We start from the raw sequence: 288,358 nt of genomic DNA on the forward strand, positions 1-288,358 counted from the left end.
GCCAGAATTTCAGGGAAATGTGAGGATATGCTCCATGCATGTGAAATGTGAGAAATACATCTTTTTATTATGAAGTGAAGAAAGCAAAAAAATAAAGGCGAGACTGTAGGATAATACTTGAATAACAGCTCTGACAACTGACACAAACGATGTGACATTTCATTGTTTCTTCAAGGTACCCCGTGAAGTTTTCTTGGGAACAAATACAACTTATGTTTACATCAAGTGCTGCGCAGCACAACACAAGATGCTTATCCTTGATTCCTAACAAATGTGTTGAATGCATTTGCGTGTTCAGAGACAATTGAATACAACAGAGAACCTTTAACCTTGAAGAGCTTGGCAACCGCCCAAGTCCTTTAATTTTTTCATTCGGTATGTTAAATCTGCAGTGATTGATTCTTTGGCCTCCATCCGATCTCCTTTAATTTGATATTTCAAACTTGTCAGCAAATGGCTGCTTATTTTTTTTACACATCTGGAAGACAAAAAGCAGCCTTAGCATTTATCAGGAGTAATTTATCTGAGCACCTGAGTGATATAGGTCCAACTTCCACTTCCTTCTAAAGCTGTTTTTCATCTCCTCCAACTCCCGAGGGAAATATTTGGCTCCACTGTGCACTCCACTGTGTTCTCCAGCTAGGTGCTAACTTTGATGCTAGAATGATACATAGAAGAGCTTACATAGAGGAGTTATGATGATTCCCTATGTGTTTGTCATTATAAGACACCCTTCACACATTCATAGTCACATTATCATTGTTAATATAAATATTTTGTACATATTAAGTCAAGAAAATCAAGTATATGCATTTTCTTTGCTCAAATGTGAATTATTCATCTTTTTCTCCATCATTTTTCCATTTAGTTTACCTTCATTCTTAAAAACTTGTTTCCTGTGGCTCCACCCACTGAAGTTCAACTCAGCAGAGAGTGCAGCTCTGGCTCTGAGAAATGTTTGTTTAACTAAATCTTTAATCTGTGATGATTCACTGCTTAATCTCCAAAGGCTCAACAGCGGCAGAAGACAGCCTTGTATCTTTCAGTATGATGCTTTGGTAAACAACATGCCTCAGCTCAGTGGGGCTGTCCTCGCAGTGGGGCTTCGTTGTAGATCTCAGCATAATCAAAGCTCTTGTTTGGAGATGTGAACGCCTAGTTTTCAGTCTGGACATCCCCAGTAATTTCTCACCACTAACAAAGCTGCCTGCTGCCTTCTGTGTTGAGTGGAGCCTGAGATTTAGATCTAAAGGCCTTATTTGAAAGTGCTGGTCATGCATGCAAACTAGGGGGTGCTATGAAACCATGGCCTTTGTCTGACACACAATAGCATTTCAACCGCTGGGGAACAGCTTGGATCTCCATAGAACTGGCATTACTTTCATGTCAAGTGACACTGAAGGCAATAGAGTGACCAACTTCTCCAAAAAAAAAAAAAAAAAGCCTCCACACATTCAGCTCTTATACTCTTTACGCTTTCTCTCCTCTAGTCTTTCAGAACTGCTGGATTGGGACATTATTTCATATTCTTTAAAGTTGTGCCAGCCCATTCTCACAGCTGCAGCTTTGATCAAGACTATGATTTGTGGAGTATTTGCTAACGGCAAGAAACTTGACTGGTAGAGTTCACACCAGTTGATAGCTACTGTAATCACATGGGCAATATCAACTTCGCCTTAGATTTGAACCACTGATGTTTAGTTTACAATGACATAAAACAGAGAAAAGCAGAAAAACCTCACATATACTGTAAGAAAGTGTTTATATTTTAAAGTTATACGAGTGCTTTGACTGAAGTTACTAATAAACAAACAACTTAACAAAATTGTTGGTTCACCAAGGTGCTGAATTCCAATATGGTCCTTCTCCATCCTGTTCTGCATTTTATACTGGCCAAAATACAAAACAATGATTTTATCCAAAAGAAAATTAAATCATCAATGACCAAAGGAAGTTTTAGTTTGAGTTAATTAAAAGTTTTTTTTCCTCAGTGTTCTTCCATATGAATAATGTTTTTCCCCTGATCACAATGATGAGTTTCTGAGGAGTAACTCTGGGGAGATCACAAAGACAGAGACAGACAGGCGGAAAGAAAGACACACAAAGGTAAATGGGTAGAAAATTGAGAAAAAAAACCCTCAACTGTGGGGTTTGTGGTGGGAGGGGTCATGTTGTTTGATCAGCAGACAAGGGGGTGGGGTGGGGGGGGGGTTGCGAAGCCCTTGATGCTGATAGTGGGCAGCGGTTTAAACCCCTGGAGTGATTGACACTTCTGCCACTCCACTGTGGGCCGAGTGCGGGGGTGGGGGGGTGGTGGGGGGCGGGGTTGCACACACAGAGGCCTGTTCCTGGCTATACATTTGCATCCTCTGCCCATGGGTGGCTGTGTTAATAATGTGGCAACTGGGAAGATTAATTGTGGACAAGCAGCAGGATTACGAGGGTCTTTGTGGGAGCAAAGGGAGCACTGGGTGGGAAAGGCCTGTGATCTGTGAGGCTGAGAGGAAATTAGTCAGGGCAGGCTGGAGCTGCCTTTTAACAGCGCACCTAAGGAAATGAAAGCCTTGTGCAGAGAGGATATTGAAATAAGTAGCCAGAAAATTGTTGACATACTTGAGAGGCCGATATCGTTAATGTTCATTAATGTGAACGCACAAAGGAGACAAAAAACATTGCGGAGGGAGAAAAATATTTCTTAAAATTCACTTAAGGTGTTACAGTACTAAAGAAGACACTACGATAACTCAGGCAAATATGGTACATGTTACTTTCTCAGATTAGAAAACAATAATGTGACTCCTCTCGCATTATCAGCAGCAAAATGCGGAAATTAGACTCAGTCCCTGTCTAGTATCCAATTAAGAAGAATAGCAACAACACAACAAAGGAGGCTTCAGTCCCCTGCAGCTGTGTCTCCTTTTCTGTTGAAGACAGACATGAAGGAACAGGGCAGGAGTCTCATGCCACCTGTTGGATTGTCCACACATAGCAGCGCAAACTCAGACAGCATTCATCTGCTGCCTGACCCTCATCTGACCCTTTCTTCACCACATTTACTTACAGAAAAAACAAAAAAAAACATGATTTATTTTATGCTAATTAGTGCTCTGGGTGCGCTACATTCACATAATAGACAGCCTAAAGAGACTGTCCTATCTAATAGGTTTTAAAGGACTTGAGTATTTTAGCAGTATCAAGATAACTGTGTGCTGTTGGAGCAGTGCGGGGTCCGTAATGGCACAAACAGCGTGGTCTCAGCTTGGCAGAGCCTTAAACGTCAATTTCAGCCACATACACGAGAGAATTCTCACTTTGCAACCTGCTTGCCTTCATCGATGTCGGGCTGCTATGCTCGTGCCTTTCCCATCAGTAATCATTTAAAAAAAAAAAGGTAAGCATCTGGACATTTAGGCCTCTTAATTAAAATACTGGTGTTTTTCCAGTTTAAGAGAAATCATGAAAAATGGCCTGTCACGCCGAGTTTCTAAAACCAGATGACAAAGCTGGACGACCGGGTGGGGAGGGGTTCCAAACACAAACACCAGGCTTAATAGTTGTTAATTAAATGTAATTGTTCAAAGCAAAATCCACGGTGTTCAAACAGCACGGCTTACACATTCAGCAATTTAAAGGCAGATTGCTATTACCTACTTATTCTTGATTAATTTCAAACATATTGACTAATCTCATGTGTGGAAAATGATCTACAGCTTCATTTTCTTTTTCACTCGTTCAGGGAAAAGAACTTACACAGAAACAAATGTGCCATTTCAAAATCAATAAGCTTAGCAGAGGACCATGCAAATTCAAGATGTGCTGTAGCAATAAGCTAGTCCACCTATGAGCATTACCAGACTTCCAGCATCACTCGCCAGTATCTGGAAAGATATACAGTTGCAAATGTATGTGTGACACGATGTGCTTTGAAATAAATTCCTAGTACACCGAGCCTTTGTGATTTGTGGTCTCGGAGCAGAGCATCTGAGCTGTAGTCTTATATTTCAAGTATGTTTTTAGTTGTGCCAAGATGTTGCACCACTCATTATTTTCCTCAGATTTCTGAAGCACCATCGTCTATCAGGGAGATTTATTGGCAGATGGACCTCCAGATGTTTTGAGTATCTTTTGCAGAGAAAAGGAGAGCGTGCCTTAGGAGTCGGGCCACAACAGCGCTGTAGACATGTTATGTTTGAAGCAGAAACATATGCAGTGGATTAGATCTGAATACACATTGTGTTATTCAGATACTTTAAGCTAATTAAGCTAAACCCAAAAAAACTTCAGCCGATGTTTCACAGCGTCTGGTCTCCAGAACTCGTGAGAGTGTGCAGTCTCCCCGCTTTCTGTCAAGAAAAATAAATCTGCTTTTTTTGACAATGAAACAATGATGATAATATTTCTTTGTTGTTTTAAGGAATCCAAGTTATAAAACATTTAAGTGCAGTATAAAACCAAATCAAACAAATAGTACTTAGCCTTGATTAGATCTGTGCTGTTATTTGTTCAGGTGCTGATCTCTCCGCCTCTTGGCTTCTTCATGTCCACCCCGATACAATGGAGACAAGTGGAGACTGTCTTCCCAAGAATAACGACAGCATCAGGCGATTCAAAGCTGTCTGGCAGCCGTGGTAATTTGTGACGTTATCAGGGTGGAAAAAAAATCACAGGAAAGAGGTCAGGGTGGATTGATGGGTCGACAAAAACAGACCTCTAGTTGTTTTCACATCTCCAACCAACAGTCAACTTTTTTGTTCTTTAAAAAGCATGACCACAATCGTTTCATAAGTGTTTAAATATTGTAACCTTTAAAGATGAAGGTCACCTAACCTTATCAAAGTAGTTATGTGATCTTAAACCACGAGTATTCAACAATTATAGTGCATGTTTTTAAGATTTTACACAGTGGAAATCAAATCCCGTTTACCGAGATCATAGAGTTCTTGTGGCAGAAAAAACATGAATATCTCTATACATACTGTACATGGGTTTTGTAGGAAATACTTTTTTTTTCAAGCTGAGAGTGGATAATCGACCGAGTCATAGGAGCTGCTAACATGATACATTATGCAGGTCTAACTCCTTAAAGTCAGCTCTTCGAATGATCCTAATTTTTTCTATTTCAGTACATTTCCATTAGTGCGCAGATGACAGCTATTTAAGAAGTGAGAAGTTAAATAGTGCTGTTACTTCTGTAATAGACTTGTGACTAGTTGTAAAAATAGTCATATTCACAGGAATAAGTGAATGCATATTATATTAATGGACCCCTGAGGTGATTAATCACTGCAAATAAAAAAAAAAAACATCCTTGTGCCTGACACGATGAAACTCAAGTTAACATCTGACCCCTGCGTCTGCTCACAAATCGCCGCAGCAACGATCACGACCCCCGTTATGAGATTATAGAGCTACTGCACAGAAACTAGGGAGGGAACAGATGTACAGTATCACTTGACTTAGTTATGTTTTGCCTGTTACTCTGTGAGGCTGATTTGATTTTTCAGTGACTGATTCAAGTTTGAGCGAGAATAATGCATCATTGTTTGGAGGTAAATGGCTTCTTTGAAGGAGGCAGCGCAAGGATTTAGTCATTTAGGAAGAAAAACAGAAACAGTTGTGTGCGTGTACAGTGTGTGTGTGTGTGTGTGTGTGTGTGTGTGTGTGTGTGCGTCTGGAGATACTGAAATAACCTTGGGAGTGGAGATAAGAACCCACAGGGCCACTTTTGTTGTCACTAACAAAATGTGACATTTGGATATTAGAGCTGTTTCAAGTCGGCGTGCATGCGAAATTTGTATTTGAACAACTGGCTCTTTCCATCTCGTGCCTCGTGATCAAGCGGGAACAGGTTTGGCCTGGTGCTTATAGTGAACGTATCCATAAATTATCATCAGAGAGCTTGCTGCTGTTATTGTACGGCTTCGCCCTCTACGCATTGAGTTTCAGCTCATGTTCCACTCCTCTCTCCCCTCATATCTCAGCTGCGACTTTGTCATGCAGCCAAGCACGTAATATGCTCTGAGCTCTGTATCATGTCCAATTATAATTAGCTTTGTCAGGCCTGAGCCCTACAACCCTCATGCAGATAATATGATAATATGTCTTCATAACCAAGTGACCTTACATGTGCAATATTTCTCTCCTCCTTAAGATTGCGTGTCAATAAAGTAATGGAGTCTGGGAGGCAGTGGCAGGGGAAGATTTAGATGATTGGGCTCTCAGGTGCAGTGATGTATAACCGTTATTATTCTACCTGTCGGAGTTGTATACACAGCTGAGTGCAGCATGGTGGTGGCCGGGGAAGAGAGCCGGGCTTTCAAGGGAGGCCTTTGTTAATAAGCCTTTAATCCTTCGTTAAACCCGCCACTGAGGGATACTTTCTCATTTTCACTTGGTGCGCAGAGATTTTTGAGTTGAAATAGAGAGTGCTGTTATGAGAGCGCCCCCGTGTCAAAGATGTGACATTAATAATGCTAATCCCATTGATTATTTTGGATGTCAGCGAGGGGGCACGGGTGACATCTGGTGCAGAAAAGTGACCTTTTTAGTCAATCAATTAGTCAATTGACTGAAAAAGAATTGACTGGACATCGTTTGATTATCTTATTTTGGGGTTGATTGTTTAAACATCTGTTCCATGAGCTGCTTTTTGGTACACTGTTGCCCATAAAGTTGGAATCAAATATATATTTTTTTTACCTCTTCTCATGAAATGATTGGCTATAATGTGATTTATTCTTTATTGATCAATCTCTTCCAAACATATCACTGTGAAAATTAAACCACAATTAACTCATATAATAAGAATAAAAAGAGGAATGTGTCTGAAAACAAAATTATTCCAACTTTATGGGCAACAGTTTATTTAACAGGGACTTTTGTTATACTTTTTGTTCTACATTTTTGATCTTCATTGAATTATTCAAGTCTAATAAAGCCAAGTAATCAGCTGTATATGTTAAAAAAAATATTATATTTGGGGATTTATACAGATTTATTTCAACAAATCAGAAACAAGGCCAATATATTACAGTACAGGCGAAAATCATTTTTGGAGTTTTTAATGTCATTCTGGTGAGCGCGCCTTTGTCATGAATAATTTGTTTTGAAGGTTTGCCTCAGCTCATGGGCATAGATGTGTTCAGTCATGCAGATGCGTTGCTTTTCGGGTAGTAGCAGAGGTCAGCTAAAACACCAAACACATTGACATCTATGTAATAGCTCTGAGATTCCCATGCGCCGTTACACCTCGCCCCGGTGTTCCCACCACCCTGTGGTTGATAGAAACAACTGGACAAGAGAAGCTCTTTTAGAGAGAAAGACGGCAGTGAATTCCTGACAGGCTGAGGTTTCACTAACACTGACGCAACGTAATGAGGGAGCCAGAGGTGAGGCCTATCTCAGCACGTCTGCGTGGATTTCCCTGAGTGATTGATGTGTTCCAGTCAAATGAAACAGTGGGCTGAGTGATATGACACTTGTCTCGCTGTGACACACGTGTTCACAGCTAACGGTTATTGGTGTTGATGGGCCCCACTCCACTCAGCCAGCCAGGCACAGTTATTTTGATCCCTTGTTCTTTTATTTCTGTCCCCCCTCTCCCCTGTTTTCTGTCTCCTTGCCACATCAAATCAGAATTTAGAGATGGAGGCAGGACCCCTCAGGTACTAGCTTATTAAGCATCAGGAGCTGAGACAAGATGAAAGTAATAACGGGGACCAGACAGTCAGGTGGGCACCTAACATCTCAGGTGGGAAGTGACATTTGGGATTTCACTGGTGGAAGAAACTCAAAATACATGAAGTGCCTCCCATGTCAAACAGACAATAGTTGTTTTTTAAAACAATTGGTTGTGATATATTTGGTCATAGACGATTTACAGGCTGTATTTACATTGCAGTTCTCCTTTTTTCCAATATTCATTGATTTTTTTTTTTTTACAAAGATGAAAACAAAATAAATAGTGACAAAGGTTTCATCTTCAGTTTGATTATTTAGCCTTAACAACCAGAAGCTATCACATACTGTATGAAACAAAAACAAAAACACATGCTAATATCACAATAAATAGGCCAGAGATAGCAAATATTTGGCATATTTAGCCATGCTAATTGGTTGATTAATGGGCCACCACTTTGATCCGAATTGAAACATCTTGACAACTGTTTTGATGGATCGCCATGTAATTTGTGCTCTTCCTCTAGTACTGCAACATGTGTGGTTCAGAGTGAAATGTCATGGCAACTATTGAATGAACTGCCTTGATATTCAATGCACACATTCACGTCCCTGTCTGGGTTAACATCAATAACTGTGATGATCCCTTCACTTTCAATCTAGTGCCATTCCCAGGTTGATTTGTTAGGGTTGATGTGCTCAATTCATTGTGTAAAGACTTGCAAAATAATGACACTCCCATCAGCCTCAGCTTTAGTTGCTGTACAGTGTTAATTAGCAAAATATTAGCACGCTAATTAAATCAAGATGTCGACTATATTAAACATTTAACATTTTAAAAGTGTGTTTGTTATTTTGCATTGTCATTGTGAGGATGTTAGCATGCTAATATTAGCCTTTAGCTCATAGCACTACTGTGCGTTAGAACAGTATTATAGAGCAGCTAGCATGGATGTGGCCTCTAGTCTTAGATTAGATTTCTTAGAGTCTTAGATTTTCTGAATGACTTGAAATTATGAGTTTATAAAGGAAGTTGATTAACTGACGAATCACTTCAGCACCTCTGTGACTGACACTTGATAATCAGTTTTACACAAAATGTCACTCAATCTTTAATAATGGCCTCCATTGCCTCAACAAGTTAAACATCCAGTGAACATTACCATCCAATAGAGCTTTATCAGTTAATTGATTTATTGTATAATTGTGTGTAAGAAGTGGTGTGGAAACAAGTATGAAGGTATCTCTCCAGGCTGTTATCTTGCTGTCTGCACTCAAAACCTTTCCCACGTCAGATGCCCTTTCTTTCATTTCAGCAACCCATGAATCAAGCACTGATACACACTCATGGTCTAATTACTAATAATTGGATTAAAGTGATTCCAGATTGATCAGTGACTGTTCTTCAGTGAGAGCTGCTGTTTAAAATCCCTGAAATCTTTTTTCTTTCTTTTCTTTCCTTTTTTTTTTTAAATGCCTGGGCTGGTAGATGTGGGCGACAGTTCCAATGGTCACAAGATGGTCGCCATCAAACACTATCCCCTTCTGGTCTCGGTGACAGCTCTCATTATTGGAGGCCACCGAATAGTTACCAACTGATAAAAGCATATCACACTGCGGAGGAAATTGAATTCTGGAGGACATAAATTCTGACTGGGAGAGATCATAGTCAGAAGCTAATTTAAGGAAGATTAAATTAATTTCAATGACATCCATTCTATCTTGACGAAGTCGGTACATAACATAATGTAGCTCTGTTGCCTTGAGATAAGAGGATAGTCATTTTAGACTGGGCACAGCAGTAGCTGAGGATCAAGCCCTAATCCCATTGCTGCAACCTTTTTTTTTTTTTTTTTTTTTTTACAGAATATCATGGAGGATACAGAGTGTCTGACAACCATTATTCAGTAAGGGGATTTTGAAAGTCTTTCAGTTTAGTGTGATAATTTAATTGACTGCTGACCCAAAGCCTCAGGACACAACTTGCTTTCATACTGAGCCAGCTCAGTTTTTTATGTTCACAGTCGTATTCCTTATTTTATGTTTAGTCTCACATCAAAACTCAATGGCAATTTATTATTTTTCCAACAGAAAAAATGAAGTCATGATATCTTGCTAGCTGATGTCTAAACTTTCCTTTGGCCTGTACATAATTCCTCTCCTCTTTGTGGTGGAAAATGGGTTGTGTCACACAGCCCAGGCCTCTGTTTTTCTGTTTCAGAAAAATTCAAGACAGATTGGCTTCCACTGCAGCGCTTGAGGAAATCTGTGAAGATAAACAATGATTGTGATCAATTTGTTTGCATACAAAAACCTCAATATAAAAGCAGGACTGCACGACACATCATTGTAACTGGATTTCTATCACATCCATAATATCCACCACCACATCACAGACTTGTCTTAATCAGCCACAACTCTGGACTTTGTTGTAGTCAGAGATTGATTCACCCCCATTGTGTTGAGCTGGTGATGTTTAACCCATGATTGATTGGAGTTTATTAGAAATAGAGTTAACAATGTCATTATAACTGCAACAATACAAGACAAATATCACAAATTACACTTGTCTTTTTCCATTACTAACCTTATCCAGACATCTAGAGGGAGCCATACATAAAGAACAGAGCACTAATGTCCCTGTCTCACATTGCTTTTCTATAAAGTTTCTATGGCTTACATGTTACCAAACATTTGCTGCGAGCCATACTTGCCACTTTGTCTCCATGTACAAACTACTGCACTAATAGCTAATTGCTAACTTCTGGTACTGGGCTTTTCTTTTGCTGCTAATGGACTCTAAATGGACCTAAGAGCTGTGAGGCTGTACAGTATTTCAGCTCTTTTCAACTCAATAGAAAAGCTGGGTTAGAAATGACTGATGATTCTCTATGGACTCATCCCTGGGAGCGACTCCTTTCACAATACATGTAATAATTTGATGAATGTTAACATATGTAGTGATTAAAGTATACTGTGATGCTGTATGGGAAATGTACATACAGAAATGTCTTTATTACAAATCTTCCAATCAAAACCACATGTAATCTTTCCCATTCTGAGAATTAATCATTTTCACAACATAAAATCTATATTGTATGTTACTGTTAGTCGCATGCCTTCATGCTTCGACTGCGTGAGTCCTTGTGGTCGAGCTGTCTCAATGGCTAATGAATTACAGATGAACATTGATGTAAATTAATCTCCCAGAAGTCCCTAGGTAATATGGCAACCATTTAAAACTTTAATCAATAACCCTGAAGTTAAAAGTGTGCAGGCGCAGCACTTGTTTGGTCACAATAAAGCGAAAGCAGAGCACAGCCTCCTCTAAACTATGGTGACAAGCACAGTCACGCTAAATCACTGAAAGTGAAAAATAAATGTCTGCATAACTTTATCAGCTGTGCTTCCATGTTTCCTGTGGGAGCGGGATGTCAGCAAAAACAATAGTGGGGATGAATGATTTATCATCTAAACTAATTCTCCAGTCCTCTCATATTGGTTGTTTTCAGTAATCTATGATGAAATACGTACTGCACATAAATATTTAGGCCAAAGTAGCATCCAGTAAGTATCCTAGGCCTTAGGAACATCTACATATCTGTCATATCTATCATTTTAACCTGCCTTGACATGTTTGACCGTATGTAAACACTGCTCATCTTCAGTGACACTGAATGCACAACAGTTATGTAACAGTGAAATTTACACTGCATTTCAGTTCAACACAACTGTGGAGTTCTCATAATTCAGACAGTATTAATGGAGAAATACATTTTTTAAAGATAAAAAATATATCATAACATAGATATTTTCAAAAACTGGCTGACTATTGACTTTTAACTAATTGGCAAAATATCCTAAACAAATTGTATCAGCAAGTCTATTTTAACCATTTTTGGATTTTCCATTAATCTCAGTGACAGAGTCCATAGCGGTAGCTGATAGCTAGCTTCAGTGCTAAGTGTCAGATCTGTGGTGGTTTGACACAATAATGACTGTGAAAAGCTAAAAGCTCATTGCTGTGTGAAAACGTTCATTAAATTCAGTGTGAATTCTTGGCTCTGACACATTGTCTTTGTTGTTTCCTCCACAAGGTAATGGATAATACATCTCCTGTCATACACAACCTGTGCGTGACTTTCTTTGCGTCATATTTCATAATCAAAGTGTTTTTATTTGTTCTTATGTATAAATATACAGCATGTGTACATTCATATATATGAATGTCAGACAAGTGTGATCCTTTCTTTCTTCTTGACACAATAGCACTTTATTACCCTCCTCCTCATCTTCCTTGTTCTCCTGCATTTGGCCCTGATCCTTCTCTCCGCCTCAGACAGATGATGTGTAGATGCAAGCTTTGCGCTTCCCTCATCTGTCTCTTCCTCCCACTATCCCTTTCCTGCGCTCCATCTTTCAGAACTGTAACCTACGGTCGCCAGCTGTGCAGGGAGCCCCAGAGTGTATTTACGGCGAGCTGCACTTTATCACACACAGCTGCAGAGCTGCCAACATTACTCTGAGCATATTCGGGCCTCTCTGCCTCTGGTCATGTTTTTTTTTTTTTTTTTTTGTGGCAGTGAGATCTTGCACCGCTGCTGCATGCTTCTTTCCCCCCAGCTGCTGCCCTGCTGGAGAAGGTGGGGTGAACTGTTAATGGCCTGTAGAGTACAAACAGCGGTGCCCGCTCTTGCCACTGGGCAGGCTTACAGCACACCTTCCAGGAAAAGCACAAAACTAAAACAAACGCCACCATTCAGAGTTTTAAATAACTCTTGTCACGCAGGCTAACAGTACTCTTTCTGTCCTCCAACTTTTTTTTTGCAAATGCAATCCTGTATCAATTGTTGGTGCTTCTCTCTGCTGGCCTCTTGTTGATATTTTGATACAGTATTAAAAATATCTCCCCCGTGTTTGCCCCGGTAACAGCAGAAATCTGTCCTGAGACTGCAGGGGGCCTGGTGATGAGCTGCCTCCTTCCCTGCCGACCTCTTGTCCCCGGGCGGACAGAGTGGAATACACCCCTCCACCCCCTCCCTCTCTCTTATAGGGTCCCAAGTGTCCTTACAGCCTATCAGGATGGAGAGATCTCCACCCCCTCCCCCCCCTCTTAGCATATCAGGGGCCGTACATCTTCCAGTGGCGCAGAGCTTTATGCAAGGTGACAGCTCCTCACACTTCAGTGTTCGGATCACCTCAAGTAGCTCAGATATCGGAAAAAATGAGCACACTTCCCACCGCGGTGACCAAATGTAGATTGACTGAGGGTATCCGCGGGCCGCCGCGCCCCTATCCTCCTGTCCTGACAGAACAGGCCTGCTGGTAACTCTCTACACAAGAGAGAGCAGAGTCTGGAGACACATCAGAGGGGAGAGCTGGCTGCAGACAGAAGAGAACGGGGGGCTGGTGGTGGAGGGGAGTGAACACTTTGAAGCCATTGGAGGTGATGTCAAGTTTGCTTAGACTCAAGGATGGTGTTTGAATATGCTGGCCACTAATACGGCACCAGTATCTCTGTCCTCATCTCTGTTTTCTGTCACTATGTACAATCCGGGCTCGTCTCCTCGCCTCCTGACAATGTCCTTTCACATCATGTTATTGCACACTCTGAGCTGCAGTCAGCAAGCCGTCACTCAGCTTCTTTGTTTGAAAGTCAGGCGCTTCTTTTTTTTCTTTTTTTTTTGTGCCGTTAATGCGCTCGCTGCCTGTATTAAAGTGACGGGAATACGCTGTCTGCTTTCCCATCAGGAAATCGTTGGCGGTGGAACCACCTCAGCTCACTCACCACCCGCCTTATTTATCCCAGGATGCAGCTACGCTCTCCACAATCTGACAAGTGGCATTTTGTGTGCAGAGGTTTAAGACAAGGACCTAACCTGAGGTCTCTTTATGAAAATCCAGGCTTCTTTCCAAATGTATACATCAGCACCATACAGCCATACAGTATAATTTTCCTGTCGGGGGCAAAAATGCATTCATCCACCAATTTTTTTCCCCCTGAGCATGTAAATATATTTCATTCCCTTTGGTTTTGTTGGTTTTGGTGTGTTTGTGTAAGGTCAACTCACCCTGAAACCTTGCTGGAGAGAAGCCTAAAAATAACAAAGCATGTTAGATTCCTCTAATTACAAAGTTGATGTCGAAGTCATGGCTCAGCAGCATGCTAGTGAGCGCTCAGTCTGTCTGTCTAGACACATATTTTGAAGCCCAGACTCAAAGGTTTTCATATCCTGTATTATTTTTTTTCCTTGCAGTTTAACAGAAAGATGAATTTATTTTTTTTTAAAAAGAGATTTTTCCATCCAAACAAGTCTGGTTTTTGCTCATAAGGAGCTCCATCATCTACTATGTCGAAACTAAAACAGGACAAAAAGCCGCGGTTTAGCAGAAAAGGTCAGACCATTTTTGAGTTTATTCAGTTGCTTGTTCACAGGGGATAAAATCAGCCATCACTTTATGGCCACAGAGCAATCAGACACAGCCCTCCAGTGTCTTCATCTGACTCTTCTGCCCCTGTCAAGTCCTCCTTCAATCTGGAAGTCTGAGCAGTCGCGTGGAGGTTGACATGATTGCCTTTAAGCAGCCCCTCTTAGCCAGTGACACACAGCTGCAGCCAGGCACCTCTTCTGACAGTAAGAGCACCATGATGGATTGCCTTGCCAAAACTGCTGATCAAAGGGGGTCGAAGTTCAGATGTGTGTCTGGCTGCACTAGGCATGTGCAATCACCAGAGATGGCTTTTCTTGTCCATACATCTAAAATTCAGGTGGAGTATTTTTTTTTCCCAGTGACAACTGACTTAGCTTAGTAATTATTATGTGAATTATTGGGAATTTATCAAATATATATGTATGAAAAAGCGTTTGTGTAAAGAACATTTGAATTTATCGATCTGACGGATTCAGCTGAGCTTGAAGATCAATGTACAAGCCGTCCTTCTTATCGATATTGCAGCAAATACAGCTCACCCTTTGACCAGTGTTCATGCACACATTAATACTCATAAAGTGCCATCTTTCGGGCCGTAGAAGCAGCGTGCTGAAAAGAGCAGACGTTTAAAAGTTTCTGACATGTGTCGCGCTACCATTGAGACACTGCCACTGATGTAGGTGGAGCTGACAGCATCCCAGCCAGTGAGGATGGCTCTGGGACATACCAAGTTTGGTATGTGTCAGCTCGCATTGTTGTCAGGATATATCCTAAGTGAAGTCAGAATATGTAAACAGCCTCATTAAAAAGGGAATACATATGAAACATTTTGGGTGGAGTGACGGGAAAATGTTCTTTCAAGTTTGCCCTCGAAATTACAACACAACAGATACAGTACCATAAAGATTTGAACATATTCTCCTCTACAGTATGCAGTGGATAATATTTACTCTTAGTATATTTGATTGACAGACTGAATTGCTGTCTTGGTTTGTGGGAAATCAAAAGTGAATCAAAAGTCTTAATTCTAAATGGTCACATGAAACATAGTGAAAAGCCTGGAGTTTGCACTGGGCCATTCATACAGAAATATCTGTGTTACAAACAAAAAGATCAATCCCTTCTTACCTCTAGTCTGCACGGTCGACCAGTCTTTGCCTGAAGTAGGTGTGAATGTAATATCATCAATTTTGGAAAAGAGACACAGCCCCCCCCCCCCCTCAAACTGATGTCGCCACTGATGTATTAGTGGGTGGAGTCGCTCAATCTTCCAACAAACACTTGTGATGAAGCCAACTGGTGCTGATTTAAGTGTGTTTGATTGCTCAGTGGAATAATACACATAGCAACCTAACAAGAATGATTTCACAATTTGGGGATTGGAGTTCTCTCAGACTCTCTCTCAACTTCGTTCAGGAGGAAAAGACACAGAGTGAAACATCCCTATGTGAGGATCCTCGCCGGAGAGGGAGAGACGTTTGCGGTTGAGGTAGCCTTGGAGTCTTATTTCTGGGCCAGATTCACATTAGTGACATTTATCATGGAGAGGGAAGATGGTATAATTAGCTTGTCAGTCTACTTTAGGCTGAGCTAGTGCTCTTTGTGAAGAAGAATGGACTGCGAGCCCAAGGAGCTGACAGCCAGTCGATAATGTGGCAATTAATGTCATAAATAATTCCAAAGCCAATTATATTAAAATGGACCTCACACTCTAAAACAGCACTTTATTTCCTATCATTTTATGATGTGTTCGATATCAAACAGCAGGAGCAGATTTTCCTCTTTATTTCTACATATGGCCGGCATATGGTGAAGCCATAATGTGAGGCATAAAAATCAGAAGGGCCATGCAGTAGATTTATTTCTTGATTTAGTTTGCCTTTGACTTACGAATGTCTTCCTTATTGCTGAAGCATCACCCGCGGTAAAAAGCAAATACAAAGTGTAAAACCACTTTTAATCAAAATTATATTGCCTTCATGTTGCTAGCTGTATAAAATGGCTACAGCTCATAAAGAATGTGAGTAATTTAATGGCAGTAGTGGTTAAATATATCAAATGCTCCTTCTGGCCTTGGGAGGGTCAAGCCCTGTGTGATATATAGAGAAGACTGTGATGGCTGAAGGTCGTGTCAGCTTCTTCTGCATAATGCATGAATCCTGTAACTCTCTCCGACTCCAATCTTCTGAACCTGAACCTTGGGATGAAAATTTTACTAAGTAAATCAGCGAGCATGCTGGCATTTCTATTAACCTCCAGTGTGGTGCTGACAGAAACGTGAATCACAGTAAATAATATCTTGCAAATTGTAAATCATGTTTACAACTCGGGCTGAGAAGTGATGTTATGGGATAGTGCCATCTGTTTGCTGTTTGTTGCTGCTAATTTCCCCACACGGAGGCAAAAGAGAAGGTGATTTGAATGTGCCAAATTATAATTTCAAATCAGGAAAGATCACATCGCTGGTGCTGAAACAAATGAAAGCATTTATATCTTAGAACAAGCCCATGAAAATTCAAAAGCATTCACACTTGACACCTACGGATGGTTATTTTTGAATTAAAGTCAATATACTCTATGATAATACAGGTTAGATGTAGCTTTTGATGAGTGGTATTTCCCACTTCAAACATGAAAATAGCCAGGAGCTTTGATTTATGCATGCATGGAGTAAAACAAAAGAAAAGGAAATGTTGACCTTTACAGGGAACATAAAGGGTCAGTGCGGCAACTGTGCCTCACAGGCAAATTGCCTCCCAGTGCTGGTGATCTATCCTTACAACAGGGATGGAATTCTTATCTTTTGCCATTTGTTTTTTTTTTGTTTGTTTTTTTTGGTTGTTGTTTCTCTTGTAGAAATTTGCAGAGGCACGATGTTTCTTCTCTGCATATACAGGTCACCTCGCAGCAACTGTAAGAAAGTAGTGAACAAATGGAGCTGCGGTGCTGGTAATATCAACGGCCAAGTTTTTACTCTATTTAAATCGGATTCACAGAAGTATTCAAGTGGCAGACGCTGCGTGCAAACCTAGCAGCTCTCCTGCCCTCCTTTATTTCTGTATCAAAGGGTAAACTAATGCAAAATGTATATGGCCCTTGGCACAAAAGATGGTGGTGCGGCTCGCTACAGGAAGATCCGTGGTGCTAAAAGCTTGAAACATCTGTGTAAACACATGGCCTTTTTCCAACCATGTAGACAATGTTCTCATAGCCTTAAGATAGATGTCCAAGGCAATATACCTCGCCCTGGGGCTTTGAACATCTGAAAAACCAGGAGCTTCAAGCTATATCCAGTTTTAATATTCTGACTTCATGGTATAGAATTATAGGAGGATTTAACCCATGGCTTTTATTTGACTCCCGTTGTTCTAAGCTTTGGATCAGCTGCACAGGCACAGACTGGAAATGTGTTTTTATAATGATGCAGTGATGTTTTATACAGTAGCAGTTGTTGTTTTTTTGTTTTTGAAATGTGAGATTTTATAAAATAAGGGTTTGAAAGCTGCACAGACAGACCAAAAAAAAGAGAGGACCCTCTGCCTTTGTTGTTGTTCTTTAATTCTGTTAATAGCCCAGGGTAAAGATTTATCTGCTCTTGTCAATTTACCTCAGCCTCAATATAAAGCACCAAGGTCACTTTTTCCTTGCCTGGCCCACAGGATTAAATTGTCATGTCCCTCTAATAGGCAGCACAGGGAATCATTAGTCCAGCTCAGCTGCCTGACTGATAGGCATTTCAGTCCAATCATGGGAGTGTGCCGCCACAGGCCAGCCAGTATTGACACTGTGTCAGGACTGAGAGGGGACGCCTTAATCAGCCAGGACACTCTCAACATTGATTTGACAAGCTGCCGTAATGACCCCCTTGTTTTGGTAAAGGATCACTGTTTATCCAGGCTGGCATTGATGCACTTGGAGTGCTGCATTGTCATGGAAACTATTATCACCAGCCAAGTCTGTTGCAGCTGGGTAAGAGTTGTCTTTAATAGAGGAGGAGGAGGAGGAGGAGGGGTGGGTGTGCGTGCGTGTACTTAAACAACCTGGTCAAATTTTACGTACCTAATTTCTTTTTCAGTTTTCAACAAGTTAACTATTCCATAAATTTAAATAACTTTGTATTCCATCAAGTGAACACAGCTCTCCTTAGTTGACCTCTGCTTTAATCAGTGTTGTTTTCCGGTGTTGTAGCTACATGTGTTTATTATAAAGAGCTGACACTGTGGCTGGCAGGTGGATCAGGGAAATCAGCGCAGCGGCCTCTGCATGAGGTGTTAGACTATAAATATTATTGGCATGCTGACCGTCTCCCACAGCGCCTTGGTGTGTAAAATCGTTAACAAGCAACATGATGGGCCCTCTGCATCCCCAAGGTGAGAATGTGGAGAGTGTTTTTATCAGCCATTATCCCGAGGGTGCAACGAGGTGTCCCGTGTCATGTGATGTCTGGTTATCAGAACATGCCTCCTGTTGTCATCACCCAAGAAGCCTTTATATATAAATATAAACAGTCATGACTACAACTGCGTGTCCGTTGGGAAAATAAAAGACCTGACATAGCACAGAACACAATACATCAGCTTTTAATTTGTGAAAATACAAAATGAAATCATGTACAATTTATGTACAAGCCTATTTGTACAAGACAATAAACTGTATTTATTATTGGGTATTATGACATAGTCAGAAATATCAACTTAGCACTGTCATTGTATCCACAAGTCAATGTGCTAAAAGAAAAATGCACAAAATAATACAAACTAGACTGCAATGCCGAATGTCTCTCAACCCCACAGGTACTGGCAAACAAGAACACACTAGAAAGAAATAGTTTACATTAAGCTTTACAGATTTCTTTGAGTACATAAAAACGATTTGATATCAGCCTCTGCGATTGATGATGCATCATTTAAAATAGTTTTAAGACTAATTACTTACTCCAGTCCCTTTTTTTTTTTTTGCAATCTCCAGGGAATTACAGCCTTGTGTTAGGAAATTCAAAAACTTTTTTTTTCTTTAAAGAATGGTCTCTGAGCTGGCGAGATGGAAAGCAAAGAGGAAAGCACATTTCTATTTTTTTTTTTTTTGCTCAAATCCAGCTAAAGTAGAAGCCTCTTTTCGCAGCAGTGGGTCTTCTGGCGTCCTCCGCTGGCTTCAGCACTGCCTGGCACATTACTGGCACTGAGGGATGGATGGCTTGGATGTTTCAGTGCCAGTAAAAATGTCACAACCTCTCTCTTATTACATCCAACGTGAATCCTCAGCTAGACCGTGACACATATTCCGTAGAGTATTGATTTCATGGATTGCTTTTTCTTTTCTTTTTTTTTCTGAAGTAAAGTGACAACAGTGCCAATATAGCTATGTTGTTTTTCAAATAAGACTTAATTAATAACAACTTTAATTCACTATTCTGGCCTACGAACTGAAACAAACAATAGATGCCTCATCAGATGTGTATACATTGTTTTTATGGATATATCAGATATGTAATAAATCACCAAGATAGATTATATTCAGAACAAAAAAAATGATGGAAAAAAAGCCAAACCCACTTTTTTATGATAGAGCTGTTTTTCATTTATCTACAAAAAGCATGAGCATGTCTGATTATGGCATTGAGATTGGTCATGGAGTACATACAAGCGCTTAATGGCCTCCAAGACAATCCTGTGTCAGGCAGTGCTTACAGCCAATGGAGGACTTAAAGATGCCCACTTCATGCGATATGTGGCTTTTACATTCAACTCACTCAGACTTAAAAATATGATGCCTTTCTAAATGATAATATTTGGCTTTGCTGTCTATGGTGTCATAAGTTAATCAATTCTGCCACTGTGTTTGAAACGATGTAAGATGTTTGGTTCTATTGAAATAGTGCCAACAAAACAGCTCTATCATATTTGGCCATTACAGTAGCATAAAAAAAAGAAAAAGGAAAACAAAAAAAAGTATTTTCTTCCCCTGGAGCAATTTTGCAGATACTTAAAAGCTTTACTCTGTAAGATTTCTGGGCTTTTTGGACATTGCAACCAAACAGTGACACGAAAAACATTTATAACAAACAACTCCAAAAAGGCAAAGATAAGACAAAAATTTAAATGGATAGAGATAAGGCTGGAGCCAAATGCCATTTACGCATGGGCACTGGCCATTGTAACTGTCACAAATGTTGTGAATTAGCTCCAAATGGCAAAGGAATCACTGAGAGTCAGTCACTAGCAATGCCATTGTGGTGGGATCGCAGCTGGATGTAAAATACACATTTGAACATACTGTACAGAATAACTCTGCAGCACTGGGTTAAGGAAATGCATTAATAGTAGTAGTTGTTCATCAACAGCTAAAAAGGCAACTTTTATAATTGCAAAATTTGATCCAGTAATCATGATAATCGCCGCCTTTAGTAATATTAGTCATTTTTACATTGCTTGTCTCCTTTAAGTGACCCTCATTCCCCAAAATGGAACAAAAAAAGTCATGGAGTCTGGTCACCACTAAAGATTAGCTGTGCAAACTAATAGCTGAGTGGCTGCGACACTTGAACTATGATTGTCTTTATGAATATTTCATGTATCACTGCTTGTACAATAAGCTTGCTGCAGCGGTGAATGAGGGAAGCGGTTTGTGTTTCATCTAATGTCAACTGATGATTTATGTTTGCAGATGAGAAGATATCCCGAGTCCCAGCCCCGACACCTACACAGGAAGGTCTTCTGAGAGCCGGGGCGTCCAGGTGTCGGCGCGGTTCTCAGGCTCAGCACTCGTCCTCTGCTTCTCTGATGGGTGGAATTAAGCTGCTTGTGGATTTACACTGACTGACTTGGTTGACGGCGAGAGTATTCACAGGCTTGATCTGTATGGTCCGCAGGTGGGTATTCTCTGGCTCATCTGTAAACCATGTCTTTTCTGAGAAAGAGCCAAAATCATATAGAGACAAAGAGGAGGGGACATGAGACAGTTAATGCTACATGGCCACAAATTACAATTTCAGTGTCACCAGTTTGTTTTGTTTGTGTTTTTAAGTGCACACAGAACATCCGGAAGACACTGTACTTTTCAAAAGAAATTATTGTTTGAATTACTGGTATGGAAAGAAATTCTGACATGATAAAAAAAAGGAGGGGAAAAAGCAGAGGTATAGTTTTAATGGCAGGTAAGTATCATTCAATGTCCCATTGTCCCACTTTTCACCTCTGCAATATCACACATCAAAATGTTTTTCATATATACCATACTGCCATTGAAGCATGCTGTTTTGTTGGGTCAGCAGACATGCAGGTCACTACCCAAACAAAATCCTTTTCCATACCTCACTGTACTAAATTAGAAGTTAATACTTTAAACTTCACAATTCATACATAGTATATGTTTGTTTGTTTTTTACTCTTTGAGGGCTTCAGGCTGTCTTTTGTTTTGTTTTTTTTGGCTTGATGCAACTTTCTTTTGTTATTGAGGGAAGAAATAGATAAGCTGGCAATAGTATATCACTGGTGATTCATCCACTTGGCAATGTCTGCGGTCATGCATTTTCATCGACATGACTTGAGGCTGTGGTGCTACAGTGCATTAGCACCTTTGCCAGCAGACACAAGTTGCCAGTAATAAAACAACAAACATGACTCGATAGGGAATGAACTAGAAGCAGCATCAAACCGTTGCAATTACACAGTCAAACCTAAAGTGAGAGGTACTGCATAGGTCATAACCATGCGCTCCTGATGCAGCCATTTGGGAACACCAAACTACTTGGCTTTCATTCAGAGGGCAAAATGTCAGCAAGGACATGACTGTGTTTAATGCATTATTTAACATCATGCATAATCATTCACTTCCATACCTTGGCCCACTCTATGCATCCTTGTTGCACTTTGGAAAAAGAAAGTAGTACTAAATGTAAGCTAAATGGGAAATACTAATATGACCATTAATAACAGGAATTGCACAGTATGATGATCAGAGGCATAAGAACAGCAGATGCTCTCATTGCATATGGATGTAGAGTAGGTTAATCAGTGCGGTGCGACCAAACAACACAACTAAAAGTAAAGAAAAACAGAACATGGATCATGTCAGAAAATCTTTAAGTGCCATTACAATGCATATCGCCACTGTAGCACGTATCAAGCAGCCATATTGTATCCATGCCTCCTGCCAAACCATTTGGGGGATGATGTTGTCCATGTTTCAGATGTAATTTAAAACTGAGCAAATGAGCAACATGCAGCTATCATACCAAATGTGTCATATAATGTACTTTAGTTACCACAAAAAAAGTCCAACATAAATGTATTTCTATAAAAAAGTGCAATGTAAATGAATTTGTGCAGCTCAACATGTTTTGTCTAGCACAGATTACTGACCATAGAAAGCCTGTAGTATTCATTCAGCAGCTGTGGAAATGTAAAAGTGCTCATTCTTTTAAAGAATATCAAAGAATACATATATTTGATTATTTTCTCAATGAAACAATAGTGTATTATTAAGTACTTGGAGAACGCATACCTCTGCCAGTTCTGCAAAATCCTTCTAAATATGTTCATAACAGAAAATCTTCAGATATTTGTAATTTAAATACATATGCTTATCCACTAAAAACCTACATCCTGTTTGGGTGTACACTGTAACGAGTTATGCTAATTTCAGTTCATGCTAGAGTATTAACAACCATATTCAATATAACATGCTCCTGGTTGTGGTTGGATTCTCTTGTTTTCTTAGACTTGTCCAGGTTGTAGGTTTGGGAATAATCATAAACCACCATCTGAGTGCTGCTGTCTTGGAGTAGTCCCTAAAAATGACAGGATTGCCTTTATACAACTGAAAACTACAAAGATTACTGTGAGGATCTAAACCTGTACAGTGCTTTGTCATCAGACATGTTTGAATACTGGGTTGTAGTTTAACGTGGTATCAGAAAACCTTACACTCCAGTCGGTACAAAGTTTGACCATACAGTAGAGTTGTTGGTGTTCATTGCGGTGGCAAACCAAGAGTTCTCTGTTGTACACAAGTAGTGATGTGCAAGCGGAAGGAAGCTGTCCAGGCTTGCTTGTGTCTGGGGATTCCTGAATTGATGGGTAGAAAATAGTAGGCCAGGAGGACTGAAGCCTCTATGGTTGCAGGTGCACATGTACAGGTGTGGGAGGAATCTGATGAGACTATAGAGTAAGTAGCTTCTGGTTACACATTTGGTTATACAGGAGTGGGAGTGGCCGTGGGATCTTGCCTACCGAGGCTGACAGTGTCGTGCGCCTGTGGAAGGTTTATGTCTGTTTCCCTTGTGGTGATTTGTTGGGGTACTACTACTGATTATGGGATCCTAGGGTTCTTGCTACAAGAGTGAGAGCTGCGTCCGTATTTTCAGTAATAAGTCAAGCATGATCTGCACTATGCTCTGCCAAGAATGATTTTTCGTTGTTGTTGTCATGGAAATAATGTATACTGTAGGCCCAGATGAGGGATGTCGAGAGTCCAGTTTGGTGACTTATGGACAGAATCTCCGCCTTTTCACAGATGATGTACTGTTGTTTTCTTTAATAACCTATGACCTCCAGTACACATTGATACAGGTTGTAGCAGAATGTTTTAACATGAGCACTTCCTTATTATCGTTCACTGATGAAAATGTTATCACTGGTAATCTTCCAAGTAAAAAAAAACCATGATGTTTGGCAGCCAAACATTCACTAAAATGCCTTGAAAAAATTATAAAATAACACTGAGATGTGACACTTACATGTGAAGACAATGTAATTATAACGGTGGTGTAGCTTTATTTATAAGTGTAACATTTGCTGCTTGCAGATATCTTGACATAATTTATACGATATATAAGTAAAAGTAGAGCATTTCAGCGTTAATGGAAATCAACAGGACATGATGTTCATTATTTCATAGACATGACAAAATATGAACTTTTAAGACATGTCATTTAAAGTGCAGTTCAAGTACAGTAAGTTTCAGCTTTTATTCAAACAAGACAAACACAAGTTTTAAGAGAGCAAAACTTGGAATGCTTTAAGATAGAGAGACCCAGTGACTTTTATCACAGAGGTGAGAGTGGCTACACAGGTATAAGTTTGAAATGTTTGCCAATTGCTCCTCTTAGACACACTCTGTTCTATTATAAATTGTTTTGGCCCATATCAAACATATAAAAAAAATACTTTCTTTTGCCACTAGGGCCCTTCTTTCACATTTTGATTAAGATAGTATCATCTCATAGAGTTATAATTGGTTCTGGCCCTGTAGGTAAGAGCACCATAGTGAAGCCAGCAATGAAAATTTGAAATTATTATTATCATATTATATATGATGTGAACTTAAATAAACCTTAAGTACGATCCAAAGTAAAACCAGGATCAAAACCAGGTCAGTAGTTTTGTTTTTTTTTAAAGATGAATTCATCATCTAAAACTGCACAGCCCTTGTCTACAGGTGTATTTGTCTCAAAGATTACTATAAACAAAATGTAAATTCAGAATTCATTGAAAATCAAGAAAACATTGTGTTAAATTATGACAAAAAAAAAGACTCAAGAATAATGGAATTATGAACAATCCTGCTAAAAGTGTACTGTAATTCTTGGCATAAAAAAATGTACAAGAATGGAAAATTCACAACCACAGTAACAACCAATGAATGGAAATAAACCTTAAGTGCGTGGAGGGGGGGGGGCGGGGGACAGAAGCCCTTTGTGGTTGCCTGCTTTGCCCTTTTTACCGTAGGATGGCCCCGCTGAAGGGGCAGCTGTTGTGTACTGCATGGTGTTATTGAATGCACAGTAAGACATAAAAGTAACACATACATACACATTCAGACGAACATACAGACAATAGCCAGCCAGACGTGTTACAGTCTGTCTGGATCCTGCAAAATGACACACAGGACAACACTGTCGGCAGGCACTGTTCACGGACATAGAAAGTCAGAGAGCTTTAGAGGGGCACATACTTTTGTTTGTCTCGTGAGTCCCTGCTTTTGATGCGGTTGGTGCGGTTGGTTGTTGGGATAGAGTGGACGGAGGAGCTCTTTTTGCTGGAGGAATGGGACGAATGGGAAGAGTGGGAGAGGCTGGTTCGAGACTGGCCGGCGTTGTGGTCGAACTGCATCAGGCAGAATATCAGGTCTGAGGGCACCAGCTCAAACGCATACGGTGGATTGGTTATGACATACCTAGAGGAGAGAGGGAGCAGATGGGGAGTCGGTTCTAAATATAGTGTACTGTAGGTAGAAGTGATTATTTTGACAAAGCCTTGTTTTGTTTTTCTTTGTTTTTTTTTCAGCATGTCTTTTCAAGGACACGTTAGTACTCACCTTTTGGTACATTGGCTTTGTGCGTTTAGATGTGCATCTCGTAACCGATAGATTCCAAAGCACAGCATGTTGTATGTTTTCAGAGCTTTGCAAAACAGATCACCATAACAACCACCATCCTGACAGAAAGAGACAAAACCCACAGTCTGTATTTCAACAAAACAATGCTGTAAACATTTAATACTGGATATCAAGATATTGTATAGAAATTAGGCTATACATAATAATCATTTATATGGTCTTCATATACATCCAGCATTAAAAATGAGTCCTGGACTGATCCCTGTTTGCCTGCTACAGATAATGATGGGGAAAAGATTTATGTTGTAGCCTATGTAAATTATTGACATAATTTTTCAGTGCGATTTAGTTATTTCAGATGTTTCACAAGAGTGTTTATAAGATATGTTATAAAACATGAGGCATTAAATTGCGGTAATGTATTTTCCTGTTAGCATCTAAACTAATGAGCTACAATTTGAGGTTAGCTAATAGCTACTGTAGTTTGGCTTAATTTTTCCCTACTAAAAATCTCTTATTGAATGCAATGATAAAAGCAAAATCTCTATAACCTTTAACCTTATATTTTACCACACAGCCTTACAAGACAGTCCCTGTAGACAAGCATTTCCTCTAGGTCTTAATGAGATTTCTTCACTAATCGATTGGTAGTTTACAGTATCCCACTCTTCTTCAGTAAACTGCTCCAGCTCCTTCAGGTTTGATGGATGCCTGTGCCACACGAAGCAAAGCAATCCCATAACATAAGTGTGCCTCCTCCACAGTATACTCTGTGCTTTCATGGCGTCTTTGAAAGCCTCCCCCTTTTTTTTTTTTTACTCCTGTGAACAAAGAACTGATGTGACTTATCAAAAAGCTCTGAAGGACGTTCTTCCAGAGACACTGGGACTTGTCTACATCCATTTTTTTAATCTGCAGTCAAGTGTCCTCTTGTGACCTCTTAATAATATTAGTCACAACGGTCACAGGAACATCAGGTTGCTTAGAGATGATCTTATAGTCTTCACCTTGACCCTGCTTGGCAAGTCTCCCTTATCTCCTCTTAGCTCCATTTAAATTGGATGAATAACTGATTATGAGATTGGCGATATCACAGCCTCACAGACAGACAATAGTCTGCTTGAAATATCACAACAATCCACTTATTTATCACCCCATCTAAGTACCAATAATTATGTTCAGGCCATTTTAGAAGATCTTTGTAGAATAAGCAGGAATTCGGCTCATTTCACAGCTTCTTTGTTTTATTCTGTAGCAAACCAAAGGCATGCATACCTGCATGACGAATGAGCTTTTTTATTTCAACACTTCAACTCAATGAGGTGCACCAACACGCATTAGTCATATAAAATGGCTTTTTTTTCAATTGAAAGTCTTCCAAAAATCCTCCATAAACTGGAGCGATGTAGGCTACAGCTGACATCTTATAGTGTGTGAATGTATGAGTATGAGATGTAATTGTCAGGATTATGTTCACTAAATTTATCTGATGATGATTCATTTGGATTTATCGTTTTATTTCATTGTCACTGAAGACAAAAATCCCTGTTACCTGAACTCTGTATCACAGCCGTCCCTGTTCATCTAAACCCTTTCACTAAAATCAGCTCCCGCGTTATAAGCAGACAAAGATATGTTTGGCCCTTGGGTGACAGGACCAGTCACTTACCCCGAGGTCGGCAAAGGGCCCGTCGTACAAGGCCAGCTGTGCCACGCGACACCTGTCCCTGTTTGCCAGGGTCTGTGGCGTGCTGTAGCCGCCCCGTAACGCGTTCTCCTCCGCCAGCAGCCCCTCCAGCTCCGGGGTCGCCCCGCCTGTTACCAGCGTCCGGATCAAGGTGAGGATATTATCATTGAAGTATGTCTGAAGGAATGAAGGTAGAGGGGGGTGAATCCTTAAGCAAACGCCAGCAAAGTCACAACTGAACCTTCTCAAAGTGCCAGCCGGCCCGAATGGTGCTATCTAACTCTTCCCTGTCACGTCACATCGCTCTACACACCGAGTGAAAAGACAGGAGAATCCAATTACTGCAGGTTACTTTCACTCGGATCAGAGAGAAACACAGGAAGTCTGTGTACACCTTCCGTGCTGTCCAGGCATACATCCAACAGCTAAACTGCCGATTAAATAAAAAATCTGCCTAACAAACTTCATATTAAACATAAAGAAGTGTATTACACCCTAAGATACACTTTCCCTGGTGTATCTTTTGCTCCAATCTCATTCTTACTTTGTTAATTCTAACAAGGGCAAATGTCTGCCCCTTTCTTTTCACTACAGTCTCTTGTCTCCCCCTGCTTGTACGGCACGGTGACATCTCCCTCGGCTGCTGACAGCACTATTGACTAAGATGATGGATGAGGGCTGTCCATTAGGTAGCATTACCTTTGTCTACACTGCAGCGCACTTGAAGGCAGCTTTGCTCTAACCTCACTCAAACTGAAAGGCAGACAAATGAAGCCATCATACCAGGACAAGTTCCAGTCATGTCATCTATTGTTTTAACGAGAGCAGAGTGCACCTACGCGTCTATGTTGGGGACCAGAGGTATTCTGCCATCTGTCCCCGTATCAAAAACTCAACATTTCTTTGCATATTTCAGACCGCTGACAGATCTGATATGTCATCACACAAAAACCTCTTTCACAATCTTTTTATATCTGCAGATTAGTCTGAAAGGTAAATCAATTCTGACTTACAGCACTCATTAAGGAATCCAGCACACTGACTGCAAAGGCTGTCCCACAGGCAAAAGGCTGAGTGAGGTATAACTCTGTGTCTGGGTCGTCGTCGTCATCTTGGTCCAGGAACTGAACATTTGAGTCATTCACTGTGGGATAAACATATAGATCTAGTAAGTTATTTACATTTTTGCTTGTTTGTTTTATCCACGCTAAAAAAACAAACAAAATAGATCTCTGAGATTTATTTGTGGTTTGAAAAAGCATGGATTGTGTGCTTAAACATACATCAGGCAAATAAATGACTGACGTGAAGAAAGAGGAGGACACAGAAGTACAGTGGTTGTGCACAACAGTCAGACACCGCAGATATGGACTGTAATAGAAATCTCTATATGATAAATTCTCCTTCATTACATTTGAATTCGGACAAAATTGTCGTTTTCTTTCAATCAGCTGAAGTAAAACTGTGTCTCGTCTTTGTGTTTGGCCTTGTGACCAAAATTCCTCTGCCACATTCCATATCCAGGCCATTCATGCACAATCATGACACCATGCATATTGTCAGAGCTTCTGGCCTTGATTCAAAGTCCTCCTGAGGTCAATATCAGTAACACCAATATGCCATTGTTTGTCTTGTAAATCCAAGACAGAACTTCCAATTACTTGTACTTGCATGTCAAAACAAATGAAAGTATCTCATTGCCCCAGAACCTTCTTTGAAGATGTCTTTGAGCACAAAAACACATGCAGTAGCTGGAAGAAAGTAATGATGTAAAATTTAGTTGAAGAACTGCTGCTTCTGTGAGGACAGAAATAAATGTCAGTCATATCGACAGGGCTGAGATGAAAGAAGGGCCAGAGAATGTGATCCGACAGAAGATGCTATGAAAACAGCCACAAGGACTTCTGAGGGATCAAAGGCCTTGTAATTCTTAGAAAAATAAAAGGGAAAAATTTTGCTTTGAGAGAACAGGCCAAAACAAGACAGGCAATTTCAAACCAGAACCAAGGGTAAAATGTGCTCAAAGTGATGCTATGGGAATGGACTGAACCTCTTGTGCAGTGAGAGAAATCAAAAGAAAGCTGATATGGAGGCAGTAGCAGTTACAACACTGCAGTACAGGACAGAGGCACTTCTTACCAAGCTCAGTTATCATTTGTATGCTGGTCCCAAAGCTTTTATCCTGACTGAATGAAATCACAGGCAGTTTTTTGCCTGGCTTTGCTAATGGTGCTAGACAAGTGTTAAGGAAAAACAGTTACTGGAGCATGTCAACAAGGGACAAAAAAACAAAACACAACATAAAAACTCAACTTTTAGCACGTTAATCAGGCATTGACAGCTTGTAATTGCAGAAATTGTGTTTTCAGATCTGTTTACAACTACTTAACTGGGAAAAAAAACATGCAACAGTACAGCTAACGTATCAATCATCTGATACAAACACACAGCAGCGAGCGTACCTAGCTCTGTTATGATGGGAATATTTGCTCCAGTTGTGACAGAAGTCTGCCTCACTAATCCATGGACGGGGCTGTTTTCAGGAGAAGATCTATCCATCCCCGGCGGTGTGAAGCCTAAAAGCACATAAAACACACAACATGAAGCACATTCTGTTAATGCAATATTCAATACTTTAACAGAGACTACAAACAGGCACATCAGCAGAACTAATACACTGGGGCTATTTCATCCATTCCCGTCTACTGCCAAAGCATAAAGTTGCTGAGTGCGATGTTACTGTATTCTTGACAAGGTCCAATATTAGTCTATATATAATAAATGTGACACATAGCTCATTTTGTTTCCCTTAGACTGTGTGTGCATGGAGACGGAAACCTTTTACACACACACGCACACACGCGCACACACACACACACACACACACACACACACACACACACACACACACACACACACACACAAACAAACAAAGAAAAGCATGTACAGTATGGAACCATGAAATAGAAAATAAGTGACGCAAGATTGAATTCAGATTGACTTGACAGTCCTTGCTTTCTTCAGACTGACAAGTAAGCACATTAAATCAGTGATGCTGTATGTATTATACATGGGCCATGTTTTGACATCCATCACTTACTGCTGACTAAGGCAAATGCGAGGTCATACACGTATTAGAGGAATAATGAAAATTGCAGGGATCTCTCTCTCTCTCTCTCTCTCTCTCTCTCTCTCTCTCTCACACACACGCACTCACTCAGGTCAAAAGGTTTCTAAAAGCATATCTCTCAATGTCAAAGAACGAACAGTATTGAAGGCCGTCTTGAGCCGGCTGCTTGCTTCATTTGCTAATTAGAAAGCTGTAACATGTAATATTTATGGATGATACACATAATATTGGGCATACGAAGCGGCTGAAGATATTGGGAAAACTAAAGCCGTGTGGAGCCAGGTGAGGCTGTTGTTGTGCCGAAGCTGTGCTTGTTGCCACCAATTAGGTTTGTGAAGAAAGCAGTTGTTACAGTAACCTGAGGAATAGTCAGTAGGGTTTAGTGTCAAATGCAGTGACACCAGGTCAGCCAGGCAGCACCCAGTGAGGGATATTCTGTGTGCCAGGGCCCTGTCCCTTACAGGCAGTGCAGTGAACTATGATAGGGCACTCCTTACCTTGGGAATTAGCCTGCAAGACCCCGATGCTGTCGTCAAACTGCATGGATTTGATGTTGAGTGACGCCAAGATGCATTCTTTGTCCTGCAGTGATGCGTCGTCAATATTGTTCTGATTGGCTGACAGAATGACACACATGTCGCAGAGGTTGATGTTGACAGCCCTCAGATCTGCCCGACTCAACGGTGTGCCCTTTGAGAGAGAGTGAAGGGGAGAATTTGTTATCTCACCTATGTGATACACGAGGTAAATGAAAATAGAGCCATGTGATGTTTCGAGTGCAGTTCTTGGGTTCAGGGTTGAGATAGTTCTCAAAGACGGGACAATATTTTGATTTAATAATGTAAAACTGTGAAATAAGATGTGAACCATACTGAGGCAAAATGGTGCTAAGGGTGGGGTGGTTTATCGTTAAGATGAACCATTATTCTTTCCCTGACTTTAAGCAAGTGCTTGAACTCAACGATAAAAATATCAATCACTAGTCACTGGAAGTGAATGTTATGGAGAACATAATACATATTATATCCAGTATTTATAGTTTGCAGATATGATGCAAATATTTCCTCCTATTAGCTAAAAACATAATATAAACATATTTGTTTTTGCAAACAAATTGTACAAGTTGTATATGAACATAGTCTTGCAGCAGTACAGATAAATGTACATTTTGCTGTACTCACTGGCAGAATGGAAACTTTGGGAAAGTTGTGAAGAGTCTCCCACTCTCTCTTCAGATACTCGAGGGAGCCAACAAACACGATGTGCTTCAGCTCATGGTAGTGAAAGTTGCTCGCTCTCAGGGGCATGACAAAGTTTCGGAGGCCAATCAATGCTGATTTCACATCTCCAAAGATGCACACGACCACGTGGCCGCTCAGAACTGTCATGGCTGCCTCGCTCCGGGTCTGAGAGGAAAAGGAAAGAAAGAAAGAACGAGGGATTTTTTAAAAAATGGCTAAAAAGATGTTTATGGCTGAAATGTTGCATGAATAGGCTTTTTAAACAAAGGTTAATGCTTTCTCCTCTTTTACTAGGCTGCTCAGCCAGTAAAATATATCATGCGGTTTATGACTGCACTAGACTATGAAAGTAATTTGAAAAATGGCATATGTATTAGTACAAGAAATGTTCTATGTACAGGGCCCCCATATACCAAATGACAAGTCAAACACCTCATTAGAGTGTTTAAGTGCCCTGTCAACCTCTGATGGTGCTTTGTGACATGACACATCTGTCACCGGGGAGAAGAGTGTCAGGGAAAAATGACGTGTGCCGCGTAAAGGAGCAGAACCCACCAAGATGACCTTCTCGATGTCTTTGGACGGGCACCAGTGAAACATCCCTGTGGAGTCGTATTTCTTTACATTCTCGTCCATGCTCTCAATCTGCTCGTTCCCAGAGATGAGGAGTGGGTCATGTCTGATCAAACAAGAGAGGAGGGAGGGAGGACATGAGAGAATATCACATGACAAACACACATAAACGGTGACTACTGTAGTAGATTAAATTGACCTAGTTCTTTGTATTACTTTGTATTTGGAAATTATTATAAATGATAAAGGAATAAACCTTAGACTATCTTGATATCAACTATCAAAGACACAAATTACTGTATAATGAAATTTTACGATTTGTTTAGTCAAAACAAGATTACAGTGATGAGGAAAATCAGGCGAGAAGCAAAAATTTAATTGAGATAAATAAATTGAAATAGTAATAAATAAAATATACCAAATTAAAAAAAACAATAATTAACAGTCAATGTAAATATTTAGGGATCTCCATCACCCGTATTTCAAAATAAAAAAAATAGCTTTTCCCTTTTTCTTGCATGTGCTCATTCCTGTCAGAGACCATCTGCAGAAATGCCAACAACACTGCCATGTCATCCAGCAGAGTGACATCAGCAGCGGCAGCCAGGCGGAAGGAGATGGCAGCAACACACTGCGCTGACTGGCATGAGCACGGAGATGCAATTACGCCCCCTTACTGCATACAGCTTCCGACGTAGTGTGCTGCGCCGTAAAAGCTTTAACAGACCAGACTTTAAATATTTCAGCAATTTGCCCAATCATATTTGCTTTCCAAAGTGAAGGGCATTAATTTTTAAACGCAGCATCAGAACTACATAAACTAATCTCACTGAACGCAGCGGTGGTGGTGGTGAGCTTCACGCTACCCAAGGCTGACCATGAAAGTGGTTTCCAGACATGAGAACCTGCGGTTTGTACCGCGCTACTTCTGGTCAGGGTGATAACAAGATATATTGAAGATACACTTGAACAGTTTTCACCAAAAACATCATCTGACTTTCAAACTCTTCCATGTTCAACCCTGCCTCCTCAAAAACAGAAAAAAACTATTTAATAAGTAAATTAATTAGCAAAAAAATTCAGACCCAATGACAGATTGTGTTAAAGGACTCCATTTTTTTCTCTCCCATTATGTATCTGAGGCTTTTGTCTTGAACCATGTCTCCAGTTGTATTTGAAGTATTATAATTCACAAAGCTTTTTGCCCAGAAACATTGTTCTGTGCTGAACTAAAATCCTGTTGTTCTATTGTTACCAATTTAACTCATTTCTTTTCTCCATCGTTCCATTTTCTAATCTGTCTATCACTGCTTGGTGGCGGTGGACTATCCCAGCATGCATTATGAGAGAGGCAGAACATATGCTGAGCAGGTCCTCAGTCACACACACTGCACAAAGACACCTCCATTTAAACTTACATCCAACTGGATGCGACTGGACAATTATGGCTACAATCAATGTTTCATATAATACAATAAGAATATGGTTCCATTTTTTATATTTTATCACAATATGGTAATTTAATGAAAAATTTGGACTCAAATGTATGTCTTACCTATATTGTGAATTTAAAAACCATTGATAAAACCATCAAATAAAACACTGTATTTTGTTTACAGTTTCCAAATTTCCAATTTACCTGCCCTGCACGTCTTTCAAGTGTGAGACAAATCCACACAGACAAAAGGGGGGAGGAAGAAAAAGAAATATCACCACAACCAGCAAATGCGGTCAAACACGACCAGCCACAGTGGTAACTACAGAGCCGTCTGCTGCTGCTGCCCAACACAATTCCCCTTTGCACTAAATCAACTTTGTCAGATTCAGATCACAGCTGAAGATGTTATCTTCTGAAAACATGGACAGCAGCCTTCTGTCTCTGTCGAAAACCTTTTAAATACTTCAAGTCGTCTCCCCATAAGAAGAGCATCTCTTTAATCCATGTGAGTACTTTAAAAGAATGCTACCTTAAGTAATGCGTTAAGTATGCATGAAAGTGTCAGCTGAAACTACCATCCCTCAGGCTCCAAGAGACTGAAGCCAAAAAAGCCTGCCTTTGGGCTGATATACCCCTAGGCAAGACCTGGATGTCCTTTCAAGAATGGAAGGAGTAGGAGAAAGAGATGTCTTTACTGCCACTTTCTACCTCTCAGACTCCAACCTGTCAAAGCCACTTTAATTTGAAAGGACACGGAGTGTGCAAATTAAACTCTGTGGTTGAAAGTTTGTAAATATTATCTCTTAAAAATATAGAACTTGTTGACTTGGGTGTGCAATGTAGGAATAGGAGTAAATAACCCCAAGTAAAAGTTTCATCACATTGAAACTGTAGGTCTTTTATTGTATATTGCTCCAACAAATTTTCATGATCAAGTTTTTACATTATTTATCAGTTATACTATAATTAATCAACATGTCTAAAAGTAGGGGGAAAAATCCCCATAATATTTCCTAGACCTCAATAATAATGTCTTGCTTATCTCACCCAAACATATTTTATTTAAAAGGATATAAAACAGCCAATCCTCACATTTGAAAAGCTTGAAACCAACAAATATATATTTACTGTTAATAAACTAACCTCTTAATTCAGCCATGAGTTGTTCATGACCATCATCCTCCTTGTTTCTTATTATAGTATATAGCCTCTCGGTTGAGTCTGAAATGCAATTTCTAATAAGACTGAAAGCATTTAGTGGTTTTACACCTCGGCTAAATATTTCATCAGAAGTCGAATGTTTCACCACTCACTCAGTGGTGCCGCTGTCACTTCAGTTTGTCCTTGTAGAGATGACTGGTGAGGCAGAGCTCTGCCAGGATAGCTATCGCTCACTGTCAGCCATGACGGCCTGTCACTACCCTGCACTGCCAATTGCCTCAGTGGTCCTGTAGCAGACATGACGTGTATGTCACGGCGCAGTCCGATGTGACCAAACACGTTGTGACATCCCACAATTAGATGTGTCTTATGACCCATCAAGGAGCCTGTGGAAATGGTGTTAATTTCAGTGAGCTCGTCATTGCTAAGTTCCAGACAGGACGAGTTAGTTTGCTGATACATCTGGAAACAGGAGACAGTTCTGCTTCCACAGCTGATCGCTTCTTTCTTTTGTGTGGTTTGTTTCATTACACAGAGGCGTCGGTGAGTGTCACTTCAGTAGGCGCACTTCCAAACATTCAAAATGATCAGCGCCGTAATTCCACTACTTCATTCGTAAGATGACACGTTTGACTAGACTTCACACGTCACGACCGCAAAACATAAGGCCAGGTGTCTTCTAGAGGCACATAATGACAGCTGAGAGAGACATAAAGTCGACTCTAGACATGCATATTATGCAGATTTTCTATTTCAGCATCACTGCACTGGCTTACTGTAACACAAGCAGCGAGGGCAGGCAAAGTCTTTGAAAATCCCTTCCCTCATGCAAACTGACAAAGACTTGATCTTCAAAACCCACAGCCAATCTGTTGATCATTACTTATTTACAAAGGCCTTGAGGCCGCAGGTCCTGTAAAAACACATTTGATATAGTATACACCCAGATGTTTTTTTCCCCGCTTGTTGCAATGAAGTATCCCTTAGGCTACCGCAGCGAATCCCTCTCCAGCATGTAGGCTGCAGAGACGCAGGATGAAATAACACATCCACCTGTATCGTTCCATGCATTAGCATGGCAAATAGATGGATTGGTTTGGTGGGATGATATTTAGCTGATGGCTATAGCATTGGAAAAAGCCTGGTTTTCATTCCCAAGAGTCTGGAAATCTCCTGGAGCGATTCAACTTTGACACCACTTTGAACCAAATCAAACAAGGGCAAACGCCCACCTGAACAAACAGAGGCCACAGATGAAAGAAAGATGCTAAATTATGCGAATAAACACTCCTTTTAGATATAATGCTAGGTCATTTTTTATAGCTACAGTACATTGTTAATCTGTATTGTATCTCAGTACTAAACAATATAGACATCTGTGGGTTTCATGCCAAATAAATAGCAACCAAAGTAGCTATGGGAACATAATGTCATCTGTCAGTTTTAATTCAATTTCTCTTCTACAGTTCCACTTTGCCTACATCAGGCTGCGGGATTTCCTTGTTGCCTGCCTTCTTTAGAACATGGCACTTAATGACAATGACTATTTCTATTATCATCCTTCTAATGGCCTCTTGTTGAATAACAGTGTTATCACCAGTCTAAATCAATAAGCGCAGTTTTAATTTTACAGGACAAGATAAAAGCAAGGTAGCATTTGAATTCGCCTTTCATTGTGATGATACATATCATCTGTGGCCTTACGTGCTGAAAAGAACTCAGAGGGATCCGACAATAGATGAATAGCCTTGGGCTATCTATCCTTTAGAGCCTCTCTGACTGCCTTGTGCTGTCATTAGTGCCAGGCCTGTTTAAGAGCTGTAGTCTGTGGGTGTCACATGAAACCTCGTGGCATAGAACCCTCTGACATGTTTTTCCATGAATACAGGAGCACAGAAAATATTCCTTAAGATGTTTTTCCATAATATATATAATCTAGATTTTTACTCAAACTGTAATTTTGTGTCCAATCTCAATACTTGACAGCTTGAAAAAATCTGAAAAAAGATATATCCACAAATATATGTTTTCCATTATAAACATAACAAACAAAACATTTTCAAAAAGAGTCCACAGAGAATAATCTGACTGCAGTTACCCTCAACCGCACATAGTGTTTTTAGCATCTTTGAAGTCATTGTGTTGCTTTTATAGCTTCACTGTTTAAGTTCACTTTCACTGCAGGCAGCTTTTGGCAGCTACAGTATATTCTACCTGCACAGCACCCAATTGCAAAGAGACTAAGTTAACGACTAGCCAGTGAACACAGTGAAGGATTTATCAACTAAAGATGCTGTATGCTAAAGTTGCTTTGCATCTAAGCAGTGTGTTGACAAATTTGTCTTTCGACTATTTTATGAAGTGATGATATATCGGTGTTGTGTTTGTGGCGCACTGTGTTGCCCCCAAGTGGCCAAAAAAGGTAGTTGAATTTAGCTAACAATTTTTTTAAATTACGATATGTTCTCGGAGGGATACTTTAGGGTGATAAACTAGTCAGTGCAAACATGTCAGCAGTAACATCCTACCTCATTATCTTGGGTGAGGAGTTTGGAGAGTTCCTCATGCCTCCGTTACGTTGCTTTTTTTTGGGCGATAGTGCCGACTGTTGGTCCTCCTCAACTGCAACAAAAGGTAGCGGTATGAGGGCGGGAATTATCAGAAGACATGCAAGAATCAACACCAGTCAACACCAAAAGAACGACAAGGCACAATTTGAGGTCAGTGAATTCAAAGAGATAGTACGGTCAGTGAGAGACAGAGTGGAGAGTGAGGTTGGGTGAACAAGATGGAGTGGACAGGACATTTTTACTCGTGTGCAACGCAAAACAGTCCAATGTTTGCATGATGACGACAAGATACATTAGCACATCATTTGCATGGTTGTGTATGAGGATGCAAACATGCAATTGTGCCATCATCAACCATCATGCCCAATGCTAGTCTCATCCGCTAATATCGAGAATTGCTGTAATTCATGTTAGCGATTTAATGATTCAGATAATATAGTGCCACAGATACATCAAGGGGTACTTGATGTACTTTAGTTTTTTCAATCCCTAGTTGGAATAAATTTCCTAAGATCTAGACTTGGATAGCTTCTCTGTTGACTTCACATATCACTCACAGTCTCGTTTAATTAAGGTAATAACCTATAAATATCAAGCATTCAGTAACATAAATAAGGCTCCTTAGGTGCCAACACTGAATCCGGTCTGGATTGCTGGTCTTTCTTCATCTTGGGAGTGACGCCCTTGGCTCATATAATTAGGTTGGTCCTTGTGCCAGAGTGATTTATGTACAGCTGAGATGCCCCTTGGACATTGTCTTCATCACTACACAAAACTGCACTGAGCTCTTCATAGGGAACGAATTACAAGTTTTAGCCTCGAGTAAAAGTAATCAGGCAAATATTTTCACAAGCTAATATAAGAGTCGTGGAAAACAGTTCTGCTCTGTGGTCGTCATTGGTAAAATAAACACAAGCAGCAAGAAAAGTGTTTTCGGTAATCGCATTTTAACAGCCACCATTTGTACTGGGAATAGCTTGTTACAGGTCATGAGAAATGCACTTGAGTATCGTTAAATGATCAACAAGCTGTCGACAGGTTTTTTTTTTCTTTTTTCTTTTTAAACAAAGAGTAGGCTCAAAGATCATGCTCTTCTCCAGATGAACACGGGGTTGAGGCGCTGCTAGCATGTCTAAGAATGACACCATAATGGAAAATGTTGAAGTACAGGGGGGCTTCCAGTGGAGAGGGAAGCTCCAACACACTGGCCCTTCACATCTTGCTTGGCCTGTTCAATATTTAATGTTTCACAGCTGACAGCTGCACACACTGGGTCATTAGTAAGGAATGCTACACATGCAACCACTCCAGCCTGGCAAGCACATGCTTTGGTTGTGCTGTTGTTGAGTACAGGCCTGCCAAACACGTCGAGGGGAAGGGGAAGGGGAAGGGGGGGCGCAGTAGCCCTTACAGTGCCTGTGACTGAGCGTGGCGTTATTGGAGTGACTGGGGTGGTATCTGTATTTCACCGGTAGGCTACGTGCCCGCTGGAGCCTGCTGGCGTCTTCTGCCGCCCTTGGTCGTCGGCCCACCTGGCCCCGGTCCCTGGAGCCCATGAAGCTCAGTCTCAGAGCGCACGGCTCTGCGAGGGGCAACAGACTTCCCTTGCGGTTGTTTACCAACGGGACAGACACGGGAGCGACTCGGCTACAGTTCCCCCTACAGACCTCGGCTGAGCTGTGGTTCAGTTTAGCTGACTTGTATTGATAAGTTGACGACTGGATTAGAAGGCCATCGTTTACTGCTAAATGAAGAGGAGTCAAAAATCAGCAGCTGTACAATACAGCAGGTTATTGCCTGTTTTTAAAGGATCATCACGCTCAAATCACTAACCCCTAGTGGTATGTAGCCATGCTTTTATCTTACATTTTATATGCTGGGGTTTTAATACTGTGTAGTTATCTGATATTTCAGGCTCCATCCCATTATAAGGAATTCAATTTAATATTTGGTGCTCACAACCAATCTTTAAGAACTCAGCTCCAGAAGGAACAGTCCCTTTAATGTACATAGTATGTTTGGTAGAACATTAAGAGTAAGTAATGATATTGTTATTTCAGTGCTATATGAATTCTTTTTCAGTCTTATCTTTTTGGAGCTGTGAGTGCTGACTGTATTGGGTGGAGGCACAAATCTCAGGGACACATATTTCAAAACATGGGTGCATAAGACTGAAACAATGTCTAGACACCACAAGGGGGTAAATGCTTGCGTTGTGATTTGGGTGAACTGGCCCATTAATTCTTCACGTTAACCACAAAATAGGATTTGATTTAAACTGACTTCAATAGGACCTGCAGTGCATATGTTAATAAAACATCTTGTGACTCTTATCATAATTAAAGCACAATCACTGCTTTTGGGGGGTAATCCTTTCTGGCACAAGAATGCTAATAACTGAATAATTAAAAAACCTCATTTTTATTAAACACCACTTAACCACTTGGTATAGCCACCAATGAAATGTTGGATTTGACATTTACTTTGATATTTATAATAAACATTAATTAATAAGTATGCTTTCAGGTGTTCCTGCAATTGTTATGCCACAAGAACAAGGAGGTGACAATGTGAATTAACAACAACTAGCTGTTGTGTGCAGTTTACGCCTGATGAGGGAGGAGTGAATTCAGTATCCACTTGACTATGTGAAATATGAAAGCTTACAGCTCCACTGGTGTTATAATGGAGGTAGAACTGGTTTAAGATAACATGATCGACTAGACAAAAGGAGGCAGAAGAACACGGTCCCCTTACTCCAAAAAATGGCTGGGAGCTAAAACTGGAGAATAGAGATGATTATTTCAACAGTCAGCTGTCTAGAAGATTATCCTCCCTGCTCCAGACCTCCACTATTCATCTGGCCCATGTCAAACATGCACAGCACTTCTCCAGGACAACACCATTGTGGCACATTTGCTGCCTATAACAAATCCTGTTAAAGTGGATGGGCCACAAGGTGCACACTCCCCTAATGGGTGCTCGAAATCTGAGAAAATATTAGACCAACTCTGGAGTCTTACAACTCTTGATGCCTCCTATCTGTTCTCAAAAAGTGAATCTGTTAAAAAATACTGTGTATATTTTCTTATAAATTAATATATTTACTTTAAATGTTTTTGAGTTGAACCTTGATTTAATTCATCCACTCTCACAGTGAAGCAGTAGCACCATCTACTGCTGGGCTGTAACTGATACCCAACACAAACCACGCTGGAACAATTTCGTAATGCTTTTGCATATAAAGTATAATGATGAATGAGCATAGACTGGACAGAGCAATGAGCAGCAAACAGTGGAATTACAGCAGGTCAGACAGCTCAAGTGGAGACAGCTGAGAATGCACACGTGAGGGGGGTTAGAAACAAATGACAAAAGATAGAATGGAAATCAAAACTTACTTGATTTGATATATCCATTATAGCTATTTTTAGCTGAGAAATAGCAGAGACAGATGAGAGGTTACAGGGAAGAACAAGGTTTTAATGAAAGCAAATTATAAATGACAACTGATAACTGAAGGCTGAGGGATTTCTCTGGAAGGCACTTAAAAAACAAAAACAAAACAAAAAACAGAGGTGCGCCCTGAAGACAACATGGACAAAGCAATGAGAAATAAAATACGGGTCAGTTAGGAATATGATTTTCAATAATGTGGTCAGTAAGCTTCAACAGTGAATCATTGTATTTTGTCTGTAAAACTAAGCTAAATCTGGTTTAAATTTCATTAAAGTTGTTTTTTTACATCAAGGTTTAAGGCTGCAATTAATAATGATTTCCATCAATGAAAAATCTACTTATAATTTTTTTAACAATTCATAATTATGTCAGTAAAATGTGCAAAAAGTCTAAAATGGCGATTGCTTGTTTATTCAATTATCTGTTAAAAAACTAAATAATCATTGATTTACTGTTATATATTACAGGGAATCATCAATTGAGAAGCTACAACAAGGTAATGTTTGATATTCTTCATAATAATTTCAGGTTTTTTTTATTAATTGATCGAGGTTAGCTGACTATCTTACTTCAGCGCACACTGAAGATAGTCGTTAACATGCTGTTGAACCTTGACGACTAGGAATTTAAACCGCATTTAGCCTGTTTTAACCTGAGTCTCTGGATGTCTCACCTGCATTTATTCCATGGATATACATTTAACAAGACCTACAGTATGTGACAAGATTGTGCATGTTCTTCTTTTTGAGTCTACTGTATAGTTTTGTGTTTCCTTTTTCCCTTTTCTTTCCCCAAAAACTATTTCCCATTCCTGTGCACCGCCTGACACAACCTGCACGGACAAATTGGAACTTTGTGAGTCACTTTTTGGAGCCATGAGTCCCACACATGCTCATTAGTACCTTATTTCAACCCCTTGCTTACAATAAAGGTCATGCATTGAGCTTAAGGCAGGACAGTGACAGCAATGTTCAAACAGGGACCTTGCTGGTCCTGGCATCTGTCGCCTGCAATCGGAGGGCGCGAACAGAGTCACAGGACTAACAGGCTAGCATCTGTCCCACAACGAGAGAGGAGGAGAGGGGCGGGGGCACTGGGCTGCCTGGTGGTTAGGAACTGTCAGGCTGAGTTTCATGACAACCGGTAGCACTCCAAAAATGAAAATGCAAACATAATTTCCATGTCAGGCCGTATAAGGCCTCGCTCCGCGTGTCTCCGGCACTGTGTCGACAGCAACTCCAGAGCTCGGCTCGAGCTTAGCTAGCCGGGCGATGCTCAGAGCACACAGCCCTGGTAGACATGTCGAGGGATGGAAACGCCCAGAGATGTTCAACCATACACAGCATGGTCTTTGATCAAGAGCCATTCACTAAAACTGTATGACAGACTACAATGTTTCCAGCAAATTGTATTAACGCTCCGCAAACTCAGACACATTCTTCATGCCTTCTGCTATATATCAGTGAAACTTAACATGCCCTCTGGCTTTAAAGGGGAATCACACTTGAATTAAGAATTCATATAAAGCTCAACTCAGTTCAGCACAATTCAGTCAATTCCAATAGGATCCAACGCTGTTCTATTGTCTTCTATTCCCCTTGCAATCCAATACGATGCAGCCCTGTTCCACTGCATTCAGCTAATCTTATACAATTCAATCAATATCATAAGATGAAAAACTCTGCAGGCTAGAAACTACAACTACTGTATGGGCTTCCTCATTTGCAATGCAGAGACTATACATCCAGTGGTTTGGTCTACATTTAATAAAACCAGTACATTAATCTCAATATGCACTGTCCGCCCCAGAAAATCCTCTCAGGTGTTTTTTTAGGACCGCCTTTTCTCTTGAATTCATTGTCAGTGGCATTTACATATACAAATATCTCAAATCCTATCCTGTCCACCCATTTCTGGAGGGTACAGTGGTGAAACAGTTTGATTACATGGATTTTATTTGGGTTATTCTTGAAAAGATGAAGTTACCCTCTCCAGTGACATCATTATCGCATTTTCTACACTCCTCTCAAAACAAATAATTTGAAGAAATGCGTGCAAATCCTCCACTGGGATTCCCAAATTTGAGAGTGCATCAAGAGATTTGTGAAGAGGATACACAGCTGTACTTTCCTCATGGCTTCACTTTTAATTGCTTGCAAATATGTCGGTGAGGTCACTGGAGGGGGAAGCACACCATTCTTTCAGGGGAGAATTAGTTTTCACACAAAATTTAGCATTAGTGATTGTTGACCGATTTAGCTGCAGGTCAGTTTGAATTCACATTCTCTGATTAAACACCAGGAAAAACAGTTACCCAGCATGCTTTGCAAGAGCTACAAGTCTCCTCCAAAAGTAGCAACACAGGGGGGAGGAGCACCAGCCGGCTGGAAATCATAAAGCTAAAACACTAAAGCAACATCTATATCCATGACAGTGACGACACAGCTGCTAGAGTTAGACAGCACGCGAGCTGAAGACACACACTGCAAAGTTGACACAGTGCATGTAACAAACACTGAAGAGCACATGTCATGGCGACAACTTACAGGCACGTAAAGTGGCTGAGCAATCATTAACAGAGACAGCAGAGAGTGGGATGTCGCGTTGAGGGGAGTCCATGTTACAACGCACATTAACCGGCATGCAAGAGCAGTCCCGCTCTGAGCGGCCGCAATCAAAACAACATGCCAGTCTCATTTTCTGGTAGGCGGGCTTCTTGGCTATAGTCATGGGTTCAGACGAGAGGAGAGGAAGAGCAGGTTAATGCTGAGGGTCGTTCTGGAGGAAGAGGGGACAAATGCAAGACAGCGCACAGAGGAAGGCTGCTGCTGGGAGACACAAGATTAACTTTATCTTGACAGCAAGCAAATGTCAGATTAGGAATTTGGATTTTTTTTCTTCTTCCCCCCACTTATTGTGGTTTATTTAGTTTGGGTCATTTCTAGGACAAGTGTGGGAAGTATCATGAGGCCCTAGTGTCTGTGGTTTTGGGGGTAAAAATGGGACATGAGTGAGGGTGGGATGAGGGAAACAGATCATGTGTTATATTTGACACTATGACTCTTATTTGCACTGGGTCCATAATATTCTGACTGAGAATGGAAACTCCTGGACAAGATGACAGAAATTTGACAGTGTTTCACATAAAACAGATTTCTGGGCCTCCAGATAAATCTGTGAGTGCGTCCAGCAAGGACAAAAACTAAAAGGCCAAACACTTGTGCGAAACTGTAAAAGACCATAAATTCACATGACATCCTCCTCAAGTAACACATCCTGCTCAACTTTACTGTTTGTTCCAAAACATCCTTGATGTCAGATGTGCTGGGAGAAACTGTGCAGTCAAGTCTGTGAATTATATCTTTTGAGCTTTGTGTGACATGATTTATTCTTTTTATCAAAACAGATATAATGAGAAATGTTCTTCCTCCCTTATCCTGATGGCTTTCCAGCTGTGCTCTTCTCTGAGGTATGTTGTGTTTGTCAAAGGACTGTGGGGACACCTGGTGGTGATCTGGGGTATTACTGACTCCAGCAGGCATCAATGAAACTTTGAGGATGTTGCAACAGAAACCTTTTAGTATATAACAAATTTTAAAAATGGGTTGTGTAGGTGAACTGTTGGATTTTTTCCCCCCAAAATCATCATTGATGATCACTCTAGTTGGATATTTTCTTCAATTTAACAGCGTGCACATGACAACGGGGTGGAATCCAGGCAGCATCAACCATTGTACATGCAACATTTACAGTACAGTCAAACAGTTGCTTGAGTCAAGGGTAGCAGGCTGTGTTTTCAAGGGGATATGAATACGCATTACTCACAATATATCACTATAAAGTGAATTTTTTTAAGAATAGTGTGCCATGTTCCCAAGCAGCAGGAAAAGAATACATCAGATGTTAAGATTGAGCGTTAGCTGTGGGGAATCCAAGTGAAAGAACAACAAAGTGGCACATGATGTTTTCCATGTCTAGAAGCACACGATCCATCCAGGTACCTGTGGTGTTAAGCGTCTCTCTGAATGTCTGTTAATATCACAAAGTTATTGATGAACTGTAACGGCAAAGACAACTATTATACAAAAGAAAACATAGCAAACAACTACACAAGCAAACATTAAAGATATATGGACTAAATTCACAGTTTCAAAATCTTAAAGTGGAATATCTTATCTTCAGAACCTAAGAATATAAAACTTTCCTGACAAGATCCTACTGTAAAGCTGCGTCTTGTAATTTAGGTGAACTGACCCTTAATTGAGTGCAGATATTCATGTAGGTCTGAACATGTGGTTTTATGGGGGAAACTTGGACAGGGCCAGTTTGTTTTGGCTACAAAAAGAAATCCGATGACCTTTCTTCGTGCACAAGTTACGTGGTTACAAGGTTTCATGAGGTGAATAATTAATGCAGGAACTAAGTGGTTTGGACACATGGCTATGTAGGTCATGTAAATACACCATCACACCGCTACACAAATGCTCTCTCAGTGCTGTTTCTCTTAAGTCTGTGAAGGAATGTTAATTAAGTCAAATACACTCAGACAAGGTGTTTATATGTAACCACTTACATTTCTTGCATCCACATTTCTTTATCCTTTTGGGATCAGTTATGTCATCGTGGCAGGCTTTACAGTAAAACAACGCCCTGTGGATGAAAAAAACGAGAATCTCATGTAAGGAAACTCTACAACAATATATAGTATATTCCACATTACATATGCCACCTTACAGTATACTTCTATAGTTTGTAATTTCACAGCTTTAGTAGTTCAGGCATGGGCAACCTATCTCTCAAAGAGCCATGCAGCTGCAGGTTTTTGTTCCAGCCAACCAAGAGCACACAGTTTGACCAATCAACTGTCTGAAGACTGAGATCAGTTGATTAAATGACTCAAGTCTGGTGTTGGAAAGAAAACCTGCAGCCACATCGGCCCTTTGTGGAATACCGGTAGGTTGCCATTGTCTGTACTAGTTAGCTAAAAACATGTGAGAAGTTTAGCCTTTTATCAACCACTGGGTAGTTTTATCTGTAAATACTGTATATATATAAAGTAAAACTACCCAGTGGTTGATAAAATGCTACATACACAATTAATGTAGTAATAATATGCCAGTGTCTTATTATTGTCATACTATTTTGATAGTTACACTAACTTGCCCATTAATAAAGCTAATGTAATTTTACTTAAGTTACATTTTCAGTTCAGCAATGTTTCTTGTAATGGAGTGGTGTTATTGAGCAGCACTGCCCACTGCTCCAACACTATTAGGTTACATCTACTCACAGATACTTTGAATTAATATATCTGTGTCTATTTTATACTTAAATGAAAAACATGGAGGAACAAGGAGGGACACATGGAACAATACTATCCCTTAAACATTAGGCCCTGCAGTGGGTATCAGCCTGAGTCTTCCTGAATAAATTGAACCCTTGCCTCAGTAAGAGGAAACCACTGTGTGATTCTCATCTAAATGTGTTTGAATGGTACTTGGCCTGAGAAAACAGCTGAGATATGCTAACAGCTAACAATAAGTAGCTCCTTATCTAGCATGTTGTTGTTGGAGAAGTTATTGTTCTTCCCACAAATGATGACTCGGTAGAAAGACTGTGTTTTCTGGTAGATAGGCTACTGTATGACAGGAGCCGCACAGATTTTCCATAAGAGTATAAAGACTTTACTGTTAGACACTGTTTAATCTGAGGCCACATTCACATTACCTCTTTACTTCTTTGGCATCACTGGCAATGAAGAAGCCTAAAGTCCCCTCCTCCATTTTCACGTGGTTCCCAGGGTTTATCAGGGTGCTGTGAGGTTTTATAGACCAAAGATGTCAGAACGGAAAAGTTATATCACAGAATTTTGCAAGGCTTTGCACTAATCACTGGCAGTGGCACACGCTGGCAGGATTAGTTTTTGCGACTCATTTGGCAGGCTAGCTTGTTTATTAAATTAAATTGATGAAAGTAGATAGCAGTGACACTTCAAATAGAAAAAAATTGAGCATCAGTACATTAAAGAAACTACTAAAACAAAGCTTCAGCTGTGTTTAAAGGAAACCAACTGCCACCCCCTCCATTAATATGTCAGGATGTAATCAGAAAGCCCTGTGATGTCTGTGAACAGACCAATTTAGACACTAATTGTGCACAATTTGTAAAGCGCCTTGTGTTTGCAGTCAGAGGAGCTGATTCAAAGTAGCTTCATTACTCAAAGCAAATACTGACAGCAAACACACTTGCATATTAAAGTTTTTGCATCCATGAATTTCAATGACGCCCAACGATCCACTGTGAGCACATCCACTTACCTGCTCTCCCTTTGATCAGACTTGTACTCTATAGCTATAAGTAGCAGCTTCAACTTCACATAGCAGAGTCTGCAAAAGAGAGGAACAATAAAATTAGACATTGTGCACAATAAATAATTTCAGAAAATCATCAACCTGCTTCATATGTTTCAGGCTTAGTACTAGTTTTCCCTGTTTGATGTACTTTTTTTTCATTACTGTCTTTGAGTCTTAAAACTAAGAGATCCAAAAAAGAGAGATTATAGTAATTATAATATTTGAATGAGACATTTCAAGGATTTAGCTGAGAAAATTATAAAATTATAGAAGCCACAGAAAAGGTTCTTAATCTTCATTGTCTACTGCATAGAACACAATTAGAAATTATTACAATAATTATTCAGTGAATTTGGATGTTGTTTAGAGGAGAGCTGTCACTCAAGATAACAAAGATATTTTTGGGATAAATAAAACAACTGTCATAATCTTCTGATTAAAAAAATAACAAACAAAAAAACAATATAACTGCAGCAACTGTAACTTAGGAAAAAAAAAGTTATATCATCTCTATAGTTGAAGGCTGCCGTGCCTTTTGTATATCTAGTTGATTCAAAAATAGCAAGTTACTAAAAAGATCCATCAGTCTAGTAGATGCATACTGTATATCCCTTATAATATGAACAGGTGCTAGAATAATGAAACAATGTGAGAAAGAAAAACACAGGTCTGCAAACTGTAGCTCCCTTATGTAGTTTCAATTAGATATCCAAATTACATACAGTAAGAGCACTACTGTGAGCGGACCTTAATTTTTCTCAACTTACTAAAAAAGGCCAGTGCTAAATACAATAGTACAATACTTAATTTTAAAAAAGCCATTGTTCCAGTGTACTTACTCACAAATTACAGGGAAAGACAAGCCAACAAAGGCACTGGACAGGTACTCAGTGTACATCTCATTAGCTACTCCCTCTAGGTAATACTTCTGCCACGTGTCCTCCTCAATCTGTGACAAAGGTCAGACGACAAAAGACAGACAAGCCAAGTTTTTATGACCAACGTTACTTTTGAACATAATCCAGTGAGTACAGATGGATGCATTGTTCGCTGTAGCTACCTTGATGAAGGACCTCATGGAGAAGAGGTTGGCCAGCATGGTGGAGAGGCCCTGAGCCAGGCAGCTCTGGGCGATGAAGCCGAGCTTCAGCTCCGCAAGGCAAATGGCATCGTCTCCCTCCTTCCAGGCCCAGCTTGGGATGTTCAAAAGATGTGCCTGAGGGTGGGACGGAGGGAAGGTCGGGTTATATGGATGTGTTACAGAACTTTAAACTGTCATTTTTGATATTTTTAGATAGAGACCCAGTACAAATAACTGGATACACCAACCTTATTGTGGTACTGCAACATTTGAGTGATTATTCTGATCTTTGGGTGGTAGTTCTTGATGGATATAACCCTGATACGGGATGAAAGGGACAAAACAAACTTACAAAATCTTTCCATTTCCATTTCCATTGTCCATGTCTGGCATGTTTATATCATTCATAAACATAAAAACTCCTCACAAACCAAACAATTTACAGATTGGCAGCTGGCAGATTAAAGTTTGTTTGAAAGAGTTTGTTGTTTCTTTTTACTGTTGAAAAATTGTTTGTTGTAACACATTCATGTTCTCTCTCTCTTCTCTCTTTCAGCTCTTGACAGTCGTCCAGAAGGGAAAGTGAGAACCAGGAGTTTGTTCCTGCTGAGAGTCGGTCTGTTTGCAACGAGAGCCAGTTCCGACACGCTAGCTTACACTCCTGACTTGAGTCGAGGCCAAGAAGTGTTATCGAACACCAGCCTTGACTTTCTGAGGTATGAGCATTTAGGAACATTTTATACTCTATATCTCAACATATTGTGTCTTTTGTAGAGCTTAATACCAACCAAGATTACATCCAGTATGTACACTCACTCAGTAAATGGTAAATCTCAAAGCAACTTCAGTAATTTGTGTTATTGATTCCTCAAGATGTTAGAAACAACACAATTGTCTGCTTTACCACATCTCAAAGGGGCTCTGCTAAATTCAGATGTGGTGACCGGGGAGGCCGCTGAAGTTCCACTGAACCCATCGTTATGTTCATGAAACCAGTTAAGTCGATTTTTTTGCTTGGTGGCTCGATGTGTTACCGTGCTGAGAGCAGCTATTAGAGAATGATGACATAACCTTAATGGCCATAAAGGGAAGCACACGGTCAGCAACACTCATCAGATAGGCTGTAGTGTTCAAACCATGATCGATGGGAAGACATTCCCCACACCATTACACCACTCACCACTTGCTGATAGGTCATTATTTTTGACCACTAAAAAAAACAAACAAAAAACACTTTATTTTAAAGCGCCTATGATAATCTGCAATTTCCTAACATTTAAATTCTCAGGACAAATCTCCATTAATCTCCTGCGTCTTATTTATAAAGCAACAACATTTCAAATTAAATTTGTTCTGGTTAACTTAATTAAGCTTTTCTAATAATTGTGTTTTTTGTTATTTCCTTCCTTAAAATGAACAGCCCCACATCACTAGTGGGCAGGTTTCAACTCCCACACATTCACCCTCTGAAAATACCTGAAACCAATTAAAGTAAACTGCAGTTTTCACATCTGACATTATCCCGGAGGTTTAGCCAATTTGCAATTTGCAAATGCTACAAAACAATCTAACATAATTGGGGACAGGGTAAAAAAAACAAACACACACACATAAAAAAAAGAGAAAAAAGCTGCTCTGGTCTACCTCATGATGTTGGATGCATCCTCGGCATCAGGGTCAGCACAGTATTTGTTGGCTAAGATCAGACAAGCATCGGCCGATTCAATCTGAAAACAAAATCACATACGGAAAATATCCAGATTTACCCAGATCAGAATCAGACAGTGAACTACAGTCAGAGACAAAGACATCAGAGTTAATCGTCTGTTAGTTACCTTGACTCTGGCCAGGTCGTGTGGATTTAGGACAGACCCTTGGTAAAATTCCACCTGGGTGAAGTGGCGCTTGAACAAGGCTTCCAGCTCAAGATTAGGGGAAATACTGACAGAAGAGGAGAGAAAGTCTTATAGTCTTAAATCTGAGGAGAAACACTTTTGTTTTAATCTGCTGAGGAGATGAAATGTGCTGTTTTTCTGGGTCACAAGCTAAAAAAAAAAGAAAAAAAGATAAAGCTTTATACTTACTTATGGAGAAAAACAATTTCTACATTGACATCATCCCTGTCCTTGTGTAGGAAGTCTTTTAGAAAGTTGGACACACTCTCAAGTGTTATATGACCACAGACCACGATGTGCCTAGAAAATGAGGTGCAGAACAATAATGAAACTAAAATGCAGTCGAGATAAAAGTCAACAACAAAACACACACAGACCTAAAAAGGTTGTCTCAGGGTTTTTATCATTGTCCTAGAATCAAAACGATGAGAGGGATGTAATGGGAATGAGAGGTTGTCAGTACTGCTGTATTCAGGTGATTGATTTGAAATCTGTGTGGGGGGGAAATGATTAAAACTATGTTGCAGGAGGGATGTTTGGTGTTCCTGCTGTGAAGGGGGAGGACTGAATGAGTGGGTCAGAGAGCACTGTGGATTTTAGTATCAGATTATGAAGGATCAGAGTTTACTTAGATGGAGATTATGAAATCGGCACAGTGTGTCTCCATTCCCTCATATCACAGATCCTTTATGTAAGAAACCCCGTTTAGATCTATTCCTGTCTGTCTTTATCGTATCTTTTAAAATGATTTTAAGGTGAAGAACCTCAACTGGAAATCTCAGTGTACTGCAGTGTTTCCTCGTGGCTTTAATCTACAACACGTGCATCAGAATCATTGTTGTTTTGCACCACTTGTTCTGCTTATTTGCAAAGAAACACAGTTCAGAGAATGGTTACATTGCATCTATGACAGTTATGATAATAATGACAACAAGTGAGGACAGCAAGAAGAAGACAGAGGGAAATAGAAAAAGAAAGAAGCTAATAATTATGTTCAGTTGTTAACATCAGCTAAGATAAATATACTTTAATATTTAAATACAGGCAGCTTTACAGTAAAGTAATACCGGGATGGGACCTGCATACATTTCTCAAAGCTGTTGGTCAAATGAAATTTCTAGAGCTGTTGTTTGTACTAATAACACAAACAAGCGGAGCATTTTCTTCAGCTCTTCCAGCTCATTAATAATTGTATGATTTTGAATTGAATAGTATTATAAATGTTTGTTTCATCAAGAATAAAAAAAAAAGTCCTACAAAATAAGACAGACACAAATAACTAATTCTAATTATACAAAATTGACCAACAACTGAAGCAAAGATTTGGTTTGAGAAAATGTTCCCAAACCAAGTCTGACTTCTTCACAACTGAGTGAACGACCACAAGTAAGTAACAAAAGCATGCTACAATAAGCCATATTTTGTTTGGAGGCATTCAGAATCTCACTATCTTTAGAAACAGCTGCAGAGCTTGGGACACGAGTTCACATGTCACTGACGCGTGAATATGTTAAAGGAATAGTTTCACATTTTAGGAAACACCTTTATTTACTTTCTTAGGGAGAAGATCAATGTCATGTGTCTGCTCACTAAGTGCAAAGCCTTTAATGTAATATAGCAACACAGGTTACATGCTAAGCTAAGCTACCTGCTGCCTTGTTCCAGCTTTACATTTAACACAAAGACTGATTGATCTTTTCGTGTAACTTCTGATGAGAAAGTGAACAAGCGTGTCCCAGAGTGTCAAACTGTTCCTTTAAACTCAAAATTTTTATTTAATCCTGAGGGTGTAGGTCAGACTGAAGATAAAGGCCAGGAATGTTCAGAAGCAAAGCGTGAAAAAAAAGAAAGAAAAAAAGACAAGCAGAAAGAAAAAAAAAGAAATGATATAAAAAGTTTAGTTTTTCTAGCACAGAAAAACAGAAAATTCAAAAGAATCAACATGAAGCAAGCAATGATTGGATGTAGGAGTCTGGAAATTTAAACTCAGCTAATTTGAGTTTATTATGTTGTCATGTCTATAATTTGTTGAACTTAATTATTCATCATGTATTATTTAAATGAATGAAATTACTTTGGTTTCACTCTTCACGAAAACATGTGTGCATAAACTGATTCTTAATGTGTTTCATGGTGTATTAAGATCATTTTTGATTTTATATATATTTTAGTTAGAATTATGTTTATTATTATTTATGCAAGTTTGATAACACACAAATGAAGTGACGGGAGGTTGCAAGGAGAGATCAGTGAATAAAATAAAACAATGCATGAGCACAAATACTTGATTTACATTCACAAAGACACAGATGTACGGTGACGACAAGCAGCCTAATTATAAGTGAGACAACACGAAACATGTAGGATTTTCTCTCAGTGCTTTTGTATATCAGGAAGGTCACTCTGAACTGGGGATGTGAGGTTTGTTTAGTCCTAAAGTCAAGTTTTGACAGGTGTTCAATACCTTTTAGTTTACATGTACAGTGACCCCTGGCTCTGACCTTCTGCACAGAGAAAGTGGCACTACTGTAATTTTAGTCCCTAGTTCTTGTCTTTCTGCAAGCTGAGCTACAATACTGATCAACAATGAGCATAAAAGACATAATGGTGCTATGGATATGTCTACTCTCTTATTTAGACTGTATAACAGGGCAGGACCTTAAACATTGATCTATTATTATTAAAAATAGATCAGTGTTGAGTGAGACTGTGCACAATCAACACCTTGTTTAATCCTTTTACACAAAGATCAAGGGCATTAAGTTTTTTCTTTTTTTCCCAGCAGTTGTATTATTGATCACAGTGAGAGAATCCTACATGTCATGACAGTAATACATCAATATGACTCCGCTGCAAAAATGTCTTAGAGGATTTTTTGTCAGTTTTTGAGCTCACAAAGTCACATTTACTTAAAACAAGTGAAAAAATCTGACATTTTAAAATGTCTCCAATATGAGCTCTGGAGGATCTACAGTATGTCATTCTTCTTCAAGATTTTCTAGAAAATGAAACAAACTGTTTCTGAAAACAAGTCCAAATGTGCGCTGAGATTTTTTCACTTGTTTGTGTTGAGTTGGCTCAGAGCTCAAGACAAAAACCACTTGCTGAGATATTTCATAGTTATTTTTGCAGCGTAAAAGCAAACACACTGACTCATGACAAGCAGTGATGACAGCTTGCACACATAAAAGCAGCAGCAATACAGTACAATTAACTCTACACATTAATCATGGCCAAGTTCTTCAGTCACAGTGTGACTTTAAGTGCTAATTGAGATCATTACATCTCAAGTGACAGTTTTCAGCATTTACGCAAAAGTCAGAGTATGTCACCTCTTTATGAGAGCGCCACTTGAGTCACACAAAACCACACCATTAAAAGATTGCTGTTCTTTCGTTTGTTTGACTTACTTTCTGCCTCTGGTCGAGTTATAACTCCCTCCATATTTCTTCCGATTAAGGATGAGAGCAGCAATTTCTGGCACGTAGCGAGCAAACATGGCCTACATGCATGAAAAAGAAAAAGAAAAGGGCATGCAGAGAAGGTTCTACTGCGGTGGAGGCAGTAGAGCCTCCTTGAATACTTACTTTCTCCCATTAACCGCACTATAGGAACCACCATATTTCTTGCGGTTTCCTATTAACTCTATGATTTCAGGGACGTAGCTCGCAAACATGGCCTAAGGAGAAGATAGAAGACAGAAGAAGAGACTAAAAAAAAGATAGGCAAAGGAGAGCAGGTCCTCTAATTTTAGCTTTAAAGAAATCCCTTAAGTCTGAAAGAGGAACACTACTGTATGTGCAAGAAGTAATATTAGTGTTTATTTGTTAACAGGTAAAAGGAGAAAGAAAATAAGAAAGTTGCAGCTCATTGAGATTAGTCATTATTGGCTGAATGTAGCCTGGAGTTACATCACAGTTACATTCATAGATACTGAGAAAAAAGTGTGAGAATGAGAAAGGAAATAATAAGGCCAATATTTACGGATACTGGAAGAATAAAGGAGAAAAATGACAGCTGATGAGTGGTATGTCGATCTGTGACAGAAAATAAATAATAAAAATCAAGAGAAAGCCTTATGTGCCATGTTTTGCCCAACAAACACACGTCAGGTTGATTTAGAAAGCGCCACTAAATGGAAGGCAAACATTGACTGAAACTCTACACCGCTGCACAAGTGCGGAAAGTCACAGTTTTACTACATTAATTCTATGCATAAAATCAACAAGAATCTTTTTTTTACATTCACTGCTGCATCGGATATGTAACAAAATACTAGAGAAACAAACGCGTTATGAGGGGATTTTCTTTTTACCCCTTAAATTTCATTAGTTTGGAAAAAAATAATCTTGCCCACACTGTTTGATATTGTCGTTTATAACTCATGTTGTCACAGCTTTGGTTTGCAGCTGTGCTAGTAACACCGAAATGCCAACAGACTCTATTTCACCATATTACAGTACTGTATGGCACCATGCTGTTTAATCCACTTGTGAATAATCCGTAATGATACAGATAACAATCTCCTCCCAGTGAGGCTACTTTCCTTATCAGGTGAGTGAGGTTGGTGGTTAAATCTCAGAGAGGATGTTTTCTGTTTGATTTATTCTTTCATCATCATCTTATCCGTAATTTATCTAAAATTTGTCTTTTTTTATTCCTTAAAACGCCTTTAAGTATTTGTGCATTGCGTAAGTCATAGTAATGTTGCTAGATCCATAAAGCTGGGCTGTACTAAATCATCCTTGTATCATTGTGTTTGTTGGAAAAGAGGGAGGGGAGGCAGGAGGGTGGAGCCACCTGAAACCGCAGTACTTACTTTACAGTTAATGAACAGATGCAAAAATTCTACATGTCATTTTGTAATGAGTACAGTACGTAACAAAACAAATCTTCAGCATTATACCTGAATAAATGCTGCATTACTGTAGACAACTCCTACAACTCATGACATGCAACATACTGTGGTGAAGTGGTGGGTCACAAAAAAATAAAAACACCTCAGTGTAAACAACGGGTGAAGGGCGTCCCGAGTTGACAGCGTCCTGGCGTTTGTTAACACCTGGCGGAGTGTGATGATTGGTTGCATGGAGGATTTTAAGCAGGAATAAGTAATGAGAGGGATTTTTACCAAACCACCAAGGATGAAGAAGACCATAAACAGGCGGCCCAGGGTGGTTTTTGCATAAACGTCTCCATAGCCAACAGTGGACATAGTAACCATGAGTAAGTAGACACATTCCCAGTAGGAAAGTGCCTGGGAATTTTGGAAGTTTTCCCAAGGATCCCCTGAGTTTTCCACCTGGAACAGAGGTTGAGATTTATACAACCATGGAAACACATAGGTGTAAAGCATCTTTATCTTTTCACAACAATGCAAAAAAAATAAAAAAGAAGAATGTACGAAAAAACGAGCAGCTAATTGCTACATCATCAAACTTTCACGTCGTCTTCACTGGCTCACATTAACTTACCAGGTGAATGAAGCCTGCTGCGGTTAGCCATGTGCTTATGAAAATTGAACACAGGTTCACCAGCTTTATAGAGTTGCTATTAGAAAAAAAAGAGCCAGACAACAGTGTTAAAATACACAGATATTGGTTATTATTGATATTAGAAATATACATTGTTTTTAAAACAAGAGAATCCATGTCCTACAATGCCTTATACAACTTTAACATTATTTGAATTCTAAATAATGTGAGTGAAATTGAACAGAAATGCAGCAACATGCAGCACAAAACAATGACAACTTTAAAACTACATTGTTGTCATATTCCCCCTAATTATGGAATCACACTGCATGCTTTGTCTGTGTTGTTGTGGTTTGCCATATTAACACATGGCTCTATTTAAGCATGCGTTTTAACACATCTGCATTATAAACCAGTAAGTCTGAAAATCTCCCTCATCACATGTCATTCAAAGATGACCCACAAGCAAATCCTCCTCCCTATGTGTTTACTATTCATATGTGCAAGGGTCTTTCAATATAGTTTGTGTCCATTTGACCTCTGTCTTCTCCTTTGTGCTCTGTCTTTACCTTCATCTGAGTGACCAAGCGAGGAGATTATTCTACAGCATTTTGTTGCACTATAAGCTCTCCCTGACATCTGTGCAAAAAGATTTAATTCGAAGCAGCGAGGACACAGAAAGCTGGGTTTGTTCCTGACATTTCAGTGCGTCCACTGTGCACAATATCACTGTGCTGTCTGAGGAAAACACTTGAAACTTGCAGCTACACCTCAGCAAATTAAAGCGCCCACGCTGTCATTAATTTTGCATAAACAAAAACACTGCAAATAAAACTCAGTCTTTTCTTTTAAGTAAAACTGCACCTTGTTTATGCTAATGTCAACAAAATAACTCACTGCACATGTACGACTTCATACTGCAACAAAAAAATACATACAGTCTGCCACACACACACACACACAAAGTGAGATCAAATCTCCAAACACTTACCTTGTCTTTAGTATATTCAAAAACTGTAAAATTTCTGAGAACTGTATCAACCTTAAGGCCCTTAAAAACCTCAAGCCTGTGAGGAGGGAAAAAGACCATAAAGAAATTACCACATGAAAAATCCACACAACATCAATAACATTCGACTGTGGTTTAACAAGAACATCATCATACCTTTCATACTTTCATCCATGTTTATCAGCTTCATTGGATTCATATTGATAAAAAAAATTGAAAAAACTCCCGACTGAACAAGCAGCACTGAACACTTGCTAGATCATAAAAGAAACATCTTTTTTTGGAATATTTAAGAGGAAAAAATATCCCAGATATCTCTTCAGCAACTCATACCACTCTGGATTAATCTCAGGAGCCTCGCAGAGCACCGGCATCTACCTGATACATGTTTCATTTCTACTGGATGAAACTCTGAACGTGGAGGAGATGAAAACCTGGATTAGCGTAAAGACAGGTGGACGCCGTCACGACAAATTGAATGAGTAAACAGACGTGACGTCAAATCCTACATTTGAGGGTATTTATGTGGGGGAAAAAAATGGAGCCTGTTGCCAAGAGTTGAAGGACACAGTGCCGATAAAAACAGTGGTGACAACACAAACCTGGGCTCCTGTACATGTTCACTGACTGACTGAATCTTTGCATCATTAAAGCTGCGTATATAATTAATCACAACTTGATTATCAACGGTTTTCTGCCACTTCTGTCCAAAAAAGAACACATAAAACATCATTTGCTCCAAAAAAAAGCACCAGATAAAGCAAAACCACATATTTTTCTCCTTCATGTTTTCTCGTTTAGGTGCATTGCGGAAAGGAAAACTCCCATCGGAGTTTAAAAGCCAAATGATTCACAGATCCAGCTCATATTTGCAAAGAAGCCGTATCCACTGCGGTGTCGGTGCCGCATGAGCAATTAAGAGCCACCTCAGCCAAGAGTGAGCAATCAAGTCAAATCCATCCCCACATGCATAAATCGGCCAGATGAATTTCCCTGCTGGAATAGATCTATGCGAGCGCCAAATGACACAAATCAAAGACACTACAGGCACTCATTCAGCTACAAACAATATATAAATAAATAATCTTTTATTAAAAAAAAAAAAAAAATGACATGGACCACGATGTGCCTCGCCAAAGCTCGTTTTTCATTACCAGTGAGCGTTTGCCAGATGGGGAGTATAATACAGAGAAAATCCTGAACCTGAACCTGCTCCAGCTGACACACACACAGTCCAAAGAGTTTTTTGGACATGCCAGCCCTTCAGCTTTAGTGGAGATTTCCCCCCCTTCGTTCCCACGTTTTCCTGCAGGTCTTACCCCAGTAGGAGATTACATGGAAGCATGCACCGAAGCTGTAGCAGATGCTGTCCTGGTCCTCCTTGTCGACGACCTGCCCGTGGCCCATCCTGACCCTGTAGCCCTTCTGGAAGAGCTCCCCGGTCGATTTCTTTCTCCTTCTCGTGTTGGAAACGGTCTGAGAGTGCGTGCCCCCATCGGGCCCCCTGTACACTAACATCTTGGTGGGAATCATGTCTAGAAATGACTTGTAAAAGTTTCCAACGTGAAGTTCAAAAAATCTGCTTCCCACTCCTGGCTTCACTGTTCTGAATCTGCCTGGCCACAATATTATGTAGAAAAACTGTGATCCTCCTCCTCCTCCTCCTCCTCCAAGAATTAAAAAAAAAAAAAATCAGGTGCTTTCATGATATTTGCACCCAACAGGTTGGCGTCAGGCTCTTTTTTTCAAGAAGCATTTTCATCTGATTTACCTCAGACCTTCATGGTATCCTGGTGGCGATCAGGCGCTTCCAGCGAGCTTAAAGCAAACCCCCTTTCCCCATCAGGATATTAGAGTGTAAGCTCCTTTAGGATTCATCCAGAGAAAGGAAGAGGCCAGGCACAGTCTGTCCATCAGCTGGATTCACAACGTCGCCTACATCTCATCTCATACAGTACGACCCTACAGCTGCTCTTTGACCGATCTTGACAAACATTTCGCTCTCTAATCTCAAACAGCGTGTATCTTTGTCTCGCCTTTATTACAGAACACAAGTGGCATCAACAGCCTGTAAAGCTGTGTCTGTAAAAATGAGAAGCTTTGGCAGTCATTGTGTTTTTCTGTGGATTTAGTGATTCTGCAATAATCCTTAAATTAATCACAGCTGATGTAATAACTGCTATTGTAGTTGACGTTAAAACCAAATGCGCAGCAGGACAAATGTCACTGCAGAGAGAGAAAGAGAGAAAAAAAACCAACAACACAGCAGCCGACTGAGCTCTAAATCTGCAAAGTCCATTCAATCTGGAATGTGAATTAAAACCCGAAATATATATCGCATCACTGTCAGCAGTATACTGCATACTAACTAAATCATTTCCATTCAGATAATGAAGAGAGAAGTAAAGATTTATTTCACAGTGTCTCACTATTTCCTACAAATAACCAACATATAGCTCTGAATATATATGAAGGTTTGTGGGAACTATGTGCGAGATTTAACACAATAAGGATTTTGAATTTGAATATCTTGACATTTTTGCTTTTTTGTGTGGATTATTTCATCAGTAAGCCTTTTCTAGAATTGATCTGCTTAGATAGTGTTTTGCTTTGTTACTGTATAAGGCGTCAGAAGTCAAGAAAGTTGCAAACTGCTGACTAAGGGAGTATTTTAGTCAGTAAAGATGCCAAAAAGAAACAAACCAAAAAAAAAAACCTCAACATACAGTATATGGCCATTTTCCAACAACATAATAATAATGAATTATTTTTTATTTGGGTTAAAACCGGACTTTCTGGAAATCGACAGCAGAAACGAACTCAAACACAAACTCATCACACTCAGAAAACTGAGTGACCTGAAAGTACAGCTGGGAACCACCACTTTAGTGCATTTGCTTTTAAGGACATTTTGTTTCAGCAAAGAGTTTAATGCTAAAAGCCTCTTTCTGTTTCACTCTGGAGGGAAAAGCTGCAACATGTGCTCCCCAGCAAGACACGAATATCTAATCTGACAGAGTTATGTTCTCTTCACCTCATAATAGCTGACAGACTTGCACTGGATAACTGTGCAGAGATAAATGTGCTGCTTTAGGAGGCTGCCTGTATTTCACACCCGCAGCAGGTGAGAGCTCCAGCTTCAAAATCCAGGCTTGGCAACAAAGAAGAAGCGCCGCTGCTGTATTTTGTTGTTTCCACGTGAAGACGTGTGGCGCTCGCAGCTGCACGTTTGTTCATGCAACAGTGAGCGTTGGTTTGAGGAGAATATCAGCACAGAGTGTGTGTATTTGAGTCAAATGTTCAGACAGCAGGATTGGCAGATTAGCAGTTTGGCTGAGCGCCGTGTGAAATATGGAGTGTGGATCAGAAGAGGGAGTTTGACAGCTGCAAGCGGAGCTGGCTGTGACCTCATCACCTGTTTAACCCCAGTTTAACTCAACACTCAATTAGTCACTAATCCACCATCACCAGTTGTTATAATTACAATATATCTCATGGAGAAAATGCCCCAAGTTGGAAAAACCATGGTATACTTTTTTTTTTATACATACATTGTTTCTTTAAATTCTATAAAACCCACTATTTACTGTATGTTGATATGTGATAAGTTAAACTTGTATCCAGCCTGCGAGGCATGTCTAGGAAAGTTTGCATGTGTGTTCTTCTCTATCGGCGTCTGTGTGTCAGGAAGTGTACCGTTGGTAGTGTGAACTACAGTCAACAGAGGGAGAAGTCTTCAGTCCAAATGAGAGGTGAGAGTCACGCGTGGCCGGGCAGAGACAAAAAAGAGCAACACCTACACCTACGCAACAGGAAGGGACAAGTAACAACAGGGTCACATTACTGCACTGGACTGTGGGAACAATCATTCAACTACAACTAAAGCTGCAACTTACAACAAACAAAATGTGGTTTCATCATCCGATTTTTTTTTTTTTTGTGATGATCTATTTATATGCCTACTGTAAATGTTATTCTCATAGATATAGTTCATCCAACTGAATGAAGAAAATAAATGGCCAGAAACTAAGCACTGTTTCTTGGAATAAAAGAAATAAGGAATGAAAATTGCAACTAACAGTGAAAGGAATTCTGGGTATTAATATGTGGAAGAACATCACAGCAAAAGTGTTGAAATAAAATGCCAGCAATACTCTCTCATGTCCACTAGATGGCACCAACAACCACCATTTCCTGCCACTGTTTTCACACCACAAGTCACAGTGCATCAGCCCAGAGAAAACACACGGGCACATTATGCAACTGTACTTATCAAGCTGTCATTTTGGCTCCAGAGTAGAGCTTGTTCATCGCTGAACGAGGTGCTGGTGTTGGCTACACGGCAAGTTTGTTCCTCAGCTGACGGGAGAAGAAAATAAAGAAGCAGTAATAAAAAAATGTGTAACGCAGCAAAAAATAAAAATAAAAAGATCCCCTTTAATCCTCTAATTCCTCACAGACCTCTCCGAGTGATGAGCTTCACACATTTAGCAGATTGACTTCTATTCTAGCACTCAAGCGCCCAACAAAGCCTATTACCTTTTTTTTTTATCCATTTGTGTGCTTCTGTGCAGAGCATGATTTCATTTGCGAGTTACTGCAGGTGTGCTGGAGAGCTGCACCGGGGAGGTGAAGGGCATGTGAACGACACCTGCCGGCTGCTGCACAATGGCCACTGCCCATGACACACAGCCAAAGACACGGAAGTCGTGGAAAAACACATTTCCGTTCAAACCGACTCACAGAGATGCCTGTGTAAATGGCACACCCTTTGACAGCCATACAATATTTGATAGTGCTGTCATGCAAACAAGCAGTAGTTTGAGGAGTGAAGCTCCTGAGTCACCATGCTTTCCAGTTTTCATGCTGCGCTGTAGCAGAGATTTCAATCTGATGCACTGTTTCCACAGTAACAGTGAGGATCATCGAACTTTCATGCACAACATGCAAGGCCCCAACATTAAGTTCACTCCATGACAAAAGTATCAAACTTATATGGCTCAGATTGAAGGTGTGCCCACCTGAAAGACCACAAAATACCAACAAGTTCCCTTTTTTGGAACTGAAGTGATGAGCTGAGATTATCAGGTTTGTTCATTCAGTTACACACAGTGAATCCACTGGGTGGCACCACGGGCTGCTGGGAAATACAGGCTTAAACAAAACAAAACAAAAAAACACGCCAGGGTGTGAGCATCGTGAGCATCCTTACCGAGCCAGCTCCTGTTCAGGTACACCGACACAAACACCGGAGGAACCGTGAAGAAGTCCACCACCGAGTTCACCTCCAGCCAGAACCACAGCTTGTCATTGGCAGCAATAAACTGTAAGGGAATTCAGAGTTGAAGATAAGGTCCGTAGCGTTCAGGTACGCAGGCGGGAGTGCAAGACAGCAGCTTCAGCTTTTACTTACACGGAGGCCGAAGTAGAGCAGGAAAAACACGTTGAAAGCCATGTCGATCTGCAGCGTGAAGTCTTCGTAGAAGTTCTGACAGGACTCGATAGGACTATTAGAGACAGAAATACAGCATGTTATACAAAGGCAAGAAGTAATAATAAAGTGAGGAAGGTTTTGGCAAAAAATGGACATTTGACAACTGTATTTCATGAAAAATAAAGCATAAGAGATGCATTCTTCTTTTCCTGAAAATGCATTTTTTAAGATTCCCAAACAAAGGGGAACATAAGGGTTCAAAAAAGTGCAATAGTTGATACTTTCCAATGGTTTTTCTGTTGAGAAAAGACATGCATGTATTGTCATACAAGCAATAACTTGTTGAGATACCTGGTTAACCCTTAAATAACTGCACAACAATCTGCCTGAGGAATATGTCGTTTTCCGAAGTGCATTAATACAAGATGAAAACGGTGCCGTTCTCCTTTCAGGCCTGCATTTCCAATCTCACGGACATATAAGTCCCGTATTAAGTTAAACATGATGGAAATGCAGAGCCATGGCAGTAGTTTAAGGGTTAAATGCATGCAGGGTTCATGTCCTCTTTTATGAAATCAGGCAGCCAAAGCAAATGCTAGCAATGTAGTGAAGTCTCACCCTCAAAAAGCTTGAATCTGGCACTAAGAATTCAAATAAAGAGAAATAATTAACCATGTAAAATGGAGTGTAATAGGTTAGTTTGAATGTTTAATAGAAGTTCATGACCTGGAGGATTAAAAATAAATTTAAAAAGATCCTCTGACAATTTTATTCACACCTGAAATGAAAACACAGGTTCACACAATCGAAACTTAACAAGGTGCTACAGAAGAAGAGTTAATTATGTAAATGTATAGCTGTGATGTGGACACCATGTTCTATTAATGCATCATTAGCATGAATTAAAACACAACACAAAGTTTCATGATGGTTAATTGCATTAGTGCTGAAATGATTAGTTGATGGATCAACTAGTTGTTTGACATAAAATTACAGCACAGCAGTTTTGATAACTGATTAATCAGTTGAGTTTTTAATTAAATCAAGAAATTTCCTACTTTCACCCTCACTGAAGAAAAGGATCTCCGCACACTTGGATCTATGCAATTTCACTTTATTGAGGGCTAAGCTTTCGGTCTCAGTCTCAGACGACTTTCATCAGAGCAATACCTGTTCTAGATTTAACTTAATATCTTCTGGTTTTAAAATACACATAATTTCAAACACGTCACCTCAGGATTTTGTGCAACTTTATTGGATTTATTTAGATATTATACACAAAATGACACAATCTTGTATTGCAGAACTGGCTGGTCTATGAACAAAGTGAACGTTGTTTGTTTCCTTTTGCTATTAACACACTGAGAGGGTTTGGGATCGGCTGCTGACCTGAGGAACAGGTTACCGTGGAGCTGCAGGTTTTTACTCCTTTCTCTGCAGCGTGTTAGTGTAGAGCAGGTCACTTTCACGTAGTTTGTTTTTAGTGTCAGTGTTTGTCCTCCAGCTGCAGGATCCCTCCACTCATTCACATTCACCAGCTTCACTAATGCACACCGCACCACTCAGCATCTACACGCCCCCCCCAACCGTGCTGTTTAATACCATTCGGATTAAAGCAAATTGCTTTTGTTATGTAAAAAAAGAAAAGAAAAAAATCGAATAAACTCCCTTTGATAAAATACTGTCCTTGAAGTTCATGAGGTGACATTAAAATACCTCTGGGATTATTTTGAAGCGATCTGATGCACAGCAGCGACTCAGCTGATCTTCTGGTTGATGATCAAGAGGTTGGTGCTGTGATGAGGCAGACAGCTTCACACATCGAGTCTGATGGAGGCTTTATTTATAGAAAACCTCAGCAGCAAACAGTATATTACTCCTTTGCATTGTTTTAACCCTTGAGTGTAAACTGGACTTGCTGTTTCACCTCACTTGGCTAAACAATGGTCAGAAAATGGCTCCTTGAGCTCATGAATTTATTAAATCACAATCTGGAGTCCAGCTGTTCACTGGTGAATCTACTGAACATGCTTATTTTAAGGAAACATAACATTACCTGTTGAACACTGAGAGACAAGCAGAAAAAAATATTTCAAAAGTGCTGATGTAGGGATTTACATCGGTGTCTCAGTCACATTTGTAGAACATAGGACCTTTTTTTTCCTTCAAAGAAATCTTTCAGGTTATGAATTATTCATATTTTCAGTCATTTACAGGCAGGAAAGGGCACAGAAATGGGCTGATAAGAAAAAATATAACAAGAAATACTGCATCTTAGTTTCATTTCTTACTATATTGTTGTATTTGTGTGTACAAATAGTGGAGCAATATTTTTTCAGCCTTGAACTGTTGTATACTATAATTTAGTTTTTGCTATCGCTTAAGATTTGTAGGATTTTAAAGGCTGCTTATTATAATATTTCTTGTATTTTGGTAGAAAAACACTGTAACAAATGAATTCATTGATTCATGCTGAAAAACGGATTCCCACAAAGCACAATGACAAATATCAATATGACAAATCTGGTGCATGGGAAGAGGTAAACTTCTGATAAGGAGCTTGCAATGCTTTTAGAGAGAAAAGATTTTTCAATAAAAACAACACATCTGATCGCGTACGGGGAACTGGTTGATGTTGATGTGCAGTCGCTTCTTTACTTCTTTGTATCTCATTACCTTCTCTGCAGTTCCATCTACATTTCATTAAATTGTTACATTCGTCTTTCTTGCATCTGCATATTTTTGTTTTTCTCAAAACAGTAGAAAAAAAGGCAAATACTGTATAACCAGTCTTTTCTTTGGCTACTCTAAAAATAGTGTGAAGACGGTGGATGGTTTCTGTCCTCATTCACGGTAATGACACGTCAGCCTGGCAAATCCCTGTCATAGCAGGGTGACAGACCATATAGCAGAGGCAGGCCTGCAGTGCTAAATAATTGAGTTCCAGTTTGCATGGTGTGGAAGAGGTCTAAGCCCGTTACGGTTCACAAACCCTCCGTATCCATAGCTGCTCATGGTCTCTCACTTCTGCAATGCATTCAGCCGCACATCAAACAGGATTGATCAGTTCATATGCAGAAACCTTAATGTTCTTAATGGGAGTGCAAATGATTCATGGTTGACTTTATAACCTTGACTAAAAGCTGAACCCACAGAATTCACTCAGATTGATTTATATCCCAATATGACATGGGCTCTTGCCGTTAGTCCTTTTGATACCTTCATTTAGGCTTTATTGATTTAAGGGTCACTAATCAATATTTCCTTTATTAACAATTCTTCAAATGACCATAAATGATGAGAAAAAATTGTAGTAGTGAACTCAGAAATACTCATAACACAAATTAAAAGTTCTAGCCTTCAGTTTCCAAGACTTTTAACTAACGATTTTGCCAACAAACTTATACCCAGTGCTCTTTTTAAGCAGTTATATGTTCACACCAAAAATAAACTCAATGTAGAGCGGCTAGCTAATCAATAGCAAGACATGTAGGAGGTAAACAAACCCTTAGCCCAGAAACAGAGCTACACGTGCAGTGAATATTAGATTTGCCAAGTGAACAGAAATGTGACTGATGAATTTTAACGTTGCTCCGCTCCTGTTGCTCACTTGAACAGGCAGGTGTTTACCTATTTACAGGTCAATATTTAGTGATAACTGGCAAATATGACCATTGTGTTGCCCCCGAGTGGCCAAAATCAGTCAATGCAGAGAGACACAACTAGCTGGAAACCAGATGTTGCTCGGTAACTGCACAGTTATATGTTTGCACATTGGCTTGATTTACAGTTAATCTGCCCCTGAGTGGTAAAAGTTGATCATTATATGAAATTCTTTATCAATAAATATCTGAATTGAGATCATGTATATAATTAGACATAGCTACTGTAAGAGTCTGGCTGAATATTTAACATCTGCTTTCAATGCTCGTTCAGTGCGTTCACTGGAACGCTGACTCCCTCCGTGTTCATCTTGACTTACAAATGATGTGGAGCTTCACGGGAGCAGAGGGCACAACGTAAAACACCACTACAGTGTTACAAAGCAAAAACTTTCTGGCTCCTTCATCTCTGTGCAGCTCGTAGCTCGAGTTCTCCTCTCTGAATGTAAAAAATGGGTCTGCTGTGTTGTCTTTCTCAGCTTGTTGCTTCCAGCCAGGTCAGCCTGTCCATCATACAACAGCCCAAGCAGCCCCACAGGACTAATTACAGGAAGGGCTGTATCTGTTACAGTCTGCTACCACTCAGAAGCATGCAAGAGAGCAGCTAACTGGCTGCTCTTTGGCTTTAAGTGCCGGGGCTTGTTGGGTTGACAGGTAGTGAAAAACTACTGTGTGAATAATAGAAAGACCTGGAGAAGACTGAATTAAAACTAGGACAAAGAGCTTCGGAGGGCGAATATGAAAATAAGACACTGAACAGGTGCTGCAGCATCGTTACTCATTGTCTATTTAACAATTCCCTTTCATACGTGTGAAAAGGTTAAAGAGGCGGGTCGAAGGTCACCCATCCTTCATCAGGTGAAAAGGTATCGGGCGCTGCGACAGGCAACTTCTGAGAACCGGAGGCCACAGATGGCATTGGTGGGGATGTAACTCTACCTGCGCTTGTCCAGATAATGAAATGAGATCATGCTCGCAAACCACATCAGAGCAAGCTGAGCCCTCAGCTGTATGCGGTCTTATGAAATAACAAATAACCTGAATGCCCGCCACCAGGACCATGAGCCAGATTACATGAGTTTATAGCCCATTTTCTCATCTTTGCCTTAACATTACTCCCAGTGGGGAGTCTCTTTGGGCATGATAAAAGCTTTTATCCTGGCGTATTTTGCCCTACATCTTAATGGCACATCCTGTTCAAACACCACCAGGCTGCAGTAACAGTATACTGCTGCACATGAAGCTAAAAGGGTTTTCCGCTTCCTCGGGTTTGATGAGCGATGGTGATTGTTTCAAACAGGAACTTTGGTCTTTCCTGCCTGTTTGATAGTCCCATTCCTTTCATTACAGTGGTTAAGCAAACCTGGACGGGGCCTGGATGATAACGTCAGCTTAAATGAGTCGATGTAAATGTCAATAAAAACAGACACTAAGTACATGTTCTCAAATACCATATACCGCACTGTAAAGAGAAGAAAGCACTCAGGGTTATTGAGACTGAGCTATATGAGGTTTTATGACAGTGTAGTGGTCAGTTAATGGCTGAGGCTGAGGAACTCATACATGTCTGGAACACACAGAACTGTTACGTAATCTGTACGACTGAAGAAACATCATGTTATCAGCAAGATTTTAGTGACTGCCATAATATGAACAGCGGAATTGGTGAATTTCTATCAGCTAGTGTATGTCTCTTTTATAATGATGTGTATATGTAAGGACTCAGTGGACGGAGACAGAAGGACTTGAGACAGACTCAAGCATCTCTTTGTTAAATTTCTCATTTTCTTCCATCCATCCTCAGACCTGTTGTGGTTGGTCCCGTTGCCACAGGGCATCACTTCTGCAGTGGCAGTGTTACAATTTACACAGCCACATCTCAAACGTGGATCTGATTCTCACGGTCAAATGAGACATTTCAGCCCGAGAGCAACGTTTTCACACTGAACTCTGGGAAAATGACGAAAGTGGCTTAAAAAGGGACCTGTCATCCCAAATAATAATAATAAAAATAATAATACTTACTCGGAGGAATCTATGAAGTATATTACGAGGGCTCCAATGCTGAGAGCAAATACAAGAACCACCTGTGTAAAAGAAGAAAAGAAACAGGTTAGAGCCACTGTATAGTGAGAGTTGACAGTAGTTAATCCTCAGATCTTCTGCTCTAATCAATCAAAAGTATTTAAGGGATGTGGAGGAATTTAAGAACACATTGTCAAAACACAACATTTAACAATACATCTATCAAAAAGAAATCATCATAAAAATAATAGCAAAGTAATAATTCAATCTGATATCTTTGAAGACATTTGAAGAGATCATATCCTTTCAATGAACAAACTAGATAATAATCAGAGTAACTGATGATGACAGAGCAGATTTCTGTCAAAAGCATGACTCATTAGACGGCGTCAACAAGGGAGCAAACTCACAGAAAGTTGTGAAATAGCAGAAGTGTGTTTCAAGGTGTGTAGCTAATGTTTAATGCTTTTTAATGAGAATGAACAGAGTCATCCTGTTATCAATAAAGCAAAAAAAGAAAGAGTCACACAGTTTGGAACAGCAGCAGCGCCACAAACAGACTCTTCAGTTACTGTACGTCTGACAGTGTAAATAAATACACAAGAGCCGGGCTCATCATGTAAATTGGCAGCGTAAGAGTGGGCGAGGTGACAGAATCCTTTCACAGACACAAACACAGACACAAACAAGGAGGGACACGGCTGAGCCTGAAGCTTTCGGTGGCCACAGCGGAGCAGCATGATAATAAAAACCAGGGCAGTGCTTTTGACTCTGTCACTCTGCAGCGACGGGAGGGGTGGGGGTAGTGGTGGTGGTGGTGGTGGTGTGAGGTTGGGCCAGTGCTGGAGTAAGCTGAGCGACTTTCAGAACAGACCGGGGAGGCAGGTGTTGGGGTAATAAACATGAGCGCGAGGCCGGGGTGTAAGCAAACAAAGCAAGAGTGGTCAGGTGACAGCTCTGACACTGATAGAGTGCAGGGGAAACTTAATTACCGTCTTTAATGACACAGAAAATCAGACTTGTCTGTAAATACATATAGTTAAGAAGAATAAACACAGCAAAAATCTGATATTTCGTGGACAAACGGAGATCTGGGGCAAGAGAGGGTGGGACTACTGCTCCTTCATTTCAGTCTTTGCTACGAGCAGGAAACAACCTGTGTGTGTGTTCTCACCTGACACAACACCAGTGTCAAATGAGGATCCTCGAGTAAAATGCAAAAAGAGACTGCTGTCACATTGTGTTTGTCAAACCAGAGGAGAAGAAGGTGGACAGTGGTTATCACAAATGAGGACGAAATCTCTGTTACCTAACTAGAGCATACTTTTATTTATTTTTTTAAACAAAGTAGGCTAAAAAGCAACTAAGCTATAACACATTTGACTTGTTTATACATTTCACATTTTGCAGTGCAGCTGTTACAAAACATGTTTTTGTGCCATTTGAGTTATAAAAGCCCTAGATTTTTAAATCTTTAAAGCTAATGCTAATTTTACAGTATCGTCAATTGATACTTAGAAGTACCAAAAAGCACAGGAAGCTCACTGCAAAATGTGCGTCCTAATTTTGTGTTCAAAAAGCTGTCGCTAATGTAGACAGGGGCTCGACCCACAGAGACACACAGATATGATTTGTGGCAGACGGCATAACAAATGTTTTACATCCCGAAATGCACCACTTGCTTATCTGCGACCCTACCTGCCTGCCCTTTCATCTATTTAGAAATGGCACAATGGCCATCCTGAACAAGAAGCCAATGAGCATCCATAATGAATGAGCTCAGCCCAATTCATTTCCATGATGTGAAATTGTATTGTCAACCCGCAACCACTGATCGCTCTGTAATGACAAAAAGCACCCGCATGCATTTTTAATCGACCCTTCCTCTTTGAAAGCCAGGAAATCTCTTTATGCCTCTGACCATCCCCAGTCCCAGAAACTGGAAACAATGTTGGTGCAACCCTAGAAATGCTAATGTGGCCGGCAGAGGAAAGATTCACGGATGTCAGTGAATAAAACACGCTGGCTGTAACAAAGACAGAGACGCTCACGACTGGCTTTGTCAATGAGGTGACAGCAGACCGCGGCCAGTGCTCAGCATTCTTCATCTCGGTCACAGGATAATGATACATCACATCTGTATCTCCAGCCACCTCCAGCCAGTTTTGCTGGCAGATGGCTGAAGCTGGGTGTGTGGGTGTGTGGGTGGGTGAGCTCAAGCTGATAGAGAGGACCGGCAACTGCACAAGTCCCTCTGCATGACTGCCAAGACCTGCTCAGACCAATTTGCATTTCCTTTTGCCAGCATGCTCTTCACTTAATGTCAACGCCGCTTACAAAGTGGGAGGGATACAAGGAAATGTCAAATATCTTCTCTAAAATGTTCCAACAATAATCGTTCAATGCCAGGAAAGGAGAAATGTTTTTAAAAGAAACAAAAGAATAGTTTTTATGACACTGTCTGAGATTCACCTGACACAGCAGATGCCAGATAAAACCGAGGTACCTGAAGTAAGTCCAATGGTTGTTACTTAGAACCATGTGGGAAGACTTTGTTGGAATCTGTGAGAGAAAATGCAGGTGCTCTGAAATAATACTGGCCAGGTAACTAGATGAACCATCTGTCTGCTGCCGTCTATCACCAGCTAACTGGAGCCAATCAGATTCTGCAAGCTTCCCAATTTTTTTGACGACCAGTGGATCCTATGGGTAAGTTGGACTTTTGGAGACGAGTGAAAACATCTATGTACACTGGAGCCACCACTGTTGATTGTCTTCACACCTACAGTAAGACATGTCCATATCGGCCAGTGGTTTCTGCCTCATAGGACATTGATTGTTCTGATCCGGTGTCATTGGACCATAAATGAAAAGCTTGATTCTCATTTGGGACAAGTCCAGCTGCCGTGCTAGCACTTGCTAACATCCGGGACAGCTAGTGGGGTTAGTAGCCCTCCTATTCTCCCCCACGTAGCTTCACCTGAGCCCTGTCATTGGCTGACAAAACACACAGACTCTCTCGCTCTCCACCCAGAAACGTCCCCGTGCACAACAAAACAAAGCAAAAGACCAAAATACAGGCAGGGGTAGGGGGCGCTGCAGACACAGCCACCACCACACAGGACTAGAAGCCCATAAGATGGATTTCATTTGTATAAGTTTAGCATTTATTTTTGGACAAAAATCTCCAGATTCTACCTTTAAACATTACCTTTACAAAGTATTTCTTCACAGTCTATAGTCAAGACTTCAGATATTGTGACCTTTTGGTTTGAGGCTGAATTGTGAATTGAAGCACAGACAATGTCATTCTGTATATAGCACAGGTTTGTTTGTTTGAAATACGTCTTTAAGAAGTCAAACACGTTATGTCTGACGTCAATCTATCCAAGTCGAGTCTCAAATCCTCATTTCTTTGGATAAGGATCTGACTCAAGTCATAAAGAACAACAGAGAGAGAGCAACTAAACTGAATAAACAAATGAAAACTTTCCATCTGATTCATCTTTGTATTTTAAATAAAAAATGATTATTCAAGGTCATAAGAACTCATCAGCATCGCCATCATTGATCCTGCCTGTGATGTACAGCATATCAGTGCACCAGCACATCTTAAGCATTCAGAAGTCAACCTGCAAACATCAGTGAAACCCACTCATGCTCCTCCACTCTTCCGAAAGTGTGACTCACCACCATCAACCAGTGTGAATAACATGCCAAAGAAACAGCAACTTTACCTGGACTGGAAAAACACTTCTACAGTACAGTGCACTCTAACTTCTGACGATGAGAAAAGAGACAGATGGAGGCTGATTATATACAGTTTGTGAACCCCTTAAAGCAGAAGTAAGCGATCCGGTCGTTTTGGCTAATGCTGCGTTCCAGGTAGGCTTTTGAAACCGTAAATTACAGCTTCAAGTCACGACTCACGACTTTGTAGCGTTCCAGGCAACCCACTCGTGTTTTTGTTGTGTTTTTGCTGTTTTACCTGTGAAAGTCACTATAGCGGCCACTCGTAACTTCCGACCCGTGAACTCGTACCAGATCGAACTGGTACGACTTCACAGGTCGGAAAAGCACGAGTTACGGGCTGCCCTGAACGCACCATAACGTCTTGTCAGCCGATGGAGTTAGCAGCGCCCGCCCTCATCATGGATCTATTGGTCCTCGTCCCTACGTCACCACATTCAGGCGCATCCCTTGGCTGCACACACAGCCCTTCATGCCGTTCTCTCTCCTCATTGGATAAAACTTGTAGGATACGAGAAAAGTTTTCTGCTCGGCTCAGAGCAGAGCAGACTGACAGACCCGTGTTTCGGTCCAAACACTCTATATAAGTGATTGCTGTCGGAAGATATAACTATTTAAGACTTATATTAACACAAAAATATCGCTTACTTCTGCTTTAAGTAGTTTTGATTTTTCTGTTGTTTTACCATGATTTTCTTATTCTATCATCACCAGTTTTTATACATGAAATGTCAGGTTTATGTTTATGAATTCCACGTACTTGTTTTGAGGGAACTGTGAGTGAGTGCCAGCAGAGTACGTGAAAAATGGAATCAGAGTATGTGCAAAAGTAAGTGAACCCCAGCTGCGTTGGTAAAAGCAAGTAGGTAATAGACTCAAGTGAAACACATGTGGGTGCTCAAGTAATCAATTAAGCAGACCAATGAAATAAGACATCTTTAGAAAAGGTTATGAGCACCAAACTACTGTTATGCCACAGCATCAAACATACAGATCAACAATGCAGAGAGGAAAGGAGACATCCAAAGACATCAGAAAGAGGATGGTAACAGCCCATCAGTCTAGGGAAAGCTACAAGACCAGCTCCATCCAACACTGTAAGACAAATCATCTACAAATGGAGGGCACTCAGCATCACAACAACTCTGCCCATACAGTAAGTGAAAGGCCGTCAAAACTTTCACCAAGAAGCACCAGAAAAATAATAAATTAGGTAAAAGCCAACCCACACATCACTTTGACCGAGTTGTGAACCTCTTTGGCAGCCTCTGGGAAGACTGTATATGCGTCTACAATCAGGCAAAAAAAAAAAGAATAGACATGCCATTCATGAGAGAGTTAGTAGAAGGAAGCCTCTGTTCACAAGAATGAACAAAGTTGCCCATTTAAACTTTGCCAGAGATCACTTGGACAAACCTCTTCTTCTTTTCTGGTGGTCTTTCATGTGATGCAACTTCGACTCTCAAGCTATCGCTGTTATTGCTCAACAGTTAAGGGGTTGGCATGTTGGCTGCCAAAACACGCATGATGGCACCCACCGACCTCACTGTGACCTCTTGATGGCTCTCACCTCTCTATTTGGAGCACTGAGAGCGGGCTACACACAATGAGCATTTGGCCGGCCTCACAAAGGGCTGCACAATTATGGCTAAAATAATAATCCTGATTACACTGCTCCATTATTGTCAGAATCAATCAGAATTACCAGGCTACGCTGATGAGAATAGACATGCCGTTCATGAGAGAGTTAGTAGAAGGAAGCCTCTGTTCACAAGAATGAACAAAGTTGCCCATTTAAACTTTGCCAGAGATCACTTGGACAAACCTCTTCTTCTTTTCTGGACAGATGAATCCAAAATGTCATTATTTGGCCATAATCACAGGCACCATGTTTGGAGGGTTCACAAACTTTCACGCAGCACTGTACTGTGTTTTAATGTAACATTAATTTGCAAAGCTTTTTAATGTATCACTGATAAAAGGAAAGACAGAAAAAGAATAGTAGCATTTTAGTTCAGCAAGAATACAGTAAACATGAATATTACAGTGCTGCAGTAGGTCAGTTGAACTTGAATCAGGCCTCATTGAAATTCAGTCAAGGTAGAAACATGTTTTAAAGATTCTGCAGTGGGAGGCTGTGTTTCTCTGTGAGCGACTACGGGGTCTAAAAACAGGATTCACCAGAAGCAGGGGTCACTTTGTTCCGTAATTCCTCAAAGCCTGTGGTCACCGTGGGGATCAAAGCTGTCATTGGTGGGATGCCTGATATTTCAAATGTGTAGTCGAGTGGCCTGTCTTTGTTTAAGTAAATGCCTCCAGTCCCCGGCTCTATCCTCCCTTGTGTCGCATCCAGTTCATGCATCACTTACTTTTAACTCTCTGCAACTTTAAAAAAAAATGTTCTTAGGCGCACGAGTCCCTGACACGGTGGCCCTGGTGTGGTGACTCTTTGACCCTGAGCAGATCCCCCCCACAAGAGCACATAACAGTGCTGTTTTCCAAAATTAAAATGACCTAAGGATGTTGATGCGTTCCACACAGGCCATCTGTCTGTCCTCAAATGCCACATTGATTAATAAGTCATCTCGCACATAATGACACTCACAAAATACAGAGCTGTATAATAGAGGAGGCAAATCATGGAGCACCCTTAGGCTGAATAGCGCCATTATAGACTGTGATATGAATAGCAGTGAATATCGTTTTCTCTGCTTCAATGTTTTCCCCTGGAACTTGAGAATATGTTTCCTTTTTTAGGATGCAATTTCCCACCATGAAAAACAGCAGCACAGCTTTGCTTATGTTTTAAATCACAACACTATAGTCATTAAGTTTTATTTTGTATTTTTCTTTTAGCTGTTGACTGGCTGTGAATCATCTTGTAAAGACACAAATCCCCTAATCGATGAACTTTACTTAAAGCAGATATCAGTGGAATGTTTTTGTTAATATAAGTCCTAAATAGTCCTATTTTCCATCAGCAATCACTAAATACATTGATGTTCATGCACATTTATTGGATTTAGAGCGACTGTAAATGTTCACGTAACGGACCTTTAATGTAAGACACACCTTGTTCATCAGCGCCATCCTCACTAACTAGACTCTGTTTGCAGCGCTGTTGCGTAGTTTATCCTTGGCCCTGGGTGTTAACAGTAAATTAGCATCTTTACAACAACAGCCATAAAGGTGATGGACCGAGGCCTTGACAAACACACGGACACCAAATTAACATCTGAGACATTTACAGTGTCGTTACTGTTGAACTGCAGGTCGTTCGGAGCTGACAGGACGTCTGTGTCATGTGATGCAACTTCGACTCTCAAGCTATCGCTGTTATTGCTCAACAGTTAAGGGGTTGGCATGTTGGCTGCCAAAACACGCATGATGGCACCCACCGACCTCACTGTGACCTCTTGATGGCTCTCACCTCTCTATTTGGAGCACTGAGAGCGGGCTACGCACAATGAGCATTTGGCCGGCCTCACAAAGGGCTGCACAATTATGGCTAAAATAATAATCCTGATTACACTGCTCCATTATTGTCAGAATCAATCAGAATTACCAGGCTACGCTGATGAGGGTAAACAATTATTTAATGGCGTTTTTGTGTGTCGACCTTGTGGCTATTTTGAACCGAGGCAGCACAGTCTTCAAGTGGCACCAATCCATATTTGAATTTTTAACCACAGGATGAACAATAATTTGTTATAATAATTCAGACAGTTCCCCACATCAAAGCCTTTCAGCTCCTTGTTTTTGCTGGCCACAAGTTTTAGATCTAATAAATTCTGCCATTACCAAACAACAGATGGACAAAGTTATAGACTAACTGCAAACATAGTGGATTATTTGGGAAAAGGCACAGATACTTCCTTCAGATACTGGAAAAATAAGTAAGTCTAAGTAATAAATAAGTAAGTAATACATAAGTCTAATTGGGAAAGAAGTAAGGAAGTAGGTAAGGAAAGAAGTAGAAGAGGGAGTAAAGAAATAAAGACAAAATTAATATATGAACTAATTAATGCAAAACAAAAAGGAGGGGGGTAAAGATGGAGGGAAGGGAATAAGAAATTATAAAAGTGCGTTATAAAGTAAAACAGGAAGACTTTAGTATAATGTATCCAACTTACACTCTGTATTATTTATCTGTCACCACATAAGAACAAAAGAGGGAGAGAAGATTAGAGGCTTGCTGTGAGTCACAACTTGACTGACAAGTCTTTTATCATATGATGAAGTCATATTATGAATCCTCATACAGTTTAAGTCAAATTCAGTTTGTAAATACAGCATCAAAAAACAGCCTACACATAATTACAACCTGCTAACAGGTCAAATTGTTCAATTATACATGCAAATATATGCTGCACCTGTAAACTATATGATAAAAAACAACAGATATGGCCTTAAAGAGACAGCTGCGTCCCTGTTCAGCTCAGACATGGACTCACTCCCTGTGTCTGCATGTGTCCCATGCTAGTGGTGACAGGCAAAAACACAACATGCATACTAATGGGGTCTTGGATGGTGCTCCTGAAGCCTGGCACCGTCCTCAAGCATGATCTTAATATAACCTTCCCAGCATGTGTTTCACAAACAGTCCACAGCCTCATCTGCCTGAACGAGACATGATCATGATTAAACGGTCCAGATCACAGCATCAGTGGAAAGGTGCTTTTCTGTGGATTTGACAAGGTCACAGGCAGGAAAGACAAACAGACATTTACAGCTTAAAGGTCAAAACCACAGCTGCTCATGGGCAGCGTCAATAGTTCACCTGAAACACCACCTGGATGGTCCATTTTTTTTAATTTTTTTTTATCATGACCACTAATATATATGACTTTTAATTGATTATAAAACACCCTCATTTGTTCTCAGCTTCATAGACAAAAACACAGAGCTTCATTTTAAACATCTAGTTTGAGTTTAAAGCTGCACCAATCATATCTGTATAAATGCAAATTGCTATTAAATTGCTTGATTTGAATCAGTGGTGGTTGGATGAGGACGGTCTCCCATGGGACCCCTACCCATACAATAGCTCCTATTACAGAGCAGTTGGACCCGAGGATCAGTGAAATGAGTCATACTTAAAAGTCTTCATATACTTTAGCTTAGTAGAATAATTATAAAGCATGTTATGATACAACTCTTCTGAAAAATTAGAAGTAATTTTCTATGGTTAGCTGATTTAAAGATGTTCAATTTATATCATATTCCAACATGATCTCACTATGAATTTTAATAACGTAACATTAGCTGACTTAATATAGTGTGACTCAGGATAGAAATCAATTAAAGTCTTTTGTTTTTTAAGTCCTCCATCTCTCATAGTTTGGAGAGTTTTTGCCTTGAATCATTTTGAATGAATGCATGAGAAAAATTCAAGAGGATCCCTAGCACTCCAGTGACTGACAGCTGTCATATGTTTCCTAGTAAGTTGCTTAAAAAAGAGTGAGGGGGATTAGGCCCAGTGCTCCTCTATATTCAAGTGCAGCCCACAACATGAACCCCGGGAAAAAATATGAGGTCTGAGTGGGCTGTTTTCATTAGATTGATCAGAAAAAGGAAGTATGACTTACAGTACAGTATTGAGATGTATGAATGCATCAGATCTAATTGAAAACTAAATCACAGCTTGGCAGAAAGCGTGGCATTACTCATCATCAGACAATATAACAGTCAGATTGCATAATGGGCTGCAGTCACTGACGACAGCAACAGAAGGATGATAAATATTATACAAGCCCCAGACATGTGTGGTAATAAATTAAGAATTAACTCATTGTGAGTTTTTCTGATCACGGCCAGGCTGTTTTGAATAACTTGTGATTCACGACTGAGGCGAAGTCGAAGGACGGATGGGTTCAATCTGTTATCCTGCTATAGCTGCAGCATCAGTAACCCTGACGGAGTTAGTCCAGGATGATCAAGGACATCAGACTGATCAGTGTCGGTGGAGAAACTAAATTGAACCGCAATGTTTTTGGTTCATAAGTGTCATTCAAAAGCGCAGAGAAAAGAGGGAACCGTGCACATCAAACTGCCAGATATGGCATTAAGCCTAAAAATGAAAGCATTAGGTTAATGTTCCATTTTATGAACTTTCATTTTAAGTGTCACATTGGACCAAACTCTTCTAAAATGATTTAAAGCGTAAAGTTGCAACCTCGATGCAGCGCTGATGTGCAATCAAGTGAAGTGTTTCACCTCTGACCACACCCATCGCTGACTTTAAATTCCTCCACAGAGGGGAAACAGACAGGCAGCGAGATGAACTGACAGTTGGCCAAACAAATATGTGCAAGTGCTAATTCCAGCAGGTAGACTATTTCATACCAAGACAGATGTATTTCTGCCATCAATCTGGCCACCGTTGCGTGCAAAGATAAAAATCGTTGTCAATGTGATAAGTTTCCAAAGTTAAATCCCTCCCTTGTGGTTATTATTATTATAAACCTCTGTGATGTGTTAAGGCATCTGATAAACCTTCAGCCTGATCTGTTTTCAAGGTCTGACGCTGTGAGCCCCCATCAGACGAAGTGAGACATTCTGATCTTTAGTATTTAAAGTATTACTATACCTTATCTTGGCCTATATATAATAATTATATATATATAACAACATTTTCCGATCTACACTGCGACATAAAATGCTATAGATTTAGACTAGACTTAGATATTCGTATACTGTAATTAAAACAGTTTCAAATTAGCTAGTGGAAGTTCCTGTTATACTGAATAAAACTTCAAAACCTGAAAATTCCCCACCAAAAACTGTAGTTCTGAGGTGTGTTTTTTTTCTATTATTTATAGATATGGACACCAGAGATAGTTGGATCCTCAAAGAGCATATGAGGTTATTTGTATCACATCTATAAAGTCGGATTTATGATTTTCGAGGTAGAGTATAGGATTCTAGAAAAATGCGGCAACAACATAACCAGACTAGGCTGTTTTCTACAACATCAGCAAACACCTTGGTGTCACATCTCTCTATTCACATCCCCCCAGGGAGTGTGCATCTCACAGTTTGGAAACATCTACATAATGTTGCTCCAACCTGACTTTGTGGATCATATTTTATAGGCTCATGAATGCATAAAGCAACGCCTTCTCCACCAACGCAGCCTCTTTTTAATGCGAGTCCGAGTATAAATATTTTCATTTCATAAACCCACATTTGACACGCGCACCCTAGTGACCCATATAGGTATTCATTTAATGAATTCACCATTGAATTATACATTGGTTGTGTTGCATAAGATACTGGAGCACAATATAGTAGAGTAGTAAACTTACACATGAATTAATTCAACTAAAATTGAACATTGCATCATTTTTCTGGGGATCCTTGGGAAAACCTTACGGCCCTACTGGGCGTCTCGAGCGTCTGGATGTAATATTCCGGCTTGTACTGCATCATTCTCAATATTTCCCAGGATGAGCAGAGAGGCATTGTGCAGACAGTACAGTTACCCTAAGCAGGCCGTCATCAGTGGCTTTTCTTTTGTGCCTGCGACTTTCACACTCGAGAGTAAAACCGGTGGGTTTAAGGGATTTCTCTCTCATCTCGTCAATAGGAGCAGATTATTCCTTTGTCTTGCAGGCTTCCCGCGGAGCCGCATGCAGCTGCTTCCACATCATTAGGGATCACTATCAGCATTACAGCATTTCCAGAGGGATAGACCTGCTATGAAGTTGTGATGCAATTCCCACTGTGGATCCATCCGCATTTACGTACATGGGACCAGCAGCAGAATTTACAATTGAATCTATAGCACAGATAAATGGAATATAATGGTAGGACAAAATTGGACATGTTTGTCTCATCTGGCATTTAAGAAACCTTTACTCATAAAAGCCTTTGACCTACCCGTACCACAACAACGTTTGGTAGCATTTACTCAACACAATGAACAAAGTGTAGCATGTTTAAGCAAGAACTCTTTTTTCTAATTATGGTCCAAGATGTTTAAGACCAAGAGAAAACACACTTTGCACTATTGACCTAATCCAAACCATGGCAACCTTTGAGGGGATGAAGAGACCAGAGTCCAAACATGTGTCGTACCATCCAATCTTATATAACCAGGCTCTGTTACAGTAAATGAGAGACAGCGACAGGAGAAGCTTTTTCTTTTTGTATCCATTTTGCCAAGAACAGAAAAATGCCGCAACCCCCCACGACTCCAGACGACGTTATTGGGCAATAACCCCAAAATAATTACCCACATCAAAAATGCTTAAACACCGACCGACAACCTGTCACCTTGTGCCCAACACACCTATTAAAACCCTCTTAAGTCTCTCTCAACTTGATATTGAATGGGAGGTTGTTTCATAGCAGGGGACTACTAAAAAATAAAAGCTCCTGGCTACGTTATTTACACTCAGTCTCCTTGGTGTTGTAGCAGTCCTCTCTCGACCTCACACCTATAAAACAAAATGGGGAGGTTTTGTCAGTGCAGCAAAAAAAAAAACAACCTATATGAGCACTGGTTTATTGAAGATTAACCAAATGACTTGGTGAATATCGGAAAAACATCGCCCTCACGGTGTAAAGAGATTACTGTTCTGACTATTAGTAGGAGACTGGATGCAAATGAATGTGTCTTTAAGTCACAGGCTTTGTATGAGTGATCAAACAACCCGTGCTGACATTTTCCTTGTGGGGAGATTATTGTTTATCTCTTCTTGTCATATGTTCTGTTGTTATTCCACTCGACTACATTAAAATGCAACACGACTAACAGAAGAAAACATTGACCTAAAAATACACATATCATGTCTGTGTGTGAGAATTTAATTTTAATGAGAAGTGCAGTGATTTGAAAGGAACTGTTTTTTTTTTCCTACTGTTTATGATGAGTTGGGTGTCACAACCACTGATGTTGCAGCTGTTGACCAAATAACCAAAAACCAATTTCCTGTTGGTTTTTGAAACACCCGCAAGCATCTGTTCGTTTCCCACACAGTATATTTACCACTCGTGTCTCCAGCTGTGCCCAAAAAACCTTCCAGTGTGTCTCACAGTTTGAAAATTTTGCCATTTACTTTAAATGTTTATGAAAGTGTACTGGATGAGGTAAACTGAATTCAGCCACTGGACGAGTACTGCATGCAACTTCATGTGCCGCTTATTTATTTCACATCCTCTGATTTATACAGTCGATAAACAGCACTTGACACTTTGGCAAATGTTTATTATTTAATTATGGGGAAGCACTAGAGGCAAGATCCCAGGGGCCAATTTAAAGTTTTCAGTCCTGCCAAGGAGACACAGTGTCTCCCTGGAGCTCCTATCGATGGGGAATTAAAAGAAAGAGACACATCTGTCTTCTTCCTTTTGCTTTTATGTTTTCTAAACACTTCCCCAAACACACTGTCTCAAACTATGGACTGCATAGGTCTGAGATGATGGTGAGATGCAAACACTCAAAATTATGTACTTTAATATTTATTTTGCAAACTTAACTTTTTCAATGAAGTTTAGATATATCATATAGCCTCATTATATTTTTGCAACACATATTGTGAGAGGGCGATGACGCTATCATTATTAGCATGTTTCAGCAAACGGGATCCGGTGTTGAAAACAGTGGGTCAAAAATAACCGGTGAACTTTCCTAACAGCTGCTGACCAAATTAAAGTATGTGGCAGCTTGATACAAGTTGATTTATGATATAGTATAAATACCGGCCTCGTTGAATGTATCATGTGTTGACTGAAACACGACTGAAGTTGTGAGAAATCTGCAGAACAGAAAAAATCAACCCTCTCTCCTTCCATTTGCTTGGTGCAGTGATTGCCACAGAGGAAAATGGCTGTTGTTGTCGTCAGCAAAAAGCAGTAAACTCCTGAGAATTGAGCCTGGAGGAAAGAGCCTTGCAGGGTGTCCACGGCCACTCACACTTCCAGATTCACTCCGGTGCTCAACATCAACACACCGAGCTCTAATCTGTGCTGCTCGGCGAACTTGAGAACGCGCAGCATGGAGTTACAGGCTCCTGCAGGTTTTTATTGGGAATCAAAAAAGAAGGAAGAGGAAGAACATCCAGGAGGAAAAAGGGGGAAATGGGTTCAGTGGTTTCTGAGTGCGCTGATGAGATTAAAAAATAAAAAATAAATCATTATTTAGAGATCTTTGTTCATCAGGTGTGATGAGTAACATGCACATGCTGGTTATTTCCTAAAAAGTACATTTTTAGGATGGGGAGCAGAAGAGAGATCGAAAAAGTGGAATAAGTCCATGAGAGCAGTGAGTCATAGAGTTGTGCTGAGGAGGCCTGACTACTGCTGAATGTATAATGGAGCGTTTCAGTGAGACACTCCGATTATTTAAACTGTTTATACAACATGTGAAATCTGTGGTGAGCAAGCTTTTTGTGTTTGGATGAAAAATTCATGACAACGACCCAATCATTGCACAAATAAGGACATGATCACTGGGTGCTGCATGTTTGGAGCCTGAACTGGACCGTCTAAACTCAACAGCTCGACAGTTTACACAAAGGTACCCGAGCACGTTTTGACTTTTACGAACCGAGCGACTCGCTTCGACCGGCTGGTTACAAAAATATCCCTCAAACATTTAGCCGATGACATTTCTCCGGTCGCGAGGGGCACGCAACTGTGCATCTTCTCAAGTTTTCAATTTAGCGTGGTATTTACTAAAGACTAAAGATGTAAATGAGCACGGTCTGATTTGCATAAACTGCAGCTAATTAAGGTCTGATGCTGCTGTTTTGAAACATTTTGTGCACGTCTGGAAAGCAACGGGGCATGAGTGAGAGTTTACTGTTGATGTTCTTGGGGAATTGGTGCACGTTCATCCACACAGAGGAACAGGAGAAGAAATATTACACATAGCTTTTGACCTAAAGATGAAATAATATATAACCAGCTTTCCTATGCTTATTACTCATTGTTTCAGTCACATCACAGTGGCCTGGTCTGCTGTGAGCCATAAAAGCTCAGAGCAATTACATACTGTATTCATGCAGAAGGCTATTGCAAGAAAACAGACAGCAGTGTGTTCCTGCTCTTTTGCCTTGTGTTGACTATGCTGCTATTTTCTTAATTGCTGTGACTAAAGTGTTGTGTTTCTCCGATATTAAGTTTTCTCACTTTTTTAAAATCTCACTTATCCACCGTTTGTATTCTACAGCTTCTCTCCATCTGCAGATTTCACACCAGCTTCTCTCGGGTCAACCCTTAAATATCAGACAGTTTCCTCAGTCTGTTGGGATAAACCAGGTGCAGAAACTTTTGAAAGTCGTGCATTTCATTACTACCTTTTTAATTCATATTTTACAACATCGTAATACATTTTGAATGAGACAAACATGAATTTTTCAGTGGTGTTGATTTTCCTCAATTTTAAATGCAGAACCTCAATGTGATCCTTTAGTGATTGCGGCCAAAAGCAATTTGTCTGCTTAGCACCCAGAGGTTTGACTTCTAACCATTAGAGATATTAGAGAGATATTTAAAAAAATAATGGATATTAAAGCTCTTGGAAACTGGATCCTTCCTTAAACCTTTGGCAGCTCTGCACAAGTGCTCAGTTTATGTTTCATGTTGAATAGGTTGCACTGTAACTACCCTCGGGCTGAAACCTGAGCCTCTGTTTGTTTGACACTGGTCACTATGAGTAGTAGGGAGCGATCTGATCTATGAGCGCCGACGACGTCCTCTCTGAGCTGTGAAAACAACGCTGCTATCCTTGAACATTTTGGGTCAAGCCCGCTGGAACATCCCACTGTGTTACGCTGCTTCTTTTGACTCGGGAATCTCTTTGCTCCTTCATGCGGCAGGATTGATTCAAAAGATCTACTCTCATTAGACCACAACAGCATGTTCTAATCTGACTTAGACTTATTCTACTACATTATACAAATATTAAAATACCCACAATCAAAACATGCAGTGTAGAACCCCAAATCCCACAGTGGCTTAGCCGTGATTTAAGCCATTCTGGAAGCAGCCCAACCACTCTCACAGGGAGGCGTAAAGAGCTTAGGATGGGAGGGGATGGAAGTGTCTTCCCCCCGACCTCTCGCTGAGTCTGTCTCAGCTAAAATACGAGTTTGTAATTCTGTTGCCTCTAAGTGGTGAAAAACAAGAGAAAGCTGCAAACAACTACAGGGAGCTGACAAACAACACAATATTTATGTCTAAAAAAAAAATCTGATGTCTATCGACATGAGGGGAAAAATCTAGTTGATTGGAGAACAAGTGATGACTCACCTCTCTGGCAGCTCTTCAGAGAGGAGGGGCTCTCACTCAGAGAGAGAAACTCTGCCCTGCGCCAACAATGGAAATGGAAATTCCTCTCATGTGTTAAAATGTAAAACATGTTCTGCATCTAGTAAGGTGGACGCACTGTAACCGTAGCAGATGCGTGCGTTTCGCTGCGTTGAAAGACATACTTAGATTCATATTATGCAGTCGGAGACAGTTTAATTGCAATTAAGTGCTCGGAGTGAAGGATGAACCTCAAGCGAACTTTTAATATTATAACCTGTCATGTGACCATTTTGCAACAACATCTATTAACCTCTAACTTTTCATTTTCGCTAAGTGGGCGCTTTAATTAATTAAACTGAACTTGCCAAGGAAAAGCCTGTTTGATGTAAAGTGCCAGCTGCAAAAAGAATTCAAGAGTTTCTTCACTCACACCTCCTTACTGTTTGACAGGGGAGGGAAGGTTGAGATGAGATGTGAAGGCTACGTGAGCTCCAATTCTGCAGTGATTGCTGTGTCATTGTGCAGCTAATAATTCTTAATGAAATCTGGAGAGGCACATTTGGAAAGGCAAATTTGTGATGGTTGCCAATTTCTTATCATTCTCATGCTTCTGAATTGGATTTTTGGAATTGGACCAATGTCATCGCAAACCTCTTCTGCTCTCTGAATATGATGCTGCTCCAACAAACTAATTACACTACATCTCTGAGTGTTTGTGACAAATGAGATCCTGCTGAAAATGTGGCCTCCAAGAGAAGTTCCAGATTAGAAATGCCTCCTCCTCCCCTTCTGCCCCCGCCCCCCGAGGGGAGATGGTAATTATCACACCTGACACTTGCTGGTGTCCAAAACTAATCGTATGATTGCTGCAAGAATTTGGCCCCACGAGCGCCGAGAGAGTTCAGGATCAAGCAGCTCTCAATCTGCAGATGGCCACGGGTCAAGGCAACCTCAAATAAATGTGTCAAAGCGACTCTCAGATTTGTCTGTGCTGCTGCTGCTGCTGCTGCTGCTGCTGCTGCTGCTGCTGCTGCTGCTGCTGAGGGCAAATATTAATGATGTTATGAATCTAGACAGACTCCAGACTCTCCAGACACCACACAAAGCAAACCAGTCAACAAGGCACAAGACGGCCTCATCCTTTGGATTAAAATTCAAAAACCTCAGCTGAAGTACAGTGTGTGTGTTCGATAGCACCATGAGCTTCAATATAAACCTTACACAACTATAGATCCCAACAATAGGATCATATAAGCACTATGACTATGACTATCCATATTTGTGTATACATGGACACATAGATAAAAAAATGCCTTCAAAGAACTGGCAGCTATATGTAGCTGATAAGGTTTCAAAAGTCTTCATGTTCAGGAAACTATGTTTTTAAAGGGGTTTGAAGACGTTTCCTGCTGCATGGAGACCCTGACCACTTCTTTTGAAGCAGAACAAGGTTCGCTTGTAACTCTCATGACTCTGAAAATGATGAAAACTGATGAGATGGAGGAAAAACAGGAAGACAATGTAAATGAGCGGCTGATTATGCAGCAGAGTGCACGAGAGTTCACTGCTGTTGGCTGCTCTGCCAGTTTGTACTTGGACACAGAGTTGCTTTGAACTGCATCCCAACATCAGCATGCTAATACTCTGTGACAATGCTAACCTGCTGATGTTTAGCATGTGTGATGTGCCTGTTTGATTAGTAATACTGCAGCAGACACTGGCCTTTTTTCTACAACAATGATCTATAATTAAAATCATTTAAAAAACAAAAAAAAACATTTGAAAAAACTAACTGATGTATTCTTGTTGTACTTCCAGATTTCTTGCACTTTCACAATAGAATGGTTTTAGGAAACGACTTAAAGGGATAGTTCACCCAAAATTGAAATTTCACTCATTATCTACTCACCCTCATGTCGACTAAGGGCTGGGAGAAGTTTCAGAGTCCTCCGTGGCTTCTCTGAGTTACAGGGGGTCTCGGTGTAGCAGTGCATGTCCGTAACAGTTGCAAATGGATACCAATTGTCTTTGTAACAAAAAGACACACCAAAAACATCCAAATACCTCCATGCTGCTCGTATGTAATGTCCGTCTAGTATTGAAGCCCCGAAATGCGAAATTGTCCCGAAAAAAATTAAATAAGTCCATTTTTCAAGCTTGTTTGTAGCGGAAGCTCCTCTTCCCGGTTCATCAAATTTGGACGAACCAGGAAGAGGAGCTTCGAGAAGCTTCCACTACAAAACAAGCTTGAAATATAGACTTATTTAATTTTTTTCGGGACAATTTCACATTTCAGGGCTTCAATACAAGACGGACATTACATACGAGCAGCATGGAGGTATTTGGATGTTTTTTGGTGTGTCTTTTTGTTACGAAGACAGTTGGTATCCATTTGCAACCGTTATATGGACATGCACTGCTACGCCGAGACCCCCTGTAACTCAGAGAAGCCACGGAGGACTCTGAAACTTCTCCCAGCCTTTAGTCGACATGAGGGTGAGTAGATAATGAGTGAAATTTCAATTTTGGGTGAACTATCCCTTTAATAAGATGTTCTTTGTCTAACTGGGGACTCTATAAAAGCAGCAAAATAACTTTAGCCCCACATGGCATTGTTTCCTCCTGGAAGGGCCCTGACAGAACAGGCCTGGCAGCTGCTGTCACCCCAAAATAGCGGCAGACTTAGAGGCGGGCAGAGAGCCGAGTGACGCTGCCACGTTGTTCACTCTGTTGCACCAGCCGCGGTGAAAGTCACACACCATCCCACCGGCATCAGAATCCACAGGTGGCGAACACCCTCCTGTCTTTGCCACAAGGCCGGGGGCGTGTTGGTGGTATATCCGTTACATGTAACGACAGTGACGTCCTCATCTGAGGCCGACGACAGTCAACAGGGAATGTCAAAGAAAGGGGCACGTACAGTACAGTAAATGCTGTTTGAATCCTCTCACGCCGAGCTGAATAGTGATGGAAATGTGATAATGAAGCAGCACTTAGCTGAATTCTCAGTCGTGTGAGGCCGGGATACGTTTTTTCTATCACTTGCGAATGCCACTTCGGTCATTTTCTGCCGCTGCAGCAGCGTAGTCGCCTCTGAGAGAAAGGAGCATGTCACCCACAAAAGTGTTTACTCTCTCTCCCTTTTGCTTTTTTCCCCCCCACTCTCATCAGACAAAAAGCTTTTCCATGTAGTGCTACAATTGCCGCTGCTCACCAAGCCTCTCTCAGGCGGAGGAGGAGGAGGTGAGTTTGTCCGCCTGATTAAAATGCCCTTCTGGCCCACCTATAATTTTGTTCAGACCTCTCCTCTCCCCCCTGCAAGCTGCTCCCAGGTGACATCAAATCTGGGAAACAGCGGTCAACGCAGAAGACGACTCCTTCACCCGGTCATCCAATAGGACGTCTCTACATGTTGACCCCGGTAATCCTAGACAACTGTATCGGCTGAGCGGCACTTTTTGTTTGACAGCTGCTGATGAACTCAGAGTGAGTTCTTCTGCGTGCTGTCTAACCTGCTACGGAGCAGATAATAGGAACTGTCATGTGTAATTGCCATAGAAAATGTTCTACATAGAAACTCAAAAATTCTTCTCAAATCAAAACAGAAAAAAAACAGCAGCAATATTTATGGTAGATTGTCCAATGTAATATCTGAATCCTTTGAATAAAGGGGGTTATTACACCCTGGTGTTAACCAACAATGCCAAGTCTGCATTTAATACAACAGGCTCTGTTCGCCCTGTGACTGCAATTGGGGTTAGGGGGCTGCAAACTGAACGGTGCCAGAGGGCAGTTCTGGGCTTCCATTAATAGAAAAGCCTTCTGTGGCCAGAATAATAGCTTTGTGACATCCCCACTCCCCCCTGTGGACGTCTAGAAGGGGGCTAAATGTCACTCAGCAGGACCCCATCATTTAAGAGAAATCACATTTCCCCCCAGAATACACTAACCTCAGACCGGCTCTATCACACTCCAACAGGTTCTTGAGGATCAGGGCGAGGGAAGGGGCGACCGAACAGGAAACAGATGCATGACATTACCGGAGACCCGCCGGGTTTTTCTGGCACAGGTACGAGCTGCAGCCACCTGTTCAGCCCCCACAGCAAGTTTTGTTTGTTTTGACGCACGCAAACAGTAACGTGATGACATTTTTGATGAATAGGGACGGTGGTCTAGTTGATGCGTAAGTGACTTGGGGGAGGGGAAATGCAATAATGCATAAACTGACAGATGGGAGCCTTCTGTGTCCCCGATCTGGGGGGAAACCATGTTCTTACATGCAGCATGCTGCTGACCTGAAATTAGGAGAGTAAACACGAGGCTTCTCCTTTTCTGATGAGCGCATGAGAAGCAGAGCGCCCATCTCCAGCAGATAAACATTTACAGACTGAAAGGTCATCAGGAAGTGTCCTCCCTGCTAATCAAATAGCCCTAAAGGCAAGGTTTGATCTTTTACAATCTGCTGATATGTGTGGCCAGCCGGGCGAATGAACATCAGGCCTGCAGGCCCCTCTGCAGGGCAGCCTGCACCTGTTTATCACTCAACATCCTCCACCAGAGGTAAACATTCAGCCCAGTGTGCAGCTCAGGTCACTGTGCAACATGTCATATTAGGGTGAAGTGAAGTGAAGTGGTGCTGCAGTCTTTGAGGTTGATCAGTTAGAAATGACAGATTATAAAATGTAACCTGTTTTTACAGCACTGAGGCATATTTTAACAGGAATATAAAATTTGGGGTTTATGTTTTGGGTTTGGGCCTTTTGAGTTTTATCATGTTAGAGTGGTCACTGTTGACATTTTGCACATTTTTTTAAAACGTCAACTTCATTGCTCAGTCGGAACTTAGCTTTTTTGTTGTTTTGATTGGTAACATTTATTCCTCTTTGTTTTCTATACTCTCTGTGAAGTACTTTAGCACCACTGTTTTGAACAGAACAAAGCTTTATAATTAACTCTAGACATGAACAAAATGTCTGTTTGACTGAGATCTATAAACCTACATCAATATGACAAAAATACTGCAGCCATTCTGCAGCCAGTCCTTTTTTACATAATCCATGCCTCTATTGTCAATAAGGGTTAGGATTTATTCTCTCCTCGACTTCATCCAGATCACTGCTTAATTATTTAAGCAGGTTTAATTTGGTAAAATTAATTAGAGGATACGCATTTCACTCGGATTCACACGAACCAATCATGGAAGAGAGCTGTAATTTATAGCATTTTCCACCCTCTGCTGGCCTTTATTTATGAACACTGCAAGTGAAAAAAAAAAAAAAAAAAACAGGCCAAGAAAACAATCCAGATGAGGAAATAGCAGTTCACGTGTACTCAAACACAGACAGACAGATGTATAAAATAAAAACACACAGCCAGACTTCCGTTTAAGCCATTGTATGATCTCAGTAGCCAGTAAAATTCCCTCTCAGCTGGCCTGCAAATAGGCTTTAATGTGCCCCCTAAACAGGCTGACATAGAAAACACACATCTGCCCTGTTTAGGTAAGCTGCAGTTGCCATGGTTACAGACGAGCACTCGCTAAACAGTTGTGTGTCAGGCCATCATTGAGACAAAGCACTTGAGCTGCACACACACACACACACACACACACACAAATGAGCTGAGGTGAGCGTTGGTGGTTCAAAGTGAAAAACAAGGAAACGCAGGATGTGCTGCTGAGATGATGTCACGCTTCTCTCGGCAATATGTCACTGTCGCCATTAACCGCCACCAGCGTCTGCGCACAGGACGAACTAATAGAAGCTGCTGCGGTGGGGACAACCTGAGTTCATCCTGACTCATCAGAGCTTCATGACATTTGGAGGAGGATGAGGAAAATGAGCTGTTTTTAGGCCAAAGTGAGAGCAAAAACAAAAGTGATTCATTTCATTCCAGGAATCTGTTGCCTCCTTGCAGAAGCTTACAGCTCAAAACAACAAGTTCTTCACTTGACTGGGATTTAAATGACTAGATCCACTCAAAGCAGGAGCATCATTATATTATATGAGCATTTTGTGACCAAAACACTTGACCTGAAGTGCCACAGTGAGAGAACAGTAGAAGACTTCCAGCTTTGGAGCTGTTGTTGTCCCCACAAATATGCAAGCAAGTGGCTCGTTAATATATTCCACATCAAACCATAACGCCCGAGTGAGGCTGCCCACCAACAACTCTTGATTAACAACCTCTGCTCTCTGAGCCAACTGGAAACGCTGCAGCACATCTAGGGGGCTGGGTGAAAAGTGGGATCGAGCCCTGAGCACTGCGGCAAACCTTGGCATGGTGCACACACTCATGCCATTTCATTTCATCACGCCTCAGTCTTACTACTTCCTCTGCCAAGCATTTATAACTAAATCATCTCACAGGAAAATAAAGTAGAGTCTCCTTCATACATAAAGTGGAAGTTGCACAATAAGCATCTGACTGAGGTCTCATTGATTCCTTTAATCCTATACAGTATAAAGTGAAACACGTGATCTCCACGTGACAGCGTCAACAGACACACCAGACACCATAGCAACTGGTTAAGTTGACTAAATTCAATTGGTAAATTGTACATGTCCCTCCCTCCTTTGCCGTCTGTGGGCATTATGGGGTGTATGACCTTAATACACTCTTTAAATCTCTCCTCTTTGTTGCCCTGACGTTGTTTTAATGCGTTTTGCCCGCCTGTGTGAGAGATGAGCCAGCAAGATAAGCACTTCAAAACGGTATATTTATGTCGCGGACACGCAGATATAAATTCAAGGAACATTCAAGCGTGCCCAATTTGCGGCTTGTCAGATGTGAGATCCTCCTGAGCAAGGTTTCTGGCTCGTCCTATAATAACAAATCTTTTTCACAAGGCGCTCTCGCAGAAAAATACACTTTGAGGGAGTTCAACCCGAGCGGCGAGCTGTCATGTGGAAGTTTGCAGATGATCATGATCAGCTGTCACGCTTCATCTCACTGACGTCTTAACCGACGGCCTGCTACATGTAGGCTAAAGTAGCTGGAGATGTCAATCAAAGATTAAACGAAGGATGATGACTGAGTGCAAACTCACCAGGACTCTTCCTGTCAGTGTCTGAGCTGATATCATGACTCCGGCCCAGTCTTTGACGGAGGTCATCCAGCCCACCTCACTGGCTGCCGGATCATCCTTGTCCACACGTTTGATGATGCCATCGCCTGTGGTGATCCGATGGACCTCCTAAAAGAAGAAAACAAGTAGAAAACACTTGAAATCTGATTTTTTACTGTCATTGATGTTGCAACACAATCGCTTTGCACTATTTTTCCTAAGAACAAAGAACTGTAAGAAAAAAAAATAACGTTTTTTTTTCAGAAACCAATAGAGGCGTTAAGGTAGGTATGATAGTGGTCCATTAAAACCAATGTCCATGGAAGAGTGAATGTCTGTATATGGTAAAGTATATACATTAGCTTTGTGTAAACAGTAACAGAAACAATTAATTCAGTTCATTAATTCAGTGATTTACCTCTGAATACAAAACCACATTGTGGTTAATTAAACAATAAGCCAGTAAAGCAAAATATTGTTGTGAATATCAGAAGTTCTTTGTATACTGTGGCAGGGAGCAGCTAGCATTGTGACTGAGCCTACAGGAGATGTAAGCAGTTACTCTGGTGGGTCATGCGTGTATTTATGAGTTTAATGGATAAATAGATTCATAATTAATATGAAAACAAAAAAAGAAAAGAGTCGAAATTACCATGACTGATATTTAGCTACTTGGGGAAAGTGCAACAGGCTTATGGTAATGATGTTAGCATATACTGTCGGGAGCCGCGGCATTCATTTAGTGTTGAGTCTTTAACCCTGATCAATCAGTATTCATTGTCCATGTCTTGTTTGCTTGTTCTTTGTTAGTGGATTCATCAGAGGTTTCTTTGATTAAAACAGCTGCCTGCAGTCGTATCTGGAAACAAAGTTGGTAACTGCAATGACCGAAACATTAAAGCTGCAAAACTGTCAAATCAAATCAATGAGCTCAAAGATGTTGAAATTTTCCAGAGCTCCAGGGAACTGCAGATTCAAGTGATATTATAGGCTATGATGCGCTTTCCACATCAATTTCTTCATTCAATGTTGGTAAAAAAAAAAAAAGGGAAAAAAAGAAAAAAGAAATATTGATTAGATCAGCGTACTGTACGGCCTACAGGAACCAAAACTTTGTGGGTAGAAACTACTATCTAGGTTTTTGTAATTGCCAGATCACAGAATATGATCGAGCACTTGCCAATCGCCACTTCCAAGAACATAAAGGTCTATAGTGGCCACTGGCCAGGCTCAAGGCTTTCAAAATAAACCTACGCACATGCATGCACACATGCATACAGTAAACATACAGAGTAAGAGCTGCAAAGAGACTCCAGGACTGTATCCATGGCAGCCACTGAGCTCCTGGTGTTTCTGCTCCACTGAGTGAGTGGGCTGCCTGCATGTCTGTCTGTCTGTCTGTCTGTCTGTCTGTCTTCATCTCCACATGTCTGTCTCTCCACCTGTCTGTCTGTTTGCCTGTCTGGTGGGACTGGCATGATTCAGAGAGCAGGAAATTGAGACTGGATGCAGAGGTTAGCCATGCTCCCTGATGAAACACCCCACAGCCTCCAGGCTAACACGACTTGGACTCTTTACCCCGTGACATCCTCTTCCTCCTCCTTCTCCTCTGCCTTAATGGTGTCACACATCACTTTCCCTGTGGCTTTTCTTCAACATCTCTGCTCATCACGTGGAATTAATTGATATAGTTTACATAGTTAGAGGGGGAAGAAATATGTGCACACTGTATATATGGTTTCCATTAAGATAAGTGCCATGTATAGCCTACACACTATTACAATGGTCCATTTTGTTCTGGCGCTTAAGCCCGAGATCTCAGCATGCCACATTCTCCAGATGCAGGATGGGCTATTGTGTGTCAAAGCGATAGGGCAGCCAGCATCCAAGACCTCCCGGTATGCAACTATGCAACATGTGTTGTGTTTCCACTCCATCATAAATCTTTGTAAAGCTGGAGGGGGGTGCAGCACTATTGAAATAGGTGAATGGATGGATGAATGAATAATGAATATGGGCTACACAGCTATGATTAAATGACAAGAGCATCTGTTTGCCAGCAGTCTGATGCAGGAAGAATGGGGCTGGGACAATAACTTTATAGACAGAACAGTGTCTATACAGTGCCTATACAGAACAGTAGAGTATATGGAGAGAGATTTCTTAAAAAAAAAGAAAAAAGGAAAGTGTAAATATTTTTCTAAAGCAGCTGAGAACTTGCTTTAGCAGCAAATGTTGCTCAAAGAGGCATAAATAGGCTGTTTATAACGTACTATTCTCAGACACCGTCCACTAGTAGGTATTTAAGGCATCAAGTCTGCGAGTGTGCGGTTGAATCAAAATAAACTACACTGCCCATGTTCACTGAGAAGAAACAGTGCAGTACAGACTTTTATATTTTTCTTGTTGTCAACAAATCACAGAAAATGATCAAAAATAGCAATGAAGTGATCTTCAATATAGCCTGCCAGTCATCAATTTGGTTTTAAGGAGAATTAAAACCCCCAAACTGTACTTGAAAGTGATTGTAATGAAATAATAAAGATGAAGTAGCAGAGAAAGAGAAAATTCAACCGTCTAGCTAAAGTGAACATTTATTGTATTGGAAGATAAATATTTGCAATGTCCAGACAGAATGAGAATGTAATTCGTTATAAATCTTGTTGAGCTTGACATGTTCTTCATTTTAAATGAACTGCTTTGCATTTAACATCTAATGACTGTGAGTGTCAGATTAATATAGGAAAGTAAAAAGTACAGAAATGTGCGAAATAAAGTAGAGAAAAATGAACAAGTCTCAGAAAATGCAAAAAGTCTGATTCTATAGTATATTGCTTGAGTGTAATTACTTACATATTTTATACCTTTTTATAAGAAAAATGGCTTTTAACCCACACATACACAGATTTCAACCATTATTATTACTAAATAGCTGGCTGCACAAAGAAATTCAATCATGCTCAGAGTCATTAGTCAGAGCCAAGCAGACCACCGGCAGACCATGGTACACTTCCTCCAGCCTGTCCAGAGCCCTACAGCACTAACCTGATAAGACTATAATAACATGTCTAGCTCACTTAGTAGCCAACGCAGCCAACAAAATACAGGAATGGAAAATTCAGTGAAACTGCAACGTACAAATGAGAGGCCACATGTAGGAGCCCTTTTCAGACAGACACTATAGTTTTCCATTATTTAGTTGTGGACTGCACTGAGTGAAGTTTTATTTCAAGTCCAGTGTGTTGTTGTGTTTTACTGTAATAAAACGGGTAAACATATTCCTTAAGCTGGAGTCATTGTACCACGTGAACCAAAACCTCTGAGTCTTTCCAAGGTTACATCATTTATTTTGAAAAGGAAAAAAAAAAAATTCTTATCAGAGCGGCCTTGAAACGGAGCCTCTGGGGGAATTTAAGTCAAATCTCACTTTTGAATCCCTTTAAGGGGATCAGGGTGAGTGGATCAGACTTTGGGTTAGAGACTGAAAGGGAAAAGAACATGCTGTTTGCCTTGTCACTCAGCCGCCTGTTGAGTAGGGTGTTAAACTGTTAAGGGACATAAAGTTATATGGCTCTAGTTTCATGATGGCAAACTGGCACTAACAGGCAATAACTCGGCATCTTTCCCATTATCTGAGGAGCTGCAAACACAAACTAGTTCATACTACAACAGTATGTATCAATAGGTGGTTCAAACAGTCTGATACTCCCTACACAATATCATGACACCATGAGCTCAAACAACCATGGCAACAATAGAGCATATTAAATGTATTAAAACTATTGCCAAGTTGGATCAAATCCCACAATGCAATACTGATAATGATTAAACTTTAAAGTTGCTTTAGGAATAATATATTGATGTCAAAAACTGTATAATCCAAATATATCAGGCTGTAAAAATCAGTACATTTGTCTTATTTCACTGTATACTAACTAACTCTCAAACCTAAGATAAATACCATTGACATTACACATGCTAATCATCAACATGGTAGCATCGTCATTATAGTCATGTTGCATGCTGGTGTTAGCATCTGGCTCAAAGTACCACTGTACAGACTCTGGTGTGTTTAAATGTTTTAGCTCTTGCCGACAGTACTTTCATTTTTTTTGTGCAGTCCTGTTGAATAATATAAACACATCTGTTGATGCCTCCATGAAATAGATTGGCTTTGACCAAAAACAAATTGAAAGTTTAGGCTTGTTATTATATTTATGGGACATGAAATTTGAATTGGTTAAATGAGCCACTTAACGAAATGAAGTTCTAAAAATGGCTCAGTGGACACATTTTGTTATGGAGTGAGTGTTTCTACTTGGATTTCTGTCAGTAAATGGGGTTACATATCTTTTTTTTAGGATGTGCAGTGAGTCCTTAAGAAACATTTGTCTCTGTTCAATATGGTTTTACATGTGAGCCACAATAAGTGACCCTATGTTTTTAACTCTTTAGATGAGGAAAAAAAACATTCTTGATATTTGATTGAGTAAAGGAAAATGAAAAAAGCTGCTCATTTGCATTATACGGGACATGTAGGATCAGGGACAGGGACTATAGAGCTTTGATTTTGAAATGTATTTGTAAAAGGGACATCCAATCTTTTTGTATGTTTTTGGGGCTTTTTGCCTTTAATTGATAGGATAGTTGAGAGCGACAGGAAATTGGGAGGCCGAGAGAGGGGGAATGACATGCAGCAAAGGGCCACCATATTTGGGATTCAAACCGGGACCGGCTGCAGCGGGGACTGTAACTTCTGCACCCCATGATGCTAATTCTTTGTTTAATTATGTTTTTTTTAAATATTTATTTAATTTAATGTCCTATGAAGACAGTATTGTGTGATCTGAACCTATTCTCTATGGCACTAGTTACTTTACAGACTGTTTAAATAGACAGATCAAATAGTCCAGCTAATCGTGTTTCTGCCATGCTCTGGTGTGACCTATAAAGCCATATTTGTATAATACTGTTGAACTTTGTATGAAGTTCTGAGGCCTGAGCGATTGTGAACAAAGTACAAATGATGGACATTACGCAGGATTCTTTGTTTTCTGTCCAAACCATTTTGAATGTGACATGATCTCTGTCCTTTGGACCAGCACAGCTCAGTGAAACACTCGACCTTGATGTCGTCGTGACACAGGATGTGTTTAGGGAAGCGACGGCCATGAAGCACTCTTAATTGGCGTCATGCTGTTATCCCTCAGCCCTTTAATGACCACATCTGAAATGATCAGATTTTAATGCCAGTATAGACAGAGTTCAAAGATTCATGGTTTGCCATTCATGCTTGTGTCCAATTATTTTCTAAAAGGTTCCCAAAGATGATTTCATCTTAAGGTCACAAGCAGGAAGACACCTTGAAGACGGAAGGTGTTTTTCTAACATTTAAAACTCTGATTGAGTCATTATGTTACCGGTGATCATTATGTTACTGTTGTTGTAAAGTTTACTTTTGTAAAAGTTGTATCTTTAGTCTTAGTTGGCTACCGACACATCAAGAGGGTTAAACAATCTTCCATTGGACTTTGTTTTAATGAAATGAAAATAGACAGGATACATTTTTAATGGGAGCAGAAACCAGAAAAGTACATGTGGTCATTAAGCCAGTAAGGCAGCACATCTCCTCTTTGTCACTTTGATCAATAGTCTAAGCCTCCAAATTTAGGTTTCACTATCTCGCCTAAATCTAGTCCCCCTGACACCACGGGTCATTGATCAACACTGTAAGTCCATTCTCATGATCTGCCATGATCATTTCTCAAAGGCAGAGTGCATTAAACTAGAATAGAACATGTGGCTCCTGACACAATTTCTTCAAAAGTGAATAAATAATTTAAAAATATATTAATATAATCACATTAATAATGAAACCAGACATTCTCAGAGGAGGAAAAAAAAAACTTCCTGAAATATCTCGAGCCTCCGAACTGATCTATCGCCCCTCAGCTGTGTGAGGAAAGACTCGATCTGTATCACATACAGTATGTCATTTGGCCTCTCGTCTTTCAAAATCAATGAATGAACACAATAATTTGGTTAGTGGGTACATGAACGCACAAACGTCAGAGGGGAGTAAACTGAACCGGCGGTCAGCGGTCTAAATTCAGCTTGGGTGTGAGGACATGAATGTTATGCGGAGTCGGGGGCTAAAATTGGATGCTAGTAGTGAATGAATGACTCACCTGTTGACAAACACTATTACAAACCATTTCAAATAAGAAGGAAAGTTTATACAGCGCCGATGCACTGAATTATGGCGGGGAAACCTAATGCAAATGGAAGATGTTCTTACAACCAGTGGTGCACTGCACATTTGTCAAAATAAAGAAATACACACTTTCTGCCACCTTTGTCTTACAAGAGCATCAAGTGCATCTTTTGTCTCTGTGACTGTGAAAAGCAGCAGGCTCTGGCACTGTTGAGATGTTTAACATTTGTGTTAATCTGAGACCTGTTGGATCCCAGATGGTGCAATGACAGCCAAGCTGCAACATGCTGCTTGTATTATACAACATGAGCAGCTAATACTTGCCTAACTAATTACACGACCAATTAAAACCAATAATACATGAATATATATATATATGCTTTCTTAACGATGAAGAGCGACAAACTAACCAGAAACTATACAGTGAAAGGATAAAGGGCCTAAAGAAATAATGCTGCCTTCAAGTGCTTCTTCTTCCAAGTTAATCTTCAGTTGAATGTGTGATTTGTTCAAGTAGCTACTGCTTGTTGCAGATAAGAAAGATTGACACAAACCAAAATCAGGCTCTTGTATTTCACAAGGCTATCAAATCCTGCAGCAGAGGAAGTTTGTTTCTGAACCTGTGAACAAAAATAGCTTCTTTTCAGAATTATGGCTGCTGGTATAATTGATGTTGTGCTGCATTAATATTCACTACGCTTGACCTGCTGCCACTCGGTGTGTGTCTGTCCCTGTGCATGTCTGTGAGAGGGAGGCAACACCAAAGTGCCACTCAGCTATTCTGACTTTTCTGGCTTGTACATCATAGGCATTCATCTCATAATTACAATATTTCAGACAGCACTTAAAAGCACCATGAGACTGACTCTCCAACTGAATCCTGACCCCACCCCACCTCCAACCCACCAATTCCCACCCACCCTGTGCACCTGACACATCTAGAGCTCTGAGTCACAGCTGCCACAAGATGCGCTGCCTTGAAAAAATAAAAAAAAAGTTCTAAAATAACTAAAAAATCATCTGAAACTTACTAAACCGGAAACAATTTCTCTTAGTCCCCCATATTTGCCATCTATAGGCACTATATAAACATTTAACACATGATTTATATATAGTACCTATTATAAATTCTGCCATGAAGAGTTTTTAAAGACCTGATATTATAACTGTATAATTGAAATAAAGAACATTTATCGACTTAATTGACCATTGTGTTATAAACCATATATTAATGTTTACACATACAACACAATAGGACTTCAGAAATGAAGTTGTAAATGTTCATCTTTGGTAAAGGACCAGCAGAGCAATCCACCTCTACATGCATGTTAATATACTGTGCTACAAAATACACACAAGTGTATCAATGCAAATCACGAATAGAAAAGAATAGAAACATTAGGCTAACAAACAGCCATGTTTGCAGCTCTGTGATTAAAGCTGACATCAGCATGCTAACCTGCTCATAATGCTAATGTGAATATGCTGACGTTTAGTAAGTAAAATGTTCACCAACTTCTCAGTTTGCATGCTGAGATTGATGGGAACGTCATGGTTCGAAATCAAAGCCTCAAAGAGTTAAGTGTTGACTTGAAGTTCTTTTCTAAAAAGTCAGACTATGACAAAGTCTTTAGAGTTTATCCTCTAATGTATTAAAGGTGGAGTTGGAGATCCTATTCTGGAGCATTTTTACAAATTTGTTTGAAATCCTCTTCACACTGCAACCAATTAATTAAATGCTTTTTCACACTCAGAAAAAAAGAAGAAGTCTGACACCGGTTAGACGGACAACCCTGTAAAAACAGCATCCAATCATTGGGAATGCAACATTAAAGTCAATTGGATTGTGATGTGTCAATCAAACTGTCTGGTAGGTGGCAATGTAGCTCTGAGCTGGATGCTGGGTGGTTTATTATGATGTCAGGTGTTTTCTTTCACGTGAATGAGCCATGAGAAAAAGCTGGAGGAATTCGCGGCTTCACATTCATGTGAACCGAACACTGAACAGGCGTTGCATGTTCCTGCGTTCTGGAGGCGTGGCTTCGGAGAGAAGTCTGAGGAAAGGGACTTAGACTTTTGACTAGAACTGTTTTACCAGGATCTCCAATCCTACCTTTAAGTTTTATCACGATCGGTCCAATAGTTCATCAAACATTAACTCTGAATCAGAACTGTGAACCTCATGCTGATGAAATAAGTTATCAGGAAATGTATTACAATTCACTCTGTGGGGATGGTGAGTGTTTGTACTAAAGTGCATGATTCAGCTGACTGATCTACAGTAGTTGGTCACAGGTAACATATTGGCTGATGACACGCCCACTTCTGGACGTCAAGCCCACAGCTGATGACGTGGTGCGTCACAGATGAAACAAAGAATCAAAGACACACTCTCAATGAAACTTGCTACGTGTCTTAAAACATGACTGAGAGGCTGCCACAGCTCGTCATCCTCCCTCTGTGAATACAGTGCCATTTACGATGAACACAATTTCTTTCTTCCTCTCAGACAGATAATAGCCGCCATTCATCAGAACCTCACAACCGTCGAGTTTCATCGATTACCATCAGACTGTAAAGGCAGAGATGGAGGCTCAGTCTCAGAGACATGAGAGCTGTCAGAACAAGAACAGGGCAGCGAACGCCCCGCAGAGGGGAAAAACAAACTGGAAATCAGAAAAGAAGGAAGCAGATTTTCATCACCCATCTACAAACAATGCATGAAAGCTCCTTGTTTGGGCTGCTAATGACATGCACAGACTGGGGTGGGGATGGTGGGGTGGTGGGGGGTCGGGAGGTGTTCCTCCAACACAACCTGCCACATCTCACAGCCTAGACAACTGCATAACAGAGAAGGATTTACTCTTATAATGAAATCCTTTGCTTGCTAGTTGCTTAGCAACAAAAATACTGATTCATATGGCACATACCGTATGCGCCTGACACTGCATTTCTGACACTTTTGGAGAAAGGTTGATTCTTGGATATGAGAGAGGGAGAGACTGAGAAAGGTGTGAGAAGAAGACGGGGCAGGAGTTCGGAAATGAATGCCAGGAGAGCAGAAAGGCAGATGAGGGGAAAATTGGAAGTGAAAGGATGACCCATCCGTGGCCGACTCCCACAGAGAAGCACAACAGGTTGGAGCTCAGCAGCTTCACTTGGCAAAATCTGGGCATAAAAACACAAAATCTGACTGCTCTCTTGCATTCACACATGAGCCGTGTGCGCCTGTGGACTGATCTTATTTTCACAGATGTGTTTCTTCCTGTTTCATTGGGTCTATAAATAAAACGTAGATGCCACAGCTGAAACGCTTCCCATTTTCTTCTATCATTGCAACTTGAATATCTCTGGGTTTTTAATTGTAGCTCTGACAAAACAAGCTAATTAAACACATCTCCCACAGGCTGTGGGATCTTACAACGAGCGTTTTTCTGGGTTTTTAGACATTTTACAGATAATGTGACTACTCAAAAGACCCCGAAATCTATCGTTTGATTGAGTTAATGAAAGTAATCGTTAGTCTCAGCCCTGATTGTAACAAGCCACGACGACCAAAGCATGGAAATGATACAGATGTCTCCCTTCAAAAGGTCAGCACCAGCCTGCACGCAGCCTTTGCCATTTCTCCTCTTCCACCCTGCCTGTCCAAGAGATGAATGCGCATATATTAAGTAAAAAAAGATAAACTGCTCCGTCTCTGGCAGCCTTATCAGCATGTCCATCTTTGCCCTTCAGTACATCAGGAAGGAAACAAACTCATGTCTTTAGTTTAGAAAACTCAATACAACAGAAAAAAAAACAAAAAAAAAGATTTTTTTTCTCCCACTCTTAATGCAGGACTGCAGCCGGCCTCAGGGCAGATGGTGTCGTAACAATTGTGAAACAGAAAATCTAGTGGCAGTCTGCCTTTAAATGTTATGAAAATTATTTCTAGGGATTACATTGTGGCATGAGTGTTAACCTCCACACAGACACTCAGATGCACACCGCTGGTGAGAGAATTGGATATCCCAACAATGTCTGACTCGTGTAGCAACAGCTGACTGGCTCAGTGTGTCCTGAAAAACTATTCCCAACTTTTGGAAATGAGTCAAAAATAAATAAATAAAGTGCTACGCGCCTCATTGGAAGGTTTCAAGCATCAAATATGAGCTCAGATTATGTTATGATGGGAACAAAAATGATTATTTTGTACATTTGACATTTGTACGCATTTCTGCTTCTATGTCTTAAGATATTTTCTTTTTAAAAAACATCTGCCCATGATTCAATAAAACGGTTGTGAATGCAATATTGTTTGTGATAGGCTACTCATAACTGAAAAACACATCTATTGTAAATGTCCACAGGGAAAACTGACTGTGCTTTTCCAGAGTTACATGGACAGTGCTTCTGGAAAGACAAGCTACCATTGATTTTTTTTTTATTATTGTTTCCTACAACACTAATGGATCATTCACCACCATATTTAAGTCACTGACCCTTCAGTTTGGTATAAATAAAACTATAACTACAGATATTTGTTTTTCTTTTTAATATTTGGGTGAATCAACTCTTTGAATATCCAGTAGTAAATATCAAAGTTAGTCCAAATACTGAAAGTATGACATACCTTAAGCAATCATACCTACACACATGAAGATAAATACTACTTTTACATCCATTTTAATTGTTTCTGTTTATGTAATACCAAATTGTATGCTGTAAAGTTCAACCAACAGATGTTAGATTATTAAAGATAGAGATGTATGATCATTTTAACCAGCTTGTATGTTGGGACACTTTCAGATAAACTTTCAGGAACAACATGGAGAAGACCCTCCAACTCAAAAACACAGCTGCTGCCAAAGTACACTGTCCTTCACCTTTGTCTAGACTAGGAGTGGACTGTGGTATAATGGCATTTCATTGTTGCTGTATGTGAGATTAAGCCAAGAGTTCATTATTCGGAGTCATGCACCGTGCTCTCTGTCGGTGGGGCCTTAACACAGATTTCATTACGAGCTCATCTCATAAATCAAACTGGCTGGACACGTTGTTGTCACGCACTGGCTGTGATACAAAAAGCCGGTGATAAATAAGTCATTGCATTGGAGCAGCGGCGGTTTGTGACATGACCTGACCACACGAGCCTTGCCTTACCTTCTTTTTGGCGTTACAGTGGCAGCACACGGTCCACAGGTATTTGAGAGTTCTCCACAGGAGGATTATGAAGAGACCCCCAAAGAAAGTGACCATGGAGGAGGCGAGGAAAGCCCACCACATCCGCTGGCCGTTGCTGTCACACAGCACATCTGGCGTGAACGGGATGATCATCTTGGACATGTGGATGGAGGGGTCCGGGTTGAATCTCTCCCTGTTCTTCGGCATTATCGACTTGGTTGTCACCTAGCCAAGCCCCCCTCCCACCTCCTCCCAAAAGACAAAAAAAAAAGAAGAAAGAAAGAAATGAACTGAGCTGAGATTCAGGCGCTTTGGGGAGCTCCGGCCAGCGCCCCCTGATGCCCCAGCGGCTCAGCCATGTTGAGTCAAGTGCCTTCCGCCCCTCCGCCTTCTCATCTGGCTTCACCAAGCAAAGACGTGAAAAGTTGAGTGGAGAGCAGACTCTCACGCACGATATTATAAACTTCCTTTGAAATGGAGATGTCAGTCGTGCGCCTCACGATGCGCGTTCATGGCTGCAAACGCGCGTCATCCGTTTCATCTGTGCGTAAAAAAAAAAAAAAAAAAAAAAAACTCCCCCAAAAAAGAGAAAAATCACATTTTCTCCGAAACTCCGTGAATTGTCACGGTGTCACCGACTGTCCCGATGGATAAAAGTGATGTTATTGTAACGGCGGAGCAGCGTTTTGTTTCGTTCTGCTCCACCTTGTTTGACAGCGCAGCTTCCAGCAGGTCCCGCTACTTGAGCTCTCAGCTCCGCGCCGCGCACTGTTGAATGCGCTCCGCTCCTCACGTTAAAGGTCGCATTTTATCGATCAGCGAGGAGACTGTCGTGTGAAAAAACCAACAATTAACAAGAAGAAGAAACAAACCGAACAAAACACCGCGGGTTCTCCGGCTGATGAGCGGGCTCAGCGCTGCTCGCTCCTCGGGCTCCGGCGGCCGCCTGTCACATCCATTTGTTGGAAGATGGCATCGCAGATTTACAGGTAGCAGGGGCGGAGCCATCAATAGCAGACGTCGATGCGTATCTGGATGTTTGGTTATTTATAGTGACCGCTTCATCAATTTTTGATGATTGTAACTTTGTGGTGATGGTTCCGGCCATCGCACCCTGAACCTCATACATCTGTGCAGGCACTTTCGATTTTTTTCCCCCCTTTTACACAGCATTAGACATCCGAGATCTGATATTTAAAACCAGTTTACAAACAGCGACCTGTAACAGTGAAGCAACTACCTTTTTTCTTCTCATAATGATGTTACAACATCTTGTGTTTGCCATTACGTGTAAAATATATAAATGGAACCGATTTTATTCTCAAAAGGAAGTGGTAGCGAGAAAATAAACTTAACCTTTACATAATGTCAAGGATTTATAGAAACTAAAGCTCTTGAGGATGAACTTCAAACTTGATGACAGCAGCATCACCAACAAATTTCAGTTCTGTTATAAAAAGCATCAGAGCTCATTATTCAACATAAATAATATTAAGTAATATTCACATATAAGCTGGTTAAAGAGTCAGTGGGCAGGTGTGTTTTTCTGGAACAGGCAGCTGTGACAATGTGGTATGAAAATTGGGGAAAAATGGGTATCTTACCATCTCTCACCTACAATGGTGGATTACTCCGCCTAGTGGACAAAACCCGCATTGATCGTTGAGCTCCAACTTGTGGCTTCTTCTCTTTAACAATATCAACAATATTTTACAAAGAAAGCTCAATAAATTAAGAAAAACTCATTGAAGTAAACACAACCTACATTTCAACAGAAAAACACAGACAACTTTAATTCCATTAACTGTACTCTGTTTTTAATATTTTGTAGAAATATTAACCTTCATTAGGAGAGAACCTGACCTTAAGAGTTTCACCCAACTTGAAGATGAAATGTTGACGTGATCCTGTGAAAATCCAAGAGCTGCATGTAAAAGGTGTTGGCAGCCAACCATGAACCAGAAATAAAATATCCCTTCTTTAAAAAAAAACAGCATTGGCAACAGTGGAGAACGACAGACTGTGGTGAAACCGACATACCTGCTGTAGATTTATCATGGAAGTCGTTGTGTTAATAAATCCAAGAATTAACAGTGACTAACGGTTATGTTTTTTGTTTTTTTTTAGCTTGGCACAATATTAGATTTGAGTACTGAAATGATAAACTGGAAAAAAAAATGGTGGCATCAGATAATAAAACAGAGCAGAAGACTGTGACACAATGTGAAGGAAGCAAATCTGCCCCAATTTCTCCTCTATAAATAAGAACATGAACTGGAAAATATCCTCCTTCCTATTAACTAGACAGCTACGTTTGTATAACAGAGGTTCATAACCAACATCTTTGATTTGATTAGATAAATTAAATGGCAGGAAAATACATATAAATATAGAGAAGAGAACACAGTGGTCCATTCTATCTTCATTTCAAGAGTAAAGTCTTCAGTTTGTGTCGATGCAGACTTCCTGTGGTCCGACATGTTCATGGGACAAAGTGGGATTAAAAGGAGTGCTACTAGATATAAGGGGAAGTCAAACATTCAAGTATTAAATACTAGTGTAAACAAATCTATCTGTAGTACAGTACATTACTAATGTAGTGGGAATGTTACATTATCATCATCATCATCATCATCAGTGCTGATACTGGTATATGTGAAAAAGCATTAAACATGATGTCTGTTAGATGTACCGATTCACTGTGTCCCATAATAAAAAATAATCCTCTAATGTTTGAGGGTGGCGTGAGGTGAGATCGCTACGGTGCTCCATCTGGAATCCACAGCACTTTAGTCTGTTCCTGCTCCACGATGGTCATGATCTGAGTGCAAATGTAGGAAACGCTGCCTCCTTGGACAACGCCTGCAACACAGTGGGGATGGGGAGGAATATTTACATGGGGAGGGGAGGGGGGGTGGGTGTTAAGTGTGTCTGCAGATTTGGCTTCATGCATACAAAACATCTGGAGCTGCAACTAGTGACTGATTTTATTAATTGGTAATCATTTGTCAAAAAAAAAAGTTAGAATATTGTATAAAATGTAACAGATTATCTTAATGATATGTTAGTCTAATGATTATTTTCAGTAGGACATTCATGTTTAGCTCTACACATTTATCTATATCAAAGATCGAAGCAGCAGAACCTGTTTTTTATTCCACACACTCTTCCTCTCTTCACGTAAAAGTCTGGCCGCCTACCTTACCCACAATGCAACCCAACCACTGACAGTTTGGCCAGAGTGTGATGTGTGTTAGGCTATTAGTGGTTGGCAGATCCTCAAGCTGCTAGCTTCGAGCAGAAATGGGGCGGAAGACGTGAGCTAACCAGACCTTTGTGGTCCTTCTGACTCTGCAACCACAGATGGTTTTATTTTTCTAACTGCTTCTAGAGTTTATCAGTCTTTCGCAGCTCCCTGTGGAACCAGAGAGGCTTTATACAACTTAATGCAGTAGCACTGCCAAAGATCTGTAAGCAGACTTTGATGTGTGAAATCATCTTATATTTGTTTTTCAATTAGCTACTTTCTGATCTAATGATTTCAGCGGTGTAAACATGGAGCGTTCTCACAGACATGAACGACTGTGCAGCCAAAATATTTGCAGATAGAGATAAACAGGACTGCAGGGATGTGACCGGCCTCGCTTCATGCCGGGCACCACCACACACACACCCAGATTTATAACTGCTGATAATTATAGTTCACACTGTGGCGGCTTGTAAGCAGAGGTTGGCCAGGTACCTCTCTCCCTGTTGGAAGGGATCAGCGGTGGTATGTGCTCGTTTCAAAAGACCTTCCCCATAAATCGACTCCTTTTATAGAGTCATTAATCAGCCGGACAGTCGGGTGTCTCGGACCGCTCGCTGCTCCAGATACAAAAACTCCAACTCTGATCTGTTAAAGACCTCAGAGACACCGTGCTCCAAAAACCTCAGATGACTTCATTAAGGATTCTTACTGGTTTACCTGGACCATATTAGATGATGTGATGATCACCATGACTCCAGGTGGGTTTGCATCATAGTTTTTGTGCACCATCTGTATCCTGGTTACCCTTGAACTGGCTACCATTTATGTAGGGAGTTGTTTTACACTGCGTAGTTTGTCAGAACTAAATTTAAATATCATTTCATATGTGACGCAGGTCCTGAATGTGGTGTCTCTCCATTAAGTGGTCACAGGAAGTTCAGTGTATCTATTGAAGCTTTGAGCAAAGCCATCTTTGGGAGCTCAGCTCATGATTATTGCTGTTATGCAATCCTTTCATCAATGCAAGCTTTTGTACACGACGAGAGATAAAATAAATAATTTCCACCAACCTGTGAAGAAGCGGCTGTACTCCTGCTCTATTTTCTGCGCCGCCTCGAACTGCTCCTTGGAATGTTTCTGTGAGAGTTTATCCCGCAGGTACAGCGGGTCCTTCTGCTCTCTGATGAGACAACATCCGGAAAAACAGTCAGCATCCCAGAAAAAAAAATCTCACTTCACAGTTTACACACATTCAAAACATGGCACAACACCAGAGTGTGGAAACAGGCAGAGTTTGACAGCTCAACACAATTTTTCAGATTCTCAAATGTCATTGAAAACCCACTCAGTCCTAATGTCGGTATGACTGCACAGCTTTGAAGACAGTTTGTTCCATTAACTCCTCTCTTGACATTGTGATTGTAGTGTATGTTGGCAAGCAGCACTTCAACATGTTTAGTCATATTCCCAACATCGACCTGGGCACTGCAACACCTTGTTCATCTTGAATTTATTCAGACATGACTGATAAAACTGCAACGTCATCATACTAAAAAGGTACTACAGGTGGGCGACATAAATAATAACCTTCTTTCACGATGACTCATGATTTTAAGTATGCAAATGAAGACAGATTAGAAAGAATAACTAGATGGGATGAGACTGTCTCCTTTTGACTCATCCAGTGAAATTGATACCTGAAAAAAAATCTCAAATGCTTCATCCTACTGAGGCACAAACCATGAAATATCTTTTAACGGAGTTGTTACATTGCCCACAATTACAGTATATATTGTAAATAATTTGATATAGTATATAATGCAGCAAAATCTTCTTCTCAGTCTTCAGGAGAAGTCTTGTGTCCTCCTCAGTCTTCATCCACTAGGAGTCTCTGACCTAACCTAGAATCACACTCCCATCTCTCCCCGGCACTCGGTATGCACTCGGCATTATTGGTCTGCTGGTGCCTCCCAAAGGATAAAAACCAATGAAAAAGCATGAGCCTCTGTCACTCACTGCAGCAGGAAAGGCAGTGGGAGGTGTGTTTGTGTTTGTGTGTACGTGGCGGCCTGCGGCACCGAGCGTTTTAGCCACCCACGCCATGAAGCGCAGCCACAGGCCCTGCGAGCTCTCCCTGGACAGCTGGCACTCAGCTGATGACAGTGAAGGCTTAGTAGGAATCAATCCTCGCCATGTTTGCCCGCTGCACCGCTTCATAGATTTGTAGCCATGGGTGTGTGTGTGTGTGTGTACATGTGTGGCAAAGAAAGCCTGTTTCTGCCAGACCTGTGTGCGTCTTTATTTGTGTGAGTGCGTATGTGTGTAAAGGACCATGCAGAGGGTTCAGCAGATTTAATCTTCCCATGCGATTACAAATGAAAAAGCAGTGGGATCTTTGAGAATGACAATCATCCTATCAAAATCCCGGCAGGTGGTGGAAGAGAGCAGGCTGCGGCCTCTGAACTAATGACACTGATCAAATCACATTGATCAATTAGTTTGTGTTGTGTAGTCTGCAGCATGGATATGATTATGAAAGCTACAAGGATTTAGCAGATGTCAATTTCCTGAATGCCTGTCCTGAACGACAGAGGGAAAATTAAGAAAGAGTAATCAAGAATTATATTTCCTGGAAGCAGATCTGGCATCAGCACAGATGAAATATGCAGCTGATTAGCGTCCCTCCTCTGAACCAAAACACCGTCCTGCCCCACAAGAGTGTGAAAAGACCTTTATTCCAAATAATGTTCTACATTTGTGTAACTGCTAAATGTTTGATTATATAAGAATTTCATGCCCAATCAGTTGACTGCAAAATAAGAACAGATGCTACAGTGAGTACTGGTGGCTTATGTGATATTACTTTCACTTCTTTAGAATTGTATTTTTCAAAACATTATATTCTCATAAACAGCCTCCAGAAACAAAAGTCCTGGATGAATGATTTTTCTCAGCATGTTGTTGAAGGGTCTGAACTTGAATTTTGTAAACAGCAGTGGCACCAAAACACTCAGCATGCTCAGCACACGCTTGACATGTCTTCAGGCAAGAAATCTTAAAAAAATAATAAAATAAATTCAAGAAATAAACAATTTTTTTTTTCAAAAAGAAGATATGGGATTACTCACTTTATCTGCTTGGCATTTTTGTAGCGTATGAATATGACGATTGGGTAGATGTGAACGCTGTGAAGACGTTCGATGGCGTGAGGAGCAATGTCAAGTAAACAGTGACAGTCCTATGAGAGAGAATGACAACAGAAGACTGCATGAGAAATGGTGGATGGTTCAAAGCAGAGTGTTGAAGGAAAAAAACATGCTAGTTAAGTTATAATTGATTTTCATGTTTCATAGTGGGTTCGGGTGCATATTAATAATTAAACTGACATTAAGGCTTCAGTTTATCTTTGATGGATTTGAGTGCAATCATGCTTTCTGTAGATGGCTTTAGCTGTGTGAATATCTAAGATGTTAAAATAGAACAAATGCAGCACCTACCCAGTTAGTCAGCTTCTTTTTAATCAAGTTTGATTGATAATTGAGACGAATTACATCTTTGTACTTGGTGCATAAACTTGGCAGTTGTAAAACCCAACAAAAAGACCCAATTGCTGTGGTTATTCTGGTCCACATACGCCACTTTAACAGCTCTGCTATGGAGTATATAATTCACAGTGAGATGAATTCACCTTCTCTGTGATTTCTTTTATTGAGGCAACAGTTGTCACATCAAAATGGCCGCTCCTCCGTTTGTAGTCGATGAAGACACAATCCTTCACTCCTCTCTCTATTGCCTGCTGAGAAGCCTTCATAATCTCTGGAAGTAAAATAAATCACATCTTGTTATTACGTTATGTAGCTCTTAATAAAACTCCTCTCTCACACAGCATCAGTGACACCAGCCTGATGGACTGCTTGAACAAACTCTTACTACAAAACTCGTCATGTGTGTAGAGCAGCTCACCAGGCAGACAGCGACAGAATTTGTCAGGAACCTCCTTCACCAACATGTCCTTACTGGCCTCCACCAACGGACCCAAGACCAGCACCGGCCTGGGGGACGAGCACTCCACCTTCTGAACCCGCTGGTACATCAGGTTCACTCCATCTGAGCAGAAAAGACACAAAGCTGCTCTTTAATAAAACACATTTACTGATTCCTATATCCCAACAGAGGTTATGGTGTTGTATAACCACACTTAAATACCTGGCAGTTGCCCCGTCTGGCTAACTTCCCATCCAGATCTTTCTATCTGGTCAAATCCTCTGAGACACAGAGGTGAGGAAAAGGGGGACTTTGCCAAACTAATGAAAATACCGTCCAGTAACTCTGACATTTGTTCCATTGATCACACCATGTAGACCAACGAGTGCCATGAAGCTGGCTTCATTTCTCTATAGTTGGCGGACATCTAAAGGAAATTATTATGAACTGCCCAATGGTGTCAGGTCAGAGTGCATTTATTGTTTGGTGAGTAGATCTGCTTACAGACTGCATCGTCAGCATTGCAGAGCTGCATTTTCTTCTGTTGCCGCATATTGCAGAATTGCCAAACACTTAATTTCCTCACTAATTGGGTTGTATCAGTTGGAAGGAGATGTTATTGAATCCCTTGCAAACTCCACAACAATCAATATTCCTCTGCAATTAAGTCGATATCTTTAACGTTATTCAGGATTGTTTGTTCCCAAAATATTGTGATGTGGAGTCACAGCAGCACTTTTACGGTTCTTTGTGAGTTGGTCTTGGTGATTTTGGAGTTTACTGCACAACTTCTAACACCCAGGCTGAGGTGCAACTTTTAACAATGAGTGGTTATTATTTTTTTGCTTTTGCTTTGTGTGTTTTTCACCTTCTGTGATGGGTAGAGAGTCTGTGCTTATGGCATCCAGAGCCATCAGATCTTTCCCATCCTTGGATCCGCTGCGTTTGTGCTTCAGCCTCCGACGAAAGAAGGACCTCCGTGCAGCAGCAGACAGAGTCTTGTTGGTGCCGTTATCGTCTTTCATATCCGCCATACTGTGTCTCCGGTAGAACTCCTGGTCCATCCTTATGGACATAAATCAACATGTTCATATAAACTCAACTCTAATCACACTCCTGTTACCATTCTAGAAGTGCTACTTCAGATTTATGTAGATAAAAAGAATGAGACAGATAAGTACAAATGATGGCTTGACACTAATTACACAACCTCCAGATTACAAAAGTGAACTATAATCAGGACTTACATGTATTTACTTGGAATCTGTCCTTTCTCCAGCCTCTGTGCATTCTCGTCAAGTTGCCAGGCCATCCAGTAGCCAAAATTACCGTTTGGTAGCGTGTCTTCAACATAGAGGATGTCGTCTTTCTTAAAGCTTAGTTCCACATCTGCCTCAGCCACTCTCTCATAAAGTGCTCTGACAAAAGATAAATAATAAAGTAATTATAAGGAATTTGTTCTTCATCCTAACATTATAAAACAATACGACAGACAAATTCTCAGAGGACTATGAAGAAAAGTCTAAGAGATAATGTGTTTAAAATTCAACACTTTCATGGGCTCAGGCTCAATAAAAACACAAAACAAAAACATGAATGGAAAATTCGTTGAAGGCCATTTTTATGCCTAATATTGACAAAAATCAGATTATGAAGATGTTTTTTTTTAAACAGTAACTGATGTTTGATCTGTGTACATCCCAGTCCTATGTTTTACACATACAAACACAAAAATGTGCACAACAGCATCATAAACCAACATGTGATTTACTGTGTCTCTGAGGGTACCTTATAAAAAATCCATCTCCGGGGGACTCTTTGATCACATCAAGGCTATCCACACAGTTCTGCACCTTGAATGTGATTGTTTCAGCTGGTTTCAACATTTCCAAGTAGGCCTCTTCTTTTGTTTTATTCTTCATGCTGATGCCATTGTACTGTTTGAAAAACATCAATTACACAGTTGACAAAAGGACACTGAGCTCGGCTGCCAACACAGAGTGACTCACCATTTTCAGTAAAAGTCAAACAATGCACACAAAAAAACAGAGTTGCATAAAAAGGAAAGAAGTTGTACTTTTCTCTACACGATCTTTGAATGTGCTGCTACTAAAGCTTTTCTTTACTTTTGTTCTTATTTGGTGCACAAGGCATCCAAGCGGTCATCACTGCTGCATCCAAGTTCAGAAAGTGTTGACACCAACTGACCATGTTTGTATTGTACTGATGGATAAACACTGTGGGTACCTCCAGTAGCAGGTCTCCAGGCAGCAGGCCATCAGGACTCTTAGCAGGGCTGTCCTCGTCAAGGCTCTCCACAAAGACGCCGTAAAGGTTTCCTCCACAGATCTGAACTCCCAGCTCCACCTGGATCCTCTTCAGCCTCACCAGTCGAGGCTCTGCAGCCCTGTATGAACCTGAACCAGGTAGCCTGAAGGAACATCTCACAGTCAGAGTCGGAATTTCTACAAACCGGTTTGAAGACATTTCACATTTATACCACCATGAGTGTTAACAGAGATACTGAACAGCCCCTACCTGAAGGAGTTGTGTGGGCTGGTGGCAGGAGTCGTCTGTTTGGATGGTGGCGTCATGGTTCCCTCGTCTTGTTCACTCAAGGTGTCGACTGTGGAGTGATTGTCTGGGGTGGTGGCTCCGCTGCCGTGGGGCGTTGGCTGGTTGCTGATTGACTCCATCCGAGAACTGAGGAGAACAGAAGTGGAGTCAAAAATATTTTTCTTCAGATCACTCCATGACTTACTTCAAATGAAAGTTTAGCATCGAGTTTGTGACCATGTCAAATTTAATTAAGATAATACATTACTCAGCAGTTAAGTATATTTATAGTTCGCAAACTTTGTTGTTTTTTCTTTTAAATATTTACTCTATGTTTAATGTTTGCATTTGTTACAGTAACAGTTACATAATGCACTTATTTTGCCCTACTGTTGTTTTGGCCCTGCAGCATCTGTTGTGTTTGGCTTTTCCCTCATTACTGTTGTTTTCTGTGTACACAGTGTTGGGTGTTCATACAGTACATTAACATTATAGAGGAGAACTGTTCCATTCGTTTTCTCACAATATACTGGAAACAGCTTTCAATAGCTTTGCATCACCCAATGTTTTTATCTTGATAGTTGAATTAAATTATCATAAATTCATCACCCGATGTTTAATTAAACGATCATAATTCATCACCCATATCAGTGCAAGTCATTGGTGTTCTTTCCTCCTCTCCCTCTTACCCTGAACGTGAGTGGTTCCCAAGCTGAAACATGTGAGGATTGTACTGAGCCAGGATGGTGACAGTGTCACACTGCTGTCCGATCACCAGCCGTGCCTGCTGCTCATTGGCATTGCGAAGGTTGATTCCATTAAACTGAAAAACAGCCGTGATTCATTTAGAAAGGACAAAGACAAGATAAACCATAATTTGACCTTTAGTCGAGGCGGTGTGACTGCTGTACCTCCAGGAGCTGGTCTCCGTACGCTAAACGGGCTTGGTGTGCGATGCTGCCGGCTGTCACTTTGGACACAAACACTCCACCATTCTCTCCGCTCACAATTGAGATCCCCAGCGGTTCAGCTCCTTTCTGTACCGTCACATTGCGTGGTTCCTCCAAGTATGGCCTTCAGGGGAAAAAGAGGAACATTATGTGCAACTGTGATGTGCTGACATCTATGGGAAACAATGAAGACTGTTGGCAGGATGCAACATGCAATTCTGAAGAAACTTAGTTCCAATTCAAAGGAGAAGCTATTGCCTGCAATCTGAAGTCTCAATTCAGAGCAGCTCTCTGTGCTACTTTATCAAAGATGCATTGTTAGGCTTTGAAAGGTCTCAGCAATAAGCGATGGGAATAGTGCGGGACATGCCAAGTGCGTTTCAGGATCCAACTCAAAGTCATGCAATCATACAAAATTCAACAGCATTTTGAATAAATAACAAGCAGACAAAGGATGATGACTTAAGGGATACGCATCCATTAGTTTTCATTATTAAGACTTTAAAACAAAATCTAAAACCACTGCTTCCAGGCAAGGCTAGAATATATTTATATTTGCATTGTGTGCACAGAAGATCTTGAGATCCGTGCTCATGAAGTGTATCTGCTACAAGAAGCACAGGACAAACCTCAAGCTTCTTAAAGAGAAGAACTTGGGCTTAACAGCCAGTGGGAGTCTGACAGAGGAAGTGTTATAAGAGACACATCTGAGAATAAGATGGAGAGAGGAAAGAGAAAGTGTGATCACTCCAGCCCAGGAGAGAAGGATTTCCGGTTATAATCAACAGCAGCAGAGAGGAAAGAGATGAGGATGAAGTGATAGATGGCAAGTCTGTGTTGTAACGGTATGAGATGGAAGCTCACAGCTTTGTTTACTGCTTTACAAGAGCTTAATCACAATGAACCAGACAGAAGCACAGACAAATGGTGGAAAACATGACACGTTCTGCTGAATGATGGCAGTATAACGACCCGAACGAGGATCTGGCATACCCATCCTTCCTCCTGTCACCAACTGGAGCAGGGCTGACTGATATCCTGGGCTGGGTGGAAATGGAGCTCTGTGATTGGCTGCTGGTGAAAGACGATGTCTCCAGGTTGACGGGGGACATTGGAGGAGTCGGACTGCTGCACTCTGAATGTGAGAGAGAGCCTAGAGTGGAAAGAAAGAAAGAAAGGAATAAATTCAGACTTGCCGTTTACGGTTGTAATGCTTACTTTCAGACTATGGAGCTGCCTGGCTGTACCTCTGTCAGACCCAGTGGAGCGGGGATAACGGGCAGGAGGGATCTTGATACGCTCTGCCCTAAACTGTAGAGTGCTCAAGGACCCTAAAGAAAACAAAAGAACATAAAGTGTTAGTTCATCCAAATTAAAAACAAAAAAAAAGCAAAAACATATCACTGAACCCTGCAGGTATATGAGGGGTTAGAGGACTTCCTGCAGGAAGTGGCTTTGTGAAGGCTTTTTTTCTCCCTGACACAACAACATGCTGCTCTGATTAATTACAACAAAGCAAATGTTTGATGTGGTCAATTAGTCAGTGTGATCACCTGAGCAGAGTCACATCACATCATGCTGCATCTTGTCTCGGTCCATTTATTTGCCAGATGACGCTTAAAACACTAATTGAATATGAGGTTGCTGTTGTCTGTGTGATATACAGTAAAGCTGCTGGACCTTTTCACTCAGAGTTTAATGTTGTATCTAAAATAAATCAGCTGTATATTTTCTCCCGACGTTAATGACGACAAGATCCAGCACTTCTGCGTTGTACTCTCTTGTAACATGTTCACACAAAAGGTGAAAAAAGGATTGACATTAATGCATCAAACTCAGAATAATCTTGTGTATCTCTTACACATTTCTAGTATATGTCTACCCCTGGGCCCTATATTACCCACAATGCAATCAATGTCACTGCTGACAATTCAGAGGGAGATTTGAGTGTTCGATGCTGCTCCCAGTCAATAATCGCCTCAAGCAGAGATGAGGGACTGACTACAGGGTTCTAGTAAACTCACTTCCTTGTAATTAGACCACAAATTTTTTCCGTTGCCAGACTTTTTTCAATTCATCTGCCCAAACCAAATTTTGAGCCAATTTAATCAACATTTGTGTACCTCTCTGAAACCACAAAGGGCTTCATCTAACTTTTTGTTCATATGCAGTACTAATTCCCAAAACCTGTAAACAGACTTTGATATGTAAAAAAACTGTGGAGCTGAAATCCAAGACAACTTCACTACACTGTAGGAAACTCTGAGATTTCAAAAGATTTTTTCTGGTCACAAATTCTGCCACCTTTTAAAGAAGGAAATATTCCTAAAAAAAAAAAAATGTTCACAGTGTTCGCTTCAAAGAATCAGCAAATCTTTCCAAAACTGCATGCATAGCTAATAATTAAGAAAAGTGAACAAAAATATGTTTGCAAATTGAGTTAACTGGCACTTTGATCACAAGAAAATAAAACAGATCAGGACAGATAAATTATGATTCGACTTTAACTAGGACTGAATACACACCCAGTCTGGCGCTGGAGGGCAGGGAGTTGGTGCTGTGAGGTGGCTGGCTGCAGCTCGTCTCGGTCGATTCTCCGTTGCGCTTGTGGCTCAGGTCCAGGCTGAGACGACCTTGATGCTGGGGGCTAAAAGTGGAAGAAAAGGCTTCAGTAAGCCCCCTTGCGGTCAATTATTCAACTCAGAGGAAGATGTAATTTGCAACATGCCATCTGTTCCTGAAATCTAGGGCGGAGTAAACACTTGTTTTGTCTGACTGACAGTCCAAAACACGCAGATCTTCAATTTCTAATGAAATTAAACAGAGAAGGTTCTGTACTTCTGACACTACTTGTAGATTACTCACTGGAGAAGAACTACTGCAGGTTTTTTTCTAAAATATTTTTGACATATTTTAAGTGATGGAAATTGAAAGTGGTTGAATTTCCTTTAGCTGCTTCAGTTTCAAGGTCCTGGTATTGTGCACGCCAGCTCAGCGGATTACTGAGACACTTGAATTGAACAGGGGCACGTTAAAGCCGTTAGTAGCTTCTGTGCTTTTTCCTTTTCCCTACTGTGTGAAGTCAAAATTTCTGCTGTTACATAGGCGTGAACAAAGGAAAATGCATGGGGTCTGGAAAAAGGAATGGACTGGCAGATTTTATTACCTTGTGTGTGAATGTGGGTGGACTGAGCTGGGAGCTGGGGGACAGTTGTTGCTCTGGATCTCATGGCTCCAGGCGGTGTAGACAGGGTTCTTCATCACAGCCGTCACAGCAGGACATGGGGCTAAACCTCGCTGTACTGAATCTGAAAAAAAAAACAAAAAACATGTGAGAGCAGCACAACCGTAGATTTTAGATTGAGACTGTAAACATCTGAACACTTAGTGGTTGAAACCTGACTGCAAACTCAGATAAGTATCTTGCTTATTTGTTCAGTTGACTTACGTGCTGTGATGCTGCTGTAACTGGGAGGTGGAAAGGGCATGCTGTACCGATTAGTTCTCATAGGAGAAAAGCGCAATAGGTCCACCGGCTCTGGGGAGTACTCATCATTAGAGAAACTCTGTACCTGCAAAAGGCAATAAAACAGCTAAGAAGACGAGGGTTTACACAAATAATTAATCCCATAATCCTTTTTTTAAATGAATCAAATTATTACTTAGCTTTTTACAAGTTCAGAAAAATCTCAACATGAAAATTAAATTGTTTCGTTTGAGCACCACTCAAACCCACACATCATGTTCCAAGGTTTATTTTGTTGATCAAATAAAATTGTTTAATTAGCTGTTCTTCCACTAGTGGAAAAGGCCCATTACAAATTTAGAAAGCTAAGACAGTAGCATGTGGCTCACTGGAGATATGCAAGTCAGAATGAATACATGTTTGTATCTCAGCTCACCTGCATGGGAACAGGGATGTGTAGTGGAGTCACATTCCTCCGCAACGCTGGTGCTGATTTTGGCCGGTACCTCCTCTTTTCGCGTTCCTCCACTCTGTGCCGACCCCCCTCGTCCTCAGCGGCTTTCTTGATGACGATCTTGGTTTCTCCTGAAGGGCCACTGGTGTAATAGAGCTGGTTTCCCACCTCTCCCTCATCCTGTGGGCTTGTAGCTTGAGCCGGGGAGGCCGGAGGGGTACCGGTGGTGATGGTGGAGTCGGACGCCGAGCTGTTCTGCTGCCGATGTTTGAACCTGAATGAGTCACTTCTGGCTGGTGGGGTGGGAGGGGTCTGAGCGGATTCAGACATGGAGCTCTGTGGCGAGTGCTTGGGCAACTGGGAAACAGACATGTAGTCCAGTTTTGGGGGCACCTCAGGCCTTCTGAAAGCGCTCACGTCAAAGATGGACTTCCTCTGTTTGGGTTTTTTGTAGATGGACAGCTGGGCGTACTCGGGAATGGAAGCTCCCACTATCACTTTAGGCCAAGTGCCTCCGCTCTGCTTGGTTGGCGAGCTCTGCACTTGGTCCACAGCCGTCTGGGGTGAGCTGCAGTCGGAGAGCACAGGGGTGAAGGTGAGGGGGCAGTGGTGAAGCTCCTGCCTCCTATAGCAGAAGTCCGGGTGGGGCTCTGGGGGAGTGTGTGAAGTGGAATGGGAGCGGGAGTGTAAAGAGGTGTTAGAAAAGGGCTTGTGGTGGGAATGAGCACTACTGCTGCTGCTGTCCAGAGAGTCTCCTGCATCCTTACACGCTTCCTCCCCTCTGCCGCCAAAGTCACAGCTGCAATTGTCCGTTTGCGTGGAGCAGTTGTGCTTCGAGTTTCTGCAGTTCCTAGTGTGCAGCTCACATGGCTGCAGCCGAGAGCTTTTATCTGAGTCCTTCATATTTTCAAATAAACTCTGACCAGAACAGCTCTGTGGGAGGAACTGTGGAGACAGGGAGGTAAAATAAATACTTATTTAACTATACTTGTTAAAAGAATATTGTGAACATTTTTGCAAACAGGCCCTCAGTGACTTGCAGTGGGAGTGAGGCTTTGTAAGATATGAACTATGTGAACTGTTATTCTTCACATCAGTAAACTTTTCACTAGAAAATGATGCATTATAAAACTGCAAATATGAAACAGTGTGTAGTTGCAATCACTTCCAGGTTACTGATACTCCACTGATCTTGAGTCCTTTTTTAATTCTGAGCAAAATATTACTTGTTTGCATTGTGAAAAGTTTTCAATAAATATATCTTATGGTGTCACAACAACTGGGTTGAGATCAGTGGTAGTTGGTGTGGGTTTTGTGTGTGCGACGCGTGTTGTAGGTCTGAGGAATTCACCTTCATGAGGGAGATGCTGAGAGAATCGCGGCAGTTCCTCAGCAGTGACTCACATTCAGAGAGCGACTTGTTATCGAGCGCAATCCCATTGATCTGTTGTGAAGGCACGAGAAAAACTTAGAAATGACCACGTTCTTCCAGAACAGCATGGCAGATACAGCACTTTGCATTCAAGACTCCCCAAATTCACCAATTCCTTAGGATGTATTGATCTAAAATTAATTTGAATAAATTTCAATTTTAATTTATTTAAAAGGGACAATGTACAGTTAAAACATAAATGTTGCCATTTGATGCACTAAAACGCTGCAGATGCTGCATTTTTATAATTTTCATAATGAATATTGATTTTAATCATCAAGGTCATACAGACAGTATACTGTGGAAATAAATATATGGTGAGCACTTGATAGTATCAGTTTGTATTGATTTTAAACAGAACATGCCTGCGGACAGCAGGGGGCACTAAAGGCCAGTGTCAATGCCCTATAGCTGTCTCTTGGCTTTAAATGAGAATAATTACTTTCCATATGACTAAAAGGTTTTTAGTCAGCATACTCACAGCCAACACTCTGTCCCCAACAGTAAGAGTGCAGTCTCTAGCAGCTGGACTGCCTGGAGCCAACGTGGCAACAAACACTCCACTTTCCAGGCCGATGCCACTATCTGAGAGGTGGGAGGGAGAGTTTATGTTAGTTATTCAAAACAAAACAAGCAAATATATAGTTTAACAGCTGTCTCTTGTAAGTATTTAATGCAATATAAAGTCATTAGTTGCTTGGTTTAATAGGAGTTTTAATGGCTACATTTATTTCCTAATTGGAGCTTGAGGCTGACCTTTGTGCCCAGCCAGGTTTATCTGGATCGGAGTGACAATCCGTCCTCCGAGTGACTTCCTTCTGCGAACCACCATATTGATCACCCCCTCTCCGCTCTGCACTGCTTTGATCACCTGCTTCCTGTCCTTATTAGTCAGGTCCACATCATTAATTTTCAACAACCAATCGTTCACCCTGCACAGAGAGAACAAGAACAGATTGACCATTTGATGATAAAGGAAGAAAGAAAGAGGACACAAAAGACACATTCAAACTGAATATCGAACTTCTATTATTCCAATATTGGAAATACAAAAACTGGTATTGAATGCTTGATCAAAAATGTTTTGACTTGATGCTATGTGGTTAAGATGTTTATATTCATCAGAACAAAATATGTTGTTCACATTTACCTTAATCTTCCTTCAGCTAAACTTCCTTTATCCACCTTGCTGACAAATATGCCACAGTCTCCTGGTAAATATGGATCATTTACCCCCTCAGCAATATCAAACCCAAGTGCTTTCAAATCCATGTCCTGAGGAAAGATAAAACATGATGACAGTTACCAGAGGAGTTTCACTGTAAATGGAGCATTTGACTAATTCCAAAGGGAAATTGATTGAAAATACATCTTAGCAGCTCTTACTCTGTGCTTTTCAAATTCAACAACTTCCGTCTCCCATTCCATCGAGTCTGTATCGATGGCTGAATCATGTGAACTGTGAGCCATTAACTGACGAAACCTGGCCTCTTCTTCTAACTGGTCCTCCATCTTTTCTCTGCACACATAGAGACAGATAAAACATCATCAGCTTCTCAAATAAACAGTCACTTCACTCAGAGATGAACTGAACTGAACTGCTCAGATGGTGACATGATTTCTCCACCGGGTGGCACCAAAGATCTCATGTGACATCTACATCTTAGACACAAGGGGAATCAAAGAAAAGCATTCAAGTTTTCAGCCTAAATATAGAGCAGATGGCATAAGCCGGGCAAGAAGTATAAAAAAAAGCATGCAGGAATGACTCACTTTAGTTCTTTGAGTTCCCGTGAAGCGTCATTCTTCTGCTTCCTCATGTCATCTAGATTCCTCAGAGCATCTGCCAGATCACTCACGGCTCTGTCCCTCTCCCGCCTCAGGTTGTCACATAGCGTGCTGACAGATGAACACATTTTCAAAAAGCGGCACACACAAAATGTAAACAAGTTTATTTCAGTCTAAGTCTCTCTTCAACAACATGCAATGTTAATGCAACATTATTATAAACACATATTTTCGAGCCAGCTCCTTACCGTATGCTCTCCCTCTCTCCCACTATCTTGTCCCTCTCCTGAAAGGCCCAGTCCCGTCGACACTTGGCCACCTCAGCCTCCTGCAGGGCCTCCTTCAGCTCCTGAGAGATGGCCTCGTACTGCTTCCTCAGCATCTCGATCTCCTTGCTGGCTCGTTCAATGTCCACAGTGGCAGTGTCTTGTTTCTGGAGGAGTTGAAGGACATGTAAGATGATGAATATCAGGGTTTGGAGTAGACAAAAGGATGTAGGCAGATAAGTATGGAATGTGATACTACTATGACAGACACAATATGAGGGACTTTGATTCATTTGATAATTTGTTCATCATGAATTTATGAGACATTTTTCCAGCAACACATACTGTATATTTGCTCCATCGCATTTAAGAGCCACTTCTCTGTTCACCACGACAGCGTTTGCTCATGCTTACGTGTCATGATCCCTGCTGAGTAATAGTTAACTGACAAAGTTGAACCTGGCTCAACTTCAAAAGTGTGACGGTACCTGGCAACTCTCCACACATGCCATTCAAATTGATGCAAATTCATATTCCTGGCAAATGACTTTATAACTTTATAACCTGAGTGATGCAACACTGTTGTAGACCTCATCTATGGTAACTTTGCAGAACCAACTGTGCAGTGTTTTGGTGTGTGTTAGATCATCAAACCCATTGATCCACTGCTTAAACTTGACTGCTATTTTTTTCCCCCTTTTACATTTTTGTTTGTACATCTATCAACACATCTACTTCAGAGAAAACTCAAATTACTTAAAGATGATATTTTCAGTAATCATAAACACCCCAAATAAAATTCTGCAAACTAAAAAGCACTCTCTGTCTATGAAGTCTATTCAAGGTAGTTTAAAGCATGACAGTCATAGATTGGATTACGTGGTGTGGTTTGAAGTGGGTCAGTTATAGTATAATGAATGCACGTCTTAGGGAAAGTCTGCTTTTGTATCTGTGACTAAAGCCGTCTCTCTCCCTCTTTCTCATAACAATTGTACAGCAAGGACACTGTCAAGTGTAGTTCAAAAACTAATTAAGTTCATAGCAAAAATGAATTCCTTTAGCCTACACTGTACTGTTATTAAGGTTAATTATCCATTTCTGAAACAGTGCAGTTTTCCTGTGCACTTCAAAGTCAGATAAAAAGCTTTTCGCTGTAATTGCTGGTAATTTTCTAATGCAGGAATCTCAGGACTTTCACCGCAATTAATCTGACAATCACACTAAAACGTAGTATGATGGGCGATCCACACATCTCTCAGCAAAATCAATGTGTGGAAACCCGCCAGCTGCTGAAAAAAACATTTACTACTACTATACGAGATGGGATGAAGGGATTATTGTTGGACGAATAAATCAATCCCTCCATTTGTAATGATAAATCTCCCGTCTGTCTGGCTACCTGTCTGGCCTGGTAATACTCTCGCAGCAGCTGGTCCCTCTGGATGATGGCCTCTGTCCTCTCCTTGCGGGCCACGTCCCTCTCCTCTCGGACCGTCTCGATGTCCTTGCATGCCTGGCTCAGCTCTTTCTGGGCCTCGGCCTTGTCCTTCACCTCGTGGCAGTATTTCTCCAGCAGCTCGTTCTTTTCACAGATGGCCCGGTCCCTGTCCACCAGTGCTGACGCCAACTCCTTCATGTCACACAAGCATTAACACTGGGTGTTAGGGGATTAAATATTTTGCAATGGAATCTGAGTATTTATTTTTAAAGTGTTGATATCTATTTTTTTATGAGATGTCAAAACCATTTTTATTTCTTTGTCATTTCTTCAACTACACCCTCTTCTTCAGCCTGTTTCTTATGCAGGTGTGATGCTGGAATTTCCCCCCAAGGGATCAATAAAATCTTATCTCATCTCATTTAACAAAAGTGCTAATAACAGCAAACATACTCTCACTCTCAGGGGAAGAAGTTGAGATCACAAAGAGTTCTCTTCAAGTACTTTTTTTTTTTTAATGGACATTTTGGGTTTTCTTTATTGGCCAGCCAACTCATCCTGAACTGTAGCCCTTGAAAACCAATAATGACACATGATTACTTTCAGCCAAACCTCACTAAACTCTGGATGCTGCCAAAGCGAACAATGACAACGGTGATAAACAGATTACTGGTGGTGACTATATTTGTAACACAGATAATGCACAATGCGTCATCAACAGATCAGAAGCATGAAAAGGAGTTGAGTAAATCTGAGAATGTAAATCAAATATGGGACCAGCTGTTCTCTCAGTCCTCAGTGTCAAATAATGAACCCAATTTAATTTCCTCATTACCTGTCGGAGAGCCTCCAGCTCCTCGCTGGCCACCCGTCTCTCTGAGGACGTGTTCTTCAACTTGGCCTCTGCCACCTCCAGCCCGGTCTGAAGTCTGTCCACTTCTTTGATCACTTGGTCCCGCTCACTCATGATCAGTCGGTACTCGCTGATTACGGAGTCCCGCTCCTCCTTGTATTTCTCGCAATCCTTCACCGCCTTGAGCTGCTGGGTCTTGAGCCGCGTGGTCTCTGACTGCAGCCGCTCCATTTCTCGCTGCAGCTCCTTGTTCTGGGATGCGGCCTTGGACAGTTCCTGCTGCGTGCTGTCAAACCTGTAGCAGATAGAATATTTAATGAGTTTTAATGCTCTTTTTTTAACATCTTTATTAACATTTTCTATGTTGCGCAAGATCAAAACCACAGCTACTAAGACCAGAGAGGAAAAAAAAAAAAAAAACACTCTTGGAAGTTTTAGAGTCATAAAGGAAACGTTAAAATTGGAAAACATCTGCCCATCTGCAAGCTTCATCTGCCTTGGATTAAGAGTGTTTTAAGTACTGCACAGATTTGACCTTGGCATTAAACTCAAGTGCTGAGTTTGAAGCAAAGTTTGCTGCAACTGCAGTTAATCCTTAGACTTTTCTCAGCTGCTAAGTGTGTGTGTGTTTGTGTGTCTATATAATTTCTGGCTTTACCTTCTTATGGACGAGGAGTACTGCTGCTGATAGTGGATGGCAGCGTCTCTCTGTTTGAGGAGCATGTCCAGCTGTTTCTGCAGACGGTGGTTGTCCTCCTCTGCCTGGTCCAGGCGGCTCAGGTCTGCATTGTGACTGGCCGTCTTCTCGTTGTAGCGCTTCCTCAGGGCCTCATAGTCACCCTTCAAGGCCTCCAACTTGTCCATGGCTGTGTCGTACAGCTTAGTGAGGACATCAGATGACCCTTCCCTCATCACCTGGGAATCACATCATTCAGGTTTTTTATTCTATTGCATAAAAATGACATTTGTCCATTTAGAAATGCATAACTCAACTCCACTTACATCTGCAATTCAGGTTCACTTGATGTAAATAATCAATTAACCGTGTCTTGGCAGAGAAAAATAACTGCATCACAAGTAATCAATTAATGCTTATGCACCCCACTGCATGCTGAGGTCGCAAGTCTTAAGGCCAGATTCTGTAGAGCCAAGAGTTTTACTTTAATGGGTATAGAATACAAAAATAGCTTTGCTTCACTCGTGCTTTTGTTTCCAGAGAAGTTAGACAGTCTGCATCTTTCTTTGTGCTGTGGCTAACAATTTAAAAAGATGAACCATAAGAGAAAAGCTTATTTGTTCAGTTTCTCAACATTTGTAAAAACCTCACATGAAATGCTGTACTTAGACTTGCATAACACTAATAGTGCTCACTTGCTGTCACACCAAACCTGTTTGGTGCACTTCAAACAAACTTTGAAGTGCTTGCCCATGTGACTCAGTTTGTGTAGGCTGCTGTGAAAGCTGTCATTTGAACTGTGATGTGGTCTGAACTGCACACAGAGCAGGTAAGAAAAGGTGAGTCTCAGTCTGCTTCTAATTACACTGTGCAGTTTGTCTGTGGTGCAAACATAAACAAGACTAACCACAGGATTGTGTGGGAATATTGGGATATGTAGTGGATGTTCGTAAATTCAACTACTGTTTAATTGGCGTCATCAATGTGCTGATCGAAGGGAAACTGCCAATAAGGAACCTCAGGGCCTTCTGGTGGTTTAGTGGTTTATATAACTGCAACGTGCACAGTTCAGTTTTGGTCTCCCCATCTCCCGCCATGTTTCCTGTCTCCCTATGTCAACTAAAAAGAAAACAACCCTAAGAAAGAGGAAGCCATCTATATAATTATACAAGATAATTTTGTGCAATACGAAAAAGCAGGATTTTGCCTGAAACTTTAGAAAGTAAAAAGTGCTGAAAAGTCCTACTCCATTTATTTTGGCAGTTTCTCATTCAAAGACCAGTAAAAAGTAATGGCCCCACATTCATCATTAATAATAATAATAATATAGCACAAGATGACTTATGTCTGCCTTTACAGTCATTATTTTATGAGATCAATTTACAGTCCTAACTAACAAAGCTCAAGATCACCAACATTTCCTTGTTAATTCTTTTTTCTGTTGCGGCAGATGATTATGGCCAAACCGAAGGACACAAAGCAAGACAGATTCTACACAAGAGAAAGTACAGTAGCATGTCACTGGCATCTAACAACTACATAATAAAGTTTGCCTTTGGACTGACATCACTGAGCTAATTTGATTCCTAATTTGCCTGACGCTGAACAGTAGTTTACCAAATGATGATACTAACTCTGGAGACAATGAGGCATGTATCCTTCCTATCAAAGAACCACGTAAGACATTCCCCATGGTTATGTAAGAAATGGTCTGACCTTCTGACTGCAGTGGGGCAGTCAGAATAACAGTAAAAGACGCAGGTTAAGTCATTTGTTTAATTTGAAAGGATGTTTTGATCGATGGAGACATGGGACGACCGATTGTCTGACCCCATTTCTCTGAATGATGCCGTCTTCTAGGAAGTAATGGTCAGAGAGAGGGAAACAAATTGATTTGTCTGAAATGTCAAGATCCAAATGATTGCATCTCAAGGGCATCTTTGGACTTGATGGACATGAGTGTCCGAGTACAAAGGCATGTGGAGCCAGTATGGCAGGGAATGTATCTGTTATCAAATGTGGGTGTGTGAGCATTAATATGGATGGGACTGCCGCCGGTAGCACAGATACCTGTTGGTGGAGCATCCTCATGTCAGCCACCTCTCTCTGGTCGTCATCGTGCAGTCTCCTCAGCTCCTCGCAGGCCTGCTTCACGTGGTTGTGCTCCCTGACCAGCTGGATGTTGTCCTGCCTCACCGCCTCCAGCTCATCTTTCAGCTGGGCGTGCTCGCTCGCCAGGCGGCTGTGCAGCGTGCTGAGGAGATACCACCACAAGGACCGTCAGACCGCGGCTGCTGCCAGCCCTGCTTCAAATCAGGATTACTGCACTTGTAGCCAAGCAAAAAGATAACTATGCCTCAGGGCAACAAGTGCACTACTGGTTATTTCCAAATAAGTTTTTTTTTTTTTTTTCCTTCATTAATTGTTTATTCAGCAGGATGTCAAGAAAAGATGCCCATCTGAAGCTAAAAGGAACCGGAGGGGCATGAATTCACACTCCCTTGTTCTGTGCTTCTGTGTTCCTTATTTATTATATACAGCAATCATATTTATCTCATTATGGAGTATATGTATAATGAGCTTGTGTCCTGCTAGTCTGATGTAGTCATGTACTGCTTAATTCGGTACATAAACTTGTCAAATGTTCTGGTCTGTTTCATTTGAATTTTTAGTTAAAGTTCTCTCTCGGTTTCTGAGGAGCTGGTTGTAGCCTTAAGGTAATTAATCTCTCGGCTTCCATAGTAATGTGGTGTGCGATGAAATAATTATGTGGTAATTACTTTCATGCTTATATTAAACAGTACAAACAGCCTCTTATGTAATACTGATTAACTGGTAACTGTAAAAACATAAAACGCTCAGACGACCAATAAAATCCCCCACGATTACCGACTACTAATGCTTGCCTATATGTGTTAATCGACTTATTGATCTAAGTACAATTCATAGGTCAGGCATGAATGCTGTTTCCCCATTCACAGAGGATGGTGTTTAGCGTCAATGGGTAAAGACAGTAATAAATAAAGACGTTCTCTGATGTGCAAACAGGGCCCAGAAGGAGAGGCTTAAACATGGCAATAATCCTTCATCTGTCTGTTTGCATTGGGGCCAGATGTTGGTTCCCTACACTTTGGAGACAGTATGGCATCATTAAATCACACAAATGGACCAAGCCTCCCCTTCGCGTCGACTCGGCACAGCTTATTTCACGGGACAACAAATGCTCTGTTCATAGCATTATCCTCATGGCACAGATGTCGTGCCATCCACACAGGGTTCAGATGATGATGATGATTACAGAGCATGCTTTGACATGAACTCTTCAAGAAGGCCATTACATATAGAAGAGAAGTAATTCAGTTTATAGCCACAACCTTTGGTCTGAGAAGATTTATGCTGCTGAGAAGACAATAAAAACAGTCTTTAAAAAAAAAAAAAAAAAAAACAATCACAAAGATGAAATTAAATTGATGAAGGGATGCAAGGCTTTTTTCACGGCTTAACAGCTTTTGGACTGGTATAAAGGCTTCATCCCTATTACTCTCACAAAAATAAAATCTGTTCTATGCAATCTGCTGTGAATATGATAGAGGCGGAACTGAATACCGACTAAAACCCTGCAGGCTGAGTGCGGATGCATATAGCACAAATGTGCCGGCTGTTTAAAAATTTACAAAAAGCCCTGTAGTAGGCTTTCCACTTACTGATAGAAGTCTGCTTTCTTCACAGCCTCCTCGCACCTCTTCAGGGTGGTGCTGTGCTGGTTCTGCAGGGATTGCAGGTCTGCCATTGCCTTCATGCACTGCAGCTTCAGACGCTCATAGTCATGACCTGCTTTTGAGTTTGGTCTATTTCACAGAGAGCGAAGACGGAAGACAAAAATGCATCTAAATTGAGTTTTCAAGACGCCACATGGGAGGATGACAGAAGTAGGATCAGCAGAAACACTGTGCAAACTTTGTGCTCATGCGAACACAGGGGAAGACAGGTACCATTAAAAATGGATGTTTATCCCTTGTTTTACAGAGTTGAGCATATTTTAAAACAATGTCGCACCACGTAAGACCTTCGCTTACTTGCATTTTTGTTACCTTTAAAAGTCAGACAAGGCAAAAAGCCTCTTTTCACCGGGTGCAGGTACACGCCAGGATCACTGCACCTTTCTGCAAATGTTTGTTTTGGAAAACAGGCGGCAAGGCGCATGAGATGGGAACAGTACCTGCAGTCATCGAAGGTGGTTCCAGGCGAGGAGAGAGCCAGACGTTTGCGCAGTTCGTCCCTCTCGCGGGTCACGTGTCTGAGCTGGAACAGAACCGTCTCCATCTTCTCGTTCACCTGGTGGCTGTCCATGTGGGCCGGCGGAGGGGAGGAGGCTGGGGCGGCCGTACCTGTGGGAGTCAGCACGTCACTGGAGGCATGTGGCGTTTACAGGGCTCAAATGATGGAGGGGTGTTGTTGTCGCAGCTCCATCAGCTTCTTTAAATTCACACTAAGGCCGTTCCATCAAGATGCCTAACTCGCGTGTTTTAACAAAAAAAAAACTGACAAGACAGCTGGTGTGTTTGGAAGGTTCAATAGTCTCAGTCTACTCTGAACTAACTTGGTATAAATATTAACCAATCACAAGCAAGATCTCTCTGTTGCAGCCACTGAACCATATGTAAACATGTACGAGGAAACCCCACAGCTACTGTATTATTTCAATCACTGTTTTACTTCCGTGTTTAATATATGACACAGAAATCCCCTCACTGATACAAATCCAAGTTTCCCTTTCAGTGGCATGGACCAGTCAAATCCTCTCTCCCTCAGAGAATGACTAAATGAAACAGGTCTGTGTGTGTGCGTGGATGTGTGTGTGTGTGTGTGTGTGTGTGTGTGTGTGTGTGTTTGGGGGTAGAGGGTTTCTAAATCCTTCTCACATCTGTGTAATCACTTGCATGTGCTCAGAGTCTAAACAGGCAGCGACCAATGACTGACTGTTATTTATAAAACTGTGGTTAGTTCCTTAGAACATGCTCATTGTTTTTTTTTCCAGGAAGATCCGTGTTTTCTTCCGAACGTTTCACCGGCCCGACACCTGAACGCCACCGTGAGCGCCACACTCACCTAAGCTGCTGAGAGAGCTGCTGCTTTCCGAGTCGGACGGCATGGTGGACAAGACGCTGTAAGTGGACCCTGCGGGGGCGAACAAAAAACATTAAAGTCAGCCTCAGAGTGTACTCGACCATGTCTGCATTATAGTTAGATGATTATCTCCAGCATTGTAAGGTACATCAAGGCTCTGCAGCTTGGGTTACATTCAGGGGCCTTTACTGAAAAAAGGCCAGCTGGAGGCATAATAAGGTGGGACTTTCCCCAACTTGGGATGACGGGCCTGTGGGCTGACAGCAGAGTGTGGCTAATTATCAGTTGGGCAGAGAGCTTGAATACTGACTAGCCAGGGCCCCAAAGAGGCTGCAGCCTCAGAGCTGCTCCTTTTATCTCCTCTGACAACATCACACAGTCCCCCCTGTGAAAGCCCCGTCTTTTATAGCCTACAGTGATTCATAATTAACTGTACAGAAAGGAAGCCTCCGTACAACACTGTAAGTATTATGGGAGGAGGTGGTGTTATTTGAAAATGCGGTGAGGAGGTGCTTTTTGAGGTGAACGTGAACGCCAACTGTTTGAATCACTGGCAAAACTGATGATTGTTTTTCCAGTTAATGTGTAAAAGCCACAAAGTGTGTTTGAGCATCTTTCACACTATTCTGATCGCACTGGTTTCAGTAGGGAAATTAGATACTCATGTGAAGAAGTGGTGTAGAGTGGGGGCAGATTATGTGGAACAACAACTTGTTTAAACATGTGGGCTTGTTGGTAGAAAAGATACAGAAATTGCCAAACCTAGCCAGACATCGGCGGCTGTGGCAGAGGGTTTCCGAAGCTATTTGACTATTCAACTGTCCGAAAAAATACTTTATGACGGAGCCCAATCATGGCTGAGTTATCTTAGTGGGCATGCCTCTCTGCCAAAGTGCTGTGGGCGCCCAAGTTGGAAATAGAGCTAGACCCACCATACAGTACATCAGCCAATATGTAACAAGAGACTGGATTTCAGAAATACCAAATCTACCAATCTTTAAGTCTACATTACGTAGTTTATACACCAGAGAGCACAAACAACTTTTTTTTTCAACCACAAAAATGTCCCATTCTGGACAGACCAGGGTCATAATTCTTACTACTTGAGAAAATGGTTAGGGGATCCTTATCAGAGATGTTTGTTCATGTAAAAAAAAAAGAAAGGATAGTCCCAGAAACAGGAAATTGTCACCTCTGAGATATTTGAGCTTTATTTAAATAAATAATATACTATTATATATCATTGCAAATGAATGCTTTGTTAGCTCGGTTGTTTCGACAGTGCTCCCAACAGTTTACCCTTTTCATCAAATGTGAGTTTAATGAGCTTCTTGACTCATTTCTAGTTTTAAGCGTGCTAGACAAAAAGGAATTTTAATGATGCTTGAGATGTTTAACAGACTGCACAAGTCTAGATCAAACAGCCAGGAGTGCACATTTACTGAGATCTAACTTGGCTGTGGGGATGAGCAGCTTATAGTTCAGTTAAATCAGCAACTTCCACCCTGATGTAAAGTCTTGCGCTCAACTCGGAGCAGGAGCATGACAAACGATTCTATTTACCCACGTCCCAGTCCTCTAAATCAATCCCTGGCTGGCTGAGTTCCCACTAGCTAAAGGAGACTATGAGTTTGATTAAGACTGGAAGGAGCCCAGCTAACATGGCTCACCCCTCTTTTTCCCAGCAAAGAGACTGAAAGAAAAAAAAAAGACTGATGTGCCTCAGGAACCGTGGCATCCCATGGATCAAGCTCTCTTTGTTCTCGCTCTAGCTTAAGTTTCCCATGACTCCGTTTGAGTAGAGAGTGTCTCAATGGGCAAGGTTCACTGTGTCATAGCTCACTCACTTTTCTGCTCCGTGAAAAGTCATGTGACCAGGACATTGCTGTGGTCTGACCCTCACCACTCAAGTATCTCATTTAGGTTGATTTCTTTGCTACAGGCAGAGCCACTCAGCACCCTCAGGACATTTTCTAATTTACCTAAAAGATTCACGAGAACAAGATGGAAAGGGGGGAAACTGTCTTTTGTTACAGACTTGGGTCTGCAGTGGAACACACTGTTTCAGAGCTGAAAACTGGAGCACTAACACCCAGTAAAGGGATCTTCTAAAATCACCATTACTAAGCTCTACTGGTAAATAGTGAGAAACATTTTTCTATGAAAATGGGCACATGCCCTCACTCATCTGACAGCTACATTATTTTACCACAGGGGGAGCTGACCTGATAAAATCATTTATTTTAACATGTTTTATATTTATTTCTTATTTATACCTCTGCTGTCATATTTATTACAAATTATACCATCTTAGAATTGTTGTCACAATAGTGATACAGCTCAATACTGTAGCTATGTCAACCACTGACTGTCCACCACACTAGTCCAGACTTTTAAGTACCTGGTGAAGATTTCACAAAACAAATATTGTGTAATATACAGTCTAAAGAACATGTTGAGGGCCCTTCCTCACCCACAAAACATTTGTTTAGGTTTTCCCAAAGACTTCTAGAGTATTTCAAAACCTGCTCTGTTTGCATCCATATTTCCTTTCAGTTTCCTTCTTCCCTGAATTTGTTGGGACATTGCTGCAAATCTTGGTGCGTTATCTTCACCTGAAGAATACTGGAAATAAAAACAAAAAACAAATACTGGATGGAGTTCATGAGATTTGGTGCAGTCATGCTCCCCAGACTGTGAAAGTAGTATCTCCAGAACTGGTTACATTCTTGGTGAAGAGTCTCTGTCATGTCTCTGCGACAGGTCAATGGATTACTATGCACTTTGGTGCAGACATGCAATGCACTGACTCTGTGAACCCTGACCCTCTGACTATTCAACAAGCTCCATCATCTTGTCAAAAATTCAATTTGCCCGGTGCTTCGGTTGATCCAACAGTTGAGATTTCTTTACTATTAACATTACAACATCACAGCTGCTAGTGTGGCTATTGCCTCTTGTTTTACTGTGAGAAACACCCTTTAAAATCTTCCACTATATAAAACATGATGCAGCTCAGTAATCACTATAAATCACCCAAAAAACTGAAATGAATGGCAATTAAATGCTCGTTGCATTTACTGTCAAAGCTAATAGCTAAAGTCCAATGGAAATAATGGTGGGTACATTTAACTTTCGTTTCCACTTACAAAGAAAAGCAGGGAAATCAAGCATTTTGCTCTCCAACTACCAGACACCCTGTCTTATTTTCCAGTGGCACAGGTCAGCCAAGGGAACACGTCAGTCACGGTACACACCCTTATGATATGCTCCAATCATGTTATTGTTCTTGAAAAGGTGAGACCAATCTGTAAACAAAGGGATTCTACTGTCAGGCCCTGAAGCTATGCTTATGTAAAAACTGAATGATCCTTTTTAAGTAGTGTATATGCATAATAAAACGCACCGCAGTGACATTCTCACAGCTCAGTGATCATTTCAATGGGCTAAATCTAGCATCTCTACTGTTCATATTTGACATTAGAGTGCTCGCTCAGGTCAACTAAAAAAAAAAAACTCTCACTCATTAACGTTGTTTTGATTCCAAAGGTGATCTGCCTCTCGCACCCTGTGGGCTTCTGGGTGAATGAAAGGGTAACAAGATCGGGCTGCTGACAGTGAATATTATTTAAAAACATTGTCTGTAACAAGCTACTGTTTAACTGGGGAAAGGCCCTTCTTTTGGCTGTACAGTGGAGGAACCTGTCTGCCCAGTAGCAGAAAGCTGCTCAGCCCATTCGCGTCCCGTGTGACTAGGAGCTGCAGACTACACCAAGCTACTGAGACCAGCCCAGTGCACACGCATGTGAAAAACCTCTTCAACCTGGAGAGACGGTCTCTGCGACTGTGAAATGCAGCGCAAAAATGACAAAGATGGGAAAAATGGACTAAAACCTCTGCAGTGCAGTTTCAGTCCTCCTATAAATAATGGGGATAGAGTAACTACATTATTAACACCTCACCATTCAGCTCACTGAGTATTACACAATAGCTGACAGTGAACAAAGTAGTGCCACCAATGTGAATATTGCTTTAGAAATGCAAAGGTGTTAACAGAGGTGCTGAGCAGGGACTGTGATCCAGTGTGCTTGGGACTCAGTGCTCCACGTGAAATATCAGGACATAAATCGTAACAGATTCAGCTGATACTGAATCTGATGATGCATCATAAACGCGTGCAGGAGTATTTCTGTAAATTGGATTAATATAATCAGAAGTTCTCATAACTGACTGGAGTACTTTTGCAAGCACGTAGGATAAAATTAACCTCATATCAAACTGAGTGCACTCTGGAGAAGAGTTAAGACATCCCAAAGCAATTAGACAAGAGGATGAGATATGTGCCATCTTTTCGGCTGTGGGAAGCTGTTTGTTTTTGTGTGAGGAAACAAAACATTAAAATACACGAAGGTAGAATATGTGTTAAGCAAAAATATTAACTATTATAAAAGTATATGTTGATATATGGCACGATATGGTTATACCTCCAGATCATTTTTGTTACAGTATAAGAATTTCATCTTTCTTGGTCTTCACATTCAGCTTCATTCTGCATTGCAATGACTGCAGTGCAAAAATAAGCATGCAGTCATTCATCAAGCGACACATGCCTTACATTCTCCATTTCAGTTCCTAAAATTAAGTTTTGTGTTTTTTTTCTCTCTTATAAAACAGCTCTAAATTTAGTATCTTTAGTTTGCTTCGGCACAATACATGACTTTATATATTTATTTTCTGACATTTCATGGACCAAACTATTAACTTAAAAAATAATCTATAGCTGCAGCTCTACTGGAGATATGAGGACATAAAATCAAATTGTAACTGGCCCTCTAAATGCTAATAAATGCATTTTACAATCTGAACAGTATTTTACAGAGTCATTGGTGATGAATATTTGATTGTTGCATTTAGTTTCGTACCAATAGACCAATGAAACTGAAATCGTTCATTCTCCTCTTTATATTCCCTACACACCAACTGCAGTGTGTGCAATCACACATTTATTTTGTTCACTCATTCATTTGACTTTGACAGTGGGTTATTGATTCTCCCCCAACACACACACACACACACACAAACACACACTTCAGTCAGCCCCTGCTTGTCACTACATCGATTGTTTTGAGTCTTTTTAGGTCCATTAAATACTTTCACAACAGGCTACAGCAGACTGTGCTTTTAGTGACATGGCAAAGGAAACAAGCACAGCAGTGTGAGTGTAAATAAGCATCAGGTCACATGATTGTGCAGCCCACTCTCTGTGTTTACTTGCCCACAGAAAAGTCATGCCCTTCATCAAGTTGTCATTATGGTCAATACTCCTAATGTTAGTTAGATCATGCTCAGAGCTAGATCGAAAACAAGTTGGATCTTAACCAAGTAAAGAATAGTCTAATTACACTATGGATCACTTTAATAATAAAAGCTGCAGCTGCCTCCATACTAATCCACTTCTATAGCTACACGGCCCTCTGTCCACTGTGTTTTCTTTCCAAATCAGTTAATTAGCATCAATTCATTAACGTGTGATTGCTCTCTCACCGGTTGTATGATCCACTGGTCCGATGCCATTCAGCAGCAGTGAGTGCAGGTGAGGGTGCGTCTTCTCCAGAGCCGTGCAAAACTCTGCGAAATGGTCTCTGTCCTTGCTGAGGAGTATCTTCAGGAGGAGGTCCACTTTTTCCGAGTTGGAGGAGCAGTTGTGTCCCAGCTCGTAGCGTTCAGACTGACTGAGGGTCCCGCAGTGAGACAAAACATCCACGACTCGGTCCGCATCTGTGACCGACTCCACCAAGTTCTGGTAACAGTTCTCCAGCAACTCTTTATGCTTTGGCTCCATCTCTGTCCCCTCTTCTTCTGCGTTTCGCTCCCCCCTCCTCCTCCCCACCACATTCGCTTTAACCGAACCAGCTTCGGGACAAATCCAGCTTCTTATTAATCCCCCGTTAGTCAACTTCACTTCGGACTACTACTGTCGCGACTCCCCGAAACTACCCCGCTCGGCCCAGCCGGGACGCTTTTCAACCCGAATTGGAGGATACACAAGAAGTAGCCATATTTGTTGCCCAAGGCTGTTGACTGCACGGAGATGACAACACATTTTCCCCCAACAAACCACCGCTCCGTCCTTCCCGTAAAAAAAAAAAAAAGGAAAAAAAGAAAGGACGCCCCTGCCTCTTTAAGCTCCGCTCCGTGTAGCCTACGCTACGAAGACATTGTTGTCCCAAATTCAAGTTCTTCCGACATGTTGAAAAGTGTAGAAACTCTCCAGGAGCTCTCTCCGTGTGAGTGCAAACTCCGCCATGTCTCACCGTCCAAGCAGCTGTAGCTCTGTGCCAATCATATTTCCGTGCAATGGACATTTAAGGTAAACGTGGGCGGGGCTTTGTTTCTCAGACGCACCTGGGCCCTCGTTTAATTCCCATTCTTTAAAAATAAAACAACAAGATGTGATACCATTACAAAATAATGTTTCCAGAGTAGTTTTATAATTGGTTTGTTGTGTTAGATAAGTGCTGGGTTGTGAAACTGCATTACAAGCAAAAGTAAAGTTTTTTTTTTTTTTTTTTAAAGTAGGCTCTTAACAAAATGTCGCTTCATTTTACACTTTATAGTAACTGCATTTTTAGAAGAAACTAACGAGTTTCAGCACATAAAAATATATAATTACATTCCACCACTGTGTTCAGTAGCCTAGTGTTTTTTATAAAGACAATGCTACGTTAATGCTGCTGGACCATAATCAGTGTTTTAAAATGACAAAGCCCAGGAGCTTCTTATAGCATAGAGCTCAATAATGTATTTAAGCTTTCAATTTCAAATGGACTATCACTTTATCCACCCATTGGTTAAAGATAGTCAGATTAAGTATTGAAGCTTAAATGTTTTGGAAGTATGTAAACAATAGCCTATGTAAAAGACAAAACACTGATCTTCATGTTTAACTTTAGACTGTAAAGTGAACCCAAAACACAGGACAAATACAAAGGACATGAAACCAGTGATGGAAATGTTTGATAGCTCTTCTATTGTTTCCTCCAGAAATGAGCTGATCATTGTCCCCACAATGCATCTGTAATAAAACAACACTGAGGTATTTCTAAGGACATATTTATTACATCATCACAATATAATTTAGTTAATTTAGCTGTAATCCTCCTAAAACAGTGGATCGCAGCTTGGGTGTCATGACCCAACAGAAGGCCTAAACATATAGCCTACATCTGAAAGGTCTATCACAAAAACATGTTATATCTGGTATACCTACTGCTGTGGTGGCACTGGTAAGAGTAAGTAGTGGTCTAAAATTAAGCCCATAAGCAGTTGTGTAAATATCGCAGCACTGCAAATCGTTTTATCATAGTATTTATTGATTTGGTCTTTGCTTCCCAAAGCTTGATCTGCTCAGTGAATGCAGTAATTGATGCTGCAGTGCACATGTATCATGCATCTAATCAGAGGGCCTTTATGTCAAACTTGATCTCTTTCTAAGAGCAGATTGTATACCTCCAGATCGTATAGTTGCCTGCCTGCCTCTCATCTGGATTGTCCCTTGATAAATCTGCCCTACTCTGTGAGCTTTCTTCTGCTCCACATAATCCAGCAGATCTCAAAGGAGGCAGACATCACAAAATGAAATCACGTGTAAAACCATCCATACATTCTAATCTGTGGCTGCAATACAGACAAAATGGACTGGAGGGATGCCGGATTAGGCTCATTTTGCCACAATTGCTGACAGTACTCTATATTATTAAGAAGCTTCAGTGTATTGGCTTTATGAGGACCGTTACTCCTATCTGAAGCTTGCTGTAGCACACAGGGCGTGCCTTTAAAGCTTAATACGGTACACAGTGTGCCTATACATTTCCCCACTTATGTTTAAAACTGCTTTAACAATGTAAGTGGTTATGTAACAACTCCACTAATTTCTCTTCCCTGCAGGGAAAATCCATCTGGAGCTCACCAAGAAAACTATAGCAGAAATGTTTAGGAATTATGTAAATTCTTTAAAACCATCACACGAGATTGAGAAGGAGCCTGCCGCTGTAGACCCTCGAAACTTCAGACTCAGGTTGTTGTTGTTTTGCAGTGATTTATTGGATGTGCTGTCTTCTGGCAGCACACTGCTCTTCTTCAAAGCCTCTGCTGCTGAACGGATGCAGACTGCACACATAAATAAAGGGAACAGGTTGAACGGGCTTTATTCTCTTATTTTGCCAAATAACAAGAGGAAGGACCACAAATTGTGCAGGTTGCAGCTCTGCAGGCGGGCTAGTGATATCTGCTGCTACATCTCATTATGTGTTGTTGATCTAATCCTCGGGTTTGTAATTTGCTCATATGCACTCATGAAGTTTAAAGCAGGATTATGTCCCTGGCAACCAAATGTCACTTAACCACACATTCCTTATTGGACGACTGGAGAAAATCCACTGTGAAATCAACAATTTGGTCAATACTTAGTTGTTGAGAAGACACTATTATGAGAGGCCGGTGACGGCGATGTGAATTAAGGTAAAACGCTGACTAATCTCAATAGATCCAGTGAATTGGATTTTTCATTCAGATTATGTTTAATCTGTCTGTGAAACAAACCTCTAATGAGACATTGGTTTTTATCAGTTGTCAGAACGCCTCACTTTAGTATTGCTTTCTTTCTATTTGTAGGACTTTTCTTTAAAAGTACAATATTAAATACGAATAATTTAGCCTCCGAAGCTTTGAAACATGGAATCTGAAATATGTATCAGGTTAAGTATAAATATTCAATTTCATTTTTCTAACCCCTTTTTTGGTACAGCAAGAGATTCCAGTTCCATTTTCACTCAGAAATTTCCGATCTGAATCCTTTAAGTTGTCATTTACAAGATGAAGGGAAAGCTGCAGGGGTGTGACAGGAAGTGTGAGGACCAAGAGCTAATCAAAGGCCGACCTTCACAGCTCCCATCTCCCACTAGTGCTGATGACACTGACAGATACTATTGATTGACACAGCTCCCATCTGCACGTGTCTGACATCTCCAATAAGACAGTGTAACCCCTGTGTGAGTGTATTTAAGTGTGATCCGAGTCCCACCAAGAGTGCAGCATCCTGCTATCAAGCCCACATGTTAATAATTAAAGCACTTTGTCTAGAAATCAACGTCTGGAAAGTGCTCTGTTTTGTCTCCAAAAGTAAAAGCTTGCCAAATGGGACCCCCGCCCCTCTCTCCTTCCCCTCGCTCTCTCCAATTTCCTTTTGACCTATAAAATTCAGGAGGTATCACAGCAAAAAAAGTCTCCACTAGAGAGAAAATACACAAATACCAACATCAAATATTCATCCATCTTTGTGCTCCAGCTGGTGGGGAGCTTTTCATTTTGAGTGTCTCTGAGAAATAGTGAGGTGAGAAAGGGGAGCAAGACGTGAAGCTCAGTATAAAGTCATTTGTCTCCCCCATCTCAGTCCCTCTGAGGCTGCACTTTGAGGCCAGTGAGCACAACAGAAAGACCTTAGGACATCCGTGTCTCCAATATGGACACTATTTATAGCCGTGAGAAAAGCTCTGTGCCATATCACTCGAGCTGCTGGGCAAACCTGAACATTTTCTCCCCCTCTCAGATTATACAGCAAATCACACGCACAGAGACATTACTTATGTAAGCCACATTACTCGCACCTTTTAACAGAACATACAGCTCGTGATGCTCTGAGGGTGGAGAGAGAGGGAGGGTGGGAGGGAGGGAGGGAGCGTGCAGCAGGGTTGTAACACAGACCAAGGTGGTGAAAATGAGACCGGCTTTGAAATGCAAATAGCTCATTGTGTTTTGGCTCAGAGTAGAAAATCCACACTCACAGCGTTTCATGCAAAACACATGATACAATCCAGAAATGCCAAAAAAAAAATGTTTTATTGAAATGAGAAGTGGCTGTTAGGAAGTCTCTGGAGACACGGAGACTATCAAATGGCAAATATGTTAGAAAACTAAAAAGGCATCATTCAGATTCAATCATTATCATGTTGTGAGGATGACTAAAAGTAGAGTTGGGGTAATAAATATCCCAAACTCCCAGTGAGCAGGCAAAAAACAATCACCCAGATATAAGGAAAAGCACTTTGTGTGAGCAAAGAGCCCTCTACTGGCAGTACAACATACAAACCAGTAAAAGGACACTGAAAAAAAATGTAAACAAAATATTGAAAACAAACAAAGTTCATATTACAGTTCTGCTGTAAAACAAACATTTTTATAGATTGATTGTGGCATAAATGTACAGTGAAACACTGAAAACTCTGGACGACACAGCAGCCCTGGTAAAAGGCACAATATGATCCGTCTTTAGGCTTTGGCTTTTTCAACATTAAGTGAAAGGCAATACCATCTGAGAATGCTGAATAGTGATTGACAAGGTTTACATTTCAAGAGCAAAGCAGTACAGCTTTGTGAGGCTAATATAAAGAACATACTACTACTAAGAGCTAATTTGCATAGACTTTCAAGCAGAAGTAAAACTCGGGTTAGTTGGTGCAGATGCTTGGAGATGGAGGAGACGCCCCTTCACAGGCATTTATTTTTTTACATTCAAATATTACCTGGAATTAATTAGAGACCAGATAAACACGCATAAAATGCCCTATTCTGCATGAGTTCCAGTTATATAGAAATTTGCACATAATTGAAATGTTTGGCAGTGAGGAACATTTTGTCACAGTAATAGTGAAATAGCATATTTATAATGTAGCCTACTGTGTGAAATGATTCCTCATTATGTTCTTCATATAAGTCTGTCTCTTTTTATTGCGCAGATTTAGTTCTTCTTATGTATTCATGAAAATTAGGACAGAATCGGTCTTTAAGTTGAACAGTTTCTTGGACTACTCTATACAAAAGTCATCGAAGTAATATCATTTTTTTCTAATCAAATATGAAATCTTCAGGCACGACTTTTATTTTTTATTTTTTTGCTTTAGGCCTCCAACTCTAATCCAAAACGATAAGCCATCTAGTGCATCTTTAAAAATCCTCATATTAATATATATATATATTTATATATGTACTACTTGGCAATCGTACAGTAGCAAAACATATCATGTCACTGAAGAGAATATAAAACTAACATCGATTTACTGTTGTTATAGGCAAACTAACATTTACTGCATGCATTGGAGGTGATATAAGGTCCTGTAACTTTGTTTCAGTGTGAACATATATATGCTGCGATTTCAGGGAGGCTTTCTTCTTTCCTTTTCAGTCACTGCCCCCGCACAGCTTCAACAGTAGCTTCTTGTAATCCCCAGAGGTGTCACCCTGGGAATCACAATAATATCATATCATTTCATATATAAAGATGGGAATAATAAGTCTATGAGTATAATTGTCATAACAACGTGATTGACTGGACTTACCGAGATGTGAGTGTACAGAGACTTTCCGTACTTCTTCAAATACTCCTGTCTGATGTCCAACATGTCAACCTCAGAGCGGGTAACCATGATGCGGATCAGGGTTCTGTCCTTGGTCCCTGCACCCTGCAAATTCATCACAAATAATTTGAGCAGGAAATGACTGGTTTGTGACAAAAAGAAAAAAAACAACAAAATGTGATGATTAAAAACAGACGTACCGCCATGGCCTTATGGAGCCGCTCTGCAAAGTAGGCAGGGGTGTTCTTAATGCATTTCACTGGAAAACAGGAGGAGATACATTGATGTTAGTCACCGCAAATGAGGCAGTTTCGTATAAACCTGCAAGATCAGACCGATGCTCCAACTGATAAATGAAAAGACAAAGGTAGAGGGATTGCATGAAAACCTCATTGCTTGAGGTTGACAGCATTAGCCACTATTTAATTAGTGGCTAATGCTGTGTAATGCTGTTTAAAGTATCAAAATTTAATGGAGAACACTCAACAGAATCTCAAGTTATTAATAGTAACATTCGGTGGATTGTGCAACCTTTAGTTTTCCTATCCTTCCTTTTTGCTTTTGATCAATCAACAAGTACTAAAAACGGTATATGGGTCAAACAGCAGCCTGTTTGCATCAGAAAGGTATTTTTAGTCTTTCCATGAAAAGCATTGCAACTCAGCCTTGCAATGACTTCAAGGTATATTTAAGGCTTCAACATGTTTTAAGAAAGCCACTTCAGTTTGGCTGCGGTCTGGGAAAAAAACAGTGCCCAAGGAACATACCCACAGCCACCATGCCATCCTCAACATTGCCAGACATTTCCCTGCAGATACTCTTCTCAATGTCTCTCCCGCACATCTGCTGGTACTCGTGGAAGACTAATGAAGACAAGAATAGCATACAAGATAGTTTCAATCATAATATTTGAAAACACGTATGAGCATGTGCACCAAAAGGTCAACACATGTAGCTCTGACAGTGGAAAAACAAAGGACTGAAATAACACACCTGCTCGGAGGTGAGGCTTGCTGCGAGCACACAGGATAGCATTAAACTGAGACTCATCAGTTCCCACTTTATTTTCTCCAGCAGCATAGAGTTTCTGTTGTGCACACAAACACATACACATTTTATAAAAAGGAACATGATCAGGCTTGTTAATTGCTGGCCAAGATTGTTACAACCAGCTTTAAACCAGTACCTGAGCATCCTGTTTGGCCAGAGCAATGTCAACAGTCTCCCTTTCATCACGATTTCCCTAAATGGAATAAGAAACCAAGTGTTCACTACGCATGTACTCATTACATGGGCGGAGTATAATGAATGGCATGAAAGCTTTCATGATTTATGAATCAGATAGACAACGTGTCGTACTTACCTGACAGAGGGAAACAAGGAGTCTGCGAAAGTGACCAGAGGTGTCACTGCTGATGGCGTCCTCCAAGCTTTTCCCATACTCTGTAAGGAAGGTGTGGCCATTGTTGAGTCAAATGTACTCATTTGCATGACATTTTCATATTGTCTGATATCACTTCTTACGATCTATTATCAAGATCAAATGAAAGGACTGGCACACTGTCTGAATGAAAACATTGTTATCTAATTTAAGCTGGCATCAGTTACTACTATCAATAATTACAAACAGTAAGTAGTAGTAGACGGTAACTAAGTATTTATCAGTTCATAATATGTAAAATACTGTTTTGATTACTCAGCAATGGCCTATATTTTTTTATTTTAATAATTACAGCTGCAAAGTCTCACAACACAATAGATGTAATGAAAATGTGCAGCCTATGTATGATCAAAGATCTTTTCTGAAGTTGTTTGTGTTTTGACTATTTGCATGTGTTGTACTTGAGTTGCTGTGTATTGAGCTCTCAGGGCCACCGTACATAAATGTCAATGTCTGAACTCACCAGCTTTGTAGATTTGGGTGATTTGACAAATCTCTGCATTGGAGCGTGATGAGAGAATCTCAATCAGACAAGCTTCATCAGTTCCTGCACCCTGAAAAAATACTTAGAAGGCTTAGTGACGGATTCAAAGACACACCTCCTTCACAAAGTGAATTATTGTGAGTCATGTGCAATTGTGGGGCATTCACTTGGAGATTTTTTCACTCTTATTTTCCTATTGCACTACAAAACCACAATTGAAGCATCTGCTGAGACAATAACTAAAGTTTCCAACCTTTATAGCTTCTCTCATTTCAGCTGCGTCAAAGTACGCAGGGTTCATTAACATGGCAAGAACCAGTTTCTCAAAGTTTCCAGTGAGCTCAGACTTCAGATCGTGGAATAAATCCTAAGAGGGAAAGTTACAAAACAGACAAAAACATGAGACTGAGGTCATATAGAGGCCAGGAAAAGTCACTTCAACTGTAAAGAAGTCAAACAAAACAAAATAAACATTTGAAAAGATACCTTTCCATAAGTGGTTTTGTAGCCAGCCACCATTGGAACCCTCTGCTTGTTGGAACGACTCCCCAGAAGTTCAATAATGGCGTTTTCATCAGTGCCTATTTAAGATCATTTAAGAATCAGTTTAGAGTATACCATAACCAGTAATGAGCCAATCATTTTCATTCATTCATTTTAAATGGCAATGTGTCTAATGGGCTTAGTACACTCAAACACCATTAACGCACCGAAACCCTTCATAGCCTTCCGAAGAACTTCAACATCCCTTAGTGGATCGGCCCCTGGGAAGTCTTTAATGGAGCCCCTGAACCCTTTCTATAAATTAAAAGAACATGAACAATAAAACATTAGAAGATAAAATATCACAGACGATGACAAATGCGCTTTCAGTTGCATGCATATTGGAATATAGTTGCAGGAAGAGATGCATCTTACAGATACGGGAGATGCCTGAGGGTTGGAGGGAACACCACTGCCATATGCAGGCATTGAGGGGTTAGGTGCGGGGCCACCAGGGTGACTTGGCATGTGTTGGCCCGGGGCAGGACCTCCTGGGTAACCCTGCGGAGCTCCTCCTGGCTGCAGACAGACAGAGGACATCTGTAAGTACTAAGTACGTGGTGACAAATTTCATATGGTGCAAGCAAGGTTCAAGTAGGGCTGGTGAAGATAAGATGATTTAAGCAAACAAGAGATTTAGCTTAAGCCACTCCATATGTTATTAGTGACGTGGTCCTGCAGTTGTAAAGAGTGAGATACGTAAGGAACTACGTACTGCGCCATAACCGCCTGGTGCTGCACCCCAGCCTCCACCTGAAAGGTACATAGATATACGTAATATTCGGAATGTAATTCATTTTAACAAGTCCTGACAAGATCATTGACATCTTCAGCAGCCTCACCTGATGGAGGCATGGAAGGATAACCTCCTGCTCCAGGCTGTTGTGGGTATCCTCCTGCCTGAGGAGGGAAGCCACCAGATGGGGCGGGGTAGCCACCTGCCTGGGGAGGGTAGCCCCCTGCTGCTGGAGGGTAACCGCCAGCTTGGGGTGGGTATCCACCTGCCTGTGGGGGGTAGCCTCCTGCTTGGGGTGGGTAGCCCCCTGCCTGTGGGGGGTAGCCTCCTGCTTGGGGTGGGTAGCCCCCTGCTGCTGGTGGGTAGCCACCTGCCTGGGGTGGGTAGCCCCCTGCTGCTGGTGGGTAGCCAGCCTGTGGTGGGTAGCCGCCGGACTGAGGGGGGTATCCTGGGTAACTCATTGTAAGAACCTGGGGGTGACATGAAGTTATAGCTTGTTAGTACGCTTTATATTTGAGGTCTATCTTGTGGCACCTGTTGCCCACATGACTTTTTGAGGACGTTTGTTGACTTTCTATTGGACATATATAGGTCTAAATGTAATTCTTGAGCCCATTTGCTTAAAACCCTAACCATTTCCAGTGATCCAACAACTGTTGAGGTGGAGTTTGCTGGGCTGAGTGTTGATGGCAAAACATTGGACCAGCAACTGCCATGTTTACCATGACTTTTGTTTCTTTCACACTTCCCCTTTGTCTATTTCACTATATTTATATGGTTTTTCACTTATGGTGAAACTCAAACAGGAACATGCATGAGGCAATTTCAGTTCTTGGCTTAGCTTGTAGTCCTAGTTCCTATACTACATATAGGTAGCCTACTACAAACATGTGCATTAGCCACAAGTTTCATTTCTGCTGTAAAACAAAAATAAAAACACTGAATCAGGGACAATCCAATCTCAGCAAACGGGTCAACAACAGCTCTTTAGACACACAAAAATGACTGCATGTTATTGGTATGGAATGTTTAAACAATGTTCTATATATAACACAACTTGATATCGGGCCCCCAACCAGCACCCTGCACCCACAACCCTGTACCCATCATATGGTGTCATCTTCATAAATAGGCCAACTCTTGAATGAAACAAAAACAACATATCAACTTTAAATGGCATCTGAGAACAAGAAGTGAAAATGTTCAATCACACTGTTAACCACTTTTTTCTCTCAGAATTTGTCCTCCTTCCCCTTTCTCAAAATCACCAAAGAGAACACTGCATGATGCAAATTGGTGAGTGTAACCAATTAAACATGCACAAGAAGTCAATATATTTGTTTTTGACATCTGAGTGACACCTTCAGGTTGCATCAATCTGTTGTTGCATGTAAAATGCATATACATTTTTACAAATAGTCACACTAATTGGCTTATCGTGCCTTACAGTCAAAGGGGATTCAAGGGTTTATAGAAAAATAGACTATGGAAAATAAATCTGATTTCTTTTGAGCAATTGGGTTTAGTTTTAAGAGTTTAGAGATAACTTTTCTGACCTCAAACACACACACTTGGCTCATTTTAACAGGCTCTCAAACACTGTGCCAAAGGTGACCGTATAGAAGGGCGTATCATGGTGACATTTCCTTGCTGCTTCCCCGTTTTTTTCTTGGTATCCGAAGAACCAGTGAGGCTTTTAGGGGTTATCGGAAAAAGCAATGTTTTCCCACAATACCACAACATTGCAACACACACAAGAGATAACTATAAGTGATACAGTTGTGATAGCCTACGTTTACATCTATCATATCTCTTTGCAGAAAGTAGTAGTTTGTAAACTGGGTTAGTCAGTGTTTAGCCTATAAGCGACTTAAATCTCAGGTGGGCTTTAGCCCACATGAAGTGTCACAGGTGTCTTGATTTCTAACGCAAACCACCACCACAAAATCTTGTTCTTTTGTTGTTGGCTACTGTCACTAAACTGTTATCTGACTTTTACACTAAGATGGCAGTTGCACGCTACTAGCGCGAGTATCTTTCCATAGCCTACACACACCCCCCCTGCTTCGATTTTTTTTTTTTTTTACGAGTTTACGGGAATGCAATCCTACAGCGGGCCTGCGATTTTTCAACTCGCCGACTAGCTATGAAGCTAATATTTTACCACTCTAGCAACATCTCTACAGAAATAAAGCCCATGAACCATGAAGCAGAGTGCGACACTAGTCTCTAACATCTTTTGATGTTGACGCGCTTGTCCTGACTGACCCCTAGTCCTGTCCCTTAACGTTACATAACACTCTCAGACGAAGTTACTGTGTATCATTTAGCATCCTGTTCAAACGCACACCGCGGGGAAGATTAGAGCTTAGTAATAGTAAAGTAAAGTAACAGTAACAGTAGTCTATAGTGTTTAAAGTGTTTAAAATGACGCAAGTCTTGCATTTGCTGCTGGTGAGATAAGCTGGATACCGTTAAACAGCTTGTTTGTTCCATTGGGCGAGGCTAGTTACCAATTTACCATTGAACTACTCTGATAAACCATATTGTCGCGTGAAACAACGCGACAGTGACTAATATCGCACTGGTAATTAGAAAACAAAACAGATTGAGAGATTTAATGACGGTTTAAAAGCAACTTACTTGACGGACGGTGTGTTGAATCCAGGAAGAGACGGTTAGAGTGAGCAGCCAGGAGGTGGGTGGGTCCTCAGCATTATTGTTTCCGCCCTATAGGCTAGCTATAGTAACCTTTGCTCGGTTACTCATGGCAGTCATGGGAGAAGGTGGTGTTGACTCAGCGCTGGTTTATGGTGTTCCCTCTCACAGGAGACACTGGGAAACCTGTCCTCAATTCAACGAGTTTGTGTTGACATTGTTATATAACCCGAGGTGGAATGATAGGCTACAACACTGTAAAAATGCACCACTGCAAGTAGTTAGGCTCAAAGTCCAGCTAGAGGTAATGCAGTATTTCCAGCTAAATGTAGGCTAATGAAAGTATCAAAAGTAAAAGTAGCCACTAGCCAGGCCTACTTCTTTCATTGAGAAAAGTGGCAAAATAAATAAATAAATAAATACTAGTCTATGGAACCAAACCAAGGTTTAAGTCGCATAACTGTTTGTTTGTTTTGTTTGTTTGATGTTTTTTTCCTGTCATGACCCTAAACTGCATTTAACCTTCTAAGAAGTTTGAAGGTTGAAATCTCCATAACAACTCATGACAAAATACCAAAACCACCCACTGCTTTTTTGGGCTAAAAACGTTTAGGAACATTAGCAATTTGTATATGCTATTTAAAAAAGCCTGATGCCCTTTATGTAAAAAAATCTTTATCTGAAAAGTAAAGTTTTCAAATTAACAAAGAACACAAAGAAACATAAAGTCTAAAATATGCTTGAGGAACAATAGGCCTACTTTAGTAGTTAAATATACTGAGTTAGTAGTTACAGTCACTAAAAACACAATTTATTCAGTTTCATGTCTTAACTAGGCTACATAGCCTACTCTTGAGAGTTAACCATCACTTTTAATAGAAAAATAAAATAGTATGCTCTATACAAAATATGTGTAAAATGCTGGATTCAAGATATGTCCTATTCTTCAAAGTCCATCGTTGTAGTTACTGTCAGCCCCCGAGAAGATAATGGTGAAGCAGGAAGAAGAGTTTCCGTATCAGATAAACCGACAGCTGAGTCTACATACTACAGCCATCACCAGGCTACAATGTGTGGTATTTCACACACGTTAACTTGATACATACAGCTTGATAATTATACCGCATCACTGAGATACTACACGCAGTATCAACATTAAACACTAGATGGCAGCACTTTACTTGTGATGGAGAGCTATACTACCATTGCTGGCCAAATGCAATCTGTTGGCCTTCAAGTTAAATCAGTTCATCCTACATAACCTTACGGTCAGTGAAGGCATTGTCAGTCTAACTGAACACCATAAAAAACTAAATGTATTGAATTGTAGTGAATTATGCAAGTTTAGTCTAAAGAAACCTCTCCACAACACACAAAACACTATATCTGGCCTGTTAATTGTCATTCGCTGTGGCAGCAGACATAGCCTAAAATAATTACAAAAGACTGAACTGCGACATAATATTCTAACAAACAGACCATCTAAGAAGGGAATGGCCTAGATAAAGCTTTTAAAGAAAATTCAGTTATTTCTTAAAACGAAATCTCATTCAAAAAGACTTACAATATAAGAACACAGTGTACTTTTCACTTTTATTTCTATCATTATAACACATTGTACTTGACAATGCAGGATACAGTGGTTCCACATGTGTAGGGGAGGTAAGCAGAAAGATGCAAGCTCATGTTGGACCTCCTCCTGTTCGCGGTGACGCAACTGGCCGGAGCTGCTCCAAGCTCCAAACTGGCATTCAGGCTTTGGCGCTTCATGCTTCCACTGCGCCCTCCCTCAGAGACCGCTGTCCCGTTACTGGGGTCCTCCAGGGCTCCCCGGGCTAGAACACAAGGATCACACCCATCCAGCCAGCCAGCCAGCCAGCCAACCAGCCAGCCGCGGAGCAGGAGTTGGAGGGGGGGATGACTGAGAAAACTCGGGTAGTAATCCAGAAAATCCGGAGCTGTCCCCCAACAACAATATGATGTCTGCTATAGAGACCGGTGCCGCTGTGTACCAACCTGCGCAGCTGCTCAACTGGGTCTATATGTCTTTGCAAGACACCCAAAGCAGCGCTTTTGATGCGTTCAAAGCCGATTCGGACACTTCTCTTCAGGACATGAACAACCCCAAGCGCAGCGCAGCTGATCTGAGCTCCAACTATCTTAACAACTTCTTCCATCTGAGGAGTGAGGTAGAATTCATGTGATGTTACGCTGTTCAGACTAACGCTTTGCATGGAAGTTTGCAACATTCATGTTTTGTTGAAACGTACACCGATTTCTCTCTTTATTTAGTTGCATATAAAAAGAAAAATCTCTCTCCTTGGGTGTCAGTGAATGTCATACCCACATATTTCACTCCAGGTTATTTTTGTAGCCCATACAGTAAACCTCACCTGCATGCCTTCATTGGGTTGCACTGTGGTGAGTGGGTAGATTATGAATATGTGTTTTGTACCCTGGTATAGTGCCTGAGTGTGTTCAGACTGTTCTGGTGTCAGTGTGCAGCTGGTGGAGGAATGGCAGGTTGAGAAAGACCTCTCACAAGGTTTTAAAAATGTGAGGGTTCACCCTGGCTGGCCTCTGCTTGGTAGGAGATATATGCAGCCTCCCTTCAGCGGGCCTTGGTGTTGCTTAATTTAATACTGACCCCCTCAAGAAAAGTAGGACAATGGAAATAGAGCATGAAAAGTGTGTTTTTTGTTTATACACTGGCCTCAAAATTCACCACTTTGACTAAGAAAAACAAGATTTCACTTTAAAAATGAATCCATTCCAAGAATGTAGCGTTTTGAAGCCTCATTCAGAGCATTGAACCCTGCAATGGAGCTACAAGTGTATCTGATCACAATTCAGTTTCTGTGATGCCTCCAGAGTAAACAGCCAGTGTCTACAGCCTGTTCTTCGTGTTTGCCCTGCGGTGCCATAGCACCCATCTCCTCCAGAGACACAATGATGCTGATTGTGTTGTGCCAATAGGACCAGTTGGGAGAATGCATGACAAAGGCATTTTGTTCTGACGAGGAAATGGACACTATTGGTGCACAGAGTAAATGCAGTAAAAGGCAGCACATCTGCAGAAATGAAATAATGTCGGCTACTGTCGGAGAGAGGAACAAGGGTGATGGACTGACCTGCCGGCTGAAATGCTCTTTCATCCTAGAGTTGCAACAATGTTCTTCTGTGTCACTGTGAAATGAGAGATACTTTTGTGTAGAGCAAAATATATGCCCAGTAATGGTTGAATAGATTTACAGAAAATGAATCGACAACAATTCCGATCATCTTGAGGAGAAAAACAACACCACCATCACACCACTCTCTCTTTGGTTGAACAGGACCACCTATTTGTTGACATTTAACACTACATATCAACAGATCAATAACAAGAATTAATGAAAATAATTGTTGGCTACAGCCCTTTTCTTTTTTTTTTACAATCTATGCTACAGCCAGGCTTTAGTATATTCAGGTATCTCTGGTATGTTTAGACCTTTACATCCACATGGTTCCATTGCCAGCAATTCATCATCTTTGTTTTTTCTCTGATAGGCCTTGAACAACAACTTCTACAAAAGCTCCTCGCCTTATGGGTCCCTCAACAATATCGTGGACGGCCTGAGCTCTCTAGCGGACCATTTCTCAGACCTCTCCCTGTCCCCTGAGTCACGCAAACCCAGCAAAAGACCGCCGCCCAACTACCTGTGCCACCTTTGCTTCAACAAAGGACACTACATCAAAGACTGCCCTCAGGTGAGTCGGTCAGGGATGCTGTACCTCAGTCAGGTGCAGATCCACAATGGAGGCTGACACAGCTGTGCAGTGTGTGGGCCACATGAGATGCCTGTCAAATTCATCATGTTTTAAAGAGTATATAAAAGTGCTGTCTGAAAGAGAGGAATTCATAAAGTCAATATAGTGACACATTTAATCTGAGTTTTATCTAAATCTTGTATCAAATCCACATGTTTTACGACAGATGTAGGCACATATCCGCCACTTTTTCCCCCCTTTTTTTAAAAATTCAGTGGTACTAAAACTATAAATTCCAAGTCAGAATATTATGTTTGTATTCTCTTCTCAGGGTGAAATAGATTCCTCAGCACATATTTGAGTTAGATGTACCACTGCAGGTTGGTAATGATGCAGCAGATGCCAGATTGGATCTCGGAGCTGGCCTTAATGAAAGATGATAGGTTTCTCTGTGGAACTAGGCACGACCTCTACTCCAAACACGAGAGAAATATGACCACTGCTTTATGTGCAGCTGCAGTCCGCCATTGATCATGTTCAGAGGGAAATGCCTGACATTTGTTAGGTGTAATGGAAATAATCAAATTGCTAATGAACAGGGAGTGTCCAAGAATGCAAAAAAAAAAAAAAAAGTTCAAAAAGGTGTTAAATGTTCACTGGTCAATTAGGGAAAAAAAACTCTATCGAGTGCAATTACTTCCTTTTGTAAAATAGAGGGCTGATGGATCACTTTCTCAACCGAAGTCTTTTCCAGAAGCAGCACTTTTATGAACATCTCAGCAGAAGCAATTAGAGCAAAAGATCAATTAACTGGCTACAAGACATTTTACATTTTTGACATGTGCTGACTTTTTGCTGTGTGAGCTCAAAACCACTGTTAAACATTTTGAGAGCCCTTATTTTCTTGCTGAAATTCTTGCTGAAATTTATATTAGACTATTGATACTACTTCCCGTATTAAGCTGGAATCAGAGGTTAGCTTAAAGGGATATTTCAACATTTTGGCAAATTTGCCAATTGCCATAATCCCTAGAGTTTTAGGAGTAGGTTCATTACCTTTAATTGTCGGTGCAAGCTATTTGGTTGATTGGTGGGGCAAAGATGTGATCAAACTCATTAAATACACAATCCAACAACTGCAAAACGCTTTCGTGGACAAGTTGTGACCTGCACATTCACCACGCTATGAAATAATAATGTAACATTACAGAGACATACTTGTTTTCGAGGCGAATGCGTAGCCAAACTACAAACCAGACACTGCTGCTCGGCAGAGTGACTTCAAAAGCTCAAGTAGTTTTAGAGTATTTGCTTCATGTGTCGTAATGTTACATAATTATGGTATACGTTATTATAGGGTTACAACAAGTCCACAAAGTGTTTTGGAGTTGTTGGATTGTGTATTTAGTTTGATGAGCAGCTTGTGCCAATCTAAAAACAGCTTGCACCGACAATTAAAGGTAATGAACCTACTCCTATGACTATAGGGATTATGGCAATAGGCAAATTTGCCAAAATGTTGAAATATCCCTTTAACTTAACATATAGACTGGGAATAGCTGGCTCTGTCCAAAAGTAGGCTACATAACCTGTAACAATTTCATTGTTGATTTCACATATCTCATTCTACGCAATGAGAGGTAGCTAACATTTTAATTTAGGAACTCTTTAGGCAGAGTTGGTCAGAAATTTTGCGTCCTCTGATAGAGCCAGGCTGCCTGTTTTCAACCTGTTTTCACTCCTTATGCTAAGTTAAGATAACTGCCTGCTGGCTTTAGCTAGCCTACATATTTGCTGACAGAGTGGTATCAATTTTCTCATCAAACTCACAGCAAGAAAGCAAATAACCATCTCCTCTCTCAAAGCTCGTCACCCCGATCCCTACTAAAACAGAGGAGACCGGTGCAGCTCAGCAGTGAACAAAAGTAGTGGAGCAATGCGAGGAATGCAGAGAAAATCATTTGCAGTGAGCTTATAGCTCTTAACTTTTTCACATCTGCGCACACCTGGCAATCACTGCGAGAAGCGGGCGTGACTGTCAGTTCATCAGCCCCAGAAGTGTAGCCCCCCCTCCCAAATCTGAACGAAAAAAGCTCTCAACCCACTAAATGTACAACCCACACACATTAACAGTTATTCCTAGGTTGAGCTGCTCAGCCTGGGACAGAAACATCCTTTTGCATAGCATTTTGCTTTCAGATGAAAAATGGAGGGGCATAAATCAGAGCAAAGAAAAACGACTTGTTTTAAAGCTGTTTTATGGACTTGATATAAAACATCTTATTAGCAGCAGTGACTTTCTTTGGACCACTTGTTGCATTCTTCCATAGCTGATCGGTTTGTTGTGGAGAGGATGTGTGGACAGGAATCAAAGAATGTCTCGGCTCAGTAAGATGAGAGAAGAAGCAGCACACAGGAAGTGGGTCTGTGGGGGCTTTAACAGCCTTTCTCTGGGTTGAATGGGGCCCATGTCAACTCTTAAAGTCAGCTTCTTTGATAAAGAATCATGTGGCACCTCAGTGGTGATGAAAAGGGAAAAGGGCCAGACCATGCATTTGGGTTGCAGCCCGTCTTAAAGATATAAGATACCTATATCCATGCTGTGCTCGGCATGTCACTGGTAAACATCCTGTTGACAGCATAGTTGAGAATTGGATTACTTGCTCCACCAGGAGGTTAAGACGTCAAAGGATTACGCAGAGATATTTACGATTCTTCTTCGCAGCCACGCCCCTGAAAATGTTAAAAAATCTGGAAACCATTTCTGCTGCCTGGCTCTCTCGCCGCCCTTGCTCTGCCTAAGAAAGATGATGTCAGATTTTATCATGTGTTGCTAATATTTCAGACCCAAAGCAATGATTACGGAGCTGTCGTCATGACAAAAGGCCTCTTCAGTTGAAGCCGAGCTGAATGTTCTTCTGAAGCTGCAGCTAATGAACAAACTGCTTTTTGTTCTTGTTGGCTGGAATCTGAGGCATTTTTAGCTCTAGACAACTGAAATACACACTTTTGATGTGTTACTGTGCGTTGAGCCGCAGTAAAAGGACTATATTTCAAACTTGCTATTAAATCAGTGTGTCAAGAATCGAAGTACCCAATCCTGTGCACCAGTTTGATGTAAAAATGTAAAAAGCTACATTTAATTCCATCCAAGTTTAACAGCTTTTATCCTTTAGGGTCACAATGTTGTGATTACACCTTTGCCAATTAAGAAGCTGGACCCGGTTACAGTAAAGAGAATACACAAGTGACAGTGTGCTGACAGTAAATGGGTGTATGGTGGGAAGGGCCTGGGCTAAATAAGGAGAGCATTGTTTCTCCAGAGGAGCCGTGGAACCAGAGGTCAGGAAGTCAGGCTGTATTGTTCGCTCAGCTCTGCTTGGCTGCGTCTCTCTCTGTCCGTCTGTCTGCATGTGTGAAGAAGCAGCTCTCGGACACTCATTTAAAGGGCCAGTGAGCAACTGTCCAGATACGTACGTCTATGGAAACAGTGGGTAGCACAGGAAATGGGTGTATGTCTTTACAGTTACAGTTTAATCATGTTTGAATGGAGGGGGAAAGTCTGCTTTGATAATTACTCTGGACAGTGGAACTTTTGATAGTTGCAAGGCTTTCAGGGGAATTTCTTTATTTAGTCTTTGAAGTCTGAAACATGGATATTTTTAGTCCTAAGCTGCTTATGTTCAAACCAGCATTTCATCGCATGGTTCGCATGTCTTTAACTGTCTAGTGACTGTTTGATTAGCTTTAGAGGTGCTGGTTGGCAGATTTTGTTTGATTTGTCCAGAACCAGGCTAGCTGTTTCCCTGCATTTTTAGTCTTTGTGCTAAGCTAAGCTACGCCAACCACAATAGCTTATGAGCGTCACAGATATGAAAGGGATATCAATCTTCTCACCTTAATCTTAGCAAGAAAGTGAAAAAATGCATTGGAACTGTACAAAATGTAAAAAAGAAAAAAAGGGAAAAAAGAAAACATTATTAAAAGGATTCAGGTTAAACCACAGTCTAACACCATAATATGTCAATTCACTAATAAAATAAGTAAATTCTTGTTTTCGAAGCTCGTAGAAGGAATGGGTATACATTTTGGGGAAAAAACTATTGACAGGACTTGATCAGTAACGGGAAGACTCTTAAATTTATCACCATGAAGAAAAATACATAACTGAACAGCTTGACTGAATAAATGACAAGCAAAAAGTACTTAAGGTTGTTGGCATGGAGGAACTTTGTGAGCACAAACCAGTTTCCAATAAAAATCCCAGTCACAGCCCATGATATGAGCAAACTGTGAAATGCCACAGAATTGTATAGATTAAGTTTGATAACTGATGCTTGATCTCATTGTCTAAATGGTGTAATGGGACGACATCTGTTATTATCAGTGTTGTTTTAGGCCCAAATATTGTATTTCAGCTTCAGGTGGGACGATACAGTTCACAGCCGTGTAACTGGCAAATCTCTGGAAACACTTTCTGATTGCTGCAGCTTTGTTCCTTTTGTTCTCACTGCTGATAAATGTCTTATCTGTCTTCAGTTTTGCTGTCTGTTGCTTTTGGCTGCATCATCTGCCAGGGAGGATGAGCAAGATAGAGGAAACCCTGGAATGTGGGGTAGAGCAACTCCCACTGATGAGCAGTGGCTGTCATCTGCTCAGAGCTAATGAACATAAGAAAAAAAATGCTGAAGAGTTCGGTCTTTGTGCAGTGGCATGTCTTCAAGAGCAATTTGATCATAAGAGATAGTTTTTTTTCCAGTTTGAAGGACATAGGGGAAGGAAAGGGAAATGAGCTATAATGTGTTTCCCTTTCTCTGGCTTTAAATAATATCCTTTATTATTGACCTTGGAAACTGCAACTAACAAACAGTATCATCTCAGCCATATACTATCTGTCCTGGAGCTTTTCTATTTGGAAATTGAGTTCCCCCTGTTCTTATGAATCTGATGATCATGATGATTTATTTTTTTCTAAGAACTTATTTATGTTTTGTGTCAGTGGTATATCCATTGTGCCATTTCCAAATACAGTCAATGTTCATTGAAGCAGTCTTTACCATTGTACCACTATTTTAACAATACTAAATTATGGGATTTGGGGGCACTATTATTAGAAGTAAGCTACATTTCTGAAGGAATGATACCAGATTTTAGGGTTTCTAGTAATAATATATAATAATATAATGATAACAACATGGTGCGGTCACAGTGAGAGTGATTAAAGGCACCAAATTAGGAGTTTCATAAATTCTGGAATAAAAGGCATGGGACTAAATTTGTGGATTTGAGGTTGTAGTATCCCAGATGTAGATCTACACTGGGGTTTATGTCAAGCATTGTAAGAATTATTGAATTTGTTTGAGTTTGCATGTTCTTATTTTTAACATTTTGCTAGTAAGTTGTCATTACTGGTTAGAGGTAAGGGCAGGTTGCTTAGGTTAAGATGAGGGGAAGCACAAATCATCTCCTGCACCTCAATCCTCCTCTACTGTTTTCCACTCATCCAGCAGATGCCGTCAGTATTTACCTGACTTACTCACCTGCTCACCAGTCCCTCATTCCTCAATCACCACCTCAGCAATTGTACACGTCATTTCCACCTGCGTCCTGCCATACTGTCTGCATTGTTTACCTCTCAGACTTGTAACGGTCTTGCTACTCTGCCACAAACCTTTTCTTGTTGCTCCTCTTTGCTCCTGTGTTTTCACTCACTGACAGCTTTTTTGACATGCTAAAAAAGTCCAGCAATTTTGACTTTTTTGCCTGATATATCACTTTCACTTTTCATTTAAAGTCATTTAACTGCACCTGCCTGCTTGAGTCATCTGTCTACGCTTTGTATCTGAACCGCGACATGAGAGGCGTGAAGGTAGACGGCACATTCATTAATAGATGTGGACTGCTGTTGGCTGCTGTAAACCAATGACAGACATATTGGGCTGCTTCTGCAAAATCTGACTATAGGATCTTGTGTTTTCCTCGTTAGACTTCGACAGCAGTGAGATAAACAATATGATTAGATCACTCAGACAGTGCAAAACTGCAGCAAATACTGGACATGACAATGAGATTAAACTCACTGTTGGCTTGTTAGTGACCCCCTGGGAGCCTGAGAATCACTTTGACAGAGCGACCAGCCGTGCCAAGGTTTACTCCCCACGCAGGAGTCGGAGGATTTCTTTGCTTTCTTGAATCTCGCTCAACCTTGTTTTGAAATGAAGTTGGGAATATTTTTCTGTTTCGTCTCTTGTTTGTCTGCCAGCCCGCCTGCCCCTGTCATTCACTCGCTGTGAAACGTAAAGCCGGTTTACAGCTGCGTATGTCATCAGCTTGACCACAGCCATGAGTGGAAGTCAGTCAGACTCGGTGTATTGGTAGATAATACAGCACAGCACTGTGTGTGAAATAGATGCTAAGAAGCAGAACGTCTGTGAATTTGTGCCTGCGTGTAACTGCTGGTTTGATGGCTCGGTGTGCTGTTTGATTGAAGACTGAAAATCTGGAGAGCCTTGGAGTTAAGTACAAAACCAACCATCTGCTCTTTGGCCTCTAATTGTTTGTATCTAATCACGTAGTATGTTTCACAGGGAGGAAAAGGAAAAAGTTAATCCATTCAGTATTTCAAATGTGCCAGGTTTACATTAAGTCTTCGTGGAGGGATTACAGCTTCATGCTGTTAAAAGGAATCATTTGATATCTGGATGTTTCTATAAGTGGAGCATTTGGCCCTGATAAATTCTGGAAAAGAGGAAGCACCATTGTGTAAAACAGGACATAAGTTTGCTTCCATTGGCCAGGGAGCGTCTCATATCTTGTTTCCTTGAATACTAGCTCTGGGGGGTGGAGGGGGTGTCCTCATCACTGTGCTGGAGCTGCTAGAGAAGCTTCTATTGATTTAACATTTATACATTAAAGGAATGCTCAACAATGGCATATCAGTATCAGTCAGTAAAAGAAAATTACATAATTAATACTTTTCAATCACACTAAAAATTGTTCTTTGCCTCTTTAAAAATGTGAACAGACAGATAGCTTGAGATTATTTGACTTCACTGATGTTTCTGATTGTCTGCATCACATTTGAGGCTCATCATTAGTGACAGTAATATCTGCCACATTACATTAAAGACAGCCTTCAGAGTCTCTTAACTTTAAAGGCATCAATGCCATAGTCATGAATCATGATGCAGGACAACAAGGGTTCGACATCTTCATATAGCTTGCCTCTCAAAAGCCAAAGACCCTACAATCACCTCACAATGATAGAAAACAGACAGCCGCAGTAAACCCTCACATTTGAGAAGTTGGAAGCAGTGAAAGTTTGCATGATAAATGATGTGAGCAAATGATAGACTACTGTCTCCAGTGAAACTCATCACTTCACATTTCTTTGGAATTGTCTTCCACGCGCAAGTCTAGCCGTTCCAATGATTTCTTTCTTTTTTAAGGACATCGGAAAGTCATCCAGTTGTTGTTCTAAACCCTGCTGGAGGTAATTGATTTCACAAGATAGTGAAATGTATCTCTTAAGTTGACACAGGAGTTTTTACGACATAGGAGACCCCATTGCAGTGGATTTGAGTCCAGGCATTAACGTGTTGTTTTGCTTTGGTAACAGCTGGGTTTCTCCCCTGACGCTGTGGGGGTCTGATACAAATTAAACCCAGCGAGGGGGAGAAAGAGAGAGGGAGAGGGAACGTGGTGGGTTTGTTAGTGTGGAGTAATTGACCACATGGTATCCTATAGGCTTGGTGTTGCTGTGTTCTCCAGGATGAACGTCTCATGGGGGTATGGAAGTGGGGGAGAGAGAGAGGAGAAGGGTGGGGGTGGGGAGGAGGCGGGGTGGGGTGAGGATTTGGAGTCGTCCATTGTTTATCCTGATGGATTCCAGATGATGGCAGAAGGAGGCAGCCAACCTCCTGGGCCTCTCTCACCAGGCTTCAAGGATCTGGGCCAAGCTTATCTGCTACAGCCTTAAAATCTGGGTTTACATCGCTCAGCGCGCTCTGGGGCTGATTTAAGTTACACAATTTAAATGATGGCTCTTGGCTGGGGTGTGTTGTAATGCACGTAATAAACGAATAAAAACTATTTATCATGAAAACAAAACTGTTCCCCACACATGGTTTCGGGCTGCAGATCCTCGATCAAATACGAAGAATCTCTTTCAGGAGAAAATTGGATGTTTGTGTCAATTTGAATGTTTTGCTGAATGACGGAGAAAAAAGGGCAAAAAAAAAATAAAATAGAAATGTCAACAAAACAACTTTTGTCCAAGTCCAAAACAACATGTCTTCATGTTTTATCCATGCTCTTGGCATAGCTCTATGGATGGCAAGGCCTTTCTGTCAGTTGATCCACCAACTTGGTCCACATTGAAATACTTTAACAATTACAGGATGGACTGACATATGAGTGGGATATATGGCTGTGTAGGGATGAATTCTAATCTCTTATTTGGTAATTCTTTGACTTTTTCTCATCATTGTGATGCTGCAATGAGTTTCAAATTTGCGGTTTAGACTGAGATCTGTGGGGTTTTTTTTTTAAGTGCATCGTCAAATAAAAGTGCTTTTACTTGTTGTGCCATGCAAGTGGCTCAATGATGGGTTTGCACATTTTTCTGCCATCGCTCAAACTTTCCTATTCGCTGTAAAGATCTTCGTCTGTCGTTCATCACCTTCACATCTTTGATGGGACCGGTGGAAACGCCGGAGTGCACAGTGCCCTTTGCTGCCCCGCGGGCTCCAGACTTTAGGTAGAGTTTGTTTTGCTTGTTCTGCAGAGTGAAAGCTGTTTCCTCCCTCAGGAAGATGATGCTCCATCCACTCTCCCTGTAGGCGCTTGAGAAAGAGGACCGCCATCAAAAGTGACCTCCCACAGTGCCTCATGGTGGCTAAATGATGCAAACACAGGCCTCAAAACGTCTCACAGTGGTTTTAACAGTTAGAGACTTTCAAGATGTTTTTTTTAAACAGATGTAGCCCTGGAAATGAATATAATGATCTGTTGTTGAAGTTTTGAACCTGACATATGTTCCTGCTGTGAAATCAAAACAAGATTTGATGTGAACTCATCTGGTGGTGTGGGCTCGGTCTTAATTTTGACTTGCCCTACTTTTTCAGCTGAGGTGCTTTTAATTTAAACCAGTCTTGTCGAGATGATTTCTTTGTGATGGGTTTTGGATTTTGTCATGTTATACAAGTGCAGAGTTCATCTGGGTTTTATTTCCTCCCTGCTAAGATCTTTGTGTCCTGATTGGTGGGCCGGGGCCAGCTGGGAGGGATGACTGAGAGCCTAAGGTATTTGTCCTATAGCAGAGAGGCCTCTCCCATTGGTCCCCCCACAAGCCGGGGCCTCCTTTATGGTCTCTTGGGAACACAGCTGGAGGGAAGGAGTTCATTTTTAATGGGAAAGCAGAGACTGCTTCTTTTCTGTCGAACAAATAAATTACACTGAAAAATTACAATACATTTCACTTTCCACGGAATAAACCATTTAAGCATTAGATCATTTCTACTTGCTTCTATGGTGCAAAGGGCTTTCTTAATTTCTGCACCATCCCTCTACACCTATAGATAAGATAAGAAAGGCTCCTTTGAGATCTGTGGAATCACTCTTCCGGGATTGTAAAAATTAATCAAGCATCAAAGGAAATGACCTGTTTTCTAACTTGTGTCAACAGAAACCATAAATAATCGTTTCATTCCTGAGACACAACTTACTCCATAAACTCGACTCTCTCGACCACCAACAGGGCTGCTATCACTTCCTGTTCTAATCACGCAGAGCTTTGAATTGGCTGCTGTCCAAAGAAACCACGTACGTAGGGTCAGCCGGTCTCCAGTTGAAGGTGTTGAGAGGCAAAGGCCAGAATGTTTGGAAAGCTGCTGAGGTTCACACTGTTGAGAAAGTGTGTCATTTTAAAGCATTTGAGCAGTAAGTGAAACTAAAAGTGGGCTCCACATGATTCCAACTAATGTAAAAAGACGTTTCTCTGCTTACACGTTTTTGTTCAGGCTCGACCCAAAGGTGAAGGCCTGACCCCGTATCAGGGAAAGAAGAGGTGTTTCGGTGAATATAAATGCCCTAAATGCAAGAGGAAGTGGATGAGCGGGAACTCCTGGGCCAACATGGGACAAGAATGTATCAAGTGCCACATCAATGTTTACCCTCATAAGCAGGTAACAGTACAGCCGAGGTTTTAATTATTAACACATGAGTAAATGAAACTATTACATAAACTAATCCAGCCTTTCTCTGTGTTTATTTTTGTCCTGCCGTTGCAGCGACCTCTGGAGAAGCCAGACGGGTTGGATGTGTCAGACCAGAGCAAGGAGCATCCGCAGCACCTCTGTGAAAAGTGCAAAGTCCTCGGCTACTACTGCCGCCGTGTGCAATAACACACCCAGCTTGACTTCCTTCATTTCATCGAAAAGGGACAGTTATATTTTAATGACTAAAAAAAAAACCCACACACACACACACACATGGTAATAAACTCTATGGTGATAATATTCTCTGACGCTGTGACTCTCAGTGTAAGAGGCTCATTCTGGAGGTAATTTTCTACACCCTCTCTCAGTGGAGACGAGTACGTTGCATTTGCTGGGTGCTGGCGAGTTGCTCAGTTATCATTCTGTGAATAGTCATTTGAAGTGTTAACTATGAACCAAGAATCTTACCAACTGTGAATTAAGAAACTTTAGCTCTGTGTCTGTCTTCACTCGTGTCGGAAAACATAATTCACAAGTGAGGTTCTCAGATGAAGATTCTCTTTTACATGTTTGTATATTCCAGAAATAACTTAAAATGATGTTGTCTGTATAAAATATGCAACAAGCCTTTACTAAGAGGGATATGCAGTATTAATGTGTATCTGCATTATTGTCTGTATTATCAGTACTGGAGGGTACATAATTTTTTGAATATATTTTTAAGCCATTACTGTTTTGTTGATTAGTACACTTTGTGAAGGAATATATTAGCCAACTAACATTTATTCTTTATATACTATATATGTGCCTACAATTACTTGTGGAAACAGCTTTTTAAGTAGTTTGTTATTCCAAAAGTTGTAAACCAATGCAATATGGTAAAATCTCTTTATCCTGAAAAATACGAAATGCACCACCAAAGTGCTTTTTATGGGTAATAGGTTGTAATGTCTCTATGTAACATGAGACGAAAAAAAGAGGAGTAAAAATGTGAATGTACCAAAGATCAGGAGGGATAAAGTGGAGGGTATGTGCATGTTGTTTCAGAGGGTTTATGTATTTCAATGCAATTGTTAATGATAAATAATGCTATGGAAAAGAAAAACCTGAAGATTTTTAACTGTTTAAAGATGTGTGATACGCCATTTAATGTGCCTTAGACCGAGTAACCCATGAGATGGAGCTCTTGATCTCTTACAATGTTTTTGTATTAAAATGCATTTATGCGTGTTACATACCGTGTTGTTTTTTCTACTGCTCTGCACAAATTGGTTTTGTCAAAAGATGCACATAAAATGAATGGGGGGGGCCGAGGATGATCAACGTCTCTTCAACATGAACTAATCCAGATGTTGAACATTTTTATCTCCACAGAAGAAAAAAAACAAAAAACTTGCATCTGGAAAAATGTACTAATCCGATTTGGCTTCATCACCTTCTCATATATACAGTACCACCACTGACGGAACCTAAAGCACACCGATACAAATTGACCCCCAAAAGGAGCCTTTGCCTGCACGGAAGCAATTAGACCTGACATCGCAGACCTTAATTCTTCTGGACAGACCTCTGCAGAATAAATACTTAACAGGGATAAGATCATTAGTCAACTGAAGCTGATGAGGAAAGCAGAAGGTGAGGGGGGAAAATGACAAAACAATGAACTCACTCCGCAGCTGGTGATAAAAATAAAAAAACCTTCACCTCTACCCAATAAATGGGCACACCTTCGAGTCAAACAGCTTCATTTCAAACAGTTGTTGACGTGCACAACTTCTCCTTTGGGGAAGTTTATTCAAGTTCATGTAGCATAAAAACAGATGGCAAGAATAAGCACACAAATTTAGAAAAAAATTGACTTTATTTGTTGCAAATAAATGCCCCTTTCTCCAATGTTAACAAGTTAATCTGTTTCAAGTACAAGAATCCATAATACTTCACATTTTGTAGTACGACACAGTTAAGTGCGTTAGTTGCAGAATTTAAGTACCACTAAAAAAAAAAAAAGAAAAGCTGATCCTGATTCTGATATTATCTATTGCCAGCAGAGAGAAAGCACTCTGTGCCATGACTGAAGAAAGAGCTTCTTTCACTCAGACGCTCACATTGAAATTGCAGCAGGAGATGAGACGAGGACCGTGTCCACTGCTCATGGAGTCTACTTGAGCTCTCCACAGTCTGTGATAGTGATCCTCTTGGAGGTTCGCCCAGACCGTGAACCGAAAGTCTCCACTTTCTTGACCACGTCCAGTCCCTCCTTCACGCTGCCAAAGACAACATGCCTGCCATCCAGCCTGAATGAAGAAAGACGACGTTTATTATCACCACCCGGGACAGTGAGACGATCCGCGATGCGCCCAACAGGGTCTCGCTTGCGGCTTTTTTGTTGGGTGATGCCACCATTTCTCCAGTCGCTGTACTATTTTAGGCCTTTTGCAAATCTTCACGTGTCTGTTCTCTAATTCCAAAACATAAGAATTCACTGCTCCCACCAAGAATGTTGTACTCAAGAGGGGTGAGGGGGGGAACAGCACTTTAACAAATACTGAACATGTTAGAAAAAATATAAAATAACAAAAACAGCACATTTTTAAGTCTGGGTGGTACATCAACTGCATGAGCACCCTGGGACAGATTAATATTTTGCTGTATTACATGTTATTTTCTTGTGTGAGTGAGTGTTCAACTGAGGAGCCTTCGACACACCACAGTCATTTGCTGATAAACCTGGGCTGTAAAACCTCTGGCAGTGGATTTCTCTTTGGATTCCTGTTAAGCTGCCATACATCCTACGCTACTGTTGAAATAGGTAAACAGACATCAGCACTAAAACCTAAAATATATGAAAACTGCATTAGAGTGGGTATTATCTTTTTTCCATGTGGTCAGAGACCGACAGTTTTAATGTTAGCAGCGTCCGAGCTCTACACTGCCACCACAGCAGGTTATTTATCAACTTTCAACACGGTTGTTTTTTTGTTTTTCTTTTAGATTTGCATAATTACAAGTTATGTCATGTTTCAAATTTCCATAGACAACAGAAACTGTCACAACCTTCACTTTGAAGATGGCGTGTTAAACTGTTGAGATGAGATTGTGTATATTGTATTGAGTATCAATGAGTCAGTCTTTTTAAGTTATGTCATTACACACATTCTGCAGTTTCCCCATTACCAAGAATAACTTTGTACAGATATTTTAAAGCCCAGCTAGAAACAGACTTTCATAAAGTCAAATAAATGCGTATATATAACGGTGTTACACTTGTGTCAACCTCTGTAATGTGTTTGTCAGTACGTACCATTCTGTTTTAGCGGTGCAGATGAAGAACTGGGATCCGTTGGTGTTGGGTCCAGCATTGGCCATGGACAGGATCCCTGTAATGCCACAAATTCAGATTCAGTTTGATCAAAACAACAAATCGTAAATGCAGAACATGTTTTCACCTGAGCTTTTCAGAATTAAGTGGAGATTCAAAGACGTATACAACAGGTTAATAAGGAGCAATTATTTTTAAAAAAATAAATAAAAAAAAGTGAATTCAAATGTTGTGGCCAATGTATCATTGTGAAACCACACAAACTTCATTAGGCCATGTTATTTAAAAACTAGTTGCCCAATGCTGCCACCTGGTGGTGAAAGGAATGAGGAGACTCATGACATTGAGGAACAGGATGTAACAGATTTAAATCTGTTTAAAAAGAGGATACAACAATATAATGACGAGGAACTGAGGCGTTAAAATAAAAGCTTTAAAGAAATTCTTGGTATTTCTGGTGCTGCCGTATTTCTGTTACACATTCCTTCCTTGTCTGCCATGATTTTATTTTTGGCTCGGTGTTCACCAGCCTGGTTTCAAGCTTCACTGTGAAGAGGAACACGTTTTCATGTGCTATGTATGATGCACTTACACTGTCCTGTGATATCACACTGATATCACACTGTACTGTACATATTAAATATAATTATACTGTGTAGCTCAGCTGTCCGTCATGTCGCTTTGTCCAGTTCCCGGGGCTACTTTAACTTGTTTGGGTAAATAACAAGCAGACTTGGCTTGAATCAGTGTATCGTCTGAAATGATCGTGTCACAGTCTGGTTGCAAAGAATTCCCTTAAAAGTTGGGATGAAGAATAATTACCAGCTCCAGTGTGCTTCAGCTTGAAGTTCTCATCGGGGAACTTCCATCCATAGATCGACTTCCCTCCAGTCCCATTGTGGTTTGTGAAGTCGCCACCCTGAAAAGCACAAAAGCACATCGCTGTAATTACACTGCTGGACAATTAAAGGCCACAAGGGAGAGAGAAATGGAGAAGCCTACCTGGCACATGAACTGAGGGATCACTCTGTGGAAAGTTGATCCCTTGTAACCAAAACCATGTTCCCCAGTGCACAGGGCCCTGAAGTTTTCTGTGAAAGAGAGATGGTGTCAATAAACACAGGGGAGGAAAAAAAACATTGATACTTTTATTTACAGCCAATTCGCTTTTAACAGATCCAGAAACTGGTCAGTCATTTTTTTCTAGTCTTTTTTTTTTTTTTATGGGCATCAAACCACACATCACCACTCTCAGTACTGAAAGTTACCACTCAGCGTGGTTTCATATTTTAGGTCAAACCAAAACACAGGCATTGCATCAGCACCAATAATCATCTGTCTGGCATCAAACATGTAATTAAATGTTAAATGTGGATTTTCTGATATTAAGATGAATCCATTCTTCCCTCTGTCAGTACTTCCTGATCCATGAGCTGCAGCCACAGAACATCTCCACCCCCTTTGACAAAGGGCAGGTTACCATGTAGTGACTTGCCCAAACTTTTGCACATGCTAATTATTGGATTTTTTACCATTACACAGCTCAATGACAAGAAAACAGTCTAATAACATTTTTAAATTCACACCCGGTTGGGCATTTACTTGAAAAACTAAAAACATGAATACTTTGGTCAAACCTTTGGATGCAGCTGTGTGACATTAAGAATGACCTTAAGATGACAGCAGCTGCTTCTGCTTGAATGACCAGCATTGTTCAATCAGATTTTTTGCATTAGTTTTTAACCATAGGAGATCAATGTCACTTATAATGTGTGACTGCCAGCCGTTGTATGTCGTCAGCTGAGGTTTGATATGAATGAAATGTTTATAAATGGTCGCTTACCTGCGGTTTTTGGCACAACTTCAGCGTTGAGCTGCAAAAGAAAAATGAATTCGCCTGAGGTCAATTTGATGTGAACAGGTTGTTCCCTAGGAAAACTAACACTGCAACGATAACTGAAAGGACACCAAGGCTAATTTTTGGGGGGTGCAAGCAAAAATTAACACACTGGAAGTAAAATTAAAATAAAAAGTAAACAAGAAAAAAAAATTGTAGTTATTAATCCGCTCACCTCAAATGTCACTCTGCCCAGAGGCTCGTTGTCTGCAGCAATGTCAAAGTAAACAGTCGGGTTGAGATTAGCAGCCGCCGGGCCGCTGCTGTACAGACGAGCCGCGGTAAACGCCAGAGAACAAAACTTTATCCTGTTTGATAAAAGCAACATGTTTGCAAAGGTAATGTGGCTCAGCTGGTCCGCTGAGGTCGGCACGGCAAGGAGAGAGAAGTCACGCCGCTTTGAAAATGTGAGAAACAAGGAAGTGTGTCTTACGCAACCGGAAACACGCAAGTCTGAAATCTCGCGAGGTTTGACTGAATTGTATTGTTTATTTTGTACAAAGTGTCTCTGTTTTGTACCAGTGTAACACTGTTTCATGGTGACTCAGCACTGTTTACGAACAAAGGCAAGTTATATTATGTAACCTGTTAATCACAATGCACACATTAATAAAAGTTAATATTTGTCAACATGTATCTGTCCCTTAGTAGGCCTACAACTTATTCTTATTCTTATTATTAGCCTATTATTTGTGTCACCTTAGGATATTTCCATATGTGGAACTTTTTGAGACAGTATGAATAACATGATAGGAACCACTCATTTAGATTTGTTTGGATTATTGCATAAAGATGGTGATAGAAAACGTACATTGAAGTAATTTTGATGATATTTTCAATCTCCATGTCCTAATGCCTCAATGGTTTTCATTCATGTTTTAATGTGAGTTGTTATGAATGCAATCTAGTTCACGGAGGGAGTTCAGATTGAAAGCGAATTCTTTTCTAGGCTACTTAAAATGTTTTTTTCATGAGTGGCTGATGCTGGTGTCACTATAGTTCCAGTTAGTTGTAGTATGAAAAGCACAGAACATAGTATGATTCTAATTTCTGCTCCATCTATGTCTTATCTTTTATTTTCTAATTTCCTACACAACAGATTGCAAAACAGCTGCTTAATGTAATTCCTAATACCAGGTTCCCAAACCTCATCTCCCCCTATTCTGTTGTGTTAATTAACATGGGCTCGTATCTTTTGCCACAAAAGGTCAAGATGACCTTAAGCTATGTTAATCAAAATGTGGATGAATATTCGATACCAAATAATTTTCACCTTCTGCTTGGATTACCAGCCCGTGGGAGTTCAGCAGGCCTAACACCAGACTGTGACGCAAGTGCACAAGAGAAAGGACCACAGTGACATACAGGTATCATCTGAATACATATTTATTAGATAAATATTAGGTTGTCACATCATCTAACTACATACAGTTCTGCAAGACTAAAAATCACAATTAGTTCCTTTTTCTGACCAGTTTAGAATATGAAATGATTGTACATACAATGTACAAACATAGAGACAATGGCCACATTGCATGAATCACCTTAGATTGTATCATTTTTCCAACTGTTCATGATATCAAAAATTGTACAAACTATGGATTTGGTTACAATCTTCTGGACCCGTCCCTCCCACCGGCTTTCTCCGACCCCACCAAGCGATATTCTTTGTAACCTTGTTTGTTTTTTTGTGTTTTTTTCAGGCTTTAGCACCTCAAGAGTATGCAGGTGACAGACTAGAACACTTAGGCTAAATATTACATGTAAAACATAGCTGTCCCAGTTCCCCTAACAAAAGAGGTGAAAGTATATTACAGAGGGGGGAACAAAATGCTGAGATACCCACAGACACTAACTAACAAGTTTCATTTTCCATATTCAGCCACTTCCAGTAGAGGGGTTGCAAGCTTTTTATTATTCTGAAGAAACAATGCACATTCCCAGGGAAAATGAATACATTTCTGTTCACATGTCTCTATAGTCATTTACATATATACAGGCATTCTTGGGACGTTTGACCTAGCCTTACCCGCTCTACATCCTTTCCAGGCCAGAGTGGTGAACGTGCCCTTCCTCTCTGTATTTTTTATTTTTTATTTATCTCTTTTTTTTTTTTTTTTTTAAACAACTTCCCCCAGAAATGGCCCTTTATTGTGATTGTGCAACTACAGATTTGGGGTGCTGCCTAATACAACAAATTGGCTTGACTTGAGTGCAGGAACAAAATATGAAATGATAATGACTTCCATGGGCTTGATCAAAAGTTTCAATTCAGATAGAAGAAAATGAAAATGTAGCAGTGAATTGTTTTTAAAAAATACTTGATTCAATGTTTTCTTGTGACTTAAATATGAAACAACATGTCAGTGTGCTGAATTGGAACAAATAATATTTCTTAAATGACGTTTAAAATAATGTTTACACAAACCCAGGGAGGTAAAATGAGCACAATGCTACAGTTGAAAGAAATTGGATTTCTAGCCTTACAGATTAATAAGAAAACCAGTACAAAATAATTTACCAAAAACAAAAAGGGGATAAAAATGTATATGGTCTCGTGCTTTCAAAAAAAGCCACATTTTCTATAACAAAAATATAAACAATATCATGAATTTCTTTAAAATATGGATGTGATATATCTTTAAAATACCACTGTGTATTGACAATTAGCAACAATTATGATATTCACATAGCTCACTAATTACACTGAAAGCCAGCTGATACCACATCTTTTTGAAACCATTACTGTTCATATAATCACTGATAAAATGTTAAAACATAAGTTCATGAGCAGACAACATTGATTATCTTCAATCAAATACATCTGAGTGTGAAAGAAAATATTGCTTCAAACCGAGCTTGACATCTGAAAATTGAAGTGATGCTACACAATCACCTTGAGCTGATGCAAGGAAGGAGACCGCAGAAAAAAAAAACGGGGACGCCTGTCTTTATAAACGACAGGCAGAGAGACAGAGAAGACTGGGAGGAAAAGTGACTAGAAAGCACAGTGACCTGCAGGAAAATAGCTTATGAGACGTTCGGACTGGCCTCCACTGAGAGAGGAGGCGAGACAGCTGTCGGATGCTGGTTACAAACAAAGTCAGTGGTCAGATGGGAGTTTGGGAGCATATGTGGTTACGTCGGACGACTAATGATCAAAGGACAAACATTATCAAGATGATACAAAAATATTCACAATGATATTTACAGTACAATAGCATTTCTTAAAAAATAATACATTTGCATACTGAACAGCACTCTTCTCAAAAAGTGAAATTGAAAACAAATGTGGCAAAAAGGTTTGCACCAATACTGCTTTAAAAACCACTTCTTGAACAGTAGTGATGGATAAACTGTATTTGTCCTCCCCCTATATCTTTGAAATCAATATAACCTCCCATCACATCAATAGAAACACACACACACACACACACACACACACTCATTCACACACACATGCACACACGCAGTCTCAACACAGGACCAAGCAAACACAAACATCTCCATTCTCAGCCCTCCAACTTTGGTGATGTTGAGCAGTTTCCCAAAAGATTCATGGATAGTTTAATTATGCAGCAACAAAAAAAAAGAAAAACAAACAAAAACATAATACAGTATATCCAGCAAATACACAATCAATGTATTGCTGATATCAGCATTATCCCTTCAGTGTTAGTGTTAAATAAATCATACTAAATCTGACAGAAATCCAAACACAAACGTACAAACAAAAGAGCTGTGGAAACAGCAACTGATAAAAACCACACTATCTTTTTTTTTTTTTTTAACCACATGAAACAGCACTAGACACGGGCTTGGCACACATGCACTTTGTAGACTACTTAAACAGCACATCATTTAACAGGGAAAGAGATGCAACTTTGCAAAAACGCTGACACGAGCGACACTGCGGCTCATGCAGAGCAGACGGCATGGAAGGAGTTGGAATAGCAGGAAGCAATAAACGCAGCAGGATCAACACAGGAACCCCAATCTCTCATATTGTACCTTTCATTTCCATTAAAATCACTCCTCTGTACAGGAGGATGGTAACTATACAATGTGTAGAAGTAAGCATAAGCTATTCTTCTTGTGTAATATAAAGTTTTTTTTTGTTTTAGTGGGGCCAAAATCTCTGTTCCAGTTGTTAACCCTTAGAGGACTGAAAAGCAGGGATATCTCTTTTTGACAAAAATATGTATGTATCACAATTGTAGACAAAGTGAAAGCCGATTATTCCCAAAAGTTTTTTTGTTTTTTTTTATGTTGGCAGAAGAGCAAAAAATCTTTTAAAAAAACCTTTTGTCAAGGACAGACATACACGGATCCAACTGATGTTTTTTTTTTCCTTTCATAAAGTGAGATAATTAGTTTTTTTGTAATTTTTTGCATTGCCAAAATCTCTTGTGCTTTTAAATGATGTGTGGTGGACAAAACAGTGCGACTAACCAGACCAGTCGGGGAATGGAGCTGTGACACCAGGAAGCAGTGGCCTCGCAGATTGGAATAACGATATGGACATAACGCACACTGGCCAGATAGCGCAGGGTTTTTTTTTTCAGTTATTTTTCTTTTTTTAAACAGTTAATTCCTTTTTCTTCTCAAAAGGAAATAAAACATGAATAAAAAAATGCTACAACACGTTTCTAATGTGCACACAAACACCTGTGTGTGGCGTTAAAAAAAAAAAAAAAAAAAAAAAATCAACTGAGTATAGCTGCACAGTTCAAAAGGTATCGCCACGGGCTGAGCATCCTGCTGTGTCTTTTGAGTTTTTAACCTCTTTCAGTCAATCTGCGCTGGCGAATGAAAACTGTACAAGAGGAAGAAGAGAAAGGGAGTGCATCTTTGTGTTTATCAAGTACTGAGCGACCGCCCTGGGGTTCTCAGGGAAACTGCAGGCAGTCAGAAAAGTTTATGCGTGTCTGAATCGCCTTTAGTTATTTTCAAAGAGCGATAGAAGGTCGTCGTTGCTATTGCTGGGAAGGTCTGGGGGATCCAGGTACGACAACAGCTCGTCTGGGTTAGCGAGTTCTGGGAGGAGCTGGAAAGAAGAAGAAGGGATAAGGTTGTGAGGCGTCAGGTCACTGAAGATTTGACTTTACAACTATCTGCTGTGTGTCGGGGACTCACGTCTAAAGATGGCTCGGGCATGTCCGACCCTGCTTGGCTGTCCAAACTGCTGGAGGGGTTGAAGGCCAGGTCGCCATGGGGATGGTTGTTGGGGCCGGGCTGCTGCTGCTGCTGCTGCTGTTGCTGCTGTTGTTGCTGCTGCTGCTGCTGCTGCTGCTGCTGAGGAGGTGGAGCTTGTCGCGAGGGCTGAGGAGGCCCGCTGTGGTGTAGCTGCTGCCCTGATTGGCTCCCAGGGTGTGGAGACGCATGTAAGCTCTGCTGCAATGGACCATGGGATTGGTCATTGCCGACAGAGTGAGGTATCTGCAGAGAGAGAGAGAGAGAGAGAGGGGGAAAATATTCAGCCTGGGATCTGTAACTAATATTTGTATGATCAAATTTTTATTATTATTATTGATGTCAGAATTTCTGTTACATTGAAAACAGATTGAAGTCTCTGCAACAGCACTCAGTTGGCTTAGCTTAACAACAAAGGCAGCTAATAGAGACCTCTGGAAGTTACAGGTCTCAGCCAATTAAGGTCTGCCAACAACCCCTCAGTAAAAAGTAAACAACCATTATATAAAATGTTAACTGCTGAGCTTTAGAGGTGCTGGTAGGTACTTTTATATGAGCAGATCCAGGTTAGCCTCCAGTCTTGTTGCTAAATTAAGTTAACCTGCTCTGCAGACATGGGTCTGGTATCACTGTTCTCTAGAAATATGCACACGTGTAATACATAAAATAATCAAGTATATTCATAAAATGTCAGAATGTGCCTTTAATTTTCCTTTTCTGGTGTTATTTTATCATTCTCTACCTCTCTACTCTCTCTGAAACTGGAATCATAGCACTTTTGAAATCACAGTTTGAAATTGTGTGAGAGCACAGTCAGACAAAACCGGGACAACTCACTGAGTCAGGCATGTTGTGGGAGAGTGGCTTGTCTTGGGTCATCAAGCTGTTGGGCATGTCAGGCGGGTGAGAGAGCTGAGGACCGTGCATGAAATCGTTCATCGACGTACCACCAGGGGTGCCGTGAGGGAAGTCGAAGTTCCCGTGTCCCTGGTAACTGTTTCCTATAGCACACAAAATAAAAAGCATTGAATAATACACGTAAGCATTTCTCACAGTTATTCCAAGCTTCTTGTAGAAATTGGAAGAGCTGCTATATTGTATGTTTAAGCCGTTTACTACCTTGGCTGCCATATTCGCTGTTGTTTCCCCCTTGCTGAGAAGGTAGTGATGGGTACGGTGACGGTCCAGGACCGAGCTGAGCTATCATTTCCATCACATTGGGCATGATCATCTGGCTGGGACTCATCGTCTTGAACCTCTTGGCCAGTGGTCCATCTGGATCCTCCTTGATATGGATGTCAGATTTGATAGCCACCGGCCGCCAACTACACGTCGGGTCGATGGTTACCTCCTCAAACTCCGAGCTGGTGGAATAGAGGTAAATTCAAATGGTTAAAAGGTGCCAGACAGTTTGAAGGAGCAGCTTTATATGGATTACAAATTTGTTTCTTGCTTCAGCTTACTTTTGGATGGCGTTCAAAATTCCCCACATATACTGGTCCACTTCCAGTCCTTCTAACAACGCTGTTTTACTGAGGAGAGAAGAAAGACGGGGCTTAAAATGCTGGAAGAGACTGTTTTATTAATTACAGTGACAAAGTATTAACAGGACAAATACTGCCAACTATCTGTACGGAAGACTTACTTGCATACAGGACATCGCCATGTCCCCCGCTCGCAGTTCAGTTGTAAATATGATTCCAAATCAAAACACTGCAAGAAAACAACAACAACAACAATGAAGATTTCCACTCTTTTAAAAATCTTTGTCCCTGAAGGCATCAGACTACTATCTGTAGCGCTCACCTGAACGTGTTTGCAGTCATGGCCTCTCGCTGGAAGCTGTATCCGCCGGAAGGTGATGGGACATTTGAGGGAAACCTTGATGGCCGTCTGCTCCACGCCGTCCTCTCCGTTGAGCGTGGCGTTGCCCGACGACGCTGCTACGCTACTGAAGTTCCTCTTAACTTTAAAAGCGAGAAGGGAAGGAAACGTCGCGTGTAAGAAAAGGACTCAGAGAGTGATGGGGACTTTAGGGAGGAAAATGTGAGTGGGTTGTTGTGTGAGTACCTTTGGTGATGCAGTGCTCTGCAGGCAGAAGCCTCTTCTTCAATAAGCCCTGGAGGACAGAGCGAACCGAGGGCCTGTGGACCAGCTGCAGCACAAACAAGTGCGACTGTGGGAAGACACATCAGTTTCAACATGTGTATCCAGAAAAAAAGAAAAAGAAATACTCGACAGATCATTTTTTAAATTTCATTATAAGCCACTCTTATTTATCTGACTTTTTTTTTTTTGTGTGTGTCAGGATTTATATAAACCTCTTTATATTAGTTCTGGAGATTTGTGCACTCACACAGCAGCAGGCAGTGACTGTGATCTGGATTGTGTTCCTTCCCGGCTGGCAGACGTGTTTCAAGTGCAGAGGTTTGTGGGAGGTCTTGTTGTCACCCCTCTCGATGGTGAGTGGCGTGGCGTTGACGCTGACTTGGACCGATGCCGGCCAGTTGGTGTTCATCTGCCGGTCTTCGTGATGATAGCACTTAAACTGGAGCTCCAGGTCCGATCTGGAGGAAAAGAGAAAAAGAGAAAATACTTATTGGAAAGATCTATGCAATGTTAAATGGCAGTAATCCATTTTTTACAAACCATTCAAATACAAAATGAATGAAAATGAATTAGTTTTACATGTCTGAGTTATCGGTGGTTAGTCGTACTTGACTCTTGTACAGTATGTATAATAATAAGAGCAAGAGCTCCTCAGGCTGTTCATTTTAATGTATGATGCTGAATCATTCATAACCTTTTAATCAATTCTAAAACAAACAGACATCTTGTGGTGAGAGGCCAGATTCAGGATGACACAACGTCTCTCCGTTTTGGCACCAAAAGGGATCCTGAGAGTGACTTTGGCTCGAGAGTGGAGTTAAAGTAATTACAGCAAAATCACAGAAAATGAATGCATGAATGACCTTCTTGAGAGTTAACTGGGAATAGCACTAGTTTGATTTTTGAATAATTCTCTGCCGCAGACAGTGTGACTGCACAACCTTTTCAATCTGCCTGACAAAGGTTAAGATAAACTGAAGAATACCCCATAGTCCTTGACCGCAGGACTCTCATGTGAAGAAAAAAATGTCTTTTTGAAGTGAAGAAAATAAGAAAAGGCTTGTAATTTTATGCCGGCTACAATAGTGAGGTTACCAGCTGGGCTTTATACTGAGGTGGTTTGAGTGTCATCCATAGAACTATGGAAGGACAAATTGTTATTTCTTTTCTCCTAACTTTGAATTCACTATTCTCTCTGCACTGCTGTACTTCTCAACGCTAGCTCCACTTCTAACTCCAGTGCATATTTGTGAGGATACATTCCTCCAGTCTTCCCAACCATGAGTTCTGCCAGTTGTATTCAATGGTGCATCTATATATACAGTCTGTTTGAACAAAGCTGATTTTATGAAGGGAAAACTCTAGGGTAGTGCTCTGTGGGATACCAACATGACTTTTTGTCCAAATGGTAACAAAGCACACCAATCTTGAATCAACCGATCTTTTAGCATAAGGGAATTTACCCTTGCTCCACAAAGATCTTTTGTAAAAACTGTAATTTCTTGATCTAATGGTGACTTTACCAACATGTGTTTGAATTCTGGAAAACACACTGCACTAGAAAAACCATATTAATAAGCCAAAGAGACTGTTTATTCCTTTACAAATGCTGAATGTTTTACCTCCACATTAGTGTCTGATGTACTGAGGGCCTTAAGTGGAAGACATGGTTGCTGACAGCCAGGTTATGCTCTAGCCTGAAAGGCTCTAGGACCACCCCATCCCGCACTGGGAACGTCAGGCGCAGCTCTTCATTGTGGTTGGCTGTGTGGGTGAAGAAAAGCGCCGGTGAGACTTTTAAAGGAGTAAATTGTGTTTTTACCTCTATTGTATATTTACCACTTAACTGACCTGGTGGTGGAGGGAGAGTGGTGATATTTGGTTTGATGTCAGGAGGAAAGGGCGGCTTCACATCCTGGTTTGGCGACAGGTACGGAGGGATGTTACTTCCTGGTGTCATCGGAGGGGTGGGGTTGCCTGGCACCGGAGAGTGTGGGTAGTTACCCACCGGTCTGGGTGGCTAAAGTGAAGATAATCAATTAATATCTCATAGCCCACAGGACTGTAAACAAAACAGCCAAGAGTATGATAATGTGATCAAACACAAGAAGTACTAAAATGAACTTACCCCATTCATATTACCCTGGCTGTACTGATATCCACTTCCCGAGAAATTATTCGTTTGGCCATTAAAAGGAGGCTCTTGCTGCAATTAAAGAAAACAAATTCAAAATTATTTTCTTCTTTTCCAAACTCACCAAACTGCTTACACCTTGCTGAAATGGTTTATGATACCCTGTAAATACCCTTTACAATTTGGGGGAAATAAGAAGCTACGGTACCTTATAATACTGGCCCATGGCCCCGCTGGGTGGTGGTGGGTACTGGCCCTGCAGCTGCTGCCCTGGCATCCTCTGGCCAGGGTAGTTGGGGGACGGCAGTGGCCTGGAGGCGTTGGGTGTGGGGTACTGACCCTGCTGGTTAGGGAACTGGTTGTTTGGTCCATACTGCTGTCCACCATAGTTAGGCTGTGCATGAAGTGGTGAAAAAGATATTCAACATAAAGCAAACAAGCTTCATATTTAAAGGGATAGTAGCATTTTTTTAAAAGTGGGGTTGTATGATCTACAGATAGCCCCTAAGTACTTTAATTGCAGTAGAAGACTCTCTGCACTCCTCCCGTTAGCAACGCCAACATACAGTGATGTGAACAGACCCAAAGAAACGGCCTATTTTCGCGGCCTAAAAGAGGTTTTACCTGAAAAAAAATAGCAGTTTTTATTTGGACCTAACCAACTGCTGATTGGCGGGCGCTAACTCTGGGCGCAGAGGGATACGTGAGTTGGTTAGGTCCAAATAAAAACTGCGTTTTTCCTGCACTTTGAAGGGCTGGAATAAATTATATTATAGCGAACAATGGAACTGTGTATTTTTTTTCAGGTAAAACCTCTTTTAGGCCGCGAAAATAGGCCGTTTCTTTGGGTCTGTTCACAACACTGTATGTTGTAAATCTCTGGGCAGGGCTATGGGCTGGCGTTGCTAACAGGAGGAGTGCAGAGAGTCTTCTACTGCAATTAAAGTACTTAGAGGCTATTTGTAAATCATATAACCCCACTTTAAAAAAAATGCTACTATCCCTTTAAAGTGAAAGCAGTGAATGTGTATCCACTCACCTCCCCTGGGTACGGTCTTTTCATGCCCTGCATACCCATGCTCTGCGGTCGGGGACCTGCGTAGCCTTGCTGCGGCATCCGTTGGCCGTGGCCCCCGAAAGGTCCCATGCCTTGGCCCCTGGGCTGGTTCATTCCCATGGGGGGCCCACTCATGTTGGATGCATTCATGCCTGTGCCCATATTCCCGGGGAGGGACGGAGGGCCACGGGGTCCTGGCTGGTTCATGAACTGGCTGTTGTACGCCTGGTTTGGTCCCATCTGGAAAGAGGAACTCATCTGGAAAACAAAATGGGTTCAATCAGCCATCATTAAGGCAAGGGGCAAAAATCTTCTAACAAACAATAGACAAAAATGTGCACTTGTTAGCTTTTGTTATCATTAAATGCGCTATTTGGCTCCATTACAACTGTGCTATTGCTGTAATGTAATGTAAGTCATTTCTTCTATGAATACAGATGCTGTCACACTGGCGATATCAGCTGTTTGCTTTGTCCTACCGGTCCGTATTGGTTCATGTCCTTGTTCTGGGTTTCCTGCAGGGCGGCTACGGTTGCCGTGGCAGTGGCAGTCGCGGTGGCGGCGGCGGCAGCAACTGCAGCAGCCGCGGCCGCAGCGGCCGGCTGGGTGAAGTCTGAGGGAGGACGGGAGTGTGGAGGGATACCCATTCCACCAGGTCCAGCATTCGGCCCTCCCGGGTAGCTACAACAAAAAACAAAAAGCAATAATATATCAGAAATGACTCTAGACCAACATGTGGGAAGAGTGCAATGAAAGCATCTGAGAATTACTTGTTGGGAAGTTTTATTCATCCACAACTCCACTTACTTGCCACCGAAGCCTCCTCCTCCGGGGTAGTTGGGTCGTCCATACATGCCCTGCTGCATGTAGGCCTGGTTGGAGTTGCCTTTGTTGGGGAACTGCTGCTGAGGACCAGGGAACTGAGGTGAGTTCATCCCTGGATTGTTACCAGACATGCCCGAGCCCATAGGGTTACCCCCGGGGTTCATGGGGTTGTTGCTGTTGGCCATGTGATTCCCTAACACCTGTTGGACGTAGATGCACAGAGACATAAAAAAAAATGAGGAACAGTAAATGCCGAACGTTTTTATGACGATGATCAAAATAACTACAGATCAGAATACAGGTCTGTGCGACGGACCGAACCAAGTGATGGCTGTTCTAAAGCTGTTAGCAGCAGAGTTAAGAAACATGGCACAAGTCTGTTCTAATCAAAGCTGAAAGTGCTGCCAAGGTATCAAAGCTTCAAGGTCAGCCAATTTTGTTTGTTGAACTGTGTCGCTTAACTCAAAAAGACAAAGGTTTACATATATTTACATATAAACTTACAACATCAGTGTCTCCTCCCCTATCAGTGTATGTATTGTACATACATTTTTCATAATTTGATAACCACAGAAAACCTCAACATCTACATTAACTACAGAAACATGATCCTGTCAGATATTAGTCCACTCAAACTTTTACTAACTCAGACAGGTAGGTAGGTCTCACCTGGCTCTGTGAGGTGTTGGTCACACCCCAGACGGTGGTCACCACGGACAACGAACCTGGAGGCTGATTGGTGTTCTGTTGCCAGGGAACTGAGTCGTAGGGAAAAGACCCATCTCTGCAGGGGACAGACAAAAACATATTATGTAAGTGAAAGAAAAGTAAGTATATTTACATTTGCTGAATGATACAGAGTTTTAAATATGCACAAACATTGTGTTGTAATTATAAACTACATGTACTCGGGGCTGGGAGGTGCTGTTTGTCCCCACTGACTGACTGTGCTACAAGCAGTTAGTCTGGCAGTTTGTCTGGTCACTGATCCATAAGGAACACTGGGCTTCATGTGGAGAGAAAGGGCTTTCCCCGAGGGCCTGGTCTGTCTGTTCGCACACCAAAACACACACACACACACACATGCACAAAAATACACCTCACATGCATGCCAAAAAGCGCAGCAGTGTGGACACTGACCCGTGCGAGAGGCTGGGCTTCATGGAGCTCATTGGTGGCTGCATGGGCACTTTTCCCGGAGGCTCGTTCTGCCTGTTCTTCTGGTGACGGAGGAGGAGGAGGCGTCCCAGCTCCTCACACCACGAGGACAGAAGAGCTAGAGAGAGAAAGAGAGAGAAAGAGAGAGAGAGCAGAGGAAGAGTGTATCAGTCGCTGTCGGACTCCTGTGAGAAATAACCGCAGAGGTAACAACCCTCCACTGCAAGCGCTGCAAAAAAAACCCTGCAAAAACTGATTATGTGAAAGCAGTGGGGAGGTGAAACAACAACTAGGGAACAGAAGCTTCTGAGAAAAACTGGACATAAAACTGAGAAGCAATGACCTGACTGACAAAATAGAAAATAGAATTTTACCATGCAAAATATCCTGTGATAATGTCGTAAATGCTGTTTTGACTAAAATTATTCATATTTGATATATGTTATATCAAGTGTTGGGTAGTCTTTTTTATTTTTTATTTTAAGACTGATCAACTTTCACTCTGTTTATGAGCTGCTTTATGTTTCCTGGTCCTGAAGGATTTAAATGAACCTTTTTACATTTTCATGAGCGTGATTGCATATAGGTTAATGTATTGCTTATATTCACCCTAGCAGCAGGAGACACATTAGCTGCTTGGTTGCCGCAGTCGCATTTTCTGTCGTGTTCATCAACTTTCAGTGACTTGCAAATAAATTCAAAAACTATTTACTTGGAAAATGAGGTGATGCCTTTTTTTTGTAGGGGGGGGAATGAATAAAGATAGTGAAGTGAAAGATGTAACCTTAATATAATATAGAAAGTGATGGCACAGAAAAACCTCCGTCAATGAATCAAAAAGGATTCTTTCTCCAATATCATTTTTCTTTTCATACTTATTTGCTTAAGTGGAAAATTTTATTCTAAAGCATTTCCCTGACCCTTTTACAGTCGATTTACTGTCATTCTCTGATTTAAAGGTGCTATATTTTACACTTTCCCAGTGTTTTATTTGTGTTGATATCTACAACAAAATATATTTGTGATACCAAAATAACACCTAAGTGTTGTTTTACGTGTTACTCTCTTGGGTTTTTCTCTGGAGGTCTCGTGACAAGCCTCTCTCTCTTCTGATTGGCTGACTGTTTTCTGATTTCCTGGCTGTTTTCTCAGTGATTTAATAAAAACATATCAGATTTCAGGTAAATACTGGTGGTGGTGAGTTCGGGTGGCCCGGGCTTGGGGCGTGGCTCAGAGCCGTGACTGCTTTGTTGTGACATCACAAAGTTACAAAAGTCCTGACGGATCTTTTTCAGGGACAACTTCTACATCTTGACTGTGTGCATTTCTGTGTGGACTAAGCACTTTGATTCTTCCACATATGGTTTATATAACAAATCAGAGCCAAAAACATAAAAATATGTTACTATAGAAGTTAATTAATTTGCCCATTGAGATACAGACCAGCTTCCAACATGCAACAAAGATGTGAAAACTGATCAGAGACTTAATCTGTGATAAATATGGTTCTATATGAAAGAAACAGTAGCAAACAAAAGGAAACACCTTTATGCTGCAATGTAAAAAAGAGTTGCTTCCAGACAGCATGCCACTGCTGCTCTCGGCCACTAGGGTTCACTCTGTGCCTGCAGATGGGACTTGTCTCCAGCCCTTCCCTTCTCTCCTCTCCTCCATCCGACATGCCGCTCGGTTAGGTAGCTACCACAGAGCGCATTTGATCGAATCATATGCTTTTCATCTGCAGTGTATGTTTTTGTCCTGTGCCAACTACAAAAGACTCACTTTTCCTTTTTCCCTGCCTCTCGCCTCCCTCTCTGCGGCATCAGGAGGAGAAAGGAGAATGTGGATTCAATCAAAGAGCAGGGCAGCCACCTCCTCTTATGATTCACAGCACTTCTAGGCTGAGTGAGGAGCGAGGGAGGAGGGAGGGGCAGGGTGGGTGAAACAGAGAGGCTTGGTGATTTCAGCTGCGGTTTACTCAAAAAAAAAAAAGCCACGTCAATATGACAGCAGACAGTGCAGGCTGTCCTCGCAGGCAGATCCACCCTGCTGCCACATGCAAGGACGGCCTGCCACTGCACATATTACACTGTGAGCAAGAGAGAGAGAGAGAGAGAAAGAGAGGGAGGCAGAGAAAGACAGAGTGATAAAAAAAAGGTTGAGTGAGTCAGTGAGAGAGGAGACATCAGGCTAATGGGGCTGATGGGAGGAAGGAACAAACAAAAGCTTCAGACTCCCATCACAGACATGGCAACCCAGAGATTTGACCACACATGAGTGCTTGCAAACAGAGCATAAACCCACTGACACACACACACACACACACGTCAGGAAGAAAAAGAAGAAAGAAGTCACAGTGGTTCATATTAACACAAACACACAGAGGTAACGTAAATAGGACACGAGATGTCCTCTGAGTGCCGCAGATTTTTCCGAGGACAAAACAGAATTTCAGCACTGGTGCACAAAACACACACACACACACACACACACACACACACACACACACACACACACACACACACACACACACACACACACACACACACACACACACACACACACACACACACACACACACACACACACACACACACCTTCTCCTTCGCAAAGCGATCGCACCCCAAAAGGCACCTCCTTCTCCTTTTCATTTGAACACTGAGCACACCAGCCTCACTCTGTGTAAAGATGAGGGCTGGAATACAAAAGACATGTACAGATGGTGCCAGCAGTCTCCCTGCCTCTCCCTCTCCCTCTCCCTCTCCTCTCCTCTCCTCTCCTCTCCCCTCCCTCCCACTCCTTTAAAAGCAGCATGGGGCTCAGGCGCAGAGGCAGCTGGGTTTTTCCTCCTTCCCACCCGCTCATGCTCCCTCTCTTTTTCTCCCCCCTTCTCCTCCTCCTCCTCCTCCTCTTCCCTCTCTCCCTTCTCTCTTCTTGGCAAGACAGGTGCCAGGAGACAGGCTGTGCTGTTCCACCAGAGGATTGATCTGACTTTACCACGGCTGTGCTTTGGTTGACAGAGGACTGGAGGCCTCTCAGGTGCTTCCTCTCCTAAAAAAACATCACACTCGCAGGTAGATGCGCCGATTTGTAGTTGACTTCTAATTAAATACAACTGGATCCGAGCATGGTTAATGGGTTTATGAGGTTCACATCTATGTCAGAATGTCCTGCAGTGTTTTAACAGCCCCCTCCCACTCCCTAGACCCCCTTCTGATGGAGAGAGTTTTCAATTCAAGGGCCTGGCGACCAGCCAGCATGTTACAGCTCAATTAGGTCCCATTATTCTCTTCCAACGAGGGGTAACTTGCACTTCTTCTATGTTGATAAACATGTCTCCGCAATTTATCTCCTAACTGTGGCACCGTGAGGCCGTCTGGCTGAGGGGACGATATCCTCGTTTCACGCTGAGGCCGACATCAACAGCCGGGGGACAAAAACAACAACAGCGTTGAGCCGAGCAGAGAAATGACAATACATATCTGAGAGGAAGAGGAGGGGTGTGTGTGTGTGTGTGAAAAAGAGGCTGCCACTTAAAGAGGAATTATTCTGCCCCACCATTAGATAAAGGGCTTATCACCACACAAAATTACCACCTCCACTGAGCACCAACCTGTTTAAAGGAGAGGCACTCTGTCATTGACTCACAGGATAAACTTCAGGTTTCATATGAGGGGAGGAGGAACAGCCAACCCGTTACTCCTCACAGTCTCACCCTTCTCCTCCTCCTCCTTTAACCAGACGTCTCTCAGGACAGTGCGGATGATGAGCACAAAAGGATTACTGTTTCTCTTCTCCTGTCCTCCCACAGACGGCTTTTCAATAGACTCATCTGTTTCCCTCACTGAGAAGAGCCAAAACTGGAGATAATCGTCTCAGGTATAGCTCTTCCAAAAATCACGACGACTACTCGGGGAGTGTATCAAACCGCCGTTTGGTGCTCCACACAGCCATCTTTTTTTTATCGCCTTATTTACATTGGCCTCCCTGGCGGCGATTGGTGTCTGTCTTCCATAAGGAGAGGAGCCCATTCTGTTTGCCTTGTAGATGGTCCCAGGGGCCCGGCAGAGTCTGAGCCGTATTGATATTCTGGTGCTCAGCTGCACAGCCTGATGGTCAGCCATGGCGAAGGAGCGCTAAATGCATCTGCTGGGACTAGATGGGTGGTTCAGGAGCTGGGCCCACAGCTTCCAGCTTCGCTCTCTGTCATAAAGCCGAGGTGGGGGTGGATTGGGGGGGAGAATGCATGAGGAAGGGGGGTTGGTTGGGGGGGGGGGGGGACATGACAAATGACATGGACTGCTTTCCTGACAGTTGTTCAATGCTCTTTCCAATGATAATGCCCCCACACCCCACCTTTCACCGCGCATACAGACAGGAGGCCGAGAGATAAACTGTGCTGATTAAACACCTCAATTCTGTCTCTTTTCACTCTCCCCATATAGATGGGGCCACTGGATTAAAGGGTCACTTGACCCAAATTACAAAGAACACATTTTCTCACTTACCTGTGCTGGTGACAGGTCATTTTGGCTCAGCCATGTTTTGAGATATTTGTCTCGCGGATTTTTCTGCCTGTCCTCAAAATCAGTATGACAGAAAGGTATGCTTGCTGTTCAAAATGTCATCTATTTTGCTGAAAATGTCATTTTTACTCAAACAAAATAGTTTTGTCAAAGAGTTTTCAGTGGATCTAGCTTCTATAAGGTGACGGTGGTGTGTTGTGACGAACTGTGTAGGATATAACTACAATGTTGGAGCTATAGCAGCTACACATATACCACCATATGTACTGTGATTGGTCAGCTTGGACTGATAAAAAGCTCAAGCAGTCTTCTCAATTTCGGAGATACAAATCTAAAATGAAGCCGCCTCCCCCCTGCAAAACCATCAAGGGCCGACTTTCCCACCATTCCTCCCATCACAAAGTAACTGAGAGAATGTAAACAACACAGTTACTGCTGCGAATAAAGGCTAGTTAACGATGTATCCGTCTACAGTTGTGGTGGTGATAAATCAAAACGGATGCTGTAGGTATCCTGTTAACTCCCCGGCGTCAAACTATAAATCCATCTTACTAAAAAGGAGTAGTCCGTGTGAAAACTGACGGCGTGTTCTGGGGATGAACCAAAGCGAGGGAGGCATTGTTTCAAGAGAGACGTCTTCATTTTTCAATACTTTGAGTTGGAAAAATAAAAAGTTGTAGGCTATCGAGGTGGAGACGGAAATCAAATCAATACTTTGTGTGTTTAAAACAGATGTGGAGCAAAATGAGATGATGATGAATAGTGACTACAGGTGATGAGAGAGCAACAATAACCTTAAAAACATGACATGAATGGCAGCCATTAAAAAAAGTCACTCCTTGAAAATATTTTTCCTCTTCTCCCCCCTCCCACCCCCCCTCTCTTTCTCTTTTCCCCCTGTTTTCTGGCAGGGGATTGAAGAGGAGGCAGCAGGTAAGGCAGATGCCAAGAGCTCTTATGATCCCCCCTCCACCCCCAGCCCCAGCCCCCGCCCCTCCCTCCTCTTTCTGCTCTGTATCTAATAGACACCTGCTCCCTTGTCAACTCTGGACTCCCACCTGGCACCGTCCCACATGGCTCGGTCACTAACGTCCGTCCGTCCGCGCGCAAACACGCAGCACACATCCTGTCATCACAATCGCGCTCACATCATCAGCACCCCCCCCCCCCATCCCCGCCTATTCCCATCCGAGCCGTTAACGCAGCCACGAAGTCAAAAATTTTCAGCCGTAAAACCTGTCGGAAAGAATCATGACCCCCAAACTGCTTGTTTGAAGACATTTAGCCAGAAGGGCCGAAAAAAAAGCAGAACAAAGACCATGAGCAAACTAACAAGAAGGGCTCTAGTGGGCTGCACTCTTTAGTTTCTGAGGGAGCGCTATTCACATTCTGTTCCTCCCTCCCTCCCTGCTCTCTCTCTCTCTCTCTCTGCCCAGAAAAGGTTTGAATGGACACAAGCCTCCTGCAGGCCAAAGTCAATTAAAATAAGAGAAAGTCTAGGGAGCCCTGGTGTCCCTGGTTACTGAAAGCACCCAGGAGGCCGTGCAAAAAAAGCCATGTTTAGCCGAGTTTTAGCCAAAGAATTCCCCACTTATGGCCCTTTCTGCAACTGTAAAAACACTGGGCTTTAACTCCTAACATAATACAAAGTTATATGAATAACTGGTTGCTATGACACTGCTTACAAAGGCCCAGCTGGTGCCAAACTATCCTGTATAAACTACCGGCTGGATTATAAATCATCTCCCACTCTGCCTCGCGGCTCTCAGACACAGTCGCCACAGAGCCATGGATGCCCACCTGGCAGCCATCAAACCTCTCTTTGTCTTCACACAGATGCCACAAATTATTCATCGATGCCAATTTGATAATGAAATGGAAGCGACTCGTCCATCATGCACTCTCCCTCTCCAAAAAAAGGAGTAGGTATAACAGGTTACGGACCTGCCAGCCCGCGACAGGCTTGAATTGTCCTACTTGTTCATCCGTAGAGGGATAATTAGCTCAAAGCTCACAGGTGTACCGCCTTAAACACATGGTAACATGTTTTGTGTCTAGCTGACCCCATCACCTTGGCATGGCGAGCGAGTGCGAGCTGGGTGGTTATAAGTCTGTAAACTCGCTTCATTAGCTCACGGTTTTTCAAGTCGGGTGAGTCATTGGGTGACATATTTCAGGGTGTGCGATGCTTCCAGAGGGCTGATGAAGTGGGAAGGATGTGTGAAGTGGGAACATGTGAATGTCATGGCTGCCATGTGGCATCAAGATCCGACATATTTCCACTGTTGTCCCGTCACGTGAATACACTGTATATTACAGTTCAGTAGCTACATTGCTGAATGAACTGCTTCCTTCCGTTAGCTGAGAGACATAAAAAAAAAAAAAATCACAGATGAAAGTGAGTGTTCAGCAGTGGAAAAGCAGCTACATACTGTGGATTGAAAGCATTAGTGCTACCAGTTATAAAACAGCCCGTCTATCTAGACCAGACAACTGCCTCCTGTCTACACCTCATCTTTGTCTGCCCCCCCCCTCCCCTCCTCTTGCATTATTTCCTCTGCTGCTCTCTCTGGGAAGTCAGTGATGTTGGAGTCTTGTCAATGAGTACTTAGGCCCGTTGCCTCATGGGGAGCCAGACTTGCTGGCTAGGTTTTATGGCCCATTTCAGAGCTGCCCCTGCTTAAATACAGCCTCCTGCTGGCCACATGGCCGCAATGTCGTGCCATGTCCATCCAGCGAGGAGAAGGGAGGCGGGGTGTGGGTGAGGGGAGGAGGGGAGAAGGGGGGGGTGCGGTTGGACTCGTGCCAGCGAGGTTTTACCGAGGCCACAAGCATATGTGGCCATGTGGAGGCAAGCAACACAAGGAGAAAAAGAAAATGCTACGGATTTGGTGTTTCTGGGTTACTGTTTTGACATCCTGTGTTCTTTTGTTGCAAAACCAAAAACCTCTAAACGGCGCATTACTGAAGGAAAGGAAAGCCGCTCCTCTTAACCTCCCACTTCTGCTGTCATAATAACTTCAGTATTAAAATATCCAGTTAACCACTTTGTGATGCAAATTTCAATGTATATACACATTTAAAAAAGATGCAGGATTTCTAAATAGACATCAAAAATGCCAAAGATAAGACATTTATCCTCAAATACAATCTGCGTTCCCAGATTCGAGATGAAGATAATACTTTATATCTCAAAGGAAATCCACTTGGCATGAGCTGAATACCAACTGGAACTGGATGATACAATATATGCCACACTCTCAAGATGATTTAGTCAGATCTCATCTCTCCGACTGTCATTTCTTTCTTGGTCATGGTTACACAGGAACCAACCATCGCCTACGCAGGCCAGTGTTTTAAAAAGATAATCTCTTTGGCACATGCAACAAATCTCTTCATTAAAAACAGGGCATGCCACTCGCCGTCCCTGTAAAGCACGAAGGTGGAAATCCATAGCATTTCACCCCCTGGTGTGAATTAATTCCCTATGCGTTTAAGCCAAACATCTCCCCCGACCCAACATTCAGGCTTCAATCTGTTACTGTGTGTGTGTCGCTCGCTGCTACATTAAGCTGATTGGGAGCAAAACTCCATCCAAACCTACATCTTTATGTCTAAATACAGGAGCTGAAATCTGGCTACACTTTGTCAGAGAGTCTGAGGTCAAGTTTCACACCATCCACACAGCTTTTACTACAGATACATGTGACATCGGACCATTTGGCAACCCATGCTACTGTATTCTAGTTTTCTAATGTATTTTCCCTACTACGTCAATTAACCTTTATGCTTTATATACTGAAAATAATGCACCAGACTCTTTTCATTCATCAGAAAGTCAAAGTATCACTCTGTGGAGCTGGAGTAGTGAAAATGTAATGAAACATGATGTCGATTTTATTATTTTGTCGTTTTATCCTTGTTCATATTTTTGTTGCTTGTGATTATGACTTTTATTGTTCGTTGCTGCTTTTTTGAAAAGTTTTTACGATTGCTTCACAAAATGTTTATATGACTATAAAACTCTCTAACATGCATTTGAAAAAAGTAAAAGAGCAAAAATGTAAAGTATACATGACTTGGTTGTGATAGATAAATAAACAAAAACACTATAATGCCACTGTCTCTAAATGATAACCACACTGCTCCGCCAACACTAAATGTGTTTTTTACCCATACAATCATGCAACCAGATTATCAGATGAGCAGACCTGCAAGGAAGCGGCTTATGGGAGCCAGACTGTTTCCCCGAGCAACAGGCTGCTATTAATGAAGGCCCAGCTTTAAGCTCTTTTCTACAATGATACTAATTAGGCACAGAGCAGATGTGCCCAGACTAGTGCCCACCTCAGGGTGCTGGGCAGGGCCGGTAGTGTCACGGCGGCATACGCTGGTGGCTGATTCACCTGTGACCTTTTCACAGTGGGCCTGGTGTCACAGCCTCCCTCTAGAAGTACAGTGGAAACGGAGACTGGAGGAGCCGTGGGTCGAGTCCTGCCCCCCTCTAGGCTCATTAAAGTCATCCATATGTGCAACAGATCAGGATTTGAATAAAAAGCATCCTATGATGAACGCTACTAGCGGCAGATCCAAAACGCCGAAACTTTGTTCGCTTCTCTGAGCAAGACGAGATCTGAGCATCTCTGTGCATACATTATGTATGGCCTGAGGCAGCTTTCATGGAACAATATACATTTTGCAGATATATGTATGTTTTGATTTTCACTTGCACACCTCATTGCTTCAAACTGGATTACAGTTATTATACGATATTGTAATGTATTTGCCTCTGTGTCTTTTAGTCTCATTTGATACATTGTTATCAGCTCAGTGTTTGATCCATACTGTATGCAAACAACTGTAAAATAAATATCATGTAAACATCTCATTTGATATATCCCATATTTTTGTTTTGCCAAGTTCTGAACCTGATTCTGATACTTGCTATTGTTCACAGTAAATAACAAGCCATTTGCTTTATTCTCGACTGCGCTTGTTGTCCCAGTTTCCTTACAGTGATCATTAAAGTTTCATCACGTTATACTCTGACTCCCGACACAAAGCTTTGTTCACAACTTCTACTAACTGCTGTTTCACAGAGATGAAGACGTGGGGGTGTGATTAACATGCAAATCACCAAGAGAAGGAGCAAGGTGTAAACTTAAGATTCATAATGCCTTGGATGAACAGCCGAGAACACCAGCATTGAATTATGACCGCAGGCATATGATGGTGAAACGTAGTGTGACATGCTTCATACCGTGAAACTCAAACAGACAACACAACAGCAGCCATGTAGCTTTTTTTTTCTTTTTCTTTTTTTTTTTTCTAAATGACCAACCAAAAAGCACATCTGATGTCATTCCCATGTACAGTTACAGTATGTCCACACAGCTCAGCGTGCCGACATAATGTATACGGGCTGTGATGAGGATGGTTGGTTGGATTCAGCCAGTGTTTATGGGTTTCCTGTGCAGCACTTCAACACACAGCAGGTACCTGAGTCAGACTGACACCTCCTGCAGCAGCTGGTTTCTGTAGGGTTCAAATTTTTCACATTTTACTGGACTTTTACAAAACATTTCTACGATATTCAGTGAATGACAACAGACATTTCATTAGGAGTTGCTCCCGTGTTCAAACAAACTCATGAGGTGTAATTCACCTGGGCAGAGAGAATGACTGACGATACTGTGTATGAAATAAACAAAATTATGGATATAATGATTTTTAAACAAAAACAAAAACACAATTTTAAGCAGTTTTACTGTGCTATGGTACAAATGATAATACTCAGTACCGGTAGTTTATGGTTTTTGCTTCTAAAGAGTATTATTATTCCTCATTGAGCATGCTCTGTTCCTTTACTATTGTTCACATGTGACTTTAAATGTGAGTAGGTTTCAGCAGGTCTTCTTTAACAGATACAGAAAGGTATGTTATTGGTGGCTTAGTCCTGTGAAAGAGGAACTAAAGGGATAGTTCAACATTTTGGCAAATTGACCCATTGCCATAATCCATATAGTCTTAGGAGTAGGTTCGTTACCTTTTATTGACGGAGTTGTTTTCAAGGTAAATTCATGCAAAACCGCTGATGCGTGTTCCCGTTGGGGGCAGTTGTTCGGCAAGCAGCCTCTGCATTTGCCTCTAAAACATCTCTGTCTCGTAATGTTCCATTATCATCTCATAGCGTGGTGAATGTGCAGGTCACAACTTGTCCACCAGAGCGTTTTGGAGTTGTTGGATTGTGTATTTGATGAGTTTGATGAGGGAAACCAAGAAATCCCATGAGCCTCTATAGAGTAGCTCAGTAGCAATAGCTTGCACCGACAATTAAAGGTAACAAACCTACTCCTAAAACTATAGGGATTATGGCAATGGGCCAGTTTGCCAAAATGTTGAACTATCCCTTTAAGCTCTGTTGTTGAATCTCTGCTGTGGAGTTTGATACTGTAGAAGTAACTAATTTCTTAATGCCCCTTTAACACAGTGTTTCATCATCATCCAATACAGTGTCAGTTGTAGACGTCTCCTCATATTCTGGTTTGTGTCTGAGATCGTGTAAAGGCATTTACTCTCTTCCTGAGGCGGGTAACTTGCACTCAGATCAAGTGAGGTGCATTTCCACTGCTCTACTCCCTGACACCTAATCCACGTCAGACAAAAAAAAAAAAAAAAAAAGATGATTACTTTTCACCTACGGGATTGATCACAAATTAAGATCAAATAACAGCGCTCCCACTGAAGTCTGTGTTTGGTTGCTGTTGTTTGTTCTCTTAAGGACTTACATTTAGAAAAACAAGTAGGCAGAGGCGCTCGTGTCCTCTTTGATGTGAAGTGGGGGAGAAAAAGAAATCCACCTACGGTTACACCTGGCATTTCAGTGCAATTTTAAACCACTGTGTTTTATCAAAGACCACATCATGCTTTTTGTGATAAATTCATACGATTGCGGCTTTGAAGCATCTTTTTTTTGTTACCAAACACTTCTTCACTGTCACCGAATGTAAAACAGAATCTGAACTTTACACGATTCAGTATTAAATGTGATCAAAATCCTATGATGCAAGATCATAATAGAACAAGAGGTGTAAACAAGCAGTGGCTGCAATTACTCTATAATTACTTTCATTAAAGCTGTATGAAAAAAAAAAAGAATCTGCATGTTTTCCAAGTACACAAACAGCATCAACTGCTGCCACATGCAGATTGCTGTTAATTTCGATTTGGGGCTTTATTGAGTAACTTCAGAGAAGAAAGGTCAGTGCAATTTCACAACTTGGTGGGGGAAAAAACGTCTTCAATACCAGAGAACAAGAGATTCATTGAATAGGACAAAACAACAGTAATGAATAGCTGGAACTTTGGACAGAATTACAGTACCAAGACCGCCTGTTGCAAAACCTCTCTTGTCTTAGCATGTTGGGAACAGTCCCTCAGACACATTTTAGAAAAAAAAAAAAAAATCATAATTGCCCAAAACAGAACTTAACTGTTCGGCTAAACAAAACCCTTCTTAGTGAAAGGAAAGCAAGGCGAATGATAAGGAAGCCAACATGCCAAAATATGATTCTCAAGTGAGGTCAGGAGGAAAAAAAGCACACCAGCTGACTCTCTGTCAAAACAGAAACTCATTCATTGAAAAAGAAAGATGTTACCCAGAATCCATCTGGGCTGCTCTAAACAGTTTGTAGCTAATCGAAAATGTCATGTAATGCACTTCTCCTTTGTAGGTCTGTGTGGTCTGTGTGTACTGATGTAGTGTTATGAGTGCTGGAGGAGATTTTTAGTTTATTTAGCTGTGAAGTGAAGAAACTTTGAGTGCTGCAAACACATCGATCAGTGATTGAAGATGTGGATTGTGCTGCAGAAGAGGTTAACAAAGTTTCTAAAGTTGTTTTGGAAACTACGAACCAGCGCTACATTTCAAGCGGACAGATCATAGCTACTAGATTCGACTTCTGGTGGTGGTGGTATTCAGCATGAACAAAACAGGTGCTTGTTAGCATCCCCATGCAGTCAAATGAAAATTAGATCTATTGCTCCTGGTTAAAAAAAACAACAACAACTCATGACTCGGCCATGAGAGGCACTGATTCACTGAAACCAGTGAATTCCTACAGTGGGGGAAATCTGTTTGTGTCTCTGTGGTGACTGTGAGCCCGGCTGGTTGGTTGCTGTGTGGCACCGAGGGGAGTGTGGGGTGTGATAAACTGCCAAGAGTCTCGCGGAAAAAACGCCGCCTCAAGTAGGTCAGCGCGACTCGGAGAGAGAGAGATAATCAAGGCCATTTTGACCCCTTCTGTGTGAGCTGTAAGTGGGTCAAACGCAGCAGTCAGCTGTTGCAACTCTATCACGGAGGGCGCTGCGAGGCACTCGTCATACTGTCATACCCCATTCCGTTAGTTTAAGACGTGGCACGGTGCCTGCCTGCACCCACCAAGCAAGCAACAAGCAACCCAACCCCACCCACCACCTCACCTCACCTCACCCACCCACCCCTTCCACTCCCAGGGGGGGTGAAATAATATGAAGTTCCTCTCAGCAGCGGTAGCACCAACAGCAGTGGATCCAACCTTCCCTCTTGTCACTGAATACACCCCCTGCAAACTCAGCCCTCTTTAACTGTTGTCTCCTCCTTTTGACAGCTCACAGCTTCGCCGCTCTGTCCTATTCACAGTGACACAGCCCCCCCCCCCTCTGTAACCCCCCCCGCACACACTCACACACACACACACACCACCACCATGTCTAAAATGCCACCCGCATTTCAACCAGACTAACTCCAGCTATGTCCCCGCTTATTGCTCACTCTTCACTTCACAGAGAAAAAAGAGGGGACTCATGTGTCTCGAAACACTTTTGAGCACGAATCTGCAACAGCAGAACAAAGGCGATACAGGGCAGCCTTAATCTCTGCACTACTGAAGCCAGCAGCTATTTTAAAGCTCTTTCTCTGTGTCTCTCTATCCCTCCCACCTTCCTCTCCTCTCTCTAACATTCTTCCTCTCCCTCCCTCCCCTCTCTCTCTCTCTCCCCCCCATGTTTCCCTCGGTGTCTCAGGGCAGCAGCTTCTCTCCGTTTTCCTCTCCTCTCTCCCTGCGTGTCCAGTGACTGACTGCACAATACACATCAATTATTCATGGCTGCTCTCTCTGTTTCGCAGGCAAAACCAATCACAGATGGAGTCATTGCTAATGGGCTCCTGCTGTACTTGCCACCGGCTTCTTTGCACTCAAGCAACAAATACCCCAGAGACAATGAGAGGGAAAACAGGGATAAGCTGTAGAGGGAAAAAAGAGAGAGAGAGAGGGAGAGAGAGAAAGAGAAGGAAACTTCATAGAGCAGCAACAGCCATGAGGAGAAGAGGAGGACACACACACGTTTTGTCGTGAGGAGAAGGAGAAAGGTAGGTATCGTCACAAATTATTTAGCAGAGAAATTAGGAGCCGGTTCCTGCAGCAGTAAAGGGTTAAAGACAGAGAGGAGGTGGGGAGAGAGAGAGGAGGGGGGCAGGGATAGAGAGAGAGAGGGGGAGAGAGGGAGAGAGAGGGTGAGGGGGGGTGGGGGTGGGGGGGTGTAGGGTGAGAGGACAGGCAGAGAGGGAGAGGGAGAGAGAGAGAGAGAGAACCAAATGCTTATCTCCTCACCTCGGATGTATGCAGCTGTTATTGATGTATCTTCTTTTTCTGTCTAGTGATCCATTGCCTGCTCTCCCAATACACACATCACACACAGAAGCAGCCACAGCCACTTCGCCAGAAGGGAGAGAGGGAGGGGAGGGAAGGAGGGGAGGGGAGGGGAGGGGAGAGGAGGAGGGGAGGAGGGGAGGGGAAGGAGAGGAGGAGAGGAGGAGGAGAGGAGAGGGAGGGAAAAAAATGCAGGCAGCTCACATTTCAAACTTGCAAAGGGGGGGTGGGAGGGAAGGAGGAGGGGGGGTGGTGCCTAATGTGCTAGACAGCCTGTATCTTGGCCTGGGTCCAGAGCGACGAGTAAAAGAAGCCTCAATCAATTCATTTAAAGCAACATTTGTTATGCTCTGCACCGCAAGTGCTGCGGAAAAGCAGCGGCAGCACCGGTTCAGGTGGGTACATTAAGCAGTGATTCCTGCACCCCCCAACCCCCCCAAAAAAACCCTTGTCTTTGCATACAGTCGACTTAATCCATCAAACTAGTCATTGTAATTAAGGGGCATGGAGGACAGGGAGGAGAAGGGAGGGGGAAGAAGGAGGAGGAATGAGGAGGAGGAGGAGGCTGGGTATTGTGGCTTCCTGATGCGCAGAGGGTTGGAACCGGAGTGGGAGGGGCCAATTAGACCACATTTGTCTCTCAGCACACACAAGCCCAAATAAAGCTTTTAGATAAACAATTACACACCTATAAAACACGTAAACGGTTCTCGGGGCAGACGCGCCACCTGAGTGGGCTGGGCTCTGTCTGGACCGGAGCATCCATTGTCATCTGCAAATAAAAAATGCTCGCACTCAACCGGCAGCGAGTCAATTCAAGTGTTAAATTAGTGCAACTCATCTGTGGCTAAAAATACAATAATAAGCATTTAATTAGAGGCACGGGCTACAATGTAAATTAATTTTAATGCGCAAACATGTGATTTTGTAGCGTTGTAAATTACAGGGCCATATGGAGCCGCTGAAGATGCCACCAATCACCTCCCTCCGCTGCAGGCATGATAAGTGCTACGACTAAAGGGGGAGGAAGGACGGACAAGCTGAACAGCTCTTATCTCTGGTCTCTCCTGTCTGAATTTGCTCTCTTGGTATTTACTATCAGCTGAGAGCACGGTGGGTGACTTACAGCCCCACACCCCTACTGCGAGTTAACACATCAATCACGGCTGGCTGGAAGACTTCAACATACGCTCATCATATGGTGTTAAACACAGAAATTGTCCAAAGTGGACACAGTGTAGATTTACAGCTTCAGTGACACCTACGTCTTTAAGAAACAGGAGCACGCAGCGTTTAACTCTGGGGTGTAAATTGGTGAAGCCAATTTTAGAAACTCCCAGCGTGCAGCCAAGCTTTTTCCTCTAATCCATGTAACTATATTTTATATTAGCGCAAAGACTCAAAAGTTCTTGCCAAATACACTGAAATTTAGAAAAATGAAGGCAAAATGTTTCCATTTGATGAAAGGGAGCTGGTAGCTTCATTGAAATGTGGCCACACAACAAGAAAAAAGAGTTAAAGGAGATTTTTTTGGGCTATTTTTTACAATAGCAGCAGAGAAAAATAGACCAGAAAGTTAGGCAAGCGAGAGCGAGGTGCCATAGGGAGAGATTTTAAGGAGTCGAATAGGTTTCAGAAACAACTTTTGCATAGAAATCAGAAATCCAAATAATAAATAAGGTTGAATGAATCATGAATATCAACTCGTCTTATTCAGAAAATCTATCTTTCAGGTGGAGCTGCAGACCCTGCAGTGATTATAATGCACCAGCTGTTCATGGAGCTCAGTCAGAGAGAACTTAGGCCGAGTATGGAAAGTTCAGGCGGCGGATCATGGCGTAAGTGAAGATTCACTCACTTTGTCGGACTAAAATAAGAGCAGACACCACAGCTCATCACTTCATCTCTCTCTCTGAAATTACGCGTCCAATTCTGTCTTAAATCTGCGTCTAAATCAGATAAACTAATGCTTGCTTATTTCTTAAATACAGTGTTCAATTTGATCCAATTACTGCTGACCGACAGACAAGGCCTGGGCCACCAACAATGTTTTCAGAGTCTGTGTTATTTTCTATTTAGGAAAAGCCGCAGCTAAACTATATGTTGAAACACACCAGGAGAGGAGACAAAACATTTTGGTGTGGAAATCTCTGGGAAGAGAAATTACAGCCCTCAAGGCCTCTCTCACTCTGTGTGTGTGTGTGTGTGTGTGTGTGTGTGTGTGTGTGTGTGTGTGTGTGTGTGTGTGTCTGTGTGAGAGAGAGAGAGAGAGAGAGACCTCTGTATTGTGTGCAGAATCTGAGACCTTTCCACAGCTCAGTGACAACATGTCTGACCTCTGTGTCTTAAGCACCACTTCACTGGAAGACTTGGTAAAAGCTGCTCTACGATCAGCAATTCAGGCTGCAGTTTAAAGTAAATGTACATTATATCTGCACTCCAGCATAATAAAGAACTCAATGACATCGTTGTTACGAATTAAAGTTTTATGAAACACTTGAAAATGTTCATCTTAATGACTGTTTTCTCCTTCTTTCTTTGAAATAGGTAATTTCTCACTAACCTCGACTTTAAAAAAAAGTAATCGATATCTTGGAATAAGTTAATTGCTATAGCTTTAAAATAGCGCTGCTCTTTCTCTTCAGCTGTTCAGTTGCATTCGACACAGATTTATGGATTGAGATGCACATGAAGATTGTAGATGTTGAAACTTGGCTCAGTTGACGATGGATATTCTAGATAGATAGCTAATCTGTATCTACAACTGCAAACAAACACAGCATCCCCCCTCCTACGCAGGCTTATGCTTCTTCATGCTTGAACTAGTTGGAAAAACTGAGCAGCCAGCCACCTTCTCAAATCTCATCATGAAACTCCCACTGTCAGTAAAAAAAAAACACCACCAAACAAGATGAAACAAAGTACAAAAAAAAAAAAAAAACTCAACTGCTGCCGCTTAAATATTATTTTGTGTCCTCACGTTGAAGCTGTCAACTACAACCCACAATGGATCAAACATGGAAAATGCATGTGTAGAGAGGAGTGGTGGGACAACCCTGGGCCCTGATAGACCGAGAGCTGAAGCCCAACCAATTACTTGCTGAATAGCTGGTTTACCAGGCGTTTGTTACATGAGAGAATGAACGGCTTCGGGGAGCTGAAAAAACTCAAGACTGCCTCTGCTACACCCCCACCAACCCCCCAACCCCCTCCTCCTGCTTTATAAGTTGGTGCCTCCTTTCACTCTTTTAGAGCCCAGGAATTCCAAGAGCCTGCTGAAGCGCAAACAATTGGGAATGTGCCACTCTGACCCTCTTGGAGGAAGGAGAAGAGAAAAATCGTGATTAAGCGTTTTGTCGACGCTCTCGAAAAAACCAGACTGGACCACTACAGTCTTGCTAGGAGGGGTGTGACACTGATGAAATAGGCCTAACAGGGGTTGTAATGTACTCTGTGATGGAGAGAAAGACAGAGAGAGAGAGAAAGAGAGAGGTGGGGAGGCCCTGATGAGTTTATCCACACCGGGGCGACTGATCTCCGTGGCTTTGATGTCGCCACACAGCTCTACGTGCGTGAGCTTTTGCCCCGCGGTAAGACAGTCCAAGTAATCACAGATTAATAGAGCAGGCTAATCTCATTCACAAAGAGGTCACTACTAGCAGACAGATGCCCCTCCCCCCTCGTGTTCTGCCTGAGCATTGTGGGCCGCTCGCAAAAAAAAAGGACTACAACTGGCCAATCCCCCTGAGTACATCTATTAAAGAGATCAGTAGTACAACTCACTGTGTGGAGAGTTTCCCAGTCTGCTAGCCTAGAGAGGCACATAACACACAACAAACATTAGCTTAAACCTCTAAACTGCTCACTTTGCTGAAATCCAGATTTATATATGCTAACTGATAAAATCAATAGGAGGTAATAATGAAGTTTTCCTGGGGCGAGGAGATCCATATTGCTGCTATCATTAGGATCAAGCTCTGTGTCTTTGCGGTTTTGCCCGTATAAGCGTTTTTTCTGAGGAAAAAAAAAAAAAAAATTAACAAACTAATACCTTAAACTGTTGGAAGCATTTCACGGTGAATCAATTTGTCAACGCTATACAACCTGTTTCAGCTGTAAGTTGACTGTGAACATTGATTTCCTCCCGCTGAAATCAGCTCTGTCCTGCTCTCAGCACAATCACCCCCCACCCACCCCAATTTGCTCCCATGTTCAGGAGAGGAATTTAGATGACATAACAGAAATGTAATAGCTCCAGCACGCCGCGTGTCAGAGCCAAGACAAGTTAGGCCTGGTTAAAATGGGACAGCAAATCTGATTTACTTATTAGCGCTCATCCATTGACCTAATGTCCTCTGTTTGCGGACGGCCCCGCTCCCAACCACCAGAGACCCTCTCTGCCCCCCCACACCTACTTTAAGGCTTGATTTTTGGAGCAGATTACACTATGCGTGATGTGACTGAATGGAACAGTGGTTATGAGAGGAAAAAAAAACTGGCTTTAAATGCTCCCTGGATACTTGAGTCTGCTTTGAAAACTCCCAGGGTTTGGCCCGACACGAGCCCCCGTGTTAACTGAGATAAGGAACAAATATAAAGGAACAGTTTCTTCCTGTCTTGATCCAGAACATTAAGAAGTGTGTTATGCAACAAATGGTAGACCATCACCCCTTGTGCTCACGACAAAGCCGAGCCTCTGAAAAGGGGCTTTCAGCTCCGAGCAGAAACATCGGCTTGGATCGCATTTGGCAAATCTGTGAGATCTGTGGATAAATGAATTATCATTAAAACAACATTATGCAGAGGATGCTGCATCCAATCAAAATGAAATTCACCTCATACCACGTCCTTGGACCTAACCCAGCTCCTCAAGATTTATCCCCAGCTCTTTCAAAACGTCTCCTCAGTTGAACGGCAGACAACACTGATACGACTCGCCCTGTCTCTGGTGCTGGGTGTTTTGACCTGCTGCCGCCATGCCGGCCCCCCGTCATGTGACTCGCTCCCTATACCCTGTCGCTCGGCAACCCCCTCCCCGCTTGATGTTGGGGAGCTGGGTCCTGCCCCTGGGGCCCCGTGGGAGTGTCGTTTAAGAGCACATCTCCTTCAGCTGCCAGAGAGGCCTTTCTCTCCGCCTTAACAACCTCCTCGACCGGGGCCTCCACTGTGAAGGGCTTCTGGGAACGTCTCTGCAGGAGTTTCCACCGGCTCTATCCCTCTCTTTACTGGCCCTCTCCTTTAAAAAAATATTTATGCATATACAGGTACATAATTGTCCATGAAATGCACATTGCAATGCAGCCTAAACACAAGTACTTGGCACTTTCTGGATGACTACTGTTGCAGGAAATTATTCAGCCAGAGAATCAATTGGCAATCTTATCTAAGCCTATGAAGTAGGGCCTGAGATTTGATTTAGGATTAAGTAGAATTAGAACATTTGGTGGTGTAAGTTAATTGCAGGCGGAGAATGATTCCCCTCCTGTGGCTGACACAAGAGTGACATCGCATGATATGAAGCCTCATATAACCACATATAAAAACCGTGAAGTCCATAAATCAAGAAAAAGGCAAACACAAGTGAAAATTCGAACAAGATGTGGCTCCGACTTTCATGTCCTAGTCGACTTAAGGCGGCTCATCCGAGAGGCCGAGCGCACGGGAGCAATTGCACAACCCCCTGTTTTTTCTCTCTGCGTAACCCAAGACAGGTGGAAACCACAAATCAAAAACTGTAAAAGAGCACAAAATATTCCTGTTATCTTCCCAAGCTGCTGACAGCCTATACGTCTTCATTCCCGTCGAGCCTCGGCATGCTTTTTTTTTTTCTCTCCTCCTCCTCGCCAGCTTGATAACAACATTTAGCAGTCTACATCCGTCCCAATAATCTATCACTGTACCCAGATGACGGCGATGTATGAAAACAGGAACTCATCATCACTGATACAGTAGTTTTCTTTGTCGTGTGTGACAAATGGAATATTCTGCTGTGTGCACTTTGTCTGAAACTCTGGAGAAGAAAACACAGATGTAGTTCTCTCTTCCGTGGACAAGTCGGAAAGTGAGATGTGACATGGAAGAAGTGAAAGATTATGCAAATAGTGAGGTTGAAAAAGGAAAAAGTTTTTTGGTTTTTTTTGCAAAATAGAGATGCTTGGACAGTTTATGATTCAGAGCAGTGAAACAATCAACAACCATCAACTGTGTACTATTAATCTTTGCAGGAAACTAATGAATAATCAGCCAGTGACCACTTTGGCTTTCCAGAAACAGTTACTTCTCTGGAGCTTCTACGACGGTCTACGGGAGCGATGGGTGGGTGTTGTGAAAAGACGCCAAAAATGCAGACAGGAACTTTGAGCCCGGACAGGCCGGCATGGCCAGATGGCTCGAGACGGCGGTTGAGAAAACTCTGCTCTTACCTGCTGATTTTGGAGTGAACTTGTCCCTGTTGGCAGCGCACACGGCCAGGAGCCGATAGCCCAGGTCCAAGTCGTAGCCCTGCTGCGCTGCTACACGGCTGACCACCTGAACATAAAGACAGCACGCAGCACTCGGTGAGGACAGGGTCAGACTCCATTATTCCTACCAGGACATGCACTGCAAAAACTCAAAACTTTCCAAGAAAATTTGTCTTATTTCTTATCAAAAATTCTTATCTAATTTCTAGGCAACACTAATCTCTTTCCACTTAAAACCTAGACTCATCACCTAAAAATGAACTTGTTTTTAGATTATTTGCACTTGTTTCAAACAAATTTTCACTTGAAATAAATAGAATAATCTGCCAGTGAAAGCAGGTTTTTTGTGCTTGTAATAAGGAAGAAAAACTTGCTCCACTATCAGATTTTTCTACTTATTTCAAGTGAAAATACCCTTGAAAGAAGTAAAAAGTGTCTAAAAACAAGCTACTTTTTAATGTGATGAGTCTTATTTTAATTTTATTTGAGTTTTTACAGTGTAACTTATCACACGTAGCTCATGAAAGATAAAGCATCTTTTGTTACTTAACTTGGAAAAGCACGTCTGACCTTACATAAATACTGTATCATGACAGTGCAAGTCTACAAATGCATTGTTGAAGTGCGATCAACTTAATTTGATTGTTAAAGAATGAAAACTCTTTTTTCTTTTGAAGATTTTATTCACTCTGGTTCCTTTATTCTCCAAAAATTCAAGAAGATGAAGGTCACAGATATGCCAATTGTATTATCAGCTAAATCACAGCAGTGACAACTAGAAAGTGCTCACTTGCCACAAGGCTGCAAAATGCTTTAACGTGTCATTTTATGTGTTTATTCTCAGAGAGAGAGAAAAAAAACAGCAAAACTAACAAACAAACAAAAAAAACAGCAACACTTTCAAATCTGCATCTGCATCTTATCATCTCAACAGAGTTAGAGGTCTCATGTTCTGACCAGATTTAGAGAAGCTAAAAGAAAGAGGCGCATTCATCTCCTGCAGGGTGGAGTATCCTAACGCTCTCTTGGCTGAGGCTCCCAAAAAAAAAAAAAAAAGTCATTGCAACGTTCAGTTCATGCACAATGCTGCTGACAGAGAGCACCTCACCCCTGTTCTTAAATCTTTACACCAGTTAGCTACAGAATAGGTTTTAATGTGCTGCTGTTAGCTGATAAATCACAAAATAACACCTCTGATTGCCTTGAAGTATATAAACCCTGCAGGGCTCTTGGGTCTTTAAGACGCAGTCAGCTGGTAGAATTTCAAGTAAGAACCAAAAAAGGCTGAAGCTGCTTGTAGTTACAATGCTGCACACATGTGGAATCAACTTCCTAATGATGTTAAATGCGCCCTGACTTGTGCCAAATCTAAATGAAAAACTCTGCTGTTCTCCTGTGCTCATGACATGATTGGTTTTCTCTACTGCACTTTTATTTCCTCTGCTGCATTTTGGGGCACCTAACAATTTACTGACTGCACTGTAACCGCAAAATCGTATTTTCACTCTAGTATTGTTGTTGTTGTCTGTTCACATTTCATTTTCATTTGTATCACTCATCTCTCAAATGGTTTTATTGTGATTTTTATTACTAATTCTATTGCACACACTCACACAAACAAAACAACAATACAAATATGGCCCATCTATACAGTGTTCTGACGTGGGCAGTGATTTGTTTTGATGTATGATTGCATGTATAGATGACAGAACCGTATTAACTACTGACAGATTCTGGTAGTTGGACACATCAGGGGACTGAACATTTTGTCTTGACGTTTTCCCAGATTCTGGCTGTTACATAAGAGCGAAGTTTGGCAGCATCAAAGATCTATTTGAACTTAAGGGATAAAGTCCCTACAAGTTTATCAGTTCCATATGAGCTGGTGGACAGCAAGATGAGAAGAAAATGTGGCCCCTAGTGCATGGATGCCCAACTGAGAGGAAACATTAAGAGAAACATCCACATGCCATAGGAGGCGATGTAAATCACCCTTATGTGGCACACGTTGCTTTGATTTACCATCGCCATTATCAGCTCAAAGAGACCCGCTCAAATCATTTCGACCTTCAGGACATACTAAGTCCTGTGTGGACCACACTGGGCCTCACTAAAGACAGATTCTTCTCCCTGCCTGGCTTTTCATAGCTGCGATCCTGCTGTCACACTCCGAAGTTCAAGACAAGCCCTGAGGTAGTACAGCTGAACACTGCTGCCTGCACCATATCATTTTCTTCTGTAAGTATAGTCTTGACGTGACACCAAAACAGTGTGTGTATATCTGGCCTTTATTTATAGGAATTGCCCATTAAGAAGAAGATATATGAGTGTAGGCTGCCTAATTAGAATCTAAACTTGTGAGGGACATTTTGCTAAATGGTAATTCTAGTGTAAGAAGTTACAACAGGCAGTTCTAATTTCAGGACTTAACAACCAGTAGGGTTGCGGTGGATTGTCTACCATAAGGCAAGCATGTGCCTTTACATTCAACCTCTTATTTATTTTTACTAATTTAATCAATGCAATGTGCAATGCGTAGTTTTAACGCTTGCCTTCTAAAGGTTCATTTTTCAACTTGCAAAAAGTCAACTTTGCTTGTCTTGAAAAAGCTACAGTACGAGAGTTCTTGAAACTCCTCTCTGTGGGGCTACAACTCATGATTTGGGTTGAGTGTAATTTTAGCATGCTAATATGTTCACACAAACAATGCAAACTAATGTTCACAGGAAGGACAGTGAGGACCAATCATGTTAGCTGTGCATTTAGCATGGCAAATGTAATTAGCAAGCCTAAGACAGATAAGCAGTGAAACTTCCTTTATGAGGTCAGTTCATTTATTTGGCTTATTTTAATTATTAATGACAAAATAAATTGATTTTCTAGCTTCTTTACAGGTGATGCTCAAAGGCTTCACCTTGATATTAAAACACACAGAGGTTTGTACACAATTTTTTCCCCCGTTTCTTAGTAACAAAACTGGGATAGTTTTTTTTCTGAAACACCCAAAGCCAGATTCAAAGGCATATTCATGTGACAACCATGTAATCCACTTCAGACTTCAATCATTTATTTATCAGTGACCTTGAAATAAGAATAATTATTTAACGCATAACGGTGCTTGAAAATGATCAATCTTGCATGACATTTAATTACTCCAAAATAATATGATAACATTACTGATTTCCCCCTTGTGCAGTGTGCATACTACAGTACAAAAAAAAAATCTTATCCAGCTAGTTTTTGTTTATCCGTTGGCAAATTGTTTTGTTTGGTATCATTGCAAAATTTCTTCTGATGACACAATATTTAGTTCTTTGTCTGATACCACAAAATGCAGATGGTGAGGCAACACTGAGATACCAACATGCAGAAAAGGGTGTAGTGTTTACCAGTACAGCCTGAGAGCGGGTAATTTCACAATCACATCAGATTCTCTGTGCTGCCTCCCAGGGTGGTTCACACTAAGGTCTATACAACCCATAAACTAAAAGGAAAAGCCTTGAGATTTTCACGGCAGGAAACAAATTGAATTGGCGAAATGCAGGAAAATTCACCTGCTGCTGCACATTAAAGCAGTAATACAAAGAATCACTTGAATGGAGGGATGTGTCACTGCGCTTTCACTGAGGTGATCAAGTGCAAAATCTCTCTCCGGCTCCTTCTTCGCTCCTGCTGTATAGCCACGCTACCTCGGCAGGGTTACAAATCGCACCTAACAGGACCTATATGTATCTCTTATCTACTGCTGGAGGCAATATGGAAATGAGCATGTTAAGTATGGCCCAAGGTGACAGGTGAGTGACACATCCGCAGTCCAGCCATTGTTCTGCTGATGGTGCACTCGGGCCCAAAATTTGTCAAGAATGGAGAGTAATTCCTCCATTTAGCGGCTCCTCTGTCTGCATTGACACAGAATAATTCTGAGAGTGTTTTTTAATCTTTTACTCGAGGAAGACCCATTAAAAATCTATGAAAAGATATACCAAATACTCACCCCCCCGTTGGTTTGAAAAGTGGCTCATCTGAGTGGTTTGTGCTTTGCTCCTTTGCTGGCAGAGGGAGGCTGTAGTCAGCTCGGATTCAAATCAGTTACAATGGATTCCCAAAAAGGCAAAAAACCCCAAACAAATAAATACTGTATAAAAACCTTATCCAGACACCTCTTAACAGGAATCTGCCTGTTCGCCAAAATATAGCTAAGCAAATTTGTTGTGTAGCACCTATAGCTGTTTACATTTCTTAGCACTGTAAGCTTACGTAGCAGTAAGTAAACAGCTAACTGCTCACACTGTGTTTTTGGCATAGTTAGGTGATAAAACAACAATGCTGAACCAACGAATTTCAGCATATTCCAAATACTACATTACCAAAAATATAATAGACCAATACAGTATACCAAAATCCTTCTGTTGCTACTGCAGTTCGTCATCTTGTGGCTAGCCAGAATTGCCAGTTACCAGCTAACCATGCTCAGAACAAACAGAGGTTAATTTAACTACTGAGTAATACTAACTTATTCTACGCCTCATTTAGGAAAGGTTGATAAGTTTGTAGAGATTTTGATGCTGTTTTGAATCCGAGCTGCCAGCTATTGTGTCCAGAGCAAGCTACCAACATTTCATGGCCACCTTTCAACCCAACAGGTGAACCCAAAGGACATTTCTGGTGGGGTATTCCTTTAAACAGACACAGACTATAAAAGAACCACATATTTATCTTGTTTGACAGCTAAGTGCAGCGTAGTAGACAAACAGCTTTGCCCTCTATGTGTAATTAAAACTTGCAAACACTTGGTACTTGTTTCCATTATGGCCAAAATCTCGTCTTTGTTTACAGTGTACTTCTGAAAACAAGTCTTTTTTTTTCAAATGTCATGGGATACTAATTATTCAATTAATCAAAAGCCCCCAGACATTTAAGTGTGGGAATTACAGGGTTTGAAACTGCATTTTTTTTTCATGAGCGCTGATTGCTTTGTGGTTTGAGGACGTTATTGCACTCGTCCTTTTCCTGTTCCAGTGCGCTGATTTCATGAGCCACAGCACCGACTGCAACAGAAGTCTCTAAAAGGTGACTAAATCTCAGTAGTTTCCAGCGTCTCGAATGCTTTTTTATTGTCCAGTGACCTCGGTGAAGATCGGGCAGCGAGACATGAGTTCTCTTGTTTCCCACAGGGAGTTATGGAAAGAGCCACTGACTGCAGCAGTTGTTTTAGCAGCCCTCTCCTTGTCCTTGAACCTTTGAGTATGAGACAGCAGAGGGAGAAGAGGGGGGGGTTACGGCTGGCGACTTACCGTTAGGCATCCCATCAGGCTTTGCTCGAAGGGTCGCTGGAAGGCTCGGGGGTCGCCGCACCAGTCCAGCAGCTCTGTTGCTGCTGTTTGGAAATTTGCTGGATTTTGTAAGTGCTGTGGGGAAGAAAAGGGGAAAGATTTAGTCCAGACACATTGTAGTCACAAGAAAACAGTAAAGAGATGCATAATAAGTTACTCATTAATTTATTTGTTTGTAGATGATGGATTAGCATATAAGACAAGATGAGAAAGTGCTGGATAATTGGGTTCGGTTTTATTCAGTCAATCATTTATACTTGCAAAATGTATGCACATATGGACAAATATAGACCCAAAACATTTTAATACATTACACTGGAAAATTGTATTTCTTTATAATATATTATTGCAACACTCCTGCCCTGCTAAAACTGCTTTGACATAATGAAACTACAGTATAAGGTTTACTTTAGTTTCCTTTAATAAAAAGTTTCAAACCTGAGTTTTCTGAGTAGCCTATCAGATTCTGGAGGAATCTGCAAAGGATGCAGAGCCAAAAGATGTGGAGGATAAGGTTAGACTACCTGCCAAGTTTTGCTGCCTCCTTGAATCCGCATAAGAGATAGAAAATAAATGAGTTGGTAGTGATAGAAAAGATCGATTGTCGCCAACAGGAGGGCCACACCAATAACAGGATGAATAATTAAAAGTACTTAAGTGTCTAAAAAAGAAAACAGCATTTCCAAAACTGTGCTTATAACACTTTAGACTGCTTTTGCTGCAACGATCTGGTATGAGGAGGCATGTCCCCATTAGACTGGTGTCTCCACCTCACCCTCCCCAGGTTTGTGTAGCGCTGCCTTGCCACTAAGTGCAATAAATCTCCTTGTGTGGCGGCATGAATAGCGGAGGAAGGCCTTATTTCACCAGCCGGCCCTGAGCTGTGCTGTGACTTTATCTGACAACAGGCTCCTTGACCTACAGGCACCCCTTTATGGCATTCATTCCCCAACTGGAGCCAGCAGCCCACTCACTAACCCTGCTGTCTGTCTTGCTGTATAGCAGCACAGGAAACTGAAAAATGGACCTCTCTGGGTTGCCACAACGGACTCGATGTTGGTCATTGATCCTCTCTAAAAGCTTTCAAACCTCAATATGAATTTTATACAAGAGCAGACTCACTACCTCCACTCTGCAGTAATCTGTTGCCTTTGGAGAGATTATGCACACAAGCCTTTGTAGTGCACTTGTACAAACCAGACACAAATGGACTCCCACTCCATGGCATCAAAGGTAAATAGAATGGTTTGTCAGCCTTCTTAACACATCTGTGTGCTTTGATTTCACTGTCAGAGAATAAAGGAGAAGAGGAAGTGACAGCTGTACAGTCGCTGCCTCGCAGTGCTTTTTTCTTGTTTGCTCTTTAGGGGGCAGCAGAGGTCAGGATTTGGTAAGGCAGCTTTCATATCAATTTACAAAGCCAGCATTTGACAAGGGCTGGATGAAACCAGTCTTGTTTATTCTATGCTCTGTCCGAGCTCTGCTCCTCAGTCGCCCGACGTGTCTTTGTTGGGGGAGACTGAGATGAGACGTGGTCGGGCTGCTGAGCATGTAAATTCTAATGGTGGATAAAGTCTCCTGGAGAAACACACACATCCACAGATGCTAAATTTAGATGAGTCTGGAAGCTAGACAACACACGCAATCAGTGCACCAAGGATGGAGAAGGGGGGGGGGATATATAGAGGAGAGAAAAAAAACACACGGCACCACCACTTGGGCTTGAAGTGATTACTGTTCTTTGCACTCAGAACAATTGGTCCCACCAGTGTGGCTGTCACCGGGAGAGCTTGGCACTGCCACGCCACAGATGTTCTCCCTTCTCTGGCCAAAACCCACCAATCAAACCTAAACTAGTAGCCAAGAGACCCCCCACCCCCCCCCACACACACACACATCCCCTTCGCCCCTTGTCCTTATCCCCTGGGTGAGAATGCTCCTCCAACATTTACACTCCAGTTAAAGCTCAGACCAGCTGAAGGGAAACAAAGCCGGACGAGACTTGCAGTGTCCAGAGAATACAGTTTTCTTCAGATACAATCATCCTCTGCTGCAGTCCCCGTTTGAAAACAACTTGATCTGCACATCTGCAGCTAAACTGAATGTGACAGCGAACGCGATCTGGCACTGGCTCCTTTTTCCTCTTAGAATCACTGCTTTTTTTTTTTCTTTTTTTTTTTTGCTGCTGTTGTTTTTCTACATTCACCGATGCCCCAGAGCACTGAAGACATATTAATGGAGACAATTAACCCTGGAAAGAACACAGTGGCAGACAAAAAAAAAAACACAACAAAAACACACAGATCCAAAGCCAGTGCAGAAATACGGAGAGGGATGGCTTCAAGTTCATCTTGAAATATTGACACACTCTGAGGAAGTGCTCCTGCAGCGAAAGGAGAGTTCATAGTTTCCGCCAAATCCCCGAACATATCAGTGAGTGGAGAGTCTGACAGCAAAACCGGCTTCCCCACAGTGAGAGGAAAAATACTGTCTCTGAAATAAATACCAGCAGTATCACAGAACCCATCTTCCCTAAAGTGCTCACAATGGTGCAATTCTGGGATACGAGAGGAAAACAAACTGCCACTGAGAAACTATGTGTCGGGTGGGGGGGGTGGTGGAATCAGATAACTTGTTTTATGTATCACTTTTTAACATCTTTGTTTGTTTGGAGGTTAAACAAGTGAACAAATTTATTTTGCTGTATCACTTTTTTAAAACTTACAGATATGCTCCCTTGAGGTAGCAGCGACTGTGCAGCAAAAGGAAAGAAGCACCATCAGTACTGTTTAATTTACAATGATTGATGTAAAAAAAAAAACACCAGAGCTGCAACTAATATCTATACTATAATATTAATTTGTTGATTTGATTTGTATTAATCAACTAAGCAAGTTCCCAGAGACTGAGATAAAATGTTGTTTTTCTAGAAGTGCAAAGATTCTCAATTGTTAATGATATAAAACAGCAAATCCTCATAATTTGGAGGCTTCTGTTTGGGATTTTTTGCTTAATTATGAACTAATATAAGTCAATTAACAAAGTTGTTGTTGAATACATTTATGTGTCTTGATAATCAATGAATCCGCTGATTGTTTGAGCACAAAACAGCAGCCTCAGGTGTCAGACTCGTCATTAACCTCTACTTTTTTCCCCAACACCAATTCAGAAGTAAACAAGGCTTCTGGAGGAATTTTATAAATGTGAAGTATCAAAAGTTGGTGAGGAAGTCGAGGTGAAAAATGACTGTGTTGTCATAGCCGAAGAAGAGTTTGCTTAAGTTATTGTTTAAAAATCACGGGGCGGTGTTTAGCTCAGTTGGTAGAGCACCCGCCCCATGTGTTGAGGCTGTAGTCCTCGCTGCAGGCGGCCCCGGTTCGAGTCCCGCGTCGGACGGCCCTATCCTGCATGTCATTCCCCCCATCTCTGCCTCCCATTTCCTGTCACACTCTCAACTGTCCTATCAAATAAAGGCATGAAAAGCCAAAAAAATATATACTTTAAAAATCACATTACTGCAATTTCACAACAAGATGGCAATTTAAAAATTACCACCGTAATGATTTCTGATTTAACTTTCAACCCATGATTCAATCAGGCCGACGGATTCCAATTTCCTCCACTTTATCATCACGCTCAGCAGTAATTTATCATTTGAGCAACAAAATCAATTTGTTCCCCTGTCCGCAGCACCGGCTGGGAGTATTCAGACAGACATGTCACATCTCCCAGAAAACAACAAACACAATGGAGGAGCCTTCATTTATATTCCTGCTCTACGTCCATACTGCCTTTGAGATGCCAGATTTCACCGTGTGCACACTTTCAATTAAAGCAAACAGCTGGATTGGTTTACAATATTTTCTTAATTATTTTAATGGCTTGGATATTGGACAATGGGGAGCAGGGGGAGAAGATAGTGAGTTAATTGTTCTGATCTCCCCTGATGATCATCTTTGTGTGCGGGGAGGAGAATAGACGGCCGGCTGAATGGGCTCACTGCTAGTCTAATTGGCAGGACATAAATGGTATTTATTATGCGGGTCTTCCAAACCCTGATTGTCTGCGGCACAAAGCTGCCTCTATTAGCAGGGTGCTGGCTCTTACTGGTCGGTTTGAAATGACCCGGCGCTTAACCATTTATTAGATGGACTGGAGGCCTCCTTGTATGCCATGGATCTCTCTAATTGGCATGTTTACCCATGTGCTGCTCCCCCGGCCGCTAACACTGGTGCGTGTTTGTTTAAATCTTTTTCCGTGTGGGGTTAACACATTCAACCCCCGCGGCATTTGAATTGTTTAAACTTTTTTGTATTTCTTTTCCTGTACTGCAAACTTCCTTTAATACAATCCATCAACTATCAGCTTTACAGCGCATCCACAGAGTCCAAATTATGACTGGATAAGGAGCGGAGATTGAATATTTAGTATCCTGCTGTGAAGAAAATAGCCAGGGTGAGGACAGGGATTGTTTACCTCTCTACCTTATTACTTAAGAACATCCAAGTGTGTCTAAGGCTTCTCTCTGTTTGCTCCCTAAACACTTGCCCCGGCTCTCGATCTGCCTCACCTTGTCTCTTTCGCAGTAATAGCTGGGAACTCCCCGCTGAGGGTAAAACAATTTGCCACGTCCACACTTGCGTCTCAGTGCAAGCCCCATACACTTTTCCCCCCAAAGGCCCTCTGATGTACTTTTCAGGAGGTGGACCTCAGCACAGAGACCAGAAACAAACGAAAAAAACGGTGCCGTCAGTTAAGAGAAGAGATCAAAGGGAGAGAGCCCTGTCGCCCGGGGTTACGCAAGTATGTCTGTTTAATTCTGCCAGAGATTCGTCCCGCAGTAAATGGTGGTGAGAAGAGAACAAAAAGCCTTGCTGGGAGTCAGCAGTGGTGGAGGGGGGAAACGAAGGGTGATGATGTGTGGGGGGGGGGGCTTCGCTCTTTGACCCCAGTCAGAAACCTGAGTCACACCACAGGCCTGATAATAGGACCAAACAGATTAGTCAAACAGGAAGAAACAGATGCATTCTGGCCCTGATTGGGAGTGCATGTGCATGTGCGTACATGTGTGCACAAGCACAAACTTCAAAAAGCAAAAACAGAGGTACTTCCCTGCTTCTTTCTATCAGCAGTAAACAAATTAAACAAATTGATCCGATGAAAGCTTCACAGCCTTGTAAAGGCAGCTTTTGTCGATGATTACCAAAACCTGTTTTAACTTGATGGTTTTTGATGAGGGATCTGAAAAAGTCGTCAGATTGGAAGATTGCAACACAAACTTAATGTGAGAAAAGGAAATCACCAAAACTCAATTCATAACATAGAGTTTATAAACATCACATGCACCTGTAAGGTACTAATATCCTTTAACTAAGGCAGTGTTTTTCAACCTTGGGGTCGGGACCCCATGTGGGGTCACCTGGAATTCAAATGGGGTCACCTGAAATGTCTAGTAATTGATTTTAAAAAAATACTGATAAAATTTCTTTTTTTATTATTCTTTTTAAAATTATAATTAAAAACACCACAGACAATCTTCAACAACTGTATTCTATACTTTAACTTTTCACAAATATAAATTGAGTTCAAATAAAATGCAGCATATAAAAATATCTGAGCTGGGGCATCTTGATTGACGGGGTCGCCCGAAAGTTGTGATGTCAAAATGGGGTCACGAGCCAAAAAAGGTTGGGAACCACTGAACTAAGGCAGTGTACAGTACATGCACATATACTCTTGGTGCTCACTGTTCTGCTGTTGTGCCAGCAGCCACCACACACTAACCCTGAAAATCTACACTGTTGCTGCTGCTGCTGCTGTTTATATACTGTAGCATCTCCAGTGCTCCACCTCCACCCCGGCTTCCACCTGTAAACTCTACTGTATGTCTATGTTCTGCTTGGGGCCAAGTTATTATCATCACATCCCATTCCCCTGCTGAGCAGAGCTTCCTTGTGGGGACTGATGAGGTCAGAGCCTTGGAGTCGAACATCAGCCCCGTACATAATCTATGTTTACATAACAACACATCCTATGGCTGACTGACCTCAAGCACAAGCGCCAACCCTACACTGGATTCCTACACAGTTAACGGCACCGCTCACAAGTATTTAGTATTTATAGTTATAGACTGATGTCTTTCAGAGATGGATGATTGATTTGCTGACCTGTAGGCAGTATTTTATGATCGTACTGTAGCTCTTCCAGGTGCAGTCTGACTTTGGATTGTACATTTTGGCAGCTTCAACTACATCAATACATCATTTTGTAGCTCTCCAGGGAAAATGTATGCTCTATGTCCAGTCTTGGGAATTTTCCTGCTCTTGGACAAACTATGAGAACATTGTCCTCTTTAGTTTTAGATGATTTATTTACTATTATCTATTGCTGTGTTAAAAAAAAAAAAAAGAAAGAAAAGAAAAGTTTGACACACATTTGTATGTCTGTTTATCTCATTTACCTTTAGGGATATAAACTTTAAATGTGCAAAGTGACTACAGATATCAGCTTACTGGAAAAGAGGAAGTATACATTTCCTTATGCAACCTGTATATAAAGCCTGGCAGACAGAAATATTGAATACCCGGTGGTAAAAGGTTGAACTAAAACAGTGTCTCACCTGTTTGATACACTGCAGACGGTCATTGGTCTGCTGTATGTGTCTGTCCATCGACGGAATAGAGTTCATGTTGATTGTCCCTCTTTGGCCTCTACCTGCCAGCCATTAAACTGGAGCGTTCTGCAACAGAAACACAGACACGTGTTAAAGCTCACCTCTTCCTAGGGAAGCTGCCAATCCCATCACCAACAGGATATTGTAGTTTAGTGTGTCAGTGTGTGTGTGTGTGTGTGTGTGTGCTTGTCCGTGCCTGTGTGCGAGCTGTGAGCTGAGCAAGGAGATATTGATTTGGCAGGTGACAAGCACCTCAGAGAGCCCAAAGGATGACATTTCTCTCAGCTCCTCTGACACCCTTAACAAGCCCTGGCGGTTGCCCCCCCGAACGCCGCCACACACCCTCGGAGACGACGCGCTGCTGGACAACTAAGAGAAGATGTCTGACCGTGTTTAAAGCGCCTCGGGGTGAACACGAACAGAGGCGGAGGGACGACGCACGGTCTGTCGGCATTACCTCAGAAAAAGTGCATGAAAGCCTTCCATCCAGGCTTGTGAGAACATTAACTTGGCATGTGGTTCTCTGTTTACATTACTGAGCCATTATATAATCTTTGGTTAACAATTATCTGTACCCTGGGCCCAGACATGCTCTACATTTCATTTCCCCCCCACCACCCCCCTCCCCCCTCCCCCCTCCCTCCTCCTCCCACTGCTCTCCAGCAACATAAGAGTTCCTCTAACAAAAGCCCTTACAGCGCACTATTGATTTTGGAGCAGCAGCTTATGGAAAACCTCTTTCTCTCCCCCTCCGTCTTTCTTTTTTTTTTTTTTTTTTTTCCAGAGGAATAATTTTTCATGGAAGGCAAACAATAGAGCTGTGGTCTGACATGCTACATAACATTATTACAAGTTAAAAAGTATTACAAGCTACATTAAAGGTTATCAATTTTGCCTGTGGGGTCTGATTTAATGTTGCATTCAACGTCATATAAATATCAGAGTCGGGGTGTCGGCTATAACTCACAGTGACCTACAGCTTCAAGTGGAGGGGTGAGTGAATTAATAAGTGCATGCTATATGGGTGGTGGTTTGATATGTAACCCCTCCATCTTCACCCATCGTCTCCCCTCCCTCCCTCCATCCTCCCCCCCTTTTGCTACTGCAGGGGCATCTCTTCCTGTGGCGCATCATCTCTCTCTCTCTCCACCCTTCCCCTCAGTCACATCACTCAGAAGCCACCCACCACCCCCCACCACCAACCATCTTTCTCCATTACCATCACACAGTGAGAAATTTCTCTGCACAAAGTACCGGTGAGATGAGGGAGAGAGAGGAAGAGAGAGAAATGGAGAGAGAGGAAGAGAGAGAGAGGGGAGGCAGCATGCTGCACCACACTGATAATACTCACTTAGGGGTCTCTAGCTGGATTTAACGGCAGGGCCAGTAATCTACTCCACTAGACAGCTAAAGAGCTTTTATGCTACCTATTGGAGTTGCTCATGCCTGTACTTGAGAGGAGAGAAGGGCACACTAGTGCATTCCTCTCCATAAATTAGAAAGCTCGTAATGAAAAGAGACATCGGAGGAGTTTTTTTTTTTCCCCCACTCCGACTCACTGTGCAGATGAAAAGTAAGCTACTTGTTTGTTGCTGTTTTTTAAATCTCACATGGGCAAACTTTCGAAAAGTTGAGGAAGGGTCTATTTATGGAGAACATTCACATTTCTGAATTTTTATGGAGGTGGTGACCAGAAGCCGGCAATCCTAGAAATATAAACAAAACGTGTAGAAAAGGAAGTCAGTATTTTTAGTGATTTTGGTCATCCTGAATGTCACACCTCACTCCAGGCGGTAAAACCATGTCCATGCACTGACTTTTTTCTCTTTTTTTTTTTAAGTTCACACTGGCCTCAGTCCCCTGTCTGTGCCAGCTGATACTGAGCTGCTCCTTGGCGAGGAGCAGTTCCCCTGGACCACCGTGCCCCTCAGCCGCCAGCAGGTGTCTCCCTGGCCCTTCAAAGGCCTGGCTAGTGGCACAAAGAAGGCGGAGCGGTGTTGCTTTAAGCCTTTACAAGCTCTACAAATCCTCAGCTGCTGCTTCCTAACAGGGCCCACTCAGCCCGGCACTGCCTGTCTGACCTTGTGGTTATTGATGAGCGAGTCGACCTGCGCTCTCCGTCTCTCTTCCCCGCTGCCCTTCCCTCCGCTCTCTCCCCCTCTTTTCTCACTCCATGTCATTTCTCTTACCTCCAACGGCGAGTTAAAATAAGGGGAAAGAAAGGAGGCTGGGCTCTGCTTCCTCTGTTAAACACACATCCTAACAATATATCTGACCTCCATGCACTGTTTTGTGTCTTACTTATTTATTTTCCTCCCTGAGATCGTTAAAAAATTAAAAATGAGATGACTTAGTTGGGGAATAATTTAATTTTCAGATATTCACTTGTTCTAATTAAACACTAGTTCTTTGTTATATCTTTAATGACTAACAAGAGCCAAATTAAAGATTAAATCCGTGATACAGCGGAGATATGACAACAGATGCAATTATGAGCCTGCCCCTATTTACTTGCTCTTTTTTAATCTTACAGATGTTATCATTTATTATGTTCTCTGCACCATTACCCTATGTGAACTTATTTGCCTTGATTCAGCTAGTTACCCCCAGAAATCCTGCTGCACACTCTTTTTTTGGAGTGTGTGTGTGTGGTGGTGTAGGGTGGGGTGGGGTTGGTGTGTGGGGGGGTGCAGATACACGCGTTACTTGAGCTTAATTTACTGCAAATTGCACGGCAGGCGTTACACAACAAGTTGAGAGCTGTGGATTCCTGCACAACAAAAGACACATGGGGGAGCGGAGGTTGGGCAGAGGAGGAGGGAGACCCGCTTTTCCTTCCCTATTCAAGGGGGAGCTAAAATATATGTATTGAGTGGGAGCTGTAATAAAACGAAACGGGTGAGGAGATGCAGGCTGGGAACAAATATGAAAGGCAGTGGAGTATGGCGGCAAGGCGATGGAGCACCACCAGAGGATTGGATGAAATTATCTCTTTATAATCAGGGGGCTTCTGCATGGCTGCCTCCTCCATTGCCCAGTGACAGATGAGGCCTACCTCTTCAAATGGGCTTTTCACTGTGCTATCAGCCCACCTCTAGGGTAAAACAATGTTTTTCTTCCCCCCTGTACCACCACTTTAAAAGCTTTGTTTCCACGCGGCACCCTGCGGAGGACAGGACCGACTCCCATCAGGCAGAGTCCATGTTTGTCTCATTACGTGATTATGTTACATAAGTTTACCTCGACAAGGGCTGCAGATTTAATTTGATGACAAAACAGCGCCAGCCACGACAGCGGCAGGAAGAAAGACGATGACGCTAAATAACTCTGAGCATTATCTCCGCTTAGTAACGGGGAATGCTTTTTGAACTGTCACAACTGCACAGTTTGGAATATAAACATTATTTCAGACGCCCGAAAAAACCCCAACCTCTGCATCTTCAAAGAGAGCTCCTAGCCTGTTGATGTAATGTAGACGAGTTGTGTGCCTCTGCTGTGCAGGATAAAAACAGTCTGAGGGGGGAGAGGAGTAGACAATGATTAGCTTTATCCCACCATCACAGCAGAACAAATGGATCATGAACCCTCGCCGCTTTACACAGTCTCTCAGCTGAGCTGTCAAGGCGCAGGGAAGTGGTAAACAGATTTAATTTATTCATATAAATGGCTTGTGAACCAAAACAGTCAAGCTACTCTGGGACCGGGCACACTGCGTTGTTTAATATATTTCCACTTTATTTCAACTTGGCTCTTAATTTTGTAGTTTTGGTCATTACTTATGATAACATTGATATAATAACTGCTAATATGTGCAAACATGGAAACCACGGGTTCATCCCAGACTCCAAATCAAAAGTGAACTCATCCTAAATATAACAGTCACTCATTTCACAGGAAACTGCTGCACAGGCACAACTCAGTATCACTGATCAGCTTAGTTTACAGATTCAATCGTGTCATATTTCATTACATTAAGTGTAAACATCCTCTTAATCTGCAAAAAGTTAATTTGCTTTTTCCAAAACAATTTCCCGTATTATTAAAAACACACTATAAGAAATGAACTACAGTTAAAGCAGATATCAGTGGAATGTTTTTGTTAATATAAGTCCTAAATAGTCCTATTTTCCGTCAGCAATCACTTACATGAAGTATTTCAGCCTAAACACGAGTCTCTCCGTCACTCTGCTCTGCTGTAACCCGAGGAGAAAATTTTCCTTGTGGGATACAAGTGTTATCCAATGAGGGGAGAGAACGGCATGAAGGGCTGTGTGTGCAGCCAAGGGATGCGCGTGAATGTGGTGACGTAGCACGAGGACCAATTGATGCCTGACAAGGGCGGGGGCTGCTAACTCATGGTGCGTTCAAGGAAACTCGTACTTTGTGTTTTTCCTTCCTGTGAAGTCATACCAGTTCGATCTGGTACGAGTTCACGGGTCGGAAGTAACGAGTGGCCGTTATAGGGAACTTTCACAGACAACAGGACGGTAAAAACACGAGCTACGGGTTACCTGGAACGCTACCAAGTCGTAGTTGTGACTTGAAGCTGTAACTTACGGTTTCAAAAGCCTGCCTTGAACACAGCATTAGCCGAAACGGCCGTGCCGCTGTTATCTGCTTTAATATGAAAAGTTTCAAGACATTTTTTTTTTTTAAGTGACGCTTGTGTAAATTGTGTGTTCAAATCAAATTTCAGGTGAGCGCAGAGAAACTTTGACCCCTTTTAGTGGCTTAATGTTGTCTCAGGTCAAAGGTCAAACATCCAAGTGATGTCACAATGAGCTCGACCCATTTCTGAGTGGAGGGGCGACTTTAAATAAATCAAACCTACGCATTAAAGGGAGAGTGTGAGGGGTGGCTGCAGGAACTGAAAGACAGCGAGCCGTGCTGGCAAGCCCGGACCACACACACACACACACACACACACACACACACACACACACACACCCATACACACACAAATCTTCTCACCTTCCCTAGAGTGCTGGACCAGCATCATGATACCATAACAACACCCTCAGTCACTCCTAATGTGCTTTACAACAACACTACAGGCAGGGTGTTACACCTCCACAGAGCTGTGTGAAACATCCCCCTCAACTAACGCACACACGTACGCACACGCACACACACACCTCACTAATCGAAAGCTTAAAGTACTGCTGACACTATTAAAACAGAACGAGGTGGCCTGAGTGAACAAATCAGCATCACTCCCGCACCTTGTGAGGACACATCAAGACGCGCTGCTCAAGGTGATCGTGCCCCCGCGTGTCGCCTATTGTAGGTGAATTAGGCAATAAAAGACTAATCTGCGCCATCATTGACTAGGGCTCGCCTGTTTGCAGCACTTGCTTAAGGGCGATAAAGATGAGGGAGGAGGAGGAGGAGGAGGAGGAGGAAGCATCTCTTTACCCTCATGATTTTAATGAGCTTTGATTCCGAGATATGTCTTGTTTTCTTCCGACTGTCGGCCGAGGCCGGCGTGAAAGCTCCCCTTTAATTATCTCAGCATTGTAGAGAGACGCCCTTTTCTTGCGCTGAGGGAGGGGTGTTTAGTTTGGAGAGGGCAGCTCTAGGACTCCAGGTGTCTGCCTGGTTCTCTGCCTGGTAAGTGGCCAGACAGGCAGCAGAGGACAAAGCTGTGTTTGTTCGACAGAGGAAAAAGCAGAGAGGATGGAAATGTGTACGAATCGGCACCGCTTCCATTGTTGCTTTACAGAATGTGCCATAATCCCCGGCAGGCTCCATCCAGAGCTGGCACGGAGGATAATATAAGCTGCCTCCTGCCTGTCCCACCTCCCTGCTCTACCTCCCCTCCCCTCAGCCCTTCTCCATCACCTCCTCCTCCTCCTCCTCCCTTCCCCCATTTCTCTGCTGCACACACATATGGACACACAGCCACTCAAGTACACACACACACACACACACACACACACACACACAAGCACACACATACACACTCTCTCACACCTCCCCACATGGCTCCTTAACAGGCTTGGGAATGGATTTCTTTTATTTAATGTGGTTTGGTCTGCAGCTCCAGCGGCAACCATGAGCGAGGGCGGGCTTGCAGTTGTGACACTCAGTCACTCACATGCACACACACACACACACATACACATACACATATACACATACACATACACACTCAATCCAAGGAGCCCTGCTGTGTTGGTCGCTGTTCACTGATCTCTCCCTCTTCCCCTCTGTCTTTCTCCATCTCCTATTCTCCCTCAAACTCACTCTCTCTCTCTCACGCAGACCCACATTCACTCCCTCCCTCTCTCTCCCTCCCCTTTCTGCCCTCTCACTTTTTTTTTTTTTTTCCTCTCTCATGACAGCTCACATAAGCAAGCCTCCTGGATTCCTACGGGAGCCCCACGTTCAGTACACAGAGATTGTTCAGCCATCAGGCACATCTGCAGCGTGATTAGAAAAGCAAAGGGAGCATGGTGGTGGTGGTGGTGGTGGTGGTGGGGGCAGGAGGAGGAGGAGGAGGAAGATGGTGTGGTTGCTGACGCCCCCCACCACTACAACCAACCCCCACTCCCCCTCCTACACCCCCTCGCTTCAGCAGCAGCAGCAGCAGAAGAAAACAGAGGGTCGGGGATCATAGAGGGGCCTAAGCAATATCTCCTCTCTAACCAAGTGTAACGTTTCACCAAGTCTCAGAGGCCGATTGCCGACTGCGATTCCAAAAAAAAAGGAGAAAGAGAAAGGACAAAGGCAGATTGGGGCCAGTCTCTCGTCACCACCAAGCCCCCCCCCACCCACCCACCCACCCTCCAATGCGCCTGGCTCCTGGGGGCAAGCAAAAAAAAAAAAGGGAGAGGAGATGGTCCAAGCCACACGCAATCATGAGGAGCATCATGGTGCTTTTTTCGCCTTCTTCTCCATGTTTGCCCTCTACCGCCTCCTCCAAACAGCTACTCTTTTTAATTTCCTTCCACCCTTTACACTAATAGCAGGGGAGGAGGGGTGGCGTTGTGTGTGTGTGTCTGTGTGTGTGTGTGTGTGGGGGGTCAATTCCCCCAGGGTGCTTGAGGCAGCACAGATGAGCCACATGACTGCTTGCATGTTGCCTTCCACCACAAGAGAGCGGCGTGCAAGCTAGCAGCTAGCAGCTAGCTAGCCTGGGCTCTCTAGCCTCACGCTCCCTGTGCCAGCCCGCGGTGCTCTATCAGCCTCGCCGCTCTCTCTGCCAACCCCCCCCACTGCTCACCCACCACCCCATTCCATCTACCCCACTTCCCCTCCCCTCCCCTCCCCCCTCCTCTCTCTCTCCTCTGCAATCCTCCAGGAATTTCGGAGGCATGTGATGATGGTGATGAAACCAGCGAGCCAAAGTGTAAACCTGCAGCTATTGTTGCGATATGAAGTGAATTCACACTCAATATCTCACAAAGAAAGCCGTCATCACTACCCTGAGCCCCGTGAAACACTTTGTCTTAAGAATTGCCTTTGATTGTGAGCACAGAGGAAAAGTCAAAGAGGCATTTTATTTCCATTCCGGTGAGTGATATTGTTGCCGTGCTTCAGACAACTTGTGAGTGAGTGTTTTCTTTTTTTGATTTTTACCCCTTTATGCTTTTCGCTCTCAATGCTTTCTTTTTTTTTTTCCTTCTCCTTCCTCTTCTTGCCAGTCTCCTGGTTTATTATGCATTCAGCTCATGTGTCCCTCCTGTGAGTGGCTGTTCATTTTCCACATACCACACTTAATCCGGCCAGCTAAAACTTTGAAATAGCGGGAGCCACAGACGCAGCCGCTACCCAGGAGGAGCCATTATGAGGTCTGGGAGAGAGAGACTGATAGCGCTGGGGGGAGGAGTGACAGGCGAGCAGCAAGATACATGGGAAGGAATTCAAAGAGGCTGAGAGCAGAACACGAGGGTGTGCGCATTTGTGTGCGCTCGCTATACCTGCTCGTGTGTGTTTGTGTGTGTGTGCGCGCTACAGAGGTGAGAAGTTGGAGGTGGGTTGTCGTATGTGTTTGTTGGCTTGTGTGTGCGTGTGTGTGGATGTTTGATGGGGTTACTGGTGTGGGCCAAGGGGGATGGAGGTCCTCCTTCTCTCCATTGTGCCGGTGACCTTTGGCCTTTTTGTGACTTTGAGTGAATGGGAGGAGAGAGTGAGAGCGAGAGACTTTAAATAGTGCATGAGCTCAACCTGCCCAGACGCTGATGGACAGCAGCAACATGAGCTTCCTCTGTTTCACCCAAGAAGCTGGTGAAGACACACCATGAAAGTGCCAGACCTCACCGTGACCCCACTCACGTCCACCCCCCCTTCTCCCACCCTCCCCTTTTAACATTTCACAAGCAGAGTCTCTGGATGTTTGGCTGCAACTAATGATTTTTGTCTATTTCTGTTTTCATTAGTCCAGTTTGTTTTTGTTTAGGGTGTCAAAAATCTGGGGGCAGCAGTTGAAAACTTAACGACACTCAATTCAAAATGAAAGAAAATGAGGGAAGAAGCAAATCCTCACATCTAAGAGGTGAAACTTGTCAATACTTGTCAATATTCTGCTTTTTATTGCCTGTTAATTGACTTTTGAATTATTTCTAATTCAATGGTTGTGTGTTATGTTATCATTTATGTGTTTTTCAGCTTTGTCTTGTATGTTTTCACAGTATCTGATGTGATTAGGTCAATTTCACGTGACATTTCCCCCCCAAAACTAGTCTTTCTTTGAATTAATGATGAACAATAATAACAGTTGAACTTTCAATTCAATTCTATCATCCACTGAATGAGCTCATCTCATCACAGCAACTATTTCCACCTTTTCATCACACGGTTACACAGTTTTGTGCCCAAACTTTTTTTTTGAAGCACCTGCATCTTTTGTAAATCATCCTCTGCTCCTCTGCACACGTTAGGATCATCTAACTGGCATGACTCATAAAGATCCTTTTTTTTTTGTCCATATTGGCAGATTGTTTGATAACCTTACTGAGCGGACTGATCCTGTGTTAACAGCTTGCTAGTATCTGCAGCCATCGGTCCCTCCAGGGAGAAGCCTCTCATTCCACAAATGTGCTCAATTAAAAAGAGCAGAGTGCTTAGAGAGGGGCAGCGAGGGGCCATTCCCTGTGCCTGTTTGATCTGGATTTCCTAATTGGTCAATGACAACACATTACCAGACAGACGGACGCTTGATCCGCAGAGAGGAGGCTTTTGACTATACGGCGCTTCTTCCTCTATTACTCTCTCCTTCCTTTGCGCACAAGCCGCCATACTATAAACCCCTCCGTGACCAAGCAGAGTGTGTCTGTGTCCAAGCGTGTCTGTATGTAGAGGAGGGGTGGGGGTCTGCTGTGTGGGAGTCGGGGGAGGGGGGGTCTGATTTAGAGGTTAGGCAGCACAGGCTGCCGTAAATCTGTGTCACAAATCTTCCTTATGGAGCTGTGGGGGCGGGGGTTGGTGGGGGGTAGGGTGGGGGTGACACTCGCATAGACATGTGATGAATCCCATGCAACAGACCAGACCTCCACCTCCACCTCCCCTCCTTGGCCTCTGCTTGGGTCCACGCTGCACCACTTGCACTCTAATTTGCCAGAGATTGTGGGCTGCCATGTTCTGATTGCCTTTGTGTAAATGAATCAGGAAGCCTCTCATCTCGTGTGTGGCTGTGAAGAATGCCAATGTGTCTGGGGAGGAAGAGGAGATTCTCCAGGAGAGCAGACTTAGCAGAGTCCTCAATCAAACACCGGTGACATTTATTCAATATTTTTCGTGCACATCTCTCCTTCTTAGCGGAGGCATCCTGAATCATATCATTCAATACATATTATTTCACCTATCCAAGTGTGTGGCCTTCTCTGTGAAGTCACTATACACGAAGTAGCCCGCCATGATGCGGATCACATGTTTGCAGAACAGTATGTCTCATTTTATATAATCTTACAGCGGGCTAAAAATAGCATCAAATGAATATTGAATGCCAGGACAGAGGAGGCTGTTAGCAGGCGTTACGTAATTCAACTTATGCTGTCAAATGATGAAATAACTGCCCCATCCCTTTCACACACACACAAACATCACCTGCCAGGGCACACATAATCTCTTTCACACATGCCGATGAAAAAAATACTCTGCACGAGTAAATTATAAGTGTGAGGGGTCGCTTATTTATGTGTCATCAAAGGCAGTTCTAAGGTTATTCCAGCATACATCAAATAATTAGTTTCACATTAGAGGGGATGGATTTCGTACTTTCCTTTGTTTTTAATCTTATTAAGTCAACTTAATTAGGTTTATTCAGTTTATTAAATTAAATTGAAATGGTATATTTTTGAGCAAAAGTCCAAAACCCCGAAGACATCCAATAAGCAGCGAATCCTCACGTTTGAGAGGCTGAAACCAAATAATGATTAATGAATATTTAACTCATTTTCAATTAATTGAGAGAGTGTTTAGGCACCAGTTTTCCTTACTTTTGAATAGAAGGGCTCCCTGCCTCTCCTGCTTTGCGGAGTATAATATTGGGAGCTTGTATGCTCATGGGTGTAATTTAGCTACAACCCATCTCTAGCTGTTGGCAAACAACACAGCTCCACATCATCCATCAGGGAAGTTGAGGTAGCTTGACAGGTAAACATAAACAATGCTGCCTGCAGTAGCATTTCTAGAAGTGTACGCCCACACACACACACACACACACTCGCAAGTCAAGCAGTCGAAGACTTAAGCAGCATACCTACATAGACAGACAGACAGAGAGAGACAGGCAGAGGGGAGGAAGGTGTGAGAGGCAGTAAGACGGCGAAGGAGTGAAAGAGAGATGCACTGGATCAGAAAAGGAGGAGGAAATGCGTTCTGCAAGTGGCGGAAAAAAGGCGGAAAAATTCTATAACCTCCTGTTTCAGCCTCCCGAAAACTGCTGAACCATCAGCAATTACAGGCTGACTGGGTCATGAATCTCCCCCTGCAGTGGTGTGCTCGCTGGCTGCTCACTGATACTGCAGAGGTGTGCGGCCTCAGTCACCTGGCCCGGCAACTATCACAACACAACACACACACACACAACACAAACTTGCATGGGAGGAAAAAAATAAATAAACAGAAGCCAGATCTGCTGCCTGCCTGCGTGACCCCTTGACTATCATTAAGGCTCTGTGCAAATCAAATCGACACTTTGCATCTCCTTTTTCCATGACTGCGAAGTTTACACTGTCAGGGGCGAGCTGATATGCAAAGCAGCTGTTTTTACAGATGCACAGGACAGGTGAGCGTGATCCATGGGCAGCAGACCAAACAGGGCTGTCACGGTGATACACTACAAGCAGCCATGGAACAAAGGTGAGGAAGGGGAGGGGCGGGGCGAGGAGAGGAGAGAGTAAAAAAGAAAGAAAGATAGAGAGAGAGAGAGAGAGAGGGTGGGGAGGGTGTACATGCACATAAGTCAGGACACAAGTAGAAAGTGCTGAACATATAATTAGCTAATCCAGCAGAAAGCACAGATAGGCAGTCACTTAATTAAAATGATTAATTAAGGGCAATAAAAAAAACTTCTTCTTTCAAAACTGCCGTCTATAATTACAAGTGACTCCCTCTTCTCTGTGGCAGAGGGCTTCAATATGTGCGCGCGTTAAGTCCGTTTGCATGTGAATGTGTTTGTGTGTGTGTGTGTGCGCACGTGATTGGTGTGTCTCAATGAGAGGGAGGGAGGGGAGAGAAGTCAGTTTCTGTGGCTCATTCAGCGTTAGGATCCTCGGCTAATGAGATTAGTCAATAATGGATTGAAAGCAAGCAGGCTCCCCTCCCCGACACAATGGCCAGAGAGGCTGCCCTGTCAGCGACACATCCTCCGCCCCGGTCAATAACGCACACAAACACACACACATACACACACACAGTCACCAACACGCTCTCACACACACTTGGAAACGCATCCAAACAACAGCAGCCACCTTTTTAACATACAAATTGTGTTATAATATTGAGCGGCGTCTGTTTTGGAGACGGAGCTACTACGTGCCTCGCAGGCCGCAGACAATTCCCTGGGATTTAAATTCAAATTGGGAGTGTATCTAGTCTTCATCTACAGAAAAATGGATAGAGTAGACGTCATGCGGGGGCCTTAGAAAGCCCCTAGATCTCTTTCATCACATGAATGAGCGAGTGTTTGAGCCCAGGAAGGACAAACAAGTCTTGAGAGGTGAAAACTCTTCTCTTCTCAGATAAACAAAGACATGAAACAGACTTTAAGGCCAACTGCAGCACAAACAGACAGAGCTCCCTCTCAAAAAACGTGCGAACAACCTGTTCACAAGGGTAAAATAAACCTTGCACAAACAAGAAACAGCAAGACGCCGCCAGTGAGCAGGACCTTGATGCGTTCGCAATCGTGCGACTTTCACAAAAGCACCAGCAAACGCCAAAATTTCTATTCTATAAATTCTATTTATGTTAATGATTAGGAATCTGCCGGTGGATGCATTCAAACTCTCTGAAAGAAACCAGCGCATAGAGAAAAGAAAGTCTTTTTCACTGTGGATTTTCAGTGACAACTTAATTTTGACCTTTAAATTTATTTGAATTTAATTTACTCACTAAAATCTCTCTATACAAATGTATCATAATACAAATACTGAATAACTCACTTTCAGTCAGTCAGTAGGGTTTACAAGTGGTGAAGGTGACCTTATGTTATGTGCTATATCTGGAAGGTAACATATAGTCTAGCTTAGGCCCGACACATGTGATTATAAAATCCTCAAAAAACACACGAGGACTGAACAGTCATTAAAGATACATACGGCAGTGGTACAAAAGAAAACACACACAGAGTCATTTCAAATGCCAAGTGTATTCATTTAACAAATGTATATAATTTCAGAATATAGTATCATCATTAAACTATTGCTGTCATGATGATTAGTTAAATATAATCAGATGTAATTTTATGTGCTATATCCAGCCTGGCCTACATGGTGCTGGGGTGTGTTGGGTGTTCGTGTCAGGCAGCCTCTCTCTGGCTTGGGTCGGCACCACGCTACCAAAGGTCAACCCCCTGGTAATTTGTTTTACCGCTGCCCACACAGGGCGTCGTATCAGGTAAACCAATTATTATCTGACATGAATCAGAGAGCAGAGAGCAGTCCCACACGACCACTTCCTCTATTATTAGCGACGCGTCTCTTTCTTTCGGCGAAAAAAAAAAAAAGGCACCTTGTCCCTGATTCCCAGTGTGTCTTTTGCCGCTGCTTATCAGCTGCCAAGTGACTCATTTACCTGCAATGTGCAATTCTGTGTGGAATTTAAAGGTAATTTAACCTACATTCAGACAAGAAAATGAATTAAGTGCTGCTGTTACTCTCTCTCTCTCATTCCGCCATCCTCTTTCTGTCTCAAAAGCATAAACAGCAGTCAGAACGGCGAGCTCTCTCCCTGCTTAGTATTCAACTGTAATCCTCCTGGGTGGACACCATGCTGTGTAGACAATCTGCATTTTGATTGGTGTACACTGGAAGTTTCCGCGTGGCTCTTTAAAAGCCGATGCATCGGGAAAACAACACAGAGTAGTCGTTTAGAAATGTATTTCTTCTACGAATATTTAGTCGACCGCCGGCGTGGAATGGCAAATAACTCGGTGAGATTTATCATGTTTCATTAACCGGCGCCGGCGCTGACACGAGGGGTATGATGTGAAACTGATCATTTGTTGCACTGCGACTGTGTTGGCCAACATGGAAATGCCAGCGATATATAACCCTCTCTGAGAGCCATTTGTACAGTCTCACCATTAGGAGCCACTTTGTTCCTGTAGCCCCTCTGGCCTCAAACCAGGCTTCAGCCTCCGATGGCTGTAACCATGGCAACTGCCTTCATTCAACACTTGCAAATAATGAAGACAATGTGTTTTCCATTTAGATGAGCTTTTTTTTTTTAGTGCAAGAAGATATGGAGAGTCCATCCTGACTGTTTCATTAAGAGGGCTTAATAACATGATTCCTTCTGCTGGATGTACTGTACGAGCTGAATCACAGATTAAATTGGTCTGGTGGGACGCGAGTCAATAACAATGTTCACGATTCAATATTATGTTCAACAACTAAAACTTGGAAAAGTTCTTTTTCTTCCTGGCCTCGGTGGACTTTGAGCGCTGTAGGGAGAAACATCAAAAAATGGAGAAGTGCCTCGGGCGAAGAATTTAGCATCTAGATCACACAAAAGCAAAAACAACAAGCACAAGGAGAGGCAGGCGTAGTCCTTCAATATGCTGCTGATTATGCTTGGCCTTTAGCTGTTTTTAACATGACTCCTCCAGTTTCACACAAGCGGGGTCTTATTTGCATTGTTTTGGCCATCATTCCTATCCGCACCTAGAAGGGCACCCGGGGACTGCAGACCTACGCCAAGACCAATGTCGAAAAACACACACCAGACTTCAAGAGAGGGGGGGAAAGAAGTCAAATTCATATTAAAGGGACAACGAGGAGTTTCTATTTGTCTCACATTAATGTGGATGAATCTACGCTACCCACACTTGTTAATGGCTCCATTTTCAATAAATATATCGTTTTGTCTCTATCGTTATTTTGTTATTATAGTTAACGGTGGAAATGCTGGGCGAGCCGACCAGCGTTTCCTTACTTTCGGTTTCACGGATGCTGCCCAGTGGGTCATGGGAATAACGCCGCCGAATCGCCGTTTATGGTCGAAACTATGACGGTATCTGATCGTCTTCGAACCTCTGACTTTCAATCTTGATGAATGAAAACATTCTTGGCAAGACGTCCATCTAGCGTCGGTCCAAGAATTTCACCGTGCGCACGGAGGCTCATGGTAAATGTAGTATGAAAACACTTTGCTTTCCAAAACTCCTCGAGTCGTTGTCCCTTTAAATTATGCCACATTTACCCCGAAATTTAACGGGTCCTTCCCTGACCTGCAGCACCTCATCCCTTTTTTTTACATAATCCTGCTGAACAAACACAAAGTTACAGACACATGTACAAACACAGCCTCCGTGGCTGAGGTAATAATGACATAATTTCCGAGATCTACTGTAAATCAGCTACTGTATGCATTTCTCTTGTGCTGTGAGTAATGACTGCTGACATTTCTGGTATGTTCACATTTGCTCTTACATCCAAATATAGTGATTTACGTCACTTTTCTTTTTTTTGCAACCTGTTTCATCATCTGACCACTGTTTTTTTTTTGTTTTTTTTTTTAAATATCCGTCCTGTCAAACTTTACTCTACCAACCTTGCAGTTTTTCATACTGTAAGTGAACACAACAGCCAAGACAATGAAAATAAGACCCAATGTGATTTACTCTTTCACAGTTATTAATGTTTTAGGTGCAAATTGTGCACAAAACCTAAAAACAAGTCAAATACTAACAAGGAATCAAGTGCATATTTGTAAATGTGTGCCTGTGTGTGAGCATGTGCCAACACATACACACAGAAAGTGGAAAGAATGGAAAGAACTCAAGGGGCAGGAGTCTCCTTTCCGATGTTTATAGGGAAAACTCCCTGCGAGCGGAGCCAGCTTTCCAGGCCAAAATTAATTCAACACTTTTACAAATCACTAGACAGGAAACGCGGTGTTGTTCTCCACTTCCACTTCTCCTCTCTTGCAGCCCAGTAAACATTCTTTTGATTTGTTGTGTTGTTCGCTGGCGAGGAAAACACACAAACCAGATAGTTACTCTAATTCCTTGATGACAAGAGTTTATCTTGCAGAGTGGAGTGCATTTCATAGCGTGCGGCTTGTTGCCTCGTGTGGTGTCTGTGTTAACACAAAACCCTGTAAAGACTATTGACTGGAGGAGCTGCTGTCAATAGAGTTCCTATGATTTCTATTCTTGCTGTTGTCGATCCGTGTAAACCTACAGTCTGGGGACTGTTCGCCTGCTTCCCTGACAACACAACAGAAAGCTTTATAAAAAACACACATACACACACACATATATATATAAAACAAGCACACCACAATACCACTTCAGAGTAGGTTTGTTGCTACAACAAACAATGCAGTGAGCTCTGGTGCTCGTGTGCACAGGGGCCACAGTGCACCGTGATTGATATACAAGAGATAAAACACTGTTTGACTCCTGAATCCGGCTCCAATCACACGCTCTCTGTGACGCACTCACCACACGCTATCTCTGCCACACACGGCCCGCGCTGCTGATAAGCAGGGCTGAACCAGTCATATCTACCACTTCTGGAAGAGTTTCTTCGTGAATAAATAAACTACTTCTAAAAGAAAAAAAAAATCTAGATTTACAATGCTGAGGTGCTTTGTGGATTTCAGAAGCAAAGGTAGCACAAGTGACAGCATGACGGGGGCTGACTGACAAGTTTTAGTACTTTTAAGTTCTGAATGTATCCGGCAAATCTCACTTTTTTCATTATTCATTACCATTTTATAGACTAAATATTAATCAATTAATCCAAATAGACTGATCCATGAAAATAATCCTCAGTTGTTACCCCCGGTCTTTCCTGAGCTGCAGGAAGAAAAAAAAATATGTAGAAAAATCCACTTCAGCCTGTAGCTGCTCATTACCTGCTGATCGTGAAGCGGCACAAGGGGTTTTTATGGAAAGCTTGTATGATTGGTACACTTGAGTTCAATACACTGCATGTATTTTTAATGAGACAAGCCTTCATGATAGAGGGAGTTTGCTGGCATGACTGACGATGCATTACATCTCAACTGGGCATTAGAGAAATCTTTTATGTGAGGCCTTTTATCTTTTGAAGTGTTCACAAACAGTGATATTGAATTAGCTTTTAGCCATTTTGTGGTCCCGAGGTAATAAGGAAATCTCTCAAGACATCATCCGTTCTCATGATGGACACTGGCTTGTTGGACACGTTTAAGTGCAGTCTTTAGTTTCGCTCCCAGCGGAGATGTAAGTCGGTCATTTGTCACCTTGTAGTGGCCCTGAATGCATCTTTACCTGGTCTTATTCAACAAAAGAGTCTTATAGCCAGTGCTTCATATTGGCTCTCAATGTCACGGCTTCACACACATACACAACGGATCTACACACTAAAAAGCACAAACACTGTTAAAGCACTTTAGAGAGTGTGACACAAGAGGACACCATGTAGCTAAAGGTTAAAGAAAACACAACAAAAATGAAGACTGCAGGAGAATTCTGATTAATGTTGGACCTCACACACTCTGAGGTGCACAGCCTCACACACACACACACACAGTCCCAAACCTCCACCAGAGAGGGACAGAGGCTGCAGTGAGCCTCTAAGAGACCACCAGGTGTGACCTATTCATTATTTACCAACAGAGGCAGGCTAGCAGCATCTGCACGCTGTGCACAGCCCTTCCTTTGTAGGAGAGATGTGTCGGGATCAGATGAGAGAGGGCACCTTTGTGGATAGACATCTTTGTTCACACCCTGCCTGTCTGTCGCCCTTTTCTGCTTACACCCACACAAACAGATGAAAAAACAGCATCTGAAAAATATAATTCCACTTGTCCACAACAGTGTTGAACAGTAAACATACTATACAGCAATATGACTTCTTAAGATGTATCTTGACAAGTAATACCAGTAGTTTGCAGTCTGTCATGATCTGCATGACATGTGAAGGTCTTTTGACAGGATGGCGAGGACAAGGACTTCTGGGAGCAGCTTACAACTATGGCGACATCACATGAACCCTCATAGGAGTTGTCAACCCCGTGCCAGGGCCCCATTAGACATGGATGTAGATGTCTTCCATTATAACTCTAACTATGAGTAACTATGAAGTGAAGTTTCACACTGACACAGCTAATGTTATTTTGTCTGTTGTGTCTCTAATAAACAAGGTCACTCAAATTCAGACAATTGTCGAGCTGATTTCATTTAGAGCAGGCACTGGATTACATTAAACAATGATGAATGAAATAGTGCATGTGTTAAAGGGGTAGTTCAAAATTTTGGCAAATTGGCCCATTGCCATAATCCCTATAGGTTTAGGAGTAGGTTTGTTACCTTTAATTGTCGGTGCAAGCTATTTTTGGAACGGCGGAGCAGAGCGGCGAGCTGCTCAGAGCTACGCTACAGAGGCTAATGGGATTTCTTGGTTTCCCCTCATCGAACTCATCAAATACACAATCCAACAACACCAAAACGCTCTGGTGGAGAAGTTGTGATCTGCACATTCACCACACTATGAGATTATTATGGAACGTTACGAGATGGAGTTGTTTTGAAGGAAATCAAGAAATCCCATGAGCCTCTGTAGCGTAGCTCTGAGCAGCTCGCAGCTCTGCTCCGCCGTTCTAAAAATAGCTTGCACCGACAATTAAAGGTAACAAACCTACTCCTAGGGACTATAGGGATTATGGCAATGGGCCAATTTGCCAAAATGTTGAACTATCCCTTTAAGGAACCCTTTAGCCTACTTATATCCAACTAATATTGAGCAAATAACTTTTATATCTGGAGTGATATTTCCAATATCCTCTCTCTTTTAGCTCAGTTTTGGTCTCCACCAGCTCCTGAGCGACACAACTGACATATTACCTTCTGAATTCTCGACTACATTCACCAGCTGGTTGCTAACAGTGACTTATCTGTGGAGTTTGTCGCTACGCACGACACCTCTCACAGCACTAAGCTGTCATTTTCTACTGTTAAAAAGTGAAGAAAAAATAATTAATTAGCGCTGCTTTAGAATACAGAGAGAAAAATCACTCCCGGAGCCAGAGAGTGAAGAAGAGACGGTTGATTTATATCGAACAGGTTGGACCATTTTGCATGAGCATGTAAATGAGCTCATAAACACCCACAAGGTGTATGAATGACACCTCACACAACTTCAGAGCGGAGTGAAACTCAGGAAAGGTCGCTGCCTCCGAGGGTGGAACGAATTACAGCAGAAGACGGAGGAGATGAAATGTTGACAGATTGGAAATCTCCCTGATGTCGCTACGAGAAACCCAACGATGAGGATCGCTTCACATCAGTGATTACTTATGTAAACTGCGGACCACCGCACTTAAGATAAAAGCCTTTACGGACAAACAGGCCACCTTCCTTTTAATGATCTATTCTACCTTGTGTGTACTCTATTCTGTTCTACTTTCTTTTATCTTCTATATAACCACAACACTAGTGGAGACAAATTGCCCTTCCATGGACAACTTGGCACAGGTTCACACACATCAAGGTTCATTAAGGCAGCTGACAAAAGCTTTTTTTTTAATGAATTTGAGTGTAAGAGTTCAGCCTCTTCTGGTTGCGACAGAGTGTGTGTGTGTGTGTGTGTGTGTGTGTGTGTGTGTGTGTGTGTGTGTGATGAGTTGCAGCGTGTGAAGCAGCCTGGTTTCATTTCTTCTTGTAACACCCTAATGACTTTATTGTTTCATTCTTATCCAGCCTCCAGAAGCTATTACCATATAAACACCTGTGTTATCAAAGCACCACAAACAATTTCCTGGATAATTTAACAAAGATGCGAATGTTGATTCGGTATGAGGTGTTGTGACTTATGAGCGTGTGAGAGTGTGTGTGTCTGTGTGTGTATGTGGAGATATCTATTTTCTCAGTGCGTGTATATTCTGAGATATCTATTTTCTGTGTGGGTGTTTGTCTCTGAATGCATACTGGGATATCCATTTCGTGGAGTATGTGCGTCCATTTGCGTGCGTGCGTCTGTGTGTGTATGTGTGTGTGTGTGTGTGGAGCTTAAACTTGCCAGAGCCTGGCTATACAGCTGGCCACTTTTCAACTTTTCGGCTCCAATTGTAGATGACAATAAGTGTGAGTTACCTTAAATGGAGGCTGTTTCGGTGAAGAGGGGACAGACCAAATGTTCTGCATTATCATCATGCTCCATGCAATCTGTATCAAAACCCCGGGTGAGGCAAACAAAAAGGGAACACTTGCATAACGTAGGAGCCTGATGTTACCCTGCAGAATTGGACCTCTCTAATCTTTTTTTTTTTTTTTCTCTCAACCCCTGGTCCTCCCTCATTCTGCCTTTGACTCTCAGTCTGTTTCCCTCCCTCCCCCTCAGTCACAGGGGCTGGATTGTTCTGCTGAGGCTTGGCAGAGGCCGCGGATGGGAAAAGTGCAGGGGAGGCAGCTAACACTTCCTGCCTCCCTGAATCAGAGAGTTAACCTTCACCGAGGGCACAATGGCTTCTCGTTAGTGAAACCACCCCACATGCAGGCAGCCTGTCACCAGCCATGTTCCTGTTCGCTGACCCCTTTTTGTGTTTCGCTGTCCTCTCTTGGACTTCCATGTCCCAACAGGGTTACACCTCAGATGTACACAATGGAGGTTAGCATGTTGTGGAGGAATACATATTTTATCCATCTTTGGCCGACTGTCAAAATACAAAATGTAGGAGGCATGTTTCAGCCAAAACTGTATCATATGTTAGATCATGGATATCCAGAGGGTTAGTTGCTAATTTAGGAAATGGAGTTCTTCCTCTTTTTACTGGGTCTAGAAGATTAGAAAATATTCAAGAGGAAACAGATCTGGGAGCACTAAGTTCGTCTTTATTTCACAGACTAATTTCTTCACTGGAAAAATAAATCAAGAGATAGGCCTACTCTGGTGTGTGAGTAATCAAATTTTTCTCTTACATTTTATTTTTATTTTTTTGGTGACTGTCACTTAACAAGAACTAATCTGTGGTCACTGCTGTGTTTACAAGACAAAAGGTTATAACATGCCCTCTGAGCTGTGATAGGTGCTAACAGGCTATCTTGTTAACCTCTACATGTGACGGAGAGATGAGTCCAACTGAGATTTGCTTTATACCAGTGAAGCCAGAGCAATGTTTGATGCTGAATTCATTTCTTCTGAACTGGTAAGTAAACAGGTAATGCTAACTCTGGCCAAGCAGCAATAGCAAAACTTAGAAATAGCTCTAAGTAAGCTAACTTCATCCAAAAAATGAAGGAAGGCAACAGGGCATATCTGAGCATTAGTGATTAAAAAACACTAATTTCAAGTCCTTTTGTGAGTAATTAATGAATTTTGGTGAATAAACTACACTATAATAAAAATCTCATCCTCGTCATCATGAATAATGTATGTATGATAATGGCCGGACACAACTTCAAGCAAGCTACGACTGTACATTCAAGTGACACCTATAACCTACACAGTAAATGGTCTCTCCCTTGTTTTCCTCTCATTTTCACTGGCAAAAAAAACAAGCATAAAGAAAGCTAGCCTAGGAGAAAATAAAGCATCGATTTTGCACACTGTCCTCTCTACGGCAGAGGACTCCGATCAATAGGCTCAAGTAATACTCTGCACAAGTTTAATGCTTGAGCTGTACAGAGGCAGACAAGTGCTTTGTCTGGAAATTATTCCTTTTTTTTATTGCACCAACAACACCACCGCCGCCGCCGCTGCTGCTGTTCTGTTTGAAAGCAAAACAAAAGCAACTTGATCTGTTTAAAGAAACAGCAGGACAGAGGAGGATGACGACAGCGTAGGGTGCGGGCAATTCGCGCTGTGGTCAAGGGGTTTATCTTAATCAATGGAGGAAGCTGCACGTGTTAGCCACTTTGTAGGAATCATCAGAAAAGGAAAGCGAGACGGAGAGAGAAGAGGAAGTGGGTCAGGCAGGCCGACAGGAGAGAGAGGGTCGTATTGCTAACCAGCCGCCGACCAGAGATGACCCCCAGCTGAGGTTGTGACCTCCGACACCAGAGGCTGCAGGAACAGACACAGTTGACTCTCCGTGAACCAAGACAGAGCCAAGATAAGCATCAGATAGTAGGCTAGTAGTAAGAAAACTACACTCTGAAAGCCGTGCAGGTGATCCAATGCCTTCTGACACTGTGAGAGCAGACAGAGGAAATCTGTGAATGACTCCGCTAATGAGGCAACAACTGAGCATGTGGGGGAATCCGAGAAACCGAAAAGAAAGAAAAAAAGAAAAAGAAAAACCTGTAACCTCCTCTTTACCCTGCAAAAATTTCATTTCCTGACTGCTCACTTTTTCCTTTTAAGGTGCCTCCAAAGTCGGAGAGAAAAACTCCCGCGCCACCTGTAAAACGTTAAAAAGCATTGACCCACAGATTTGAACACTCATTAAGCGTTTTTAAAGTGGAGAAGTCTCTGAGATCCCCTCTCTCAGATGTTTCCCTGCGTGTCGACCAAATGGTATATCAAGTTCAGGAAATTAGCCAGTTCCTGTTGGGGGAAGAGAAAGAGAGCTGAGAGAGGCCAGCGTCAATGCAGCTCAGTTTTTACTACGACGCTCCTCAAGCCTCAATTACATCCTGAAGCTAAAATCGCACAGCTCGTCCATGCTCATATGTTTTAGCCAAGGAAACCGCTGTACTCTGTTTTCATTTTTTAAAACCCCACCGCCCGCCTGAACGCAGCATGATAAATTGCGTCTCAGACATGTGAACACATCTGAGACAGAACAGTGGCTAGACATCTCAACACCTCACAAACACACAGAGATTTCCTCAGGTTAGTTCTGTGCAAATAATATGGCCATTAGGTCATTTAATATCCTCTGGATAAATTGCTGTGGACCCCTGAGACACGACTGCTGTCCACACATCAGGAACCAATCAAAGGTCCCTCCTGGTTATGGCAAAGACTCTGTCAGGCTTGAAGCAGCAACATGTCCCCAGGGAAATAGAAAAAGGCCAAATAATCAAAGACACTCTGCCACTTCCTGCCCTTTATCGGCCCAGAGCATCTCCACGAGCCGGGTTCTGGCTTGTGATGAGGCTTTCCTCGCTTTAACTGAATTAAACACCAACAAGATTATGCCGCGGATTTCAGCACAAGTTGACCCCCCGAGTTGTCGGATGAGTGACAGCACCACCGCTGCTACCACCACCGCCACCACCACCACCACCACCACCACGAGACTGGGTTTGGCATGTCACACAACTGTGACCCCTGTCGCAGTCACAACCCAGACACACACACACACACACACACACACACACACACACACACACACACACAGAGTGGAAGTAGCATAGGTTGAAACCCTAACCCTGCTGTTTCCATTGCACTCTTCAAACAGATAACTGGCCCTGCAGCATGTGGTGCAAAAAGCTTTCTCATGCATGAATAAGCAAGTGTGCACACACACACACACATTCACTCACATACAAAAAAAACAGTTTAAAGTGAGAAAATGTAAGTTCTTTACAGAATTTTCCACAGAAGAATCCTCTCAAAGTCAGGTCACTGTGGGTAGAAAACTAGCCAACTGGGCTCCAGAGTGGCTTGAATCTGCACAGTGTCTAACTCAAACTCTGTTGACCGGCAGGCGTCGAGGCAGACTCTCGCACGCTGCAACTGAAATTAGGTTAGAAGAAGTCATTTGTCTTTTGAGGAGGGAAAGTAAAGGGGGGGAAAACAGAGGCGAAAGAGGCCAGATTGAGCAGGAAGGCTGTAAAGGGGAAGGAGTTCATGCAGACTAACATCTGTGATATTTCTTCACTTCATACTCGTTCTCCCATCCCCCTTACCTTGGGTGTGCCAAATGCTAAGGTGGGGCTTACAAAAACAGCAAAGAGCGAGGGTATTTTTTGGTTAGCGCAAATGTTGTGCATGCTGCTCCCACTGATGGCCATGTGCCGCTGCAGGTTTTTGGAGACCAAACCATTCATGGAAAATGAATCAAAATCACACAAGTTGTAGCCTATTGTTGTTATCAAATTCTGTCAGAAATTGTGGATCATTTAACGAGGGGCTGAACGGTAGCGACAGTTTGTCCTTCCTCTTGGTTCGTAAGCAAATAAACAGACATGGAAATGAGAAAGTTGGTTCAGCACTCTACTTTGAAACGTCACAAGTAGTGAACATCAACTCTATTTTACAATCGTTGTTTCATGAACAACTAATTATGAAAATTAGACTCTTGGATCCTGGCACAGGCGGTAAACCACATGTAGCCTACCATTTTATGGGTTTTCTGACACTAAAACACATTATATAACACATAATCACACTTAATCATATAAAGTTTAGTATTTCCAGGAAACGGGATTATTCTTCAATCCAAATGAACTTATTTGGCTCACCTACTATTTCTGAACATTGCTTTTCTCAAGAAAAACCAGAAAAAAATGCTTTTTTTTCTCTCCTTCCTATTCAAATCACCACGAACACAACTGCTGTTAAAAGGCAAGAGGCGGAGGGCTATCGGTGATAATTGCTTATGGATAACCTGTAATTTCACTGCCATGCTGTTGCTGAGTTGTTTATAAAATGGCTCATTAAGGGAGCTAAAAGGCTAACTAGCGTAGCATGCTAACAGCTCATCTCACTCTGGTGGCAAGAGGAAGAGGAGGGGTGGGCATTCATTGGTTCATTAGGCCTATCTCAGCCTCCTCCCAGGTAGGCTACAGCACAACCACAAACTGCCTCAGCTTGCTTCAACAGATACTTACAGCATGTTGGGTTTGCCCCACTTCACTTCAGATGCATTACACACAAACACACACACATGCACGGTCAGAGGTGTACACAAACACAAAGCATCTCTGTGCTCTTATCAAACCACTTGCTAATAGGTGTTTTCTTGCAGCGGTGGTGCCTGTATTTTTTTTTTGTGTGTGTCAAGGTGTGCACGGGATTTTTTGTGACCTTTTAAACACTTCGGTGGAACATGAAGCTAATTTCTCCGCTTAAATAAAGTGGAAACAATTGTCGACCTCTCTGACACGGCTGATATTTCACATCAACAAATTGCTACACTGTTTTCTAATACTGTTCATCAGGACATGCTAATGTGCTGATTTGTAGAGCAACATGCCCACCACAGTTTACCCGAGCTTGAACTAATGTCTGTTTTGTTTTGTCCAGAAAAACAACCCCCCTACCCCACAAAACCCCCTACCCCCAGTCCAGCCCAGCCCAGCCCAGCCCAGACCAGACCAGACCAGACCAGACGAGGGTCAGCACTGTGGTCTGCTCAGAAACACTTTGCCGTTGCTGCCACCTTGTCCCGGGGTCTGGAAACATTGTTTGTCTGCTGGCTCAGATGGTGCCTCCTGTCTCCAAGATGAGACCACCCCCTCCTATTTCCCCCCTCCCCTCTAAGCCCTCGTGGCCCTCCTCCACCTCCCTGTCCCGACGCCCCCCAATAGTTGGGCCCACCCCACAGGGGGGTTGAATTTAATAAAGGCTCCCTCAGCCACATGCTAAAAAGGTATGCAAATGTGCAGGTCCTTCTGTTTTCTGATGTCCCCCCCCACCCCTGCTCCCTCCATCCAACTGACTGCTCTTCTCTCCAAGCCAAAGCCAAACACAGAGGGAGGGAGAGAGTGTAGCCTATGTGTGTGTGAGAGAGAGTTTGGGTGTTTGTTTTTCAGAGGAATGGATTATTTTGTTAGGACCGCTCCTGGGTATTTGATCTGAAAAGCTATTACGATGATTGCGATTAGAATTAATTACATTATGAGCTACAGGAACAGTGAAAAGAGGTACTTGACGTGCTTCCTTGTGGAAAGAGGAATCATAAACACGCAAGCATCCAATAAATTCCTCGAGAGCAGCGAGATGAAATTAATAGTGCCGCAAAATTGGCAACCTCACGGCCATCGCTAATAAATAAAATAATAAAAATTAAGCACCCTTACATATATGTGCTGTAAAAACCAAGACAATATTGACTTCTCCAGCCTTCTGCAGCGGCTCCTCCTCCTCCTCCTCCTCCTCCTCCCACATATCAGTGATCCCTATCTAATACAAAGGGCCCAGGCCTTGCATGGCTACCATGATGACCCGTGTTCATGAGGAGGTGAGAGCTGATCATTTTGTTCCGATGTAGTGAGCCGTGACAGGCAGCAGTGCGGGAAGGAGGGCGTGGGGGAGGGAGGGAAGGAGGGAAGGAAGGCCACAGAGGGACCCACCAGAAGCAGCAGTGAGCCCGGCCAGACTGAGGGGACCAGCCTTTCCTGCTGCTTCCTTCCCGTGCTCTTGGCCAGCTGAGCAATCAGGTCACCTCTCTTTCCAGTGTCGCTTCTGGTCAATTGTTCTCCTCCATCTCTCTCTCTCTCTCTCACTCTTTTTCTCTTTCTCTCCCTCCTCTCCTCCCAGTGCCACAGCCTGCAGCTGTTGCGGCTGATGTCATTTTTTGATAGGATTTTGTCTGTGCCTGCTCGTCGTCGGTGTGCCGCCTCTAAACAAACGCAGCGGGGGCCTCGCCGATACAGTATACGAGCCGCCGACACAAGGAGAGGCCGGGGCGGCTGCAGCGACATGGCTGCTCTCATGCAAAGCGGAGACGATATGCAAACTCAGATTTGTTCTTTCGAGCCCTTCCTGGTATCAGTGGGAAAACACCCTCCCCTGAGCTGTACAACAACACACGAACAAGCTCTCCAGTCATGCTAGCACGCTCCAAATGTTTACTCTTGACCCCACACTAGCCATGATTAAGGAAGAGAACAGGAAGTACACAAACATGCCCTTTTGAACTCCTACAACCACCGTTCAGTGAGTACAGCTAGTTCTTCAAGCTGAATATGGGCTCGTACTGTAACCGGAGCAGAACCTATACCGAGCTACATTTACAAAACAATATCAAAGCCTCATCCTGAGGGCGTTTCAAGAAAATCCACTGCAGAAACTAATACACTGCTCGCTTCCAGCCATGAAAAGAGACAGAGAGAGGGAGTTGTGATGATGCTAGCTGACAGTTAATTCCCAGCTTTGAGCACAAGATTTACTCCAATATGGTCATGATGAAAACTCCTTTTTTCTCTCTTTTTTTTTCTTAAACGTGTGTTCCAAGAGAGTTTTGCTGAAGATTTTAAGTCAGAGACAGATTAGATCACGTCTTGGCTTGTCCGTAGACCGCGAATATTTACATTATTATTTCAAATAGCATCCGAGTGAGCACATCGAACCCCCATCAAGGACAGAACAGGGCATGCCTGCAGATTTGGCACATTCTGGTCCCTATAAAGAGAGATGAACATGATATTCAGAGTCTTGTTTTTCTCTCTCTTTTTTTTCCCCAGCAAGGTAATGTATCTTAAAATGAGCAATCTCACAAGATTGAACAGATTCTCCAAACACCAATCTGTTGAGACTGAGATTGAGATAAATAAAGTCAGTATGCGCAGCAATGAGACACAACTGTTGTCTTGACCTTGAAATAACTGCCACTTATGAAAAGCTGTTTTGGTATGAGAGACACCGATTATAGCCCATTTCTAGGCCAGCACATAATCAGTGTCCAAGTTCCAAATCAATGACCTACTTTCAAGCACACACACACATATCTACTGCACATATGCTGCGAGGCAAACTCTCTTTTTAACAGCTTAATGTGGAGAAAGACGGAAATCAAATCGAGCCGACACTTTGTTTTGATCTGAAAATGTGTCCAAGTGTAGATATTTAGAAACCCAAATGAGGGCAGCGTGATTTCATAACAGTGGGCAGAGCAGCGGAGGGCCCACCACAGAGCTGCTTGTGTTATTTTGACACTGGCTGGCAGTGAGGGGGGCAGCGGGGTCACGAACGTCAGTGCTTTACTAGTGAGAGTAGATCAAATCTGACCTGGATAAAGTGGAGAACAGTCGGCGCTGGCCTGCACAGCCTCCCCGCGCTGCGAGGAAATGTGAGCAGCGGCTTGGTCGGTGAGGTCAGGACTGCACAGAGAGAGCAGCCCCGGCATGCCGCTTCTTAATGCAGGGTGGGCTATTTACAGAAACACACCACCGCCACCTCTCCTGCCCACCCCCAACCCCAACCCCCTCGAGCGGATCCACCACCACCACCACACAGCTCCATGTACCATGCAGTCATGCAGACAGATGGAGAGAGACTTTTCAGATCACCCAGCTCTTGTCCTCTACAACTGTGGAAACACTTACTCCCCTCCCACAGTGCCATGTCCTGACTTTATTTTTTAAATGAGATGTTATTTGACCCGTGGCTCTTAACATTCAAGATGAGACACGGAGCGGAGGACAGAGAGGCTAAATGTGCTGTCCATACATACACATGCTGCTGTCATGTGGAACCGCCCCAGACAGGCTCAAGGCTGATGACATAGACAGACCGGCAGACATGGTTTAATGAATGGACGACACTGGGCTACATGCGCCTTCATTTCCTGATGTGAGGCTTCCCTCTCACACAGCTCAACCAAATCACAAGTCACATGTCCATATACGTATGTTAAAGGGACAATGAGGAGTTTGTATTTGGTTATAAAAAAGTCTCATGTTAATGTGGATGAATCTATGTTACCCACACATACAGGTAATACTCAGAAAATTACTTCACGATATTCTAATTTTCTGAGTATTACCTGTAAATATATCGTTTTGTCTTTATCGTTATTTTGTTATTATTTAGTGGTCGACTCACCCTGCAGCATTTCCTACTTTCAGTTTCGCGGACGCTGCCCGGCGGGTCATGGGAATAACGCCGGCGAATCGCCATTTATGGTCGGAACTATGACGGTATCTGATCGTCTTCGAACCTCCGACTCATGGGAAATGTAGTGTGAAAACACTTCGCTTTCCAAAACTCCTAGTTGTCCCTTTAACTGCAAATATATATTGTTTTCATGCAAAATGTTCAACTGAAGCTTAAATTAAGTTTCAGCAATTTCAGTTAGAGTCTGTTGAGCATCCTCAGAAATTAGACTATTTCAGTCAAAATCAATACAATAGAACTGCCACGTGTCCTTCTTCCTTGCCAAAATCTAGTGACTACATTTCCCACAATGCAACTCAACAACCAAGCATTTGGTTGGAGATCCATATCTTGTACTAGTAGCATCAAATGAAGCCTCAAACGGCTAGAAGTGCATTATTAAGTGGATGTGGACAAGTGGAATAATTACAGCAACCAGTAGCCTCTGAAATATTCATATGAGCACATGAGTATGATTATTTTATAGACTTGGGAAAAAATGTGAATTTATTCTTTCACAGCCATGGAGATCATTTTGGTTTTTAGTTGCCCAGGCTTTGATATATAACTCCATTTTGGGAAATTTTGGCTCCCACAATTCTGTGAACTGTTTTAACTGGAACTCTTTTCTACCGACCAAATAGTTTTCATAGGTGTTGACAGCCATAATCCCAAGGTAGCCTACCCTTACACTGCTTGTGCAAGGATACATTGCTGTTAGATTTTCTTTTTTCAGAGCTACACGCAAACCAAAAATAAAAAATCCTATTCACCTCCATTGTATCGAGTCGGAGGAAGAGATCTCAAAAAATCAACAACCATGTGCATGACTTCCAGAGGTTAAGTGTAAAAACATGTTCAAGTGTGTGAAGCAGACCTTAAAAAAAAATATTTTTCATTTTCATTATCACAACGGACATTAGCTGAATAATACGAGCTGAATGAAAACATCCACATAATTGCAGGTACAGTATGTGGTTTGTACCTTGGACTGCTGAACCGTCAAGAAGAAGCCTTGGGCTGTTACATATTTTGACGCAATCCTCCATCTCTGTGTGTTTGTGTGTTTGTGTGTGTGTGTGTGCCGATTGAGCCTGCCATTTCTCCAAGGGAGCATTGATCCGGCATAATGACTTTTGTGGAAAATGCTCTCTCCACAATGGACAACCTTGTCCTGTGTCATACTTGTTATCAGGTTTAGACAACACAGGAGCAGAATTTGAACACGGCAGCGAGGGAACTAATCCTTCTTCTTTTCTCCTGTAAGGTACATCAGGTTTAGTCACTAAATCAGGGGCAAAAAAAAGAAAAAAAGACCCAAAACCATCATGCTGAAATGGTATATAAACAAATCTATTATTTGTATTCATGCTTGCTTTCACAAAACCATCCCTCCAATGCAGGAAAACAGGCCTGTAATAAATTTGGCTTAGTACAGCGGCTAATACATTTGGGAAAGTGATGGCGAAATCAGCTTCTTTTTTATCAATGAACAGGAGAGGCAGAGTCAACTCTTCACCCTGGCTTTATCACTGGAGACTAAATGAATGACTTCCTTTCTCTGGGCTACTCAGGTCTCCAGCAAGGTTAAATGGGTATATCCTGCTGACCTCATTCCCCCAGTTCAACCATAAACATGACCTGCTTTGCTCCTCTCACTGCAGTGGAGTGGTGGTCAAATAAAAGTTCACACTGGGAGTCAAGGAAACACAACGCATTCAAGCTGCGGTCCACAAGTGGGATTTTAAGGTAAAGCGAGCACTTTAAAAACATGATCTGGGAATTACAAAAAAGCGTAAACTGGCAACACGAGAGGGTAGAAATCATGAGGAAGCAAGACAACAGCATGAAGAGCCACCGCGCTGCCCAGGGCATTGTCGTCTGACAAAGACCTCAAAGCTCTGTTTCTGGTGGAGAAAAAAAGAAAGCAGAACAAATGGGGATTACAATATTTGAGGAAATAGAGTCTTTCAGTTGACCTACATCTCCCACAGAGACTCGAAATTATAATCCCAGCATACATGTTCAGCTATTGAATTTTTAGATTCTGTATCAACACCATGAAATTGTGTTAGATGGCAACTAAATGGGTAAAAAAAAAAAGAAAAAGAAAGAAAGAGAGATTAGTGGCAAGAGATGCTGACAGCACTTAACACATCCCGAGGTTGAAATGTGGGCTGACAGCTCATGATTTCACTTCATTACATTTTTATTCCGACTTGACAGTTCGAGATCCAAACATTTGCATTTACAGTATGTGCTGATATTAACACCTCCTGTTAGACTACAACACTAAGCTTGAAGTATTCACTGAAGGCTGTAAAAAAAAAGTTGAAACACATTAAATCATTCTTTAGCATTTAGCAGCAGCCTCTAAGGTTTTGATTAGAGTATTCATTGAACCCTGCACTTTAACACTCCGAATCAATTAGATGAACCAGCACACACAAACACACATACACACATTTCAACTGCTTAAATTGAATAATGATTTAATGCACTGCCATCCACTGGCCACCAGAATAATCATACTCACTCACAAACAACATCCATTAATGGCTTTAGTGATGGTGATGTAATTGCTAAAAAAAAAAAAATAGTGCTTTTTAGTGATGATCTAAATGCATAAGAAGCTCCCTCTCTCTCCCTCTCGCTCTCCTGGGTGTACAGTTTGTTGTGAATGGACTTCTTGATGATTATGAGAGGATTATTTTAAAAAGAAAAAGGGGAAGTGCAACATAAAGTCACATCCTTCTGTTTTCAGGACTAACCACATGTTGGAGGCAGTTTCAAACATTTGCATCCATTACTCCTTATGCTTTATTTTAAATATTCTTTTATTACTTAATCCTTACCTAATCAGGAGAGCAGCTTGATATTAGAATCACAAGGCAGCAACAACAGTGAGTCACAGATGAACAGACGCGGTGTTAATAAACCCGTATTTTTTCACCTTGTATTATGTTTTATAGTAACTAGTTTTAATTTGTCCTCTAAAGCACCCGCATCGCTGTACAAATAAAGATTATCATTACATTATTGACTATTTAAATAGGACCTCCTCTGTGTGTGAGAGGATGTGTGAGAGGAAGAAAGGCAGAAAGGGAGAGAGTGTGTATGTACTGTATGTTTACGAACCCTCAGGAAATACCAGGACAGACACGCTGACTCTCCAGCACTTCAGGCCCATGTGACTGGAAACACACAGACCAGATTGTTTGCATGTTTGCTTGGGGCAGCGATAAGAACATTTAGTTAGGAGAGAAATATCAAAGCAAGTGAGTTTGAACCAATCTGGCCTGCCAGTGGAGGTGCGGTCCACTTCTGGCTGCTTATCTCGCGTTAAAACTTTTGTTTTTGAGTTATCAGCCATCCTGTTAATTTGCATGATGACTCTCGCGTCTGTGTCCCCGTAGCGATCCAGTGCGACTGGCGCTCCGCTGGCTTCCTGCTCTCATTACATTAGCATACTGCAGATGCAACCGGACTCGCTATCGCCTTGCTGTTGCTCAGCAATATTTACAGCAAATACCCAAGAAAGCTGAAAGAGCTGCAGCGCCTGACACTTTTTCTTTACTAACCTACTTTTTCTTTTCTATGTTCCTATGTATCAGTTTATTAATGCATATATTCACACAGCAAATGCTGTAAATGCTGTAAATACAAGACCAACGCATGTTAAAGCAGATATCAGTGGAATGTTCTTGTTAATATAAGTCCTAAATAGTCCTATTTTCCGTCAGCAATCACTTACATGAAGTATTTCAGCCTAAACACGAGTCTCTCCGTCACTCTGCTCTGCTGTAACCCGAGGAGAAAATTTTCCTTGTGGGATACAAGTGTTATCCAATGAGGGGAGAGAACGGCATGAAGGGCTGTGTGTGCAGCCAAGGGATGCGCGTGAATGTGGTGACGTAGCACGAGGACCAATTGATGCCTGACAAGGGCGGGGGCTGCTAACTCATGGTGCGTTCAAGGAAACTCGTACTTTGTGTTTTTCCTTTATTTGAAGTCATACCAGTTCGATCTGGTACGAGTTCACGGGTCGGAAGTTACGAGTGGCCGTTATAGGGAACTTTCACAGACAACAGGACGGTAAAAACACGAGCTACGGGTTACCTGGAACGCTACCAAGTCGTAGTTGTGACTTGAAGCTGTAACTTACGGTTTCAAAAGCCTGCCTTGAACACAGCATTAGCCGAAACGGCCGTGCCGCTGTTATCTGCTTTAAGCTTGATCTGAACTTTTTAAGATGTACTGGATTTTTGGACCAACACATCTTAAGTCTAAAATTCAATTCACCTAAAGAGGAAAATTGGCTTAAAAGAATAAATGCCGTGTCAAGTTTATACCCAGACCTTTGTTCTTGAACTTTAACCTTCTCCACTGATTGAGCGGCGTGAATAAGACATGGAAAAAAAGGATTGCAAAGAACCGATTTGACAATTTTTTCCTCCAGTTGAACGACCAGTCACAAAGTGAAGTAAAAAGAAGTGAAAACAAAAAAGTAACAAAAAAAAAAAAAGTAAAAAAGTTTCCTTTTTCATAACTGTCACAAAAAAAAGTTTCCAGTTCTTCAAAGTGCTGTTCAGTCTCCTCATGAAAAGGTCAGGGGAAACCCAACCACTGCTCATTAGAGAACTCTGCCTTTTCCCTCGAGCTGTGGAAGCTAAACAGTGGTGGCAGAGATGTAAATATTTTGAGGGAAAGCTCTAATCTCTTACGTCTTCATTTCCTCCTATAATAAATATTGTAGCGAAATCTCATCACCATAGGTTTATGCGTGTCGGCTTGAAACAAAATGTACCAGATTGTTGGGTATAAGAGACGAGGTATGAAGATGTGTACGATCCCAGGTGATGAATGTGAGAGTAGAAATCCAAAATATTAAAAACGCAAAAATCTGGATGCTGCTTTAAAATGCTCTCAGCCATTGTTCTCTTTGTGGTAGTACCTGGCATGCAGCGACCCGTCTGGCTGGACTTTTGTGCGTTTTGCTGCACAAAAGCACATCACCATTAATCTCTCACAAAGATGCCATTATAAATGTCATTAAATATGGTGTCCAGCAAAAGGTACAAGCAGCCAGCCTGAATAATTAATTCCTACTGTTCGTGCTGCAGGGGGACTTTTCTGATCAGAGCTCAACCTGGTAACACGCTCTGTTATGATTGGCTAATGCAAGGTCAGTGTCTTAAGAGACCCCGCTCAAATATCCAGCAGCAATTAGTGGCTGCTGCGCGAGTGTTGCTCATGTTATTATGTGATAGGGGAGCGAGAGTGACCGCAGGTAGAGATTTAATGTCCTGTTTATGCTGTTGCCAAGCAAAACAGTTTATTGGTAGCACAAAGCACAAAGACAACTGGTTACTCACTGATGGTCACATGGCTACGAGAGGAAGGCGTTTCAATAGGAAGTCCCCTTCATTTCAATGCAATCTGAACAAACACAGCAAAAATGCAATGCAGCGTCATCTGGCAACAATGCAAAGCAATGGTAGATTAGAATATTATATGACAACATAACAGCTATGGTTGAGTTTGGATCATGGAAAAATCTCTAATAATGGTTTTTAAAGTGTCCCAGAGCTTCAAAATCTCTGGAAAGCCAAAGATTTTCCAGAGCTTTAAAGTCCTTGCCTGAAAGCTACTTCACATTATGAACACTATGTAGCTGTCAATCCCAGACTTTCTTAAAACCATCATAGGAAATGTTTTTCCACGGGCCGTTAACCTCGTAGTCTTCAACATTCAATCAGCTAAATTGCTCAGATGCGATCAGACGGTGTTAAAGACTGAGATGTAGCAGCGTTTTTAGGAGTATGTGGCCTGACCATGAGAACCAGTTATGAACTGTTGCGTGACTGAATATTCAGATTAAGGGATATAAAATTAGTCCTTTTGATTTTTATTTTCACATGTGAGACTAAATCTAGTCAACGTAGACTTTTTTCTTCATTGTCTTTTCAGTGACAACGAACAAATCTTACATGGCCTACTTTTACATCACGCTGTACTGTTGTGGCATCTGATAAGCCCTCAAATGTATGGATGTATTATTCAAACTGGTATGCAACTGGCTGGGTAGACAGAGAGGGATGATCAGTGGGGCTCTTATAGGGGCAAACTGTGTGAAGCAGGGTTAGAGGAGGGGGGGTAGTTGTGATCTAAGTGCTTGTCAGGTGAAGAGACAACTAGCTGGTGATTGACTGGGAGTCCACACATCCTCACCTATAGGATGGCAGCGGGTTAACAGTGACAAGAACAAGTGAGCGCTCCGGCTGGAATGAAAAGAGGGAACAATGCAGAAACATACACAGTCGTGAGAAAAAAAGACCACTGTCTCCATCAAAAAAACACAGAAAGCAGTGAAACAGGGAGGTCAAACAGAGAGCTCCAGTAAGAATGACTGAGAGATGGACACTGAACAAGCTCTGCGTCTGCTGCTCCCTATGAGTCAATCCATTGTGAGGCGCACAACACACGAGTCAAGCTCCCAGTGAATCAGAGCAGTCAGCTGCCATCCACCACCTCAAGGCAAGAGGCCAGGCTAGCACAGGACCGCAGACATGTGACCAGCTGTCTCACACAACCACCGTCACTGTAGCTACCGCCGCGTCTCAAGCCAGGACAGAGACATTGACAGTCAGCTCTCAGATATACTAGGTTCCTCTGACGGATTCCCTCCCAGCAGAACGTGTTTGAACAAGTTCTCTCAGTTTATTCAGCTCGGACAGATAATATACGGCTATGATATAGTGGGAACAGAGGCAGCAGGTGTTTGTAAATCTATAAGATGACTGCCACGTGTGATTTAGAGCCCGCTGTCAGGAGGGCGCAGTGACATCAATACTGCAGCAGGAGTTTGTCTGAGGGCCTAGCTGTAGCTGTAGCTGTAGCTGAGGACACCAAAATAACGCCCCACTTCTACCCCCACCGTCCACCCTTCACACCGCCTCCCTCCTCCCACCGACAGCGATACACGGCTCCACACGTGCAGCTGTCTAAATATTACTTCTCCCCTTCTTCTCCTCTTCATCTTCACATTCCTCTGCTCCTCTCTCCTTTCTGCCTTTTCTGTCGGGATGAGTTTAGGGGCGGAACAACTGTTCCGAGCGGGCACAACTGGGGATGTCCACATTTGGTGCAGCGTTGTCATGTCAAAAGTCCGAAGCAGAGCAGACAAGTGGAGGGTGAGGGGTGGTGTGGGAGTGGGGAGGGGGGCTGACCTTCTGCTGCCCAGCTTTGAGCTATAACCAGCAGCACACCTGTGGTACCAATTATCCCGTAGCTAACCACAATTAGATTATTCTGCATGTAAATAGTTTTTTCTCCACGGCTCTTGCAGCAGGCAGTGGCTTTTTTTGGGTGAGTACGAGTCATCACTAAATCACTGTATGCAATTAGGCTTTTAATGCAATTTATATAAGAAGCCAGACTAAAGCTAATCTCATAAAAAGGACAAACAGAGCCATTAAAAGTCCTCTGCTCTTTTACTTCATTACTGGCTCAGCTTGCTCTCCTTATGTTAAGAGTCCCCAGGTGCATGAATGTTTCATGGCCACCCTGCTGCCTGCTTCCCTCCGCTCAGATTCAGCCTTTCTCCCTCCTCCCAGAGGAAGCTCAAAAAACTCTGCTGTCAATTGCACTCTCTTACACTCTGCTACCGTCATCATCAGCCATTAGTGGCGGCGGCGGTGGTGGAGGTGGTGGTGGTGGTGGGGGACGGCAGCATACAAGACAGCTGTTTTGCCTTGATGACTCAATCATCCCCTTCAGTGGGATTAGCATCAGTATCATCATCCTCATCATCGCCTTTGATCCCAGAAATTACCAAACAAGTCTCAAATTGATGACTATCAGTTTGTCTGCCTCGAATTCCAGGGCGTTCAAAAAAAAAAAAAAAAACAGAAAAAAAAGGGAGATCTGACTTCATTGTGTGGAGCTCAATTGCGCTACAGAGCTGGAGGAGATGAATTTGTAATATCCACCGTATTTTCTATCGAAGCCTTTTTGAAAGAGCCAAAGGAACAAATTATTAATTTCACAGTTTGTCAAGGTGACAAAGTGCTGTAAATACTGAAATATCTGTTTTTCTTCTTTTTTCTGTGGCTAAATATCCAAGAGCTGTGGATCAATCACAGATCCTTTCACTGATGTAAAAGTATAATTAAATTTTTCTGAAGTCTGAAGCTTGAGGAACTTCTACCGCACCAAGTAGGATCTGGGCTTATATTCGTCTCCTGCTGTAAATACATCTTCAAACTGAGCCACTTGACTGGCAGTCTGATCAGCTGACGCGCTAAATCAAGGCCCCGCAGCGCTGCCGCTATCATCATTTCATTAGCTTTGCACAGACATATTAGCAGATAGAGCGTTCGGCGGAAGCTGTGTGGAGTCGAGTCAATCTCGTTGGGTCCAGGTTATGTTTTAAAACAAGAATGTACCGACCTAATGAGGCTGCGGTAACCGCTTTCACTGGTGCAATAATATGGCAGCAATAGGCACAAGAAAGGCTTGTCAATGCGGTCCTATTTCAAGAGGCAGCATGGAGGTAGACCATTCACAAAGCCAACAGCATCTCAATGCCAAGTGTTCTTAAAACATATTACGCCGCGCCGTTAATTAATCTGTTGGCTTGTGCTGTGTAGCTTATTCAGGCTATTCATCATGAACAGGAAATTGACAAGTTATCCGTGGATGGCATGTCAAAGGGATATCGGCTTCAATTTTGCATCAGAGGAAGTGAGCACTACTCCATTTGTTCGACGCTCTTTGTTTTTCTCTTCAGACGTCTTTGTTCGAGCCGAGCCGAGCTGAGGCCGATCGCTTATATAAAAGACACGCGAGGCGTAAAGTAGGCTCGGAAGATTCAGCAGGGTCACAGGACGGTGGGGGAAGTTCATCTCGGAGCCAAGTGGTTTCCTCCTGCTGTATGTCAACTCAGACCGTCGCAGCGGGCTTGCGGAGAACATCTGTCCCGCATAGACAAACACTTTGTGCCGCCGCAGTCACCCTGTCAATCAAACGCTGTTCTGGCATGTTGCTGACTATCACCAGCAGTCGCGAAACGCCTCTGAAGACGTGGGCCTATACGAGCACGAGCACGAGCGCGCGCGTGCGTCTCCATTTGTATGTGTCTATGGGAAAGAGGGGATGACGCCGCGGCTATTTTTAGTGCAGTACACCGAGTTCTGCCTCTTGTGTTATGCTGCTCTGTTCCTTGGACAGGGTCAGCAGCAGCAGCAGCAGCAGCAGCAGCAGCAGCAGAGAACACCGGGATAGCTCCAGCTCTGCTCCCTGACCTCGGCCCTCCAGCTCCTACATACATCAGTGGGAGAGACCTACAAAGATTCCTCCTGAGTAGTGGTTAAGGGGAGGCTATCTGCAGAAAAAAAGAAAAAAAAAAGGCACTTTCTTGACGGATGCCATGTTCATCCACCTCGTTCTCTCTCTTCGGTGACTAATGGGCTGATAATTCAGCTGTCACCCTGGCACATTATCTCTCGCTTTCTCATGGGAAGAATACCACCCCGGAATATCTCCGCCGCAGTCTCAGTCAGCCCTCTCTGTAAGATATGGCCGAGATTCCCAAAAGCTGGTTTACAGCTGAAGGTATTGTCGAGAAAACAAAGCTGAGATCAGATGGAAAATCCGCAGGAGCATTAAGCATGGAGGAACCCCACCCCAATCCCAAAAATAAAAGGAGATAAGATTGGAGATGTTAGAAGTTCTGAGGAGGCAACCTGGCAAAAGTACTTTCTTGTCACAGCCAGTTAGTCACCCAGTCGAGTACAGGGAAAATCAGCTTCATACTCATCTGATGCGCATCAATGATGAACCATTGAGTCAGTACTCACGCTGACACAAAAGCTTCAAGGGTAAAATCCTTGGATACTGTTGAGATACGATCAATATGTGTTGTACATTCTACAGGGTTGTGCAATTATTATCCAGTTCAGCGAATCTCTACATTTCAAAGAATGTTTTTTTGGACACTCTCGCAGTCTGAATTTGATCTTGTCACATCGAGCTGCTGGTAATGAGCGGGGGGTGAAAATCGTTCGGAGAAAGCTGCAACATATTTCGTAGTCCTGCTGCACTTCAATTAACGAAGCCACTGTTTGTGTAGGAACGGATTTCTCAAGTCTAGCAAGACGAACCTCTTTCTGGGATTCTTGGGGAATTTAAATAGTTCTGCACTTGACTGAAGAAAAAGCTCGCTGCTGGTGCTGATGATTTAGATAAACCTGTCGCTCCCCGTGGCAGCGGCACTGGAAATACCCAGGTATCGTGTCGCATCATGTAAAGTCACTTATCTGCAGGAATAAAATGCACCGACAGACAACAAGATGGGGCAGAAAAGTGAGGTAATGCATCTTTGCACTGACTAATTTCCACTGGATTTAACACAACACCACAACAAATAATGACAAAATGAAGACACATGGCAAGAATTAATGACTTATGTTGCTTGCATATAAATTCTAGTTCATCTGACAGCAATATGTGGGTTAAACAGTATGCAAGCATGTTTTTCCATTTTCCTCTCTACTTACTGCCTTTATTTCAAACAGAACATGGTGATTATCCTCTGTATTATTATTATTCCATTGACCAAATATCTATTTCCCTCCTTCCTGCCTCTTTGCTGTAGCTTCCTCCTGTTGAAACTGTGCTGGGTGTCCTGGGAGCTCCACAGGTTACTCTGTGTTACAATACGCTTTTTGGTTTCATTTTCCCTTTAAGCACCTTGCTTCAGGAAACACCCGTGCATACAACAGCCTCATCACGCTTATCAGTTCAACAGCTTGTCATCCAGACCTCTGGGTGTTTGGGCTGAATGATAAACTCACACCGCTCTGCCATGCACTTGTTTAATAAAGTACTTCCACTTGACTCAACACCGGTCATTGGAACAAGGGAGTTGTGATTGTGCCCGAGTGTCAAGCTGCTATACAGAAATTTGGCTACTGGTATTTTTTTATCAAAATGTCTCCCTGTCATTATATTCCACAGAAATCTCCTCAGAGTAAGAGTTCACTCCAACAAGTGATAATAATCCCTCTAATAGGCTTGAATGTCATGAAACCTGGAGTTAAGTGGCAGGCTCTGGTCTCTTTGTTTTCCTGCACAGGGGAGGTGGACATGTGTGCAGAGCCAGGCCCTCTATCCTTCCTGTTCAGTTACCAGAGGCCTCGCACTTATCAGTTCCAGATCTCACAAGAACAGAGAGAAAAAGCGAGAGAGAGAGAGAGGGAGACCACTGACAGGAAGGGGATTTTTTTTCCTCTCCTCTCCTCCCAGCCCCCACCCCTCTCTCTTTTTCCTTTAGCGAGGTTAACAGAATGTCTGCACCCCTCACATTTCACAGAGGAAAGTGATTATTCATTAAGGTTTACACGGGTGCTGCAGAGACGGAGAGCAACCTGGCAACCCAAAGAAATAAACACACACAAAAAAAATAAAAAATACCACACTGGCAAAAATCACTAGAGTCCAGATTCTCAAATATGAACGTTTTCTGTTTTATGACCTGGAATATATTTTTAATTACAGACCGCTGGTCAGACAAAGCAGGAAGTCTGAAGGTGTCACCTTGTGCTCTATAAAGCTATATAAAAAAGCAGTGTTTGCTATTTTCTGACATTTTACAGACTAACCAGAACTTAGTCAATAAAATAAAATAAAAAAACAACAATCATTGGTTACAGCCCTACACACATTTTTATTTCTGGATGCTTTTATTGTGGTTATCAACCTCAGATGTTACACTTATCTATTTGAGATTGTTGCCATTTCCTTTGACTGCAGCCTCTCAATCAAACCCAGCTATATTTTTCCCTCCACAGCGACAGTGAGGGGAGGAAAGAAAACTCTGTCATTGAGAGTAAGGGAGAGAGAAAGAAAGACAGACAGAGAGAGAGAGAGAGAACTGACTGTGAAGCAGTCGTGTCATGTCCCCTGTTCATGTCATATTCCCCTCGTTTCACTTGCTCTCACTGTCTACCTCGCCTGACATTTCCACAATAATCACTTTGGTTTATCCCACTCAGCTGTGTGGCGGGCAGATGTTTGTCAGGGCACCGTATTCCTCAGCATTCACACTGCTCTAATCAAGATTAACCACTCTTATCTATTCAGTGTGTGTGTGTGTGTGTGGATGCTGGATGTCCCAATTCCTAATCCATGAAGCCATAGCTGTATTGTATAATACAGTGGACGAACCAATTACATTCCCTTTCCACGACATAATTCTCCCTTTTAGTGGAGCACACGCTGGGTACGTATTGCATAAGGATGAACTGCTGGCCTGCTGCTGAAGCAGACAGTCATGACCTTCTGTATGTCTGTCCTCACGCTACATATGAACTTGGGTGACGGCAAAAAAATGTTAAACAGACGCAACATCTCAACGCTTGCTTACTCAGACACCCAACCCAACCCCTCCCCCCACCACCACCACCCAAAGGAGCTCCTGATGAAATCAACATGCTCCGCGAGGTGAGCCGACCCTGACCACACACAAACTGCTGCCATCGCATGTTTACCTAAAGACAGTGGAGCACGGCGGAGGACGGAGCATGTCCGAGCAAACAAGTTGCGGTCTTTAAATCACAGCAGTGACAGCGGAGGCTGATATCTAGTTTCCACTAACAAGCTTTGTTTGATTCCAGCTGTGACATAACATCTTTTGCAGGAATAGTGTATCTCAGGCAAAGCAGCATCACAGCTAATTAGGAAGTGTCCTTACAGAGCCTAGGAAGTCTCAGGGATTTAAATAAAATGAATGTACTCAACACTGGGTTTGTGCTCTCAAATTATTTACTTCTTGTGCACAAATTAGTCATTTCTGCTCTCGTATTTATGGAACATAAAGGTAAATAGTTTTGTTTTCTTCTGAGGACTGTTGCAAAACAGACTAAGTAGTCTGATTAGTGCTAGTCTCTCACATTAGTTCTCCAAGCTGCTTTATATTTTAGCTCTACTGCGCTGTTTACTCCCCAGGGGTATTTTGTTCTCAGGACTGTACATCTAAAAAGAGCTTGATGTTCCCCAAAGCTAGCTAGATCGCTACTATTGGTTAGCAAGCTCATTAGCTCGGTTGCTGAGGTAGGCCTCGGCAATAGTGAGTTATTTTAACAACACAGTTTTATTGTTTTTAAGATGAATGTGAACCAACCACTTCTACCTAACAAGTGCATGAACACTGCAGTACAAATAAAACTAGAACACAGCGAGGTAACAGGCTATTAGCTTTCTCCACCTTGGATTCAACAATGTCAGAAATTAATGCCTTTCTGAAGATAAAAGTGCATTTGATTTTGCCTCTCTATAGTGCATCTACAAACACACAATTAGTAGTTACAACCTGCAAATATCTGATTGCAGCTAGCCTGTTGCTGACATCTTGGCTGCCGCTAAATCACGACAACCTGTAGGCCAAGTCACTCACTTATTTGAGAGCATCCATTTCTAATTTATGAGGCAGAATATGATATTAATTTGACCCCTGATATCTACCAGGCTCTGTAGGCTCCCACTTCATACATGTAAGAAAAAGATTAAAGAAAAAAAAAGAAGAGGAATCACCTGTGTTGACTTCAATCCTTGATTCTTCACCAGGTTGGACCCCCCCACCCATTCACACACCAGGAGGAGAAACACTCCAGCGCCTCACCTCTTCAGTCCCTGAGAGAAATCAGAGGAGAAAAAAAAAAAACATCAATCACCGCTGCATTATCCACCAATCTCCAAACACTGAATTATTACATTTGCATTTTTTCCCCCCTGAAAATCAAGCCCACTCAATGATTTCACTCCTCGCTGATTCCTTTGAGCACTGAGTGGCTTCCATCTGTGCCTTGCTGAACATGATGCACTCCTTCCCTGCACGGTTAAACTCCTTCATGCTCTCATGCCCATGACGGACAAATAAAAAAAAAAATTTAAAGAAGAAGGGGGGAAAAAAAGCAGCAGTTCACATGATCAGTATGGCGTCATAAATATCACACAAGTTCAGTGTCATAGCACATTTACGAGTGACTCCTGATTGACTGATAAGCCGATTAAGAGGGGCCTTCACCATAGTTTAACACTTAGCCTGGTTGGCAGGACTCGTGCGACTCGTGCTCAGTGACATTCAGACCCTTCAAAACGACCATAGCTCAAAAAAGGTGATAACCAGTGTGTGAGGAAGTATTATCATTATGATTATATACTACAGAAGCCAGGCAAGCACTTAAGAGAATAACCTGAGATATAATGGAGCACTATAATACACCATAAATGTATGATTTGAAATAAAGACAAGTTTTGATTTATCCTTTGGTTAACAATCATGTTTATTATGACACTTAAGGTTAATTAATTACTGTGATAATGAATATAATTATGAGCATAGTAACTACAGTGTGGAGTGGAGCATGTGAGCAAACGCAAGTCTCTGCTGGCATCTGAGTGAGAGTCACACATAAAATGCTTTTTCATAATCTGAACTAATGAATGAATGAATGAATAGTTGTAACTGTATTTCCCAGTTGCACACGGTCTCACATGGAAAGAAAAATATGAATTTTAGATGCTGAAAGACATTATTCAGGTCTGCAAATGTCCTAGACCCCACTTTGAATGACGGGTCAAGGTTTAGGTAGTACTCCTAGATTGTCATCTTTTAAGGTGGCAGGCCACTCAAGTCAAGAGTATAAACAAACTATTGGCCTTTTTCTTTGTCCCCCATCCTCAACTTATTTTTTTTCCCTCTAACATTCCTCCTTTGCTCAAAGGACGTGACACTAATTTTCATGGAGTCAAAGAAAACGTTGGAGGGCATCAGCCAATTTTTTTCCCCCCTTTCCCACTACTCAAATGTTGAACTATGAAATTTCAAGGCGCTAAATGGGATGGTAGAAGAAAAGAAAGAATAAGATGCCCTCAGGCTGTTTGCTTTAGCTCTGTGAATGCATGTGGGCATGTGTAAGTATGCAACAAATGTGATTTTTCCCACCACTCCTCCTCCTTTATCACTCCTGTCTTTAGGTTTATGACTGTATCCTGTAAGGATATCATTTTCATTGTGCATTTGCATAGTAGCACACAGCATGTTAACCATTTCTGTCCACTCACAGGACTACTCTGGTTTCTCCTGAGCTCATGATTTAGTTCATGGGACAAAGCTAATGCTCCAAATATAAAAACTGTCTAACCACAAGGTGTATTTTCACATTCAGTGGGAGCAGGCAGTCCCTCATGCCTTGCACTTTTTTAATCCTTTTTTTTTTATATCATTGGAAGAAATTTTAGGCAGCATTTCTCCCCTGTTGGAACTGCCGCTCTCTGAAAAGAGAGAGTGGAGGAGAGCTGGGGGCTCAATGGGTTTGGGGAGGGAGCAGGAGGAGGAGGGGTTGACGCTGGGTGCCTCCTTTTTAAAGCCAGATTCTCCCCAGATACCTCTGTGCTATTCATCAACAGCTTTTCCAGGGCTGTGAAAAATCAATGTGCTCTGCACTGCAAACAGTTCATAATGACGGGGGATGGAGAGAGAAAAAAAAGCTCAACTGCAACAGAATTGATTTGTTTAAGTACAATAACACGGCTCTGCAGCGCGGCGAGGAGGAGGCTCGAGCGCCCAGACAAAGACTGACTGGCAGTATGAAACCACAAGCAGTAATTGATAAACTGCTGGCAAAGTGCAAATCTGAAATACAGAAGCTTGTTATCTAATTAAAGGAGTTTTTCTCTGAATTACCACCTGACAAGAGGAATACACTTTCTCTAGAGACCATAAATCTTCTCTAAAAGAAAGTAAGGGCAAAATAAAGAGTTTTAAAAACACACAAAACATTTATTCGTAATGTGATGAGTTGTTAGTTAAACAACATGTGCTGGTTTGTCTGAATTTACAAAAGTATAAGTAGCAAATCTTAACATTTGAGAAGTTGGAACTAGTGGATATTTAAGGGGAACTGCAAGTCCAGTCACTTTTCCGCTGTTTTGCTAACCCTCCCCCTGGCCATGTGCATTTGTTTTTAATGAAGCTGGCAAGAAAGCAATCCATGGAGCCGTGGATAACGTTACATATCATATACGATGTTACGACGTGTATGTATTTGTGTAGCCTTATCTGTCATAGACAAGAGATTACGTGTTACAGGGTGCGTTTGTGTCACGGTGCCGCCGCGACGAGAGCTGGGACACCGGGTCGTTGGCACTGATCTTGTAAGGTTGTTTTTTGGCCAAGAGACGCTATGTGGAAAGCAGAGATCCTCCATTCTCCTTTGTAACAAGTTGCAAGTAATTTATTTAAACATCACAATTACTCTGAAGCTGTTAAAATATGGTTAAAATATAGGTAACAATCTTGCATAGCTCCTCTTTAAACAACTGCTTTATCATCATATTTGATAGATTAACTATAAATCCACTGATAAACATTGACACACATACTCAAACACAAAAACCCAGTACATATCATATTCACACACATATCTGCTCTGATTGTGCGTGCAACCCACGTGCACACACACACACACACACACACACATATTTGTGCTTCTGGCATAGGGAATCACTGCATCCCCAAGCCAATTCAAAGCACATGCAGAGAGGTTTGGATGTTGCACAAAGCCAAGTCATCAGAATATTTAAAAGATGACACCAGGCCTAGAAAACACAAACACTCACAAGGTGAGATTTTGTTTAAAAACCTCCTGATTCTGCAGGATCCTGGACTAAGTTGTGTCAAGATAGGCCAGCACAATAAAACATTTCTCCCTGCCTCTTTTAAGCCAGACACAGAGGTGCATTTATCATCGTTATTATTCCTTCAGAGAGGCCCTCCCAGGTTTAATTGGATCCTCATGGAGTCAAAATCCCCGCTGTCGCTACAGCCACTGGAGCCGGACAAGCTCATTCCGCCCCACTCGGCGCTCTGGGTTTTACTCCACTGCGTGAGGATGGAACATGTCATCCTGTGCAAAGTAGCCACGAAAACCCTCTGGTTGAGTCGGACGGGTGGCGGGAGCAAGGACGCCACCCGCTAAGCTCAGACAAAGGCAGAGGAGAGGCACCTGGGAGAGAAACTCTCACCTGGCTCTGCTCTCAACGCTGTGGGGAAAAGCTCTTGAGAACCACAGGCTGGCCGTGCACCCAGCCAGCTCTCAGGGGCTGTTATTCCCAGTGGGTCGCATTTGCATTTTAAATGGTGAATACAGTAGTTTTTGAATGCACATGGACTTGAATCATGTGAACAAGCAGAACCACGAATGAATTAAAATTGGCTTCTATTTTTTTTAAGGGAAACAATGTGCTAATAGCTCAGAGACATGATCAGGCACGACTGCGAAATGATGAATATACTGTAGGCTACTGTGTGAAATTAAGTATGACAGAATGATATAAAAACTTCAAATAACCTCTAAAGGGTCTTGCAAAGTTTTCATCTTTTTACCACCCAGCTTTGAACATTTACAAAGAAGTTTACAAAGCAGCCAGCAAACTGTGTGAAAAGTAGGTTTTCCCATTAATTTCTTAGTAAATACCAACTCTGAAACTTTTGACCTCCCATTCACCTCCCTCTGTAGTGCTCCACTTCCACTTGGTGTTACCTTGGCACAGAAATCACAACTCCTCCTTCAGGCTCCTTCCTGTTGTTGATATGCTCAAGACATGCAAGATCAACTGAGATACGCATCTCTGCTTTTCAAAAAGACACCCCGACAGAGACACTTGAAGTCATAAAAAAAAAGGAGCGCCGGATCGGCAAACGCAGGAATGACAATGTCGGCGTTTGTAATGATTTTTTCAGCACAGAGGCAGGTTTTCATTTGAAGTAGATGAAAACAGCATTGTGTGGAAACACGCTGGTAATCATCTCACCTTACAGCCTGTCTGTTTACATATACACTAATAATGTGACTACCGTTATAAGCAAATTAATTAAGGGGATACTCTCACTTCGACAACACTCTGACTTTAATTGGGTTATTTTAGTGGAATTATGTTTGAAGGTCAATAACTCATCAATCTTTCAAATGACTACTAATGATTAATTTCACTAACACTAATTACTGGGCTATTTCTATGATTCATTTATTGTAAATTTCAATTGAAAGCAGGTCATAAGCACACAATGTAAATATTGCCATTGGGATACTGTTGAAACAGTGGTTATAGTATGTAAATGGTGGTGGAAAAAAAAAAGATTTAATTTAGGCCAATTATCAAATGAATCTTACATTAATAGGGAAGTCATATCCCAATCTAGAGACATACAGCAGCGCAGTTATAATGTCAGCAGGAGCTGTATTGACTTACACACTATGATCCAGGTTAACAGAGGAGGGACTGAAGATTTTCCCAACCACACATGCGGCTGGTCTCCGAGGACATCCATATGGAGTGATTACATTAGATGTACCGTAGTCACATGTTGTGGTGGTGGTGGTGGTGGTGGTGGGCCCGAGCCATAAACTTGAAGTGTATCACTGCACTGAATGAGTGCTGTAGTGATGATTACAGGTTTAGAGATAATGGTTTTTAGTGTGATACATTTAGAGAGCATGAGACACCCGCTCAGTTAGCTCCCCCAATCTTCACTCTCTCCTGATTAACACAAATGCCGGCGCCTAGTTAAACACCGCTGCTGTAATTATGTGGAGCCCCACACACACAGCTTCACATACACATACATAACCTATACAACACACACACAGAGGCAAACACACTTTACCGAGGAACAGTGCAGTGGTATACGTGTTGTGTGCCACCCGATCAGCATCACAGTAACTACCAATTATGTGTCTTATTTATGCAAATGCAGGTAATTTACTTCCTGCTGCGCATTACTTCCCAACGTGTTTGCCCTCCAGCATCACTTGTTTGTATCGTACATTTTTGGCAGTTGTTTCTATTACTGAATAGCAAAATGAGGTCACGGTAACACCAGAAAAAAGAATTCCAGAGGTTTTCCTCCGCCTCTTATATGGGTTGGTAAGCTAGCTGGTGAGCTAACAGCTAACAAGCAAATCCACCCATTTGGTGCTGAAACAGATTCCTTTTTTTTTTTTTTTTTTTACACTTTACACGCACCAGCATTTTGCCATGTTTATAAGTCTATATAATTCATTAAAGAAATATTCAAGTGTCAAAAAAAGCTAGCTAGCCAACAATGTCGCGAGGAGCGAAATTTCACTTGACATTTGTTCTAGTTGCTGATGCTTATGCGAGTCTTACATGAAGTGATGGCTTCAATATTATTTCTCCTCCTCCTCTCTCTATGATATATCTTGTTTCAAAAGTGAGAGCAGCCCAAGAGGGCGCCTGTATTTTTATTCCTTTGTTTCCAGCCTTTCCCTATCAGAGCGAGAAGGTGGTAGCAACTACACAAGGGAGACAGAGATAGAGGTGTAGGCAGCTGGCAGAGCGCTAAAGCAAAGAAACGCTGCGCCGTCTGACCACGGACATAAAAATGATGCCCCTTTCTTCCCCCCTGCTCCATCCCGCTTCATCTGCAAAGCAAATCACATGCCCTGCAGCCAGAGATTCCTCTTTGGTCACCTGGCTGTTCTCGCCGTTTTCAACCAGGCCCAGGAACAGAGCAGGGTTTACTAGAAGTGAAAGACTTTATAGTCTAATGGAGAGGAGCTAGACAGAGAAACAGAGGGCAGGACTTCCAACCGATTGCAAAGGAGAGGTGGGTGTAATGAGGCCTGATCTGTCACAAGAAAGAAACGGACCTGTATTTGCATTTTCAGCCCCTTTCTTCGCCGCCCTCCCTTATCGTTTCTTCCCCCTTCTCGTAATAAGGGAAAAAGAAAAGGCAATGAGAGGGAAGAAAGACGGCAGCGGACATATACACAGAGGAATCCGGGGAGGGGAAAGAGAGCACATTACTATTGGGAGGGAAAAAATGATTAAAGGCTGAGATGAACACAATCTGCTGGTTCCAGAGGAAAGAGGAAGGAATTTCCAGAGCCAATAAGCGAAGCATCACAGGGAGACCTGCCTCCCCCCGCTATTCAACCATGACCATGCTGGCTGAAGCACATTTCCTACATCCGCCCTTTTACACCAGCCCATGGCACGCGTGTTTCATGCACATAGAGTCATTACTGGATCTGGAATATTGATTTTTAAAAACATCGCAACCCTCCTATTTACAAGAAATACAACATATTTGAAACAGAAGTGTCCATGTGGGATTCCTTCAGGATTGCTGATTGTTGCAACTAACCAGGTATAATAGTGTTAGGATGACTCAGTTGCAGGGGGCTCTTGAGGCAAAAAGGAGAAGAGAAAGAAAAACAGCAACATCAATAATGAAGTGAAGGAGATGGGGGAAGAAAACAAAGCCGTTCATAACAAATGAGAAAACAGGCAGAGCGTCTCATTGCGAGAGCGCTAACGACAATCAATTAGCAATTGCTCATGATCTTGGGTGCGTCGGAGTATAAGGTGTCTTAATGAGTCCCATTTCCATTAGCTGCTCGACTCGAGAGGCATAAGGAGGAGGCTGCTCCCACCAGCTCCTCCATCTCAATGCCTAATGACTGCGAGAGTGGATTACTCCATCAATTCCTCGCTTCTCTTTGTTTATCCCCTGCGTAAATAATGGTCAACCATTACAATGCATTAAGCGGGCCACTCACTGCAGAGCGAACGAGAGGGAGAAAGAGGAGCACAAGTGCTCCGACGGCATCCTCCAGTGATCTCCAGGAAATCGGCTAATACCGGCCATGTGGTGGCAGGAGGGGGGCAGGGAGGGGGTAACAACAAGAATCCGATAGCTCCACGAATATCTGGGCCGTCTTTACTGGGAGGTATGGTTGGAGAGTCAGTGCGGGAAGAAGAGGAAAAGGTAGACACCACACTGAGTTCAACCAAATTACCTGAAGCCCTCCTCCACAGTGGGAAGCTTTCGCAGAAGAACAGTCATATTTGCTGCACACACTAAACCAGAAATAAATAGGAATGCGCTAAAAGGTGTTAGTTCCTGTGGCTCCCTGAAATATTTAGTTAAAAGGGGCCTACGGGGACAGTTTAGTGGAAGATAGCTCCAGTAAAAGTGCTCACAAGGAAGATGTGTGAATTATTCTGTTTCTCGAAAGACACTTGAAAGCAGCGCCACAGATCCCCTCCATTGTCTTGGGGCGGCAAAAGAAATCTCAGCAAACTGGGCAAATAAAATCAAAAGTATGCATTTTCTTCATAATTTGGGTGAAATGACCCTTTAACAAGTTCACTTGCACCTCAGTGAGGCTGTGTTTTCTAATACGGTTCATCCAGACGGGAAATATGTAAATGTGATTTTCACATCATTGGTCTTGATAAAGAGCATCAACAATGTGAATGGATGGATTGAGTCTTATGCAATCAACACCACATAGGGGATTTTATTTGTGTCATATGAGTGAGTATAATGAACCCCTGGTGTTGCAGTGCTTTTACACTGGATTGTACCAATCAATATTTCACCCGAGCTCCATCACTCCCTTTCTATTTTCCCCTCTCTTTTCTGGCACTCTCTGGTCTCCCTCTTGTGTCACAGCACCGGACAGGATAAAAATTAAACGCATCAGCAGAAAAACACACAAGTGGAAATGATCTCGCCGCTCCGGCCCGCTCGGGTCATGAATTCAGCTAACAGTGCTTATCACAGGCCGCCGCTATTAGTCTTAATAGCTGCGGTGACAACCTGCCTTGAGAGAAGATGGGCTCTGCTTCCCGGGGCCTCACCACAGACAGGTGATTCTCATCTGCGGTCTCTTCATGTGTCATAGCGAAGGCAACGCAGGCTGAGAAATGTCTGGCGGCTTATTGGAGCAAAACATCAGAACCTGACAGGCCATTACAGACACCAGAGCCATATGTTCTTACACACTCACATCAATCAAGGATGAATTAAGAATTCAATCAATTGACGAACACATCTAAACTGTTCCTGAGCTTTTATCGTGAATTACGAGGATCTAAGGCCGAAATAAACGTATAAGCTCCGTGCAGCTATTACACCATATTCAACATGTTCATACACAGCATGCAATAAGAATTCATTGGATGCATTTATTGGGATTAGATAATGTAATTGTTCTGCCCTAAGAATCTGAAACAATTTGTTTTACTTGTACTACTCTGAATCTAAAGCTGCACTAATAGGTGACATATATCTGGAAGGTGTCCATGAGAGTAACAAATTCTTCTGCTGTTCCACTATTTTAACTTCTTTCAGCTCGTTGTTTTGATTAAGCAACTAGCTAGTGAACATAAATCAACATGTAGCAGTTAAAATAGGGAAGAAGAAGGTGGAGACCAAAACAGAGTTTGGACTTACAGTGATTGACTGCAACAACAGAACTGAAAATAAATAATAATCAACTTCTCTGTGTTTTTTGGACACATGCACAAGAAACAACTTTCTAGCTATAACTAAAAATAAATCAATAAAAATAATGAATGCAGCTTGGCTTTAGCGGCCCATGTAACAGAACTGTGTGATGAAATGCTCTTTGGGAGATTTACAGCATGCAGGCCCTTTCTTTTCTCCTAATTTTATGGACACAAACTTGCACCTTTGACCTCCTGTCAAAGAACAAGATGTTTTTATCACTGAAGATTCAAAAGGGTTTCTCAAGTTTCATTTCCATCCCAAAGATCCCAGAGAGATCCAAAGGCCGGTCACAAAACACTTTCACTTCCACAACCTTGGATGGTGTAAATTACTCCTCCGTCATCATGATGGAGCAACAACAACTTTTCTCGTGGAGGAATCATAACTCTGTAGGATTCAATGCACACACACATGTATCGTTTATTGTGCTAAATGTGAAAGCGCTTCATGACTTCATGTGTGTAAGGGTATATCGCAGGGGTCAAGAGGTGACGTGGCATAAGCATTAAAGTCTTTGGGAGAAAAATGTTTTTTTCCCTTTGATCTTAAAGGTTACTTTCTGTATCATTGAGGAGCCGTGCTGCGCTGCCATTGAATGGGAAGCGTAGCTGGAGTGGTGAAGTGAAAGTGTTCAGTTAGGTACCTCACAAAAGTAAAACCACATGAAAGAAGCGCATACAATCAGTGCACACAGGGAAAAAAGTCAGTCTTCATCAACACCACCATACTGTACAGCGGAACAGCAAAACGAGTCGACAACAGAGAAAAAAAAACCCCAACTGAAAAGACCGTGGTCCTAGCTGCCCCTTAAACACCAAGCCAGACAAGCGCTGTTTGGAAAACAAATGTCAGGACATCTTTTCAGCCAGATTGCTTTCCCACGAGCCAGTGGAATCCTCCGCCACTCCACTCCTCCACAAAAGAGTGCGCTTGTGACTGGGACCGTGTCAACATGTTCCTCCATTTAGACGGAGGGAGGGAGGGAGGACCTACTTGGATCCACTTTGAGGCATGTCTTCCTCTACTGTCGAGAGCTTGGTTAGGACGGAAGAGGAGAAACTTGTGCATCCGCTCTATGGCAAAGGCTCAGGCGAACTTTTGGCTGCCTCAAGCCCCAAATAAGATCAAAGTGTTAACTTATTATGGCAAGTTTGAAGGATTCAGTGTTGTTGTAACTTCACAAAACCACAAAGAGACAGCAGAAACCCGCTTGCGACCTCTTATCATCGCTGAGAGATGACACTCTATTTTACAAACATGACAAAGTGCAGAGATACTGGGCAGAACGGGCTGCAGCTGCAGATCTGAGTGTAGAACAATGGGAGTCTGTGCTGATCTCTGGCCTGAACAATGGCAGGATGACATGGAGCCTGACAGACACACACACACAGACACACACATATACACACACACACACAGAGCAGCAGGATCTCCACTACAGACAGGAGAGGCAGCTTCACAGAGCAACAACACTGCCAGAAAACATCTCTTCGTCTTCCTTTTTCCCCTTCCAACATCTTTTATGTGTTTTGGCACCTCTGGCAATCATAACTCAGAAGTGAACAGTCAAACTTTGAGCATCACCATGAGCACAACCTTGTGGAGGGAAATGAGCTACTGTTGAACGTTTGGGCACAAGCTCATCTTTAATGGAAAGTTTCTATGATGTAGTAGTTGAAGTGTTGGAAACTACTAGTGTTAATTTCATCATTCATTATTTTTATTAGTAAATCACAACGGGAGAGAAGGAGAAAAATAAAGAAACGCAATTTGCTGACAAGATTTTAAGTAACAATTCAACATTGTCATCAAATACCTGAAGTATCCAGTTAGCTTAGCTTAGCACAAAGACTGGGAACAGGGGGGGAAACAACTAGCCTGGCTCTGTCCCATGGTAATAAAATCCACCTACCAGCCCCAGCTCTGAAGGTCACTACACCCATTATATCTCATCTGTCTAATCCATATGAAAACATGAGTGTAAAAATGACAAATGGCCGTTTCTATGGGCTTGAAAGCTTCATACTTAACAGGCAGATCTAATTTAAGACATTATATTAACCAAAATGTCCAACCATTAATTTAACAATAGATTCTAAATATTGAGGGAACCTTATTAAATATTAAAAACCTTACAAAACTCAATAAATGCTAGCCTACAATTTGCTATCGTTGGAGTGGATCAACTAGGTGAAATAATATCTAAGAACAAAATGAAGCTGTAATAATTTAAAAAAGAAAATGAAATTACAAGATGCTAAAAGTGCAAAAGGATATAAAACGTACAAAAGAAATAACAAAGCAAAATACAAAACAAGTAAATTGATAGTGCTAAATCCAGGAGGTGATGAAATCTCTTGTCTTCCACATGCCACTGAGGCGCTCAAAGTGTCCTTCATTATTAATGTCCTCGGAGCAGGACTTGAAGCAGCTTTGCTTCTCTTATCAATCATTCATCTGCTTTCCATTGAACACACTCCCGATCCTCCGGTGTTGAATCAGACATGAAGTGGCTAAAGGGGCGCCAATCTGAAGTCTTACCGTAATTAAACAAGGCTAACATGGGCCCCAAACACCTGCTCTCAAAACGATCCCCGATGCTGCGCTAATGCAAGGATCCCCAGCAATCCTTATCCTGTCAGTCATCTCATACACGACACTCAGGTCTCATAAATTAAGAATAAGATGCCAGAACCTATTTGTGCTAAGTCCTGTGCGTGTCCTTGTGTTCTCAAAACACCTCAACAGTGAAAACTTGAGATTGAATCAGGTTGAAATAATGTCAGTGCTGCTTTTTTTAAATTATTTTCTTCAGCAAAAAAACAGACATTGAAAAACAAGCAAATGGGTGCTTTAGGCCCCAGCTGCTCTCTTCTCACCTCCGCACCTTGCGCCCCGTCTGAACAGGATCCCATTTTTGTCCTCGACTATACAGCGGGCGCTTGGTTAACGGCGAACATAATCTAAACTTTGTGGGTCTGTCTCTCTGTGGAGTGGAATTGAAAGCATATCGTGCAAGAGTTCTTCGGTGGCAATCTCCAATTACCTTCTGCGTGCAAGTGTTCACTGCGCTGGAACTTTTCCATTTCATCACTACACTCAAGCTAGCCCCCTTTCCCCACCCTCACCCACCATCCACCGCCCGCCACCCCCCACCCACCTCCATCCAAAGCCAACCGGCAGCGGCAGCGGCACAGCAGACCGTGTCATCTGTGCACCGCGGGGGGATCCGTCCAAGCTGCAGTGAATTCCTCGTTTTGTCTGGGAAAAGACTCATGTCGATACAAACCACAGGTGCAGTGAGGTTTTTTTTTTTCCTCCTCCTTCTTCGTCTTTTTTTTTTCTAACGACCACAGTGAAAAGGGGGCAGGGCAACGCTCAGCTCCCCCTCGGCTATGTGTGTCACAATTACTCGGTAGGTCAACTTTCCCCCAGTCTCATTAAGAGGTAAAACACTGAGGCCAGAGAAAACTCCTCTCTTTTTTTTCTTTACTCTGACCCTGCAGGAAATGTTTCAGCTCGCAGAGAGCCGCTGATGCAATCGCTGTCCAGCCCGCACAATGGATTTGGGAAACAAGAATGAGGGATTATTTGATGTAACTTCTATTCAAGAGGCCAATTCGGCCCGACCAATCAATACTAATCAACGAGGAGCTGACAGGAGATGAAATTCCCTCTGCTGCAGCCAAAGTCTCATGTATCAGGACTTAGAGGCTGCGCTCAGGCTTCTTCCTCCGCTTCTTCACACACAAATCCACAGCTTGAGAGTAACTGAGTGCACAGATCTCCACTTCTATACAATAAGCCATCAGTAAGGACTAGCTGGCTTAGGTACATGCACTTGCAGTCATCAGGTGCACAGAGGTAGGTTTAACTGTTGGCTAACACGAACGTGGTCGTCATTAGAACTTGCTAACACGTCAGTTTGGTATATACAGCTTGCTGCATGCGCTTCACCCAAGTGGTGGAGAGATTAATTCAATTAAGCAGCAGTGGAGGATGGAAACACACCTCTACTGTAGTAAAGGTACACCGAGTTAAGTCCTGTGCTCAAAATGATCCAGAAAAAGATACTTAAATGGTCAAAAATGGCCACATTGTAGAATCACGCCGATGTTTTTTACTAATCCAGCAGCATTTCACTGTTTAAGTGAATGTGGATTCATCTTCCGATCAGTTTCTCCTGACTACATTGCTGATCCCTTATGCATGGAAAAGCTGCCACCATGAAGCATTTGGCTTTTTTGCATTAAAAAAAAAGAAGTTCTCAACCAATTTTATTCAGCTAATTAACTAATTAATTCACCGGCCCATCTTCTTGTTCCAACTTAAAACAGCTACGTTTCTCACAGTGTTACAAGCACTTCCCTCTGAAGTGGAGAGTCTATAAATTGCAATACAAAGATTCTACTCCAGTGAAGTAACAGTACCTTAAATTTGTACTGAAGTAGAGTTACTACATTCCAGTTCTGGATCATGTAAGGTCTTGAAAGCACAGGCCTTGTAATGAGGTATTTTAACATTGTGGTCTGAATTCTTCCTCCACCACTGCCCAAATCTCATTGCAACACCCTGCAAATTATTAATCTCCAGTGTTAACCATGTTGACAGTGTCAAGCTCTGAGAGAGTGCAGCCTGTAGAGGGTGCCTTTCATCTGAGGCAAGGAACTACAAAGAGCATGAGCTTTTCATGTTAACACAGGAAACATATATTTAATGAGACAACCACTGCAATCTCCGCTGCCATGCTAAGTGAGTCTGACCCCACACCGCAAAACTCGGCGGCGCTGCCAAACAACAGTCACGGCAGTCTAGACGAGGCCGAGCCGCAAACCGGGGGCCTCCCGAAAAGCTCTTGTAATGCACAAGGAATTTGGTGCGGTTTCCTCGGAGCGGAGAGGAAACGCATGAGCGCGAGCGAAAGAGGGGAGCAAGATCCCTGCAGAGGTCAGAGCGCATCCCCGGAGGTGTCAGGGGGAGTAAATGGGCATGACTGCAGAACATGGGGTTATACCCGGCTCTCCTCCCTCCTCCCTTCCCTTCCCTCCTCCTTCTTCGCGGGGTGCCTTCACTGACTCCCTGTGCGACGCAAATTGGAACGGGAAACAGTTGTCAGCTCTGGGGGGAGGCGAAAACCACCAACCTTATTTGAAAACAAACACAAATGTGACGTGAAGGAGGATCTGTGGGAAGACACGGGGACAGATGGAGTCGCATGTCGAAGGATCAACCTTGTTTGACGAGTGTGGAGGCCGCCGCCAAAGCTGCTGCTGCTGCTGCTGCTGGTTCTCTGCACGGCTGGCTGAAGGCTGACACCAGTATCAAGGCCCATGAATATTCAGTGACCAAGTAAATGAGGCAGATAGCACTTGACATGTTTAACATCCACCTTTGGCACCTTCCCTCTACAAAGCCAACAAGGTGAAGCAGCAGAACAAATATGTTGGTTGTTTGTGGGCGGCAACAATCCCCGCTGATGAATTGGACGGCTTTTTGAACAAAGAGAATGAGTTTCAGTGGGCGAGCGACATCAAAATAAGCCGGACTCGGGAAAAACAATCTGATTTCCTCTGTGGGATTTGAGTTTCTAAACTGCTGTGTGTTTTTTCTTTTCTTTTTTCTTTTTGAAGAGACTGGCATTAAAATAAAAATTGTAGTATTATGCCTTGCAATATGCTGACATTTACATTCTTAGAAAAACATGTTTCCCTCAACTATAATCCCTGCTGGTATCAAAATGTTTGCTCTCTAAATATTTACCAACCCTGAGTCACATCTAAAGCCTAACACAGGCACCTTGAGACTTCCCTTTTTTTTCCCCCAAGTGTTGTGTCCCAAAGGAAATGCTGTGAAAGCACTACAGACTATCTTGCAAGTGAGTAAACTCTCTGAGCACACAACACATTCCTCCAACACCTCAAAACAACTCTGAGGAGGAGGAGGAAAAAAAGAATCTGCCACCAACAAACTGTGCTGCTTCAAATCACCGTAGCTCCCGACAAGAGAGACGACGAGCATTTGGTTTTTGACGCCACAAAGCGGAGAGTGGGAAATTTGTTACTGCGATAGTCCACGTAATGGAAATGTTGACACTGTGATAGTCTCCATTGCTTATCCACTGGACTGGGCCATTTAGCATCTGCTCAGTGCAATTCTGAATGAGTGGCTTAAAAAAAAAGGAATATTCAGCTAAAAATCCATCTTTACATACTCACGTCAAAGGCAGTTCAGCAGTTTGTAATTGAGCTTTTCAGAGACGCCCTGTACACTAACAAACCCACCATGATGATTCAGAGTGCTTATAGTGACTCGTGATGTCCAATCATGTCCATGTAAGTGTGAGTAGGGTCGTTATAACCTCACATACACTCCTCACTCAGACTAAATCTAACAACTGTTTTAATTAATAAAAATCTAATATTTAAAGGCAAGGCAAGGCAATTTTATTTGTATAGCCTGTTTTTACAAACAGTTTGTCTCAAAGGGCTTTACATGGCATCATAACAACATCCTCTGCCCTTAGACCCTCACATCGACTGAGGAAAAACTCCATAGAAAACCCTTTTAACAGGGAAAAATCAGAGAAACCTCAGGGTGAGCAACAGAGGAGGGATCCCTCACCCAGGACGGGCAGACGTGCAATAGATGTTGTATTTAAAGTCTGTAAAGGTGCACAATATAAAACAATGTCTGCAAAATCAGAACATGGCCAAGTCCAACATGCAAATCCCATGCAAAGTGTCACACATTGTTTGCGTCATTAGCAAACAAAGCTGTGAGGATGCTCTAGATGTAAAGTAACATACAGTATAAACCCCAAACGATATCAGTAGTAACATGACAATCACTTCATCACGTGGAAATGAAATCACACAATATCTGACAAAATAATCAGATTTTTTTTGGAAGGCAGCTAAATCCATTTAAATGAAAAGCTATAGTATGGAAAAAATAGATCAATAAATCAATTATGAATACCTGTGATAATTATTTTTCCCATAAATCAACAGGCCTATCATTAGACTTCTCTCCTCAGCTCTATGATCAGCCTCCTCCCCATGCGGTAAACGCTGGTATTGTTTACCTAAGGTTTAACGTTATGTAAATGTTCACTGGGGGATTAGTTCCCCGGCAGATTTCTTCTTGCTGCTCCGATTCTTTGAGAGCTTCCTCAAGGAGCTGGAGCCCTCTTCTGCCAAATCCAGCTCCATAACCATTCCTCACTATAGTAAATGTGTCAGTTTCCTAATATAAATCTCACTTCTCTCACACAAGTATTTGTCATTTTTTAAGCAAACACTTCAAACGTCATGTTGCTGCTTCCCGCACCATCTTGCACTGTTGGTCAGACAAAACCAGCAATAATATGACTGAGTGACCTTTATCTACAATTTTTCATTGATGCTAATATTCTGCCACTGTCACTGCATTATCCAATTTATTGAGGAATTTTCTTTTTATGATTGTGTTATTGATTTCAGCCTGGTTCCTGCACACACACACACTCACACACACACAGATAAAGATTTTTGGCAGAGTATTCCTTTACTGGGCTTGTTAAGCAGCTTGTACAGTATAAACACACACACATACACACATATTAACACTATTGAGTTGTTGGTAAATTGTGAACACAAAGGGGCCATGCGTAAAGGAGCACCCACCCCCTCTCTCCCCTCTCTCCTTCCAGCTGTGTCTCCGCAGCCTCAACAAGCACCCAGTTCCACATGAACTGAGAGGTTGTGTGCCTCATAACACCACGCAAACACAAACAGCACACACATATATGCACTCTAACCTCCTCTTGCCCCCTCCACTACCCCAACCACCACCACCCAACCCTCCGCTCAGTGCACCCTGCCTCCTGATAAGCTGGTTTGCCAGGCTTTTGCCAGCGCGGCTGATGGCTCCGTTTGCACAACCGCTCCATTGTTGCTGTGCAGAGTGGACAACTGCACTTTGGACCTTTCATTGGGGGGGGGGGCTTTTATTGTGTTTCCCTTAAGGGCATCCACTGTGGTTTATCTGCAACCTGCCAACCACACACACTTTAAACACTGCATTAACCATATCTAAGGTTAGAAAACACAAACAGTAGCTGCTGTGCTGCCGCTGTTAAGTACAGTACAGTACGTTCGCTTTTGCCTGCATGGCTGATTTTTTTTTTCTTCCTCTTCTTCTTCTTCTGGAGCTTAAGAAGACTCATAAAAGAAAAAAGAAAAAAGGCAACTGAATTATCTGTGTTGCTGGAACCTGATCCACTGCCGGCTGACCTTTTCCACAAAGCAATATCAAACGTAATAGTTGCGCCGAGTTAAGTGATTGCAATTTATGAGTCCATTTAACTTGATTCAATATTGGATGACAAATGATTACCTTGGTGAAGTAAAGCTTACATACACGAAAATAAACCCCGCTATGCACAAATACAGAGCTTTATCAAACTTAACAATCAGCTCAGTGTCTGTCTGCTTCGGAGTCTGGCTCAGCGGAGGGCTGAACAGAATTTTAAAAATGCATGACAAGACTAGAAGGAGGAGAAGAAGGAGAGGTTGCATATTAAATATCCACAGATATACCCCCGCTCCGCCTCCTCCCCTCCACAACCTTCACCCAGTTTTTTTTTTAATTTTTTAATTTTTTATTGTTTTGGCTCTAACTCCATTAAGCTAAAATTGATGTGTATTGAATAGATGTTGCCTCTAAATCTGGTCAACTGGCCAAATGGATTAAGTGAATCAAATCCATTTTCCTGAGTACATTGAGGAAGTGTCAGAATGAAACATTTTCAATTTTGCCCCTTAAGGTCCAAGATTTCTTCATCTCGCTGTAGAACAAGTTGCTTACCCTGCAAAAACAGGCCGCAACACGTCGCCAAACATGGCCCCGGCATTAAATTAGCCAGACACAATCCACATATTTGATTCGCTGTGCAGCCAGAAAAAAAAAAAAAAAAAAAGGAGTTACATGACTTTCAGGCATCCAGCTCAGACTATAAAGAAACAATGTAGCCTACTTTGCACACTCCTCACTGCACTCTTTTCAGCCACATCCTCTTGGATTTTATGACTCTGGTTAAAATGCAACCATTAAATATTCATGTGCGAGGGCTTTCACCCGTGAAGCAGTTTCCCCTTCTCTCCCTCTCTCTCTCTCTCTCTCTCTCTCTCTCTCTCTCTGAGCTTTAGAGAAAGTGAGAAACTTTTTGATTTTAACTGACAAGAGCTAAATATTAAAAAAGAAGCTTTGGGAGTTCAGCAAAGTGTGGACTGCTCCTCGCCAATATCCTACCCTGCTGATACCAGCCTCGCCTTCTCCTCTTTCATCCTCATTGTTCTTAAAGATTCAAGACTGTAGTGAAGCTCTCATAGAGTAAATTAACATGACAATATAAACTGGGGAGATTAATGAAAACAAATACTCAGTAGCTGAACAATGACATTATGAAAATTGATGGTTGACAATCACTCTTACGAGAATAGTCTGAGTCTCCCCCTCCTTCCTTTAGTCGTCAGCAAACATCACGCCGCACACGACATAAAGTATATCTTTGAAAAATACTGCTCATTAATTTTTCACTTGTTGTCTCAGCTGTTTATTATGCAAAACATTTCCCATCAGCAGCAAAAGTAATGACACAAATAATTCATACTTTCCCTCTTAGAACTCCTGCCACGCTAAAAAAATCCATAATATATAGCAAGTTAAGAGCATCTATGAAAGATTAAGGATGAAATGATGTCTGCAGGTATAGACGGGAGCATAAATAAGGCTGAAGTGTGATTCTGCTGCAGTGAACATTAGGGAAATTTTGGAGGCTTTATTTGGGTAGATGTGATTCGCATACAAATCGAGGGATGCAACAATTCAGGGCTTTTCCAAACAAGCCATTTTGTAGACAAATGAAGCAACTGCTCAGACACGTGAGGCCTGCTTTTGTTTTTCCAGTCTTTGTGCGCAAGGTGGCAGAACGCATGTATGACAACCCGCCGCCGTAAGTTGACTTTAACCGCCGGAAATACATGAAGGGGAGAGAGAGGGACAAAAAAAATGAAGCCCAACAATGGTATTGTTGTCTGAGAGCTGGGGAAGTGCGAGCGGCATGAAGAGTTCATTCATTCTGAACTAATCTTTTTAGTGATTTGGGAGCAACGATTCGTGCCACTCGCTAATGAATGAGGGACTGAACTAATAATTAGGATATTTGCGGATAATATTGTGTCAGCCGAGCGCTGCTCCACAAACAAGTGTATAGCCTACAGTCAATCACCATCCGAGTTGGGACGGTTAAGTGTATCAGAGAGCGATCGATTATTACTCTTTGATCAGTCACCACCGAGTCTCTCCTGCTTCAGCACCGAGCAGCTGATTGAGACAAATCAAAGGGTTTTTTGTTTTGTTTTTTTGGTTACTTTATCCTGCGCTGGCTTGAAAGAAGCCACTTGGCAGAAAGTTTCCATCGCCGCTCATCGCCGTCTTTGATCCCAAATAAGAAAACAAAAAAAAAAAAAAATGGAGGATGGCTTGTGAAACATGAAGGCTGTCAGAGGCATTCTTCCACTCTTGGAAGGCTGCCCGCTCTTTTGAAAGGGGGTTTTCTTCAAAGCAAATGCCGGTGACATTACCCATTCTCCTCCCAATTAAAATTTATTGAAAACATCCAGGAAACACTGTACGGCTAATATCATCACAACTAGCTTGTCAGAAACAAACAAATACAGCGATCACAGGGACAAAAAAGGGAATCCTTCCCCGGCCTTTTGAGTTCATAACCAGCATTTAATCCGCTGTAATGATTTACAATATGACAAGTCAGGCAAAATTTACTGTGACAGATTGAATGGGACCCAAATATAATTACAGCTCACATGATCTTCCTCCACCTCCCTCCTCCTCCTCCAGAGGAAGTGTCTGTCGACGCCACACAAAGGAGGTGGAGGATATGCAGCCCGGGGTGATTTGCTTTTTTTTTTTTTTTTAATTTGCTCCTCCAGTTCAGCTGATGCTAAAAATAAATAAATAAGAAACAATCAAGATACAAAGCCTTGTGGATTTATCGGCGCGTGAGGAAGCAAGGTGCAGGGTAAAGCAGGTGAATGGTGGTTAAATCAAGTCACTGATGTCTAGACGTCCTGTTTGACCTCAAACGTCAAAGGTCAAACAAAAGCACAACACAGGAAGTAGTGTGTGATCAGCATCAGGAAATGAGTCAGCAACCACTTTGATAATCGCTAATCAAATGCTATTTCATTTTGGACTAAGCACGACACTGCGAAATGTCACTTTGAATTTCTCTAGGTCCTTTTTTATTGTCATTTTATGGTTTAAATGACTGTTCGTTTTATCAAGATTAATTGGATATTGGATGATGGAAATACTTCAGGGTGTATTGAACATTTTTGAAATAATGTTACTGCACTGGAGGATTTTTTTATGGGCTGTAAAGAGGGAGGGGAAAAAAAAAAGAAGTGTAAATATAAAAAGTTGTTTACAAAGTTCGTGTCGCAGCGAGACTCCAACCAGTCTCAGCGAGGTCGTAAACTCTGCGAGAAGTGGCAACACATCGGGGTAATTCTCCTAAAGAAACCCACTGTGCCCAACACCACCAGCAGCCCCCCACCACACCACCCACCCAGATTAGGTTTCACATTCCTACCTCACAAATAACACTGACACACACACACACGAGAGAGAGAGAGAGAGAGGAGACAGAGAGGTAGATTGAGACACAGACACTTTTGTTGAGACACTTCTGACCTCAGACTATTTCATCTCGCTGACGATGTTTACACCATGAGTCAAGCACAAGGATATCTCCTCTCTTCTTCTCCGTCCAAGATGTGGAGGATCAGTCTCCTCCTCCCATCCCATCCTACCCCCTCCTTTCCTCTCCTCTCCTCTCTTCTCTTGTGAGTACACTCCCCTCCTCCCCTCCCTTCCATCACCCTTCATGCTAATGTAACACACATTAGTGAAACCAGCCGCACACTGTGTGCGTCCATGGCGACACTGAGGATGCTGGGCCCTCGGGTGAGCCATCTCTCTCTCTCTCTCTCTCTCTGTCTCTCTCTGTGTCTCTGTCTCCACATGCCAGGCACATCACGGGCACAGCCTCACACCACAGCGTCTGTGACTCAAACATGCCCTCCTTTTAGAGCAGATGGTCAAAAATAGCGTCCGCCGTCAACATTTTTGTAAGCCGTGGAACCCGTTGGGCCATACACCGTTTGCCAAGAAGGAGTAGGGGTGCAGTGTGTGTGTGTTAAAAATAATCTGGTCAGTTACAGCTTTTCTCTGTTTGATACTGACAAAGTGAGAACACCCTGTTGTTTGAAAAGAGCTTATGCAATCTGCACCTATAAATAGAAGTGTGAAGTGTGTCTCTCTGCGTGTTTACAACCACCACAACGCTGCCCAATTACTTAGCATCATCAGCAGTGGTAGTCGTTATGATATCTGTGATTACTGCTAGCGTGTGTGAAACAATTTGTTGCTGCTGCTGCTGCTGCCACGGTAACCTTTTATTTCCTTGTTGGGGATGGGACGGCCCGCCAATGAACACACGGATGGAGAGGAGGAGAGAGGGGGTGGGTGGAGGGGGAGGGGGAGGGGGGCGAGCGGGGGGCATAAGGAAACAGACAGGATGTGTTTACAGAAGAGTTATTTAAAGTCACCGCTGGGACAGCAGCGCACGTGGCTACAAGCCATATTTCTGGTCACCTACATGCTGTGCAGACACACAAACGCACATTTCATGTCCTGAAATCTAAGGTCAGACACACACACACACACACTCACACACACCAGTTAAGTTATTAATCCCCTTAACTCTTTGGCTCTTTGTGCTCAGACTTCACTCTCTATTTCCTGACTCATGGCACTATGCTGCTATGCTTCTTTCCTGTGGGTCTCATGTATCAGAGTAGGGATATTGTATTATAAACACGCAATCAACACACAACAATGCACTACATTTAAATGAAGAGTGCCATATAGATGGTATAGATTACATCATCCATTGATTTTTCTATTCTCATTTCCATTTCTTATGCACATACTGATGCAGATGTGGCACTGCGGTTCCAAGCATGCTTTGGCCGATGTAAACAGGAAGTGTTGTGTTGCCATGGGGATGCAAAGTTACACCTGAGCACTGTTTTTTTTTCTTCTTCTTTTGGTTATCTACAGGTACTAGCTACAGAAAACACAAAAAAGGATCTGAGGTTGGGCAAGAGGAAGTAAAAGAGAGTACCCAGAATGCTACTGGGTGTGAATTTTGACCCACAATGCATCAAATTGGATGCGAAGGGTTAATGTATTCCACCCAGTCCAGTGCTGAGACTCTCTCTCTCTCATGGTCTTCACAGCTGTCACGTCAGCGTATCAGCTCCAGCCCATGATGCATGCCTTGCACCTGGGTAACCGACCGCACGCAGACACCGTGTTAGAATAAGGGTACAGTGTAAGCTGACACACAGGCGGTGGGTGTGGTGTCACCGCTGTCTGCCAGTCATCATCAGTGACAGCAGTTTTGTTGGAGCGGGATGAAAGAGGGGTGAAAAAAAAACTCGATATCTGATCCGAAAGAGACAAAAAGAATAAAAGAAATCACGTTAAAATTAACACGACTTAAATTCCAACGATATCAACTTCTTAAATGTGAGTATTTGCTGCAAATTCTCTGTTTTAGATGATGGTTGAAGCCAAGGAATGTTTTCGAGTTGTAGACTAGTTGGTCTGACAAAACACACATGCAATGTGAAGATTTCACCTTGGGATGGTCATTTTTTCCTCTCTACGAATGAATCTTTGCTGCTGTTTAGAAAAGAGGTTGTGTTACACAGAAACCTTCTTCTCTGGCACAGTTCTACATTTACAGTCCCGAGAAGTCATTTTCTTAATCAGCAGTTTATGTTGTAGTGACACTCCTGGCTGACATGTGAGATTCAGATTTCTGTTTTTGTCTGTTTGTTTGTTTGTCTGTGCTTACTGCTCTTAAAGTGGCCATTAAAAGAGGAATTTCTATGCCTCAGTCAGGATTTAAGAATATAGCACCCTCTCCGTGTCTGTGATGACATCTTCAAAAACAGCAACAGTTTCTTGTTTTTCCTCAAAGCTGTTCAATTAGCAATGATAGAAAACAGAGAAAGGCAACAAAATTGAACATTTAAGAGGCAGAGACCAGTTGTTTCATATCTGAAGTCGTGCGAATCAAAAGTTAGTTGAACTAAACACAAAGAGTCGTGACTGAGCGTTACCCTGAAACATCCCAGTCCACAATCTCCACAATGAGCAGCATCACCAAGAAAGAATCAAAGGCTGTAAGAACAAAACACCCAGCGTGACCTCTTCCCTCTGGGGCCAACAGTGACTATGCAAAGCGAAAACAGGTGAAATGCAAAACAGTATTTCAAGCAGCAGCCTCTTGTGTTGTCGACGACACATGGCAACAGACGAATGAGTGCACTGCGCAGCATCCTGGGGATTTTATCTACTTGTGTTTTTTACATCTTGATAGCAAACTTGAAAGCGTGTGACATTTGTGTTTGGGGTGAAATGGATGGGTAAGGGAGGCTAAAGGAGGGGTGTTGCTGGGGAAAGAGATTACCCTCAGACCTTTTCTTTGAGAGCAAGCGAGAGAGAGAGAGAATAGGGGGGGGAGGACGTTCCCTGTGTATTAGTAAATCCCAGTTAATTTTCCCTGTCAGAGAACAATGAGATATGGACCCCCACCCCAGGCTCTGTTGAATGTAATTCCACCACTTGCTCAGAATCACCTTCATTACTCATCAGAGGTGTGGATCTCTCTCTCTCTCTCTGTACTGGAAAAAAAAAACCTCCAGAGCGCACACACTAGACACTGTGATACTTCAGCAGAGCCCCCCGGGAGCCTTTTCAGCACCCATTTTTTTTTGATAGTGAGATTACACCTCTTGAGACATTTTCAAATTTCAAGAGCAGCTGCTACTTTCTCAGCCTCCACTGAAATTTAAGAGGGGGAATATGTCTGCCGTGCAAAAAACACCATCACATGCTGCAACATTTGACAGCCCTTCAGGGTTCCTGGGTCGGACCTTGTTTAATTTATAGAAGCTGAGACTTTCGAGAAGCCGGATGTTATTCATGATTCAGAGCCTTTCATTTACACTTAACACTGCGGCGCTGCACTGTGACATCATCTGCGTATGTTTTTCACAGCATGTCACATTCAACATGCATGAGCCTGCGATTGCTGGGGGCCTCAAAAGCTCCAATTATATCCATCCAGGGTTAAGACTCACAGATTGGATCTTCTCTTTTTTTTTCACAACTATCACGTCGCCTGTTTTTAACCCTCAAATCCTGCTGATGACAACAGACAGCATGTAAACAAGAGTATTGGTTGATTTTAATTGCATTTTAATTACAGGTGAACAAGATTCGAGTGCAAAGGGCTTCAATTTAACGGATCAAGCACATGCAGTTATTGACTCTAGGGCTGTTATTTTGATTATCTATCAATTATTTAGTCCATCAAATGCTGGAAAACAGTGGAATATGCCCAAGGTTACGTCTTCAAAGAGCTGGTTTTGTCCAAACAACAGTTTAAAACCCCAAGACTTTGAATTCAGAGTGAAATAAAAGAAAGTAAAGTTGGAAATTGTCACATCTTAGAAACTTTAACTTGAAAATTATGATTGTTTTACAGCATTTATTCAAGTCTGAGTCATTTTTAAGAGTTGTTGTTTTTCTGTCACATGTACCAGTGATGTTAACATCTCTGGACTGTGGGTTGGACGTAACAAAAACATCTGAGGACATTTTCCACTATTTTTGGACATTTTATAGACAAAATAATTTATCAGCCAATTGAGAAAATAACCAGCAGTATAATCAATCATGATAATAACCCTTAGTTGCGGCCCCTAAATCTTGCACGTAAATGATATTTGAAATGAAGAGGGAGTTTTCCTGGTGTGCCAAGCCGGCATGGGAACAATCCAAAAATACAGTATTTAGACCTATTAATCACAAGATGTGTATTTTCTGTTCCGGCTAACTTCCCCTCCAGCGTGGCTGCAGCTGTAACAGGAGGCAGGCCTATTGTTCAGACTAACAAGGGCCGCAGAGGTCACTTGCATTTTCACAAGAGCTTTGCCAGAGGGTTTGGGGAAGCAACCGGCACACCAGTCTGTTTAGTATGGATCTACACTAAAGCTTTTTCTATAAAGTCACATCATTCCCAGTCTATTATAAAGGGGGATGGATTAGATTAAGTGAGATTATGCAGAGAGGGGCTCCCTAAAAAGAGCAAAAATAACACGCTCAGTACTTAGCAGGCGAGTCAACAGTGGGATTAAGCCAAAAGGACACGTTCAAATCCAGTGCTAATATGCACAACGGCCATCCTTCAACACACTCAACTTTTAAGTGGTCTCCAAAGCTGCTGCGCACATTTCTCCAGCTGCATCCAAAACAAAGAAAAAAAAAAGACTTTTATTCTCATATTCTGGTCGTAAAACTGGAATTAATCCCCAACTTGACAAATCTCAAACCTCAAAATAAGGGTGATTTTTCTCCTCCCCATCAAACTGTCATCCCGTCTTCCCCCCCTGTCAAGCCCTCACTCCGCGTACACTTTGTACAATAACAACTCCCAGCACCGATGCAACCGAAAAAATGCACAAAGTGGTTGCACACTCTAACATGATTAAATGATGTGTGGTCTGGCGTCACTCCCAGCACCTCTCCCATCCCTCACTCTGCTCCATATCTCCCTCCTGCAAGAACGCAAACACACACACACACACACAGATTCCCTTTCCCTGAGCTGTGTTTTGAAAATAGAAGCTTCATATTAACAGTCAACAGTCAAGCTGACAGGTACAGTCCGACCGTTCTCTCCATCATAAAACCCCCTCGGTGGATATCTGCTCAGTACACATGTTACTGCAGCTCCGTGTCACCGAGGTGGAGCGTCGCAAATCACCACAAAACACACACATGAGGAATGCAGAATAACACACATATGCTTATTTTGTCATTCTGAGCGGTGGAGGGAGAATTTGGATCCGTCACTGAAATTTCAGCAGCGACGCAGTGGTGTAAAAATACTGCCTCACAGGGAAAATACAGATGTATTAGCAGCAAAACGTGGCTAAGTAAGGGAGGGATTACACAGACGCTGAATTTTAATGTTGTTCCTGAACTTCTTTATTCTGTTTACAGTAGTTTAATCCAGTGGTTCTCAAACGGAGGAGTCACAGGGTGAATAACCTTGTTTTTTCTCCAGTTACATTCATTCGCTCTGACCGACCTCTGCCACCTTTCCATTTGAATGAATCACTCTTTGGTGGTACTGTTGAAAATAGGTTGCAAGTCAAGGGCGGGCTCATGAGCAGGTGACACTCACTACTACAAAGACCCAGCTCTTCCCATAGACTCTTGTGGACTGGTAGGCAAGATCGTAAACTCAAAAAACAAAACAAAAAAGACGTTCCCATTCAATCGTTCCACTGAAATATCAATGAACCGAGTCTGGGGATCACATTCACAACGCGGGAAGGTTGGAAAAGAACGACACAGCAACGTAACAGTGCAACATATTTCATAAAATTACATTTCCCTCTGCAAAGTAAGTTGTAACTATAGTTGTCAAAAACACATAGCTCAGTGAAAAAGCTCAGTGTTTCCCTCTGAAACCTGGTGGAGTTGTAGAAATTCACTCAAATTGCCTGATGGGTAAATGCACTCACTTCTCTCTCTCTCTCTCTTCTCACTACAGCGGAGGTAGTGCAGTATCAAAATAACCTTTTACAATGTTATAATTGCTCACAAGTACCATGATAATAGGATTATTAAAAATGAAGTGCTGTTTGACACCAAAGTAAACCTCAAGATTAAGCTGCTACACAACTGCCCGGTGACACACTTTTCCTGCACTTAGAGCGCCAAGGCAAGGCTTGCCCGGCTCTCTCTCTCTCCTTCCTCATTGAAAATAGTCATACCAGTGGGGTGATTCATCCCCAGGAGTTTATTCTGTCAAGCAAAGACAACACAAAAAGGACCTTGAGCGAAACCTACACAAACCTCCCACAGGCTCTGACCGCGGAGGAAGAGCAGTCGGCTGCTTTGCTCGCTCGCCTGCCTTTTTTTTTTTTTTTTTTTCTCCTGTTAGTGAGCTTAAGAGAGCTCTCCGTACGCAAGGAGCCGCTCGCCGCAACTGGAATTCCCAAGCTGAATCAATAACATTATGACATTACACACCATCTAACAGCCCTGTTTACCAGCTACTTAAGCACATATTGTTGGTAAAAGGAGGATCAGGCTGCAAACCTTTGGGAATGGGTTTAGTTTGGCTTGCAGTGAAGCAGTGCTGCTGGACTGTCATGTCTCACAAAGCAGTGTTTATCTCTCAACTTGTTCAGGGTGTAAAGTGACACTGCACATCATTTTTGTGCCTCTGGAATATTTCCAGAGAAAAAGGCAAAAGCAAAAGCATCAGATGCAGCATATAGACCGTACATCAGTGAGGTGAGTGCAGGGCTATAGAGGTAGAGAGACACACCAGGCTCTCAGTCTCCTCTCAGGCTGGACGGCAGTGTTGCTGGAGGTAATGAGGCCTCTTGTGTGTCCTCTCTGATCTGAGAGTTGAATAATTTCCCATGTGGCACGGCCATTTCCAGCTTCCGCCTTCACTCTCACCTCGTCGGGTGGGTGGAAAGGCGAGAGCGCAAACTCCCACCCTGCTCTGAAAACGTGTTGCCATTGTCAACCCCACAGTGACACACTGGCTGCAGTCCAGACCAGAAAAAAAGAATCGCTTCAGCGTCTCAAAGATGTGTGTGATTGAGGGGTTTTTTTTTCTTCTTTTTTTTGTTCTTCTCTAATCTGAGTCAGAAGCAGCTGAATGTCCTTTTACAGTTGTATTCTGCCTCACTATGTGCTGATGCTTTTCACTGGTCAGTAGGAAACTCAGAGTTAATAAATGGTCTACTTCAGCACCCAGACACACGTGCTGGGTTGCAGATCTCTGTTTCAATGTGGCTTTTGTTTGACGGCTGGTGTTTCAACATCCTCAACTTGAATAGAAGAAGGTCAGCCTGGTGGGGTCTGCCCCATGGTTATTCAGGAGCCCAACCTGGGGCCCCTCAGAGATGGGGTGACTGGGAGGGAGGAGACGGGACAGAAACCACCACCACCCCTCCTCCTGCTCCCCCTCCTCCTCCTCCTCCTCTGTCTGACACCATCCTAATCTATGAAGCCACTGGAAGTCTGAAGTTTCCTCACACAAACAAAGCTGAATCAGCTCTTAATCACACATGTTGTCATCGAGCGCTGCTGGTGCGTGCGGATCGGGAAGGTCGGCACAAGCAGGAATTTGAGCCAAAAGGAAGTCAAAAGGGCCAGGTGCACAAAGATGGCAGGCAGCCTCCTAAGTTGGACCAAAACCTTCCCATCCTGCAGCAGGGCTAGATCTAAAAAGTTGCGTGGAGGAGCCGGCTCAAATGGAAAACAGACCGACGGATGACATGACAGAAATGTAAACAAGCAAACCGAGCCTGCTCAATAACTGGCATCACCAGGAGAAGTTTTGCACGAGCTTCGGCGGCTGGGTCCAAAGAAGTCTGCTCTGTATGTGTATGTATGTGTGAGTGCAGGATAGAATTTGGATGCTGCAGCAGCTGAAAGCAGACACGAGGAGGAGAATGAACTTTTCAGCAACATAACAAAAACAGGAAGAGCTCTCCTGGACATCTCACCAGAAAAAGACAAAAAACATCTGCACGTGTACCCCCCACTCCCCTCCAACTACCACCAAATCTGGAGATTTATAGAAGCAGAGGTTGAAGTGTGTGTGTATAGGCCTATACATGTGGGAGAAACACACTCAACACACTCCTCTCCCCTCTCGCCTTGATCACGGTTAAGGAAAGCAGATCAGGGAGCAGCTTACTTTTTCCACTTGGCCATGCTTTTTGCTTCCTGGACAGATGTACAGCAAGAAAAGGAGCCTAGTTCTATATAAAAGCCCCCCTCCTCCTCCTCGTCTTCCTCCTCCTCCTCCTTACTCCCAACTGGTTCCATATTCAGACAGCAGGAATTTTGGGGAGTCAACTTGTTAGACCCTTACCCAGCAATAATGATCTAGAGAGCAAGCGAGATAACTCCGGGGCTGTGACACAAATGCGCTGATATACGATGCTGTGCACATGTGCTGCTGTTAATGAAGTCCAGGAATAAACATTTTAACATGGCATTAAATGGATAATCCGCGCGCTGCAGTGGCCGCTGTCTTTGCTTTGCCTTGCCTGCCTGGTCCACAGTTCTCCTTGCAGCTTGCATGTATCAGCAACGTTAAATCCACCATGTGCACATCATCAGAGGCCAAAAGGTAAAATACAAAACAATAATAATAATAAAGGAAAACACTGCACATAAATATACACATACACATGCAACACGCGCGCGTTTTGGAGATCCACGCGCAGCGGAATGATTCATTCTGCAAACAAAATGCATACAGGCTGCTACAATGTAGCCTCCAAGCCCCAACGCTTTAGAGATCAACGCGGCATCTGTTACTAACGAAATGCACAACCTGCTTAACAGCCCGCCGGTTCAATCCCGACGGCGCAGGGCAGCGTGGTAGTAAATAAAAAGCTGCCGTTTATGATTACATGCTCCGACGTGCTGCTCGCTGCCAGTTCAAGTGGTCACTCTATTGTTGAGAAACAATCTGAGCCAAAGTGGAAACAAAACCTTTCCCCGAGACAAGAGCCTCGCAGCGCGACACCGGGGGAACAAGCAACGCTAAGTTTGCAGCTACTCACCGGGTTATTAAGCGGAGAAAGTCCTCGGTAATTTTCGGGCTCTTGTTTTTAAATATCTTCCCCCCTCACGGCCACTGAGAATGGGCTCAACGTCAGTGGGTGAGTAACTGAATAGACTCGGAGAGAGCGCAGTAAGTTGAAGTGTCAAATTACATTGGCTATTCTATTACCAAAGGGACCCATGCTCGGTGGCTGCTGACAAAATGTGTCGCGGATTTTTTTTTGACGCGGAGGAGAAGCCAACGGGAGGTGAAGCCCGGAGCGGAGCCGGACTGCCGCTCAGCCGCTCAGCCGCTCAGCTCAGCGGCCATCTGCTGCTACACACACCGGATCCGGCTGCAGCGACCCCCGCTCGCTGCCTGTGGTACCAGCCGGGTCCACCGCGCTGTGCGGAGCCGGGCTTCATTTCTGAGGGTATCAGACAGCTGATACACAGTATCGACAAGCGCATTAACATGGAAGCTGAGCATGCTGGGAAATTCATTCCATATGTCTCCATTGATTGATTGTTTTTAAAAAGATGTTTTTTGTTTCGATTTTTTTTCTTTTTTCTTTACAATAAAGCATTTAAAGAAATAGAAACACTAAAATCTAATAGTGGCGCTGTAGTAATCATTGTCATCATAATCTTGATCAATAATAGCAACAGTGATGTAAAAATATGAATAGTAAAAAATAAATCTAGTAATAGCCTACCTGGCATTAATTCATTGTTACACATTTGTAGGCTAATAAGCTACTAATAATAGCCTGGATAAATAAATGAGAAAACTAGCCTATATTAAAAAAGACAAAGCCACGAAATTGAAATATAACCTATAATAAATAACGAATCATATAAATAATTAATGATAGGCTGACAAAATACAATAATGGTAATTGTATCAATAATAATAATCCTCATATTTATAATTGATCCTTGTACAAATTACGCTGTGATTACACTAGCCTACAGATGTCAAATCTGTAGACTATTGTCTGGCTATAAATCTGGTTTTATGGATTCCTATCAAAATAAACATCAAAAATACTTCAAATAGCCCAATGAACAGCAGCTAATGCATGCACGCCCACAGCAGCACGAGCGTATCGACGCACACGCGCTGGCTTGGCTGGCGCCTGTCCTCCTGTGATCCTCCTCGGAGCTGACGCCACCCTCCGTGTTTTGCAGGTCGCCGCTCTCTGATGGAAAGCTCTGAATAACAAAGACATGTTTGAGAGCAGCAGCGGCATCAGCAGCAGCAGCAGCAGCAGCAGCAGCAGCAGCAAGCAGGGCTGAGCGCTGACGTCAAGGAGCCATGACTGTGCCAAGCAGCATCCAGACTCCATCCACACACACACACGTGCACGCACGCACGCACGCACACTGACCTGCCACTGCCACTGTGACCTGTTTGGATTCACCCCATGTCAAAAGTTAGAAACACACCACCCATGCATACTGTGATTGACTCTCCAAAGTTGGGGCCAGAAGCTCTTGAAGGTAGGAAGTCACCACACAACTGATAGACTCTGCTGGTGTGTTTGGACTCCTCTGAGCCCCTGATCTCTGGCCTGTGTATCTACCCCAGCTGTCTAAGTTAGGGGGAGGGATGGGCTGGAACAATAGGCGCCATTTGTCCTGCTAAAAGGTGACAGGAAGCATTGATTTCAGCCTGTTCCAGGCTTGTAAGCCATCCCTGAATTGGCTAATGTTAACATTTCCCTTTAACGGAGATTGGATTTTTTTTTTTTTTTTAGCTGATTGTAATTCGTTGCAGTTGCATCAGGATGCAGGAGCAGAATTTTTAATTCCAGCATATCAAAGCCCCCTCCACCATCAGTTTTATCAAGCCGTTAATTGCAATAAAGCCTTCTCACTTTCTATAGGTGATTGCAAGATGCAATGTAAACAGCTTAAAATCCAACAATGAATGCATTGGCAACAAGACATAAACATAAATCAGCAATGATTTGGTTCAATTAAAGGCAGTCTAGACTGCTGAGGTTATTTAAGTTACTTAAAAGTCTGGAGCTGCCAAAGTGAACATGAGGTAAATCAAAAACCTGGAACTTTGCCTAAAGTTTATTACATACACTACATTTTTACTCATTAGTTGGCTTCTAATAATTAAAATCACACCTTAGTTTTAAGCAGGAGGCAAAAAATGATAAAATTGCAAATCATATACAAATCAAAGTTGAAGACTGAGCAGTTTAGATCTATATTTAATACCATATAGTTAATTCCAAATGTAATTAGGCAGCAGCCGTTTGGTGCTCTCACTGGTAGGAATTCCTAAATTGTCGTCTATTAAACAGCTTAAAATAGTTCTCACTCACCAATTCGTCTCAGGCCACTTAAGCGTGTCACACTCAGCTGGAGGAGCTATTCTTGTGATGGATTTCTTGTAGGCCTATGGTTAAATATTTGAGCCAGGGAAGAACTTCTCCTTTCCTTTTCTTACAGCATGTTTCAGCTAATTTGTGTAAACCTATGACTTCATGATTGACCATAATGTCAAATTCTCTCTGTGTAATAAGTGACCGCTGTGACATAATGTCCTTCCTAGGATGTTTTCACAAGGACCTGACCTGTCAGACCTGTGATCACAGCTCTCTGACACCTCCTCTGACTCTGTCTCTCTCTCTCTGGAGATGATGTGACGTCTGTGATCTACGCCGGTGCAAGACAGACGCACTGATCCAAATATAGAGGAGAATTTTCCTTATCACGCCGGGTCAAGGAGACTGAGTCAAAAACAGTCTGTCAGTGCACTTCTTTAAAAAAAAAAATGATATGCAAAGGGATGTTCAGCAGTGCAGCATCAGCAGACTTGAGAGCAGACTCAGTGGGACATCAGATTTACCCGACATGCTTTACTGGCAGGGGCGTGCTGCTCCGGCGGTTAACACTGTCACCCTACAACACGCTGGTTTGATTGCTGGCCTTTTCTGAAAGGGGTTTCTATATTCCACTCATGTTGACTTAAGTTTATTCTGGTTTTCTGCTCCTGTCAATATCAGTGGATTAGAAATAAGACAGTCGAGGTGGAGATTACGGATCACGATTTAAAGGTGCTGTATGTAATTTTCTTTTTTTTTTCTTAACCAGTCAAAAAGACATATTCCAAGTTGGGGGATATTTATTTTACACAGCCACAGCCGCCTCCTGCTGGGATAAGAAACATTCGTTTTAAACTTGTGCTTTGCTTCTGTTTCTATCATGGTAGATTAGCATGCTAACCAACTAGCCCCAGGGAATCCTGTCTCCAAATATCACAACCAGCAACCAGTGTGCCCTAAATTCAGCATGAGAGGATAAAGAAACATCTTGCCACCACCTAGCAGGGGTGCCATGTTGGGGTCAAAGGTTAGGACAATTCTTAGTGCCCTCACAAATATTAGATCAGGGCCAATATCTCTTCATGGGACCCCAAATCCATCCCTGGTGGTGCTCCAGACCAAGACCACTTGCTTCTGGCAAGCCACCACATTCACCCATTTTTCATGAACAAGGGAAATATATAAATAACTATATAATTTAAAGGGGAACTATACCAGAGTGGTCGCTTTTTTCCTGTACAGAGCTCCCCCTACACAGTTTTGGAGCGCATCTTGTTAACTGTTGCAAAAACTCACCGCTCACCGCGACAACAATGTTTTTGTTGTTTAGCTTTTCCAACAACAACTTCACTCTTTTAGTTCCCTTTCACAAAATGTCATCATTATCCAGCCACAATAGACAGATGTTTATGACAAAAAAGCTCAGATTAACCGACTATACACTACCTGCTCAGCAGTGAACTATAGAGACAGTGTGGTGAAGACCAAAACAGAGCTAAAAGGAGGACACAAATATGGCTCCGAGTAAATATTAATGTTGCCGGGGCGGAGCATGGCGCAGTGGTTAAAGCGGCCGCCCCATGTAGAGGCTGCGGTCCTCAACGCAGGCGTCCCCGGTTCGAGTCCCGCGTCGGGCGGACCTTTCCTGCATGTCATTCCCCCTCTCTCTGCCTCCCCCTTTCCCGTCTATCTCTACTGTGCTGTCAAATAAAAAAAAAGGTGAAAAAGCCAAAAAAATATATATTAATGTTGCCACCACCTGCCTGTTGGATGTCTGCTAATGCTAAAACGTCACGGTAATTATAAAATGTTTACACCCTGTTATACTGCCCTCTAGTGGCAAAGAAAATCAACAAATCAAAGCTTTTGTGATTGCACCACTGCTCATGACATCGTAAACTGATTTTCTTCAGTCTCTGAATCTCATTAGGTTCAGTCTGTTGTTCTATATTCAGTACCAAACAAGTGCCTCAATATCTATGCAACCGCCTGTAACAAAGTTACCACATCATGTATTTTAGCACATAACATTGTGATTTGAGTCAGCAGCTACAGTGCAAAAAAACAGATGCTGATTCAATCAGTGACACTGATAATTCGGAACACTCTGTTCAGCTTGAGGATTTGGTGTTAAAGATTTATTTGTTCATGTACTGAACATGTCCAACAGGCAATTCTAATCCACCAAAAACAGCTAGTGCCAAATGCAATTACTGTCGACCACTGAATGCACAGCCTCTCCGTGTTTCATTCACTAGCTACGCTGAGCAGCCCACCTCCTTTTAATAACCCCATCTGTGTCTTTTACTTCTAGTTGTTGTTGATGTGTTGTCCTTGATTGGCTTGTTTTTATTTATTTATTTATTTTTAAATGTTTTGTGAGTGGAAAAGCCAAATGCAAATGTCTTCAATATCCTCTCTAACCAAACAACACCAACTGGGTGGGCGATCCTGTCTCCTAAAATTAACATTATATACTCATAATTTGGAGAGCACATAAAAAAAAAATGTAATGCTGTCTGGATGAAATCTATATCAAGATAACGAGGGAATATTTTGAAGGCACAAATTTGCAGAGTTGTAAAATGTTCATACTGAACTTATCTGCTGAAACCATCGCTGTTAACGTGCAGTATTTAATTTGCCTTCCCCCTCAGTACCACCTTTTGGCAACTTAGAAATGATTACATAACTCAAAGCAACGATAAGGAAAGAGGTTGTATTGAAAAAAATGTAAATTACATCTTTAATGTTTCAGTATTTAATATAGACCACAATCATTCCCCAACCTTAACCCTAAGTGTGATTTTTTTTGTAGCCCACATGTGATGAAGTGCAGGATCCTGGATTTTAACACAACTTTTAGGAGACAAGGTTGCTGTCTTCCAGCCTATTTCTCAAACCAAACTGGGTAATAAAATTACAATAAATATATTACACCATGTATCTGTCAGTGTCAAGTGTTTGTTACATTTCATTGAAGGGATTCACCTGGTGTTACACCCCATAAAACTCCTGTACTGTCTAATAGTCTAGGTCTTTGGCCAGAACGCTGTCATAAAGATGAATGAACTGTAAGCAGCAATACCACCATGTCTACTTATGTTAAATGGTGTGAGTTTCAGTGACATAAATATTCTCACATTTCCTCACTGATGCTTTTCTTCTCTAGATTTTTTGAGTTGAGATTATAAACACGTCGCCGACGTCGCGCTCCCGCACGTCCTGCCGCTTCTCACGTTAAAAAAAACAGCACAATGTGATCTTTGAAAAGTGTAGGCAGGGAGATGTCTGTGTTTTCATTTACAGTTTCCACCTGGTTTATGAATGAACAACCACCAGGCTCCAGAGACCAGCCCACATCCTCCGCAACCAACCAACCACTGGCTCTCTTCCAGTCCAAATGTGTTCACAGTGCACACTTTACTCCGCTGTGGACAGAGAGCTCATGCCGCCCACTGGTATGTCCGAAAATATGGAGGCAGATAGTTTTGGACTCTTTACATTCCCAGGGGTGATGTTCAAGAGCAGTGTTGGCATACTCCTTCTACTGCTTCTGTTTCTTTAGCTGAAGCATTTAAAATCAAGAGTTAGCGATTACAGCCGTGGATGGCAGGTTCTGTGCTTTCATTTTAACCAAGCCCCTTAGGTTCATGTCCATCCCTCCCCAAACAATTATGTTATTGCAGGTCTGTTGTGTTATGGGATTGTGTGTGACCTGGTGAGCGGTGGAGTCCGGTCAACAAATAGGATTGCAAAGGATGGAGGGAATCAGCGGGGCAATGAGGAGGAGGCGGTGGAGGACAGGACTCTGCAAACAGAGGAGACGACTATTGCACTCCATCTAACAAAAAGACATGAGGGAAATGTGTTAAACCCCATTGATTCTCATTATAGCAGGAGAGGCAGGGAGAGAGCAGAGAGGAGACATACCTAGACAGGTTGTGGTGAAGCCTCCTGATGATTTCCTCCCCTCCTCTTCTGTTTTTCTTTCTCCCTCTCCTCAGACTTTTTTTGGAGCAGCACCAGCAGAAAGCTGGCTGCCGGCATCCCATGCTGCTCTGCTTTTGGGGGAGTGGAGAGCCAATCAATGTGTGCTCACAAAGGGGGAAGAGCATTCAGAAAGCCAACTGTTCCCTGAGGCCATGGGCAATGAAGAAGTGGGAGAGACAGAGGGAGACAGTGCAGAGAGAGAAAGAGGCGAGGGGGTTGACAACATGTTTCCTTTGCTACTATACACTGAGAGGAATAACATGATCACTGCAACACTGACACGCAGCAAATATAGCGCTGACAATAGTTCACAGCAATGTACAAATACAGTCGTACCTGTTTGAAGAACACAACTATAGAGGTTCAGCTAATTATTACTGTCATTAATAATTAATGTTTTTTGTTTTTTGGTTAATTGAGTTACATCTCTTGAGTTCCAAGCTCATATGAAAACTTAAACGTTCTAAACTGAAAGATACTGAATTTACAAGGATATGAAGCAGCAAATCATCACATTTGAGAGGCAAGAA

General features: G+C 42.1%; 6 protein-coding genes across 35 annotated transcripts; 1 reads left to right on the forward strand and 5 right to left on the reverse strand.

Annotated features, from left to right (window-relative positions):
- Positions 1-19,416: 19,416 nt before the first annotated feature.
- LOC146967304 (calcium-activated potassium channel subunit alpha-1a) lies at positions 19,417-103,069 on the reverse strand. Of its 22 annotated transcripts, XM_085761147.1 has the most exons (33): positions 102,072-102,869; positions 90,695-90,841; positions 67,639-67,700; positions 61,931-62,024; positions 61,730-61,841; positions 56,500-56,575; positions 55,509-55,584; positions 55,166-55,336; positions 53,622-53,713; positions 50,224-50,334; positions 49,975-50,080; positions 49,784-49,866; positions 48,388-48,457; positions 48,119-48,274; positions 47,898-48,007; positions 47,023-47,091; positions 46,433-46,519; positions 45,279-45,355; positions 43,252-43,425; positions 40,648-40,680; positions 38,658-38,990; positions 37,205-37,298; positions 32,060-32,183; positions 31,445-31,669; positions 30,761-30,953; positions 29,596-29,709; positions 29,273-29,365; positions 28,147-28,277; positions 27,116-27,310; positions 25,426-25,544; positions 25,063-25,284; positions 21,947-21,975; positions 20,635-21,015 (listed from the first exon to the last, which is right to left on the reverse strand). In XM_085761147.1, exons 1-33 carry the CDS (start codon positions 102,297-102,299, stop codon positions 20,864-20,866), a joined length of 4,158 nt encoding a protein of 1,385 aa, XP_085617273.1. In that variant the 5' UTR covers positions 102,300-102,869; the 3' UTR covers positions 20,635-20,863. The 22 variants fall into 22 exon arrangements, with proteins under 22 accessions (XP_085617256.1, XP_085617254.1, XP_085617262.1 ...); XM_085761149.1 differs by lacking the exons at positions 38,658-38,990; positions 53,622-53,713 and adding an exon at positions 53,445-53,536; XM_085761148.1 differs by lacking the exons at positions 21,947-21,975; positions 38,658-38,990 and adding an exon at positions 22,612-22,613.
- Positions 103,070-104,196: 1,127 nt separating this feature from the next.
- Positions 104,197-134,673, reverse strand: LOC146967305 (disks large homolog 5-like). 7 transcript variants are annotated; one of them, XM_085762087.1, is made up of 34 exons: positions 133,877-134,673; positions 128,315-128,383; positions 127,425-127,578; positions 126,910-127,053; positions 125,276-125,459; positions 123,188-123,444; positions 122,512-122,824; positions 121,638-121,868; positions 120,221-120,405; positions 119,958-120,083; positions 119,571-119,703; positions 119,335-119,459; positions 118,941-119,116; positions 118,666-118,769; positions 118,104-118,196; positions 116,735-117,697; positions 116,281-116,404; positions 115,999-116,140; positions 115,358-115,479; positions 114,080-114,163; positions 113,826-113,985; positions 113,462-113,539; positions 112,794-112,956; positions 112,572-112,705; positions 111,865-112,029; positions 111,574-111,757; positions 111,115-111,263; positions 110,574-110,744; positions 110,195-110,391; positions 109,306-109,449; positions 109,031-109,158; positions 108,471-108,580; positions 106,413-106,522; positions 104,197-104,954 (listed from the first exon to the last, which is right to left on the reverse strand). In XM_085762087.1, the coding sequence occupies exons 1-34, from the start codon at positions 134,172-134,174 to the stop codon at positions 104,851-104,853; spliced, it is 6,024 nt and encodes a 2,007-aa protein (XP_085618213.1). In that variant the 5' UTR covers positions 134,175-134,673; the 3' UTR covers positions 104,197-104,850. The 7 variants fall into 7 exon arrangements, with proteins under 7 accessions (XP_085618213.1, XP_085618212.1, XP_085618211.1 ...); XM_085762086.1 differs by having other exon boundaries at positions 116,281-116,398; positions 127,425-127,593; positions 133,877-134,671; XM_085762085.1 differs by having other exon boundaries at positions 127,425-127,593; positions 133,877-134,671.
- A 3,537-nt stretch (positions 134,674-138,210) lies between these two features.
- anxa11b (annexin A11b) lies at positions 138,211-145,724 on the reverse strand. The gene is made up of 15 exons (XM_085760582.1): positions 145,591-145,724; positions 143,054-143,417; positions 142,927-142,964; positions 142,587-142,730; positions 142,379-142,466; positions 142,155-142,249; positions 141,922-142,035; positions 141,648-141,738; positions 141,107-141,186; positions 140,930-140,986; positions 140,737-140,830; positions 140,511-140,606; positions 139,944-140,002; positions 139,726-139,848; positions 138,211-139,627 (listed from the first exon to the last, which is right to left on the reverse strand). The coding sequence occupies exons 2-15, from the start codon at positions 143,406-143,408 to the stop codon at positions 139,568-139,570; spliced, it is 1,494 nt and encodes a 497-aa protein (XP_085616708.1). The 5' UTR covers positions 143,409-143,417; positions 145,591-145,724; the 3' UTR covers positions 138,211-139,567.
- A 1,589-nt stretch (positions 145,725-147,313) lies between these two features.
- Positions 147,314-160,805, forward strand: LOC146967307 (zinc finger CCHC domain-containing protein 24-like). The gene is made up of 4 exons (XM_085761293.1): positions 147,314-147,794; positions 149,155-149,355; positions 159,375-159,539; positions 159,645-160,805. Exons 1-4 carry the CDS (start codon positions 147,582-147,584, stop codon positions 159,756-159,758), a joined length of 693 nt encoding a protein of 230 aa, XP_085617419.1. The 5' UTR covers positions 147,314-147,581; the 3' UTR covers positions 159,759-160,805.
- A 608-nt stretch (positions 160,806-161,413) lies between these two features.
- On the reverse strand, positions 161,414-165,229 carry ppifb (peptidylprolyl isomerase Fb). Its single transcript, XM_085760795.1, has 6 exons — positions 164,964-165,229; positions 164,735-164,765; positions 163,894-163,982; positions 163,714-163,810; positions 162,874-162,949; positions 161,414-161,866 (listed from the first exon to the last, which is right to left on the reverse strand). The coding sequence occupies exons 1-6, from the start codon at positions 165,114-165,116 to the stop codon at positions 161,731-161,733; spliced, it is 582 nt and encodes a 193-aa protein (XP_085616921.1). The 5' UTR covers positions 165,117-165,229; the 3' UTR covers positions 161,414-161,730.
- A 1,451-nt stretch (positions 165,230-166,680) lies between these two features.
- On the reverse strand, positions 166,681-281,734 carry LOC146967309 (zinc finger MIZ domain-containing protein 1-like). Of its 3 annotated transcripts, XM_085761820.1 has the most exons (24): positions 281,511-281,734; positions 251,904-252,002; positions 209,893-210,012; positions 203,235-203,348; positions 197,902-198,007; positions 187,290-187,325; positions 177,247-177,382; positions 176,776-176,890; positions 176,089-176,306; positions 175,761-175,962; positions 175,264-175,539; positions 174,433-174,618; positions 174,219-174,296; positions 173,942-174,110; positions 173,713-173,854; positions 172,338-172,548; positions 172,052-172,157; positions 171,788-171,948; positions 171,627-171,694; positions 171,445-171,513; positions 171,101-171,345; positions 170,819-170,982; positions 169,925-170,227; positions 166,681-169,835 (listed from the first exon to the last, which is right to left on the reverse strand). In XM_085761820.1, the coding sequence occupies exons 3-24, from the start codon at positions 209,959-209,961 to the stop codon at positions 169,728-169,730; spliced, it is 3,282 nt and encodes a 1,093-aa protein (XP_085617946.1). In that variant the 5' UTR covers positions 209,962-210,012; positions 251,904-252,002; positions 281,511-281,734; the 3' UTR covers positions 166,681-169,727. The 3 variants fall into 3 exon arrangements, with proteins under 3 accessions (XP_085617946.1, XP_085617947.1, XP_085617948.1); XM_085761821.1 differs by lacking the exon at positions 187,290-187,325; XM_085761822.1 differs by lacking the exons at positions 187,290-187,325; positions 197,902-198,007; positions 203,235-203,348; ... (1 more) ...; positions 251,904-252,002; positions 281,511-281,734 and adding an exon at positions 191,441-191,572.
- Between the last annotated feature and the right edge of the window lie 6,624 nt (positions 281,735-288,358).

The sequence above is a fragment of the Trachurus japonicus genome, chromosome 19 (genome assembly GCF_045865225.1).
Source record: "Trachurus japonicus isolate A0001 chromosome 19, Traja_1.0".
Lineage (NCBI taxonomy): Eukaryota > Metazoa > Chordata > Actinopteri > Carangiformes > Carangidae > Trachurus > Trachurus japonicus.

What these genes read in the sequence shown, in the direction of transcription:
- LOC146967304 (XM_085761147.1), bottom strand. Translation starts at nt 102,299, where the DNA reads ATGCCGAAGAACAGGGAGAGATTCAACCCGGACCCCTCCATCCACATG. An exon ending in GATGCCAAAGAAGTAAAGAG is followed by an intron (nt 45,356 to 46,432) that starts GTAATGTGAATG and finishes TTTCATCCACAG; the next exon opens with GGCGTTGTTTTACTGTAAAG. An exon ending in CAAAGCCAATGTACCAAAAG is followed by an intron (nt 25,285 to 25,425) that starts GTGAGTACTAAC and finishes TCTCTCCTCTAG; the next exon opens with GTATGTCATAACCAATCCAC.
- LOC146967305 (XM_085762085.1), bottom strand. Translation starts at nt 134,174, where the DNA reads ATGGAGCCAAAGCATAAAGAGTTGCTGGAGAACTGTTACCAGAACTTG. An exon ending in AGCCCACACAACTCCTTCAG is followed by an intron (nt 111,758 to 111,864) that starts GTAGGGGCTGTT and finishes ATGTTCCTTCAG; the next exon opens with GCTACCTGGTTCAGGTTCAT. An exon ending in GGAGATGGATTTTTTATAAG is followed by an intron (nt 110,745 to 111,114) that starts GTACCCTCAGAG and finishes ATCTTTTGTCAG; the next exon opens with AGCACTTTATGAGAGAGTGG.
- anxa11b (XM_085760582.1), bottom strand. Translation starts at nt 143,408, where the DNA reads ATGAGTTACCCAGGATACCCCCCTCAGTCCGGCGGCTACCCACCACAG. An exon ending in TCCTTCCATGCCTCCATCAG is followed by an intron (nt 142,965 to 143,053) that starts GTGAGGCTGCTG and finishes TGTACCTTTCAG; the next exon opens with GTGGAGGCTGGGGTGCAGCA. An exon ending in CACCCAAATCTACAAAGCTG is followed by an intron (nt 141,187 to 141,647) that starts GTGAGTTCAGAC and finishes CCTTCCTTACAG; the next exon opens with AGTATGGGAAAAGCTTGGAG.
- LOC146967307 (XM_085761293.1), top strand. Translation starts at nt 147,582, where the DNA reads ATGATGTCTGCTATAGAGACCGGTGCCGCTGTGTACCAACCTGCGCAG. An exon ending in ACATCAAAGACTGCCCTCAG is followed by an intron (nt 149,356 to 159,374) that starts GTGAGTCGGTCA and finishes GTTTTTGTTCAG; the next exon opens with GCTCGACCCAAAGGTGAAGG. An exon ending in ATGTTTACCCTCATAAGCAG is followed by an intron (nt 159,540 to 159,644) that starts GTAACAGTACAG and finishes CTGCCGTTGCAG; the next exon opens with CGACCTCTGGAGAAGCCAGA.
- ppifb (XM_085760795.1), bottom strand. Translation starts at nt 165,116, where the DNA reads ATGTTGCTTTTATCAAACAGGATAAAGTTTTGTTCTCTGGCGTTTACC. An exon ending in TCCCTCAGTTCATGTGCCAG is followed by an intron (nt 163,811 to 163,893) that starts GTAGGCTTCTCC and finishes TGTGCTTTTCAG; the next exon opens with GGTGGCGACTTCACAAACCA. An exon ending in TGCACCGCTAAAACAGAATG is followed by an intron (nt 161,867 to 162,873) that starts GTACGTACTGAC and finishes TTCTTCATTCAG; the next exon opens with GCTGGATGGCAGGCATGTTG.
- LOC146967309 (XM_085761820.1), bottom strand. Translation starts at nt 209,961, where the DNA reads ATGAACTCTATTCCGTCGATGGACAGACACATACAGCAGACCAATGAC. An exon ending in ACATGAACCAATACGGACCG is followed by an intron (nt 175,540 to 175,760) that starts GTAGGACAAAGC and finishes TTTGTTTTCCAG; the next exon opens with ATGAGTTCCTCTTTCCAGAT. An exon ending in GCCAGGGTAATATGAATGGG is followed by an intron (nt 174,111 to 174,218) that starts GTAAGTTCATTT and finishes TCTTCACTTTAG; the next exon opens with CCACCCAGACCGGTGGGTAA.